This window comes from Sphaerodactylus townsendi, linkage group LG11, assembly GCF_021028975.2.
Source record: "Sphaerodactylus townsendi isolate TG3544 linkage group LG11, MPM_Stown_v2.3, whole genome shotgun sequence".
Taxonomy (NCBI): Eukaryota; Metazoa; Chordata; class Lepidosauria; order Squamata; family Sphaerodactylidae; genus Sphaerodactylus; species Sphaerodactylus townsendi.
Genome location: NC_059435.1, coordinates 1,421,323 through 1,709,680, shown reverse-complemented (window position 1 = coordinate 1,709,680; position 288,358 = coordinate 1,421,323). Strand labels below are relative to the sequence as shown.

Sequence of the window (288,358 nt, the reverse complement as noted above, 5' to 3'; positions counted from 1 at the left end):
GACACCTCACTGAAAATTGTAAAAAGAGGAAAACTATATATTGATGGAATTGGAAGAAAGAGCTGAGTACACCTATGTACTTGTCCTGGGCTGAAAAGGTGCACAGGATTGGAGCCTGCAAAGCAAATGTCCTTCAGCAAATGGCAGCGGGGAGAATCCCTTCAGCTGCACACAAAATGTTGGGCACAAGCAGAGGATGAGCTGACCAGAGAACAAAATGGCTGGGCAGGACACAGCCTCTTTTCCCCTCTGACGCTTTTGCTGTCTGGACAAAAAATGAGAGGCGGCTATTTTCAAGATGTCCCCAGGACATCTTATTTGTGCTGTGCAGAATGGACCAATAATTCTTGGAAATGTTGAAGTCTGTATGGGATGGGACAGATGGATGGGGCCCAAGGTCAACTACATATAGTACTTGACACTCCGCCTCCCTTAAGACCCCCCTTTCCCCGGCTAGTCAGGAAACACCTTATGATACGCTGTCACCAGCCAGGGGGCATGCACATCAGAAGTGTACATCCAGTGGTCATGCCCCACTGGAAACCCCACCCATGAAACAAGATATTGCAAACGATTGCGATGCATTCTGGAATCGAGTATAGCGTCAATTTTGTAGTGCTTCTCGCCAGCAATCAGAACTGGAGGAGGGCGATCTTGGGGGCTGTGCCAAACATTGAAAGCGGGATCCTGCTTGAGCAAACTAGAATGAAAAACAGAATGAATTTTGCTGAATGATTTAGGTAATTCCAACCGAGCAGTTACATTATTAATAACTTGTACAATCTTAAAAGCCCAATGAATTTTTGTCCCAGTTTGGAGTATTTGTGAATGTCCCTTAAGTTCTTGGTGGACAAGTAAACCCAATCATCCACTTTCAACGGAAATGGTTGGCGATGCTTATCAGCATACTTCTTCTGGGTATCCTTAGCTTTCTGGAGGGCAATGAGGATAGAACCCCAATCATCTACGATTGCCTGAATCCACTGCAATTCCAGTGGTTGCACTGGACCCTGCCCCAAAAAGGGAAGGGGTTTAGCAGAATAGCCGGAGACCACCTCAAAAGGAGTTTTATTGGTGCTACTGTGGACGGCATTATTATAAGTGTATTCCGCATAAGGTAACAATTCCGGCCAGTTATCTTGATGATAGTTAGAATAGCATCTCAAATATTGTTCCAGAGGCTGGTTTGTATGTTCAGATTGGCCATCAGATTGGGTGTGATACGGAGAAGATAAGACTGACTCCACCCCTAACAATGCCAAAAATGACTTCCAAAACTTTGACACAAATTGTGGGCCCTGATCCAAGATTATCTTATTAGGGGCCAAATGCAGACGGTAGACATGTTGGATAAACAACTTGGCCAATTTCGGGGCAGATAGAATGGTAGAACACGGAATAAAATGAGCCTGCTTAGAAAACAAGTCCACTACCATCCAAATAACAGTGTTCCCGTGACTTTCGGGCAAATCTGTAATCCGCCAAGGACAGTCGGCCACTGGAATGGACTGAAGGAGCCCATGGGGCTTGCCAGGCGACGGCTCAGCCTCAGCGCAGGTGGGGCAGCCTCTGACATATGCCTCTATGTCTTTATGCATAGAGCACCACCAAAACTGCGGCTGAAGCAAGTGCAAAGTTTTGAGAAAGCCGAAATGCCCCGCAGACTTTGAATCATGACCATAGCAAATAACCTCACTGCGCAAAGGGGGAGGAATGTAAAGGCAGTCCCCCTTTCTCCACAGTCCATCCTAACGAGAGATGGACGGCCCGCCCTCCTCTGCCGGAACCTCCTCCAAACCAGCATTACGAAAGCCATCAAAAAGGGAAGGAGGAAGGCCGGTCCAGGAAGAGCTAGGTGTAGCTGAAGTCCCTAGAGGTGGAATAGACAGAGTAACATCAGGTGAAGAGGGTGGTAGAAGGCGGGCCTGAGCGCAAGTTACAGCCATGCCCAACTGGGACGGAGTCAACACTGTATGAGGGGTGGAGCAGAGGGCGGAGTCACTGCCCGATCCATCCGGCAAATGGGAAAGAGCGTCAGCCAGCCGATTGGTTTTACCAGGGAAATAATGGACAGTGAAGTTGAAATGGGAAAAGAAATCAGCCCAACAAAGTTGTTTAGCAGACATTTTACTGGGGATGGACAAAGTAAAATGCAGCCAGATTTTTATGATCAGTCCAAACTTGGAAGGGGTGAGCCACCCCCTCTAACCAATGGCGCCATGTAATGAGGGCTTGTTTAATAGCTCCCGTTTCTTGTCCCCCACAGTCCAATTCAGTTCGGGGCCAGAAAACTTTTTTGATAGGTAGGCACAAGCATACAATTTGTTGTCGGAACCCCGTTGGAGTAAGGCGGATCGGTAAAGTCCACACTATGGGAAGACCACTGGATCAATGGGTTATGGTCCTCAAGCCAAGACATGCCCAACACAATGGGATGTCGTGCGATGGGGGCCTAGGGCTTTATCTGAAGCATCTACATGCAGTATAAATGGACGTGTCGGATCGGGGTGGATCGGGATGGGTTCTGAAGGTAGACTTCAAAGCCTGGAAAGCGGCCTGACAAGTAGGCGACCAAAGAAGAGGCGCACCCGGTTTGACTGCTGCAGGGTCTTTGTCTTTGGTACGTAACAAATCAGTTAAGGGCAGAGCCAATTGAGCCAATTGGGGAATGAAGTCACAATAAAAACGGGCAAAGCCCAAAAATGATTGCAATTGCTTGCGCGTGGTGGGCACTGGCCAATTGACAACCACCTCAACCTTAGCAGGACCCATTTCTATGCCTGCAGCCGACACACGATACCCAAGATAATCCAGTTTAGTTTGGTGAAAAGCACACTTTGAAAGTTTAACAAAGTGAATTGTCCAGGAGGCGTTGCAGGACTTTCCGCATCAATTGAACATGTTCAACCTCGTTTTTGGAATAAATAAGCACATTGTCCAAATAAACCACAACTTCTTGAAATAACAAGTCCTGAAGAACCTCATTGATCAAAGACATGAAAGCTCCGGAGGCTCCGCTTAACCCAAATGGCATGAAAAGATATTCATATTGGCCAAATTTCATATTAAATGCAGTTAAATGTTCATACCCCTCCACTATATGGACTCTATAATAGGCTTCACGTAAGTCCAATTTTGTGAACACCTTACCGGAACCCAGAGCATCGAGCAAATCCTGGATGAGGGGTAGCTGATATTTATTGGAAGCAGACACTGCATTAAGACCTGTATAGTCAGTGCACAATCTCAAAGATCCATCTTTCTTTTTGACAAACAAAACTGGGGCTGCATATGTGTTGTGGGTTGCTCTGCGAATAAAACCCCGGGCAAGATTTTTGTCCAAAAAGGCCTGCAATTCCACCTCCTCAGGTGGGCTCATGTGATAGAGATGACCCTTCCTCCCCGATGGGGGGCGGAAACTGATCACATTCAGTCTCCTCAAACACTCAAGAGAGATCCCAATACTGTTCTGGAACCTCTGGCATATCAGTGGCTGTTGCGATCGAAGATGCAATTGCAGGAAACTCAGGGGTTAGGGCGTTGGGTTACGCATGTGGTCACTGTAGGGTGGATCGGTAAAGCCCACAGTATGGGAAGACCACTGGATCAATGGGTTATGGTCCTCAAGCCAAGACATGCCCAACACAATGGGATGTTGTGCGATGGGGGCCAGGACAAAACTATGCTGTTTCCAATGCTCAGCGCAATGAAAGAGCACCAATTCAGTCTTAAAACATGCCGGTGCCCCTCCCAACAGACTGCCGTCCATTTGAGTGAAGGGAATGGGTTTGAGCAGAGGTATAATCTGTAATCTGCCGCTGATCTCTGGGTGCATAAGACAGTGGGAACACCCAGAATCAAGCAAAGGTTGAGCAATTACGCAAGTGTTCTTGGTGGGATTAGACAAGATAGTTATAAGAGTAATGGGGCGACTGTAAGGAATTCCGAAAGAAGCAGAAATAAAAGGCATTGATTCAAAGTCCGTTTATTCAGACACTTCAGAAAGCACACATACACGGGATGGCAAGACTGCCTGCTCCCGCCAAAACTACAGGTTATAACCGTTCCCCCCCCCCCCTACCACCCGGTCACATTCTCATGGGAACGGAATGCTAGTTTCACACATCTAAGATAAGGCCACAAACAAAGTTACTATGGAGGATTCTGGCTCCTCGCCCGGCCGAAGGAATTATGTCAAGGCCGGACGGCAATCAGAAGAGCGAGCTCAACCAGCATCTTTACAGCGACCAACTTCACTCACCCCATCTTTGGACAGGTCATTGGCATCCTTAGATGCGGTAGCTGTCAAGCTGACACTGAGATCTGTGTCTTCTGCATCAGCGAATTCAGAATCTTCTACTGCCAAAGCTTTGGAACTGCCACGTGTGGTTTTGGGGCCCTTGGGAACCTTGACCGCTGGAATCCGAGGTGCCGGCTTAACTGTCAAAGTTGTGGGCTTCAATTTCTTGGGACAGGATGCAGCCATATGAACTGCAGTAAAGACAGAGGCACAAGCGACATCTGCAATCCGAAACCGATTCACCAGGGGGTTGAGTAGCTGGCGGCTGGCAAGCAGCAATTGAAGGTTTCCTGGGAGGGGGAACTTTCAAATCCGCTGCCTTCGAATGGCCCAATTGGGCGGCAATTTCACTGCCCACTTAAATCCAATTGGCCATAGATTGGGGTTCAGCATTCATCATGGCCCATCTGCGAATTTCAGGGTTCACAGCATCATAAGACAATTCAGCAAACATGTGATCGGGCCAATCATTAATCTTCCCAGCCCAAGCTCTGAATTGATGGGCGAATTCCGTGAACGACTTGGTTCCTTGACGTAGGGCCTTGAGATCTTTCTTCACCTACGTGCCAGCATGGAGGTCTTCAAAAGGCAAGTGAAGTCCCTGAAGGAGGTTGGGCAAAGAAGCCAATTCTTCAGCATCTCTATTGAAGAGCTCCACAAACCATTCAGCCTCCTCACCATCCAACACGGATCCAACATCACAGATTTTTCATTTTCGGTATTATTATTATTATTTATTAAACTTGCTATACCACCCTATCCCCGAAGGGCTCGGTATGATACATATCATCATATTCTATCATATAGGCATCCAATTGAAGGAAGTAAGGGTGCTTAGTCGGATTCCCATCAAAATGGGCAGGAATCTTGGGTCTAGGAAAGCCCCTGCCAGCAGCGGGTGCCGGTGGTGGAGGTACAGGACATTGGACTGCTTCAGCACGATGAGCCATCCGTGGAGCTGGGATGCATTGGTCCATTCGAGGAGCTATTTGACCACAATGATCCATCTGTGGTGCTTGGGTGCATTGGGTCAACCCAGGATGTGCAGCTTGGTCCTGGTCAGCCCGCGGCAATGCTTCTCTGAGGCGAGTGCAATCAGCCTCAATCCGTTGGTGTTCAAAGCGTAGGTCAATGGCTTGTGCAGCTAGGTCTCGTTGTAATTGGTCTGCGGTAGCTCTCTTGCGCTCTTCAATGTCCTGCAAGGCCCGTTCCCTGTGCTGGAGGTCCTCACGTTCCTGTTGGAGCACTTCACGTTCCATCTGAAGTTGGTCAAGTTGGGTGGCGTGGGCAGTGTCTGCCTGACAGATAGCAGAACACTTGCTGGTTCTTCTCAGCTGCCAAAGACAGGTCTCTTTGTTGGCGGTCCTGTTTTTCCTGCAAACAGGCCCAATCCTGCTGGAGCTCCTGAAAAAGTGCTTGACACTCCTAATCAGAAGCCACTGCCAGGGCCCTGCGCTGCTGCTCCTTGTCCTCCAGTAGACGGTCTCGTGCCTGTAGATATTCCAACCGAGCTTGCTCCAGAGCAGCACCTTCTGTCTCGCGGAACTCTTGACGACCCAGGTCTTGGGCCTCCGCAACTGAGCTTTGATGTCAGATGGGACAGGATGTTGGGTAGTCTCGAGCTTCTCGTCTGCGAGGAGTTCCTGAAGATCCATTCATCTTTGCAGGACTTGATCACTTCCGATTCCCGCTCCATTTGGAGTCGGAGGTGATGTTCTAATTCTCCCTCAGCCTGCGACACACACACCTCAGTGCAGACATTCTTCAAGACTCCTGATGCGAACTTGTGGATTTGGGTGAATGGAATGGGTTTGACTAAGGGGATGAGTTCCAGTCCAAGTTCCTCTGCTATTTGCGGGCGCATGAGACAGTGGGAACAACCCAAGTCCACCAGGGCTCGTGCTAGAATAAGGGTGTTTTTTGCTGGATTAGTCAAGGTAGTCATTAAAGTAATGGGGGCGCCACTATCACTCACCACATCTTTTGGAGGCTCAGAGTTTCAGGAACCGCTGTAGAGAGTTCAACTTTGGCTGGATCTTCTCCCTCCTCAGGGAAATCTAATTCCTCTGCAGTTAGTGCTTTGGAAGCGCCTTGGGATGCCTTTGGAGTGGTTGAATGACGTGGTGGTTTGGCAGTTGCTTTTTTAGGCAGTGCCCCAGGTTTGGCTTTCTTTGGGCAGTTGGCAGCCATATGTCCAGGATCGCCACAGTACAGGCAGAGACCCAATCGGCGGCATCTCTCAGAGGTGGTTTCTGAAGCTGTAGTAGATGGAGTCGTGGAGGTGGGTGACACGGATGTTTGCTTAGCTGGTTGGGGTTTGGTCACTGTTCCTTTAGAGCGATTGAGCTGACCGGCGATGATACTTCCGACTTCGATCCATTCAGCTATGGTGCAGGGCTCGTTGTTCACGACAGCCCAACGACAAATCTCAGGGCCGACAGCTTCATAGACATATTCACTTTTCATGCGATCTGGCCAGTCGGGGATTTTACTGGCCGCAGCTCGAAATTGTCGGGCGAATTCGGCAAATGGTCTCTGTCCCTGCTGGATCGTCTTTAAGGTTTTCTTAGCCTTGTCAACAACATCTCTAGCCTCAAAATGGAGACTCAAGCCTTACAGTAATTCAGCCACCAAGTTCAGCTCCTCCGCGTCTAGTTCAAACAATTCCACAAACCATTCAGCCGCTTCTCCATCCAATACTGAACCAATGTCTCAAACCTTTTCTTGTTTGGAGCGATACATATCATCATATTCTTGCATGTGGGCATCCAGTTGAAGGATAAAATAAGGTAGCTTGCACGCTGTCCCATCAAAACGAGCTGGAATGCAAAGTCGGGGAAAATGCGACCTGGGGATGCTGGGGGGGATTGGGGCTGCTTGCTGCAGCGGTACTGTCAGGATATTGAAAATTGCAAGGTGGTCATATGCTGGTCTAGAATGACTGGAATGTAACAGTCAGCAGAATTGTAAAGGTCGGAGCCTCTCTGTCTGGGTCTGCAGTGATTGGCATGTAACAGTCAGCAGAATTGTAAAGGTCGGAGCCTCTCTGTCTGGGTCTGCAGTGATTGGCATGTAACAGTCAGCAGAAGTGAAAAGGTCACAGGCCAGGATGATTAGGATTCATCTAGCTAATGATTTGCTGGACAAAACTATATAAGAAGACTGCATACCCAATTCAGTACCTCTCCTTCACCTTCAGGTTCAGGCTCAGATTGTTGTCAGAGTAGAGAGTGGATAGTTATTGTTATTTTTGTTCCTTTGAGAAACAAGAGATAAAGTATTCCTGTTGGAACTAAATCTACTGTCTGAAGTGTTTCTTTTCTTTTCACAGATAAACAGGTAGCACTGCCGCAAGCCGTTACCTCCTGTTCCAGCAAGGGTGAGTTGGCCCCTAGTCCTTCCGCCGTGCACTAGGCCAACAACTTGGGCATGGGCCCAGTATCCTAACCACTGAAGCTAGAGAGTGTCGAGGTAGTGCACTCTATTTTATTATCCACCATGTGCAGCTTGCCTTTTGAACGGCTGACTGCAGGGAACTACTCAGCATGGAGTGTGAAAATGCAGAGCTTTCTCATAATGCGTGAAGATTTATGGGCTGTAGTCGAGACCCCACCGAATTCCCGGGCACAGCAGCAGAGCAGAGGGCAGATGCCAGAGCCAAGGCGTCCATACTGTTGGCTGTGGAAAACTCCCAGCTCATCTATCTACGGGCTAGCTGAGAAGGCTTCCTGACTGCTGGAAGGTGTTGAAGGACCTGTACTAGACGCGAGACTTGACTTGCTGGTTCCAAAGGTAATCTTGACCAGACGTTTATACAATTTGAAGCTGAAAGGAGGTGAAAATGTAATAACCATGCAATCCAACAGCTGCCGTACACTATTCGTTGAGTTGGAAGACAGAGGCATGACTTTCACTGAACAGCATAGGGCCTATATTATACTATCTTCCCTAGATGACACAGCTGGGACAATTTTGTCTATAGTATGCAGAGAGCATAAAAGGAAGATGATTTGACCTCTAGACTATGTGACTGCACGGCTTCTGGAGCTCCAGAAACAAAGAGAGTTTTGCCTTGAAGCCACAGCCAGAGAGAAGCCTGCGTTTTGTTTCCAGAGGCAAAGTGAAACCCAGCTTTCCTGAACTGTCCAAGGTCATATGTAGTTCGCCGTTGTTTCCGTTGTGGTTTCTACTAATCATCTTCTCCGAGAATGCCCACAGAAGGGGAGAAGAAGGGGCCAGCTAAAAAAGGACAACGGGGAAGAAGGAAAGAAGGAGCACTACTTGGACGGCATTGCTGAGAACCAATGTCCAGAGAAACCTAACTCCATCTGGCTCTTGGACTCTGCCTGCTCAGAGCATGTAAGTAAATGCTCATCACCTATTGACTGAGGAGTCCAAGGCAAGTTAATGAAGCATGTCAGCTTGGCCTGGATGGATCACCAGCTGCTGTTACGCTTCTGCAAGGAACTGCCACCACATACCATGCCTAGGTAAAAAGTTGCAAAATGTGTTGTGTGTGTTCCTGGACTGGATTTTTTGTTTGTTGAGCGTCCCAAGGTTTAGCTGGAACAAGGGTATACAAAACTATATTTGATAGACAGGGTTGTACAGTATGGCAGAATGACATAGAGTGTGCAAAAGGTACACTCTCGCGACAAAATGGCCAATAAGTTATGACTGATAAAGGGCAAAGTGAAAATGGTAATGAATGTTTCAAGTCTAGCTTAATAAGCCTATGCATGATGATTGTGTGCACTATCTTCACAGAAGAGTCCTAGGACATGCAAGTTTTGCCACCATCAAGCAGTTGGCAAAAGTATGTGATTTGAGTGTAAAGCCTTGCAAAGCATTCCTGAGACTGTTCCAGTCTGTAGTAGAGGTTAAGGTGAAATCCTATCCAATCCCCAAAAAAGAGCTGACAGACAAATGGAAAGCATCTTCATTTGAACTAGTCCATGCAGACTTAGCTGGTCCTTTCCAATCAAGCGAAGGGGGTGCACGATATATATTTCTGCTGATTGATGATTATAGCAGATATTCTTACTGCTTGCTGTTGAAATCTAAGGATGAAGCCTTTACAAGGTTTAAGGAAATGGGTCTCAATGATTGAACGGAGGTTCCCTCACAAAGGTGGTTTGCCTGCAATCTGACAGAGGCGGTGAGTTCATGAGGGGAACAAATTCCAAACATGGCTGACACAGAAAGGTATTAGCCACAGGAGAACTCTGCAAATCCGTTCAACCCGGCTGAAAATGGCGTGGCTGAGAGGGGCCTAGGCATTCTTCAAACAATGCGGGATTGCATGATAAATGATGCCAAGGTTCCATTCCATTTTCTGGGGAGAGGCTGTCTTAGCTACCACACCTGTAATAATCAGGTTGTGGAGTTCAAGTATCAATGGTACACCATTTTTTCAGAATGTTTGGCAAAAGGCCTTCCCTGAAACACCTTAGAATATTTGGGAGTTTTGCTAACGTCCTCATTCCCAGACAGCAATGGAAAAAAAGGACAAAAGAAATGGCAGAGACTGCGTTTTGTAGGATATGCGCAGAATACCAAAGGCTATGGATTTTCATTGGGTCATGGAAGAATTGCTATCTCACGCAGTGCCAACTGGCGCATGGGTTGGGAACATGTGCATCAAAACTCTGAAGTGTTCTTACCACCAGTAAGCGTGACGCAGTACCTAGTGACAGCACACAACCCCCACTCCCTGTTCAAGGTCACACATCTGCTCCGAGCCTTAAGCAACAACAGAACAGTGATAGTGATCAGGAAGGAAGCAGGGAGAGGAGGGGGCTGAGCAAACTGGAGAAATAACTATAGGTCGAAGATCAGAAACGGCAAATAAAGGCATACCACCAAAAAGGTTTATGGTACAAAAAGAAGTGAGAATGTGTTACCAATTAGGGACAGAACCACAAGGTTTCCATGATATGTTGAAATGTCCACCTGAGGAACAGGAAAAAATGGAATCAGGCTATGGACAATGAGTTTGAATCCTTAATTGAACTTAAAAGTGTTTAACATTGTTGATAAACCTACTGATAAGCCGATCATAGGTGCAAGATATGGGTATACAGGCGTAAACCTATGCCCGATGGGACTTACAAATATAAAGCAAGATTAAGTCATACAAGGCTTCTCTCAAACAAAGTTTGACAGTTATGATCGAACTTATGCACCCACTGCAAAGGCAGAATCCATGAGATTAGTGATTGCTCTGGCTGAGCAAAGAGACTTTAAAATGAGGCACTTTGATTTTGAAACAGCTTATTTAAATGCAGATTTGCAAGAGACCATATACATGAAGCAAGCACCAGGTTATGAGCATGAACAAGTTGATAAAGTTTATAAGCTCAACAAAGCTTTGTACGGGCTGAAACAGTCAGCCAGATGTTGGAACAGGTGCATACACAAAGCATTATGTGAAATGAAATTTGACCAAAGTGTGGCCGATGCCTGTATATATATACCAGAGGTACTGGTGATGAATGTATCATTTTGATGATTTATGTTGATGATCTCTGTGTGGTTGCAAAAACAGACAACCAAATCAAACAACTTTACACTGAGTTTAGTGAAACACTTTTAAGCTGAAAGACTTGGGGTATCTAAAGCAATACCTGGGTATTCAGAGTCAGTAAGTCTGAAGAAGGGGATGTGTTTCTGACACAAAGCTCTAAAGATAGAGGGTGTCATACAAAAAGCTGGTCTGCAAGATGCCAAAGTGGCACAAACCCCAATGGTGGCTGATTTTTTTTTGTAAGCAAGATAACAGCAAAGCATTTGAAAGGCAAGACCTATATGGTTCATTAATTGGCAGCCTGCTGCACATTTGCTAACTGGACAAGACCTGACGTAGCTTTTGCTGTAGGTTTATTAGGTAGAAGAGTTGCAAAACCTACTGAGAAAGACTGGCAGGGGGCTAAAAAGAGTAATTCGTTACTTGAAGGGAACTGCTATTATGGTTTTACACTTTTCTAGCCAAAACAACAAGGACTTAGTGGTGTATCGCGGACAGCTTGTTTGCAGAAGGACTCAGGATGTAAGTCAGTGAGTGGTTATTATATGCAATATGGCAGCCATCCGATTTGTTGGAGATCTCGGAAACAAACAGCAGTTCACCACTTCAACTGCTTACAAGGCAGAGTATGTGGCTCTTAATGAGAATACAATGAGCTACAATGGGTTATGCAGTTGCTAAAGGAACCTGGGTGAGAAATGTGAACAACCTATAACAGTTTTTAGAGACTCACAGACAAGTATAGCAATGACAGAGAAAGAAAACCTTAAAAGACGTAATAAACAAGTAACAGTGAAAATCAAAAATGTAAAACAACTGATACAGTCAAATATGATTAAGTTACAGTACTGTGAATCATCTGCAAACATAGCCGACACATCTTAACAAAGCCATTACCAATACAAAAACATAATGACTTGGTGTTTGGTTTTGGGTTTAGCAGATGTACTGTTGTGGCAAGGACTCTGTACAAAGTGAGTGAAATAAGTAACTCTGTGTACTGACTATGTACTAACTAGGTAATGAGTGTAAATAATGTAAAGGAATTTTGTTTGTAATTATTTGGTTTGTAAATATTATGTAATGAGGCAACATTCCAACCAGATATGAGAGGGGGTGTCAGGATATTGAAAATTGCAAGGTGGTCATATGCTGGTCTAGAATGACTGGAATGTAACAGTCAGCAGAATTGTAAAGGTCAGAGCCTCTCTGTCTGGGTCTGCAGTGATTGGCATGTAACAGTCAACAGAATTGTAAAGGTCGGAACCTCTCTGTCTGGGTCTGCAATGCTTGGCATGTAAAAGTGAGCAGCAGTTAAAAGGTCTCCGGCCAGGATGATAAGATCATCTAGCTCATGATTTGCTGGACAAAACTATATAAGAAAGACTGCATACCCACTTCAGTACCTCTCCTTCACCTTCAGGTTCAGGCTCAGATTGTTGTCAGAGTAGAGAGTGGATAGTTATTGTTATTTTTGTTCCTTTGAGAAACAAGAGATAAAGTATTCCTGTTGGAACTAAATCTACTGTCTGAGTGTTTCTTTTTCTTATACTGCAAGCAGTTACCTCCTGTTCTAGCAAGGGTGAGTTGGCACCTAGTCCTTCCGCTGTGCACTAGGCCAACAGGTACAGGTTGAGTGCAGTGCCCAGGCTGTGATCTGATGGGTCGGTCGTCCTTGGTTCGCGGGCGAGCCTGACTTGCCACATTGCGCCGGCGGTCTGACCTCATGGTAGCCTGAATGGTGAATTCCCATTGGAGATCAGCGGCAGTTACTCGTGCCCGTGCTTCCATGTCGATCAGGTCCCTTTCTTTCCAGATTAGTTCAGCCCGTTGTTTCTCTAGGGCCTCACGTTCATGTTGGATTTGGATGCGTTTAGCGCTTTGAGCGGCAGAACTTTCGGTTTGTTGCAGCTTCAAGGTCCGCAACTGTTGCACTTCCCAGAGCAGTTCTTGTTTGGACAGCTCTCTGCTGCCTGCAAAAGTTTGCGTTCCTGTTGCTCCCGATCCATTTAAAGTTGACGGTACAGCACTTCCCTTTCTCTGTCAAATTCTTCTCTCAGTTGAAACCAATGATGAACACGATCATCAATCAAGGCTTCATGGGCTTCCTGCCATTCACGCTTGGCCCGCTCCAGTGCTGCGTGGTGCCCATGAAGGGTGAATGGGTCTGGGTCATCTGCTTCTGGGTCATCTGCTTCTCCATGGTGCAATGAAGCGGCTCCTGGAGGGTTTAGAGGCTCCACCAGCTCATCCTCACCATAGGCACCTGGAGGAAGTGAGCCTGGGTTGGAAGCATCCAAGTTCACCAACTGTTTCCTTTCAACGTCCTTGTCTGGCCAACGGGCTTGCTCGCCCCTCTCTGGAGACTCAGAGTCAGAAGATTCTCGTTGGGGAAGCGTCATCTGGGTGGTTTTGGGTTGGGCCCCTGTGCTCTGCCAATGGCTGGTCACCACGGGGTCTTCAAAATAACGATCCAGGAACCTCTCCATCGAGTCGTGAGTCGTCCCGTGAATGGTGGATAAATCAATTTTCTCGGTCACCACTCTCATGACCGGTTCGTAATTCATGCAGCAGCGGGTGGTGAAATGCGTTTCCACTGGAACACAATTCATGGCAGCCCCACCACCAACATCATAGGATTCACGTTGCAATGGAATGCAACCTGTTGATATGGTTCGGCGGGTTGCCATCAAGGTAGCCTGTTCAACCAGCTCCTGCAACCTGAGGAAAGCAACACTCCGGCCGAGACGAGGTGGGGATAAGGCAACCAACGACAGAGACTCTGCTTCTGGGTCCAAGTCCCGTTCAGACTCCTCTGGAACAGCTGGGTCGGGGGAGAATAGACGGGACCCCTGGGGCACCAGAAGCCAGAAGCAACTTGATGGCCCATGACATGCACAGGGAATATTGCATGTTCAGAGGCTTCCTGGGGTCAGAATAAAAAGTGACAAAGCTCCAGGGCAGACTTAGATAGGCAGGCAGAGGCTGGAAAATACCACACAGCCCAGCACATGGGACAGAATACCACACATCCCACCATTACCTGTACCTAATTCTGGCACCTACCCAGTAATTAAGAGAACTGGAGACAAGATGCAAGATGAGAAAGGAAATAAAATGGGAGGCAAAAAAATGCTTATCTTTTTCTATGTTACTGAGTTACTCTGGTTCCATTGAGCCTTAGATTGTCTATGGCATAGACGGAGGTCTAAGGAGAGGTGCTTGGCAAGGAAACCTTAAAACATATTTAAAAACTGCATTAAAACAAATTCACCAGGATGTCCTGGGGGGTGGTAGTGGGCGGAGGGACCTGGATCTGTGCAAAATGCCCAGCAATCATTCTTCAATTGACAGAGTTTCCACCCCTCTGCTCTGCTACATTTCAAGATCATCTACAAGCTTTTCAATTTCACTATGATATAAACAACTGATTAAGTTAATATTCTGTATGTTTCCTTTCCTTTCCTTTCTGTTCTTTCTTTGTATTTAAACAAGAAAAAGAGCAGTAATATCACTCAAGTATTAAAAAATGACCCAATGGCTGGGGAAGATGCCTGGGGACTTTGATCTGGGGCCAGGGGCGTACTGCCCACAGGGACATGTGGGGTCACATGTTCCTGGGCTCAGGCCTTCTAGTCATGTGGGGGGTGGAGAATTGCCCACCCCACGGTAGCAATCAAGCCAGCTTCGGCGGCAGCAATTGTAGCTGCCGGCAGACCCGCAGGGTATAGTGCTCCCGCGCCTGCTGCGGGCCTGCCAGCGGCCGCAGTTGCTGCGGCCACTGCTGGCTTAATCTTTGGCCTGTCCATCGGCCCCTTCCCAGCCCTAGTGAGCGTGGGGTGGCCAGACCTGCCCTTGACACAAAATGGAGCCCAGGGCAGCGGGGGGGGGGCTCATTTCTTGCCCCAAGCTCCATGGAAGGGGGGGCAGAAAACTCATTTCCTGCCCCGGGCTCAATTTTGTGTCAGTACATCACTGTCTAGGGACTTGGCTGACACAATGACCTGTTACGCATACAGGGCTTACCCTGTGACTCTGTTCTTTGCAGTGGGATTTCCCTGCAATTTTCAGTTCAAACTGGGGATTCTGCTACTTCAAAGTTTGCCCAGCCCAGCCAGCTCTTACGTGGTGCTTCTCCTGTTACCTGCTGCTTCTCTCTCTCTCACTTAAAAAAAAGGCCCCAAAAAGAAACCTTTGAAGGTGCTCTGGGGGTTGAGCAAGCAAGGGAAGGGGGGGGGGGCAAGCAAAGCCAAGGTAAGGTGAATACACAACAAAGATCCTCACTTTCTCAGTGAAGAAAAAGGAAATGTTGCACTTTAGGATGTTTTGAAAGCTGCAGGATTTCTCTGATCTGTGGCACAGTGAATTTGGGGTGGCGGGTGGGGGTGGGGGAATTTGTGCACAACTAAGAATCTGACCCAAATAACATGTATGCTTACTGCAAGGTAGACCACGAATGCACACATGGCCACTGAATATACGCCATTTTGACAGGCACTTTGTGCTTTTTTGGAATTATATTGATACAATAATGTAAAAATGTAATTATTTATTAATAGTTCAAAGAGGTCAACATAATTTATTCTATATTATACACACAGGCGCACATAACAAAAGGGGAACATAAGAACAAGGCGTATCATTCTGTGTTTTTGTCCCCCTTCAAAGGCAAACCATTTCTGCTTAATCACTTGCCTTGAAAGCCCCTTACTGGAGTCATCATAAGTTAGCTGAGACTTGATGACACTTTATACACACAATGGTCTGCTCCACATGCTCAGCTTACCACAGATTTTCCCAGTGGTCAAACCTTGTGTTTTGGAAATGTTTTCTGTGAAATCTTGGAAATGTTTTCTGTGAAATCTTGGAAATGTTTTCTGTGAAATCTTTCCATGCACCTCCTTTACCCCTGTCGTTTTGAGTTTTTTCCCATTTATCTCTTCATTTATTCTACATGCTACTGCTGAAAATGTTTTTTTTCCTGATGGTGATGGGATGTCATCCGTGATGCAGAAAAACAACCCTCCCCGTTGCTTTCTTTTGTGCAGATGCTCTAGTGTTACTGCGCAATGACATTTTGAAGCAGCAATTCAAAAATGTCTCTGCCTCCATTTCTACTATTGAGAACTACCAACCCAATATGGAAGCCAAAGCAACTCCTGGGGCAGGGGCCATTACCTGAAGGAACAGAAATATGTATCCCACCCCCACAAAGAACCACATCTTCCAGCCAGATTTCACCTGAGGTAATTCACAGTTTTTACTGCAGCAGTCCAGATTACATATAGTGAATACTCCTAGAAATCTTTTTAATTGCTTCCAGGTTCAAAATTGCTCTCTGCCCTAACATTACATTGGTAGTTCAATATGAAATTGACAAAGCTGAGCCAATCAACCATGATAGCTTTTATCTCTGCCTCAGCGCTGCATTACTAGTTTGATATGACATTTCTACAGTCACTTAATCCAAGGCTTCTCCAGAACAATACTGATATTGCTTTTTGTCAGAATGTCTGTAAGGGGGGATGGGCTGTTACTGGGGTGCTTTGCAATGCCAAGCTCTGTCTGCTATTTTGCGACGCTTCTCTTCTGCAGCTGCGTTATCTCTAACATTGGGATGGAAGAACTGTTTCAGTGAATCTTGGTCTGTTTTGCTTCACATGTTTGGGGGGGAATACTGTTGAATATTATCAAACTGTTCTGAGCTGATGCCTCAGAACAGTCTTCTGCCTTTCACCTGACATTACCAATAAAATCTTTGAACCTTCAAATGCTTCATTGTCTATGCAGGGGAGTTCTGACATTAAGCCTGTTCTCCAAATGTTGCCAACCTCATGCTTCCTTCGCCAGCTGAAGTTGCGCATGTCTCATTGGTGATTCTAGCTTTTTTTCAAGGACTGATTGGGGGTTCTTTGCCTGAGCTCCCTAACCCTGCGATGGAATAGAGACTTTCAAAGCTTCTGGCTGTGGAGGAAGATGATGCTTTGAAGTCTGGAATGGCTTTGACAGCTCTTCTGATCAAGCAGACAGTACCATGCTGTACCACGTTTGGTTTTGGTGGGGGCACATCTGTGCACTTGTTGCCCTGGGGCAGTCAAGCGGTGAGTCAAAGGCCTGTGCATTACAAATCGATACCGTGGTCTGATCCAGGAGAGGATATTCCCGATGAATGGTATTGGGACTATGGTGAAAATCCTGTGGATTACAAATCTTCACATTTGACGTATCCCACGGGGGGGGGGACCCGCTCCAAGTGACCCTGGGAAGGGTCAGGCGGGTATAGTGGATATCAACCAGGAGACCCCCACAAAACCAGGTTGTATTGGGAGGATCAGGTCCAAATCGGGGATGAGAGCCTCCAGTAACCTGACTCCTGGAAAGAAAGATGCAGGGCCCAACGGTGGACATCCCTGACAGCGGGCATGGTGACAGCAAAGACTTTGGATGAAGCAAAAGAATCTGAGAAAGAGTCTGACAAGGAATCGAGTACCAATACTAGGGCAGCGAATCTCTGGGAACAAGAAAAACTTGAGTACAAGGAAAGGTTCCAACAAATGCAACATGAAATGGAACTTTTACACATGAGAGCCCAGTCTGTGGAAGTAAGGCCAGATGACCAACAAGCCAGCTGATGAAGCGGCGGGGGGAGGCGCGGGGCCTATCGGGACCATCCCGTCAGGAACCGGTACTCACGGACAGCTGGCAGGGGCAGCTCCCATCCTGCAGATCCAGATTGTACCTGTGCCAATGCCCCCTCCAGCACCTGCAAGAAGGTGGATGATGGTGCACTTTAACGGATCACCACAACTGCTCACATATTTCTTTATTCAGGTGGATGCCCATATGCAGGATTATGGCCAACAGTACCGAAGCGAAACAGAGCGGGTCCATGATGTTCAAGTGCTGCTAGAGGGACCCGTGGCTGATTGGTATGTGGATCTGTTCCAACAACAAGCAGGTGAACTCTGCACCCTACCCGGATTTCTGAGAGCTCTCTGCAGCCGATTCGAAAACCCCTTTTGGGGGGAGCAGGCCAAGCGAGAAATAATGAAGATGCGCCAGGGAAGAAGCCATTTGTGGAGTTTTCCAAACAGTTCCATACCCTGGCTAGCAGAATTCCAGACTGGCATGACCAAACCCTGGTGCATGCGTTTACAAAGGCATTGAACCCAGAGCTGCGAAAATGGGTCCTGATGAATGGAAACCTGACCAATTGGTGGGATTGGATTATGCATGCAGGGGACACCGATACCAGAATGTCGGTAATCAAATCATTCGAACCGAAGCCCTCTGGACCCCGTTACGCACTCCCAGGGCCCTCTGGATCCCATAAGCTTCCAGTCCGTGCAACAGCTGTTGAAGAAGAATCAATTTATGCTTGTCGGAGGCGCCTGGGCCTTTGCTTGTATTGTGGGGATAGTGGGCATCTGGCAGCCACTTGTCCAGCGAAAACAGCTCCAAAAGAGCCCACCACTCCTGTGCCAGTGAAGTACTGCAGTAGCAAATCAAGCAAACCCAAGAAAGGGAGCTCAAAAATGGAAACCGACCCCTCCTTTGCAGATTTGGAAGCGAAGGGACAGGGGTTGGTGTGGTTTCTTTAGCCCGACTTCCGGAGAATGTGCCTGCGAACAGTGACAGGGTGAATGCCAGGAGGAAACCCATAATACTATCCATTAACAACAACCAGCCTAAAAACACCAGAATGCTGGTACAAGTGCTGGTGGATTCTGGGTGTATGCATTGTTTTATGTACCCTAGTGTGGTGGAGGGGCTTGGGCTGGAAATGATTCCATTGAGACAGATTATTCAATTCATCCAAATGGCAGCCCTATGATGGGAACTCCAGCTCGTTTTAAAACAGAAAAAGTATTGATCCAGTGCGCCCAGCATTGGGAACTCCGCAGCTTTATTGTTGTTTGAACTTTCAAATACCCGGTGGTGCTGGGGATGCCTTGGCTGGTAGGGCATAACCCAACTATCCTATGGGCTGAGCGCATTGTTCATTTTACTGACCCCCCCATGCGGCAACCATGCGAGGGAAATCCTTCCAGAACCTCAGGAGTTGGGACAAGTTGAATGCCTTCAAGCTCAGAGTAATCCAGTGATTCCAGAACCCTACCGGGACTTAAGTATTGTTTTTGAGGAAAGGGAATGTGATTCTTTGCCCCAACATCGAGTCACGGATTGTAAAATAGAGTTGCTTCCCGGAGCTAAGTTACCTAAGGGGCAGCTCTACCCAATAAGCCCAGTAGAGGACATGGCACTGTGGGAGTTTTTGGACAAAAACTTGGCTAAAAACTTTATTCAGAAAGCTACCAGCAGCTACGCTTCTCTGTAAAAAAAGAAGGATGGTTCCCTCCACTTATGCACAGACTAAATCCAATTCGAACAAATACCCCCTTCCGCTAATCAAAGACCTGTTGGTGAGCCTAGGGAAGGGGCGCATTTTTACAAAATTGGACTTGAGGGAAGCCTCCTACTGGCTTCGCATTGCTGAAGGCTTTGAACATCTTACAGCTTTTAACACCCGCTATGGACAGTTTGAATACCAAGTCATGCCCTTCGAGTTAAGTGGCGCTCCTGGAGTGTTCATGAGTTTAATTAATGACAGCCATGTCATTGACAAGATTTTTTGTTTAAAGAAGTGGTGGTGTATTTGGATGACATTCTGATTTATTCTGAGGATGAGCAGTCCCATATTCACTTGGTGAGGGAGGTGCTCCAGAGACTGCTAGATAACTCGTTATTTGTTAAATTATCCAAATGTGCCTTTCATCAATCCAAGCTGGATTTTTTGGGCTATAGAGGAAATGGACCCAATGAAATGGACCCAGCAAAAGTTGAGGATGTACAGCGTTGCCCAGCCCCGACTACTAGGAAGCAGCTTCAATCCTTCTTGGGATTTGCTCATTTTTACCGTGACTTTATCCCAAACTTTGCTGAGCTGGGTTTGTCTTTAATGGATTTATTGAGAATGAAAAGCAGGGGACCTGAGGCTACCTGTCCTGGAGCGTCCTTACCATGGTTCCCAGCTTGTCAGCAAGCTTTTGATTCTTTAAAACAGGTTTTTACCACTGAACCTATTTTGAGACATGCAGACCCCTCCCTTTTGTTGTACATGTGGATGCCTCCGGTAAAGCCTATGGGGCTGCTCTCCTTCAGAGGGGCCCAGAGGACAGACTACACTCATGTGCATACTTGTCAAAAAATTATCTGGGCCCAAATTGAACTGGACTGTAGGAGATAAGGAAACTGGTGCCATTAAACAAGCTCTAGCTATGTGGGGGCATTGATTGGAAGGGGCAGAACATCCCTTTGAGGTCTGGACGGACCATAAAAACTTAGCTGCACTTAGCACGCCTGGCCACTTGTCCACCAAACAGATGCGCTGGGCTGACTTTTTTTCCCATTTCACGTCCACTGTGCATTTTTTTCCCTGGCAAAACCAGGGGCTCTCCCACCTCCCAGGCACTCTCCCACCTCCCAGATGGGGCAGCAGGAGAAGTGGGGTTACAAGCCTCTTGTTCTGTTCTCACGCCCTCCCAACTGGGCTTGACTCAGACACACCTTCCTGGTGACCCGCCGACTCCGACCCCACCTATCTCCAGTTGTGTTACGCCTCCCAGTTCATTGTTGTCTGATTTCTTGGAGGCGAGACAACACCCCGTGCCTGATGACGAAGGCAATCCTTCCCTGGTGCTTAGGGATGGGCTGTAGAGGAGGGGTGATTGCTTGTTTGTGCTGCCTGGGCTGCATAAGCTAATCATCCAGCAGTGGCATGATTCCAAATCAGCTGGTCATTTTGGCTTTGTAAAAACACTTCATCTTGTATGAAGGCAGTTTTGGTTTTTTCTATGAGAAAGGATATTGAGGCTTATGTGAAAGGATGTCCAGTCTCTGTACGGCCAAAAATCTTCTGGGAAAACCCCAGGGACTGTTGCAGGCTATTCCTTCCCCAGATGGTCCCTGGAAAGTGATTTCTATGGACTTCATAACTGATTTACCAGAAAGCCATGGCAAAACTGTAATTTGGATGGTAGTGGACTTGTTTTCTGAACAGGCTCATTTTATTCCTTGTTCTACCATCCCATCCACCCCAAAATTGGCTCAAATGTTCATCCAGCACATATACCATTTACATTCAGCTCCTGATAAAATAATTTCTGATAGGGGTCCCCAATTTGTTTCAAAGTTCTGGAGGGCTTTTCTGAAGCTTCTGGGTGTAGAACAATGTCTGACATCAGCGTACCACGCCCAATCTGACGGCCAGTCGGAATGCTCCAATCAAACCCTGGAGCAGTACCTCAGGTGCTACAGTAACTATCATCAGGATAGTTGGGTAGACCTGCTGCCCCATGCAGAGTACGCCTATAATAATGCTGTTCACAGTAGCACAGGAAAGACACCTTTTGAGGTGGTTTCTGGCCGGTCAGCTAAGCCCCTCCCATTCTTGGGGCAATCAGCAGTTGATCCTCCTGATTTGCAGAAATGGATACAACAGATTGTGGAGAGATGGGACCCTATTCTGCGTGTCCTACAGAAAGCCAAGGATTCTCAAAAGTAGCAGGCTGACAAGCATCACAGACGTTTGACTTTGACTGTGGACAACTTAGTGTACTTTTCTACTAAGAAATTGAGGGACATTCATAGGTACACTAAATTGGGCCATAAGTACAGTGGGCTGTTTAAAGTAACTCGAGTGATCAATGAGGTGATTGTTCAGCTTGAACTACCTAAGGCATTACGTAAAATATACCCTGTGTTTCATTGCAGCCTCCTCAAAAAGGCTCCGGCTCCCAATGTGTGACATCCTTCTCCTCCTAGGAGCAGCAGTGGCGTAGGAGGTTAAGAGCTCGTGTATCTAATCTGGAGGAACCGGGTTTGATTCCCCGCTCTGCCACCTGAGCTGTGGAGGCTTATCTGGGGAATTCAGATTAGCCTGTACACTCCCACACACGCCAGCTGGGTGACCTTGGGCTAGTCACAGCTTCTTGGAGCTCTCTCAGCCCCACCTACCTCACAGGGTGTTTGTTGTGAGGGGGGAAGGGCAAGGAGATTGTAAGCCCCTTTGAGTCTCCTACAGGAGAGAAAGGGGGGATATAAATCCAAACTACTCCTCCTCCTCAAAAAGGCTCCGGCTCCCGATGTGTGGCATCCTTCGCCTCCTCCTCCTCCTCCTCCTCCTCTGATGGTTGATGGAGGACAACACTTTGAAATCCAGGAAGTTCTGGACTCTCGCTTTTCCCGCAAACGCTTCCAATATTTGGTCTCTTGGAAAGGATTCACACCCGGGCATGATGAGTGGGTTTATGCTGAAGACGTCAGAGCTCCAAAGCTCATCAAGGCGTTCCACTGCATATGCCCAAGCAAACTGGGGGCGGGGGAGGGCCTTAAGGGAGGCAGAATGTCAGGACGTGTGTCGGAGGGGTTGGGTTGTTACTGGGATGCTTTGCTGTCCCAAGCTCTGTCTGCTATTTTGCTATGTTTCTCTCCTGCAGCTTCATTATCTCTGACCTTGGGATGGAAGAACTGTTTCAGTGAATCTTGGTCTGTTTTGTTTCACAGGTTGGGGGTGGGGGGGGACACTGTTGAATATTATCAAACTGTTCTGAGCTGATGCCTCAGAACAGGCTTCCGCCTTTCACCTGTCATCAGCAATAAAATCTTTGAACTTCCAAATACTTCATTGTCTATGCAAGGGAGTTCTGACACTTTTACACAAAAGATGTCAATATTATTGACTAGTGCTCCAAATGAAATCGTAGAATATGTGTTTTCTCTAGTTTTATATAAAGTAATAAAAATAACTAAGAAATCAACATTTTGTATGATCTTTTTACCAGAGGAAGCAAACTGAAATGGAAAAGGGAGTGGCTGAAGAGGAAAAGGTCGAGCCAAAGGGGAGGGGCCAAATAAAAGGAGTGTGGCTAGAGGTAAAAGGGGCTTACCACTGGGGAAAGGGGGCCCTGCTATATGCTATCGCCCAGGCCCACACAAACCTGGATCCAGCCCTGCCCCTCTTTACAGCTGGTGGGGTAGATGTGGGCAGATTGAATGGAACTGTAGGTTTTTAGGTTTGATGGAGAGTGCTGGGGAGCTTGGTGCTGTGATGCAGACCCCCGTCCTTGTGGCACCTGTCGTAAGAGAGGAGGCTCTTTGATTGACCCCAACTTTTCTTGCTAAAAATGCTTTCTTTTCTTCCAACAGATGCATGAGACATTCCACAATTCCATTTTAACCCAAAAGTACAGAGGTTCCCAACTGGTCAAAGTGAGGTATGTAAAACTACAGTCAAATGATTCAGCAAAACTCTGTTGTAACTCTGGCAGAGGGTGGATATCAACAACCCTACATGAAATGGGCATCTACTGTGTTGTGTGTTCACGTTAGAAACCTTTGAAAACACTTTTGCTAGGAAAAGAAGACAACTTCACTTGACTTGCTGCACAAACTGGATTGTGTATCTCTCAGTGGTCTTGTTTGTAAGCCTTTTGGAGATCTGTTCAGAAGTAGACTTTCTGAATTCAACAGTAGAACGAGACAGGAAATGTAAAATTATACACTAGCTTGTCATGTTTGATCAGTCAGAAAGAGAATGATAATGTGTTTCTATGTCACTTTCAGATTCATGAATCACTTTATCTGCATTGTTTCAAGACTGTTTCCAACTGACCAGGTCTCTCATTCCTGTGTTGTTGTGATAGGAATAGTTAAAGGCAATAGAGAGCAGCCAGCCTAAGAGCTGTATTACCTACTTTATTTTTATTTATTTATTTATTTATTTATTTATTTATTTATCCATCCATCCATCCATCCATCCATCCATCCATCCATCCATCCATCCATCCATCCATCCATCCATCCATCCATCCACCCATCCATTGATTGATTGATTGATTGATTGATTGATTGATTGTTTAGTTTTATATACCACCCTATCCCCGAAGGGCTCTGGGCGGTGTACAACAAAATTAAATCATAATACAACTAAACACAATCAAAACTAAACAATTAAATTTCAGTACAATTAAGTTACTAAATCCCCTTTTTAAAAACAGCAGTTAGTACAAAATTTAAAATCAAAGTCGAAGGCGCCCAGCACAACCCATATTTAAAACCCTCCCTAAACGGGAAGACTGCTGGTACCCTCAATAAAAGATGTAAACAGAGGCGAGAATAGATGCGAGAACAGATGGGGGCATCTGTTTACATTTGTGTCTGTCTTGTTCACTTTAAAGGCAGTTGGTAGGCTGATCACAACAACCAATGGGCTGTCCAGGATTAGGAGCTGGACCCTCCCCCCCAACCACCTTATGGTTTGCCATCAGCCCTTTTTCTTGGCCTCAGGCTCACTGGCCCCATTGGTTTCTGCTGGGGAGGGAAGCTCCTGAACCAACAGAGGCAGTGGCTGTAAGGAAGGAGGGAAGGATGAGTCTAGATCACATGTCTCTGCTCCCATTTTGATGCAGACACCAGGGTCTTCTCCCACTCCTCCCATTGTGTGTAAATTAAGTAGGTATCTGGATCTTCCAATGCTTGTTCACCCTCTAGGGAGTGTTGATTGGCTGAGGCTCCTTCAATGGACTCTCCGTGACACACACAGCAGTTTTTTCCTGTGTGAAGTGCATATTTAAGGAACTGAGGAGGGGTAGAGCAAAGATCAGTATTCATTCTGTCCCATATGATGAATCTGGGTACGATGTTTTAAAGTGTGATTCAGTGTTCAAAATCAATCATTTCTTGTATAGATAGTAGCCCTCCTTTCTTACCATCATGCATACACTGGGTATTTTGTTTTTTCACTTTCTTATTTTCACAATTTGGACAATGAGGCAGCATCTAATATAAGTAACTAATGGCTATATTTGACAAACAATTTTCTTGTCACCAGACATGACACAATCACAGCCTTTAATCTGGAAGGAGAATATTCCCTGACAGTAATGCCAAATCACCTGCAGACATCAAATGGTTTGACAGGAGCTTGCTTAGAAACCCTAAACGAGGTGACTATTACACCAGACATAACAAGATGAGGTTGCTGGCCCAAATCAGCTGAACGCTGCTTGTGGTTCTTACAGTGTGACTGGATTTGGGGCTTTCTTGAGATCCCATCTACTTCTGGTGATCTGTTTCTCTCAGTTGTTTGAGTGCACTTTCACTTCTCTTTCAAAAGTTGTATGTTCTTCATCAAAAGATTCTTCTTTGAAAGGATATGTTGTCCTTTCAACTGTTCTGTATAATTCTTTAGTATGTTGCTCTATACCTATATTTTCTTTATTTTGTCCCAATCAGATATTGTATTTCCATGCCGCTCTTTCACCGTCCTTAGGCATGGCTTAAATTTTCCTTTGAGTTTCTGGATCTTGTGGAACAGAGCTCTTGTTGTTCCTTCTTTTTAGTTCTCTTCCATCTCTTTGCACTGGCCATTTCCTAGTTCGCTTTGTGTGCAAGTTACTGAAAACTGCACTTACCCCTTTACTACTTACTTACCCCTTAATTTCTACTTTACTACTCTTACCCTTGCCTTACCTTGCCTTACTTACTTTACTATTCTGATTTGATAAAGCCGCATTCCTACCCCTGCGGCTAAGAGACACTTAGAATTCTAATTCTCTGTGTATTGTGGTTTATTTTTGCTCATTGTTTATCTTTAGCAATTTTAAGCATTTCATTGGTCATCCATTGTGACTTTATCTTTCTTTTAGTTACTGGAATAGTCTTTGTGCAGTTCTTCCTTAATTATGTTTCTGGTTTCAATCCAAAATTCTTCGGGTTCAAATCCAGTTGAATTTACTGAGCAAATTTATTATTTACATGCTCTTTGAACTCTTCAGGAATGTTATTTGCATTATATTTTGTCTCTGACAGTTGTGGTGTTTGTCTTCTGCTTTGTTCTAATGTTGATGTTATCAGTTCATGGGTTGTATCATAACCGGCTTCTGGTCTGGTTTTTGCAGAGGGAATAAAGCTTCTCTATCTTAGATTATATAATCTGCTTGATTTCTGTACTAGGAACCTGGTGATGTCCACACCTGTTTGGCTGCCAGAAGCAGGAGTTTGCAATGAACAGACTGTGGTCTTCACAGAATGCTATGAGTTGCTCTCCTTCTTCATTTCCTGCTCCCAGCAATATTTGATTCTGCTCTGTTTTCTACTTTTGCATTCCAATTACCGTACCTGGGAATATCAGCACCATCTTGTTAAGGTCAGTCTCTTTCTGGAGACTTGCACAAGAGTGTCCAATTTCATCCTGTTCAGCATCTGTAGCTATTTGAATGATGGCTGTGCTGATAGGCTGCCTGATTGACATTATTCGGTCAGACTTTTCATTGCCGTTCCTGACGGCCTGCACTATGTCTCAACTTATTCTAAGAGCCACGTTGATGCTTGTGGGTTTTTTGGGCCCAGAGTAAAGCATTTTGTAGTTTTCTGACTGAAAATGTCCTAATTCAGAACACTTTAGTTCACTCACAGCCAGGATCAGAATGCTAAAGCATTCAGTTTCTCTTGGTGGATGGGATTTATCTGAGGATCCTCTGAGGATGCCAGCCACAAATGCAGGTGAAATGTCAGGAGAGAATGCTGCTAGAACATGGCCATACACCTCAGAAACCACACAGCACCCCATTCAGTTTCTTGTTTTATGATGTTGGGCTTACTGTCCGAGTTCAAGCAGCCAGCATGGTCCCAGACCCAGCACACCAGTAGTCAGGAGTCCAAGCACCAAAACTGGAGGGCAAATCCAGAAAGCCCCAGCCAGATCACAATGCAAGGTCGGGGTAAAACCCAAGCATCAAAGCTCCAATCCCATCCAGCAGTCAAGCACACGGAGTTCTCAGGAGCATCACACAAAGACTGCAGACAAACTGCTCCCACGCTGGCTAACTCTGCTCTGGCTGCTTTTATCAGCACAACCCAGACTGGGAGCAGGTGCCACACAAGACTGGCCCAGCAGCCTCTGAGGTGGCGTGACAAGCTCACAGCCAGAAGGTGACTGCGCTGGGCTGCCGGCCATGCACTGCAACGCTGCTCCTGCACGTCCTTCCAAGTCCGCCTTCAACAGTGGTGCAAGAGCTCGGTGGGACCCTGGAGGTGAAGCAGGTGGTTGCAGCAAAATCCAGTTGCAAACAATTGCTGAAGTGCCTTTAATGCAGTGGTGGTGGGATTCAGCAGGTTCGCACCACTTCGGCAGAACCGGTTGTTAAAATGGTTCTTGTAAACAACCAGTTGTTAAATTATTTGAATCCCACCACTGCTTTAATGTGCATGATTCAGCATGTGTGAGAATTAGCCTGGTGTCTCAGCAGTGACCATTCTGCCCTGAGTGGCTCTGCTAGAGTTTAGACTCTTGACAGAGCCCAGAACCCTGGGACAGTTTTGCTCTCAGCTTCAGTGACACACGTAAATCCCATCCACCAAGAGAAGAATGAAATTACCAAAGCCAGTTAAGCCTGCTGTCTTTATTTCCGTTCCTCGTTTTTGAGTGGATGTTGGCTTTGTGTACTCTTATTGCTTGAGAAAGGGGTACACTTGAAACATACTGGGAATAAGCAACGTGGTCTTCTTTTATCCTGCTGTCTTTTGGGGTTTTCTTTTTTGCCTCAGTGACTTTACTAGTGCACATTGGCTCCTACAGAAAGCACCCTAGCTGTATTCTGTAGCAAAGCCATAAGTAACGCTTCATTGGCCCAGGCTCATTCCTAGCTACGCCACTGGGAAAGAGACGCATTAAATGGGGACAGGGTGTTGTGTGGTGCCTGCAAGGGCTGGCTTAATCTGTGTGGTGCAGTGCAGGAAATAAAAGTGGGGCAGAGGAGAGGGAGCACCTTGGAGAGTAGCACCCATCATAAAGGCAGCAAGATAATTACATGTGTAGATGCAGTGGTAATATTTACTTTAGTTGATAATTTGCTGACTGACAGTTCAGAAAACCACCTTTGGGAACAGATACTTGGAGCAGCCTTTTACGCTCCTCCTCATCAGCTGTGTCCCTGGTGCTGACCTGCAGTACTGCAGTGAGAGCTCTGCTCACCATCTGAGTTGGATTCTGACGGGGTGGGGTGGAGCTGGCGAATGTCGTGATGTGTCATCACCCCATGGGTGAGTAATGGCCTGTTTCTTGCACAGGGGACCAGCTTTACCTTTCACCCTTGTGGAGGCAACTGGCTGTTGCGTTCATGTGAATCTCTTAGTTCCTCCATTTTTGACTGCTCAGCGTGGCGTAGTGGTTAAGAGCAGGTGTACTCTAATCCAGAGAACCGAGTTTCATTCCTTGCTCTGCCACTTGAGCTGTGGAGACTTATCTGGCGAACTAGATTAGCTTGTGCACTCCCAACACACGCCAGCTGGGTGACCTTGGGCTAGTCACAGTTCTTCAGAGCTCACTCAGCCCCACCTACCTCATAGGGTGTTTGTTGTGGGGGGGGGGAGGGAAAGGAGTTTGTAAATCTCCTTACAGGACAGAAAGGGGGGGGCAATATAAATCCAACTCTTTGTCTTAGCAGAATGTGAGAACTGTCTCCTCTGATCATGGCCGGTCTGCACTGGTGTTAGCTAGCATGAAAGCTCTTTCCAAAAGGATTGATCTGTGAGGGTTCATCCATACATGCAACTCAGAATCTAATGCCGCAGTCAAGGGATTTCGAGTGTGTTATGTGTGTATTTGCCTAATGCCACTATTATTCATTTTACTACATTTATAGTCTGCATTTCTGGCAGAGAGTCAAAGTGGGTTACAAAATATGAGGGGAAAACCTCATTCAATCAGACACAGGCTGCCAAGTTCCTGCCGGGGGTGGGGAATCCAACGGCACCCCCCCTTTCCCTGCCCTGCCTCCACCTCCTGTCGGTTGCTGTTCTAATCAGCCAGCATGTGGCTTGCAGACTGAGCCAGTCTGTCCTGTGGAGGATCAGGCTTGCAATGAGGCCGCTGCTGGTTCCTGGTCTACAGTCTTCAGTGCAGCTTCAGGGCCATAATTGTCTCTCCCAGGTGGCCATAACATGCACAGCTGGAATTGGGAGGCTCTTTCCCCTGGCTGAGGTGTTCTGTCCTGTGCCTCATTTGCCTTTTAATGGAGTGCAGAGATAACAGGGGTAGTTTTATTTATTGCAGTCATAGACCATTCATAAAACTTAAAATAAGTCAATACAAATTCCAAGTCATAACAAATAATTTGTGTTTGAGGAGATCTTATTCACGTGACTTAAGAACTGGGAAATAAATATAACAATCCATTAAGAACTGTAAAGTAATTTGTGCAAACAATAACTAATCTCAAATACTAATGACATTTAGTGGTAAAATACATGATTAAAATAGTTATAAAATCAAAGCACTTTCATACTGATATAATACTATCAATTTAAATAAAACTATCTCAAACCAAATAAATAACATTACATTTCTCTATCAATTTGGTTAAAACAGTATTAAACCCACTTTAATGACAATACAATGTGCTATCAGTTGTCCCTTATATTCCTGATTTTGAATGCAATCCAAGCAAATTTAGCTACTTTAAGCATGATTTCAAAATTTGCACTAGAAAGCATAATTGCTATTAGAGTTTTCCTGTCCCTTCCTGGAAAATGGGCTAGTATAGGACTAATAAGAATCATTCTAATGCTACCATACCTCTTGCAATCGAATAGAATATGCACAAGCGACTCAAGAGATCCGACATTCAGACAAGATTCCTCTATATTTGCCATAAAGAAGGAGGAGTAGGAGGAGTAGTTTGGATTTATATCCCCCCTTTCTCTTCTGTAAGGAAACTCAAATGGGCTTACAATCTCCTTTCTCTTCCCACCCACCCACTCCCACAACAAACACCCTGTGAGGTGGGTGAGGCTGAAAGAGCTCCTAAGAACTGTGACTAGCTCAAGGTCACCCAGGTGGCATGTGTTGGAGTGCACAAGCTAATCTGGTTCACCAGATAAGCCTCCACAGCTTAAGTGACAGAGCAGGGAATCAAACCTGGTTCTCCAGATGAGTCCACCTGCTCCTAACTACTACACCACACTGGCTCTCATACTGGCTCTTAACCACTGCACCACACTGGACCACTGTGAGTAATGCATTGTATCTTAATAAGGTAAAAACTTCTATAATCAGAACAATCTAACAGTCTTACATACATTATCAATGCCACCTTATTAAATGTTTTAGGATCAAAAAGAAATGTCTTTAATTCTGCTCATGTCATGCTGTCTTTTGACATCCAGGATTCTCTGTTTAAGTATCTCCTTAGGATAGAGAGACAGAGAAGCATTCCCCTCCCCCGCCCCAGTAGTGGCAGCACTTCCTGTCTGAGGCTGTCTTCCCTGGCATGGCTGGCGTTAGCGAGTCTCACACAGGAAGCAGCCATCTTCTCTTCTGGGGCAGTCGTGACTTTTGTCAGCATCAGCTGCTGCCCAAGGCCAAGTTCCACAAGAAGCATCATTTGGCTCTGATGACATCCAGGCTAGATGAGAGTGAAGTGCTTTCCATGGGGCTGCCTCTGACAGCAATGCAGGAAGTTCAGCTTGTCCAAAATGCAGCACCCAGGCTCTAGGTGGAAGGGAGGGAGATGTCTGCACTGGCTGCTAATTGGTTTCAAGTATAATTCTAAGTGCTGGGAATGGCCCTAAATGGGTTGAGGCCAGGGTACTTGAAGGACCGCCTGGTTCCATAATGCCAAGTCTCTGCCTCACAAGCTATGCTCTTTGAGCCCCCACCTTCAGAGGCAAGGGAGGTGGCACTTCCTTAGCCGTGGCAACGCACTTGTGGCATGAGCTTCCCCTGGAGGCCAGTGAGCACTGGCGTGTCTTGCTCTTAGGTGCCCAGGCAAGACGCTTTGGTTCCCTCAAGGGGTTGATGTAGAACATGCACACCATTTTAGTCTGTTTCAGGTGGGTAGGCACGTTGGTCAGCAGCAGAAGAGCAAGATTCGAGTCCAGCAGTATCTTAGAGGTGAACAAACTTTCCAGGGTATAATCTTTCAAGAGTTATAATTCTGCTGCAGCAGACTCAAACAGGCGCCACTCCACCACTCTCCAAGGCAGCGAATTCCACTGTCGAACAGGCCTGACGGTCAGAAAGTTCTTCCTAATGTTTAGGTGGAATCTCTTTTCCTGCACCAGGTCTTGAGAAAAGCAAGACCTGCTGAGAAAAGCAAGACCTGCTGAGAAAGAGTCAGCATGGCTTTTGCAGAGGCAAATCCTGTCTTACAAACTTACTAGAGTTATTTGAGGGTGTAAACAGGCATGTGGACAGGGGTGAACCGGTGGACATTGTCTACTTGGATTTCCAAAAGGCTTTTGACAAAGTTCCTCACCAGAGACTATTGAGAAAACTCAGCAATGAAGGAATAAGAGGGGAAGTCCTCCTATGGATTAAAAACTGGTTGAGGAACAGGAAACAAAGAGTGGGTGTAAATGGGAAATTCTCACAATGGAGAGATGTAAGGAGTGGTGTCCCCCAAGGATCCGTTTTGGGATCAGTGCTCTTTAACCTATTCATAAATGACCTGGAAGTAGGGGTGGGTAGCGTGGTGGCCAAGTTTGCAGATGATACCAAATTATGTAGTGTGGTGAGAACCACAAAGGATTGCAAAGAGCTCCAAGCGGACCTTGATAAATTAGGTGAGTGGGCTAAGAAATGGCAAATGCAGTTCAATGTAGCAAAATGTAAAGTGATGCACATAGGGGCAAAAAATCCAAACTTCACATACACGCTACAGGGGTCAGTGCTATCAGTCACAGACCAGGAAAGGGATTTGGGCGTCTTAGTTGATAGTTCCATGGGAATGTCAACTCAATGCATGGCAGCTGTGAAAAAAGCAAACTCTATGCTGGGGATAATTAGGAAAGGAATTGAGAATAAAACTGCAAAGATTGTCATGCCCTTATATAAAGCCGTGGTACGACTGCACTTGGAGTACTGTGTTCAGTTCTGGTCACCGCATCTCAAAAAGGATATTGAAGAGATAGAAAAAGTGCAGAGAAGGGCAATGAGGATGATTGAGGGACTGGAGCACCTTCCTTATGAGGAGAGGCTGCAGCGTTTGGGACTCTTTAGTTTGGAGAGGAGATGTCTGAGGGGGGATATGATTGAAGTCTATAAAAGTATGCATGGGGTAGAAAATGTTGACAGAGAGAATTTTTTCTCTCTTTCTCACAATACTAGAACCAGGGGGCATCCATTGAAAATGCTGGGGGGAAGAATTAGGACTAATAAAAGGAACACTTCTTCACACAACGTGTGATTGGTGTTTGGAATATGCTGCCACAGGAGGTGGTGATGGCCACTAACCTGGATAGCTTTAAAAGGGGCTTGGACAGATTTATGGAGGAGAAGTCAATTTATGGCTACCAATCTTGATCCTCTTTGATCTGAGATTGCAAAAGCCTTAACAGTCCAGGTGCTCGGGAGCAACAGCCGCAGAAGGCCATTGCTTTCACCTCCTGCATGTGAGCTCCCAATGGCACCTGGTGGGCCACTGCGAGTAGCAGAGAGCTGGACTAGATGGACTCTGGTCTGATCCAGCTGGCTTGTTCTTATGTTCTTATGAATCCATTATTCCCTTCCACAGAAAACAAGCTTGCTCCCTCTTCAACATGACATCCCTTCAGATATCTAAACATAGCTGTCATGTCCCCCCTTAACCTTCGCTTCTCCAGATTAAACATCCCCAGTTCCCTAAGTCTCTTCTTGTAGGGCATGGATTCCAGACCTTTTACCATTTTGGTTGCCCTCCTCTGGACCCGTTCCAGCTTGTCAATATCCTTCTTAAATTTTGGTGCCCAGAACTGAACACAGTACTCTAGATGAGGTTTGACCAATGCAGAATAAAGGGGTACAATTATTGCCCTCAATCTAGGCATTGTACTCTTATTGATGCATCCCAGAATTGCATTGGCTTTCTTGGCTGCCATATCATACTGCTGACTCATGTTCAGTTTGTGGTCTGCTAAGACCCTGTAAGGGTCTGCTACTCCAGTCAGTAATTGAGACTCAGGAAAGGTTCAAGAGCTTTATTGAACTGTGTCAGGACCTTAGCTGCAGAAAGCCAAAGTTAGCACTCAAGCTTTTGTAGCAGGTATATATCTTCAAATGTCGCTCATTTGGGTGTTCCCCCTCTCACCGGTTCCCACAATAGCCTGCATAAGAAAAGGGTAGTTTGAAGACAGTATTGTTATGTGTTCACCCAAGGCCGGTGATAGAACTCATTCCCTTTACCAAGAGATGGGGGAAAGGGGGGAGGTTTGCATCCTTCACTAATTACAAGTATAGCCATAGAAAACAGAAAGGGCCCTCAGGCCACAGATCACAGCAAGTGCAGGTATGACCTTGGCTCCAGCCCATCGATGCCAGGCCCAGGTGGGAGCCAGGCCTGAGAGACCCCCAGGCCCCTTTCATATGTAGTGTTGTCAAGCCTGGTGGCACCCATCCTATATCTGTTAATTTTATGCCTAAGTGTAGAATCTTACATTTATCTCTGTTGAAATTCATTTTGTTAGTTTTGGCCCAGCTCTCTAAATCTGTCCAGATCATTTTGAATCCTGCCCCTGTCCTCCAGGGTATTAGCTGCCCCTCGTAATTTGGTATTGTCTGCAGATTTGATTAACATGCCCTCTATTTCATTATCCAAGTCACTGATAAAGCTTTTGCATATCACTGGGGCCAGGACAGAACCCTGTGGCACTTCACTACTCACTTCTCTGGAGGATGAAATATTCAAAAAGGGACAGCCCGTTGTGTTGTCATGACTGGAGTATAGAACCAGGATCTGGAAGACCAGGGTTCTGCCCTGGAGGTTTGCTGGGTGACTCTGGACGAATCACATACTCTCAGCCTAACAATGAAGGAGCAGAGAATAATATAAGCTGCTTTGGGTTCTCATTGGGGAGAAAAGTGGGGTATAAATGAAGTAGTAAAATGAAACAAAGCCTTCTGCTCATTGAACACCAGATGTCAAGGAGAAACGTTCTTGCTTATACATTGGTGCTGTGCTAGTCCCTCCCCCCCCCACGTTTGAATAAACTGGGGGGGGAGGCGAAAGAGTTTGAGGGAAACTGACACAAGCCAACAACTGTAGCAAAACATGTGCAACCCTTAAGTATACATTTATATTTTATTACTTGTCCTTGGAGACCATTACTTGTTATTACTTGTTCCTTGGAGATCAGGAACTCAGTAGTTTGGCTTTTCAGAAGCTACAAAATAGCTCTGCAAAGAAAACTTGAACCTATTATTGGCTTTGTTGAATTTCTACCTGCTGCATGGCCATTTAAAACACAGGACCAAATGGGAGGAAATTTGCCAACTGCCTGGTAAAATGGTCTTGTTCCTTCAATTGAGGCTTAATGTGATCTTATTTGGCTCCATGACATTAAAAGATTCAGTGACTCATTTCCACTCTGGGTCTCTTGAATTCTGTCCTTAGCGGTTCCACCTTCTGATACTCAGACCTGAGGACAATACCGATGGTTTTCTCACCACTTTCCAGGTTACCACAGAGATGCCTGGTAGCCCAAGCCCCAGTGGGCATTTGTCCTGTGACCAGACCTTGCAGGTAGAGTCCAGGACACTCTAAGGCAGTGGTGGCGAACCTTTGGCACTCCAGATGGTATGGACTACAATTCCCATCAGCCCCTGCCAGCATGGCCAATTGGCCATGCTGGCAGGGGCTGATGGGAATTGTAGTCCATACCATCTGGAGTGCCAAAGGTTCGCCACCACGGCTCTAAGGAGATTAACTAAAGAAGAGAATGGCCAACTATGACGTGCTTGGGCAGACTGTTCTGGTTAGGTATAAAATAACAGAAGAAAACATCCCACCAATGTTTTCAGTCCAAAACCATTAAAGAAATGCCAGCCCCTTTCCCCATGTGGGGTCAGACTCCAACTTCAGGCTGTCACAGGATATAGATGACCCCCTGTCCAGCCTGTGCCAAGACCTAGAACTGAGTGCTCACGTGTGCAGGACTGCCCCTCCTGGCAATTCCCCACCCCCGAGAGCATTATGCTCTTCTGGAAATAACTTTTGGGGAGTCCTTGACCTAACCAGATGTCATTGACCAGGGCCAAAGGCTTTTCAGATGTTGCCCCTGCTTGGTGGGCCTCTCTTTTGAGTGAGACCCATGCCCTGCAGAATGTAATTCAGTTCTACAGGGTACGTAAGACAGAGATGTTCTGGCAGGCAAATGGTTGAGGACAGCAGCGGTCATGTATATCATCTGGTTTCCCCTGCCTTCCCTTCCCCTTTCTTATCTCTTTCCTCACCCCACCCCCATTCCCATTCCCATTCCCATTCCTCCACTCCCGCTTCTGTTCCTTTGTGAACCTAAGAGCTTCTTGGAGGCTGTTGATCACCATTCTGAGACCAACTTCATCTATTGAGGATTGCACCATTTACATGAGGTGTTCACACAGTACAGAATGCCATCTTGTAGATTGAACTATGTTTTATGGTTTTTAATTATGTTTTAAATGTTACATTTGTGTGTTTAATATTGTTGGAAGCTGCCCTGAGCCCAGCCTTGCTAGGAAAGGGCAGGGTATAAATTTTTTTAAATGGAGATAGGCCCAGAGCAGTGGCGTAGCGCCAAGGGGATGGGGGGCATGATGCACCAGGCACGCACCGGTGCGGAGGCATGGCAGGGGCGTTCTGGGGGCACAGGGCACACGAGTGCCCTGGGTGCAGTTCCCCCTTGCTATGGCTCTGGCCCAGAGGGCTACCCTGGTCCTTCAAGTGGTATTGGAGAAAGAGACATGGCAAACAGTAACCACAGGACCAAGGAGCCAGGATGAGGTCCAACAGATCTGGTTGTACCTGAAGTACTGGCAGGAAATCTTGTGGAGGGAGCTGATGATCTTCCCTGGGCTGTACACCAGAGAGCTCTCCTTTTTGCCCTTGGCTCCTACCTGGCGGAACAGCCTCCCAAAGGAGATCAGGGCCCTGGGAGAGCTCATGGAGCTCCGCTAGGCATTCCGTTGAGGCCCGGCTGTTTCCACCTATCCTCATGGGTATGTGCCGCTCCACTGCAGTTGTGAAGTTTGTGATTGTTGTCATCATTTATTGGTCTACCATCAGATCTAGCCATAGCAGTTGGTTCAGTTAATGGTATTTATTAAATATTTATTAAAATGTTAATTGGATTGTTTTAGTTGTAGTTGAATTAATTTATCATAAATTTTAGACCGCTGCTCGGTTTCCCAATTTTACAGGTTTATGTATGCCGAGACACTTTTATTGTATTGTTGCTGATTTGTAAATCACCCTGAGCCAGTTCTGGGAGGGGTGATTAAGAAATTGAGAAATAGCTAAATAAATAAAACATTTTTCTTAACACAATAAGAACTCTGCCTGAGCATTGATGAGCTTCTTCACTCAGGTCTTTCTTAGGGGATACTGACAAGAGGGCTCCATTGAAGGCTGCTCTGATGGACTGCTCTGTCAGAAGACAGACATCTGTCAGATCTTCACCTCATTGTTCCACCTACAGGGTTGGTGGAATGCTCTACTAAGACGTTAACCACCTTGCTATAACAGTGAGCCAAAGAACCAGTGGGGCCTGTATTAGTAAGTGTTGTGATGTGATGTCACCCCATGGGTCAGTAATGACCTGGTGCTTTCATAGGGGGACTACCTTTATCTTTTACTTTATTCTCATTGCAAAAGGTTTCAGGTATGGTTGTTCCATTGGAATTTGTGTATGGGCTCTGGCCTAGGGGCAAACTCCAGTTAATGGATGTGGGTGGGTCGTTTGCAAACACAGGGGTGCCTCCCAGTCAGTCCGTTCAGCAGCAACAAAGAAGACTAAAGCTGTATATTTGTCCAGTGGGGAAACTGCAACCCTTCTGGTATCAATTTGGGTTGGGAAAACAGCAAGGTGTGGAAGGTTTAAAACCACAACCTTGGTCTACTTAAAAGCAAGGGGGAGATCTGGGTGCACTACTCCTGAGACTTCCAATGCTTCATCTGGCTTGGCTGTTCTTGTTTATAGGTGAAGGGGCTCTTCCTCATGGACTAGATGGCTTTTGTCACAATTATGACAGCGCATCTCTCTTTGCCCTGACCTGGATGCTAGCCTGGTCTTGTCAGATCTCAAAAGCTGAGCAGGGTTGGCCCTGGTTAGTACTTGGATGAGTGACCACCCAGGGATACCAGGGTTGCTACATGGAAGTAGGCAATAGCAAATCACTTTGGAATGGCTCGTGCCTTGAAAACCCCATGGGGGTTGCCATAAGTTGGTTGCAATTTGATGACATTTTACAAACACACACACAATCCCCCCCCCCTTTCCCTTGAGCAGTTTTTCAAGTATGTCATTTGAGGCTAAGAAGGTAGAGGAAAGCCAGCAGGAAAATGGCAATGCTGCCTACTAAGAGTAGTCGCGTCTGTGTGTAACTAAATTCATTTTGGTAGCACATATAACTGTGGAGTTAGTGATTTCTGTAAAACAGATCACAGTTTCCCCACCCACTGAACACACACAACCATTTTCCATTTGTTGACATTCCATTTGAATGATGACTGCTGGCCTGCAAAGTGTTTGCATCAAATACTTACAATCATAGATCCTTTTTCCTCTACAAAAGATAGTCCCTTCTTCCTGAGTGTAAAAAGCAAGATTCTCCCAAACTTCTTTGAGGTCGGACCAGGGATCTTCTGCATCACTTGGTGCTCATTCGTCCGTCGTTGGCCTCTGGAATGCTCTTCCAGTTGCCGTTCAGTCTGCTTCTTTTCCCCCTTGAATCCAGACATAATTTTTTCTGCACGTGCCCCTAGACTGGATTTCTTTTATTGCTGTTCTCCCTTTCCTTGAATTTTCTCTGTGATTCTCATACTCCCTTTCTTTGAATTGGTGATATTCTTTACTTTTTAAATCTTGAGTTAGGAACGTTATGTTTTCCCCTTTCTCATCATGAGACATGTTGTGAAGGTAAACTGTAGCATTGAGTCACAACTGATTCACGGCTCCACTGTCAAGGCAGAGGTGGTTTGACTTCCCTGGTGGTCTCCCTTTCAGGTACCGAAGTCTGATGAAATTGAGTTGTCGGAATTGCCATGAAGCCTCGTGTGGGGTGATTATTATTCAACCTCACTATTATTTTTCACAAAACTGGAATTATTTGTTTATGTAAAATACAGTCAAGCCTCAAGATGGCTACAATAAAATAAAAAGGAATAAAACCATATAAAATCACATAATTAAATGATAGAATAAAGTAAATACATTACAGCAAAATCAAATTTAAACCTATGCTTGCGAGTCCTCTCCTCTGCTGTCAACAGGAGCAGCTCCCTGCCCTCTTCTAAGTGACAGCCCTTCAAATACTGAAAGAGAGCCACCCGAGAGCCCCTCCTCCACCTGTCCCTCGGCCTTTCCTCCTCGCAGGGCTGGGGCTCCAGGCCCCTGGTTATCCTCACTGCTCTCCTCTGTGTCTGCTCCGTGATGCCAGGTGAGGCCTGACCCACACCTTGTACAGCAGGACTGTGGTACTTTGCCATTTGGATGTTATTCATTCCAAGAAATCTCCAAGCCCCACCTGGATGCTGACAACCCTAATGGGAGTACACAAGGAGAGGTGGTCTTTGGGCCTGTGCTCCCACTACCCCCTTTTTTGTGCCGTCCGTGGCAATCAAGTGGTTGAAAGGCTGGCTGTGTGTGCGTGAGCCATTCTGTTTAGGCTGAACTTGTGGTTTGGTTGTCTTTCAGCCCAGACACAGGGGGAGTGATGGTGCAAGTTGTGCTGATGTTCCTCTTCTCTTCTGCTGATAACGACCAGGTGCTTCGGCGGATGATCAGCAGGATTCTGCACCAGAGGCTGAGGTTGTACCGTGGCTCTGGGCGCATAGACCTCTCCTCTTCCTCCCTGCAAGGCAAGTCTCTTGAGTCTTTACCAATGATGGCCATTTGTCCCCATCCAGGGCTTGGCCAGTTTGCATATTGTGTTGGACATACCTGCCTCCTTACTTACATGATGTTGCTTAAACAGTCCAAAGGCCACAAGCAGCATTACACTGATATAATCCCCCAAACTAAACCCTTTTACAATTAATTACTGCTCACAAAAATTAGCTACTAGTAATGTAATTCTATTATCTTTGTTAGATAGTAGCCACTGAATTAAGCTTTATGAGGGAGATAAAATTTATGGGATATAAGTTGCCCTAAATGGCGATATCCCCACTGTTGATTAATCCCAGGATACTCACTCAAAATATCCAGGTTTCACGACTAATTCCCCACAGCTGAACCTCCGAACACAGATTCATCTCAGTTCTGGCAGTCCTCCCCCCTCTTATCCCGTGTTTTTGCCGAACCTACATGAATGTGAACCTTGAAAAAAACACGTCTCCAATCCAGATCGGTGGGGAGGTTCGGGGGTCTAATGTGGTTTCAAATTTCCCACTGTGGAGAGTGATGCAAATGCCTTCCAGCCAATCAGAGCACGGCGGGCTGTGCGATGCGCACACAGCCTTTTTTTTGTTTCGCTCGGCTGAGGCTATCGTTGAAACGTGGGAACGAGAGAATGGGAACCGCTCTAATGTGGGCACGAAAAAGCTGCACATCGCGTACACGATATGTTACAACATATTGTCGCGACAAAAAAGTTCCCGCCCCTACACCGCAAGACAGCCAATCAGGATAGACCCTCCAAGCCAATCGCGTGTGAGTGGTGATTGTCACATTCTTTGAAACTGAGTTAGGCATAGATGCCTTCACTAGAAACATGCTTCAGTGAGGAGGTTGAAACCTCGATGAAATGGTGCAGTTTATTTTGAAACCTGGTTGTATCTGTATTTAATTTTCAGTGGTGATTCGGCCAATCTTTCTGCCTCAGTTTGTCCCACTAGCAACAGAACAACAAAGTATGTTCCAGTGTCTCTACATGCCTCTTTAACGCTGCCAGCTTTGAAAAATCTTTGAGCAGATGAGAACTGTGGAGTGATCTCAGCAGAGCGATGCCCCTTGTGATGCTTCAGCTGCATTTTGTTCTGAATCTCATTCCCTGCTGTTGCTTCAGTAACACTAAGATGATTAAGACTGTTGTTTAAATGATCTCCCTGTCTTGCCCTATATGACAAGCTATACATCTGGGGGTGGTTTCTTATACAGGAAGCAGATTGGCTTTTTCTCGTAGGGGTTTTGCAGACAGTTTCAGTGAACAACTAACTGAAGGACAGTGAGCAGAGGACACCCACATCTGTTGAATATTGTAGACATTCCATAGTTTGCAGAATGCTTTTACTTGCTCTAAGTGCCGTTCTGCATGGGCCAATAAACACGGATGTAGGATGGTAAAAAAACCATTTGGGGGGGTTAAGGGTGATAAGACAAGTCATGTGGTTTATTTTCATAAGATTTTTGGGTCAGGCCAGGAAAGTGGGGGAGGGCAGAGAGAATCTTTTCCTGAGGGTATATGGTGACCATCTCAGAAGTTCTTCTGGCCACCTAAAGCCTGCCTTCTATCGATGTCCTGTAGATCCCAGTTGAGCTAAGAGCAGTGGCGTACCTGCCTAGGGGAAAGGGGTATCCTTTGTCCCCGGGCGCACCAATTTTTGTCATGTGTTTGGTCACGTGGGGGCACCAGCAAACTGGCTGCCTTAACCCCGCCCACTCTGGATGGTGGCCCACTGGGCCAATTCCACCTCTCAGCCCAAGCAAGCAAGCCACCAGAGCAGGATGGGGAGCTCCGCCTCCCTTTGACCCAGCATGCCCTGCCTCCTCTCCTGCTGACTGGCCAGGCAGTAGTACAGAAGGGAAGGAAAGACCAGGCCTGGGAGGAAGCAGCAGTGGGCAGGCAGCACAGGCACGTGGGGAAAGAAGTTGGCTCCGGCTTTTGCCTCCAAGTCCTGCTGCCAGCAGCCCATGTCCCTCGCAGCCGCCTCGTCACAGGACGAGAGAGGTTTGTTTTCGCTGGCCCTGCCCATCGCTCCCCCTTCCACCCCTGGCCCAAGAGCCACCGCTGCTCAGTGGCTTGAAAAAGTAAAAAAAAAACCCACCTCCTGAGACGAGACTCCTGAGTTCCAGTCTCAGTCCATGCCGCTGGCACACTGTGGCTTGAAAAAGTAAAAAAGTAAAAAGGGTGTGTGTGCAAGATTTCCTCTCCCTAAGCGGCTTGAAAAAGTTTTTTAAAAAACCAAACCGGAGACGTCACGATACTCTCTCTCTGCTGAAGCATGAGGCTTGAAAGGGGTTTTTTTAAAGGAAGGGGGAAACCCAAGATCTCCGCTCTCTGCCGGGTGCAGAGCAGCCTGAAAAAGTTTTTAAAAGGAGGAACAAAATGAGATCCCAATTCCCAAACACCCCCCACCAAAGGAAAATAGAAAAAAAAAACCTGCCCCTGGGATTCTCTTCCCTTACCCCCTGGGGTTGCCTCCCCCCCTTGCATTGCTGCCTCTGTTGAGGGGCTCTCTGTTGTGATGGGGGAAGCAGGAAAGATGTGTGGGAGTAAAGGAAAAGGACCTTTCGCCCACCTTGATTCTCCTGCACCTAGATCCTCCTTACAGGAGAGAAAGGAGGGGGAGGGGGAGGCATTCCAAACTGCTTAACAAACAGACTGTCTCCCTCTGAAGGAGCCCAGTCCTTGGATCAGCAAGCATCAGCAAAGACAGGCTCCCTCTGCATAGGTTGAGATAACATTATTTAGTTTTAAAAACTATAGTATCCTACCCCAAGAATCCCCTCCCCCCCAATACTAGTATTTACCTTGCATTGCCATATGTGCTTGGCAGCCTCTCTGATGTTGGGGGGCCAGCAAAGGTGTGGGGGAGGAAAGGAAAGGAACTTTAAGCCACCTTACAAGAGATAATGTGATTGGGGGTAGGGAGGCATTCCAAATCTTCTTGTTCTGTTTGTTTGAGTTGGCTTCAGGTCTGCGTCCATTGTTTTGTAAATTTGTGGCCAGCCCAGAAGGACAGAGGAGGAAGGAACAAACTAAATTAAACAGTCATTCGCATCTTTCCAGAGAGGTTTGTTCCTTTTAAGTATATGAGAGTTGAAAACAGTCATTCCTGCCTTTTGCAGCAAAGGCCAGTGGGAGTGGGGTGGGATCTCTTTATATTATTCAATTATTCTTAAAACTAAATTCCTTAATAAAGAGGATGTAAAATCTTAGCTAAGGTATAACTCAGTAGACTTAAAACTAATTTCTTAACTATGTGTTCACATAACTTCAGAACTTGTTGTGGGTTTTCAGGGCTGCGTGGCCGTGGTCTGGTAGATCTTGTTCCTAACGTTTCACCTGCATCTGTGGCTGGCATCTTCAGAGAGAGAAGTGTGTTACACACTGCGCCCAGTATTGTGATTTCATGATTTTACCTTGTTCTACTGTTAGTTTGGGTTTGAAATTTCTATATAGGTCTCTCCCAGTTTGTCCCCCCACCCCTGCTTTGTGGCTAGGCTGTTACTTGCTAACTTGCTTTGGTTCTACTTTTAAGTTTGTTGTCTTAGCTTTTAAAAAAAGAAAACAACCTTTTCTTTAGAAGTGGTTTGTTTTCCTGTAGTTCTTGCTGTGCCCTGGGCAGATCTGTGGGTCTCCCCACTTCAGTTTTTTTTTGGGGGGGGGGTTGTGTTTCTGCAGCTGTGGTGTAGTGCTGTGTGCATTTGGTAGGAGATTCAGGGCTTGCAAATATGCCCCCGCCCCTTGATGTGCGTAGTTCATTAGGTGTTGTTGTAGAGTGGCTTCATTTTAAAAGGGAGGTGTGTGGAAGGCAGTAGGGAAGGGGGGGTGTGCCTCTGTTCTTCTGGAGGGGGAAATGCTGCTATTTCTCCTCTATTTGGAGCAGTGAGAGGTGTGGGATTGGGTGAGGCTTGCTGTTATGCCAAGCTGTCTCAGTGGTAGAGATTTCAATGGCGGTGCTCTGCTAGGAGTCTTGCTCTGGGTAGGGGCACCAAATTTACCTCAGGGCTGCTGCTGAGTGTCCTGAAAGGAACCAGTCAACTTTGCTGAAGTTTGCTTTGGAGGGGCAAATGCTATGGGGGCACCCAGTTGAAGGTGAAGCTGATGCCCTCAGAATGAGTGCCCAGACATCCAAACTTCAGCAAAGCTGGCTGGTTCTATCTCTACAATGGAATAGTTCTGAACTGGGCTTCTTAGATAATCTGGGGTGCCTTCTTAGTGTCATAGATGAGTTTCTTACCTTCTAGGCTTTAAACATATTTCAGATGAAAAAGCAGTTATTCAAGGTTATTCTAAGACTATCTATATATATAAAAATCTAACAGTTCGTTTTTCTCCTGACAAGTGAACTCCCAAATTACTGGACCGATTGCTTTGAAATTTTCACACAACGTCGCACTCACGTGCGACCAGGTTTGCATACTGTTTCCACACATCCTGTTGTGTACATGTCACAACTGTGGCCGTTTTTGTGAATCTGCCACAACTGTGACAGTTGGAACCACAGTTCTGTTCCGCAACAGCGCCATCTGCTGGCTGTCAAAGCAACACCCTCTGATATAAGGGAAACAAACATGCCTTCTATTCCAGACTATTCCAGACTATTCCAGCCTTTCTCAAAGCAAAAAGGACTTTCAAATCTGCACAGGCTAACCGTATATATGACCGCCTGGAATGTGCATTAGTACATGAGAGAATTCACACCACCCGCAAAGAACTTGCAGCCATAGACAAGGTGTTACTACTTCTCCTCATCCACATCAGTCAAAAAATGAGAAGCCAGGACAGGGACAAAATTGACAACCTCACCTACAGAAAAATGGAGAAAGACATTGCCAGCCACACAAACAGCAGAGGAATTAAGAGGACAAACAGCAAGAATATTGCGAAAAGCAAAACTTTCCCCCACTAATATTACATGAAAGGAAAGAAATGCTATTAAGAATCTCAGCTCAGATCCAGAAATCATCATCCTTCCAGCAGACAAGGGAAATGCAACAGTAATCATGAAGACTGAAAGGAACAATATAAAGAAAAAAATCAGAGAACTCCTGGATCCCACAACATACAAAAAAAAAACTGGAAACAAGACTCCAACCAAGAAACTCACTCGCCAAACCATCACATTGATTAAGAGCTCTGCTCCATTCTAACCACAGACACATGCCAACGACTCTGCAGAAGTCAGAAGCTGGCTTCCACCCCGGGTTATATGGACTCCCCCACCAATCCACAAGGAATCCATCCCACTCAGACCTATTGTGAGCGCGATTGGTTACCCCACGTATGAACTGGCAAAATTCTTGACTTCACAGTTACAAAGCCACATTGGACACACAGCGCATTATGTTAAAGAACTCAGCCCACTTCGAAGCGAAAAAATTAGCTATCTCCATCTCAACCGGCTAGCGACAGACTTATCAGCTTTTAATGTTGTCTCACTGTTCACCAAAGTTCCAGTGAAAGACACATTTGCACTCATCAGCCAAATGTTTCCAGATGACATCACTGCTTAATTTCAACACTGCCTAACAACCAGCTACTTCCAAGGGGACAATGTGATTATTTATGAGCAGACCGATGGGGATTTGGCCATATGGGAAGCCCCCTCCCCCAGCCCAGTGGATAGCCAATTTTTTACATGGAACATTTTGAGAAAGAAACCCTCAACACAGCACCCAGGAAATCTGCAACTTGGTTCTTGGATTTGTAGGATGACGCACTTTTACAAATCTGGGAGCCATGGTGAGGGAGGGAACTGCTGGAATTTTCTTGAACCACCTTTAACAGCATCCACCCAAATGTACAATTTACCACCATAGAAACTGAAAAAGAAGGGAAACTGCCTTTTTTAGATGTTCCTTGGTCTTTGCAGACCCAACCACCAACTGGGCCTCACAGTATATAGAAAACCGACACACAGAGACTGGTGGTATCTACATAAAAAACTCCAACCATCATCCACACAACAGAAACAGGGCATAATCAAAACTCTGACAGATTGTGCAAAATGAATCTGTGAACCTCTATCTCCTCCCTCTGATGGGAAATCAACCATCTATACTCGGGCTCTGCAGGCTAATGGCTACTCCACAACAGAAATCAGGAAAGAGCTTTTAAGACCAAAGGTAGAAACCAAGAGGGACTAAGGGAGAAACAGTCTACCGCGAGGAAAAAATATTTATACCATACATCAAGGGAATCACAGATCAAATAGGGAAACTGATGAAAAAGGATTACCTACAAAAAAACCATTTTCAAACCCACTAGGACAGGGGTCCCAGGTAACCTGCGGCTCTCCAGATGTTCAGGAACTACAATTCCCATCAGCCTTCTGTCAGCATGGCCAATTGGCCATGCTGGTGAGGGGCTGATGGGAATATGGTAGTTCCTGAACATCTGAGAGCCGCAGGTTCTCCCTACCCCTGCACTAGGAAAAATACAGCAGATGCTACTGCCTCAGCAAAGCTGGACAAGAGAGACCCCTCACTTCTGTGCAGGAGTATATCGTGACATATTCCACTGTAGCTGTGGAAAGGGTCCTACATAGGGAACCTACAAAACACAGCATTCAGACCTGTATTAAGGAACACAGAAAGACACTGTTGGCTTAATCATCCTGAAAAATCTGGCAGTTGCAGAACATGTGTTAAGCAATTCTTAAATTCTGGACAATTCAGAAGCCTACTATGTCAGACTGCACAGGAAGCCATTGAGATTCACAAAACACCAGGACAATTCTTTCAATAAGAGAAGAAGAGACTTTGAAGATTAGGGCAGGGCCTGGCTCCCAGTACTTTCTAAAAAAAATGGACTGATAACCCCACCTGCAATACAATGCATCTCCAACCACACCTTTGCATAGCAAAGTTCCAATCTCCAAAACAGTTAATGATTGGTTCCCCCACCCTGGGACATGGACAATATACCACACTAAACTTTCCCTTCTCACTTAGACCCAGTAAGAAACAAACTTTTTTTCTCTGTGATACACCTCTGAAGATGCCAGCCACAGATGCAAGCGAAACATTGGGAAACAAAATCTACCAGACCACAGCCACACAGCCCGAGAAAACCCTCCAGAACCAACCATGCCTTCCTTGAAAATTGCTGCCATCTGGAGTGAAAGGGATGGGGCCCGCAATCTGGACATGACCCACCCACCCTAGCGGAGGAAGGGGAAGGTGAGGGAGGGTCTGGGGGATTTGCTGGACCAAACGCTCTCTGGACAAAACGTAGCTCATGCCTCCCCAGTGTGTGTTTTTTTTTAAGTTAGGTAATTCGCCTCTGCAAGGGAAGGGAGTGAAAGGGACAGGAGCCAGCCACTCTAGGGACATAGCCCACCCACTCCTAAAGCACAGGAAGGGAAAGCGTTAGGGAGGGATGGGCGGGGTGCCATGCAAGGGAACGGGAGAGAGGGAGGGGAGCAAGGGGCCCCTTGCCCCTCCCCTCCCTTGCAAGCATTGTGCAATGATACATGTTTGAACCGTTCGCTTTCCCTTTTCTTTCTTTTCCACCTCACCAAACTGAGCCACAGCAACGCGTGGCAGGGCCCACTAGTGTTTTCTAAGTTAAGTTATTTTCAGAAGACTGTGAGTTCATGTCAGTAAGTGCCTTTGTCAGTATTAAAATTCAATGTGTGCAACTACTGTGGAAAACATGACTTGAAATTTGTCCCTGTCCTCTCCCTCTCTCTCTCCCTCCCAGCACTGTGTTGTGTTTCCAATGCTGGGGTCAATTGGGGGTGCTGGATATAACACTGTAAATGTTTTCATAGCAGTGATAAAACATTTTGAAAGCATTTTGAAAAAATTGGCTAAATGTTTGACTTCTGCTGAGTGGTATGGACTATTGCTGCATTGAGGCATGTTCTATAATGTGATGGTGATTAGAAATGACCTGGTGCAAAAAAATCATTGTTTGGTCATGGTGGGGAGGGTGGCTGCCCATGGAGGGGGGCGCCAAACTCAACTTTTGTCCCCGGGCTCCAGTTTGCCTAGGTACGCCCCTGGCTAAGAGATGCAGTTGCTTCCTTTTTGGAACCTTTCTTGGGACTGGCTATACATACCTGTGTGGACTTCTCAGTTTACTTCTTCACTTCATTGACTGGAGATTGTTGTTTAAAGAATTCTTTTTGAGACCGAGTGCCCAAACTGCAACCCAAAACCCACTTATTTATCGCAAAATGCCAACACAGCAATTTAACCTGAATACCGAGGTTTTAGTTTAGAAGGTACGCATTACTTGGGAGTAAGCTTGGTGGTAGTTGGTGGCTTTGCTTTGAAGCAATCGTGCAACGCTTCGAATGGGTGAATCACGACCCTAGGAGGGTTTAGAAGCAAGCCCCATTGCCAGCAACCGATCTTACTCCCAGGAAAAGGATTGTCAGTTGGGAAAGAGAAGGCAGAAATTCTACAGCACCCACCAGTCATCTCAACTTGACTCCCAGGGAGCTTCAGAAATCTCAGTAGTCATGGTTAGGGATGCACACCTTGAAAAAACTGATATTTTTCAGATCTGGATATCATTAAGCTGAACAATATCTGTATTCCTGGTTTTCCAGGTTCCAAATACTGATTTGGTATTTGGAGCTGTTATTTTCTGGGATTCCAATCATACTTGGCTTCAGTGTTCCCTATGGAAAAATTTTCTGAAGAGCTGGAGATCTTCCTTGTCGAACAAATGGCACCAGGGTTGCAGGGAAACTGCTGATGTCTGTCCATTAAATATCCCCCAAGTTTAAAGTGAATTGGATAAAAAGATCCAGTTCTGTGAACTTCTGAAGAAGGTGCCTCCATTTATCCTCCATTGTCCCTGCTTTCTCCAGGGTAAAGAACAACCAGGACACAAGAACAAGCAAAGCTACCAGTGGCCAAACGTCTGTCAAACAAGATAGAACCTTTAGGCACAACCCCACCCCACCCCCCACCCCCCGAATACAGAATCAGGGAATTCCAGCAGACGCAGGGGATGATGTCACAACCCTAACAAAACAAATACACAACCAGAGAATTTAAGACAACATCAAACCAGAGAATCCTTCAAGCCAACCTAGTAGGACTGCTGTTATATTCCCAACAAATGTAAAATCAGAGAATCCACGCCAATGCACAACCTGAGAAATCAAGCAATGTCAAATCCTTGACTCCATTGTGCACTGCAAACCCAACACAAACCAACTCGAGCAAAAAACACAATGGTGAAGACTAACAAAACCAATTTCAAAAGACAGAACCAAAGCCAAAACAACATGGCAAATTGATACCAGAGCCCTGGGAGGACACATAAAATGAAAGAAAAAATAGTCCGGGTGGCTCATGATACCTGGTAGTCTTAAAACGCTATCCCCAATATTCCCTGTTAACTCATGAATATTTCCACAATTTTTAAGGATCCATACTATCCAGACACCCAAATATATCTGAAAAATACCAATAGGGTATATTTTTGATATATATTTGGATTGGATATATCTGAACACATATCTCTAGTCAGGGTTCTTCTGAGGTTACTTTTGATTTGACAATTCCTTTCGCGCCTAAACACATTTCTGTGCAAACTAACTCCACTGATTTCCACAAATGTCTTTTAGATTGCAGCCTATGGGCAAGCTTGGTTGTTGTAGGTTTCAAGATTTCTACTCTGAAATAACCTTTTCTATCAAGATGCATCTGTTCAGAAATGTCTGTGTAATATAGAGGATTCTGAGACATGTTCTTGTCAAACCTCAGATCTGGAAATCACAGAAACTGTAGATTTGTTCTAAAGCCTTTAATTTCAGAGCGTAGGTAACATCTACCCTGCCCTACTGCCATTTGGCACTGACAGGCTCAGTCCTGACATTCCTCCCTCTTTAAGACCTCCCCCCCTCCCCGGATAGTCAGGGTAAGCCCGGTGGAAAGCTTTCACTAAGCGGGGGGCTTGCACATATCCTGAGTCCACCCATTCGTTGTGTCCGGCTGGGAAATGGGTCCAGGCAATCAGGTACTGCAGGCGGTTGCGATGCACCCTGGAGTCCAGGATCGCTTCCACTTCATGGTGAGGCTCCCACTGCACTCGGACTGGAGCGGGCACCTTGCCCAGGGATGCCAGTTGTCTAGGAACACCTTCTTGAGGAGGCTGCAATGAAAAACCGGGTGTATGGCTCTCAGATTCTTAGGCAGCTGTAGCTCGGCAATCACATTGTTAATCACCCTAAGCACAGGAAAAGGTCCAATATATTTCTTCCCCTGCTTCCTACACCCCTGCAACCCCCTCAAGTTCCTGGTAGACAAATACATCCAATCCCCCACTGCGAGAGTGTTGGGGAGCCATTTCTTATCAGCTTGCCGCTTGTGCCCCAGTTTAGCCTTCTCCAGCGCCTTTTGCATGGGACCCCACGCTTACCGGATAGACTGCACCCATTCCTGGAGCTCCACCGGCCCCTGTTCCACCTCCCCCAGGAACAGAAAGTGTTAGCCAACTGGCCTGAAATGACCTTAAAGGGTTTTTTTCCTGTGCTACTATGCACTGCGTTGTTGTATGCAAACTCGGCGAAGGGGAGCAAGTCTGCCCAATTAATGTAACACCACATCCCATGCACCACACTCCAGGTTTGCTGGTAGACCAGGTGATGTGAGGGTCATACTCGCACAGCAAGGGCACCCTGTTCCAGGGTAGCATTCGTGCATTCACTTTGCCCATCTGTTGCTGCGTGGTACACCAAGGAAAGGGCTTGTTCCATGCCTAGCAGAGAAAATGGCACCAGAACTGCAAGACGAACTGGTTGTCTCGGTCTGAAATTATTTTGTCAGGGGCAGCATGAAGCCTATAAATGTGAGTCACAAACATTTGGGCCAGTTTGCTTTCTGTTGGGAGTGTGGTGCATGGGATAAAACGAGCCTGTTTCGAAAACAAGTCCACAACCATCCAAATCACAGACTTCCCTTTGCTGGATGGGAGGTCAGAGATGAAATCCATGGAGATCACTTTCCAGGGAGTGGGAGGCACTCCCTTTCCTCGAACACATGCTGGAGGACCTGATACAGGAGGGAGATGGCCGGGGTCTCCATCGAACCCCCACCAACCCCTGCAGCCCCCCTTCCTCCACTGGAGGGTTGCAGGGGCCAGCCGCTAGGTGATCCCTGGGGGGGGGGGTCAATGAATTGCAGTGTACTGGTAGACCAGGTGATGTGAGGGTCATACTCGCAGAGCAAGGGCACCCCTAGGACCAAGGCGTACTTGGCCACCGCAGCAACAATGAAACTCTGCCGCTCCCAATGCCCCCCGCAGCAAATCAAGGCGGGTTCCATCTTATGTGTGGCCGGGGCACCGCCCAGCACCCCACTGTCCATTTGCTCGAATTGGATGGGTCGATGTAGGGGGATTCACTTCAGACCCAATTGGCGCCCGAATTGACCAGCGCTTGGGTTTGGATTCTAGTCCCACAAGCCTGGTTAGAAACCTCTACAGGGAGGAGGAATGGTTTATTGGATCCACTCACTCGTGGGTTCACGCCCTTGAATGGGACCTGGCCGCAGGCGCGCTTCAGGCAACGTTGCTGTCATTTCCCGCCAACTCATCACTGGATTCCATGTTGCCCGCTTCCGCAGAGGCCGAGCTTGCTTCACACGGTTCCACTTGCAGCTCCATCCCTTTCTTGAAAGGAGGCTTCTTCACCACCCGACTGGCTGCACCTGCCTTCTTCACCTTGCCTGCGGGGGGGGGCAATGGGCCAGCTCGCTTGCTGGGGCACATGGCAGCCAGGCGCCCCTCCCCTCAGCAATGCAGGCAGAGCCCCAGCCAACGGTGGTAGGCATATAGGAACTCTGCTGCCTTGTCGCTGTGGCCGGGTGCCGTCCCACCGAGAGGGGAGCGGCGGGTAGGCGGCAGTGGAGACTTGTGTGACAGACTCCTCTGTCACTTGAGCAGCTGTACCTTGCGCAGTCGGATCTCTGCTTCCCCGGCCCGCGTGTACCACCTGCCAGGGAAGTCGGTTCTGCAGTCACTAAGGCCCACTGGGCCACCTTGGGGTGCAGCCATTCCTTGAAAAAGTGGATCTTTACCAGCTCCAGCCAGTCCTGGATCACTGCAGCCAGCTGTCGAAACTCAGACACAAAGTCGGCCACGGATCGGGTCCCCTGCCGGATCCACTGGGGGCACGCGGACCTTTTCCTCATGGAAAGGGTCCTCGAACTGCCACCATAGTGCCAGCAGTAAGCGGGGGAAGGAGCGCAACTCGTGTGACCGGCCTTTGTACAGTCCTACGTACCAGGTGGCCACCTCCCCTCCCAGGAGGGCCCCTACTTCATGCACCATCTCGATCTCGTCCTCATACTCATCTTCGTACTGTTCCATGTGCGCTTCCACCTGCATTTTAGTTGCTGGTGGTGGTGGTGGGCGTTCGGACAGCCCTGGCGGTGCTGGGAGGAGGGGGTGCCTCCAGCTGGTCGGCCAGCTGGTCGGCCGGCTCTGCACTGGCTGGCAGGACCAGCTGGGCCACCCCATCCGGCGACGGCGGCACCTGATGTTCCCTTTCTCCCACCTCGGGGCAGGCCAAGAGGAGTTCCATGTTGCGCTGTAAGAAGTAAGATCCTGCCGCATCTTATCTCGCTCGTGCTGCCAGGTGACCGCTCCTCGCTCAGGGGCCCACGTTCCCAATCATGCCGATTCCATACTCACATCCCTTCGGGCACCATACCCGCTTCCACCATGTGGATCGGACCGGTCAGGTGCACGGACATCCAAGTCTCCGTCCCCACCCCTGTCCCTGTCCCCACTGTTCAGCTCGTGGGGCACCCTGCTGGCCACCCTGTCAATTTCCTGGTCCCCCATGTTGCCCCGGTCAGGCTCAACTTTGAGGGGCTTGCCTGTAGCTCCATCCGTGTCAGACATGGGGCCGAGTGCAAGCTTGGTTGTGAGATTCCTCTTAATGTCAAATTGTCGGATCTGGAAATCAAGGAAACTATAGATTTGTTCTAAAGCCTTTAATTCAGAGCATAGGTAACATCGTAAAAAAGAGGAATCTGTACTTGAGGATTCCCGCTCAAACCCACTACCTATATCCCGTTGCCCCCTCCCACTGAGCCAAACGGCTCCTGCTATCCCTCTACAAACTACAAAGCATTCACTACAAAGCATTGCGAGCCTGGGAACAGTTCACATCTTCCTTTGATACGATCTGTGTCCGGGATACCCTGGGGCACCGAGGGGAAGACACCGGGCTTTCGCCCCACATCAGAGGATGGTACACCACCTCCCCCTACACCACCTCCTCTACCTGCCACACCCTACCTGCCCTACCTGCCATTTGGCACTGACAGGCTCAGTTCTGACAGTTCTACTGCCACATTTAAATCAAGATTGGGTACCGTCAAATGGCCTTCATTTGTAGCACCTGGACCTGGCGATCGATCAGATGTCTTCCATTATTGCTGTATTTCAATGAACTACAGCAAGTTTCTAGAAAATCTCTGGGTTCCTAGTAGTGTTATCTGAAATGATAGGATCTGTTCCTTTTAGGATGGAGAATTAGCTTGCTTTGTGAGAAGGGGTAACCATGAATCTTTTACACTGCATTTCATTTTCCCCCACAAGGCCCTCGCCACCTTTAAAGGGGCCCAGAGGAAACCTTTTAGGAGGCAGGAAGCGTGGCCACCCCAGAGGAAGAGCTGGACTGCTTTTGTGGCCCTCAGGGAGAGAAGCGAGGTTGGGAGAGGCGCGATAATGTAAGAGTACAGGCATGGCTTGAAATCTCATCTTCAGGGACTTAGTATAATACTGTCACCCTTACAATATCATTCAACAAGGTGCCTCACAAATAACAGGGCAGGATGCCATAGGAGCCTCTTTCATTATGAAGGGCAGATCTGGACGAGATGTGTGGGGGGAGCTGCATTTGTTTATTCATGTCCTGTTTGTGAATCAAGCACAGTCTTTGTTTATGGTCTTTGTTTATGATAGGAAGGAACCTGTGGCTTAGAAGTAGAGCCTCTGCTTGGCATGCAGACAGTCCCAGCTTCAATTACATTCCTAATTTCTAGAATGCCTATGATGAGATGCAAAGAGCCCAAACAGCTACTCCCACGGTCCAAACTGTGTCACCAAAGAAGGGGAAAGCAGGCAGCCAAAGAGGTACAGCAGAGGCTGTACTTGGACTTCTAGTTAAGTAGCCAAGCAGAGAAACCAATATTTGGAAAGGGGTTCCCCAACATCTACGCTGCCTATAGTTGAAGTGGTAAATACAAGGGGAAGATCAACAGAACCCATAACAACCCACTAGTTAGTTCTGTCCAGGATGAAGAACTGTTTGAAATTGTGCCTTCAAGATCTCCCTTTTAAGAAACTCACATCCATCATGCACACCTTTTCTTTCAGTATTCTTAACCATTGGATCACACCTAGCAAATTCCTGAAATCAGCTTGCTTAAAGTCTAGAATGTGTGTCTGACGATGCTTGGCATCCCCTTTCCACTGTACAACAAACTCCCACCGAAGGATCCTGCCACTTCCACCCCATTAACTGGGTCATCATTGTTGGTCAGGAGGAGATCTAAAAGAGTCAATCTCCTTGTTGTCTCTTTAACCTGGACCATGAAATTGTCTGCAAGGCAAGCGAGAAATTTTCAAATGGTATACACATTCATTAATCAATTTTGTGGCAAAATGTACATGCAAATGAGCTGTTTTGACCAGCAGTCTTCTCAAGAGCAAATTCACTTGTGAACATTCACCCAAATTTACAGCTACGATCGGCACATTTGTCTGGCGCTTGTCTCTGCCTCTTGCATTATCTTCTTTTACTGTAGTATATGGCCTCAAAAACAGCAAGGAACAAATGAGGGATAAGGAGACAAAATCAGAATTTAACAAAAGAGAGCTGGATTACCCATCAATGAACAACGGTGTAACCATAACATTATGTAGACGAGCAGTTGGTGTGAGATTTAATTTTTGACTGTGGCTTGTACTATCCTAGTTGATAACTGACAACATCAAAGATTAATTAGAAAACTCTTTCCATCAACACACAGAATTGTCCCTCCTCCTTACAGGAAGGCAGACGGGCCCTGATGTGACCAAGACAGCAGGAAACACACACCACCTGCAGCCCAGAGAGCAGCTTCACTCTACTTAAGAGGCTACTCGGATATGCAGAAAAATACCTTTTTTTTAATTAACAGAAGAAGTCCCAGAATATCCTCCAGACCCAGGACTTTGGAAAGTGTGAGTGGTGACAGAGTGTGCACCCTCATGGGCAACTGGCTGATAGGAAACAGTTGGTGACAGATAGAAGAGGCAGTTTGAAAATACGCAGTTATCTGCTTAGAGCTGTGTGGGGGCTGCCAGCTCCACCCTGGGAAGTCCTGGGAGATTTCAGGGCAGTGCCTGTTCAGGGGGGAATCTGGGGAAGCATTTTGCCTAGTTTGAGCCTGCAGGTGCCTTTGAAACTCTGACATCATCGCATGGTGAGTGCAGCTACAGGGTAGCTCCCCTGAAATGGCTGCTGCAGGAGGTGGAGCCAACTGCAAAATGGATGCCCCACCTTCCCTTTAGTCACACAGTGAAGATCTTTGTACTGAGCTGGCAGCTGCCACCAAAGCAATACTTTTAACAGTCTGCACAGCCAGTCAAATCTCAAGATGCCAATCAAATGTCTTGCTGGGCAAAAGCCTGCTATCTCCACCCCCTTTCTAAACACACTCGCTGGCTCCAGAAACAATGCTGTCTGGCACCACACTGGGGACCCCTGATCTGTGATATGCTGTAGAGTCTGTTTTGTGAACCTGCTGGAGGAATTGCTCCCTGTAGTCTAGAGATCAGTTAGGATCCCTGGAGAACTCCAGGCATCACCTGGAGGTTGGCAACCCTAGTTTTGCAAGAGGGAAGTGTTACAACGGAGTAACGTGTTTAATAAAAATTAGCTAATAAGCTTGAGCCGACAAGGAATAAAATTAAAGAAATAATTTTTATTCCAAACCAACAGAGGGTCTGTTAGAATCAGAGGAGTCGCCCTGATTATACAAATGTCACAGTTCTTATAGGGTAAAGACAGCTGATGCATCATAAGTGTTGCAAAGCCAAATCCTGTCAATTCATGACATTTCAATATTCTCATCATTGTTAATCATGGCAATACATTGTTAAATAGCATTCTTAAGAATATAGTTTCTCACATGGCTTGACACACACTTTGCTTTAATTCTGCTGATCAGTTCTTTTTCTTACACACACTTTCTCAGCTAGTTGCTAAGTGAAAGTATCTTTTCTTTGGAATGTGGGAAGAAACAATAGGGGCTGCTTAGAAAGCAAAGTGCCTTTGCTATATTTCTGAACAATAATTCTTAATACTAAAATGTCTTCAAGAAGACTTGCTTAAGTTACATATAAGTATGCTTTAGCTGAAATGTTTAAATGCTTTATTTCTATTTTCTAATTTCTAGGTCTGTGCTTTTAGATATGTTTTAGTTGAAGATATTATTTTAATGAGATTTGACTTGCATACAAGCATAAGTTAGCTGAGTATTTCAGCTAGTGCAACAAGTATCTTTTTCTGGAATGCAGGAACACTGAATGCTTTCTCCTAACAAAGACACTTTTTATGATTCTGTGCAATGACTTTAAGCTGTATTTTTACCAAAATCTTTTTCAGAGAGCTTGATTAAGGCCTATATGATTTTGCCTCAGTTAGAAAACCTTAAATAATGTTATTGCTCATTATAAATCCTTAGAGCTGTGCTTAACAAAATTGTCAAGGAGGGCTGAGTGCAAAAGGCCTACGTGATCTTCTGCCTTGCAACTTATGGCTGTCAGCACAGAGATGTAAAAGGCATTGACTGGCTAAATATAAAATAATTTTCCTGTTCTGTGCCTACAAAAGGAGCATTGCACACTCAATGGGCTACTTTTGCAGGGAATGTTTAGCTCTGAAATAATCTAACTTAGGCAGTATATTACTATAGCTATCAAACAGGGAGTAGAATGAATACAAATCACAAAAAGAGGAAAAAAAAGAAGAGGGAACCAAACTGTTAAAAAGACATTATTAACAGTCCAAAAGTAGGACATTAAGTGATGAGGGGAAAATAAAACAAATGCAGGGATTGATTTTAAAACCGACTGAAGAACGATGCTGTATAGTCCTAAAGATGGTGATGTCAGACCTTCGGGTCTGGAAATAACAAAGACTGTTGGATCGTTCCAAAGCTGTTTATTCCCGTGATGCGGAAGGTACATAAGAAAAGAGAGGCTCAGATCTGCCCCCTATATCTCTTGGTCCCCCTTCCACCCCACGCCCAATGGCTCTCCCCATTTTACACTTCAAAGCGAAACCAGTCCTGGGAACAGATCACACTTCCCTGGCAATAAGATCTTGTGTCTGGGGAACCCTGTGAAGAGAGGAAGAAGGGAGGCACCGGGCACCTACAAGTTGCCGTTGTAAAGTCAACCCACCCATATCTGTATCTCACTTTGCCCATCGGTCGCTGTGTGAAACCCAGAAGAAAGGGCCTGCTCGGTGCCAAGCAACTTAAGGAAGTGGCAACAGAACTGCGAGATGAACGTGCCCCCTCTGTCAGATATTATTTTGTCGGGGGCGGCATAATGGAGTCTGTAGATGTGGGTCACAAACAGCTGGGCCAGCTTGCTGGCCGTCAGCATCGAGGTGCAAGGGATAAAGTGAGCCTGCTTCGAAAACAAGTCCACAACCATCCAAATCACCAACTTCCCTCGGCTGGACATGAGACCCCTAAAGCGCCAGGAGGTGGGTGCGTGGGGGCACATAGAGCTTATCCCCTTTCCACCAGAACTTGCCTCGGTTCACCAACTCGTCGCTGCCCTCCTCCTGTGGCACCTCAACGGCTCCCGAAGCGGGCAAGGCAGGGGGGGGTCAGCATGCAGAGTGTTGACACCGCCAAGCCCAGTTGGAAGGGGGAGAACACAGTCACAAAAGGGGCAGGGGACCCTGGGGAGGGGTCGGGCAAGTGAGACAGGGCATCAGCTAGTCAATTAGACTTCCCCAGGAAGAAATGCAGGGAGAAGTTGAAACGGGGGAAAAAATCAGCCCAACGGAGCTGCTAGGAGGAAAGCTTCCCAGGTGCCCTAAGCACCGCCAGATTCCTATGGTCAGTCCACACCTCAAAGGGAAGGGAAGCGCCCTCCAACCAATGGTGCCAGGCAGACAAGGCACACTTGACAGCCCCCGTCTCCTTAACCCCAACAGTCCAATGCCGCTCTGCCCCTGAAAACTTGCAGGAGAGGTAGGCGCAGGGCTGCAGCTTCCCATCCTCCCCCCGCTGTAACAGGGCCGCGCCCATCACCTTGTCTGAGGCATCAACATGGACAACAAAAGGCTTGGAGGGGTCACCATGGTGCAGGATGGGCTCCGATGTGAAGGCAAGCTTGAGAGCCCAAAATGCCTACCCGCACTGGAAGGAAGCGGGGCCACCAGCCTCGCTGCCGCCTCCTCCTTTTCTTTAGTGCGCAGCAAGTCAGTGAGGGGGAGGGCCAGGCGGGCAAAGTCAGGGATAAAGTCATGATAGAAGTTGGCAAAGCCGAGGAATGACTGCAGCTGCCGTCTGGTGTGGGGCTCCTCCCAATGCAACACATCCTGCACTTTCCTCAGGTCCATCTCCAACCCCTGGGTGGAGATGCAGTATCCCAAAAAATCAAGTGTTTCCTTGTGAAACTCACACTTGGACAGCTTCACAAACAGCTCATTGTCCAGCAGCCGCTGTAGGACTGCCCGAACGGTTTTCACGTGCTCCTCCTCCGTCTGGGAGTAGATGAGGACATTGTCCAGATACACCACCACCCCCTTGAACAGAAAGTCTTGTAGCACTTCGTTGATCAAAAACATAAATGTCCCAGGAGCCCCACTGAGCCCAAATGGTAAAATTCTATAGGCAAACTGACCAAACTTCGTGTTAAAAGCCGTGAACTTCTCATAACCCTCAGCAATTCTCACATGGTAATAAGCCTCCCTCAAGTCCAACTTCGTGAAGATCTTGCCCTGCCCCAAACATTATGTTTATTATTGTATTTTTATTGTATTTTATTGTATTGTATTTATAAGATTTAGCTTTTACTGTTTTATCGCAGCTTTTAAAGATTTTGCCATTTTATTATGTTTATTGTTGTACACCGCCCGGAGCCCCTCGGGGATAGGGCGGTATAAAAATCTAATTAATAAAATAAAATAAAAATAAAAAAAATCCTTGATCAGCGGCAGGGGGTGCTTATTGCTCATGGAGACTGTGTAAGGAATTCCAACGAGGCAGAAATAAAAGGCTTTTGGTTGAAAGACCATTTATTCAGACATCTTAGAAAGCTCACACACACGACATGACAGGAATGGGCCTTCCCGCCCAGACCACAGGTTATAACCCCCCTCGTTCCATCCCCCTCCCTGAGTCTCCAGTCCCATTCTCATGGGAACGGAATTCTCATCTCGCTCTAAGAGATAAGCCCTCCAACAGTGTGGTTGCTGTGGATTCTGGCCCGTCGCCCGTGCCAGGAAACTCAGTCAAGGCCAAACGGCTGTGAAGAGATTCAGCACCACTGAGATCTTTACATTCTGCCTCTCCTAAGACAAAACCTTCCCCCCTGGTTTCAGTGGAAAAGCACGATGAAAAGCAGAAATAAGGGAGGGGGCATCGATATTTTCCGAATACACCCATTGATTCTCGCCGCACGAATATCCCACCCACGAAACTAAATACTGTAAGCGTGCCATGCATTAAAGCGAGAGTCCAGAATAGCATCAATTTCATAGTGCTTGTGGCCATCAATTATGGTCGGCGGGGGTCTCTCCGGAGGGCCGTGCCAGGCATCGAAAGCAGGAGCCTCCTTGAGCAAACTAGAATGAAAGACGGGATGGATATTACTTAAGGAATTAGGCAATTCTAAACAAGCAGTAACATCATTGATCACTTTTGTAATCCTAAACGGACCCACGAATTTCTTGCCTAGCTTTGAATATTTGTGAACGTCTCTAAGGTTCTTGGTAGACAAATAGACCCAAGCCCCTACACGTAAAGGAAAGTCAGAACGATGTTTATCCGCCTGAAACTTTTGAGAGTCCTTGGCTTGCTGTAGGGCAGTCTGGACCGTTTTCCACCCCTCAGCCAGGGATGAAATCCATTGATTGAACTCAGGAGGTTGCAGCGCCTCTGTGGGCAGTTGGGGCAGTGGTGGGAAAGAACGACCAGACACAATTTCAAAGGGAGTCTTCTGTGTGCTGCTATGAATGGCATTGTTGTAAGCGTGCATCCGCAAATGGAATTAAATCGCACCAATTGTCTTGATGGTAGTTAGTGTAACAACGTAAATACTGCTCTAGAGTTCTTGTTCGTCCTCTCTGACTCACCGTCACTTTGAACGTGGTAGGGGATGCAACCGCCGGGGTGGTTCCCAACAAGTCCAGGAAAGCCTTCCAAAATTTGGAAATGAATTGGGGCCCGCTGGTCGGACACCACCTTGGAGGGGGCGGAGTGCAGGCGATAGATATGTTGGATAAACAACCGCGCCAGTTTCGGGGCAGAGGGAATGGTGGTGCAGGGGATGAAATGCGCTTGTTTGGAGAACAGGTCTACCACCACCCATAAAACAGTGTTTCCCTGGCTTTCCGGCAAATCTGTAATAAAATCCATTGAAATAACCTCCCAGGGCCGGGAGGCGACGGGGAGAGGTTTTAAAAGGCCATGGGGTTTTCAGGATGGGCTTGGCCTCCGTGCAGACTGTGCATCCCTTGATATAAGTCTCAATGTCTTTGCGCATGGTGCGCCACCAGAACTGGCGGCGGGCCAGGTGTAGCGTTTTGAGGAAGCCAAAATGTCCAGCCGACCTGGCATCATGGCAGGCTTCGAGAACCTGCTTACGGATGGAAGGGAGGCATCGCACTCAACACCCCCCCCCCTTTCCAAACGCGATCCTCCAAGCGCACTTGGGAGTCTCCTTCCTCCGCTGGGAGTTCATGGAGCCCCGCCTCCTCGAAGTTCCCGCAGGAAGGGGGAGACGATGCTCGAACGGGCGAAGGGGGAGGGGGCGCGGAGGCTTGCGATCGAGTGACAGCTAATCCTAGTGGGGAGGAGAGAACGGTGCAGGATCTCCCGTAATGAAGAACCGCCCCCCTCCCCGGGAAGACGAGACAGCGATCAGCCAGTTTATTAGTTTTCCAGAAAAAAATGTACTGTGAAGGAGAAGCGGGAGAAAAAATCAGCCCAACGTAGTTGCTTGCGGACATTTTGAGGGGGGGTGGAGAGGGCGACCAGATTCTTGTGATCCGACCAAACTTGGAAGGGGTGTTTGGCCCCCTCAAGCCAGTGGCGCCAGGTGCATAGCGCCACCTTGATAGCAGCAGTCTCTTTATCCCCCACGGTCCAGTTGAGTTCAGGGCCAGAAAATTTTTTGGATAAGTAAGCACACGGCACAAGTTTTCCATCTTTATTTTTCTGCAAGAGGGCTGCGCCGAGCGCCTTGTCCGATGCATCCACGTGAACTACGAAAGGAAGGTCAGGGTCGGGGTGTTTCAAAATAGGCTCGGTAGTGAAAGCTGACTTCAGATGCTGGAATGCCGATTGACATTCCTGAGACCAAGGGAGGGGAGCCCCGGGCTTGGCAGCCTGTGAATCCTTGCCTTTGGTGCGTAAAAGATCTGTGAGCGGAAGGGCTAGTTTGGCAAATTGGGGTATAAAATCACGATAGAAATTGGCAAAGCCAAGGAAGGATTGTAATTCCTTTCTGTTAGTGGGGGCCGGCCATTGGAGTACTGCGTCTATTTTCGCAGGATCCATTTTTAAGCCTTCGGGTGAGATCCGATAGCCTAAATAGTCTATGGAGGACTGATGAAAACAGCACTTTGACAATTTCGCGAAGAGAGAGTTGTCAAGCAAACGTCGTAATACCTCCCGAACCAGGGTTTCATGCTCTTCCATAGTTTGTGAATAAATCAAAACATCATCTAAGTACACGACCACACCTTTATACAATAAATCTTGCAAAACCTCATTGATAAGGGCCATAAAAGCTCCAGGTGCTCCAGCCAAACCGAATGGCATTATTAAGTATTCATATTGTCCAAATTTGGTATTAAACGCTGTTAAATGTTCATAGCCCTCCGCAATTCTGACCCTGTAATAAGCCTCTCTTAAATCCAACTTAGTAAAAATCCGGCCCTTGCCCAGTGCATCTAGGAGGTCTTTGATTAAGGGCAAGGGATATTTATTAGACATGGAAACAGCATTTAATCCACGGTAATCGGTACAAAGTCTCAAAGAGCCATCTTTTTTCTTCACAAACAGAACAGGGGCGGCGTGGGTGTGTTTGGTGGCTCGTCGTATGAATCCTCGAGCCAGATTCTTATCTAAGAAAGCACGGAGCTCCTTTTCTTCGGTGGGGCTCATGCGATAGATTCTACCTTTGGGCAGTTGAGCTCCGGGCTGTAGGATGATTTTGCAATCGGTATCCCTATGGGGGGGCAACTGATCGCATTCCTGTTCCTGAAACACTCTGGCCAAGTCTTTATAAGCTTGTGGGACTTCGTTGGGATTAGGAGTCACCGACGTGTGCAATGCGCTGGAAGCCAATGGTTCAATGTCATTTGGAGGTGGAGTTTCCCCCCACTTCATGTGCTCCCCGCAGGGGGGGTCAGTGAATTCTATAATTTGCTCTTTCCAAATGATATTTGGCTCGTGTAATAACAACCATGGCATGCCCAAGACAATGGAGTGTTTGGCCACTGGAGCAAGAACGAAACTAATCTTTTCCCAATGGTCAGCGCAACGGAGAAAAACGGGTTGCGTTTTGAATCGGGCTGGACCCTCAGCCCCGAGTGGGCTGCCATCCATTTGGGTAAACGGAATGGGCTTCGCTAGGGGAATTTGGTCTAAGCCAAGCTCCTCAGCCACCTGCGGTCGCATTAAACAGTGGGAGCAGCCAGAGTCAACGAGGGCGGAGGCTAGGAGACGTGTATGCTTGGCAGGGTTGGCTAAAGAGGCTTGAATAGTAATGGGCGCTGCCTTCACTCACCGAATCCGGAGTAGGACCCATGTCCAAGGGCGCTGAAGATAGGCACACCGCCACTTCCCCCTCCTCAAAATCCTCCTCGATGGCGGCCTTGGACGAGCCAGTTGGGGGAGGACCAGACTTCCGTGGAGGCTTGGCAGCGGGGGTGCGGGAGACCGGAACAGCGGGCTTCTGTTTCTTGGGGCAGTTGGCAGCCAGATGGCCAGGACCACCACAATAGAAGCATAATCCCAAACGGCGGCGGCGCTCAGATGTGGTCTCGGTGGAGACGGGTGAGCTTGGCTTGCGAGTGGATGGGGCAACCGTAGTGGTCTTCGGACGCGGGCGTCCCAGCACGAGCGTAATCCAGACGGGCCGCAACTTGTGAACCCAGATCAATCCACTCAGCAACGGTGCGCGGAATGCGGATGAGGAGTACTGTTTCCCGAAGTTTGGTATTCATAGCCTCGAAGAAGTATTCACATTTCATGCGTTCAGGCCAGTCAGGAGGAAGTTTAGTAGCCGCCGCACGAAATTCACGGGCAAATTCGGCAAAAGAGCGGTTGCCCTGTTGAATGGACTTTATGGTACGAATGGCTTCGTTCTCAGCATCCGGATCTTGGAAGCGGGCACGTAAGGCTTGAAGAAAATGCAGCCACTGTCAATGCGAGTATCATCCGCTTGCAATTAGTAAAGAGTCACAAACCAGTCAGCAGCCACCCCATCCAAGACGGACCCGATATCCCGTATTTTTTCACGTTCAGAACGGTACAGATCATCAAACTCCTCCATATGTGCATCAAGTTGCAGAATGAAGTAAGGGAGTTTAGAGGCGGTACCGTCAAAGCGGGCGGCAGGATGGGAGGCCTATAATATCCTCTTTCAACAGCTCTTGGAGCTCGCTGGGGTTGTGGTTGCAATGGCTGGGGCGGTGGAGCTGGGAGAGCAGGAGCAGGTTGAAGTACCGCTGGTTGAGGAGGCAGAGCGGGGCCCAGCAGCGTCGTCCCTCCGGTGAGAAAGGAGGCAGCAGGAGCGTGGGGAGGGATTGAAGTAGGGCCTTGCAGCGCCGATCCCATGGCAGGGGGCGCGGTGGTGGGCGCTCTGGTAAAGTTGTAAGCACCGACTCGGGTTCGTGTCATCGTATCTCGCTGCCTCTTCAGCTCCTGCTCCAAGGCAGCCAATTCTCTCTCTTTGCGAGTTAAGGCATCTTGGTGCGCATGTAGGGCCGTTTTTTCATGATCCAGTTTTGCTTGTTCATCCCGCTGAATGGCCGCAGTCAGCTCGCTCTGCGTTTGGATGGCCCTAATGCTTTCGCGCTGGCGCTCCAGATCCATCTTGGAGTGATCCAGGACTTTGTCATGAATCGATAAGTTCTGCTGGTACTGCCGTTGCAACGCTTCCTTGGCCCGGTTTAACTCGAGTTGGACGACCTGACGTTGTTGTTCTCGGTCCCTTTGCAGGCATTCACGATCTTTTTGCAGCTGTTCGCGTTCCTCCTCCCAGAGCCTGCGTTCTCGGTCCCATGCTTCCTTGACATCGCACAGTCTGGCCACTTCATCGTCCCAGCTTTCTTTGGGACTATGACTGTTCTCATGGGGAGTGCTACATTATATTATCACTGGTTTTGGCACCAAATCCAAATCATTTATTTACGGTCATCGACTAGAACAGCAATAACAGAAATACACAATTCAGCAATAATGAATCAAAAATCAAGATGGTACATAGTACAAAATATATAGTCAATATTACTGACTGAGGGGATGTTTGCAGGAATTAAATAATTTATATAAACTTTTTTCTGTGACTTATGTTTAAAATCCCATTACAGCTAAATTGCGGTACAATGGATAAAAATACAAAGATTGGAACAGTGATAAAAATTTAGGTATAAAAGGCTCCTACAGTATTGCAAAAAGGAAGCCAATAAGGACTGGCTAAAAAACTGGACTTCCGGCTATGTCTAAATGGTTTTGGTGCCCTTTCACCAGAACTCTCTTTGCTGTTGCTCTTCTATCATGAATAAATTCCTTGGAATTTTAAGTGAGTTGTTACTGATCTGAGAGTCTGACATAGAGAATTCTGCAATAAAGTGTCCTACTTTATGCTCCCATCGCCGGCTGAAGTAGTGCATGTTGTTTCGGCCTTTTCAGCATTTTATCTAGTTGGGGCCCCTTCCAGCTGGTGGACATTGTTACACAGCAGATGGAGGATGAGTTGAGCCTTGAGGAGTCTAAATTGGATACAGCCTCAGCAGCCCCTGCAGCTCAACACTCCCTGGAGTTTCAGGGGAGTAAGTTTGACTTGGGCAAAGGGGCCTCATTAGGAGTATTAACTGGAGAGTCGCATGGCCTTGGAAAAGGCCCCCTGGATTACTTGGTGGAAGTCGAAAGTGGAACGGTGCAAAAGTGCTGTGTGGCTGACCGAACCCCTCGCTACCATTGGAGAGGATGACTGTCAGGATGATGTTGGTGTGTGCTCTGTCCTTGAGTTTTTCCCGCTTGTCAGCCTGGCTATCTGCCTAGACGGGGTTTTTTTGCTTTTATGTTATCTTGGCTTGACTGTGTGAAACTATTTGCTGTTGAATCTTTTGTGGCGGGAGAGAGGGTTGCTACTGTGTTAAAACTATTATCAAAGTTCTGAGGCTCTCAGAACTCGCATCGCCTGTATTCAACTATGTCTGCCAGTACAATAAAGAACTGAGAATGGTTACTTTTGCCTGGACTTTACTAGTTTGTTACATTATGCGAGTTCTCATCTCTCAGTGTAACTTTTGATGTGAAGTACAAGGTTACCTGATGTCTTGCCATAGTCTTGCCTCCACGGATCCTGATAAGCAGGGATTCAGGGGTCCTTTCAACTCTGAATATGAGGTTAGGACAGAGACCCCCATAGAGGGTCCTGTCCATCCTCCCCCTGTCCTGATTCACACAGAGGAGTCTGATCTGGAGCCGGATCCAGAACCAGACCCTCTGTCATTGGTTGCGCTGTCCCGACCTCACCTCAGCCGGAGCGTTACTTTCCTCGGTTTGCAGGAGCAGGTTGAACAGGCAACTCTGATGGTGACCCGCAGGGCCCTGTCAGCATGCTGCCTTCCCCTGACCTGGGAACAATGCGACATGGGCGGAGGAGCTGCCATGGACCATGGACCAGCAGCGATGCATTTCACCACTCGCCGCCAGATGGATTACAAATCCGTTATGAGGATAGTGACTGAGGAGATTGGTCTTTCTACTATACATGGTACTACTCACAAGTCGCTTGAACGATTCCTTGATCGACGCTTTGAGGAGACCATGGCTACCGGACACCAGCAAAGCACCGGCACCCGATCCAAAGTTCCCCAAGCAGCGCTTCCTCAACATGACTCAGGTGAAACCGAATCTCCCTGAGGGGAGGCTCAAAACCCTTGGCCCGATGAGGAAGTGGAATGGGATCAGTTGGTGAATCTGGACGCTTCACACCCGGGTTCGCTTCCCCTTGGAGCTTTCGGGGAAGAGGAACCAGTGGAGCCAATGGATCCTCCAGGTGTAGGTCCTTCATGTGAGGAGGACGTGCTGGGATGGCTGGGGCTCCAAGACAACCCATATCTGCATTCCCTACAAGTGCAACAGGCTGTGCTGGACTGGGCTAAACATGAATGGCAAGATGCCCGGGAAGCCTTGATTGACGAATGTGTTCGCCAGTGGCTTCAACTCAGGGAAGAGTATGACAAGGAACACGAAGCGTTATATCAGCAACTGCAAAAAGATAGAGAACAACAGGAATGCAAAGTTTTGCATGCTTCGGAGCAGTCCAAACAAGAATTGCTCCGGGAAGTACAACAACTGCACGCTCTGAAATTACAACAATCCAAAAATTCTGCAGCACACAGCACTGAACTTATTCAAATCCAGTGTGCGGCCCTGGAAAAGGAAAGGCCCAAACTGCTTCGGAAGGAGCGTGACTTGGTGGTCAATGAAGCTCACGAATGCGCTGCAGCAGCGGACCTCCAATACGAGCTGACAGCCCAGGCAGCGGAGATGTGGTTGGAGCGCCAACGTGTTGTCGCAAGTCAACTCCAAGGACAATCAGACATGTCTCACCCACAACCTGTGGACGATCGACCCACCCGGGCGCCACCAAGACGCCACATCCAGCCTGCTCCAGCCCAACACACTGCACCCCTTCCCCCTGGACCTCAGGGTCGTGGCTTCACCCATCCGCGTATTCCTGCACCTTTCGATGGTACGGCAGCCAAATTACCTCACTTCATCTTACAACTGGATGCCCATATGCAGGATGCCCATATGTTTTAACAGTCCAGGTGCTCGAGAGCAACAGCCGCAGAAGGCCATTGCTTTCACATCCTGCATGTGAGCTCCCAATGGCACCTGGTGGGCCACTGTGAGTAGCAGAGAGCTGGACTAGATGGACTCTGGTCTGATCCAGCTGGCTTGTTCTTATGTTCTTATGTTCTTAATATGACGACATGTATTGTTCCGAGAGGGAGGAGGTTCGTGACATCGGATCGGTTTTGGACGGGAAAGCAGCAGAATGGTTTGTGGAACTATTTGAACTTGATGCCGAGGAGCTTAACTCGGTGGCTGATTTCTTGCAAGGATTACGCCTGCGATTTGAGGATCAAGATGTCTGTGACAACGCTAAAAAAACACTGAAAACTATGCGGCAGAGCAACAAGCCATTTGCGGAGTTTGCTCGTCAATTCCGTGCAGTTGCCAGTAAAATTCCTGACTGGCCAGATCAAATGAAAGCCGAATGTTTCTATGAGGTTGTCGACCTCAAAATCCGGAGTTGGACTGTTATGAATAACGGGCCTCGTACAGTCACAGAGTGGATCGAAATCGGCAGTATGATCGCGGGCAGACTCAATCGTTCCAAAGGGTTGGGGATCAAAACCCAGCCAGCCAAACACCCTACACCCCAGGTGAAGAAAGCTCCTACCTCTACTGCGACCTCACCATCTACTACTGAAAGCATCTCTGAGCGACGTCATCGTTTAGGACTTTGTCTGTACTGTGGCGAAACTGGTCATATGGCTGCTACCTCTCCAAAGAAAAGCAAATCTACAGGTGGATTTCCTCCAAAAAAAGTCTACAGCTAAACCAGCAAGACGATCAGCGCCTCCTAAGTTGACCCAGGGCACGTCCAAAGCTTTGGATGCAGAAGAACTCGATTTCCCTGAGGAAGAGGAAAACTCCACTGGCATCGGACTCTACTACAGCAGTTCCCAAAACCACGAAGCCCCCAAAAGAAGCGGTGAGTGATGGTGGTGCCCCAGTTACCCTAGTGACTACACTCTCTAATCCGGCCAAGAATACTCGTATTTTGGCTCGGGCGCTTGTGGACTCAGGGTGTTCCCATTGCCTTATGCAATCGCAAATATCGGAGGAACTTGGATTACAATTGATCCCATTGGCCAAACCCATTCCATTTACACAAATGGATGGGAGCCCTCAGGGAGGGGGGGCAGCTCATTTTAAAACTGAACCCATCCTTTTATGATGTGAGGAGCATTGGGAATGCTGTAGTTTCATTTTGGCCCCAGTGGCAAGACACCCGATCGTTCTTGGAATGTCCTGGTTAGAGACACATGACCCCACAATCCAATGGGTGTCCCGCATAGTTCGTTTTACTGACCCACCCTGCGGGGATCACATACATGGAGGAGACCAACCCGAACCAAACACCCCTGCCTTGATTTCTGGCATTACCTTGCTGCCCGAAGGGTCCGGAGTGCCTAAGCACTACTGGGACCTCTCCACAGTTTTTGAGGAGCGGGAATGCGACTAGCTGCTCCCATAGAGACACGGATTGTAAGATTGAGTTGATTCCGAGAGCTAAGCTTCCGAAGGGCCGTGTTTATTGGATGAGCCCCACTGAAGAGACTAAGTTAAGGGTGTTTCTGGACAAGAACTTGGCTTGCGGGTTTATTTAGAAGGCGACTAGAAATACGTATGCTGCGCCAGTGTTGTTTGTCAAGAAAAAGGATGGCTCTTTGAGATTGTGCACTGACTATAGAGGGTTGAATGCAGTGTCCGCCTCCAACAAATATCCGTTACCTTTGATCAAAGACCTCTTGGATGCGTTGGGGTCGGGTTGGATTTTCACCAAGTTGGACTTGAGGGAGGCTTACTATAGAGTGTGTATTGCAGAGGGCTATGAGTATCTCACTGCATTCAACACTAAGATTGGACAGTATAAATATCTCATAATGCCATTCGGGTTACACGGAGCGCCCGGGGCTTTCATGTCTTTAATTAACGAGGTTTTGCAAGATTTATTGTTCAAAGGAGTGGTGGTGTACTTGGATGATGTCCTGATTTATTCCCGCACCGTAGAGGAGCATGTTGCTTTGGTTCGCACTGTTTTGCAGAGAGTTTTCGACAACTCTTTATTCATGAAACTGTCCAAATGTGCTTTCCATCAAGAAAAACTGGATTTTCTTGGATACCGTGTGTCAGCAGGGGGGTTGGAAAAGGATCCTGCTAAGGTGGAGGCAGTAGTAAATTGGCCCGTTCCTGCCACCCGCAGGGAGCTTCAATCATTTCTGGGATTTGCTAACTTCTATCATGATTTTATTTCGCAATTGTCCAGATAGCCTTGCCCTTGACTGATTTACTGCGTACGAAAGGCAAGGGGCCACAGGCAGCTAAGCCAGGTGCCTCCCTCAATTGGACTGACAGTTGCCAGCAGGCGTTCCAACAACTTAAGACTGCCTTTACTACTGAGCCTATTTTGACCCGATCCTGCCCTGCCTTTTATAGTACATGTGGACACTTCTGACAAAGCTTTAGGGGCAGCCCTGTTACAACGGGGTGTGGATGGAAAACTGTCTCCTTGTGTCTATCTTTCAAATACATTTTCTGGTCCCAAGCTAAACTGGACAGTAGGGAAAAAAGAAACTGCAGCCATTAAAGAAGCTCTCAGTACTTGGCGCCACTGGCTGGAAGGTGCTGCCTGTCCTTTTCAAGTTTGGTTGGATCATAAAAATTTGTCAGCCCTTTCCACCCCCAGTAAAATGTCGGCTAAGCAGCTGCAGTGGGCTGATTTCTTTCCAGTTTCCAGTGCATTTTTCCCCAGGGAAGACCAACCAGTTAGCAGACGCGCTCTCCTGCCTTCCCCAGGGGGCGGATACCTCCTCAGCGCCATTCCACATACTGTTGTTTCTCCATCGCAATTGGGTCTCACAGTCACCCAGGCCCAAACCCATGCACAAATCGATCCGCTTCTGGCCTCGTCACCCTCGGCCGCCACACACCCCAGTTGCCCTGACATGGTTTCCTCCCTTTTACAAGACTTTCTCATGGTGGGAGGGAGTCCCGTCCCGGAGGGTGAGGGTGGTCCATCCCTGGTGCTGCGGGATGGGGCGTGGTGGAAAGGAGACTGCTGGTATGTGCCGCCGCATCTCCAGAAAACTGTGGGCATTCACAGAAGCTGGGTGAATTACAACCCAGGCGAGAGGAGACTTGGGGTTGACAGTCTGAGATGAGTCTGGTGAGCGGGCGAGGCTTGTGGACTGAGGGCATCATCACTAATTCTGGTGGTGGAAAAAGGCCCTGCTGAGGGTATCTAACTCGTTCCATTTCTTTCTTCTAGATATGAAGAGGCAAACAGCTGAAAGTATCTTCAGAGACTGTAAGTTTAGAGATCTCATGTTTGAGGGTGTTCTTTATATTAATAGATTTCCTTAAAGAAGTTTCCAAACTTCTCACAATTATCAAGTCTTCTGGGCCAATATATGTGAATTTAAATGGGCTTCCACAACATTTGAGTTTCCTTTTGATTCTAACGTGAACATGGAAAACTGGACAGCAAGGTCCAACAATCATGTCTCGTCATAACTTATCATACTTGCTTTTCTCCCCAAGGATGCCCCAGAGTGACCTACCTTGTTCTCCTTTCCTTGGTTCTGTTCTCATAAGAACCCTGTGGGATAGGTTAGACTGAGAATGCATTATGGGTCCAACGTCTTCCAACAAGTGTCAATGGTGACCCATCTTGGTCTGACAAAGTTGCTCCAATCTCCAGAAAAAACCCTTCTGTGATAACACAGCCAAGTTTATCCTGAGTTTAGTCTGGTTTGACTCACAACAACCCACTTTAAAGCAAAAGCTTTATTGAAGAAATGAAAGAACATGGGTTTAAAAGCAATATAGTTCCAGTGACAGTCCCAAGTAGAAGAAGAAGAGTTTGGATTTATACCCTGCTTTTCTCTGCACTCAAGGAGTCTCAAAGTAGCTTACAAACTCCTTCCCTTCCTCTCCCCACAACAGATACCTTGTGAGGTAGGTGAGGCTGAGAGAGTTCTGAGAGAACTGTGACTGGCCCAAGGTCACCCAGCAGGCTTCATGTAGGGAGGAGTGTGGATACAATTCCAGTTCACCAGATCAGAGTCCACTGCTCATGGGGAGGAGTGGAGGATCAAACTCAGTTCTCCAGACTGGGCTCTTAATCACGATACCATGCTGGCTCTCACAGAATATAAAAAGACTAGCTCTCTAGATAGATATACAAAGCCTTGGAAATTGGAATAATAGAATCCTAGAGTTGTAAGAGACCCCCAGGGCCATTAAGTCCAACCCCCCGCCATGCAGGAACACACAATCCAAGCACTCCTGACAGATGATCATGCAGCCTCTCTTTAAAAACCTCCAAAGAAGGAGACTCCACCACTCTCCAAGGAAGTGAATTCCACTGTTGAACAGCCCCTGACTGTCAAGAAGTTCTTCCTAATGTTTAGGTGGAATCTCTTTTCTTGCACCTTGAATCCATTACTCTGTGTCCTAGTCTCTGAGGTAGCAGAAAACAAGCTCGCTCGCTCTTCGACATGACATCCCTTCAAATATTTAAACATAGCTGTCATGTCCCCCCCTTAACCTTTGCTTCGCCAGACTAAACATCCCCAGCTGTCTCTCCTCGTAGGGCATGGACTCCAGACCTTTTATCATTTTGATCACCCTCCTCTGGACACGTTCCAGTTTGTCCATATCCTTCTTAAATTGCGGTGCCCAGAAATTAACACAGTACTCTAGGTGAGGTCTGATCAGTGCAGAGTAGAGTGGTACAATTACTTCCCTTGATCTACGTAGACACTATACTCTTATTGATGCAACCCAGAATTGCATTGGCTTTCCTGGCTGCTATGTCGCACTGCTGATTCACTTTCAGTTCGTGGTCTACTAAGACTCTCAGATCTGTCTAGCCAGATGACACCCATCATATATTTAAGTTCTCATAACAAGTTCAGATTCATAGCAGGCAGCACCCTCCATGTAGATATCGCATATGCAAGGATGGTGCCAAGGATGGGAGAAGGGGGACTGGGATCAGGAAAAGTTCTGGCCCACAGCATAGACTATTCTGTAAAGAAATGTGGGCCATAGACTGACCCTCTTCAACCAATTGTTTGACTGTCTCTGAGGGAGATTCTGGAGGAAGCACAGGATTCTCTTCCCTCCACCCACCTGAAACTGAGCTAACCAGACGGCCTGAGAAATGGCCTGATGATCATTTGAGGGGGTCATCCAATCAGCTGCTAACAGATTGGGATGGGGGGAGGAGTGTTAACTGTAGCTTTCCTCAGAAGATGGCTTCTGTCTTGCCAGCGAGCTTCTGTGGCAGAGTGGGGAATCTGATCCTAGTTTTCCAGATCTCCCAGATCCTAATCAGATGCTAATCACTACACCACACTGCCTTGGACTTGTTGAGATTTTAATGATGCATTTTGACTACAAGAGCTGCTGCCAAATTAGCAGACTTACAAGAAGGGAAATAAATTTAGTGCTGGTCATAGACAAGAAAGGTGGAGAACTGTTGAATGCCACAAGATTTTGTTACAGCTCCATCCAAACCAGGAGATGGTGGGACACTGTGTCATTGTGGCAGCCCGCCCCCCCCGCTCCAAGGGAGCTTTCCAGTAGCATAGGGAGCAGGAAAAAAACCCAGAACCTCTCCTCCACCGAAAAGCCCCATAGGACATACAGGGCTGACTTCACCAAAAGGATGGCATAAGTCCAAGGACAGGGGAACTGTGCTCCTGACCTTCAAACCAGGTGGGAGTGGACTAATAACAGCTCCACCTTCGGCAATGCCCCTCACCCCCCCCCCCATGCTTGTGTCCAAGTAGGACACCAGCACAGCCCCACCACAGCCTGGATTTCTGTGGCGGGGGGGGGGGGGTTGTGGGACAGGTGGCCAATGGCGCATCTGCCCCCTCCACTGGAGCAAGTGTCCTGGTGCAAGCGCATCAGTGCGAGGCCATTGTCAGACTCTCAGTTCACAGAACAACACACTTGAGCATTTCATGGACTTTATTTGGGACAGTAGAGCAGAGCAATAGAAAAGACAGTTCTGGCCCTTTGGCACCAAAACTATTGGTAATATGGGGTGCTGTGTGGTTTCCGGGCTGTCTGGCCCTGTTCTAGCAGCATTCTCTCCTGAGGTTTCGCCTGCATCTGTGACTGGCATCTTCATGATGCAGGCGAAACGTCAGGAAAGAATGCTGCAAGACCATGGCCATACAGCCCGGAAACCACACAACACCCCAGTGATTCTGGCTGTGAAAGCCTTTGACAATATGTTGGTAATATGTTCAGGCAACCCCCACCCCCCACCCCCAACTCCCCATGTGAACCAGCAGATACAGAAAAGTCCAGCTTGTTCTCACCATACAGACTCAAGGGCACGGATATGATAAACACCTGCAAAGTAAAAACAGAGCAAAGCACAAGTACAGTCCATTCCCTTCTCCCATAGGAATGGCATCCTGACAGCCATGCCAATCCCACAAACCCTTTGGATGGGGCTGTTGTTGTGCTGGAGCTGGGAGTCTGAATTAGGGGCTCTTGTCAAAACTATCCCTGACTTTGTAGTTAATGGCAAGTATATAAAGTCCCTCTACAGTTTGTCTGTTTCAGAATTATCTCAATGCTATATTTTCTGTATATTCATAGAGATGTTAAGAGGCATATTAAATACTTTTTTTTGATGCAAACAGTCTGTGGACTGCGACATAACAGGTCGGCAGTAACCATGTCAAGAATCGCTGGAGGAGTCGGCAGTCTGGGGCCAGGCGAGTGGCCGTGGCAGGCAAGTCTGCAGCAGAATAATGTCCATCGCTGTGGTGCCACGTTGATCAGCAACACATGGCTGCTCTCTGCAGCGCATTGCTTCCAAGAGTAAGTTCTCAAATGGGTCCTGCTTGAGGGGCATTGCCTGAAGTTGAGCATGTGAGACTCTCTGATGCCAGTCTGGGGGACATCCCTCTGGCTCCTTTGAGTCAGCAAAGAAATGCAACAAATATCTTGAGTTTATGTAGAACAAAAGGGATGCTCTAAAGATATCAGCATTTAGACCCAAACTATGTATAACTCTCGGGGATGTGAATTTTTTTCTCATTTTTAAAAAATCAACAGCAGCCACAGAACCTAGTTTTGGGTGGCGAACATCTCCCACTCTAGCACATCTGTCTTTTGCTCACCAATGGAAAAGAGTTGTGAGGAGAAGGAGAAGTTGAGTGGGACAGTGACTAGATCAGGGGTAGGGAACCTGCGGCTCTCCAGATGTTCAGGAACTACAATTCCCATCAGCCCCTACCAGCATGGCCAATTGGCCATGCTGGTAGGGGCTGATGGGAATTGTAGTTCCTGAACATCTGGAGAGCCGCAGGTTCCCTACCCCTGGACTAGATCATGACAGTGATCATGAGGATCAGCAACATAAGACAAGTTGGTTTTTATACCCTACTTTTCTCAACCATAAGGAGACTTACAAGGCAGCTTACAAACTCTTTTCCCTTTCTCTCTCCACAACAAACACCCTGTGAGGTGAGTGTGGCTGAGAGAGCCCCGAAGAAACTGTAACTCGCCCAAGGTCACCCAGCTTTGTTGGAGTGCACAAGCTAATCTAGTTCACCAGATAAGCCTCCAAAGCTCAAGTGGCAGAGCGGGGAATCAAACCCTGTTCTCTAGATTAGAGTGCACCTGCTCTTAACCACTACACCATGCTGGCTCTCTTTTAGGCAGCGTAGTGTAGTGGTTAAGAATGGCAGACTCTGATTTGGAGAACTAGGTGGATTCCCTACTCCTGCACATGAATGGCAGACTCTTATCCGGTGAACTGGATTTGTTTCCCTGCTCTTCCTCATGAAGCCTGCTGGGTGACCTTGGGCCAGTCACAGTTTTCACAGAGCTCTCTCTGCCCCACATGCCTCACAAGTTGTCTGTTATGGGGAGAGAAAGGGAAAGGAGTTTGTAAGCTGCCTTAGTCTCCTTATGGTTGAGAAAAGTAGGGTATAAAAACCAACTTGTCTTATGTTGCTGATCCTCATGAAGTTTGGTGCCTAGGGTGCTAACACAAATTTAATTCTTTATTTACTTCATTTATACTCCACTTTTCTCCCCAATGGGGACCCAAGATGACTTACAAAATGTCTCAATTTTATCTGCACAACAACTCTGTGAGATGTAACTTGTTCAAAGTCAACCAGGAACTTCCATAGTAGAGTGGTTCACATCCTAATGTGACACTCTAGGCACTACACCATGCTGGCTCTCAGGAAATTAGGAAGTGCACCTAGTTACAAAACCATCTTTGCCCCATAATAGCAAACCGGGGAGTACATAAACAGTGGCAGGAGCTGCTCAGTGGGAGGGGATGTAGTCGACCCACGTGGTCAGCGTAAGAACGAGACGAGACGCGGAGATAACATCTGGTGGAGATCGCCAGCAGCGGGAGCCCGGAGGTCCGTGTTCCTAGCGAGTCTCCCGCATGCCGGTTCCTGGCACCTTTTATTGTTATTCTCTCGGGGGCGTGTAGGAGGGAGGACCGGGGGGAGTTCCGGGAGAGCGGGAGGCGGGAGGTCGGGAGATCATCATGTGATGCATGATCTCCTGCCTGGCTACGTATGAGAGGAGCGAAGCTGCTCAGAGCCTAATCCTCTCACCTGGGGCAAGACCATTGTCCCTGCGCCCGGTGACTGAGCCAGACAGTTCATGACCCGTGACTCGTAGGGGGATGAGGAGTGGGGGTGCGGTCCGACCCGAAGGCCGTAAGTCCGTTGGCGTCGCAACGTTCTACCACGGGGGTGCTGGGGCAGCAGTGCCTTACTACATCTCCTCCTTTTAATTTTAGAAAAAGGGGGGGCGAAATGCTAAGGGGGGATTTAAAGGGACGCTTGTCTCCTCCGCCGTCTGGTCAAGCTGACCGAGCTGCTTGTGTAACATTAGAACTTGGTTGCGGGGTAAGGGAAATTCGGGGGGCTTCTTACACACGTTACAGGCAATATTAGACACACACTGAACGAAACAAGATCCGATAACGAGGCACACAATTAAACCAATGCAGAGCTGTACAATAGCACTCAACCATCCTCCCGGCAGCCAGCTCCAGAGGGCTGACCACCAATGGGGCAAAACATCATATTTCAGGTTAGATACAACTTCTTGCAGTTCACGTACTTTCACATGAATCAATTGGGAATTATCAGAAAGATTAAAACAACACGTATTATATACATTCTCACAACCTTGGTGATGTAATAACAATAAGTAATCCATAGCGGCACGATTGTCTAGGGTCGCTTGACGAAGTTCCTGCTGCTCGGAGGCCAGCGCGTCCAGAGCAATGGTGGTAGAATTGAGGGACTTCGCAAGGGCACAGGCCAGCCGGCCAATAGTCTTGGTGTTACGGGAAACAAGTCCGGGGGCTCCCTCAAGGGAAGTTGCGAGGGAGACAGACTCCGCTTTGGAGAGGGCGACCGCGTCGTTTCGACAGGAGGGATCGAAAGGCAGAGCGGAGCGGCGGCGGCGGCGTCCGGGCTCCTGGGGTGGAGCCTGGGGTAGCAGAGAGTCCCGGCAGACAGACAGGCGGAATTGCAGCAATAACAAATAACATAACTTCAAAAATTAGGGCATGCAATAAATTTAAACAATAAAACATGGCTAAATGATGTACGGAAGGAAGGCAACCCGTGGCTGCGTAATTGTCCAATGCATGGCTCTTGCTGTTTGACTACCAAAACTATAGAATGATGGCGTTAGAGTCCATGGATTTCTCAAGATCGTAGAGAGAGCTACTGATAGTCTTTAGCATTGCAGGTTCAGTGATTCTCACGAGCAAGGTTGTGAGAGAAGGCGTGTTCCAGCAATATTCAAGCGGCTGAAAACCGCGGAGAGTTCCAAGGGTTAACCTATCAGGGATGTTCCCGGCTGTAAGTTCAAATTCCAGCCGGGGGGCGGTGGGGAGGAAAAAAGGATGGCGGTTGTAGATGAAGATCCTGCAGGGGGTGACCGATTGTCACCGGTGGGGGGTAGTTGTGTGAGTAGCTGCTGATGGCTGTAAAATCCGCAGCGATAGCCGCAGAGGCTGCAGCTTTGGGATTCTTGGGTGTCTAGAGGCGGGCCGGCTGCTGCGGGAGTCTTCGGGTTAGGCTGATCGTAGCTCTGGCGCCTCTGTGGATCCTCTGGATCTTCGGGTCGTTCCGATGCTGATTGTAAGTCTGCTGGAGCTATGGGACGGGGTACTCCGGGGGGCTGTTCCATGTGCGTGGTGTGGCCTGGGTTCGTTTGGCATCGTTCCTCGAGCTGGTCGGACATGTCGGGCTGGAATCCATAGAGGACCTGTAGGGAGAAGGACTGAAGCATACCCCCTTCCCCAGGTTATGAGGGGGGCCGGTCCCCGCCAGGTTCGATCTGGGAGCTGGCGGTAGTAAACCTTGGCATGGGGGAGGGGGTCTGACTGCCTGAAGTGTCTTTCTACGGGTGATCTGTTGCCCCTGATGGTAGGGCGAGCAGACTTAAATGATTGATGGTGAACAGTACTTTTGATACTGTCTGTTGTATATGGCCTAAATGGGGGGGGCTACCTCCCCTTTCTTTAGTTTTTTTGGCTAGAATTTCTTTGAAGTTGCGATTTGCTCTCTCAACGATCGCTTGCCCGGTGCTGTTGTAGGGAATTCCGTGCTAACACACGGAATTCCCCAGTTGGTGCAGAACTGGAGCATGGCTGCGGAAGAATATGCGGGTGCGTTGTCCGCTTAGGCGGAGGGCGCCCATGACGGTTATGCATGCAAAGAGGTGCTGGATGGCGTGATTGGTTGTTTCGCCTCGGAGTGGGGTGGCCCAGACGTATCCAGTAGGTATCTATAGTTACATGTAGGTGCTTCCAGGGCTAGGGCAGGGACCAGGGTTACGTCCATTTGCCACAAGTCATTTGCCAGGGCCCCCTCGGGTTTACCCGGGAGTCTGATGAGGGGCCAAGGCGTGAGCATTGAGCACGAGATTTAACGATAGATTGTGCCTGGTTGAGGGGGATGCTACAGGATCGGGCGAGTGCTTTTGCCCCTGGTGGAAGAAATCGTGTGACTGGAAGGGGTCGGAGAAGAGGGTGGAGATGTGGGTAAGCGTTGTCTGCGCTGGCTGGTTCCCCTCGCTGAGGGCCTGGGAGCGGCGTGTGGCTGCGCATATGGCCTACGGCATTGAGAGGTTCTGGATGCTAGTAGGTTCCGTGAATGTCAGGAAGAGACTCATGAGGTTTAAGTCGATTCGGGGAGCGGCGTAAGCTCCGGTAGGTGGGCGATCACGTGCGCCACGTATTGGGAATCGACCAAAAGGTTGAAAGGTTGGGGGAAAGTTTGAAAGGCCAGAATGGCTGCGGCGAGTTCGCTCCGTTGAGCGGAGGCTTGGGGCGGCGTGTAAGCGGTCTGCCATTGACCGTTTTGTTGAAATGCAATGGCGCCGACGCGCTTGCCCCCGTCCGGGCGAAGATGGTGGGGGCGCTTTGGAGTGGGACAGAGGGCGCTAGAGAGGCGAACGGGACAGGGGGTAGAGTGGAGGAGAGTGAGGCGAGGGTCTGGGGGAGGTGGAAGAGGATCTCCCCCACGAAATCCTCCAGGGCCAGCTGGAGGGGTGAAGAAGCGTTCAAGAGATGCTGGAATTCTGCTCTGTTTCGAGGCATGACGATTTTTTTAAGGGTCCCACCCCACCATCACCATAGTGCGCTGACGCCCTTGGTTGATGAGATCTGCATAAAGCTGGCCCGGGGTGGAGAGATTTTTTGCGGGCACATGAGGTAGGTAGAGCCACTTTCGACCAAGAAGGTTTGTGGCATGGGTCGAAAGTGTACCCTAGGACTCCCGGTTGGGAGAGGGGGTGTTCAAGAGGAAGAGAGAGAGAGGTTGATCCTTGAGGGGACCCGATCCACCCATCGGCGGGCTAGGACCTCCCTTACTGCTCGAAAGGCGTCCTTGTGCTTTTGGGTGAGTTGGATCCTGTCCCCTGGGTTTTGGCGAGCGGGAGTAGTGAGAACAGGGGAGGCTAAGCAAGGAGGTGGTGAGGGCAAAGAAGGGACGGACCCAGTTGAGGGTTCCGAGCAGCTGCTGCAGCTGGAGGCGTGGACCCGTGTCTGGGATTTGCATCTCTGGTATGACAGGGGCGGAGTAGGAGTGCAGGAGTGGATGCCCCAGATACAAGAATGGCTCGTTCTTTTGCACCTTTTTAGGAGCCGATGTATAGGCCTGACTGTCTTAATGTGTCGGCCAGCAGCGTTATCCACTGCGGGAGGATGGTCGGCGCGGCTACTAGGATATCATCCATGTAATGGATGATTATGGCTCCGGGCGCTTTGGAAGCGAAACGGGCTAGGGCGTGATGGACAAAAAACTGACACAAGGTGGGACTGTTGAGCATTCCCTGGGGCAATACTTTCCATTGGTATCTGGGTGGGCTGCTGATGATTAAGCACCGGTACCGTGGAAAGCCGAAATGTACTCGGTCTCGGAGAGAGGGGAATACAAAAGAAACAATCCTTCAGGTCAACAATCAGGACCTGGTAGTCCGAGGGGATAAGGTTGGGGTTGGGTAAAACCGCATTGAAGAGGGCCCATGGGTTGGATGCAGGCATTTACTGCTCTGAGATCCTGTAGCACCGCCATCGGCCACTCTTCTTTTTATCACAAAGACAGGCGTGTTCCATGGCGATGTCGAGGTCTCAATGTGGCCCGCAGCCAGTTGTTCCTCCACGAGTTGGTGCATGGCAGTCAATTTTCTCTGGGCAGTGGCCACTGTTCTACCCATACTGGGGTCTTCGTGGTCCATGTGGGGGGGGGGGCAGTGGGGGCGGGCCTACTCGCCTCGAGCTCTCCCATGGCAATGGGGAGGGCGATGAATTGCCGCCCGAGTCCTGGGGGGAGCTTCCGGTGTGGCCTGCTCCCTCCCTCTTCCCAGGTGCGCCAAATGCGCCAGCCGGCCACTGATCAGGCAGCCCGGCCACCCTCGCCGATGGCCGTGCTGGAGCTCTCTGCACCCTGGGGTTTACCTGGGCCTCTGAACTGTGTGAAGGGGGCGGCGGGATGCTCTTGGGGCGTAGGAGCCCGCGGCGTGCGGCTGCCCTCGTGAGGCCGTTCCTGCAGGATACCCGCCCACATTGGGGTGTATGAGGGCTCCGGCCCGCAAGCTGGTGATCAGTGGCCCCTGCAATAAGGGATAGTTCTTGTTTAAGGGTGGAGAAAGCCCGGGGGCCGGGCCTCCCTGGGGTCCTCTCCCCTTGGGAGACCCTCCCCGGCGCGGGTTGCGGGCCCCCCTACTGGGCAGCCTGCAATCTCTACGGAAGTGTCCGGACTGGTGGCAATTGAAACATCTGCCTCGGGGCTGTTTCCTAGCGATGGAGAGGGCTGCGGCCAGGAGGTCCGCGTAGTGGGCGAAGGACCCGATATCCTGGCAAGCCTTAAGCATGTCGGCCAGTTCAGGGTTCCTACCTATACCTGTGATTGCTTTGCGGCACTCAGCGGAGGCGTTCTCCTTGGCAAGACGGCTTAGAGCTCGCCCTGAGCCTCTCCTCGTTGTCAACCTGCCTTTTGAGAGCTTCCTGGAGCCTGCTCACAAACTCGGCATAGGGTTCTTGGGGTTTTTGCCGGATGGTGGAGAAGCTCTGGGTGGGCTGGCCGGCATTGGGAACCTTGACAAATGCCTTATAGGCGCACTCAGAGGCGACCGTAAGGGTGACCTCAGGCAGGACAATCTGATCGTTGGGGTTGGCGAAAGCATCGAAACCGTAAAGCTGAGCGGCTGTGTAGGCGCCGCCGGAGGCGGCTGCCTTGCTGAAGCACTGCTGGCGGAACTCGCTTTCCCAGATCACAAATTGTGCAGGGCTTAGGAGCATGCGGAAGGTGGTCTTCCAGTCGTCCGGAACCATTAAGTGATTCCTCGCGACCGCCTCTAGCATGCCTCTCACATAGGGACTGGTGACTCCTACGTCCCGCACCGCTTTGCGGAGCTCAGTGAGGATGTTATAGCTTAAAGGGCGATACTCGACAACCCGCCGAATGACGCCACCCTCCCCCTCGGTATCTGTGAAATGGACGGGGCACAATGCGAGAATATCGGCATCGTCTTCCGTCAGGGTTTCTTTCCTTTGCAGATCGTGGCTAATACGCTCTGCGAGAGTTTTGAAACCCGCGCCATTACGTGGCGCCGACGGAGGTGCAGTGGCTTCGGAAAATGAAGGCGGAGCAAGGGGAGGGGGCGGCTGAGCCGCGGGAGAGTTTGAAACGGGCGAAGGAGCAAGGGGGGCAGAAGGAGGACAGGCGTCCAATATAGTGGATAGAGAAAATTCCGGGGTTGAAATTGAAGGTGAAAGATCGAAAGGAGGGCGGCCTACAGCAAGGGAGCCATAGGTCTGCAGGCTGATGGCGACATAACATTGTCTCCACGTCAGTAGCAGCGACATCGGCGCGCGAGGCTCTGTGCGAAGAGTGCGCCCGATGTTTTCCCAGTCCTTAAGATTCAATGTCCCCCCCTCTGGGTACCATGGACACTGAGCTTCAATCTCCTCAACCAATTTGCGCAGCTCCCTTCTCTTTACGGGGACCCTGCCGCATTTCGCTAACGCTTTCAGTTCGTCAACGTGCTTGTCATAAGCCCTGCTTTTGCAAGCTCCCATACTCACCGGTGTTCCGTCGGACGAGAGAGTGTCCTAGGACGCGTGTCTCTGGATGCGCCGATCCAGAGGACAGGCGATACCGAAACGGTGGTCCCTGGATGCGCCGATCCAGCGGACTTCGGTATCGCGGCCCTTCCCCAGGCGACGGTGAGCAGGGTGGAGGTTCGAGGATTCCCGGGTTTCGGCACCAGCTTGTAGTCGACCCTCGTGGTCAGCGTAAGAACGAGACGCGGAGATAACATCTGGTGGAGATCGCCAGCAGCGGGAGCCCGGAGGTCCGTGTTCCTAGCGAGTCTCTCGTCTGCCGGTTCCTGGCACCTTTTATTGTTATTCTCTCGGGGGCGTGTAGGAGGGAGTACCGGGGGGAGTTCCGGGAGAGCGGGAGGCGGGAGGTCGGGAGATCATCATGTGATGCATGATCTCACCTGGCTACGTGCGGAGAGGAGCGTAAGCGTCTGAGCCTAATCCTCACCTGGGGGCAAGACCATTGTCCCTGCGCCCGGTGATTGAGCCAGACAGTTCATGACCCGTGACTCATAGAGGGATGAGGAGTGGGGGTGCGGTGCGACCAGAAGGCCGTAGGTCCGTTGGCGTCCCAACGTTCTACCACGGTGCTGCTGGGTCAGCAGTGCATTACTACAGGGGATGCATGTCCTTTCTCCCACCAATTGAGGCTCAACTGCAAAGAACATCCATCCATATTTATTCCCCTCCTGCCTCACCTGGATTCTAAAGCCCAGAGAGAGGAGAAATTTGCATGGGAGATTTGGCAAACATGGGGCAGTTTAAGCAACTCTGCTACCCACCCAAAAAGACATAAGAACATAAGAACTAGCCTGCTGGATGAGACCAGAGTCCATCTAGTCCAGCGCTCCGCTACTCGCAGTGGCCCACCAGGTGCCTTTGGGAGCTCACGTGCAGGATGTGAAAGCAATGGCCTTCTGCTGCTGCTGCTCTTGAGCACCTGGTCTGCCAAGGAGGATCAAGATTGGTAGCCAAAGATCGACTTCTCCATAAATCTATCCAAGCCCCAGGTTAGTGGCCTTCACCAGCTCCTGTGGCAGCATATTCCAATCACACCAATCACACGTTGCGTGAAGAAGTGTTTCCTTTTATTAGTCCTAATTCTTCCCCCCAGCATTTTCAATGGATGCCCCCTGGTTTTAGTATTGTGAGAAAGAGGGAGAAATTTCTCTCTGTCAACATTTTCTACCCCATGCATAATTTTATAGACTTCAATCATATCCCCCCTCAGACGTCTCCTCTCCAAACTAAAGAGTCTCAAACGCTGCAGCCTCTCCTCAAAACGAAGGTGCTCCAATCCCTCAATCATCCTCGTTGCCCTTCTTTGCACTTTTTCTATCTTTTTTATATCCTTTTTAAGATGTGGTGACTAGAACTGAACACAGTACTCCAAGTGCGGTCGCCATCTTAAATGCTTATAAGACCCCATCTTATATGCTCGTTTTATTTCAGCAGACTTTGTGTGGGGAGGACTTGGGGGGGGGGGTGTTACCAAGTTTTGCCCTTCAATTCTCAATAGAATTAAGATTCTTGAAATCAGTAGCAGTGAGAGAGAAAGAGCCGTGGGCCCAGAGAATTAAGAAATAGGAGTACTCTTGGCCAGGTCCTCTCAGACCCCATCATGAGGTTTATTAGCTTATTTGGGGGTGGGGGAGGGAAAGAAAGAGAGAGAGAGAGAAATCTTCGGAATTTCCAGATGGGCATCACTGTGGCACCAGCCTACAGCTTTTCTAGCACCCACTGAGTGCTTTTAGGCAGCAGATGGGGCCAAGTGGGGCTTTTGCCCAGCAATGCTTCAGATGAGTCTCATGAGATTTGATGGGTTGCACAGATTCTATTGGCAGTAGCTGTAACTACAGCACAAGGATATCCCCTGTACGATTGAAGGTAACCTGTGGCAGCCATTTTGTGGCTGACACCACCTCCTTCCGTAGCCATTTTGTGGCCATGCCCACCCCATTGTGCCAGAATTCCAAATTCCAGAGTTCTTTGAAAGATAGGTTTCACAGATACAAGGAACAAAGGCATTCTTGGTAGCACTACCTAACATTATAATGCATTATGGAGCTCATTATGGAGCTCCCTCTGATCAGGTATCTTTTTAATTATTTGTTTTGTTTATTTTAACGTATACACTGTAGTTCTCTTTCACAAGCAGTATTTATGACAGCTGATACCAAAAAAATAATCATCCAACAGGATAAAAGCTAAAGATACTATACAACGTATAACATTTGCATTCAGACCAGTTCACTCAAAGGCTTTCCTTTTCAGGGCAAGAGAGCCACAAAAATGGACCGTCACCTTTGGAACCTATTTAAACCCCCCTCTAATGGTACGGTTTGTGAAGAGCATTACAGTTCATGAGAAGTACCAATATCCAGCCTATGAACATGACATTGCTGTTGTAAAGTTGGCTGAACGTGTGGAGTTTACAAGGGCCGTTCACCATGTTTGCCTTCCAGATGCAACTGAGGTTGTCCCATATAATATAGATGCTGTTGTTACTGGATGGGGAGCCCTTAGTAATGATGGTAAGTAATTCCATTTAGAATATTGTAGTATTATCTTTCATCAGTGATAAGACTAACAGGGCCATGACCTAGTAGCTCATTCTTGTCAGATCTTGGAAGCTAAGCAGGGTTGGCCCTGATTAGGACTTGGATGCGAAACCACCAAGGAAGTTCAGGATTGCTACACAGAGACAGGTCTCTTGCCTTGAAAACCCTACTGGGTTAAATAGTGAAACACAGTAAGTTGGCCAGCCCTTTCCACCACAAGACTACCAGAAAAGAGGCATATTCTCTTTCGCACAAAGACTAGTTGGAAGTCTATGCTGAAAATTCATGTACCTACCTGTATGCAAACACTTCTGCCTTATCAGTACTACTTTGCCCCTCCAGGCACCTGCATCGTTTATCCTTTAGTTAGCATTAATTGGTTAGAAAGTTGTCCATATCAGGGGAGAGGGCAAGCTTTTGCTGGGTGATGTCCAAGCCGCACCCGGACAAAAAACCTCCTCCAGGCACTCCCAGGAGAGCAGAACATCCCAGCCTCACCTGCACAGGGTGTAATGTGCAGAGTTGGAGCTCCCTTAGCCCCACCCCCTGGCCAGCCTGGAGACCCAGGGCATAGCCTTATCTCATTGCTTTTAGTAGGCCTAGTCTTACTAAAGCATTTCAACAATAACTTGAAAAGATAGTCCAATGCAGAACTGGGTCTGCTAAAAGCAGGGAGATTGGGGCTACATTCCTGATCTCCAAGGTCAGTGCCTATGTTTTCAAGACATTTCAACAGCATACCCATGAGCCTTTGCTAAATATGCACATTAATTTTGGAATGTGGCCCCATCTCCCTGCTATTGTTAACATCTTAAGATTATCATGACAGCTTATGAGCTACGCTATATAAATAATAATGCAATTTAAAACAGAATGATAATGGCATTTTAATATATTCAGTCCAAAACAGAATTACACACTTCTGTTGACCTCCTTCATTTTATTAAAAACAGCCATAGGCCATCAAAAACAAAACAAAGCACAGTATTGTTAACAAACAGTTAACAACCAATTTCACATGACACCCATGATTTCCATATTCTGCTAGTAATGGAACTTTGCCACTGCATATAAAATGGTGGGATCCTTATCTTCAAGCAAAAACTCAGCAAGTCAGTCAGTGCCAGGTCCAGTGGCTTTATGTGTTTGATATTATTAATATATATGATTAAAACTTCTAAATTGTACTCAGATTAATAATGAGAATCAGTCACATGGCACTAGTACTTTCTTGATCACTTCCAAGGACCACTTAAAAGTGGCCAAGGTAGAACATGCACACATCTTGTGATAGATGTGTGCAAACATGCACCAAAGCCGCTGGGTCGGAAACATTCCCCATTTCCAGTTGTCCAGCTAAAATATCTGGCACAAACCACATCTGCCCTTCTGAAGCCACCTCCCATCCATGCGTTGGACAGAGCTTTACAGTCACTGTATCATTTGTGAAGTTTGCTGGTCTAGCAGGATTGTTAACAAAATGATAACTGCATTTGATCTTACACTGCACATGATGGGAGGGGCTTCTGTGCCTTGCTTTGGGTGTGGCAAATGCTTTGTAGATACTAACGAAGCGTTTGGGGTTTTTTTAAGGTGAAACCCCTAATATTCTTCAACAAGCCACAGTTGCGCTCATAGACTCCAACACGTGCAATAGAAAAGAAGTGTACAATGGAGCTATAACACCTGGAATGCTGTGTGCCGGATATCTGGAAGGAGGAGTTGATTCCTGCCAGGTAGGCCTGATGTGATCTGTCTCAGCAGGAGCAACGTACTACCACATGATTTGGGGCTTACTCTGGAGCAATCCTGGGTACTTGAGGCCTTCCTCATTCTCATGCTCCCTTGGCTGTCTCTTAGGCGGAGGTCCACACAGCGGGGCTCTAGGAGTCCTAAGCCTGCACTTCCATCCCAGGACACTTCCAGGACGGGAAGTTCTCATGCTCATGTCTCTTCTGCCATGGAGCCCTTATGTTTATGAACACTGCTTTTCACCTTCCTTCTCTCCTCTTTGGCTCCTGACTCGCTTTGGGATTGTAGGCAGATAAATCATTTGTTCCAGCTGTTTCTAGATAGGACTCTTCTAGTCCTGTCTACCTTAATATTGGAAATACTCGATAGGATGCAACAACCAAGGGTAAGCAGACATTCCTTTCTTACAAAGAACAAGTCAAGCAGGGGCGTAACGAGGCAGCCCTGGGCAAACTGTAGCCCTGGGCAAAACTTGAGTTGGATCCCCCCCAGTGGGCGGCCACTCCACCACGACCAGTGGGCGGCCACTCCACCACGACCAATTTTTTTTTGCACCAGGACATTGGTGCCTGCAGAGGGTGCATTTTTAGACATATCAGCACCGAAATTTCAGCATATCATCAGGAGACTGTCCTTATGCTACTCCCCAAGTCTAGTGAGGTTTGGTTCAAGGAGTCCAAAGTTATGGACTCCCAAAGGGGGTGCCCCATCCCCCATTGTTTCCAATGGGAGCCAATAGGAGATGGGGGCTACAGTTTTGAGGGTCCATAACTTTGGCCCCACTGCACCAAACCTGGGGGGTATCATCAGGGCAGTCTCCTGATGGGACTCTGAAAGTTTTGAGACTGTGCCTTCAGAAATGTGCCCCCCCCCCCCGCCTACAACCCCCATGGACAGCAATACAGAAAACTCAATGCAGAACAAAGATTCTTGGGCAAATTTCTGATATGTTCCTGCAGGGGGCGCATTTTTGGATGTATCTGCACCAAAATTTCAGGGTATCATCTGGAAACTGTCCTGATGGGACCCCCCAAGTTTGGTGCAGTTTGGTTTAGGGGGTGCCCCATCCCCCATTCTTTGCTAAGGAGATGGGGGCTACCCTTTTGAGGATCCATAACTTTGGACCCCCTGAACCAAACTGCACCAAACCTTGGGGGTACCATAATGACAGTCTCCAGATGATACCCTGATATTTTGGTGCTGATACGTCCAAGAATGCCCTCCCTGCAAGAACATCTCGAAATTTGCCCAAGAATCTTTGTTCTGCATAGTTTTCTGAATTGCTGTCAATGGGGGTTGCAGGCTGGGGGGGGGGCACATTTCTGAAGGCACAGTCTCATAACTGTCAGGGTCTCATCAGGAGACTGCTCTAATGATACCTCCCAGGTTTGGTGCAGTTTGGTTCAGGGGGGCCAAAGTTATGGACCCTCAAAACTGTAGCCCCCATCTCCTATTAGCTCCCATTGGAAACAATCGGGGATGGGGCACCCCCTTTGGGAGTCCATAACTTTGGACTCCCTGAACCAAACCTCACCAAACTTGGGGGGCATCATAAGGACAGTCTCCTGATGATACGCTGAGATTTTGGTGCCACTAGCCTAAAAACTGCGCCCTGCAGGCCAAGAATGGAAAACCACTAAAATACCCAAAAACGAACCCAGCATTTTGATGCCCCCCACAAGGTGATGCCCTGGGCAGCTGCCCACCTTGCCCAATGGGCATTACGCCAGTGAAGTCAAGAAATATATGTAAAATTCCATGAGGAGTTGTCTTTTTTAGCATGGCCCCACATAATGAAACTATTATGCGGCCATGTAGATGCTGAAAAATTAACTGATCCTTATCCAGGGTCATATTCTGTTTCATGGGGAGAACGAACATGGTGTAGTGATCAAGAGCTGTGGACTTTAAGCTGGAGAACCAGATCTGACTCTCCTCTCTTCTGCATGAAGCTTGCTGGGTGACCTTAGGCAATTCAAAGTTCTCTCAGGACTCTCTCAGCCTCATGTACCTCACAAGGGTCTGTTGTGGGGAGAGCAGAGGTGTAGCTGGGCCAGAGTGCGCCTGGTGCACACTCTGGCTTTTTCGCGCCCCCCCCCCCGCTCCGTTGTGGCACCCCTCCCCGCGGTGCCCCCCCCCCCACCACACACTTACTTTAGCAAACCGAGCAGGCTGGAGAAGAGCCCTGCCTGTTCCTTTCCAGGCTGCAAACGACCTGGTGGGAACTACGTTTCCCAGGGTCTCCTGGGAAATGTAGTTCCCACCAGGCTGTTAGCAGCCTAGAAAGGAACACAGGCAGGCCTCCTCTCTAGCCTGCTCCGTTTGTTAAAGTAAGTGGGGGGTGTCGTGGGGGGGCGGGGGTGAGCTGAGTGGCTGACCAACAAGGGGGGAAGGGGTCAGGGGGGATTTTCTGCCCCCAACGTGACCCAAAGCCGTGCGCTCAGTGCATGGTGCATCTCCCCCGCCCCCTGGTAGCCCCGCCACTGGGGGAGAGGAAAGGAAGTAATTTGTAAGCTGCCTTAAGATTCCTTAAAGGTAGAGAAAAATGCAGTATAAAAGCCAATTATTCTTGTTCATGAACTTTTTTAGCCTACCGTCACTTTCTACAAAATTCTCAAAAATGGGTGATCTTGCCACCCAAGTGACTCATGTTTTTATATATTAACTACGAACAAAGACAGTGTGCTCCAGAAAACTGTTGGTGGGTTAACGGCACCCATCGAGGGGGGCAGCCCCCGCTGCCTTTCCCCCTCCCTCAGCCCTGCATCACAAGCTCCCTCCTCAACTCCCTTCTCTTCCTGGATGCCTGCTTTGGCACACAGAGGCTAATGGCGGCCACAGAGTTGGGTGCCTTTCCTCCCGTGTCACCAGCTCCCTCCTCCTCTCCCCGGATGCAGTAGTGAATGGTGCAGTTGCAGCCACTGTGACCAATGCCTGCTCCTGCTCCTCCTCAGACAGTTGTAGACAGTACAGTGACTATCATTATTCAACATTATGGGAGAAGGGTGACTGCACGAGAGAGTGTTCATGTTGTATTTTATCCATTCTGTGGACGCCCCACACCCAAGCTGTGTGTTTGTGGCAATTGGCAGGAAGTGAGTCATCATCCCCATGGCTAGCCTTTAATATAATAGAATTAATTGTCTTTTATTCCTGTCACTTAGATGCTGCTGCCTTCATTTATCACCAAGTGTGAAATATACAGGTTTATACTCCAGTAGTTTGGTATTCATGGGGAATGATGAATGGACATGGAGATCCTATGAACCCAAATATAAGCAACTATTAGAAAAGATTTACTAATACTATAAACATAATAATGACTTAACAGGACATTTGTAGTGTATGCACATCTTCCCGGTTATTCTGTTAAAATAACTGTAGTTCTAGGAGGTGAGGATCTCCGTTGTAGTGCACTCCCATAATTAAATAGCCCGTTTCTCTCACAACTATCTAACCTAGCAGGGGACTAGCTAACCTCTTTGAAATCTTCTTTCTGGTCAGACTCTTCCCTGGCTGTTCTTAAGAACATAAGAAAGAGCCTGCTGGATCAGACCAGAGTCCATCTAGTCCAGCTCTCTGCTACTCGCAGTAGCCCACCAGGTGCCATTGGGAGCTCACATGCAGGATGTGAAAGCAATGGCTTTCTGTGGCTGTTGCTCCCGAGCACCTGGAGCTTGATACTGTTCTTGATACCACTGCTTCGGAAATGCATCAGGACTCTGGAACTAAGACACCCAAGCAGTTCTGGGAAGGTCCCATTGCCTCTCCTTGCAATCCCTGTGTGGTTCTTCTGTTCAGACAGCTCTTCTTCTGCTTTCCTTGTCTGCCTTCAGTTCAATCTCATTTACCTGCCATTGACTCAGAAAATCTAACCTGGATACACCTGGCTTTAGATCTTCTCAGCTGAACGTATCCCTTTGGTCAATCACCACCCTCTGCCTCTTGGGCCACAGACTTGTTGTTGTTGCCCAAGAGAATGGGTAGAATATCCACAAACTGATCGAGGGTTTGTGACTCCTTTCAGAGGCGTGGGTCCCCTATCTAAATTGAGGACTCCAGTAAATCTCCCTGGGTGGACTTGGCTATTTTGAAATTGGAGACAAGGCAGGGAGGAGGCACATCTGCAAACGGAGTTACTTTTCCAGTTCAGCAATTTCAGCTGCATCCAAAGCTCTGACTGAATGGCCATTGTCTGAGGCTACTGCGATTGTATTTCCTCACACTGAAAATGCCCTTTTTCTTCTCTAGGGTGACTCTGGTGGCCCGCTGGTTACTCCTGACACAAGAGGCATGTGGTACCTTGTCGGCATAGTCAGCTGGGGGGATGAATGTGGGAAACCCAACAAGCCAGGAGTCTACACTCGGGTGACTTACTATCGTGACTGGATTGCTGCCCGTACAGGACTCTGAGGCAAAAGTTCCACATCTTTGAAGCACACGGGCAGTATGCAGGTCATACTTGTGCCTCTGTATTACGAGTTTGTTTATGAATGCAACTGCCTGATTTCAAAAGCCATCAACTTTGCTCTGATATGTTCAGAAGAAAGTGAAGGATACAGAAAACTGAATACGGAGCAAGAGGGTGGGATTTTTCTTGCCAGGTTGTTGTCAACTAAACGTCAGCTAAAAATAATACTCCTCCTCTTGTTACAAGGAGCTTATTTGCTCTCCATTGGGTTAAGCATTTGCAGCTGCCTGACTTCACTAAAGTGTATGTCACAAGGACACTTTTACGGCACTTCTAATCTAAGCAGACCACTGACAGAAAAGCCAGCTCAGCAGCAAGATGCAGGTTCTAAACAATGCAAAGAAAAAACTTGTTACTCATAGAATTGCATAACAATTTTTGTTCATCCCTTTCTGATTGGCAACCAAATATAAAAACTACCATAATGAACAGATTTGGTATCAGTCAAGTTGTGGATTTATACCAACCAAAAGAAAACTCTTTCAAGGTTGTGAATAACCAAGCACCTTTCCCACCCCACATTACTGTGATCCAAACCATGTGACTAATTTTGTAATTTTATATTTCTACACACATACCAATGTAGGATGCATCTGAAAAATTGGGTTGCAGTTCACAAAAAAGTTTTTAACACAACAAATCTTTGGCAAGTAAATTAGTAAGAAATCTGTTTGCGTTTCCCCTTGTACCTTTACCTAGCAAAAAAGCATGGGCAAATTTGGATATGTAGTGGATGAGAAGTGTTTGGATCACTGGGAATGATTTTGCTGATGTATTTTCTAAACAGATTATGTCATTTGTCACAAGATATGAAGCTTCACATCTACAGAAGCAAAGCAGCAGTTCAAAGGGGGACATTAGATGTCCCACCAATAACGACAATCCACTGCCCTGCCTGCACGCTGCACTGAAAATGTAACTGAAGCCGAGGGAGGAAGCAGGAGATCCAACTTCTGTTCCAAGTGCAGCTCAAGGGTCCATTGCCGCATATGTGATGGGGACGCAGAGGCGTATCTAGGGAAAATGGAGCCTGGGGTAAAAATCTGAGTTTTTGCTTTCCCCCCCCCCAAATGGGCGGCCGCCCTCCCACACCGTGACCAAACAATGATTTTTTACACCAGGTCGTTTCAAAGTCACCATCACAGTATAGAACATGCCCCAACTCACAAATCTGAACACAGCAATGTGCCATGCCACACAGCAGAAATATTTTTGAAAACATTTTCAAAATGCTTTCAAAATGTTTTATTACTGCTATGAAAACATTTTATGGTGTTGTATCCAGCATCACTTTCAATGTTATTTAAACTGGGGACCCCAGATTTAAAAGGAGAATCTGGACTCCCTAGTTTAAACAAGAGATGCTGGAATCCACCCTCAAACAGCATCATTTCAATGGTGCTTAAACGAGGGAGCCCAGATTATCCTTTTAAATCCACCTTAAAGGGAGAATCTGGGATCCCCAGTTCAAACAACATTGAAAGTGATGCTGTTTTATGGTGGATTCTCCCCCACCCTGAAACAGCATCACCTTCAATGTTTAAACTGGGGTTTCAGATTCTCCCTTTAAATCCATGCCGAAGGGAGTAGATTTGAAAGGAAAATCTGGGGAAATTTGGGGGGTGCCTGCTGTCAGGGGTGCAATCGTTAAGCTAGCAGTACCAAACTTGCAGGGATTTTTCAGGAGACTCTCCTGATGATACCACCCAGGTTTGGTGAAGTTTGGTTCAGGGGGTCCAAAGTTATGGGGGATGGGGGCACCCCCTTTGGGAGTCCATAACTTTGGACCCCCTGAACCAAACTTCACCAAACCTGGGTGGTATCATCAGGAGAGTCTCCTGAAAAATCCCTGCAAGTTAGATGCTGCTATAAAAGCTGTGCCCCCTGCAGGCCAAAAACTAAAAAAAACACTTAAAAACCCACCAAGGGACCTGTACTTCTTGCAGCCCCCCCCCCTCCCCACAAGGGGGCGCCCAGGGACATTTGACTCCCCATGTCTGCATTGCGGAGACGCTGGTCACCATGGGCACAATAGCGCCCTCCCCCGTTCCTGTACGGCCGCCACATGACTCTGGGCCGCGTCCGACGCGCACAGCCACGGCGGGGCTGAGAAAGGCGAAGGGGCGGGGCTCGCCAGGGAAAGGCAGCGCGCCGGGAAAGGAAGGGGCCTCCGCGGGAGAGAGGAAAAGGCGCGCACCCGCGAAGCTCCGGCGGACGGGCGTGACGCAGAGCTGGAGGGGCGGGGCCTGCGCCGATGACGGCCACGTGGTCAACATCCAGGCACGTGCAGGAGACGCGATGGGGAGCACTGCATGACGGGACGTGTGGCTTCGGGCGGGGTCAGGTCACATGGAAAGCATTCTGCCCTGTGATTGGCGCAACTTAGCTCCTTTCCGGCCGCCGACGGGCCTTTTTCACACAGTCCGGCGGGGGAGGGGCGGTCCCTGAGCTCCGCCCGCCTCTCCCCGGCACCGGCGCGGCCTGGATGGGGAGCCGTCCCCTGCGGCCGGGATTCGGGACACCGGCGCGGCCCCCTCCCCCCAGCGGCACGTGCGAGGCGGCATCCCCGCCAGCTGCCCGCCCGGCTCCCCACGAAGCGGCCGCATCACCAAAAAGCCAGTCCGCCGTGCTCGGCTCTGGCCGGTTGCCCCGCCGCCACAAACGCGCCCCGGCCGCCGCGCGGACACCGCCCGCCCCCCCCCCCCCCGACACACACACCGGCGCCGCGGGCGGCTTTGAGAAACCCGGGGCGCGCGGAGGGGCAGGCGCTCTTGGGCCCGGGGGAGGAGGGGGAGGAAGGAGGGCCCGTCAGGACCCCCCCCCCCCCCGACTGCCGCGGCTCCGCACAAGCAGGAGTTCTGCTCCGGGGTCTGGAGCAGGAGAGCGCCCTGCACGCGGGGGGGGGGTGTGTGTGTGTGTGTTTCCAGCCCCGCATCTGCATCCTAATGCTCTGCTGAAGGTCCCTTCCACACTCCCCACGTGACACCCCCGTGGGCTCCGCTGTGCTGCTGACAGAGGCCAGGGCAGGTGTTCCTGTCAGTTCCAGGTGGGCGTCAGAAGTCAAACCTCGACTTCCTCACTGAACTTGCTGGACGGGAATGTTATTTTCAGGCAAATTTCAGGGGCTGGCAAGACTTTTTGTTTTGTATTTAGATTTTTTAGTGATGGCTACCCAAACAATTCCTATTGTAACTGGTATTAGGAAGTGTCATTTTCCAACTTATGTAATTTTCACAGCAGCATTTATCCTCGTACATTTAAGAAATGGGGAATCTTGATAACTGTAAGATGTGAATTGGGATTTTTACATTTGGAGAAAGTTTCTTGCTTCCCATTTGAAAGGTGGTCTTCCAGCATTGCAGTCTTGTGATTCACAGGATTCTGATGCTCCATCACCGCTTCCAGAGTCTGTTGCAACCAAAACAGAGGAGTATTGCATCACCATATCAGCACTTGGATCAGATTCTGGGCACAGTGGGAATCCCTCTGACGCCCACCCCCTGCCCTCCTTGGGCATGAGGGGCATTGCCTTGAACTGGTTCACTTCCTTTCTCCAGGGACGCACTTCAGAGGGTAGTTATTGGTGAAGAGAGCTTTGCCCCTCTGCCGCTTGATTGTGGTGTTCTCCAAAACCTGCCCAGGGACTTTGGTGATGCTAGATAAGAAGTATACAGATAAATGTACTGTAACCTGCCCTGAGCTTTGGAAAAGCGGTATAGAAACCTAATAAACAAATGAATGAATACCAACAAGAAACTGTCTTCATGCCATGCAAAGACTCATGAATTCTAGATGAACAGATCAAAGGTTGATCCGTTAGCAAATGGTGTAACAAGAACAAGACAGCATCGATATTGCAAGGAAGGATGGGTTCTTGGCCTCTGGATGAGGTCGTGTAGCAATGGCCATTTGTGTCCAGACTCCCCGCTGGCAACTCTTGGCAGAGAGGTGAGTGGCATCACAAGTCAGGTTTATTTGGCTACCCAGTCACCCTGCCACGTTCTTTATGTAGGTGAGGTTAAAACTCCTTGCAAGGTACTTTTATTGAGAAGATATCTGTTCTAAAATGCTGTGAAAGCCAAAACTCAGCCATGCTTACAGTATTTGTGTTCCATAATTCTAACATACTTCCCACTCCATGACACAGACTTTATTTAAAGACTATGTTGTGTGACAATGTCCAGTTCCAGTCCTTATATTTCACTCGTGGCAGGAAGATGGCCAGTTCCACTCTTACCCTAAACTACCTCACAGGATTGTTGTGAAGACAAAATGGGGCTGGAGAGTCTGATATAGGTGGCATCGGGTCCCTACTGGAAAAGGCAGCAGGCTATAAATAAAGGTAGTCCCCCGCACACGCGCTGGGTCATTAATGACCCTTGGGGTGACATCACCTCTTTCAGGAGGGTGGTTTGCCTGCACTTTGACCCCCGGCAGGCGCAGTGGTCCCGCCTGCCTGCCCGGGGAAGGCTGGACGGCGAGGCGACCTCGAGCAGCCTGCCCGGAAGCCTGGACTTCCGCTGGGGTTGAACTCGGGCCCTGACCAGAGCTTGGACCGCGGTTTTGCCGCTCTGCGCCACGGCGGGGCTTCGTGCAGAAAGACGTCACCAGAGGTGTGGGGGAGGGGAGTCCCTTGAGCGCCCCCGTCCCCCCCCCCCCATGGGGCTACTTGGCCAGCTTCAGTTTTCGTGCCAGAGGAGCGAGTCCCGCCGCCGCCCGCGCCTGCCGGGGGGGGGGTGTCTTCTGGGTCCCGCTCCGGGGGCTCAGCAGCCGGGAGCGCGGGCGGTGCCAGGACCGGGGGGGGGGGGCGGGTAGGGAAGCCTCCCCGTTTAAGACCCTCCCCCGTCCCCAGGCGGCCAGCCCCGCGGGGGGGGGGGTGGGGGTGGGGGTGTTCCAGCCGGAAGTCCTGCCCCCGCGGGAATCGCAGGCGCCCGCGCAGGGGGTTCCCAAGGTCCCGGTGGGGGCTGGAGACTGCCTCGGGGGCGCGCGGCCATTGCCCGGCCTGGAGTTGGGAGCGGCCCTCCCGCTCGGTTGGGGAAGGCGCCGACGGGCTGCGCGGGGGCGGCGGCAGAGAGGGAGGGAGGGAGGGAGGCGCCCGCGAGCGGCCTGGGCCCGGGCCTGCACTCCCGCCTTCCTGCGCCGGGCGGGAGGGCGGGGAGGAGGAGCGCCAGGAGGAGGAGGAGGAGGAGGAGGAGGGCCGGGCGGCAGTTTCCCGGCGGGGCCCGCGCGGAGAGGTGGGTCGGGGGCGCCGCGGGGGCGGGGTGGGGTCTCCCTCCTGCTGCTGCTGCTGCGGCCAGGCGGGGCGTCTCGGCGTGAGTCGCCGGCCTGTCCGTGGGGGTCAGTGGTGGTGATCCCCGCCCGGCGGTTCCTGCCTTTTCCTCGCTCCCGGCCGGGGCTCCCTGATCGCCCCACCCCCATTTTGCTGCTCCTGTTCCCCCGTGGGGGGGGGGGTGCTTTTTCCAGCGTCCTCTTGCAGAAAGCACCCCCTCCCCCCGCGAGTTCCTTCGCAGGGTTCTTACTTGTATCCCCCCCCCCCCCGGGTGGCGACGAAGCCGCCTTTCCTTTTCGCCCCCCTACTCTCTGTCCCACTCTCCCCCCTGCAGGGTAGGTCAGGCTGCGAGTGTGCCTGGCCCGCGCGGGGGGGGGGTGTCCCCGCAAGGTCCAGGCCGAGGGAGGGGCCTCGTTTCAGGCCGGGACGAAGCCCCGATCACTTCGGGGACGGAGGGCGACTCCCGAAGGGGGCTTCAGCCACAGCGCCCACGATGGGGGCGGGGGGATGGCTCTGGCCCGTTAGGCGCGCAAATCCCCGGCCCCCAACCAAGCCCCCTCCCCAAGGATGGCTGCAGTGCCTGGGAAACGGGCCGGGGCGGGGTGGGGTGGGGTGGGGTGGGGTGGGCTTTGGGGGTGCGGAAGAAGACGGGGGTGGGGGGGGGCGAGTTGAGGTTTGGGAGCAGGTAGGATAAGGGGCTGCAACCCTCCCGCTGTCACAGGCCTTTGGCCGGACACCTGAGCACCCAGCAGCACCCTGGCTGCACATGGGTGGCTGGCCTCTGGGGTGACCCCAGCGGGGTGGGATGTGCTGATGGCGGCCCAGCACAGAAACAGCCTCCAGCGCCTGCAGAATGGCTGCTCAGTGCCCAGGCCCTGTGGGGCAGAGGCTGCCTTGGGCCGTGTGGAGGGGCTTCTGTGGCTCCGCCAGGGGGCATCGTATCAAGCAGTCACATGCAGATTAACACCCTTCCGATGCAATTAAAGCTGTGAGTTGACCACCAGGTCGCATCCACTGCTCGGTAATGGTCAGTTATGGATCTTTGCAGGGCCCGGCCCTCCACCTCCAACTGAGGTCCTGAGTGTGGTTGGTCAATCCCACATTAAAAGTGTTTTCCTTAGGCCATCAATAAATATTTATTTATTTATTTATACTTTAAATTTCTATCCCGCCCCGTCCCCGAAGGGCTCTGGGCGGCGTACAGCATACAATGGATACAGTCATAAAATATCATAAATAGGCTAAAACTTATAAAAGCAGCGAAACTAGCTACACATTAACATATAAAATGTAGAATGAATAAAAGCATAGATATAGGTATAGGTGGCGCCCGATACCTAATATTAAATTCTTCCCCCTAGAGAGGAACGGCAGATCTTGATAGATGTTAAAGGCCCAGGCTTCAGATCTGACTAAATAAGATGTTAATGAAAACAGAATATTGGCCTTTCCCTCCCTCCAGTCCCATCTGACCTATGGCAACCTGGGGATTTTCTCAGGTGAGAGATGTTCAGAGATGGTGGCTGTTGCTTGCCACCATGTAGCCACGCTGGACCTCCCTGGTGGTCATCTGTCCAAACACTAACTGGCCCTGCCTAGCTTCTGAGATCGGATGACTGGCGCCATCAGGGTGGAGCACCAGAGAAATCCACGCTGCCTGAGCAGGCGGACCATTGTACTTTATCAAAGTTGACTTTAAGAAAAGCTTCTAACCTACAGCTTCACCCACGGAAACCAGATGTCACAGTTCCAGATCCGGGAGTCTCAGAAGTTATAGAATGTGGCTAGTTTACAACGTAGGACTTTACTAACCTTCTCTAAAGGCGTGATCCGCTGTTCAGGCAAGCTCTGACAGCCCCTGTTTTCATGATGGGATCCCCCCCCGCCCCCGGCATTGAATCGACTGTGGGGCATCGTTCTTTGTGTTGAGGGCTTGGCAGATGACCGACCTTTCATAACACAGTCTAACAATCAACCACACAGGTCTTCATTTTGACTAGCCTGTTCAAGGCTCAAGAAAGGAAGAATAACTCTTGCCAGAAGCCTGAAAAATTCTATATTCCAGATGCATTCCAACCTCACATATTCCGCGGCCGACCTACATAGCCTGCATGATGACTGCTACTTCCCATCATGCACCCAAGGTCTTCATGTGGAGAACCCAGCCCAGTTCTCCAGTTTACAGGCCACTGTTCTGACCCACTATGCCTTGCTGGCTCTTGCTGTGCACCTATTGGTCTGTAATATGTGTGCTTTATTTCCACCTTGTGTCCAAGCACAGTGCAACTATATGCAGAATTACTCCTGTCTGAAACTTGTTCTCGATGGACTGGAATAATTTTGCATAGGGTCGCACTGTGATGCTGGTGTCAGTGTTAAAAAACTTTTAGAGAGGAGTGTACTTTTGAACAGTATTGGTTTAACAAAAGCTCTTGGTCTTATTTAGCATCATCATGTGACGTGAACCTCGGAAAGTACTGCTGGTGCTGAGGACTGGAAACAAATCTGTAACAAATCTTGACCATCAGTTTCCTAGTGTTTCAAATTGACAACCATTGATACACTACCAGTTGGCATATGCCATTCCTTTCTAATCCTGTCTTTTTAGAGATGATACAGATTGAGTTCGCTAATGGTATTCTGTTGACTAATTTACCTACTTGTTTTGTGCTTGTCTTCCAGTCTAGGCAAATATATCATCATGGCAGCAGACTCTATGGAAATTGATGATTCTCTGTACAGGTAAGAGTCATGAAAACTTGATCCAGGTTGGACATGTTTTCTTAATGGTGCTCGTGGTGGGTGTGATTTGCTTTCCACTGAAATGGGGGTGTCCTGAGGGCTGAAGTGGCCACTGCAGCACATGCCCTTTTACAGGAGGAAGGTGGTGGTTCGGCATTAAGAGTGAGAGTCATCTAATTTGTTCATGTCGTTGAAATCGCCTGCATCGTGGAGGCTGAACGGCAGATTCATCGAACATCTGCAGTGGAAGGCCTGCTTGTGTTATTGTGACCGCAGACTCAGAGGCTTTGCTGAAGCAACCCCCCCTTTCTTTTTGGCTATCATCAGTGGTTTATTTTCTTCCTTAGAAATCTGGCCTACCCAGTCCTGTGCAGACATAATGTCTCTTGTCTCCTAACCATGGTTTGCTTGCACGTGGCTATCCTCCCGCTGCAGTTATGGGTGCTGAAGGAAGGGAGGAGCCGGGAGAGCTGGGCATTAATTCCTGGCATGTAGTCTCGAAGCCTGGCCGTTCCACGTGTGCACCCGCCCTGACGCTGGCTGAGTGGCTGTGATGTCGCAGCATGTATTTAAGGGAAAGGGATGAAGAGAAAGACACCCCCCCCCTCGGATGTTCTCACTGAAGGGGTTCCCTTGAATGGGTCATGCATGAGCCTGATCCAAGGGGCAGGTGGCTTCCCATTCTCTGATGTGCTCTCCCACTTGCTCTGGCATGACAGTTTTCCCTTATTGTGATCTTTCCCCAGAGGAGGTCTCCGTTGTGTTCACCATGAAATCTTTCCATATGCAATCCAAGGTATGTGATTGCTGCTGCTCTCTCTTGCCACTAGACAGCACTGTTCTTTGGAGCAGTCACGACTATTTTTGCTCTCAGGAAACTGTGGAAGATAAAGTTGTTTAGGAGGAAGTTAGTAGGAATGGAAATAGTCCCTTCTCGCCTGGGCTCTCTGTTTTTAGGTGCCTGTTCTTTGATTATTTATCTCTTTGTGAGCTGTTTTGGGTCCCCCTTGAGCATGAAGCTGCTAGAAACGTTTTAAATAAAAGAAATAATACTAATTTTACCTCCCATTGTTGTTCTTTTCTTGTTCTGTTCAGTTAAACAGAGCCAGTGGTGGTACATCTTGACATCTGCGCCAGTGTTTGTGCTAGGTATGGGTAGTTTCAAAGGAAAGTTTGCAGCCAGAGCGCAGATCCGTTTTGCATGTGTGGTTTCTAATGAACCAGGGGGACCGTTAATGCTGATGCAGCTTCCCAGACTCGCAGAATGAAGCTTCCGCAGATTGGTTGTGAGCCAGCAGGGTCTGGAGGTTAGAGTGTCCAACTGTTATGTGGGAGACATTCCACTCTGCCGTGGAGCTTGGTGGATGGATGCTCTTGGGCCACTCACGTGCTATCAACCTAACCTGCTTTGTAGGGTTGGTCTGGAGGGGTGGGAGCGTATGCCACCCTGAACTCCACGGATGAGCACGAGATAGTGATGTTGATGAACTGATCTACAAAGGTTTCGCTGCACCATTGTTAGCTCCTCTGTAGGGAAGGGGAGGATTTATGCATTAAGAGTCTGAGAAGGAAAGAGTCATCTGTCATGGTTAAAAGATCAGGACTATGATGTCTGCACTGGGCCGTTATGAGCTAAAATATGGAGGACATAAAATACTGAAATGGAAACTGGAGAGTGGTTGTTTGCATTGGACATTCTTTGCATTGGATATTCTTTGTAATTTGTATTTTATTGTTTTATGTAAAACAGTTGGCAAACCCAGTAGTAGTAGTAGTAGTAATAATAATAATAATTTCATTTTGTAAAATGGAAATGTTGTTAGAGCGACAGGTGAGTCTTTGGCCTTGCACCTTGTAAAAGGAATCTTGGTGGTATCAGGATGCCTTTGAGGCTGACAATGCGACAACTGAATCTTCTCAGAACGATCGTCCCTCTGCCTCTCCTGGACTCCCTCTTGCTCCTCAGCCACCCACATATCCCCGCTGGGGCCTTCAGCCTGACCTTGTGTGAAAGAGCTCTACCTGTCAAATGCTGCCCACTGTCATGTCTGTCTCCTCTTCTTTGTGGGAAGGGTGGGGGGATACTTTACTTTTAATCCAAAATGGCTGTGGGAAGCTGAGAGTTTGAACAAGGGAAGAGCAAGGAGGAGAGTCTGCTTGTGAGCCGGCAGGGTACAGTGATTAAAGTGTCAGACTAGGATCTGGGAGAAGCAGGTTCAAATCCCCACTCTGCCAAGGAAGCTGGCCGAGTGACCCCACTGGTAGCCTGACCTACCTCACAGAGTGGTTGTTGTAACAATAAAATGGAAGAGAGGAGAACATGACAATTGCATTTTGGGTCCCCGTTAAGGAAAAAAAGGTGGGCTGTAAATGAGGAAATAAAAATTATTTTTTTCCTCCAGTATACCTGGCACCAGAGGTGGGATCCAGCCGGTCCTCACAGGTTCCCAAGAGTAGGTGACTAATTATTTGTGTGTGCCGAGAGGAGGTTACTAATGGGTGATTTTGCCACCTGATTTTGGCCTTAGTTACGCCCCTCCTCTCAGCAGCAGCGCGCAGAACTTGAAACAGTCTAGCAGGAGGTGCACCGGCGTGCATGGCAGCCTGCGCCTGTGTGCATTCGTTTCCCGCCCAAGGACCGGCACAGCATCTGCGTCCTTGCCACAGCCCCACCCAGGAATGCCCCGCCCAGGAATGCCCGGCCACACCCCTGTTGTGCCCCACCCAGCCCCATTGGTGCTACGCCACAGTTTGAATCCCACCACTGTGGGAACTGTTACTAAAATTTTTGGATTCCACCACTGCCTGGCACCTTCTGTTTTTCTACCTGCAGAAGGAAAGATAGGGTGTATCTGATTGGATATCTGGCCTAGTTGGGACCACAGGTGTGGATTTAAAAATTATTAGTTCATCAGGACAGCTCTATCAAGGGCTGTGGGCCTTTATCATCTAGATGGAACCTCGTTAATCACAGGTGTTGCACTGGACTGGGGGTCAAGTGGCAGGGGTTGTCTGAGACCCAGAAATCCTGCTTATCGCTGCTGGAAATAGAGTTCTGGAGCAGGTGGACCTTTGACATGATTCTACCAGGTGCTTGTAAAAACTGGAGGAGTATCCCAGGCTGGCTGGAGCCTATTAAATCCTGGTGGCTTTAGGAAAGGGAAGAACTGTGGTTGTGAGGGATCTAGGATTGGTTTTCTGTTGGCCGTGATCATCATCCATTTTCTGATGAAGGATCTTCAGCAGCTGAGCCGTCCTTTCCACAGACCTGCAACTGAAGGTCTACACCTGAAGAGATACAGGCGTCAGAGGGGCCAGTCGAGGTCCATGAACTAATCTGAGTGCAGTCCTGCAAGCAGGCTGCTGAAATCCTGCTGGAGGCAGGAGAATCGGGGCAGCCGTAGCACAACTCAGCAGCTTTTATGCTTCGCACAGCAGCCACAGAGAGACTGAAAGCAGAAGGCAAATACTGTGAATTGTGTGTTATGATGTGCTACAGTTTGTCATGCTATTGCACACAGAAGGGATTTTTTTGTTCATTTTCATGCTGAATCTAAATAGCTTGCAACCCCCCCCCCCCCCCCCCCAAATCTCAAAGTGGCTTCATGTTGTCAGATTAGGTTTTTCCATTTGATCATCTTGGTTAAACATAAGCGATTAGTTGATGCCAATGAACAGTTCTTGCGAACGTTTTGTGACTGTCATGTTCTTATTTGCATGTAGCCGGCAGAGGTATGTTCTTGGAGACACAGCTATGCAGAAGATGGCCCAGTCCCACGTGTTTTTGAGTGGAGTGGGCGGTCTGGGAGTGGAGATCGGTAAGTCACAGGAACCCTTATTACATTTTCTTCTTAATGCATACTGTATGGGGAGCAGCATAGAAAAGATGGCATCACCTTAGATTTGCCGTGTCAAAGTGTATCAGCTTATTTCTGAAAACCACTTGCATCCTGCCTGGCCATCAAAAAACAGCTCCCCTGGTGTGCTTTGCAACAGCAGAGAATATGGAGGGCATCCATGTTAAAACCTATCAAACCAATTAACCATAATGAAAATCAAAATCCCAGTAGTGAAATCAACTTCCAGTTACAGACATCAGAAACACTTCAAATCTCGCAAACCATTTCCTAACAACAACTTCACAGCTTAGCCTCGTAACAAGTTTTGCAACTTCATGGTGACAGAGGAGATGCCCAGTTGAGGGGTCTGCTGTTGAGAAGACTGCGTTTCTCATGCCACCGTCACTGCTTCAGACTGTGAGGTCACGTGGAGGGAGACTCCCAGTGTTTGGTGCTTAAACATGACTTCCCAAGAGAAAGGTGGTTCTACAGCGACCTTCAGTGCAGCTCGATGCAGAGTCAGTTTGGTCTAAGAAGGAGTGGATTTAGGCTGGAGCAGGGGTAGGGAACCTGCGGCTCTCCAGATGTTCAGGAACTACAATTCCCATCAGCCCCTTTCAGCATGGCCAATTGAAAGGGGCTGATGGGAATTGTAGTTCCTGGACATCTGGAGAGCCGCAGGTTCCCTACCCCTGGGCTGGAGTAACTCTGCATAGGATTGCACTTTCTGTGCCCATGATCAGGCCTTCTTTGACAGCAGGAGGGGGCCCAAAAACTCAAAAGCCAAACTAATGTTCAGCCTTCAGAGTTGTGCATCTTAATGGCCACATCTTCTAATTATTTTTGTGCCACAAAACTGGTGAGTAAACAGACAGTGGAGCTATGAGGGGGAACGGTTCCCCTGCTGTCCAAGACCTAGCCCAGGGGTAGGGAACCTGCGGCTCTCCAGATGTTCAGGAACTACAATTCCCATCACCCCCTACCAGCATGGCCAATTGGCCATGCTGACAGGCTGATGGGAATTGTAGTTCCTGAACATCTGGAGAGCCGCAGGTTCCCTACCCCTGACCTAGCCTGACCCAGTCTTTGGAGTGGTAGCAATGCCCAGCTGTGAGCTCTGAACCAGAACTCCACACACAAAATATATTTTCACAATTTTATTGAAGAAAGGCGGTAAAACATAGGTTTAAAAACATGACAATGAACACAAAATCGAAGTACAATACAATTGCTCAGTAAAACAACAAAAGCTAAAGTCTACATATCAGAAAGAAATGTTTGCAGGCAAAAAGTACTAGGTATCTTCAGAACATGTGCAAAGTTCTAATACCATTTCAGAGCGGACGGCAAAGCAGAACAAAGAAAAAGAAAGTAACAGATAACATTGACAGAACTAATGTATATTTTAGGCTGGCCACATCAAGTGATCATTGATGATCCAGTCACAGTCTGGCTTGAGCTGAAAGTTCCTGATGAACAGTAAATCTACCCCTCCCTCCAAAATCGAACCCTTTCCAATTAGTCTCTCTAGTTGACCAGTTCCAGCTGGTTCAAATTAATGAAGATGACTGCATGCCTTCTAACAAAAGCTGTGACCTGGGAGAGATAGTACACTCATTCCTGCTTTCTGAACCCACTGAGCTCATGAGAAGAAGAAAGGATTTTTTACTAGGCCTTACAGCAAACAGAATGGATTCTCTCTTGGCCCTCTTCCCCACATATCTGACTCCTACTTCTGCAGCTCTCCTGTCTGCCTGATCCCCTTTTGCTCCAGCATCCCTCCCCTCCCTTCTGTGCCTGGCTGATTTGGGACCCGAAGCCCCAAGCGTGCTGCTTCCACTGCCTCCTCCACCTTCCTGCTCTCTGCCCTCAGACAGTTCAGGACTTTTTGTGTGTTTTTTTCAGCCTGTCACTGAAGTTTTTACTGAAGATGACAGCATTAGCATCAGTTCTTGTTTTCAGATTTTTATGGTTACTTAATAATTATGGTTACTTAATAATGGTTTTATGGTTACTTAATAATAACAGTAGAGTAATTGTGAGTTCAGACTTCTGGGATGAGGGCTAACAATTTGGAGACTTAACCCCAACCATTTGTTGCTGATGGTGGGAGGAAGAACTGGTCTGGGACTTGAGGGGTTCCCTGTTCTGTAGGGGGCTGCGCTCCCCTTGAAGAAGCCAGTGTATAGCTTAGTGGTGCTGCCGGATCTGGGCAGAGGATGGTGCCTTTCGTCAGCCTTGGCTGGTGAACCTCGCCTTGCTGACTCGCTTGACTAAAGGTCTCAAGTCAGGACACAGTAAATTATTTTATTTATTTGTTACAATCATATTGTTGGGGTCTGTTACTCCGGTCATCAAACGAGACTCAAGAAGGTTTCAAGAGCCTCTGGTATATATCTGTAAGTTACAGTAAGGCTCAACCCAAAATCCCCCCACCCTCGCATTCCCATAATACCAGCATGTGAAAGGATGGTGGGAATAGAGGCATTGTTTAGGACAGACAGTTCACTCCTTCAGGAAGGCAGATAAGGATGAACGGCCAAGCTCTCTTCACTAGTTACATGTGAGCAGGGGGAGGCCTCCATAGCCTTGAGCGATGGTAATGGCTGGGCCATGCGAACTGCCAGGCCCAGAATGGTGCGGGCCTGACATTCTGCTCCACTTAAGGCCCCTTCCCCCATGAGTGGTCAGGGTGCTCTTTGTGAAATACCTTTATTAAACGAGGAGTGCACACTTGAGAATGATGGACCCATTTGCTGAAACCGGGGGGCAAGGTGACTACAAGATATTGGAGATGGCCACGGTGCAGGCGGGAGTCCAGGATGTTGGCAACCTCATGGTGTAGCTCACACTTCATCAGGTGGGGCTCTGGAGGCTGTGGGGTTGGATGACAACCGTCGCTCGGGGCTGCTTTCTTGAGGAGGCCAGTATGAAAAACAGGATGCACACCTCGTAAGATCTTAGGCAGTTCAGGCTCCATTGCTACTGGATTGATTACTCGCACCACCTTAAAAGGTGCAATGAACTTATGTCCTAACTTGCGGTACTTGGCAGGCCCCTTAAGTTCTTCGTTGAAACATAGGCAAAATCCCCCACAGCATAGGACACAGGACATGGTTTACGGTCAGCCTGCTTCTTGAGGGGTTCCCTGAGGGGTTCCTGCTTCTGGCTTGTTCTTATGTCTGGCTTGTTCTTATGTTCTTATGTTCTTATAGTCCTCCTTGGTCTTCCGCAACGCCTGTTGTACTGAGTTCCAGGAGGATTGGATGGTTGCCACCCAGTCCTGGAGGTCTCCCGAATTGGGCGGGGCATCTCCTGTCAGAGGGAATGGTTTGCTCTCTTGACTGCAGACTACATGAAAAGGGCTCTTGCCCGTGCTGGAGTGCATGGCATTGTTGTAAGCGAACTCCGCAAAGAGGAGCAGGTCCACCCAGTCGTCATTATGGTGGTTCACATAACAGTGCAAGTACTGTTTTAGAACCCCATTGGTGCGTTGAGTCTGGCTGTCTGTGGCCGTGTGATACCCTGACGAAAGTCCCTGTTCAATGCCCAAAAGTTTCATAAATTGCCTCCAGAACCTAGACACAAATTGGCTGCCCCGGTCGAAAATGATCTTAGCCAGGGCAGCATGGAAGTGGTAGATATGCTGAACGAACAGTTTTGCCAGTTTTTGTGCTGATGGGATCCCCCCACAGGATACAAAGTGGGTTTGCTTGGAAAAAATGTCCACCACTACACAAATGACGTTCTTCCCCTTTCTGGAAGGGAGATCAGTGATGAAGTCCATTGAGATCACCTTCCAAGGGGCCTTGGGCGTGGGCTGGAGCAGGCTTGTCTGCCATGGTGCAAGTGGGGCAACCCTTCACATAAGCCTCAACATCCTTGCGGAGTGACTGCCACCAAAACTGTCACCAGGCCAGGTGCAAGGTCAAAGTGGCCTGCTGATTTCACATTGTGGCAACCAGCGAGAAACTTGGCCCTGAGGGGCTCGAGGATGTAGAGCTTGTCTCCCTTCCACCAACATCCCCCCCCCCCCCACTCTTCGAGAGCCTCCACCTTTTTTTCTTCCGTGGAGAGCAACCTGCCGAGAGCTTCCAGTTCCTCCTCCAGAGGGAGCGGGAGGTTAGGCTCGGCGGGGCCATGGCTCTGCTTCTCGTGACCACTTGGAGGCCAAGCTGTGTAGGTATAACTATGGTGCGTGAGGGGCAGTCGGGGCCATACCCTTTGTGTGGGAAGTGGGACAATACGTCTGCCAGGCAATTATGTTTACGAGGGAAAAAATGGAAGGTGAAGTCAAAGCGCACAAAAAAGTCCGCCCATTGGAGCTGCTTTGCGTTCAGTTTGCTCGGGGTTTTGATACCGCCAAATTCTTGTGGCCTCTCCAGACTTTGAACAGGTCCTGGGCGCCCTCTACTCAGTGGTGTTGTTTGGCTTGTTGGACTTCCTTCAGGCGAGCTTCTGCATCTCTGGCCAGGCAGATCCATCCCATCAGAGTGTTTGGGTCCCCCGATACCAAGGCCCAGTGTAAAATCTCTGGGTTCAGGCCATCCTTGAATATGTGGATGAAAATGCATTCAGGCCAGTTTCGTAGACAGCTCGCCAGCTGGCGGAATTCGGCCCTGTAGTCGGCTACCGATCTGGATCCTTGGCGTAGGCGCTGCAGTCAGGACCTCGCTTTCTGTTCCAGAAAGGGGTCCTCAAAGCAGCGGCAAAGGGAGACCATGAAGTGGTCAAGGTCTCGGAGCTCGGGGGCATCTTCTTCAAAGAGGCCCACCGGCCAGATGGCTGCCTCCCCCTCAAGGAGGGCTCCAATGTCATACACTCTCTTAGCATCATTGGCATACTCATTGTCCATCATTCTCATGTAAGCTCCCACTTGAACTAGGAAGCAGGGCAGGTTCTCGGGGTCCCAGTTGAAGGTCGCCTTCAGTTCCCTTCTCCTCCTTGGTCTCAGCTGGCCCTGCTGGAGCTGCCCCCCTCCACCGGGCACCACCCCAGCAGCAGTGGCACCGTTGGCGGCGCCTGCCCAGGCCAGAGTTTGGGTTGTGCGGTTTTGGGTTGCCATCAAGTCTGCCACCTTCCGTTGCATGGCACTCATCTCGTGGCACATCTGGTCGCGCTCCCTCTGGAGTTTGCCCTTCTGCTGGAGTGCCTCGACCTTGCGGCACCATCATCTGACCTCACGATCCTGGCCACGCTGGAACTGGAGGCCCCATTGGCTGCCCACTGCGAGGGTCCCCTCGCGCTCTTGATCCCATCATCTGGTGGGGCCCGCTACCCCCAGCCACAAATCCCGGGCCCCCGGGGATCGGCTGATGTGGTCCCATTCAAAACTCCCAACCAGGGTTTCTAGGCCACGGTCCGGGGCGGGGGTGAAGATGTCCCTCAAAGGCAGCATTGGTGTTGGCCCCATTGTTGGTGTCCGACCCATTGTCGGAGGGAGTGTGGTTCCCTTTTGGCCCAGCCATACTGCGAGTAGGTCTGGGCGTAGAGAAGGGGATCCAGAAGTTTTGGCTAAATGTTAGGGTCTCTTACTCCGGTGATAAAATGAGACTCAAGAAGATTTCAAGACCTTAATTGGAACTGTGTCAGTCCAAGGTTCAGACAGCCGAAACTGAAGTTTGGCTCTCTGACCTCTGGTATATACCTGTAAGTTGCAGAAAAGGTTCAACCCAAAATCCCCCCACCCTCGCATTCCCATAACATCAGCATGTGAAAGGATGGTGGGAATAGAGGCATTGTTTAGGACAGACAGTTCATTCCTTCAGGAAGGCAGATAAGGATGAACGGCCAAGCTCTCTTCACTAGTTACATGCAAGCAGGGAGAGGCCTTGAGCGATGATAATGGCTGGGCCATCTGCAGCTGGGTGTGGACGTGTGAACTGCCAGGCCGAGAACGGCATGGGCCTGACACATGTGCATATATTTCTATATATTTAGTTTCTAAATTTGGAACTGACACTTCAAACATTTTCTTAGCATCCACCTGGGCCAGAGCCTTTACAGCTCTGGCCCCTGCCTGGTGGAACGCTCTGCCTCCAGCTACGCGGGCCCTGCGGGACCTTAATGAATTTCGCAGGGCCTGCAAGACGGAGCTGTTCCACCGGGCCTTTGGGGAGCCCGGCCGCTGATGCCCCCCCTTTCTAAAATCTGTGGACCCTGCCAAAGTTCCTCCTCCCTCTTCTTTCCTCTCAGCTTCTTTCTGTAGGGGACTGTTTAGTAGGACGCCATTGGTAATTTTTTGATAGATGCTGCATTTTATCGGGGGCTTATTTTAACATATAGAGCCATATTTAATAACTATTTTTAAAAAATTGATTTTATTTGTGCTCTATCTATTTGTTTGTTCGCCGCCCTGAATTCCTTCGGAGGGCTAGTTTATAAATATAATAATAATAATAATAATAATAATAATAATAATAATAATAATAATAATAATAATAATAATAATAATAATAATAATAATAATAATAATAATAATAATAATAAACCCCATCATAAACATTAATCTTTTTCTTCTGCATAATCACCACCGAGAAGAATCTTGCCATGGCTAACGTAACCCTTAGATCCTCATCCATTAACAAAAATGGTGCTCTGCATGGGTCATACCGCAAGCGATATAAAATGATACGATTCAATGTTTCAAGCTCTCCCCATTCACATCCACGGTGCCAGTCCTAGAGTGCTCTCTTTATGCCGCAACTCCTCAGAACTGCTGATTGCGTTCACTCTGGCTAGAAAAAAGCCTTGACGGCTTTTCTGCGCATGTTTGACTCCAGATAAGTCACGCTTCGTGTTTCTGGCTGATTCACAGAAAAAACCCAGCAAAACGAAGAAAAAATAGACAATTCACAGTGGAATTTATATAAACTGAATTATAAAAGAATTCCGGTCAGCTGTGAAGGTCAAGAAAGCTGGTGAGTGTTTTAAATTCTTTTTTTTTAAAGCCAGATAAACAAGACTCATGGCACCGAAAGAAAATTTCGCCACCAAAACGGATCTCGCAGATTTTATTTCGGAGATCAAAGGCACAATTAATACTTTAGAACAAACAGTTCAGAAGAACTTACTGGCAATGGGCAATGTTATAAAAGCTGTTAAACAACAAACAACTTTGCTCTCTGAACAAGTTGATAAAGTTAAAAAGAGGGAGAAAAGAAATTCTCAGGAGATAGAAATGTTGAAGTCAAAAATAGCTGAGAAGTCAGACAGGCTTAGAAGATCTAATATTCGCCTGGTGGGAATCCCCACATTGAGAGATGAGAAGAATTTAATTCCTGAGATTGTGGAATGGCTTAAAGAAATGAAAATAGACGCTGATCCTAGCTGGTTTGAAAGAGCCCATAGAGCATTTAGAAGAATGGGCACCAGGCCAGTAGATACAGTGATTCAATGTGAGTCTGAATCTCGGAAGGAAGACGTGATGAAAAAATTAACGGCAGTTCCTGATTTGAAATACAAAGATCAAACAGTTATAATCAGGAATGATTTATCTCCTGAAACCCTCGAAATAAAGAAATTGTTACTCCCATATGCTAACGCATTATATCAAGCTGGGAAAAAGATTACATGGGTGCTCCCCATCGCAATTTTGCATTTTGATGGGGATCAGAAGTTGATTGCAAAGACTCCAAATCAAGCTGAACAACTCCTTCTAAAAGTTGGAGTCCCATTGCCAGCTCTGTCAACTCAAGAGCAGACTTCATCCTCAGAGGAAGATTCTCCAATGGAGGGAGCATCTAATCAAGCTCCAAGAAGGTCTTAACGTTCACGGAGGAGATGAAAAAGATGAAAATAAAGGCTTCTTCTAGCATGATGCTTTTAAATGGCTATACTAATTTTTCACTCTTTATATTAACTTTCAATTTAATTAACACATATAAATTAATATACTAACAGGATGTGTGTTCAGTTTTTATTTTCTTTCGTTTTATTAACAAGCTAATCAGAGAATAATACCAGCTGGTGTTTTGACTATTTGCAGGTTTTGGATGAAAGCCCAGAAAAGTAAAAGGATAAACAGGGCTGGAAAGAGAAGATTATATCCATGTGAATGTAAATAAAAACTATGAATGGTTTTGTCTATGTAACAATGATTTAAAGTTGTAACACAGCGCGCACCAACCGGACATGTTCCTCTTCTGTTTCTAAATAAATCAGTACATCATCCAAGTAAACCACCACTCCTTTGAAGAGAAAGTCTTGAAGGACATCATTAATCAACGACATAAAAGCCCCCGGAGCACCATTTAACCCGAATGGCATTACGAGATACTCATATTGGCCGAACTTGGTATTAAAGGCAGTGAGGTGTTCAAATCCATCTGCTATTCGCACTCTATAATAGGCTTCATGCAAATCCAATTTTGTGAAAAGTCGACCCGATCCCAGGGCAAATCCTTAATCAACGGCAAGGGATATTTATTTGATACAGAAACAGCATTTAATCCTCTATAGTCCGTACATAGTCTTAACAAACCATCTTTCTTCTTTACAAAAAGAACAGGCGCAGCATAGGTGCTCTTGGTTGCCCTGCGTATGAAACCTCTGGCTATGTTCTTATCCAAAAATGCACGCAATTCAACCTCCTCGGAGGGACTCATTTTGTAAATCCTTCCTTTTGGGAGTTTGGCCCCTGGAACTAGATTGATTTTGCAATCAGTGTCTCTATGGGGTGGCAACTGGTCACACTCCCCTTCTTCAAACACTCGGGAGAGATCCCAGTAAGGTTTGGGAATGCCGAGCAAGTCGGGTGAGGGGGCGACCTCCAAGGCCGAGGGTTCTGTCGCAGCGTGGGGCGGATCACCTTCATGCGTGTGGCTCCCACACAGTGGATCAGTAAAGTGTACAATGCGTGGAGCCCAGCGAATAGTGGGATCGTGGGTGACCATGACATTCCCAAAACGATGGGGTGGCGAGCCACCGGAGCCAGGATGAAGCTACATCTTTCCCAATGTTCAGCACAACGTAACAGGACTGGTTCAGTTTTAAAACGAGCCGGCCCTTCCCCCCAATGGGCTTCCATCCATCTGAGTAAATGGGATGGGTTTAGCAAGGGGGATGCGTTCCAAGCCCAATTCCTCCGCATGAGACAGTGAGAGCACCCAGAATCTACTAGGGCTCTGGCTAAGATGCGAGTATTTTTGATGGGTTGGTTAACAAGTCATAAGGGTAATGGAAGCACCCCCTTCACTCACCGCGTCTTTGAGAGGTCCAGGCTCCTCCAGAGCAGCAGTAGATAGACCAACCGCCGTGAAATCTTCTTCTTCTTCCACCTCTGGTTCGTCAGATTCTTCCACTGCTAAGGCTTTGGATGTGCCCTGACCTGCCCTAGTAGATGATCGCCGAGGTGGTTTCACAGTAGTTTTCTTTGGCGTGGAGCCCGCAGTCGGCTTGGGTTTCTTTGGGCAATTGGCAGCCATGGGGCCCGGTTCCCCGCAGTAGAGGCAAAGACCCAAACACCGTCGCTTTTCGGAGGTAGATTCAGGAGCTGCTACTGTAGCGGTTGGTTTCTTTGGGGGAACTCCAGCTTGTTTAGTCGGCTGGGGTTTTGTTGGGCCGCCCTTAGACCGTGTAAGTCGGCCAGAGATGAGGCTGCCCACTTCGATCCATTCAGCGACAGTGCAAGGTTCATTATGCATGACAGCCCATTTGCGGATTTCAGGATCCACCGCTTCGTAGAAGTACTCGCATTTCATGCGATCTGGCCAGTCGGGTATTTTGCTGGCAGCCGCCCGAAATTGGCGTGCAAAATCAGCGAACAAACGGCCTCCTTGCTTGATGGTTTTCAGGGTTTTTCTGGCCTTTTCAACCATGTCGTGATCTTCGAAGCGAAGCCAGAGACCTTGGAGAAGTTCAGCTACGGAATTCAATTCATCTGCCTCCAACTCAAATAATTCAACGAACCATTCAGCCGCCTCGCCGTCGAGCACTGAACTGATGTCCCTCACCTTCTCCCTCTCAGACCGATACAAGTCATCATACTCTTGCATGTGTGCATCCAGCTACAGGATGAAGTAGGGGAGTTTGGAAACCTTTCCATCAAAACGGGCAGCAATACGCGGACGTGGGTGAAGTCGGGCGAGCGGCACTGGAGGTGGTTGCGGCACTGGAGGTGGCGCCGGAGGCGGTTGGAGCCGTTGTGGAGCCGCACGAGGACCGCCGGACAGCTGCTGGGCAGGAGGCTACGGTCTGGCAGTAACTCGGGGTCCTGTTTGTCTGGCAGTTTGGATAGAGAGTCTGCGTTGAAGGTCCGCCGCAGCCGTCCGTTCTTGAGCCTCCAAGGCGATAAGTTCCCATTCCTTCTGTAGAAGGGCGGCCCGTTGTTTGTCTAACGCCTGGCGTTCACGTTGGAGTTGCTGTCGTTTGGCCTGCTGTGCCACCGCATCATCAGAGCCCTGTTGATGTAGGGATCGAAGGTGTTGCAACTCCTGGAGCAGCTCTTGTTTAGATTGCTCTGCCACCTGCAACAAGTCGCGTTCCTGTTGTTCGCGATCCTTCTTGAGTTGAAGATAGAGTGCTTCCCTTTCGCATTCGAACTCTTGGTGGAGTTGAAGCCATTGATACACCCGCTCATCAACCAGGGCTTCACGGGCCTGTTGCCAGTCTCGTTTGGCCCGTTGCAGCGCTTCATGCTGGGCATGAAGAGTCAAAGCATCCAAGTCTTCATCTAGGGTTTCCACATCACCATGCCTAGACAAGGTAGCCCCGGGAGGGTCAGGCGGCTCTTCCAGCACATCTTCCTCTGCCTCACGATAGCAAGAGGGGAGTCCGGGGCTTGAGGCACCTGGATTCAGCATCCCTTCATTCTCCTCGATGGCAGGCACGGCGACTAGGTTTCCTTGTAGGGAAACATCAGAGTCTGTAGAACCTCGACGGGATTTTGGTCGGGCTCCTGTACTTTGCCAGTAATCCGCAGAGCCAGGTTCCTCAAAATAGTGATCCAAAAACTTCTCCATCGATTCGCGGGTGGTGCCATGAATGGTAGACATCCCAATTTCCTCGGTCACCACCTTCATGACAGGTTTGTAATCCACACGACAGCGCGTAGTGATGTGAGTCTCCACAGGGGCATGATCCATAGCCGCACCACCGCATCCATAAAATCTTGATGCGATGCAATGCACCCCGCCGAGCCAGTGCAGCGAGTAGCCGTCAAGGTAGCTTGGTCGACCTGTTCTTGCAGTTGAAGAAAAGCGACACTTCGACTGAGTCGGGGCCAAGACAGTGCTACTAAAGACAGATGTTCAGTTTCCACAACCGAACTCTCTGGACTGGTGGATCCAGGGAGGTTACCGACTGGATCCTCTTTGGGGACCACAGCCGACACCTCATATTCTGAGTTGTACGGACCCTTGAATCCTAACCTCTTCATGTCTGCACACAGCAGAACACGAAAAGACGACAGACAACGTTTGGAAGTATCAAAACTTTGAGCAAAAAGTGTGAGTTCCCGCATAATGTAAGGAACTTGCAAAGTCCAGGCCAAAAGTAGCGTTTTAGTTCTTTATTGATCCGGCTTTCTTAGTCAAACACACGCAATGCGGGAACTGGCCTCCCAATGCAAGAGCAGCCGCTTTTACGGGCTCACCTCCCAGTTCCCGCCAAAGTTAAACACCTGCATTTCCCATCCGAAAGTTACATCAAAGCAGATTCACACAGACAGGCCTGAGAAATACAAAAGATAGCACTGCTAGCAGCTGCAGCTGCTATGATAAAATTAGATATATGTAAAGCATTTGATACAGTGGGACATGAGTATCTTTTAAAAACTTTACATAATTTTAGGTTTGGTGATGGATTTACAGGAGTATTAAAAGAATTATATAAGAATGGCAAGGCTAAGATAAGAGTAAATGAGGGTTTGCCAGAAATAGTCAACATTAGAAGGGGGGTTGAACAAGGTTGTCTGCTGTCTCCGTCTCTGTTTGCGATGGCAATGGAGTTTCTGGCCGATAGAAATAATTCTGGCCGATAGAATTAGAAATAATGGATGGATAAAAGGATATAAAATAAATCAAGAAGAAATAAGAATAAATATGTTTGCAGATGATGTGTTGTTGATAACAACTAATCCAGTTGACACAATGAAAGAGTTGAAAATAATTTTGGAAGACTTTAAGAAATATTCAGGTGTAACTGTCAATATGGACAAAACGGCAATATTGAGTGTAAATATAGAAAAGAAAGTGTTTGATAAAAGGATATTGAAGAGGAAAATTAAATATCTAGGCATCATAATCTCTAATAGAATAGAAAAGATGTTTAAATATAATTACGAAAATAGATGGAAAAAAATACCAAAACAGATTAAAGAATGGGAGTCAAGGACCCTATCTATAATGGGGAAAATTACAGCAGTAAAGATGTGTATATTACCTAAAATGTTTTATTTATTACCTATGAAGGTAATGAACATTACCTATGAAGATTGCTAAAAAACAATTTGAGGAATGGGATGGGAAACTGAAAGCATGGGTGTTTGATAGGAAAAATGCAAGAGTAATGAACAAAGTAGTATATATGCCAAATAAACTTCTAGGATGGGGAATACCGAAGACACAGGAATATTTTGAGGCATTCCAGATAAAAAGTTTCATGGACATAAAAGAAGATAATATAGAAAAAATGGATAAAGTTTGAAAATGAAGTAAATGAAGGAATAGGCAAATATGGTATTTATACAAATGATTATAAAAACGTAAAACAAAGAGTTATAGGCCCAAGAAAAGTGAATATGGAAATATGGGGAAAATGGAGAGGCAAATGGATGCCTGGCATCCTGGACAGTGCTCCAGTGGCAAGCGTGATTGGAAAAGAAGGATGGAAAACTATTTAAAAAAACCTGAAGGAAAAAGGAATACAAAAAGTGGCGGATCTAGTCCATGAAGGAGAAGCTTTACCATTACAAAATTTGATAGAAATTGGAGGGAAAGAGAACTGGCTGGTAGTAAGAGGGATTTGGGAAAGATTAAAGAAATTTAGATTAAAAGGTGATTGTATAATAATTCAATGGTTGAAGAGCCATGAAATACTAAAAGGAAAAATATTGGGATTAGTTTATAAATATATTTTGGAAGATAAGGACTTTATGTTGAGAATGTTGAAGCAAAAATGGGAGAAAGAAAAGCTCTTTGATGATGAAAAATGGAAAGAATCATGGATAGTATGAATAAGATAAAGATTAAAAAATATGTGGAACTGGAAAGAAAGGTAATACTTAAATGGTATAGAACCCCAATACAGCTAGCCTATATGATTAAGGGATTGAGCCCAAGATGTGGTGAACAGGGAGCCTACTACATATGTGGATAGAATGTAAAGAGGTAAAAAAGTTTTGGGAAAATTTTTTGAAGTATATAGAACAATTAGTAAGAGTGAAGATTGATATAAATAATGATCTATTAATGGTAGGAATAGTAGAAGATTAAAGGGTAAATAGAACTCTGGGACCAGTGTATAAAATTATGATTAGAGCTGCACATGCAGTGATAGCATTGGGCTGGAAATATAATAATGGACAATCTCAAAATGGTTGGAATATGTATGGGAACAAATACAGTTAGAAATTTTTGAGATGATGGCAAAAAATATGCTATGGCAAGAGAAATTAAGAGATATGGACAATGTTTGAGACCCGGATGAGAGAAGCCAGATTTAATGAAGAAATCTGGAAGAAGAAAACATGGAGAATGAACCTTCTGCTGCTTGCTTGAATAACAGGGAAAAAGAAATAGAAAAAATATATTGTATGTAATGGTTGTATAAACATTCTATACAATAAAAAAATTTAAAAAGAAAAAAGCCTTGACAATAGGTGGGGATTGCTAGAATTCTCAAACCAGCTGATGGGGCAGAATGGGGTCAGAGGCCAACTGAAAGCAGTGTGTGCTTGCTTGCTTGCTTGCTTGCTTGCTTGCTTGCTTGCTTGCTTGCTTGCTTTGTTTGTTTGTTTGTTTGTTTGTTTGTTTGTTTGTTTGTTTGTTTGTTTGTTTTATATACCGCCCTACCCCCAGAGGGCTCTGAGCGGTGTACAACATAATTTCCTCTTACAACCCATACAAACAAAACCCCATTAAAATTAAAACACAGCGATAAGATTAACAAAGATGACGTCACGCAATAACCCCAATTAAAACCCTCCCAGAGAGGGGGGAAGCAAAACAGAAAAGTGGGTCCCGTAGATGACACTGGGAACTCCGAACCGGAGGAATAAAAGGGGCACTTCAATCAGCGACTGGACACTCCAAAGGCCCGGCGGAACAACTCAGTCTTACAGGCCCTGCGGAATTCACCAAGATCCCACAGGGCCCGGACAGCTGGAGGGAGAGTGTTCCACCAGCCAGGGGCCAGGGCTGAAAAGGCCCTGGCCCAAGTGGAGGCCAGCCGCATCATTGAGAGGCCAGGAACCACCAGCAAATTGGTCTCTGCTGAGCACAGAGGCTGAGTAGGGACATATGGGGTAATGCAGTCCCGAAGGTATGAGGGTCCCAGGCCACGTAAGGCCTTAAAGGTCAACACCCTTTAAGGCCTATAGAAGATAAGCTCATTCTATCTGACTCTAGTATTCTCTTTTACTGAAGGGAGATACTGCAGCTTTCCCCAACCCCTGCAGGGCTCTCATTTCTATTTGTGGCATTCTTATATTCTTCATCCATAAGTTGGAACTCCATCCACACCCATAACGACCTTGTTTTACTCTGGCTAATAGCCCAAAGCCATCTATAGACAAGAGAATCTTTAATTGTGCACCTGAGTGTTGATGTGTTTTATTTTATTGTTTTTAATTGGTATACATGATAGAAAGCACATATTAATGTTTTCGGTTGTTTGCTGCCTTTTGGGCTCCAAGTTGCAAGGCATAAAAATGTTTTTAAAAAAGAAAAATGTATCAGGACTTCATATTGTTTATTTTTCTTTCCAGCTAAGAACATAGTCCTTGCAGGAATAAAGGTAAGGGAAGGGTTTCATTAGAAGAGATTAGTGACGTTCCCTTTGATAACAGAGTTTTACCTGAGTCTGAACAGCTGGGATCATTAAGAGTTGCTGGAGTTCACCAGACAAAGACCCACTTGTCGTCGTCGTCCCCCTGCATCCCTTAGGCCCACCACAAGCATCCTGGGAAGGCTGATGGTGTGTGTTGGGTAGCTCCACACCTGCCCCTCCCCCTCCGAGTGACCTGGCATTTTGTTCCACACAGTTCCCTGGACGACACTGCAAACAACTCTCATAGTCTCGTTAAAGTGTGTAATACAATTCATGTAACACTTATCAAGAGTGACTCAAGTAGTTTTGAGTTCACCAGAATTCTTTATCATTGTCAGGATCTTGCCTATATGTAACCTATAATCCAAGTTTGAATGTCTGTCATGTAACCAGCTTTGATATATGTAACCACTGCCAGCTGTGCATTGTTTCCTTGACCTGAGTTTTACGGTTAGAGAACTTGGCCTCCCCTGGCATTCCTGGCCCACAGGAAAGAGTTATTGTTGATATCGTGTTGTGGGCAGACTGCCAGGTGGCTCCAGTGTTATCGGCTGCTGACCTTGGTGCCGGGCACAATTGTAGTCCAGACATCATGAGCTTTCTATGGGAATCTGGGAGGGGGAACCTAAATGGGATATATGGGGCTAAATTGCCAGGTTCGACAGAATTGGCTTTTTCCAACTATCGTATATACTCGCATATAAGTCAAAATTTTCAGCACATTTTTTGTGCTGAAAAAGCCCCCCTCGACTTATACACAAGTCAGGTGTATTTTAAAAAATATTTTAGGGTTTTTACTTTTTTGGCCACCAAGGGGTGCAGTTTTTAGGCTAGCAGCACCAAAATTTCAGAGATTTTTCAAGAGACTCTCCTGATGATACCACCCAAGTTTGGTAAAGTTTGGTTTAGGGGGTACAAAGTTATGGATCCCCAAAGTGGGTGCCCCATCCCCCATTGTTTCCAATGGGAGCTAATAGTAGATGGGGCTACACCTTTGAGGGTCCATAACTTTGGACCCCCTGAACCAAACTTCACCAAACCTGGGTGGTATCATCAGGAGGGTCTCCTAAAGATACTCTGAAATGTTGGTACTGCTAACATAAACATTCCTCCCCTGACCAAAAATCCAGTTTTGAAGGATTTTAACTCTTGTGTTTTAGCTTTGGTTGCTGGTTGAGCCCTGCCACTTTTAAAGTTATTGTTGAGACCTTATTGTTTTTGTTGACCCTCTTTTCCACTTGCAGAGCTAATTTACTGTTTTTCTTTGAAATAAATATTCAAAAACATTTAACCTACTGATGCCTCAATTAATGTAATTTTATTGGTATCTATTTGTTTTAATTTACCAGTAGCTGCTGCATTTCCCACCCTCGGCTTATATGCGAGTCAATAAATTTTCCCATTTTTTTGTGGTAAAATTAGGTGCCTTGACTTACATGCGGGTCGACTTATACATGAGTATATACGGTATAACAGGTCCACCTCTACAATAAAGGCTACTGAGTAGTATACCAGACTCCATTTATTAAGCAACAATCCAATAATCTAACCATCAGGCTGGACGTTAGCAAATACTGGCCGAGGCCTTGGTCTGAAGACCCGTCCATGTGGGCAGCTGGTGTGAGGGAGCTATAAGACCAAGTCTTGGTTGCTGTTTTGCATGCGGGGGGAACTTTTTACCCCTCCTCACTCCAAGAAAGCTGGGTTTTTCTATCTGCTGCCAGCCCCCTTCAACAGGCCCGTCAGTGTCCGCCCTGTCTACTCAGACAGGCGATGGCTCCCCAGAGCCTCAGCCTGAGGCTTTCACGTCACCAACCACCTGATCCTTTCAACTGGAAATTCCAGGGATTGAACTTGAGACCTTCTGCATGCCTAGATGCCCTGCCACTGAGTCATAGGCCCCCCCCCCATCTGCTGCTCAGTGTTAAGCAGGCATCCCCCCCCCCCATTTTAATTTTTGTAATATCCAGACAGAGAGCCCTGGTGAGCTTGAAAGCCTGCACAATGCCTTGTGTCATTTTAACTGGTCCTAATAAAAGACCTTGTATGGACTGAGTTCTTGGTTTTGAATTTTGCTTTTGGACCCATATGACTGTCATTGGCTTTTTTGTCTACTTTGAGCATGTAATAGCAATAGGATAATATATGCTATTGAGATCTGAGTATTGATCAAAGATATGCTGTGTCCTGAATTATCTGGAGAAAGTCATAACATAAAATGGCAGCATGGAGAAGTATCTTTATAACAGAGGTGCTCCATCTCCCAATAATCACAGGGTTGAATCAGGTGTCACAGCTACGGCTGAACTAGTAAATGGTGGTTCTCATCCTTCCGTCCCTCTCAGTGACATCAAATTGAATTTACTGGTGTCTTCCATTTCCCCTCTCCTGTTGTACATCACTGGCTAAGAAGGGAGGGGAGAGATCGGGACACAGTTAAGTGCTGGTAAATATTATGCATTGGAAGAAAGGAGCTGACCTCAGCAGCTGTCACGCATTTAGCTAAATTGATCCTTGGGCCCCGTTCTGAGATGACTCGCTCTTTATAGTTTTTCTAAAAAGATGCAGGGCTGAATTGTTCAAGATGGGCTTTGACAGCAATTAAATATGGAGGAGGTTGGGGGTTAATCTGTTCATATGAACTTGGTATTTAGTATTTTTAACATTTCCTGTAAGCCTCTTAGGAGTACTTTAAAGGCAAAAAACAGGATAGAAATATTCTAAATAAGCAAAACAGGTAAATGCAGCAGCTGAAGCATAAGTCATACAGTCTGTACCAAACACACTTGTAATATTATTGCTACTTCAAATTGCTACTTCAAATTGTAATCTAGTTTTCCTGATACTTCCTGCAGGCTCTTACTATCCATGATTCCCAGCAATGCCAACCGTGGGATTTAGGAACAAATTTCTTTGTACATGAAGACAGTGTTCAAAATCACAGAAACAGGTTTGTTCAATTTTTGTGCTGCCATGTGGAGGCAGAGAACATGCCCACTTGTGTACTTAATGAAAAAAGAACAAGTGCCGTACCACCATAAATTGGTAGTGTTCCTCCTCCCCCACCTCTGATTTTCTACACTTTTGGCAGGGGGCTGAACTTTGGCCTATTTTGCATAATGAAATATTGCTGCAGCAAGTAGTTGTAATTAACACCATACTACTTTTGTTCAAAGGAGCCATGTGGCGTAGTGGTTAAGTGCTTGCACTGCTACTTACACGGTCAGGAGTTCAAGCTCCCTGTGGGTCAGATATCCTGGCAGCTTGCTCATGGTCAACAGCCATCCATCCATTCCTTGGTCGGTAAATAAGTACCTAGCTCAGTGGTGGTGAACCTATGGCACGGGTACCAGAGGTGGCACTCAGAGCCCTCTCTGTGGGCACGTGGGCACAGAGTTCATCATGTGGGGGGGATTGCCCCCCCACATCTAGGCTGGCCTGGTCTGCTGGACTTGATGTGCATGCACCTCAGTGAGCAGGGAGGACTCGGCTGGCAGGCCTGATGCCTGTGCTCCAGGTGGCTGCTGCCCCGGGGGGGGGGGTGGGGGGGAGCAGAGGCGGCAGAGATAATAGACAGGCGCAGAGCGGTGCATGTGGGACTTGCTGGAGGCTACAGCAGGCTGGCCCCTTCTCGAGGGGGTTATTCAGGTTAAATTGCCGTGTTGGCACTTAACGATAAATAAGTGGGTTTTGGGTTGCAGTTTGGGCCTTCGGTCTTGAAAAGGTTCGCCATCACTGACCTAGCACATAGCGAGGGGGTAAAGAATAGCAGGGGAAAACAATGGCAAACTACCCCACAAAAGTGGCCTGCCTATAAAATCACTGCTTTCAGTGGTACTCCAGGGTCGGATACGACTGAAGGGAAAACTTTGCCTTTACCTTTTACTTTAGTTCATGTTAGCAAAAACAAATAATAGAGTTCTACTTTATTATGCTTCTAGCATGTTCAGGTTTTTGAGCATCTCCAAGGGAATTTGGTCTTTAATTTTCTGAACAATTGGCAACCCCCCCATAGCACAACTTACTATGGGAAGCCCTGAGTTGCAGTTTTGTTTTATGGTGGCATGAGTTACGGTCAAGATGTGAGACCGCAGTCCCAGAATAAAGTGGCCTGTAGTTTTTCTTTAAAATACGTAAGACTGTATTGAGGACTGATTCATGCGAGGGATAGACGAATTCTGGGGAATATAGAAAGAACCAAACCTTAAATCCCTGGTGCCCTTGGCCTGCCCCCTTGCCGGGCCCAAGAGACACAGTTGCAGTGAGATAACAAAGGGAAGAATACCAACATTCAAATACAGAGTTAACATTACCTTGGAGAGCTGTAGCTGCATTTTAGCTTTCGTTTCCTGGAAGCCTGAAAGGGGGAGGGGGGATGAGCCAAGGGGCCCATCCTGACACAAGAAACACAAATCCAAAGCCTCACGTATGTGTGCAGCCTCACTCTTTGGATCCCAGCCTAGCCTTGGCATAGTTTTCCAGATCTGTGGTAGAGACAGAGTCTTGGACATTGAACCTCTGGGCAGATGTTTCTGTGATCAGAAGGAAGAACAGCAACCACAGAAGCTAGCATATTGGGTATGCAGCCTTTTTGGCCGAGTGCCAAAAAATTGCATCACTTACCTGTGAAGATGCTGGTGTGCCAGAAACAAAATGGGGACAGGAAGAGACAAAGACAGTACCTGGCTTGGAGATAGCCATGCCACTGCAGAGCTGCCAGCGGCTCATTGATTCACCTTAGACAGCTGTGTGGGTCTGGGGCAGGGGGTGATGGGCATAAGCTTTATTCCACCCTGCTGTCCGTGCCAGTGCTGCCTATGCCTCGGCTGCAGGGACAGAAATCTGGGTGAATAACATGGCCAGTTCATACCAATTGTGTTTAGCACACCAGATGTTTAATCCTATTCCAGAAAGGGACATTTTTGTAATCTGGGAGGTTTAAGGTTCCCCTCTCTCTCCCTCTTGTCATATGATTACCTTAAGCCAGCAGGTGAAATGTGAAGGTCTTTGGGTGTGCTTGCATGGTGGAGCCTGTGCATTGGACAGGTTGATCATCCCTGCGGGAACTGTATTTCAGAGCGGAGGCGGTGCTTCCTCACGTTGCAGAGCTGAACCCCTACGTCCAGGTGATGTCATCAACGATTCCACTGAATGAAACGACAGACCTCTCTTTCCTCAGACTGTACCAGGTACATCGGCAGCCTTTGTGGGATCTGTTGAGGCACGCCTTCCGAGTCGACGCCGCTCCTTGTGCTAACCTTGGTTGTCTGCCATTGCTTAGAGTTACCCTTGTGGCAGGTATCGCAGACTCAGGGAGAGCCTCCTTCCTGGGCATGTTTCTACTGTGACCTAGATGGCCCCGTCTTTTGCCTCCACTCTTCCTCAATAAAGCAGACTTGAGGGTTAGGGAAATCTGTTTTTATTGAGAACTCGCAATGGATACACAACTGGCTTTTGCCAGAACTGATATTCAACAAGAATCGCAGTAAATATAAGACTTCTCTAAAGCCCACCCTCTCCCTTTCTCCTTCAGCCAAAAGTGAAACTGTTCCTGGACACAACAGTCTCCCAGGTCAAAGGATCAGATAATTACATTCCCAGGCACAAGAGCAAAAGCAAAAAGCAGTGAGCAAAGTGCACCAAGCAGGACCTACAAGGTGCCAACATTATCTGGGAGACGTGGCAAGACTGTGGAGAGGACCTGGGCATCCAGGCTGCTCCGATATTGTCAGATCTTGGAACCGAAGCATCCTTCGCCCTGCTTACTTCCAGGATGGGAGACCTCCAAGAAAGTCCAGGGTTGCTACGCAGAGGCAAACCACTTCTGAATGTCTCTTGCCTTAGTCAGCTGCAACTTTTGCAGCTATTTCTACCACCACCACTTTGAATTTGGCCCTAAGGCTAAGCGAGGGGATCCCAGACTTGATAGCTAACATGTGTCTGGTGGTTAGGAGTAGTAGACTTTAATCTGGAGAAATGGGTTTGATTCCCCACTCCTTCATGTGAGTGGCACTCCCTGGGTAACTTTGGGCCAACCATAGTTTCCTCAGAACTCTCTCAGCTCCACCTGCTTCACAAGGTGTCTGTTGTGGGGAGGGGAAGGGAAAGAGTTTGTAAGCTGTTTTGAGACTCCTTACAGTAGTGAAAAGTGGCCAAAAACTTTTTAAGGAGAGCCACCTTGGTCTTATTCTTAAAAACTGTCTGGGAAGTTGCTTGATAGATTTTCTGAAGGACAAAGCTCCGTGGGTATCCGACTGTTGGAGAGAATGCTCAGTCCCAGCCAACCACACAACGTATTCCAGACAGCAAAGGTTACATGGACTGGGGCCTCCTAGGAACATCTTAATAAAGGAGTCCATGTGGACCTTCAGGTCTGAAGTCACGCTGTTGAGGGCATTGAAAGTTAAAACGGACACTTTAAAATGGATCTGTAAACCCATTAGGAGTCACTGAAGTTCTTATCTGTCCCAGTCAACCCTCTGGAATCCAAGTTTTACACAAATTGCAGTTTCTAAATTCAGATATAGTGTTCTTTATTACAGTCACTAAAGGCATAAATTAAGAGGATGAAAGCTTTCGCCCCTGGAAGCAGCACAGGTGGAGATGGAGTCCAAACTGGTAAAATGCTTTTGTGCCCGCAGTCTGCATCCAGGTGTAGGAAGGAATGTACCAAGAGCCCCTTTCCCCAAACTGTGAGCTTGAGTCTAACGTGGGCTGACCCCTGGATCAGAAGGCTTCCAAACCAGCAGTCTGTCACCGGGTCTGGTTTAAGCTTCAGTTTGTTTGTCCTCGTTGACCTGGTCACTGACACCCAGGACCGAGAGTTCGACTGAAAGGGATCTAGATCGTGTGTCTGGTCCGTCCAGCCTCACAGTCTCTTCCTAGTGTCCCCGATGGTCTTTTCAGTATGGAGCTCAGCATCTGCCTGCTTGGGCCTTTACTGGCTTGGGGCTTATGTTGACCTGAGGCTTATGTTGACCCTGGAGGAAGTCTGCTTCAGGCATGTGAGACCGGCAGAGAAATCAGAAGGGGAAGGTGGCGGAATTTGAGGGCGGTGGCGACGTATTGCCAACTGAATTGGGGTCGGTAATTCTTTTCAAACCTTTTTCACACTCCAGTCAGGGAACAGAAATGTTTGGCTAACACACTTCCTTCAAACTTTATGAAACTATCCACTTGAGTTGGGAGACATGAAAAATAGAGGAATGTCAATGGTTATTCATTAGACCTGGAAGCGTGATTTAAATCTGTTGTTTGTGAGATGTGGGTAAATCTCTGGCAGCCTAGGACTTATTTCTGGAACTTTTCTTTTTAAAAGTGTGTCATAGTAACTGAGATGAAGCTGTCGCTACAGAAGAAGATTAATGACTTTTGCCGCACGAGGCGCCCGCCGATTAAGGTAATGCTGAATAATAGGTATTTGATATTTTTTCCCAGGCCTGTCTCTTCTGAGAATTTTTTGTAATCCATATTATGTCTTTTTATTTCTTACCCACCAAATCAACAGGTACAAATGGTGGGGGTAGGGGAGGGCAGAGAGATCGCAGAAAAATGAGGGAATTCATTTTTCCATTTTCTTTCCAATGGCTTTTAAAATGTTTTCCTATTGAAAAACTGGAAATTTGACAAAGATTTGAAAAAAGATCATGACATTTGTCTTTTGATGTGTATGACATTCTTTTCACAACATGATTTTAAAATTTAAAGTTGTAATTGCTGTATGCTGCGAACAAGCACAGCACTTCAATCTTCTGGCTTGCTTCAGATTCCTCTGTCTGTAGCATTTGGAGAAACTGTTAGAAAATCGTTATACCAAATCAGTAAAGAGCTGACATGTGAAATTGGAGGAACATGTTACAATCCATGTAAAGCTTAAGTTTTCTGAAAGTTTTCTGGAAATGAAATTTCAGATTAGAAAAAGAGAACTGAGATGGTAGCAAGGACGAAGGTAAGGGGGGGCGGGTTCTTGGGTTCAAATCTGCCCATTACATGTCCAAAGCTCCGCCGCCCCCTCGCTTGTGGTTTTTTGATATTTTAAGTATTTTTTGTTTTTGGCCTGCAGGGGGTGCACTTTTTAGGATAGCAACACCAAAATTTCAGGGATTTTTTGGGAGACTTTCCTGATGATACTACCCAGGTTTGGTGAGATTTGGTTCAGGGGGCCCAAAGTTATGGACTCTCAAAGGGGTGCCCCATCCCCCATTGTTTCCAAAGGGAGCTATAGAAGATGGGGGCTACACCTTTGAGGGTCCATAACTTTGGACCCCCTGAACCAAACGTCACCAAACATGGGAGGTATCATCAGGAGAGTCTCTTACTGATACCACCCAGGTTTTGTGAAGTTTGGTCCAGGGGGTCCAAAGTTATGGACTCCCAAGGTGCCCCATCCCTCATTGTTTCCAAAGGGAGCTATAGAAGATGGGGGCTACACATTTGAGGGGCCATAACTTTGGCCCCCCTGAACCAAACTTCACCAGACCTGGGTGGTATCATTAGGAGAGTCTCCTAAAGATACACTGAAATGTTGGTTCTGCTGGCTTAACAATGGCACCCCTGACAGCAGCCACCCACCAAGTTTCCCCAGATTCTCCTTTTAAATCCACCCCCTTTGGCATGGATTTAAAGGGAGAATCTGGGGTCCCCAGTTAAAACAACATTGAAAGTGATGCTGTTTTAGAGTGGGGGATAATCCCCCAGATTCTCCCTTTAAGGTGGATTTAAAAGAAGAAACTGGACTCCCTAGTTTAAAACACAATTGAAAGTGATGCTGTTTTGGAGTGGATTCCAGCATCACAGTGGCTGCCAATGAGGGGGGACTCAGATTTTACACCAAGCTCCATTTTCCCTAGCTACGCCTCTGCCCAGAGGGGAGGGCAGAAGGGGCTGCCGGCTGGGAGCCCAGCTGGTGGAGTGGGGAGGGGAGGGGAGGGCAGGGGAGTCTGCCATCCCCGGCCTTGGAGAGCTGCTTTTATAAGCACAGAGGTCGGGGCGTGGCTTGGGGAGGCGTGGCCACACACACACACACACCCAGACTGGCAATTTGCCGCTCGCCTGCTCTGTTGCACCCGCCATTTTGTGAAGATCTCCTGGGACATTTGTGGTGCAGGCAACATGGCCTTCCTTTTTACGGCAAGAAGAGCAGAGTTTGATGGTGTACATTGTTAATAAAGTACACCATTGAACTCCGCTGTTCTTGCCAATTTCAGCAACATATAGTTTCTCTTTTTTTAAATGTTACATGAAGTGTCTTTGAAGCTTCACAGACTCAATATGTCAAGAAGTCTGTGAAGCTCTGAAGACACAGCATCTAAAATAAAAAGGGGGAAATGACATATTGCTGAAATTATCAAGAAGAGCTGAGTTCAATGATGCCTGAGTGCAGATGTCTTCACAAAATGTCAGGCGTGATGGAAGCAGAGAAGGGTGAGGATGTAGGGGTTGTCAGGGGAAAAGAAAGAAGATATATTGTGAGGAAGAAGATTCAAGGGAAACTGAGACCTTCCCCTGCAAGTTTTTGCAGGTTGCCCACTCTACAAACAGCACCTTGCAACTGGGCTATAGTTTTCCTGGGGTAGGGAAGAAGGGAAAACTTGAACACGGAGGAGTCTGAGAAAGGTAGGTGGGCTTGTGGGAGGGGAGGCAGGAAACAGGAAAGGCTGTGGGGACTTTCATGGAAGGAACAGAGGAAATAGCAGGGGAGGGAGAAATGAGATATTCTCCACGAGTCCTTGTGGGTTCCCTCATTTGAATTGTCAGGCAAGTGTGCTAGTGCACTCATTTTTTCTAGCAGAGTGATACTCTTAGTAGCTCAGGGGTCACTTGGGACTTTTCTGGCACTGTTCCCCAGTGTGGCATCTTCCCCCTGTTCCAAGGGGCCCCAGTGTGCATTGTGGTGATTAGGTGGTTCACACATACCAGAGGGACTGGGGAAGCTGCGAGCCTTCCTGAGCGGCAGGTCTTGTGCGCAGACAGGAGTAAAGGGCTGTTCCCTGCGTCTTCTGCTGTCCTACCCCAGCACCCAGGCGGCTGCTGGGAGGAGGTCAAGCTGACCACAGGGGGTAAAACCACCACTGCCACCACCATCACAGCAGCGACCACGGGAAAGAGCAAGTGGGCACTCCCCTTTCTCCATGACCACCTCACACACCTCTGGGACCCTTGATGGTGTCACCCTCTCGCCTGTGGTGCCTCATAAGAACATAAGAACTAGCCTGCTGGATCAGACCAGAGTCCATCTAGTCCAGCACTCTGCTACTCGCAGTGGCCCACCAGGTGCCTTTGGGAGCTCACATGCAGAATGTGAAAGCAATGGCCTTCTGCTGCTGCTGCTCCTGAGCACCTGGTCTCCTAAGGCATTTGCAATCTGAGATCAAGGAGGATCAAGATTGGTAGCCATAGATTGACTTCTCATCCATAAATCTGTCCAAGCCCTTTTTAAAGCTATCCAGGTGAGTGGCCATCACCACCTCCTGTGGCAGCATATTCCAAACACCAATCACACGTTGCGTGAAGAAGTGTTTCCTTTTATTAGTCCTAATTCTTCCCCCCAGCATTTTCAATGAATGCCCCCTGGTTCTAGTATTGTGGGAAAGAAAGAAAAATTTCTCTCTGTCAACATTTTCTACCCCATGCATAATTTCATATCCCCCCTCAGACGTCTCCTCTCCAAACTAAAGAGTCCCAAACGCTGCAGCCTCTCCTCATAAGGAAGGTGCTCCATTCCTTCAATCATCCTCGTTGCCCGTCTCTGCACTTTTTCTATCTCTTCGATATCCTTTTTGAGATGTGGCGACCAGAACTGAACACAGTACTCCAAGTGCGGTCGCACCACGGCTTAAGGGCATGACAATCCTTGTAGTTTTATTATCAACTCCTTTCCTAATGATCCCCAGCATAGAGTTTGCCTTTTTCACAGCTGCCGTGCATTGAGTTGACATTCCCATGGAACTATCAACTAAGACGCCTAAATTCCTTTCCTGGTCAGTGACTGATAGCACTGACCCCTGTAGTGTGTAAGTGAAGTTTGGATTTTTTGCCCCAATGTGCATCACTTTACATTTTGCTACATTGAACTGCATTTGCCATTTCTTAGCCCACTCACCTAATTTATTAAGGTCCACTTGGAGCTCTTCGCAATCCTTTGTGGTTCTCGCCACACTACATAATTTGGTATCATCTGCAAACTTGGCCACCACGCTACCCACCTCCACTTTCAGGTCATTTATGAATAAGTTAAAGAGCACTGATCCCAATACGGATCCTTGGGGGACACCACTCCCTACATCTCTCCATTGTGAGAACTTCCCATTTATACCCACCCTTTGTTTCCTGTTCCTCAACCAGTTTTTAATCCATAGGAGGACTTCCCCTCTTATTCCTTCATTGCTGAGTTTTCTCAACAGTCTCTGGTGAGGAACTTTGTCAAAAGCCTTTTGAAAATCCAAGTAGACAATATCCACTGGTTCCCCCTCATCCACATGCCTGTTTACACCCTCAAAGAACTCTAGTAAGTTTGTAAGACAGGACTTGCCTCTGCAAAAGCCATGCTGACTCTTCTTCAGCAGGTCTTGCTTTTCTACATGTTTAATAATTTTATCTTTAATGATAGATTCTACTAATTTACCAGGAACAGATGTCAAACTGACTAGCCTGTAATTTCCTGGGTCCCCCCTAGACCCTTTCTTAAAGATTGGTGTGACATTGGCCATCTTCCATTCTTCAGGGATGGAGGCAGATTTCAGGGATAAGTTGCATATTAAAGTGAGAAGATCAGCAATTTCATGCTTGAGCTCTTTAAGAACTCTTGGATGAATGCAATCTGGGCCAGGGGATTTGGTAGCATTTAGTTTATCAATGGCTGCCAGAACTTCTTCCTTGTGTACCACTATCTTCGCTAGTTCCTCGGATTCACCTCCTAAGCAGCTTGGTTCAGGTGCAGGAATTTTCCTCACTTCCTCTTGGGTGAAGACAGATGCAAGGAATTCATTCAGCTTCTCTGCAATCTCCCTGTCATCTTTTAGCACACCTTTTGTTCCTTCATCATCTAATGGGCCGACCGCTTCCCTAGCTGGCTTCCTGCTTTTGATGTACTTGAAGAACTGTTTGTTGCTGGTCTTGATGTTCAAGGCCATGCGTTCCTCATAATCTATTTTTGCCTCCCTTACAGCTAACTTGCTTCTCTTTTGCCACCATTTGTGTTCTCTCTGGTATTCTTAATCAGTTAAATTGGACTTCCATTTTCTAAAAGACATCTTTTTTTCCTAATAATTTCCTTAACCTCCCTTGTTAACCATGGTGGCTTTCTTTTGGACTGGGCACTGCCTTTCCTAACCTGCGGAATACATTCCAGCTGGGCTTTTAAGACTGTGTTTTTAAATAACCTCCAAGCATCTTGGACATTTTTGACTCTCTTGATTTTCCCTTTCAGCTTCCTGCGCACTATCCCCCTCATTTTTGAGAAATTTCCCTTTCTGAAGGCAAATGTAACTACATTAGTAGTTGTCACTTGTTCGCATGCAGAGATATTGAATCTGACAGCATTGTGGTCGCTGTTCCCTGTTGGCTCAACAACACTGACTTCCCGCACCAGGTCCTGGGTCCCACATAGAATTAGATCTAGGATCACATCTCCCCTGGTTGGTTCTACAACCATCTGCTCCAAGCCACAGTCATTTAGCATATCCAGGAATGTTCTCTCCTTACCTGAACATGCATTTTTCCAATTTATATGGGGATAGTTAAAATCGCCCATTACCACGACATTTATGCTTTTGTTGGCCTCTCTAATTTCTTTTTCCATCTCAGAATCCTCTTGTGCAATTTGTTCAGGGGGACGATAATATATCCCTAATATTAAACTATGCTTCACCCCTGGTATTGATATCCACAGTGCTTCTGTAGAGGAATCAGCTCCCTTTGCATTGTCTATTTTATGTGACACTATGTTCTCTTTGATGTAGAGGGCCACCCCACCCCCAATACGCCCTGTCCTATCCTTCCTGTAGAGCCTGTAACCTGGGATAACAGCATCCCACTGGTTCTCCTCATTCCACCATGTCTCTGTGATGCCCACTATATCAATGTCCTCCTGCAAAACTCTGTACTCCAGCTCCCCCATTTTAGGTCAAATGCTTCTACTATTAGCATAGAGACACTTGTATACTCTGTCTCTGTCCTTAACCTGGGATTTATTTGTTTTGCCCTCTAGCCTTTTGTAGACACTATCACTTATCACATTGCTATGTTCCTCGCTTGTATGTGGTTGATTTAGAAAAACCTCCCTCTCTGTCTGCATCCCCATGGACTCTGTATTCCGAACCGAAGTCACCTCAGCTCCTGTCAGCTTTCCCCCAAGGATCAGTTTAAAAGCTGTTCTGCCACCTTTTTAATGTTGAGAGCCAGCAGCCTGGTTCCTCTTTGGTTAAGATGAAGCGCGTCCCTTTTGTACAGGCCTGCCTTATCCCAAAAGGTTCCCCAGTTCCTGACAAATCTGAAACCCTCTGCCTTACACCACCTTCTCATCCACGCATTGAGACCCTGTATCTCCGCTTGCCTAGCTCGCCCTGCGTGTGGAACAGGTAGCATTTCTGAGAATGCCACCTTGGGGGTCCTGGATTTTAACCTGTTTCCTAGCAGCCTAAATTTAGCTTCCAGAACCTCCCGGCTACATTTCCCAATGTCATTGGTACCAATGTGGACCACACTGCTGATTCCACCCCAGCACTGTCTAACAGCCTATCTAGATGAAGCGTGACATCCACAACCTTCGCACCAGGCAGGCAAGTCACCATGCGGTCATCACGCCTCTCACAAACCCAACTCTCTATATTCCTAATGATCGAATCAGCCACTACAAGGAGCCCCTCTCCCCGAGGGATATCCTCAGTGCGAGAGGATATCTGACCACCAGCTAAGGAAGGGGTCCCAACTAAGGGAGCATCTTCCACCACCTCAGACTGGCACCCTCCGTCACCCAGACTCTCATTCTCAATGACATCAGAAGAGATGTCACCTTTGGAGTGGGACCTGGCTGTTAGGTCCCTGAAAGCCTCGTTTGTTGCCCTCTCTGCCTCTCTCAGCTTCTCCAGATCTGCCACCTTGGCTTCAAGAGAACGCACACGTTCCTCGAGTGCCAGGAGCTCATTGCAGCGAGGGCACACCCATGACTTCTGTCCTAGTGGCAGATAGTCATACATGTGACACTCAGTGCAAAACACTGGAAAGCCCCCATCCCCCTGCTGGCTTCCTGCCTTCATATCTAATTTTGTTTAGATATTCAAATACTGATTTTAATTAGTGCCTCCCTCTTAAGGTTTCTACACCTTCTACTATCCCTTAAAATATGTTCTTATTTAGTAAAACATCTGCGTGTGCCATTAGGCGCGCGCCGCTGGTTCCAGAGACTAACTGAAAAGATTTAAAAATTTGAGAAGCCCCACCCCTCAGCAGCTCCACCAATCAGCAGCTCCACCCCTCAGCAGCTCCACCAAACAGCAGCTTCAGCAGCTTCCACCAATCAGCAGCCCCAGGACAAGGAGAAAAAAAGAGAAAACCCCTGTTTAAAATACACTGTTTAAAAGATGTGGCTTTGAGAAAAGCCCTCTGTAAAGAAAATCCAGAGCTCACTCAGCCCTTTCTGGCCCACTCCTGTTCTCCACTGCTCCTCTTCTCTGCTGGTTCCAGAGACTAGTGCTAAGTGCCTCGTGCTAAGGAAAGAAGAAGAAGAGTTTGGATTTATACCGCCCTCCCCCTTCTCTCCTGTAAGGAGTCTCAAAGCAGCTTACAGTCTCCTCCACTTCCTCTCCCCACAACAGACCCCCTTGTGAGGTAGATGGGGCTGAGAGAGTTCAGAGAGAACCATGACTGGCCCAAGGTCATCCAGCAGGCTTCATGAGCGAAAAGGCCAAGAGGGAAGCAGAGACCCTTCCCCTTCCTTCAGATGTATAAGGGCTGGCTGAGGTTTCATAGTGGTGGGGAGAGGCTCCTAAATGTGTAGGTATGTTTGTCGCTGTATCTTACATAGTTGCATGTATGTGTTTGGGAGTCAGGTGGCTCTTTCAGTTGGACGTTGCACATGTGGCCCTGTGTGAGCAGCACAATGCTAAGGATCAATAGTCTAACTTGGGGGCCCCTGAAAATGTCATCTTCAGTTCTCTAGCTTTATTTGTTTGTATGCAAGCTTTCATTTCAGATTGAAGGGAATATGCACTAAAATTAACAAAATCAGCAAGTAGTTTTATGGCAGTTTTCAATATCGCCAAGGTTGTTTACAGCCTTACTTTATTAGTAGCTTTGGCATGAAAACATTATAGAAGAAAGTTGCAAATTATGGGAAGCAACATTTTGAACCGACTGTTCACTGTTTAGAACTATAAATTCAACACGTTCCCATTCTGCCTGAGGGAGCGCTCTGTGTAGCTCCAAATTGTTCATAGCTACACTGGTGAGCCTGAAGAGGATATTGCTGGATCATTTTTCCCCTTTTGAGTTCAACTATCAACAAGCCCCTGTGTAAGAACTTGATCATTATTTTTTTGGCTTTTTGACAGTTCATAAGTGCAGATGTGTATGGCATTTGGGCACGCCTGTTTTGCGACTTCGGAGAAGAATTTGAAGTCCTGGACACCACAGGAGAGGAACCAAAAGAAGTATTCATTTCAAACATAACTCAGGTAAGGAGACAGTTCAACACTCTGAAGACTTTATGGTTTTAGTTTTATATTTCATTTTTTAAAATAATTTTTATTGTATCATTTGAATATTACATTTTATATTAATGCTTTTCTTCATTTGTTTTCAAACAATACATTTTTCCCCCTCCCCCCTATATTTTTTCATAGTTTTATCAAACAGCAGTAAATTCATTCTTTGTAATCTCTTCTCCCATTTCTCCTCATTGACTCCAGCTTCTTTCATCCAGTCTGCATATATGGTCCATATCTTCAAGATTTCGCTCTGTTTATCTTGCCACAGTTTATTCTTTGTTATTATTTCGAAAATGTCCAGTGTCACTTGTTCCCAGATATATTCCAACCATTTCTGGATTGTCCATTTCTTCTTTTCTTTCCAGCCTGAAGCTATTGTTGCATGTGCTGCTTTGATCATTATTTTGTACATATAGCTATATATTTTTATCTACCCTCCTATCCTCCATTACACCCATGAACATTAAGTCATTATTTATCCCAATATTGATCTTCAGCAGTTTCTCGATATATAACATTACGGTTGTCCAAAATTTTTTCACTTCTATACATTCTGTCCACATATGACTACAATATGCCTCCTGATCACCGCAGTGCCAGCATTTAGGATTAAGTCCTTTAATCATATATGCTAGTTGTTTTGGTGTTCTATACCATTTCAATATCACTTTTCTTTCCAACTCCATATATTTCTCAATCTTTATGTTTTTCCAACTGTCTATTAAACTTTCAGTTTTCCCAGTGACTAGAAAACCTTCCTTCTCCCATTTTTGATTCAGTGTTCTTATCATAAAGTCTTTGTCATCAACCATATACTTATATATATATATGTCCCATAATTTTCCCTTTACATTTTTCATATAGTTCAAAACTAGTTTTATATTTCATGGCCTCCATTTTTCCATACGTGGAGCCCTATCCAAAGGGGGGTGGAAATCCACTCATGAGAACGGTGTGCCGCTGGATTCACCCTCCTTGGGGCACTTACCCTGGCGGAAGGGAGATTTTGCTGGGTGCTGCCATCCCCCCCCCCCCCCAGCAATGGCATGCAGGGTCTCTGCCACCACCTCTGGCATAGCAGGGGTGGGCTGGGGGCATGACCAGGGGAGCAGCTGACTTTAGTCACCTCCCTCCCAGCTTTTGCCAGCATTGTGCCAGGGGCCTGTTCTGTGGACTTAAGCCTTCCATTGGGGCAGTGTAAGTCCATTGAGGTCCATAAAGGCTTCTCAGCAGCAGGGATGAGGCCATCAGGAAGCCTCTTTGGGAGCCGTGACCAGGTGCCCGGCTCTGGGTTGGAATTGATGATCTCGCTTTAGAGTCAAACCAGAAGAGAAATCGGGAGGATTGTGTTTGAGCTGCCAAGTGTGAGCCCCCCTCACCCCCCCCCCTTGCCCTTAAGTAGCCAATATGTGAGATTCCAGGCATGAACGGGGACAAGGAAGGGCGCAAGGCCTTTTCCGCCAGGACGTTTTCCCTGCCATAAACCAGCCAGGCAGAGTTGCTGTTTTCCCTACTGAGTCACACGGGCCAGTTCTTGGCAGGAAATTTAATGTTTCTGTACTCATAACAAGCAGAACTGATATTCTATGTGACTATGTGCCCAGTGTGACTGGGCTACCTGGTATGCCTTGTGTTGTCTAATCCTGGGAAGACTAGGATGGTGTGCGGATAGTTGAATTGATGGCCTGAGAATGAGTGTTGCTGAGGTCTGGGAATGGTTTGTGTGGGATAATTCCCCTTTCCACTAAACCAAATTGGTTTTTTATTATTTGGCACAGAATCAAATTTTTAAATATAAAATATGATACATAAAACAAACATAGAGCTTCTTATAAAAGATAGGTATCGTCTCCAATCTGTCTAATCTGCATGGTAGGATACCTATTGCTGTATCATTTTGCTTTTAACTTGCTAAACAGATCTATTTTTATTGCAATTTTATATTGGATTGTATTTTTGCATTGATGTGTAGGGGTATTTGTTGTCGTTTGCTCTGGCTGTTTCTTTTAAAAAAAAGGAATCTGAAGTGATTTGAGCCCCTTGGGGTCAACCGTCAGGTTATGTGGTCTGTTTCCTTACTGCTGAACTATACTTGAGACTGAAGAATGTGTCTGTGTAAATCTTGATCTATTTATGCCTATTAAAGGTTAATAAAGATAAAGATAATTCCCCTTTCACTCTTCCCAATTTCAGTCCAATCCTGGTATCGTCACTTGCTTGGATAATAATCCACATAAACTTGAAACTGGACAGTGTGTAACTTTTCGGGAAATTAACGGCATGTCGTGTTTAAATGGATCTATGCATCAGATAACTGGTAAGTCATGTTTTGTGTCAGGTTTGTTTGTTTGGTTTGGGGTGCTTTTTTGCTTGTTTAAAAGAACTGCTGGACGAATGGAGAGCTGCTGTTTTCCTTTCCTTTCCTCTTGTGTTTTGCAATGCTCATCGTACTGCCCCATCTCTATTTCTGGAGACTTGAAAATTGTTCAGTTGAAAAGGCTGTGAAATGAAGGTCATTGACTCACATCAGATGGAAAGTGTGACAGTTGTGGGCTGTGGATGAGAATGTTCATTCTGACATTTAAGATTTGGCAGGGTGCTTCATGTCTTTCTTCCCTGCCTCCAGATAAGTAGTATGGGGGGCCGCTAATAATATGACCATCAGAAGCATACCAACAGATAAGGTAAAAAAGCACTGTGCTCCTGGAACAGCCTAGCCTGATGCTTGTGTTAGAGGTTTGAGCATTACTCCCATTGCCAGCCCTGTCTCAGGGGAAGACAGCATCTGTGTGTCAGGGCACAGTGGCTGATAAGTGGACTGTCAAAGGCAAGCACCTGCAGCCTGTCATCCAATGGCAGGAGTGATGCTCACATCGATCCCTCCACCTGCACCCACAGCAAGCTGTGCTCCACAGCGGCCCAGGCCCTTCCTGGGGACATCCTGGTGCCTGTTCTTTCCTGTCCCTTTGCCTGTTGTAGGGAAGAGATTGCCCAAGAAGCTGCATTCTGGTAACCCCACACTGGCCTCAGGCCCAGCGTCCCTAGCATCGGGGCATAGTGCTCCATGTGGCCTCTTTCCACTTTGTGGCCTGGAGGATTCAACTGACCAGTTGCTCTCTGAGTTGCTGAGAGAGAACCTGCTCATTGTGTGGAATTCTTCTACCAGATGGTCCTCTAAAGGAAGGCCATTCACCACCTCTGTTTCTCAGTGGGAAAGCGATCTATTGACCTGTGCACTGCTTACCATCCAGGAATTCCCTCTCAGTCTTCAGTCTCTAGGATTAGCAGCCCTGCTCCCTGTGAGCTGGCAGGGGGGCGGGGTTCTCCCAGGACCATTTTCAAACTGCTGTGCAGCATCAAGGGGACGCTCAGAGGAACATTGATTAGCAGGCGCCTCTCTCAAGGTTCACCTGGCAGTCATCTGCCTCCTTGTCTCTCAGCCAACGACATTCACTGTCTCCCCCCACCCCACCCAGCTATGCTAAAACTGTATTTCTGGGCCCATGGTCAGCTATTTGCAATCCAATTTCCAGCTCCTCCTTGGGATCTTCACCTTGTCCTAGTGCAACTAATGGGCAAGCTTTGTGAACTGATGGCTACTTTGGACTATCGTTTATTTTAATTTTATTTATTTTATTCGATTGTATAAGCCACCTCATCCCCGGAAGGCTCTAGGCGGCTCACAACAACCCCAAACAACCACATAACCAATCCAAAGCATTCCTCATGGTCTCAGAAGGGCACCTGAGTTAGCTCAGCTCTGATCCACCATTTCTGCACTTCTGGAAAGAAAAAGTGGTCCTCAGACCAGCCTCTGTTTCCTTCCGAATGTGATGTCCCAGCTCCATCTAAATCAGGACTGGGACCACACCATCGTTTTCCGACCCCTGTTTCTGACGTGGAAAGAGTGCCGTAGCACACCCTTGGCAGGCCCTTTCCTTGGGCCCAGCCACCCATATCTGTCCAGCAGGCGTGCCCCAGATGTTCATGCCAAGGCAGATTCCTCTGTCGGGAGGGCAGTCCTCCCCTCTCCTCACCTGAAGAACCTGCGTCTGCTTCCGGGTAGTTCAACTTGCTAATGTATATCCACCAGTTTGGTACATAAATTGAAGAGGTACCAGCAACAATTGTTCTTCAAGTGAGGTGGTCATTGTTCGCTCACACAACCTGCTTGCCTTCCCCACCACTCGTACTTCCACAGTGCTGTGCTCTTGCCCTTTCCTAGGAACCGAGAGGGAGTCGCGGCTGCTGACCCTGGGAGCAAGTGCGACCCAAACCTGCGTTTCTGAGTCTTTGTGCCGAGAAGTTTCCTCCAGAATGGGTCCTCAGCCACTTTGAGTTTGAGGGCACCTTTGGGATTCTGACATGGTAGCCACATGAGGCAGTACTGGCCACAAAATGGCTGCTGCAGCTTCCCTTCGGTCACGCAGTGAAGATGCTCGTGCTGTGCTGGCATCTGCTTGCAAAGTCCCCTTTTTAAAATAATCTGCACCGGCAATCAGAAGCCTGGCTGGGCCAAAGCCCCGTGTGGCCGTGGCCACTTCTAGAAACGTTTAGTGAACACCATGGCTCCTACAATGGCCGTGCTGTGCAGGGCATCCCAGCTCTAGAAACCTCTGCGCTGCTGCTCTGCCCACATGCATCAGTGCGAATGCGCAGCTAGCCACTTGCAGCTAATTTGGTCTTTCTTTTAAAGCCTAGAACAGTGATGGTGAACCTTTTCGAAACCGAGTGCCCAAAGACCCACTTATTTATCACAAAGTGCCAACACGGCAATTTAACCTGAATACTGACGTTTTCGTTTAGAAAAAACCGTTGGCTCCAAGGCGTTCATTACTCGGGAGTAAGCTTGGTGGTAGTCGGTGGCTTTGCTTTGAAGCAACTGTGCAACTCTTCCAACGGGTGAATCACGACCTTAGGAGAGTTTACTCAGAAGCAAGCCGCATTGCCAGCAACCGAGCTTACTCCCAGGTAAAGGGTCATACTTTAGTTCTTCACATGAAAATCAGTGGGGTTTAACAGCGCTTAATAGGGTTACCTACACTGCTTCCCCAAAACTAGGTCTTAGGTTTAATGTTAATAATTGAGCCCAGCGGCCCAGGCCAGCCTAGATGGGGGGGGGGGGCGTGCCCACAGAGAGGGCTCTGAATGCCACCTCTGGCACCCGTGCCATAGGTTTGCCACCACTGGCCTAGAATATGCACAGAACTCCAATTAGACTCTGTTCCTGTTGGCTGGTCACTGGGCCTTTATGAGGTTGGCCCAAAACAGACAGGTTAAAATTAAACCAGAAGCTTTTTTGACTGAACATGAGGAAGAACTACCTGACAGTTAGAGCAGTTCCTCGGTGGAATGGGATTCCTCGGGAGGCGGGAGGCCCTCCTTCTGTGGAGGTTTGAAGCAGAGACTGGATGGACCTGCCAGATGTGCTAATTCTGTGAACTTAGGCGGGGGGCAGGAAGGGTTTCGTTGGTGTTTGGCCCCCACTTTGGGGTCAGGAAGGAATTTTCCTCCAGGCCGGATTGGCCAGTGATCCTGGAGGGTTGTTGCCTTCCTCTGGGCAATCACCAGAGGTCACTGGGGGTGTGAGGGGAAGATAGTGGTGAATTTCCCATGTTGTGTGCAGGAGGTTGGGCTAGATGGGTTGGACTAAGAGGTCACTCCCAGATCTATGTTTCTAAGTCAGCTAGAATTGTAGACATTGTATAAAATAAAAGGGCATTTCGGATCTGTCCATAACATTGGTTGTGTATCAGAAATGCTAGTTTTCATCTTTGTTTCTGTTTTTCAGTGGTGTCGCCTCATTCTTTTAGTATTGGAGACACTACAGATATGGAACCTTACTTACATGGTGGCATAGCTCTGCAAGTAAAAACGCCTAAAACATTTCATTTTGTAAGTGTCCTGCCTCACAATGAAAGTTCTTAATGTTTGCATCCATGTATAGTTCTAGTTTCCAGTGAAGACTGCCAACTAGACCAGTTTGGACTTGATAATGTAAAAATATGCTCCAGCCTTGCATCTGTCCCTAAGAGTGTACGACAGATGATTGTCTTTCCAGCTTCACTGAAATATGTGGAGTGTGTAGAATCAGAACTTCCATCTAAACCAGTGGGTCTCCGTGGGATTAGGCTGGTGGGAGTCTGATGGGATGGCTCTTTCTTAGTGCTCTTTCTTAGTAGCTATTTTTCTTTTACAGGAATCTCTGGGGAAGCAGCTGATTAATCCAACATGCCTTGTGGCAGATTTCAGCAAACCTGAGGTGATTTTTTTCTTGAGGTAGTAGAATCATAGTTTGCATACCTGTTATAAGGCGGCCGTTTGGGCTCCGCCCTTCCCTCAAGAGGTGGTGTGTGTGGAGTTTCCAGGACAACTTTCACCTGCATAGTAAATTCTGAGGTGAAATTATGTCAGGCGTGTTCAGCTTAAGGCTTGGATTTAATTGTTTTTAAAATTAAGCTCGATGTCAGTGGAGCGAGAGTGTTTGCACAAATTAATCTCACTCTGTTGTAGTTGCATATGGTTATTCGTTAGAGGACTGCAGAATAATTTCTGGTTGTGACATGTGACAGCTGTGTTCAAATTGCCACTCTGTCATGAAACTCGGGGGCTGGGGGTGGTTACTTGCTGCCTAACCTACCTCACAGGTTGTTATGAGGATGAAATGGAAGATGGGGAATTGATGAACCTTAGCCTGAAGTGCCTTCTCCTGAAATAAGGAATGAAGGGAAGGTCTGCAGCAGGCCAGTCCTGTGCCTGTTTTCTGGGAAAGAGGTTCAGTTGGTTTGAGGGTCGAAAAAATCTGTTGAAATTACATGACTAGATGCCTAGATGTGTCTTTTAGCCCTAGAAAATAACAAGTAGTGGAGGTGTGAGTGCAAGCATGAGAAATATGCTCTGGGACTGTGGTAGGGGTAGGTCTCCCCCCTCTGCCTGCACTATGTTCCTGTTTGAAAATGGCCTCTTTGACCTGGGGTGGGGGAGAGCAGAGCCTCAGATTACATCTATCTGCCCCACCCCCCTTCCTACTGCAGTCAGGGTGGGGAAACTAGGGAAGCAGTCTAGAAATCTGGCTGTTGTGGGTTTTCCGGGCTGTGTGGCTGTGGTCCGGTAGTTTTTGCGTCAGATGCCAGCCATGGACACAGGCAACATGTTAGGAGCAAAATGCTCCTGTTCCACCCATGGCTTCAGCCATAGATGTGGGTGGAATATAAAAGTGTAGTCCCACCCTTTCTGTACTGGTGGAGTAGTTCAAGTGATTGGCTACATACCCTGTTTCCCCGAAAAATAAGACATAGTAGAGGTTTTGCTGAAGTGCGAAATATAAGACATCCCCCGAAAGTAAGACATAGCAAAGTTTTTGTTTGGAAGCATGCCCAACGACCAGACACAGAAAAATAAGACATCCCCTGAAAATAAGACATAGCGCATCTTTGGGAGCAAAAATTAATATAAGACACTGTCTTATATTCGGGGAAACATGGTAGAAGCGACTTAGGTAATTAACTAGGGGTAGTTAGATCATAGAATTTGGTATAGGATAGTGAAGGTAATTAGAATATATTGGCTAGTAGTTAGTTAATTTTGCAGTTAGCGGGACACAAGTTAGATATTTAAGCTAAGTTAGTTAAGTGGATCAAGGTTAGTGTAGTTAGTGTTTTATTCTTAGGTCCAAAGTTGCCACCGAATAGGTGACTGAGTGGCAGCTTAGGAACCACCTATACCTGGCTGGGTGGCAGTTGGCCAGGTGGGTGGTGGTATTCTGTGTTCTTTTCCTTGGCTGTTGAAGGGGGTGTCTGGATGCTGGGTGGCAGACAGGTCCAGGTTACCCCTCCTTTCTATCTTTCTCTTCTTTTTATCTCTTTCTTTTTCTTCTATGTGTTTTCTTCTGTGCAAACCGGCTTTGGAGGGAGTTTTCTACTAGCTAATATGTGGTGCTTCTGTCTGTGCTGTTCAACAGGCATGGCTACATATTTACCTTTGTGTGGTGAAACCATCGTGTCTATTGAATTATTGTTAATTTATGGTAAACTGGTCTCAATTGATTTAATTGTATATAAGATGTTTATATGTTCTATTATTACTGTATTGTATGGATTTTTATTGGTATTATAATGCTATGTCTATGTTGCTATGTTTATGATGTTATGATCCTATGTTTATTGACCCTATGTTTATTGATGGTTGTTGTGTGATGTTATGATTTATGATGCTATGTTATGATTTATGAGGTTATTGTCAGGATGATGTTGATGTGTGTTCTGCCCGTGAATCTTTCCCGCCCTGGCTCTCTGCCTGGACTGGGGATGTTTTGCTTTCACGTTATCTCGGCTTGACTGTGTGAAACTATGCACTATTGAATTTCATGCGGTGGAAAGGTTTTGGTACTGTGTTAAAACTATTAGCAAAGTTCTGAGGCTCTCAGAACTCACATTGCCTGTATTAGACTATGACTGCCAGTACAATAAAGAACTGAAAATGTTTACTTTTGCCTGGGCTTTACTAGTTTGTTACATTATGCGTGTTCTCATCTCTCAGTGTAACTTTCGACATGAAGTACAAAGTTACCTGATGTCTCGCCGTGGTCTCGCCTCCACGGATCCTGACAAGCAGGGATTCAGGGGTCCTTTCAACTCTGAATATGACGTTAGGACGGAGACCCCCATATTGGGTCCTGTCCATCCTCCCCCTGTCCTGGTTCACACAGAGGAGTCTGATCTGGAGCCTTCGGCATAGATTTAAAAGGGAGAATCTGAGGTCCCCAGATTAAACATTGAACATGATGCTGTTTCAGGGGGATAATCCACCCCAAAACAGCATCACTTTCAATGTTGTCTTAACTGGGGACCCCAGATTCTCCCTTTAAAATGGGTTTAAAAGGAGGATCTGGACTCCCTAATTTAAACACCATTGAAAGTGATGCTGTTTGGGGGTGGATTTCAGCATCACAGCCGCCGCCCATGGGGGCGGGGCGCAAACCTCAGGTTTTGCACTGGGCTCCATTTTCCCTAGCTACTCCTCTGCCTGGAGAGGAGGGAGAAGGGACTGCCGGCTAACAGCTGGGAGTCCAATCGGTGGGGGGCGGGGTTGAGGAGTCAGGGCAGGGGAGTCTGCTATCTCTGGTCTCGGATAACTGCTTTTATAAGCACTAAGGCCAGGGGCGTGGCTTGGTGAGGTGTGGCCATGCCCTTAGATAAAAAATCTATACCTACGTCACTGAAAAGGATCGAGAACAACAGGAACGAGATGTTTTGCAAGCTGCGGAGCAGTCCAAACAAGAATTGCTTCGGGAAGTACAATAACTACACGCTCAGAAATTACAACAATCCAAAGATTCTGCAGCACACAACGCTGAACTTCTTCAAATCCAGCATGAACGTGCAGCCCTGGAAAAAGAAAGGTCCGAACTGCTTCGGAAGGAGTGTGACTTGGTGGCCATTGAAGTTCGCGAATGCGCTGCAGCGGCGGATCTCCAACGCGAGCTGAATGCTCAGGTGGCGGAGATGCGGTCAGAGCGCCAACATGTTGCTGCAACCCAACTCCATGGACAACCAGATACGGCTCGCCCGTGGCCTGCAGACGTTCAACCCACCCAGCCACCACTAAGACGCCACCTCCAGCCCAGCACGCTGTGCCCCTTCTCCCCAGACCTCAGGGTTGCGGCTTCACCTGTCCACATATTCCGGCTCGCTTCGATGATACGGCGGCCAAATTACCGTATTTCATTTTGCAACTGGATGCCCATATGCAGGAATACGATGACATGTTGTCAGAATCCGAAGAACTGCAACAAACTCATGTAAAAGAGCAGTAGTTTACTGGTAAATGAGATCTTGCCTGGTCAATGCCAGGACTGAGATTTGCCCACGCAAACCCCTATAGTTAAAGCAGAGTGCACCCCCCATCATAGGAATGCGCGCCCAAAAGAACTGCAAATGAGATAACAGTGAAGACAGCCAGGCACTGACCTTGGGCAGCACCTGGTACAGTATAGCATCACACAGAAGACAGAGAAAAGTCAGTTAGAAATGCAATTAACCCATTCCACCACCCTCAGCAACCAGAAAGCAGCAAAAGCAAATCCCGTAATTAACATGCCTTCTGATTATCCGCTCCCTCTAGGGCCCTCCCCCGGGCTTGCTTGGGCAGCATCAATGAAAAGCTCTAACAAGGTGGGGGACTGTAACATTTTCAGCAAAGATCCATTGATTCTGCCCAGATAAACAACCTTTCCAAGAGACCAAATACTGCAAGCGGTTCCAATAGATGCGAGAGTCAAGAATGTCAGAAAGTTCATAATGTCTAGTCCCATTAATCAGAACCGGAGGAGGAACCGTCATCTCGGGATGCCAGACATCGGGCGAACTTATCTTCTTCAGTAAGCTGCAATGAAACACAGGGTATGTTTTATGCAATGCATTAGGCAGTTCCAGTTCAGCTGTCACCTTATTGATCACCCTGACAATCTTAAAGGGCCCTATATACTTGGCACTTAATTTTGAGGGCCTATGTATGCCCCAAATGTTTTTTGTGGAGAGGTGCACCATATCTCCTACCATTAGAGGGAAGTCACGTCTGTGTTTATCAGCCTGTCGCTTGTAGGAGTCTCTAGCTTCCTGAAGTGCTTGCACAATCTGGGGCCATTGGTCAGCAACGGACTGCATCCAGTCCTTAAGTTCCAGTGCAGGAGCATTCCCCAACTGGAGCATGGGCAAAGGGGGTGCCGAACGGCCATGAACCACCTCAAAAGGAGTCTTGCCTGTGCTACTATGTACAGAGTTATTGTAGGCATATTCTGCATAGGGCAAGAGGTCAACCCAATCATCCTGCTGATAGTTTACATAACACCTTAGATACTGTTCCAAAGTCTGTTGAGATCTCTCACTCTCTCCATCGATTGGGGGTGAAACTCCCAACAACTTCATGAACTTCATGCCCAACAACTTCATGAACGTCCTCCAAAAGCTGGAGACAAATTGGGAACCCCTGTCCGTGATTATTTTCTTGGGGGCAGAATGCAATCTGTAAATATGCAACATAAACAGTTCAGACAGTTTCTGGGCAGTGGGAATAGAAGCACACGAAAGAAAATGAGCCTGCTTAGAGAACAGATCAACCACAGTCCAAATCACTGTTTTGCCATGATTCAGAGGCAAGTCCGTAATAAAGTCCTTTGAGATCACCTGCCAGGGCTCATTGGGCAAAGTAATGTCCTGTAACAATCCATGGGGCTTTCCTGGAATTGTTTTCGCCATAGCACAAGTAGAACAGACTTTGATATAAGCCTCAATATCCTTACGCATAGACTTCCACCAAAACTGTCTGCGGAGCAAATGCAAAGTTTTCACAAAACCAAAATGACAGGCTGACTTGGAATCGTGCCCCTGGTGAAAGATTTGAGAACACAAATGGGGCGGTTCATACAACAGCAAACCACGGCACCAAACTCTGTCACGCAAAACCAACCCATCGCCCCCCTCCTCCAAAGGAACTGGGGACTTTCCAGCCTCCAAGAAAGCGGAGAGGAGGTGGCTGGGAGGAGAAACTGATGGCGGGGGCTCTGCCTTTGCCTGCGACCGGGTAACAGCCAAGCCCAAGTGGGAGGGGGAGAAAATAGTGCGGGAGAGCAAAGAATCCACCTTGCGCTCCTCCCCTGGCAAGCAGGAAAGGGCGTCAGCCAAATGGTTGGTTTTGCCCGGGAAGAAATGCAACGTAAAACGAAAGCGTGCGAAAAAGTCTGCCCAATGCAGTTGTTTGGCAGAGAGCCGGCCTGGGGAGCAGAGAGCAGCCAAATTTTTGTGATCAGTCCAGACCTCGAAGGGGTGCTCCGCTCCCTCTAAGAAACTCCTCCAGTGAGAGCAACCTTAATAGCACAGGTTTCCTTATCACCAACAGTCCAATTCAGTTCAGCACCTGAGAACTTGCGGGAGAGGTAAGCACAGGGGTGGAGACGACCATCTGACCCCTGCTGAAGTAAGGCAGCCCCCAAAGCTTTATCCGAAGCATCAACATGAACAATAAAAGGCAAGGAGGGATCGGGGTGGGCAAGAACAGGTTTGGATGTGAAAGCAGCTTTCAAGGCATCAAACGTGCTGGCAAGCAGGCTCCAAGTCAAAGGAGCACCAGGGCGGGAAGCCGCTGCACCCCCCCCCCCTTTGGTGCGCAGAAAATCCATCAGAGGCAGCACCAAAGAGGAAAAGTGAGGAATGGAATCACGGTAGAAATTTGCGAAACCTAGGAAAGACTGGAGTTGTTTGCGAGTTCTAGGAGGAGTCCAAGCTGCAACATCAGCCACCTTGGCAGGGTCCATTTCCAAACCAGCAGCCCAAAAAATCCAACTGAGGCTTATGAAAAGCACATTTAGAGAGTTTTACATACAGGGAGTTAGCCAACAACTGGGACAAAACCTCATGAACTAGAGCAAAGTGAGATTGTTCATCTTCGGAATAAATCAGTACATTGTCCAAGTAAACAACAATACCTTTAAACAACAAATCATCAAGAATTCCATTGATCAGGCTTTGGAACACAGACGGAACCCCTTGAAGCCCAAAGGGCATAATTAAATATTCACATTGTCCATAACGAGTATTAAACGCAGTCAAATGTTCATGGCCCTCAGCCATCCGCACCCAGTAATAAGCTTCACGTAAGTCCAACTTTGTAAAAATGCGCCCGGAACCAAGATTTGCAAGTGAATCCTTAATGAGGGGCAACGGGTATTTATTAGAGGCAGAAACCGCGTTGAGACCTCTGTAATCGGTACACAGCCATAAAGAACCGTCTTCTTAACAAACAGCACCGGGGCGGCAAAACTACTGCGCGCCCTCCAGATAAAGCCACGAGCCAAATTTTTATCCAAGAACGCCCACAGTTCAGCATCCTCAGCAGGACTCATAGGGTAAAGGTGTCCCTTGGGCAGCTTAGCTCCAGGAACCAGTTCAATTTTACAACCAGTCTCCCGGTGGGGTGGCAAGGTATTACACTCAGTCTCCTCAAAAACCTGCCACAAATCCCAGTACAGCAAGGGAATGTCAGGGTCAATAGAAGGTTGAGACACTGCACAAGCGAGCCCCTCAGGTGGATGAAGCAAGTGTTCAGGCAGATCGGGGCTCATGTGGTCTCCACAAGGAGGATCGGTAAAAGTCAAAACACGCTGAGACCATTTCACGGACAGGTCATAGTCCATGAGCCAAGGCAATCCTAATATCACGGGGTACTGAGATATGGGGGCAATTATAAAACTGCGGCGTTCCCAATGTCCCTCATAATTGGCAAGAATCTTTGGGGTGCGAGAAGTAATGGGGGTCAAACCGAATAGTCTCTGATAACAAAAAAGGCTGCAGACGAAGTGCTTCCACCAAATGGGGGTGTATTAAATAATGAGAGCAGCCGGTGTCAACTAGGGCTTGAACCATTAATTTAGGGCATCCACGCCCGTTAATCAGAACAAGGGGTAGGATGATAGCATCACTCACTCTATCCAGCATGGGAGGTTTCCAAGGAATCGGTCGCTCCCCTCCATCATCATGGGGAGCCGCTGCACGAGCACCCCCATCCGGCAGTGGCTTAGACGACTTGGCTGGTTTAGCCACCGCGGTGGAAGTAGCTGGGGTTGGAGTGCTTTTAGCAGGGCAAGATGCAGCAATATGGGCCTCCCCGCCACAATACAGGCAAAGGTTTAGGCGGCGGCAGGCATTTTCTTCTGGCAAGATCCGGCGCTTGGAAGAAGCAGGGCGTGCAGGTTTGAAACCCGGGGCACCTCCCCGATGCGGCTGGGCGAGTAGGGATCGACTGGCTGGAGCTCCCAACAAAGCCGCCTAACGCATCCTGGCTTCCGCAGTACCCGCAAGCACGAACCACTCCATCAGGGTCTGTGGACTGTCTCGAACAAGACCCCAGTTCAACAAGTCCAGGTGTAGTGCTTTCTTAAAGGCAAACACCTTCACAGGGTCATCCCAATCTGGGATCTTGCTGGCCACGGTGCGGAAGTTTTCTACAAACTCTGCAAAAGGAGTCTTGCCCTGGTGCATCTCCATAAGTTCCTGTTTAGCTTGCTCGTCCACAAATGGGCTCTCGAAGCGGCGCCGAAGGGCCATCATGAACTCTTGAAAATTGCGGAGTTCGGGAGTTTTGGCGTTGAAACAGTTTCACATACCAATTAGCGGCTGGGCCATCCAGCTTTGATCCGATCTCACACACCCGCTCAAAGTCGTTCAGGTACTGCCGCCCATACTGCAACATGTGGGCATTGGCCTGAACCAGGAAAGCCGGGAGTAAGTCCTGAGTACCATCAAAGTGCGTAGATAGCTGGATCCTGGGCATGAATGGAGGGTGAGCTACTCCATACAGAGGAAAGTTCGGCCACCCTCCACCCGGGGCTCCCCAACCGGGCGGGATGAATGGTGGCATCATGGGCAGAACCCCTCTGAGGCCGGCAGGACAGGCGACTGCCCTGGCGCCAGGGCAGGTCTCAGTTGAGCGGGCTGAGCTGGCACCGGCTGAGCGGGCTGTACGGGTACCGGAACTGGGGCCGGCTGAGCGGGCGCTGGCGGCAGAGCTGGAACTGGGGCCGGCGGGACTGGCGGAACAGGTACTGGTGCCAGGGCAGCGGCAGCCTCTTGTTGAGCCTGGGCGAGGGCCGCTTGCAAATGTTCTATATCCCATTCCCTCTGGCGCAAGGCCCGGCGATATTCCTCTCGCTCTGAAGCCCAGGCCTCCTCTGACACTTGCAATAGCCTCCAGGCTTCAGCTTCCGAGGAGTTGACCCCTTCCAACGGCCAGCCAGCGAACGATACATTTCCAGCCAAAGGTGCAGTAGCCCACGTCGCACTGCCAAAACCTGGTGGTTGAGATTCTTGAAGGTCCAAGCCCCGGTGATGGCGCACAGTAACTCCCATGTGAGCCATCTAATGGGGCAGTCAGTAACGGGTTGATGGAGCCCCAACTTCTACCTGAAGCAGGGGCTTCTCCTGCCGCGCTGCCAAGCAAGATCCGAGGTCCCTCTGGTGGGTCTGAGACTGAGTCTGATGTTCCTGTCACGTCATCAGGAATGGGGCGCCCCAAATCTGCGGCTGCAGAAGAACCCCTGGCTGGGACTCCGAAGCCTTGGTGATGGCAAGAAGAGTCTCTTAATAGTCTCTTGCAAAGTCTTAGGAGTCTCTTGCAAAGGAGAAGGTGAAATCCCACAATGCACAGCAGCATGGAAATCAGCCGAACGATGGGGGGGGGGTGCACTCTGCTTTAACTATAGGGGTTTGCACGGGCAAATCTCAGTCCTGGCATAATGTCAGAATCCCAAGAACTGCAACAAACTCATGTAAAAGAACATGTAGTTTATTGGTAAATGAGATCTTGCCTGGTCAATGCCAGGACTGAGATTTGCCCGCACAAACCCCTATAGTTAAAGCAGAGTGCACCCCGCCCCCCCATCATGGGAATGCGCACCCAAAAGAACTGCAAATGAGATAATAGTGAAGACAGCCAGGCACTGACCTTGGGCAGCACCTGGTACAGTATAGCATCACACAGAAGATAGAGAAAAGTCAGTTAGAAATGCAATTAACCCATTCCACCACCCTCAGCAACCAGAAAGCAGCAAAAGCAAATCCTGTAATTAACAGGCCTCCTGACACATGTATCATTCTGAGAGGGAGAAGGTTCATGACATTGGATCGGTTTTGGATGGAGAAGTGGCAGAATGGTTTGTGGAACTATTTGAACTCGACGCTGAGGAGCTTAACTCGGTGGCCGATTTCTTGCAAGGATTATGCCTGCGGTTCGAGGATTGAGATGCCTGTGATAACGTTAAAAAAACTCTAAAGACTATGTGGCAGGGCAACAAGCCATTTGCGGAGTTTGCTCGTCAATTCCATGAGCCAAATATTTCTATGAGGCTGTTGATCCAGAAATTCAGAGCTGGGCTGTTATGAACAACGAGCCTCGTACAGTCGCGGAATGGATCGAAATCGGCAGTGTGATTGCGGGCAGACTCAACCGTTCCAAGGGGGCAGGAACTAAAATTCAACCAGCCAAGCGCCTATCCCTCAGGTGAAGAAAACTCCTGCCTCAACTACCATCTCACTGTCTACTACTGAAAGTGTCTCTGAGCGACGTCATCATTTAGGACTTTGTACTGTGGCGAACCTGGTCATGTGGCTGCCATCTGTCCAAAGAAACCCAAATCTGCAGGTGGATTCCCTCCCAAGAAGTCTATGGCTAAACCTACAAGGAGATCAGCACCTCCCAAGTCAACCCAGGGCACGTCAAAAGCCTTGGATGTGGTGGAACTCAATTTCCCCGAAGACGAAGAAAACACCACCGGTATCGGACTCTGTATAGCAGTTCCCGAAACTATGGAGCCTCCTTAAGATGCAGTGGGTGATGTTGGCCTAATTACCCTAATGACTACATTATCTAATCCGGCCAAGCACACTTGTGTTTTGGCTCAGGCGCTTGTGGACTCAGGGTCTTCCCATTGCTTTATGCAACCACAAATAGTGGAGGAACTTGGATTACAATTAATCCCGTTGGCCAAACCCACGGAGTGCCCGGGGCTTTCATGTCTTTGATCAACAAATGGATGGTAGCCCCGGGGGGGGGGGTCCAGCTCATTTTAAAACTGAACCCGTCCTGTTGCAGTGTGAGGAGCATTGGGAACGCTTCAGTTTCAGTTTGGCCCCAGTGGTGAGACACCCTATCGTTCTTGGAATGTCCTTGTTAGAGACACATGATCTCACAATTCAATGGGTGTCCCGCATAGTTCGTTTTCTGACCCACCCTGTGGAGATCACATGCATGAAGGTGACTCACCTGAACCGAGCACCCCTGCGTTGGTTTCTGGCGTTTCCTTGTTTCCCGAACTGCCCGGAGTGCCTGAGCATTACTGGGACCTCTCCACAGTTTTTGAGGAGCGGGAATGCGACCAGCTCCCCCCCCCCCCGTAGGGACACCAATTGTAAGATTGAGTTGATTCCAGGAGCCAAACTTCCAAAGGGCCGTGTATATCGGATGAGCCCCACTGAAAAAACTGAGTTAAGGGCATTTTTGGACAAGAATCTGGCTCGCGGGTTTATTCGGAAGGCAACTAGGAACACGTCCGCTGCGCCTGTGTTCTTTGTCAAGAAAAAGGATGGCTCTTTGAGATTGTGCACTGACTATAGAGGGTTGAATGCAGTGTCGGCCTCCGTTACCCTTGATCAAAGACCTCTTAGATGCTTTGGGGTTGGGGCAGATTTTCACCAAGTTGGATTTGAGGGAGGCTTACTATAGAGTTCATATTGCAGAGGACTATGAGTATCTCACAGCCTTCAACACTAAGTTTGGACAGTATGAATATCTCGTAATGCTATTTGGATTACACGGAGCGCCCGGGGTTTTCATGTCTTTGATCAACAATGTTCTGCAAGATTTATTGTTCAGAGGAGTGGTGGTGTATTTGGATGATGTCCTAATTTATTCCCACACTGTGGAGGAGCATGTAGCTCTGGTTCGTAATGTTTTGCAGAGGCTTCTAGACAACTCTTTATTTGTGAAACTGTCCAAGTGTGCATCAGGAAAAGTTGGATTTTCTTGGATACCGTATGTCAGTGTGTGTGTGTGTGTGTGTGTGTGTGTGTGTGTGTGTGTGTGGAAATAGAACCTGCTAAGGTGGAAGCGGTAGTAAATTGACCCATCCCTACCACCCGCAGGGAACTCCAGTCGTTTTTGGGATTTGCTAACTTCTATCGTGATTTTATTCCGCAATTCACCCAAATAGCCTTGCCCTTGACTGATTTACTACGTATGAAAGGCAAAGGGCCGCAGGCAGCCAAGCCGGGTGCCCCCCTCAATTGGACTGACAGTTGCCAGCGGGCATTTAAACAACTTAAGACTGCCTTTACGACTGAGCCTATTTTGACCCATCCTGATCCTGCCTTGCCGTTTATAGCACATGTAGACGTGTCTGACAAAGCTTTAGGGGCAGCCCTGTTACAATGGGGTGCGGATGGCAAACTGTCTCCTTGCGCCTATCTTTCAAAGAAATTTTCTGGTCCTGAGCTCAATTGGACAGTAGGTGATAAGGAAACTTGGCGCCACTGGTTAGAAGGGGCTGCCCGTCCTTTCCAAGTTTGATCGGATCATAAAAACCTGTCAGCTCTGTCCACCCCCAGTAAAATGTTGGCTAAGCAATTGCGGTGGGCTGATTTCTTTTCCTGGTTTCAGTTTACAGTGCATTTTTCCCCCGGGAAAACCAACTGGTTAGCTGACGCGCTCTCCCGCCTTTCTCGGGGAGGGGGGCGGATACCTTCTTAAGTGCCATTCCACATACTGTACTCTCTCCATCACAATTGGGTCTCGCAGTCACCCAGTGACCACAGTTGCAGTCACCCGCGCGCAGTCCAATCCGCCCATGGTTTAATCACCCCCAGCTGATGCTCCTCCCAGGTGTCCTAATATGGTTTCCTCTCTCTTACAAGACTTTCTCACAGCGGGGAAAAGCCCCGTTCCAGAGAGTGAAGGCGCCCCGTCACTGTTACTGTGGAACGGGGCGTGGCGGAAAGGAGACTGTTGGTATGTGCTGTCACATCTCAGAAAAACTGTGCTTTTTGCTGGCCATCATGCTAAGCAAGTGGAGCATTTCGGATTTTTGAAAATGTTACATCTGCTATGCCGCCAATTTTGGTGGCGCACCATGCAAAAGGACGTTGAGGCTTATGTCAAAAGGTGTCCAATTTGCACTGAAGCCAAATCCATTCCGGGAAAAACCCATGGGTTGTTGCAGCCTATTCCTCCTCCCGACTGACCATGGCAGGTTATTTCCATGGATTTTATCACAGATCTCCCAGAAAGCCAAGGCAATACTGTCTTGTGGGTGGTGGTGGACCTGTTTTCTAAACAAGCGCATTTCATACTTTGTTCCACCATTCCCTCTGCCCCCAAGTTGGCAAGATTATTCATTCAGCACATCTATCGATTACACTCTGCCCCGTCAAAGATAATTTCGGACAGGGGCCCTCAATTTGTTTCTAAGTTTTGGAAGGCGTTTCTGGCCCTCTTGGGAGTTGAATCGGCTGTATTTTCTCCTTATCACGTGCAATCTGACGGCCAATCGGAACGTACGAATCAGACTTTGGAACAATATTTGCGATGCTACACTAACTATCATCAGAATAATTGGGCAGACTTGCTGCCTTTTGCTGAATATGCGTATAACAATGCTGTGCATACCAGCACCCAGAAAACTCCTTTTGAGATTGTCTCTGGACATTCTGTCCTACCATTTCCTCTTTTGGGCTCAGACCCATTACAGCCTCCTGAACTTAATGACTGGATCCAAACCATTGTAAAAGGTTGGGACTCAATCGGAATATCTCTGCGCAAAGCCCAGGAGTCCCAGAAAACACAAGCAGATAAGCATCGGATTTCTTTTCCTTTGCACGTGGATGACTGGGTGTATCTTTCCACAAAAAATCTCCGGGATGTACATAAATATTCCAAGCTTGGGAAAAAGTTTATTGGTCCCTTTAAGATTGTACAAGTTATCAATAATGTAACTGCTAAACTTGAGTTGCCTAAATCACTTAGCAATATTCATCCTGTATTTCATTCCAGCTTGCTCAAACGGGCTCCAGATTTTGATGCCTGGCACGGCCTCCCCGAACGCCCTCCACCGGTTCTGATTGATGGGCACAAGCATTACAAAATCGACACCATTCTGGATTCCCGCATGCGCCGCCAGCGGTTACAATGTCTGGTTTCATGGATGGGGTTTCCCACAGGTCATGATCAGTGGGTCTATGCTACATATGTCCACGCCCCTATTCTTGTTACTGCTTTTCACAAGGCATTTCCTGACAGACCCGGGGGGGAGGTTCTTAGGAGAGGCGGATTGTCAGGATGATGTTGATGTGTGTTCTGTCCTTGAATCTTTCCCGCCTGTCAGCGCTGGCTCTCTGCCTGGACTGGGGATGTTTTGCTTTCATGTTATCTCAGCTTGACTGTGTGAAACTATGCACTGTTGAATTTCATGTGGCAGGTAGGAGGTTTGCTACTGTGTTAAAACTATTATCAAAGTTCTGAGGCTCTCAGAACTCGCATCACCTGTATTCGACTATGACTGCCAATACAATAAAGAACTGAAAACAGTTACTTGTGCCTGGACTTTACTAGTTCGTTACAGTTATGTTTATTGACCCTATGTTATTGACGTGTTTGTTGGTGGTTGTTCTACGATGTTGTTTATTTATGTTGTTACTATGTTAACCCTAACCTGAGCCTTTCAAGGGAGGGCGGTATATAAATTAAAGATACCATACCAAACATTAGGAACAGAAACTACCAGACCAGGGCCAGAAAACCCACAACAGCCAGTTGATTCTGGCCATAAAAGCCTTTGACAAGACAAATTTAGAAATATACAGGTCTTTGAAGATGCCCCAAAACTTTGCTGCCGCAGCCTGACATTTCGCCATTATTTTGTGATCATTACCTGGAGTTGCGCCTGGAATATTCTCAGCAGCCCTTTCTGAAGCTGTGAGATTTCTTTTTTCTGCCATTCACTGACTCTCATCTCTTCAGTTTCCTCTGCAGATTCACATGGCCATGCTGGCCTTGGACCAATTTCAGGAGAGTTTTGCTCGCATGCCGAACATTGGGTAAGATGTCGTGTTGAGAACTCTGCATAGTTTACAGTTTAGTGGGCTGGATTGAGCTGGCTTTTCTGCTGGTGGGAAGGGAGGGGCCACCAGAACAGCAGCACTGGTTAACAGTTAACACAAGAGATATTGGCTACACTCAGAAGGAGACTGAGTGTGATTCAATGATAATACTGGCTGAATCCAACTCAGTGAATACCGTGTGACAACTGTTGGAGATAAAGATAAAGAGATAAACACCAGAAGGGACCGCCTTTTCCAATATACTCCCCAGAGAACCCCTCGCTCACCTGCGGGCAACTTGCTGCTGGTCCTTGGCCCAAAGGCCATCCAGCTGTTATCATCTCGGGCCAGACACCCTTTTGGCTGTGGTCCCGGCCTGGTGGAACTCTCTGTCGAAGGAGACCCAGCCATTAAAGGCTGAGATGTTCCACCAAGCCTTTGGTTGAGGACAGCAGTGGTTAAGTCGTCTCTATGGCAGATCTCCTGTAGAGATGGTCAAAGTTCAGCTACAGGTCAAGAATTTGGAGCTTCTTCTGACCATGTTTCTGTTGATATATGTTGCAGGGGATGGGGGGAATCATGTAGTCCATTATTTTAATGTTTTTATTTGTAAGTTTAAAACATTTATTAGCCACCTTTCCCCCTTTCAGAACTCAAGGCGGCCTGCAATGTCCATAAAACACTGAAAACACTTGCCACACTTTCCTCGTAGTTTCATTTTCGATGCCTGCTGGGGCACTGAGCCCCTTCTGTAGCTTTCCTGTAGCCCTGTTGGCAGCAGCACCTTTGGCAGCAATGGGCTAGAGGAGAGGCGTTTTTCAGTGGCCTCCCTCCCAGCGGGTCGCTGTTCCACTTCACCTTGGCTTTCTTTGTGCCAGATGGAAACAGATGCTTCGTGCCTTGTCTATGAGGCATGTTTACATTTCTATAAGCATGACATGACAGTTCAGTGCTCTTTGTGTGGCTCTCTAGGTCCCTCCAGGACGCCGAGGAGATGCTGAAGATCGCCACATCTTTAAGGGGAAAAATGGAAAGCAAAGTGAGTAGCCTGTTGCTGAATTAAGAGTATCTTCACGAGAGAATTTTCCTCCCCCATATTTATCCACCCTTTCTTCACGGAGCTCCAGGTACTGCATATGGCACTCCTTTTTATCCAAACAACCTCCATGTCTCCATAGGGCAAGTGAAGAAAGTAATTAGCCCAAGTCCAGCTCTGGGTCACAGCGGGATTTGAACCTGTGACTCCTCCACTGCCGCATGTGCTCTCCCCCTTTCCTGTGTTATTTCTCTCTTCAGAGCCCTGCCTGAGGCAGCTTGCCTTAAAAGTGTCGCAGTATTAGAAACATGTCATGGGATATAAACAGCATAAAAACTATAAAACAGATGCAGACCATTTGAAAAGCTGGTGAAATAAAATGCCTATGTAAAGGCTTGGATGAAACATGTATTTTAGTTTGGCTCCCAAAGAAAGTTAAGTTAAGTTCCAGGTGTCAGGACTATGCCTGTCAGTGCCTCGATGTCTCGCTGTGTGTGAAATGCAAAGTGGGAATTGCAAATGTTTCCCTGTTTCCATCTTCCCTTCCTTGGCAATCTCCTGGCACCAGCCCACCTTCAAAGATGTGTGAAAGGTTCCCAGGTTCTTTGAAGCTCTGTAGTGTAATTGTAGTAGAAACAGTAGTAGCCATTTGGTGTGGGGTGAAATGGGGGGGGGGGGTTAAAGGATATAGGCTAGAGAGCTCAGTTCCTACTTTACATTGTTAAAGGATATAGGTCTGATCCTGCTTTACATCGTTACTCTTCGTATTACCTGGAATAAACTGCTTTAGGACTTTCCTACGGTCTCTATTATTTCCACTTCCGAGAGTCTGACACTAAGCAGGAACTCCCAGTTTGACCCGCACTCCGATCCATGGCCGACACGGATGGAACCTGATGGGGGAACGGGGCAAGTCTCAGACAAGGATGAGACGCCCTGCGGCCCGGACTTAGGGAACGAGGAGGAGGATGCACCCGTGTCCGTGAGGGGAGAGCCTCACCACGAGGTGGAAGAGATCCTGGACTCTAGGGTGCATCATGGCCGGCTACACTATCTGATCTTGTGGACTCATTTCCCAGCTGGGGACAATGAATGGGTTGACTCCCAGCATGTTCGCGCCCCACGCCTCGTGGCGGCATTTCACCGAGCTCATCCCAATCGCCCGAAAGGGGGGGAGGTCTTAAGGGGGGCAGAATGTCAGGACTATGCCTGTCAGTGCCTCGATGTCTCGCTGTGTGTGAAATGCAAAGTGGGAATTGCAAATGTTTCCCTCTTCCCTTCCTTGGCAATCTCCTGGCGCCAGCCCACCTTCAAAGAGGTGTGAAAGGTTCCCAGGTTCTTTGAAGCTCTATAGTGTAATTGTAGTAGAAACAGTAGTAGCCATTTGGTGTGGGGTGAAACGGAGGGGGGTGTTATATAGGTCCTGGATCTGAGCTCTCTAGCTCAGATCCTACTTTACATTGTTACTCTTCGTATTACCTGGAATAAACTGCTTTAGGACTTTCCTACGGTCTCTGTTATTTCCACGTTTGAGAGTCTGACACCAGGAGGAGATGGTTTGAGAGGGGAGGTGCCACCACAGAAAACACTCCATCTTAGACTTGACCCATGGAGTGGGGGCTCAGAGAGTTTGGCTTCAGAGGCAGATTGTACGTAACTGGCAAGCTGGGTAGCCTGGGAGGAGAAGGTCTTTCAGGTTCCCTGGCCCCTAGTAGCCAATGCTGCTAATTTACATTGCTCATAAAGGCTACTATTCTGAACGTTCACTATCTTGTGAGCATCAGAGAGAGAGAAGGCAGGGTAATTAAGAATATGCAGGACTGTAATGACAACGGCTGAGTAACTCCCTCACGAATGAACAGGAGCCCAGCAGCGCTCAGCTGTGCATCAAGAGAGCATCCGCCGGAATAATCTTTAAAGCCTTCAAGGTGAGGCTTGACTTGTTTATTTGTGTGATATCCCCCCAGAGTGATCCCTGAAGGATGCTCATCTGCCGGTTTGTAACTGCAAATGTTAAAGATAGAAACTGAGAACTGAATTTATTTGGAGAATGAATTGCTATCCTGATATGACTGCTCGTGTCTGCTATTGTTTAGATAATGTTTTAATGAGAAAAGTACTTACATGAAGATTGAGAATAACTGAAAAGAGGTCGTTTTTGTTTTCAACTGCAGCCTCAAGTGAATGAGGACGTCGTGAAATGGCTGTCGAAAACAGCTCGGGGATCTTTGCCGCCACTCACTGCGGCCCTTGGTGGTGTTGCCAGTCAGGAAGTCTTGAAAGCCGTGACAGGGAAGTTTTCTCCGCTGCAACAGTGGGTCAGTTTCCTTTGCTTTGCATTCATGAGACAAGGGGGGGGGGGGGCTGCAGCTTGGAGGCCCCTTGGGAAAATGTCACTTCGCGACCTGAAGACACCAGCTCTTTGGAGCCTGCTGAAATTCTTTCACTGAGCCCGACTGCAAATATCAATCTCAGACAGGAACAAACCAGAGAACCCACAAGCTGCTGGGTGTGAAATGATACTCAAAAGTATACACACACCATAGTTAGCAATGCCACCAATTAATGCATATACAAACACCAGCACCTAGAGACAGTATTTTAATCATGTGGCACGCCAAAACCCTCTACCCTTAAGAACTGAACGGTTTCAGATCCAGGGGTACCTGGTGCCCAACCTGAAGAGACAGGAGATGGAGGTGACCAGTCAGTCTCAGCAGACTCCTTGTTTCATGGGGCCTTTAACCTACTTCATCCGCAGCTTTCTAGGGCATTGGATGTTGCCTGCATCCTTTCAGGAACTACAGCATTGAACAACAATTTAAAGTGAGCTGTTAAATTTTCTTATGATGTTAGTATTACACTGTGAGATTCAGTCCATATATACTAACCTTGATATGTAGGATGTATCATAAAATATCACAATCATTACAGTGCTGTGTGTTATTTATATATTTATATAAATTCAGTTTACTCTTATCCCGCTCCTAGGGACAGTTGAAAACATTAAGTACGACTCTGAAATGGCCAGGCTGGTCTACTATTGTATTGGCACAGGCATCCATCCGGGGCTGTCAGTTTTTTAGCACTGGGAAGTTTTCCTTGGGAAAACTAAAGGGCAGAAAAGTTTTCAGTTTCATAGCTCTGGGCAGGATGCGTTATTATCCTAGCTCTCTGTAGTGGAGAATTCTACCATGAAGGGTTTTTGCTCTAGGTACTGAAATGTGCTGTATCAAAGCCTGAGATGACAGCTTGGGGTGGGTGGGAAAGCATCTTCTGATGAGAAATAGTCGGTTCTGATAATCAGTGCCAAACTGGTGGAATGGCAGATTATAGAGTTACCTGTTTTGTCTCTTGGATGCCTATGAGAAGGTAGAACCAATGCATGTGGCACTTTAATGAAGTAGTGCGTGAAGGGGGAAACTTTTACATAGCTTTCTCCCAAGTACCAGTTTTTTATATGCAAGGAACTTCTTGTGTCTGAGTATTTCTGTGAGGGAGAAACACTGAAAGAAAGAAAGAAAGAAAGAAAGAAAGAAAGAAAGAAAGAAAGAAAGAAAGAAAGAAAGAAAGAAAGAAAGAAAGAAAGAAAGAAAGAAAGAAAGAAAGAAAGAAAGAACCTCCCCTTCTTTTGAAATGCTACAGCCCAGGGTTTTACTGCCCTAGACCTCTGCCTCATTCTTGTAAACCAGGGGTCTTCAAACTATGTTCATGGACTACAATTCCCATCAGCCCCTGCCACATGACTACAATTGATCAGCCCCCTAACTGCTGTTGAGTATATTTGATAGCTCTAAAGACAATGTCTCTGATTTTTTTCCCCCTTCAGCTGTACCTCGATGCCTTAGAATTGGTAACATCTCTAGAAAAGGCCAACCACGAAGAATTCCTTCCAAGGTAAAGGTTCAAAAATGCTTGGAACGTAAGGGCTTGGGAGTCGCCTTGCTGGATCAGGACCAGTGGTCCATCCCACCCAGCATCCTGTTTCCAACCTTGTCCAATCCAATGCTACAGAGGAGTCCGCTGGCCATCTCTAAGTTAGCAGCAGACATGTGATGTGATGAATGCAAATGGTCAGCCACATTTATTAAGGTGTTCCATTTTGCCTAAAAATGCTGCAATGCATTTATTGGGGCATAAACTATTGATCTGATTTTGTAGATTTAATATGCCACCTCTCCCTTTCCAGGCTCGGGGTGGCTCACAACATATATAAGACATTTGAAACATCTAGTAAAACATCCAATAAACTGTAAGAAAACATCTAACAATAAAGTATAATAAATATCTAAAAGTATAATAAACCCAAGTGGCATATTACATTTCAGTTCAGTAAAAAATTAAATGAATGCGCATAACACCAAAGGGTCCTAATGGAACTGAATAATAAGTTGATAGGCAGAGGTTGGAGGCCTGGATGGTTAACCGTGGCTTCCTCAACCGTATGCCTGGCAGGACAACTCTGTCTTACAGGCCCTGCGAACTGCATATGGTCCCACTGGGCCCTGGTCTCCTCGTTCTACCAGGCTGGGGCCAGAGCTGAAAAGGGCCTGGCTGAGGCCAGCCGGACTTCCCTTGGGCGGGGGACTGCCAGTGGGTTGGAATTAAATGAAAGGCCTGATCTTTGGGGGACATACCAGGAGAGACGGTCCAGCAGGTGTGCTGGTCCCAGACCCTTTAGAGCTTTGTACCTTAGTACAAGAACCGTGCGTCTGATTCAGTTCTCCAGCCAAAGCCAGTGCAGCTGGCAGAGCACAGGTTGGGTGTGCATTCATCATGAGGACCCTGTGAGGACTTGCCTCCCCATTCTGGATAAGCTGGAGCCTCTGGAACAGATCCAAGGGCTGCCCTGCAAATTAAGAACATAAGAACAAGCCAGCTGGATCAGACCAGAGTCTATCTAGTCCAGCTCTCTGCTACTCGCAGTGGCCCACCAGGTGCCATTGGGAGCTCACATGCAGGATGTGAAAGCAATGGCCATCTGCGGCTGTTGCTCCCGATCACCTGGTCTGTTAAGGCATTTGTAATCTCAGATCAAAGAGGATCAAGATTGGTAGCCATAAATCGACTTCTCCATAAATCTGTCCAAACCCCTTTTAAAGCTATCCAGGTGAGTGGCCATCACCACCTCCTGTGGCAGCATATTCCAAACACCAATCACAGGTTGCGGGAAGAAGTGTTTCCTTTTATTAGTCCTAATTCTTCCCCCAAGCATTTTCAATGGATGCCCCCTGGTTCTAGTATTGTGAGAAAGAGAGAAAAAATTATCTCTGTCAACATTTTCTACCCCATGCATAATTTTATAGACTTCAATCATATCCCGCCTCAGACGTCTCCTCTCCAAACTAAAGAGTCCCAAACGCTGCAGCCTCTCCTCATAGGGAAGGTGCTCCAGTCCCTCAATCATCCTTGTTGCCCTTCTCTGCACTTTTTCTATCTCCTCAATATCCTTTTTGAGATGTGGCAACCAGAACTGGACACAGTATTCCAAGTGCGGTTGCACCACTGCTTTATATAAGGGCATGACAATCTTTGCAGTTTTATTATCAATTCCTTTCCTAATAATCCCCAGCATAGAGTTTGCTTTTTTCACAGCTGCCATGCATTGAGTTGACATTCCCATGGAACTATCCACTAAGATGCCCAAATCCCTTTCCTGGTCTGTGATTGATAGCACTGACCCTTGTAGCTTGTATGTGAAGTTTGGATTTTTTGCCCCTATGTGCATCACTTTGCATTTTGCTACATTGAACTGCATTTGCCATTTCTTAGCCCACTCACCTAATTGATCAAGGTCCGCTTGGAGCTCTTCGCAATCCTTTGTGGCCTAGTTTAAAGGTGACCGTCGCATGGATCACAGTGGCTAGATCAGTCTGAGAAAGATAGGGCCAGGGTGTACTTTGTCAGAGGAATGGCTTGTATGTATGCATGGTGATAGGGCAGCATCATTGGACCCACCTTGCTGTGTGTGGCTTTGGTCCACACTCTGGGTCACCGCAGCTGTGCTCCTTTCTGTGGGGGAGGGGGAACCAAGCCTATGGCAAGAACTTGCCAATGACAGCCGTGGCCTTTGTGGGCCTGAAGTGCTTCAGAGTTTCTAAATGCATGCCAGGCTTGTTACAGTGAACTTCTTTTCAGTTATCACCTTTTCAAGAAGCCATGATAGGCTTTGCATACTTAGCTGTGGTTTCCTCAGCCACTACGGCTGACCTCAGCACTGACCTAGCTTGCCCTTGATGAGCCCGGAAGGCTTGTTCAGAAAACTTTGAACAGTTAGTCTGCCTTTGAGAACAGTGTCCTAATCTGTAATTTGCTAACCTTATCATTGCCTGCATGCATCCATAATGAATGTACAAGGTATTAAGTAATCCTGCAATCATTTCCTTTCTCCCTCTCTTCTCTTTTAACCGTGGCCTTTTTTCCTCCTGCCCTAAATGTGGTTGCTGCAGGGGAGACAGATACGATGCCTTGAGGACCTGCCTTGGCGAGACCTTGTGCCAGAAACTTCACAATCTGAATGTATTCTTAGTAAGTATTGGCTTGTAGGAAGAGTTTGGTAGGTTAGGGAATTAAAGTGTAGCTCTCTTAGTTGAAAAACAAAACAAAAAACAGCTTTTGGAAATTGCCACATTGTGTTTTGGTGAATTGGAAATCCACCCTTCCTGAAGGGATGTATTTATTCAAACTGACTCCTTCATGAAGGCTTGGAGCACAGAGCATGGGATTGTCCAGTTAAAGATTTGTAAAGGGTATGTTTGTTTGTTTATTTGCTTTCTAAATCGCCCGCCCCCTAGGGGCTCAGGGCAGTGAACAACAATGATAAAACAACTTAAAAACATAAAAACTGATTCGCAATAATAAGAATAAAAACCGGAACCATATCTCGTCAGATGGCTTCATCCTCCCCACTCCCTACCTTTATGCCCACAGGAGGCCAGATGAAATGGCAGCGATGTTTTTTTAGCCAGGCTGGCCAAATGCCTGGTGGAACAGATCCGTCTTACAGGTCCTGCGGAAACTCTGCAGGTCCCGCAGGGCCCTGATCTCCCTTGGAAGCCTGTTCCACCAGAGGCCAGCCTAATAGCTTTAGAGCCAGGGATCACCAGAAGGTCCTCCTCCGATTAACGGAGGGGCCTAGTGGGGCGATATGGGGAGAGGCAGTCTCGTAGGTATGCAGGCCGTGAATGGCTTTGAAGGTCAAGACCAACACTTTAAACATGACCCGGAACTCGATCGGTAGCCAGTGCAGCTAGTATAGGATCAGAGTAATCCGGTCCCTGCTCGACGGTCCCATAAGAAGCCTGGCTGCCGCGTTCTGTACGAGTTTCAAGGCAGGCCCGCGTAGAGTGAGTTACAGTAGTCTAACCTAGAGGTGACCGTTGCATGAATCACAGTGGTTAGATCAGGATGGGAGAGGTATGGGGCCAATAGCCGTGCCTGCCGCAGATGGAAAAAAGCTGACTGAGCCATTCGGGTGACCTGGGCCTCCATTGATAGTACTGGGTCCAGAATCACCCCCAGGCTTTTGGCGGATGAGGCCAGCTGTAAAGCCTCATCATGCAGTGTAGGCAGGTCAAAGGACACCGGACACTCTTCCCGACCCAGCCACAGGACTTCCGTCTTTGTAGGATTTAATTTCAGCCGACTCGCACTCAACCAACCAGCAACAGCGTCCAAACAACGCTGGAGAGCCTCAGGGACCAAAGACGGGCTGCCCTCCATCGTGAACACGAGCTGCATGTCATCCGCATATTGATGACACTGCAGTCCGAAACTCCAGACCAAACTTGCCAGGGGGTGCATGTAGATGTTAAAAAGCATCGGGGAGAGGATCGCTCCCTGCGGCACCCCACAGACTATGGGATGTCGCCTGGAGTTCTCTCCCCCCGACGCCACCTGCAGTCCCCAATCTCGGAGAAATGAGGCCAGTCAACACAGGGCTGACCTCCGAACCCCAACACCAGCGAGGCGGTGGACCAAAAGGTCATGATCTACAACATCCGGAGAGATGCTGCGGTGAGTGCAACCAGCACCTGCTGCACCGAACCGCCTCTGTCCAAGTGAAGCTGGAGTTCGTCCATGACGGTGACCAACACCGTCTCAGTCCCATGGCCAGCGCGGAAGCCAGACTGGAAGGGATCCAATACGTTTGCATCATCCAGGAACTGCTGGAGCTGATCCGCTACTGCTCGCTCAATTACCTTACCCAGAAACAGGAGGTTCGAAACTTGGCGGTAATTGGCCGGATCCCTAGGATCTAACAACGGTCTTTTCAGTAGCGGGTGGACCACTGCCTCTTTAAGCCGACCCGGGAAAACTCCTTGCTCAAGGGAGCTGTTGACTATCTCCAAAAGGTGGCTCCGTAGCTCCTTCCTGCCAGCTTTCACCAACCAGGAAGGCCACGGGTCAAAAGAACAAGTGATAGATTGTACAGCATCCAGCATCCTGTCCACACCCGTCGGGTCGAGTAGGCTGAAATGGTCCAGACAAGGACCCAAAGACGGCCAAGGGGCCTCTAGTTCACCCACTGTATCAATTATAGCGAGAAGGGATTGGCGGAGGGTCAAAACCTTGTGCATGAAGTAGTCCGCAAATGCCTCACAGCTTAATGCCAATTCATCATTTTTAGGACCCATAGCTGAGGTCGTAAGCGTCCGAATCACACTGAACAATTGCGCTGGGCGCGAACTAGCCATTGCGATAGTGGAAGTAAAATATGTCCACTTCGCTTCCTTCACCGCACTCTCATAGGATTTCATAAACGATCGATACGAGTGTCTTGACCCCTCGTCAAGAACCTGCCGCCACACTCGCTATAACCATCTCAGATCCCGTTTCATCCTCCTCAGCACCTCAGTATACCAAGGGGCAGGATTGGTACGGGTACGGAGAGGGGGCTTTGGAGCGATAACCTAAATGGCCTCAGACAGCCTGGTATCCCAGCTCTCTACCAGATCATCAAGGGTACCGCCAGTGGGTGGGGTCTCCCGCAGAGCATCTTAGAACCTCTCTGGGTCCATTAGTCTCTGCGGGCGGCCCAAAATACACCCGTTGCCTAGGTAGGGGGGTGTAGGAGCATCATTCCGAGCCTTCAGGACATAGTGGTCAGACCATGGCACTCTTTCAGTCGAGGATATGGCCACATGCACACCTGCCGCAAAGATCAGGTCTAGAGTGTGCCCCCCTTGATGGGTGGGATCCCCAGTGTTCACAAGAGAGAGGCCTAACGTCGCCATGGATGACACCAGATCAATGGCTACCAAAGAGGAGGCCAAATCAACATGGGCATTGAAGTCACCCAACACAATCAAGTGTGGGTGTTCCAGTGCCCACCCAGAGACGACCTCCATGAGCCGTGACAGGCTGTCTGCTGGTGCGCTAGGCAACCGGTACACTAGCAGAACAACCAGCCTCTTTGGGTGATCCCAGTGAAGGCCTAAACACTCCATGCCTGTAATCTCCGGGACGGGGGACATCCTGAAAGAGATAGTATCTCGAACAAGCATCGCCACACACCCACACACCAGCCCTTTGTCTGAGCCTGCTGGACTGCCACGGCGCCTTCCGGGGTGAGGCTATTGAGGGCAACTGTCTCGCTCTCCCTCACCCAGGTTTCCGTGACACATACGAGGTCAGCTGCTTCACCTCTAAGGTAGTCGCGGAGGGTAGCATACTTGTTGTTAATTGACCTCCCATTTATCAACAGCAGCCTAGGAGCAGAGTAAACAGCCCCTAACCCACAACCTGCATCCCTCAGTATAGGCCTCAGGTCAGACAGAGAGCGAGCAACACCATATCTCCCTCTATGTCTGGTATTCGGCCTGGGCCTACCGCCATGCCTCCCACGCCCCCACACAACAGGGATCCCTGACCCACCCTGGGCCTCCTCGTGGGCACAACTAAAAAACCCCATCCTTACCTAGACTAATATTTAACATATAGCTAGCTGTTAAAACCCCACTTCACTCTCTCAGCTGACACTAAACAATAAATATCTAACCCACTCACACTAGGCCCGTGGTGGCGAACCTTTGGCACTCCAGATGTTATGGACTACAATTCCCATCAGCCCCATCAATTGGCCATGCTGGCAGGGGCTGATGGGAATTGCAGTGCATAACATCTGGAGTGCCAAAGGTTCCCCACCACTGCACTAGGCTAATCCTATTGTACAGCTAAGCCTATCAACTAGCTAATATAATTTACTAACTACAGTTAATTACTAACCATAATATTATATTACAGTGTTGGAATACAGCTACACTCTTTCATCAAGGCAACAAGGAAACAGTATAGATTGCAATATACTGCTATTCTTATTGGCCCTCTGCTGCCACCCCGTGGGCCCACAGTATCATAGCAGTCAGATTTCAAAAGGCAATCTGTAAGTCCGATATGGCGCTCCCACCGCCACCTAGATCTAGTTGCCTGCTTCTTATTGTTCCCAGTTGTCAGTGTAGTTTCTAGCCCATGAAAAGATTGATAATGTGACCTAGCCAACAAGTTCAACTCCCACAATCCAGTTGTTTTAAATGTCAGTCTGCTGTTCCAGGAGACCTCTGCTGACAACTGGGAGTAATACGGAGATGTTCCATACCAACGGTGGAGAAGTAAACTGTTTCACTTTTAAAAAGCAGAGAAAACAGAGAGTCTGGCATCCAGCGGAAGCTTGCCTGTTGTTTGCAAGGGCTGCGAGGACGCCTTCTCTGGGTCCATAAGGGCTGCTAGAGTTTCAGGGGCTACAGCAGCGTTCTGGTGCAGCTCTCCACCACTTGCGGTCTCCGGAGGCGTTCCGCCACTCCTCGGGCTCGGGGCAATGTTCCAGAAATGCTCTACTACTCCTGGGACTAATCCACAGCCGCTGGTGTTGCTATGGGGTCCCTGCCACTGACCCCGCAGCTCAGCGCTCGCCACCGCTCGCCCACCGCTGGTGTTGCTGTGGGGTCCCTGCCGCTGACCCCGTGGCTCAGCGTTTGCTGCCGCTCGCCCCAGTGCTTGTCCTGCCGCTGCCGCGTCTCGGTGTTCGCTGCTGCTCGCCCCACCAACTCGGGGGACCCTCTCTCTTCCAACTTGGAGGGACGTAGCTTGGAGAGGCCGCCGCCGTCATTGCCAGCGCCACTGCAGCCACCTCCACCGTTGGTCCATTGCTCCCCAAGACAGTATACGGAGCACATACATCAAGTGCAACTCGTTGGTGTGGTGCCTTACCAGTTGTACCCCACTCTCTCGGGCTGTATGCTACTGCTGTAGACAGAACTTCTATCTAGGTAAAAAAACCTATATACCCCGGTTTTTTGGAGCTCCGCTCTCAGCAGGCTACTCCGGCCGCCATCTTGGTTCCTGTACTGCATGTTGCCCTCTCCTGGGTAGCCAAGGCTACCCTGACCAATCTCAGAAGCTAAGCAGGGCCAACCCTGGTGAGTAGTTGGATGGGGACTACCAAGGGAGGCAGGCAACGGCAAACCAGCTATGAATGTTTCTTGCCTCGAAAATCTTGTCGGCTGTAACTTGATGGCAAAAAAGTTGTGTGAATAGTTATTGATGTATTTAGTGCGCCACTCGTTAGCCTCTGATGCTGGAGGTAGCTGTCATTTCCTGCATAGGATGCCTTCTATCTTTTTATCATTCATACCTTGCAAAGTGGTCTAACATTTTTAACCAATGGAAATGATTTGTTGTTATGGCAGTTCATTGGAAACTCATCCATTCAGACTTTTATGAGAAATGTATATGTGCATTCTGCTGAGACTTGTCAGACAAAAATGCAGGATTACACGTTTAATTGTGCAGGGAGTGGATTTTATAATAAAATCTGCAATTTCACTTTAATTTTGTAGGTTGGTTGTGGTGCAATAGGCTGTGAAATGTTAAAAAATTTTGCACTCCTTGGTGTTGGCACCGGCCGGGAACGTGGCACGGTATGTTTTATGCTCCATATTGATTTTTTATTCCTTTGCTTGTTTGTTCTGCTGTGACTTTAGTGAAGGCATTTCTGATGCGTCTCTTATGTCAAGTGGAACCTGAATAGGGAATCCCACCCTGCTAATTTTTCTGTTAAGTCTGGCAAAGCTTGTATTAACTGAAGACATTTTTAGTCTGCCTTTTCTCCATGGAGCACTTAAGACCGCTGACAATAACTAAAAACAAATGAGCAAATTTAGCCTCACTTGAAAAGGAATGAAGCACCTGATATTGTTAGAAAAGGCACAGCAGGGGTGCCCAGCACAGCTCTCCTCCTCCTCCTTATGGGCATCGTGGCACCTGCCAACATCTTTCCTGGCCCCTGCCAAATGCTTGTAAAAAAAAGTGGATGAGGCTACCTGGGGCTTTTATCCCAGCAGAGCTTTTGATTGGTGATACAGATTAAAAGACATCCTTTTAAACAGAGCTCCTGCTGGAAGTGTTGAAAACTTGCTATACATAATTTTGCTCCCTGACATTTTGAGGTTGTGTCCATTTCAGCCAGTATTCTGCAACTGTGCCCACTCCCGTGTGTCAGAATTCCAAAGGTGCCTGCAGGCTTTAAAAGGTTGTGGGCCCCTGTGCTAAACAAATGCCACTTGAACAACCTTGCACTGTCTCCTAATAGAGAAGAGTGCCTTCTGCATTCAGCAAGACTGTTCCAACATGTGGGGGCCACTGCTGAGACGGACAGGGTGGTGGAAAATTTAACAAGCCTGTGAGAGGGGATAGGTGAAAGGCCCTCAGCAGGCCTTTGAAGCTGCTGCACGAGGTTGTGTTGGCAAAGAGTGGTCCTCTGCTAGTGCTACAAGTTGTTGGCTGGGGGATCCTTCTGGGCCAGCTGACTGGACTAGGTATTTGGTGGGCCCTGTGTTCTGCTTCTAGTTCTGCTTAATTTTATTTATTTATTTATTTATTTATTTATTTATTTATTTATTTATTTATCTATTTATTTATGTTATATACCTACAACCCCCCCCCCCCCCCAATGGCTCTGGGCGGTGCAAAACATAATAACAATTACAAATATAAATAAAATAGGCTCCATTCACCATAAATTAAAACCCCATTAAAATACAGCGATACAAAATTAATGGCGTCCAACATTAAAACCCTCGTAAAAACCTTCCCAAGAAGGGGAACAGTGGGCCCCATAGATGTTAAGGGACCCAAGATGTAAAGGAGAACAAGGACAAGAAGAGGGGGCGCACATCAGCGGCCGGCCCCCCCAAAGGCCACGTGGAACAACTCAGTCTTACAGGCCCTGCGGAACTCACCAAGATCCTGCAGGGCCCGGACAGCTGGAGGAAGAGTGTTCCACCAGGCAGGGGCCAGGGCTGCAAAGGCCCTGGCCCGAGTGGAGGCCAGCCACATCATCAAGGGGAGGGACAGCGTTTAATCATCTGAGGGGAGAGACAGCGTTTGCCTCCATGGCATTGAGCATTCTGTCCCCCACACATTTCATCCTCTGTGTGGATGAGGTAGTCATTCTGGGCTTTTAAAGCAAACATCAGTGTATAGGTGACACTTCTGATTCGAGCCTAGGAAGAGAGCTTTGACGTTCAAAAGCTTACACTCTGAAAATCCAACATGGCTGCCTTCTGAAATGCTTTCTCCTTCACCTCAGTCAGGCCAAGCAGAGGACATTCTGACCCAGCATTCGTGGGTCCCCAACTCTGAGGAGCTTGTGGGCCATTCTGGCTTTTTAAAGTAGGTGGCAGTGAGGTGCAGATTACCACAAAATCTGCATCATGGCCTGTCACAGAGAGTTGGAGGGACCCTTTTATGGCAGACTTACTGGTTCTGAGCTTCCTGTGGTCATAAAGGCGGGTCCTCCAGGGGTCCTCTGAAGCCCTTTCCATTCCAGTGAGGTGGCTCTTTGTTTTGGGGAACAGAAACTTTGGGGAAGAAGGATGTGGGCACCAGGGAATACATTGTCGTGGAGCCCATGGGCACACCATCAGGGATCACTGTTAGTGAGAAGTTTACCAGCCAGATTGCTCATCAATAATTAAAGTCTTCTGATAGCTGCACTGCCTGCCTGTGTGTTGACCTCTGAGCCCCGTTCAAACTGCTAGTTTATTACTTTTCAAGTCCTGCTGCCTACTTCTGTCCATACCTGTCTGTTAGTTAAGATCTTCATTGCTGTTCCCTTTCCCTTTATTAAGGGCAGTGAAGTGAGCAGTTTTGATTGCCACCTTGATTATGGGATGCTCTTATCTGTCTGCTTTCATCTTTCAGCTCAGGCATATTGAGTTACCCAGGCATTTTCTTGTCCCTTTCTGCTTGGATGACAGTGGGTCGTATTCCACCAGTCCCCTTTGCTAAATAGGGTCTTTTCAAGATATTATTTTTTAAAAATAAACAGTTGAGAGCTGTATAGTTTCCAATTTTTGAAGACTTCCAGGAGTTAGGGTTTTTTGATCCATGCATGTAGTTGCCACCAACATGCATTAGCAAGTTTGATACCCGCACAGATCAGCTGGTTAAGTCCTCCAAACCGCCTTTTGCATCACAATTTATTATGTGTAAAGTAAGTCTGAATATATGTCATTGCTTAGTTTTGATTGGAAAGGATTGTGTTTCCAAAAGGGACTTCAGCATGGGTCATCTGTTGAATTAATTATTTATTTATTTATTTATTTATTTATTTATTTATTTATTTATTTATTTATTTATTTATTTATTTATTTATTGTTTAGATTTGTAGACCGCCCTAATCCCCAAGGGGCTCTGGGCGGTGTACAACAGCATCAACATATATCCAGTTTATAACAAAATAAACAATTATTACATGTACTAAAATCCATTAAAACCATTAAAACATTATAGTGTTTCATTTTGAGTCATATTTTGGGCAAGATGACTACTGTGGTTTAGAGAAGATGGATGAATATATGTCCACTATTAGATCTAAGCACCATGCTGTGGGTTTGCTGTGGGTTCCATTGGAGCTCAGTCTGACTTTAAAAGTTTGACAGATTGAGTTATTTTTAGACTTCCAATATCTTGCTATTTGTCTGACTTACTTTAGGTTACAGTTACAGACCCGGACTTAATAGAAAAATCCAACCTAAACAGGCAGTTTCTTTTCCGGCCACATCACATAGAGGTAGGTCATAGTAATATGGATTATGTATGAGAACATAAACAAGTTGATGTATGTTGATTTTTAAAAACTTAGTGAAATGAACTCTTAAAGAGCTATTTTAGTATTCATGAGAAATTTCTCCATCAGGTATGCTGTTCATTTGTTTCCATTTTTTCAAAGCGTGCTTGGCTTCAGTCCTGTGTCCAACCATGTTGGGTCTCTTTTGGGAAGGGTGGGGCAGAGCTGGGAAGGGCACCTGTGGAGCGGCTGCCAGTCAGAGAGGGGGCTGTACTGAACTGGATTGGACGGTTGATCTGACTGACGGCACAAGGAAGCATATGAGTGAATTCTGAGTTTTCAGTAAGCGTTTTATTTTAATAAATGTTTGCATGAGTGGCAGTTTAGAATCACAGGCCATTTAGTCCAATCCCCTACCCAATATAGGACCCCTGACAAGTGTTTGTCCAGCCACTGCTTGAAGACTGCCAGTGAGGGGGAGCTCACCACCTGCTGGACAACTGATTCCACTACCAAACTACTCCCGTAAAAATTTGTTCCTAATATCCAGCTGGTATCTTTTCACCCACAATTTAAGGCCATTAATTGCGAGTCCTATCCCCTGCTGCCAACAGGAACATTTCCCTGCCCTCCTCAGTACTTCAAGAGAGCCATCGTGTCCTCCCTCCTCCTCCTCCTCCTCTGTAGACAGAGCATTTCCAGGTCCCTCAGCTTTTCCTTGTAGGGCAGGGCCGTCAGGCTGCTGATCATCTTGGTAAATTAACGAAGCCGTTGTGAGCACAGTTATGATGAAAGAAGTCCACTCAGCTTACTTCCAAGTAAACGTGCCTAGGATTGCTCTATGACTCTTACGGAGAATTATATAGAAAGCAACCCTTGTAATAGCAACTGCTAAGTAAGCTGAAAAAGGAAGGTAAGAATTTTAAGTTGCCTTTCAACTTTCCAGTGTGAAAGAACTTGTCACTGTAAAACAAAACATTTTACGCTGTATCTTTTCTAACAGTAAAGTTTGTACTGGTGCATGTTCTTTTTGCATAAGGTATATGGTACAGTTCATATCCCCATTCACTGAAGCGTTTATATTTGTGTACAGCCCCCCCCCCCCCCCCCCCCCCCGGTTAGTTTTTTGGTATGCCATAGTCTCCTTTCCAACATTCATTAACCAAAATGCAAATGTTTTAATTTCTGTAGAAGCCCAAAAGTTGTACCGCAGCAGCAGCAACAGCACGCATTAATGGTCAGATGAAGATAGAGCCACATCTTAACAAAGTGTGCCCTGCTACTGAGAATATATACAGTGATGACTTCTACATCAAACAAGATGTGGTAGTTACTGCTCTAGACAATGTGGAAGCACGGAGATATGTTGACAGGTTGGTGCATAATCGGAGGAGGGTTCTAAGAATCACAAATATGTAGAGTTTCATTTGCTCATTTCCTGTCCTGGCGTGGTAGAGGTATAATGCTGGATTGCCACAAAATAGGGAATTGTACAATATAACTATCTTGGCTAAAGAGCTAGAGAATTAAGCAGTCAAGTGATACCCAACACTAGAATGTCTGATTAAAAAAACGAGAAATCATGATAGAATCATAGAGTTGGAAGAGACCCCAAGGGCCATCAAGTCCAACCCACTGCCATGCATATGTTCATCCAGCCTCTGTTTAAAAATATCAAAAGAAGGTAATGAATTCCACTGTCCTGACAGTAAGAAAGTTTTTCCTAATCTCTTTTTCTGTACCTTGAATCCATTACTCCATGTTCTGGTCTCTGAGGCAGCAGAAAACAAGCTTGCTCCCTTTTCGGCATGGCATCCCTTCAAATATTTAAACATAGTGTCCAGGGATGGGCTGCATGCCCAGCCCCAACAGAGATGACAAACCGCCCAGAAACCCCAGGGGACTTACCAATGGCCCCAGCGTCCTCGAGGCAAGCCAGCAGGGCTCAGGAGGGAATGGGGTAGACCCAGGGGCTGACAGGGCAACCGGGCCCACAACCAACCGCAGGGGCCCGGGGACAGGCAGCACCGGTGAGGACGGAGCAGGCAGTGTCACTCCCTGTCACAGCGCCTTGGAGGCAACTGAGGCTGGCGCAGGTGTGACCGTGCCAGACAGATGCCCGGGCAGAAGATGGAACCGGCTGGAGAGAAGAAGCCGGTGCGCTGGTCGACTGAGGAGAAGGCTGCAGCCTCTCCCCTGATCCAGGGGCAAGCAGGAAGCCGGCCAGTACCAGGCCAGGGCAGGCCTGAAGGACGGCCCGTGGGGGGAGCATCGATTGGGAATGGGGGCTGTGTGGAATGAGGAGAGACAAGGGAGGGGATAGAAGGAGGAAGGAGGCCTTCGAAGGGGGTGGGTGTATGAAGGTTGGAGAGGAGCAGAGGCAAAGGAAGGGAAGAAAAGAGGCAGGGCAGCAGAGACAGAGGAAAGTTGGGCGAAATGATGGAACCGGCTGGAGAGAAGAAGGATTGAGGGAAAGGTGAGAACATTGGGAAACTCGGAAGAGTGGCGAGGAGGGCCTAGCAATAGGGCCAGTCATCCCTGGTTCCACTCTGTAGCTCAGAAGGCTTGCTACTGCCAGTCACTCCCCAGAGACTAGGGGAGACTAGGCCAAGCCGGACAGTGCTCGGGAAGGGCAAGGAGGGTTGGCACAAACCCCTTCAGAAGGGGTCGGGAAGCAAGAGCGCCACACACAGCTATCGTGTCCCCCCTTAACCTTTGCTTCTCTGGATTAAACATCCCCAGCTCCCTAAGCCTCTCTTCATAGGATTCCATGGATTCCAGATCTTTGCTCGTTTTGGTTGCCCTCCTCTGGACACGTCCCAGCTGGACTCGGTCGAGGCATCTCACGCTGGTCTTTCTCTTTTCCTGCTGCCTTCGCATTTCCCAGCTTTTTGTCTTTTCCACGGGCTCTTGTCTTATTATGATGTGATCAAAGTGCTATAACCTGTTCAGTCATTTTAGCTTCTAGGGAGAGCCAGCATGGTTTAGTGGTTAATAGTTGCAGACTCCAATCTGGAGAATGGGGCTTGATTCCCCACTCTTCACATGTGTGGCGGACTCTAATCTGGTGAACTAGATTTGTTTCCCACTCCTAAACATAAAGTCTGCTGGGTAACCTTGGGACAGTCACAGTTCTCTTCAGACTGTCCCAGCCCCATTTACCCCATAAGGTGTCTGTTGTGGGGCAGGGAAGGGAAGTGCTTGAAAGCTGCTTCCTCTCCTCTTGTAAGAATTACCACCATGGAGCAGCAGTGGCGTAGGAGGTTAAGAGCTCGTGTATCTAATCTGGAGGAACCGGGTCTGATTCCCAGCTCTGCCGCCTGAGCTGTGGAGGCTTCTCTGGGGAATTCAGATTAGCCTGTACCCTCCCACACACGCCAGCTGGGTGACCTTGGGCTAGTCACAGCTTCTCGGAGCTCTCTCAGCCCCACCTCACAGGGTGTTTGTTGTGAGGGGGGAAGGGCAAGGAGATTGTAAGCCCCTTTGAGTCTCCTGTAGGAGAGAATCCAAAATAAAAAAAATATATTGTATGTGAAGCTATTTGACTACAAAAAACTGTTAGTGTAAATTCTTTTATTTATTTTATATTGGATCCAGTATGTAAAGTTTACTTGTTCCCGTATGTTCAGTTCTCATTAAAGTTGATGTGTACATTATTCAGTGCTTTCTCCAGTATTCCACTGCAGTTCTAAGCTGAGCAGTTGTTGCCATCTTGCTTATCTGTATACCTGTTTTTATTCATATCTGACAAAACTGGTCTACACATCATTCTCTCCCCTCCTCCACTTGATCCTGATAACAATAATCTTATGAGATAGGTTTAGCTGAGATTGTGACAAGCCCAAGGCCACCCATGGCTAAGAAAGGGACTCAAACTTGGTCATCCCATATCCCAGTCTGAAGCTCTAACTATTACATCAACTCACAGCCCATGAATCTAATAGGTTGCAAAACAGGGGTGGGGGTGGGGGTGCTGAATTCACTTCTATAATGGAACGGGTATGTATTAGACATTAGACATTTACTTTTTAAATTTATTTTATTTATTGGTTGAACTTATATACCGCCCTCCCCCGAAGGGCTTTTGTTCCCTAACTCTGGATATGTGAGGCCACTTTGGTTTAATTTTAGGGTTCCTTTGTTTTAAAGTTGTTATGTTCAACAGAAGGCAATATGATGGCTTGTCTGTCTCCTAACCTGTCTTGGAGCCTGCCCAATATCTACTGCATCTCCTTCCGTTGGTGCTCATAACATTTTTCTTTCTCTCTTTATGTAGTCGCTGTGTAGCAAACCTCTGTCCGCTCTTAGATTCAGGAACCATGGGAACTAAAGGGCATACCGAAATTATTGTGCCTCAGCTGACAGAATCCTACAACAGTCATGTAAGTGCTTGAGTTGTGAGAACAAAAGAACTGGGAACAGTAATCCCAAACTCTTCCTTGATCACCATCTGAACTACAGAACTTCAGTGTCTGTCAAACCAATTCTGTTCCTTGGCCATTTTGTAGCTACCTTGACTGGGCTTCAAAGACCAACTTTAAGGGTAACCAGTGAGTTGGTCATCCCAATGGGATCTCTCCCCCCACCCCCCTACTTTTTTCGTTGTTTACCTTTGAATGAAGGATTCCCCTCCCCTCATATCACAAACTGCTTTCCAGTTTCCAGAGGGCCTTGACCCTTGGCAGAGCGTGAGCAGCACTTCTGTTCCAGAAAGGCAAGGCGGGAGTCCTCTAGGCTCACAGAACTGGCTGCAGAGTTTTTGCATCCCAGCCACAATGATTATGTGTGTAAACACTCACAGTCATCTGATTCAGCTCTCTGTTAGATGAATGCTGCTGGTTTGATCCATCCAGAAGTAAATGACAGAGGATGAGATCTGGTAGGTGGCCTTGTCTTGGAACAGAAGATGTTTAGTGCTTCATTTCATAGTTAGGGTTTTTGTTTGGAAGCCAAAATTGGAGCTGATGTCTTTTCCTGTGCTCAGTAGAAGATTGTAGTTTTTAAAAAACCACGTCACTGGGAAAAAGACATTCCAGCTGAGGTTATTATGACAACGAACTTTTGCCATATTAGTAGTTGCATAAACATTGTAACAAGATGATTTGTATGTTCTTATAAATATTGTCTTAAATCATATCTCATTGGAAATAACCTTATGAAAATAAATATATTTCTGTAAATAAAAATAGCCCTCTGCAAATATGCTGTACTAAGTAGCTGTTGAAAAATGGAACAGAAGAAAATCAGTCTGTTGAAAGAGATAAGATGAAAAGTAGGAAGCCCTTTACAAAGACAAGAGATATGATTAGCTGCTTCTTTTTTCTCTTTCCTCCATGTAGCGAGATCCACCGGAAGAAGAAATCCCATTTTGTACTTTGAAGTCTTTCCCAGCTGCCACTGAACACACTATACAGTGGGCAAGAGACAAGGTCAGTTGCTCTCACGCCTCGCTCCTGTTCATCGCGATGGGGGTTGTCTTGTAAAATGCATCTCTGGTGCAGGTAGGGGGCGGGTGAAGGAAGCAGTGGCCTTTCTCATCCCTTTTCTTTTTGTTTTAGTTTGAGAGTGCTTTTTCACACAAGCCTTCACTGTTTAACAAGTTTTGGCAAACCTATCAATCTGCAGAAGAGGTGTTGCAGGTAACTGATCCATATTTTGTATGAAGCTGCCATGTGGGTGTTTTTAATAAATCTGGCATACAATTGACAGTAATGATCAGCATCGTATCATCCTGTCTTTCCAGTTCTTTCAGTGGGCACAAAGGGATGAATTTGAATTGCTGTGAGAATTCCAGCTCAAATGAAAAGTCATCTCGCTTGCCGTGTCAGCAGAGCTGGTTGTAAATCTCTTCAAGGGCTGGAGCAAGTTTGTTTGCTGCTGCTCCAGAGACTAGGGCTGATTATGCACAATGTGTGAAAGTTCATCACAGCAAGGTTTCTTGTGTGGACCTGTTTCCTCAAGCCCCACTTTCACTTTCCATTCTCTCTGCGGCAAGCGAGACCACTTTTTAAATTTGCTGTGCTGCCAGTGAGCACAGATCATGCCCCCACTTACAGCCAGCCTTGCCTTCCCCTTCACCCCTCTTCCATGTGGCTACTACTTCAAGTAACAGAAAAGAAGCTCACTCACAGAACACCGACCTCCAATACGCTTGATATGTTGAGATATCAGTATAAAGAGAGCTTGGAATTAACAAGCCTCTCCTCCGGCAGCACCAGCAGCACCAAGTGTTGTGGGAGGGGAGGAAAGTGGGAGAGAATATCATTTCTAGGACATTCCTCTTCTTTTGCAGCCTGTGGTCCATTGCTTTGCCTCTTTCATTGCCGGGGGGTGGGGGGGGGATTACTTTTGGAACAGTAATATCAACATAAGTGAAGCTTAAAGGGCCAAACCAGCAGTCTTCACTATCAGGTATAATGAGGTCTGTGCCTTTAAGAATCACTTGATGGGGGGAGTTAAGAGAACCAGGCCTGGAGAGCTCTCTGCAGGAAAACTCGTGGGAAAGGAGAGGGAGCCTTCTTGCGTGAAAACAGAAACGTGAAGAGAGCCCTCTGCAAGCCCACTGCACAGAGAAGAGTCCTGAGGTAAACATTCCATGCGTAATGGGCCTAGGTTACAGAGTAATGGATTCAAACTATGAGAAAAGAGATTCTACCTAGACATTAGGAAGAATTTTCTGATGGTAAGGGCTGTTTGACTGTAGAAGATGCTGCCTCAGAGGATCATGGAGTGTCCTTCTTTGGAAGTTTTTAAGCAGAGGCTGGATAGTCATCTGTTGGGAGTTCTTTGATTGTGTGATTGTGCATGGCAGGGGGTTGGACTGAACCGTTCTTGTGGTCTTTTCTGATTCTGTTATTCACATCTAGGTTCTTGACTTGCATTCTCTTGTTGGCAGCAATACTCATGGTTGTGTGCTTGACTACAAGGGGAAATGTTTCTTTGAAATCTTCTCCAAATTTCTGAGAGTCTTCTTTTGCTACTAGTCTTTAAAGCACTGGATTTCTGCCTCTGCATCTTGCTTTATCCTGAAAACCCATTTGCATACCCCACAACGTTTTTGTCAGGAGATGGTTCTGTGAGTGTCTAGGTCTTGATTTTGAGTAGAGCCTTCAGCTTCCTTTGTGCCAATTATTTTCACTTTTCAGCTTTGTCTGCAGGTATCTTGGCTAGTTTCTCCCATGTTTTTGGCTTGTGCACTTCTAGTAACCTTGCAAGGTAGGACAGTCGCTTTGTAGATACACCTCTGGTTGAGTTGAGTGCCTCACCTCTGCTTCTTCCACTTGCTTCTCAGGGTCAGGTATCACAGATGGCATGCTAGATTTTGCTTAGTCCACCCGATCATATCTAAATCTGATTCCTTTTCCTTCAAGCAGTTCACATCAGGATACCGTCACTGGCTTCATCCCTCTGGATGTGGTGGTGTCTCCCTTTCATCGAAGCCGATAGCCCTGTGTGTGTAGACCCTCAATTCTGTAGCCTTTGCATTTAGCAGAGTAGCCCACCTTCTGAAGCTCTGTCATGTAGTTGTGGCCTTTGGGATGTAAGCATAAGCCTTGCAGCCCAGTGCTCTCAGGTGCTCTACACTTGGCTTTTACCCATATCAGAGTTCATATGGCGTGGCACTTGTGACCTTTGCAGGAGGCCTGTTCTGCATGTATGTATGTGGCGGCCTTCGCTGTTTCTCCCCAGAAGTAGTGGGGGGGGGGGGGGGGGGCATTCAGCATCCTCCTTACTACATCAAGAAGAGCTCTATTCTTCCTTTCTGCAACTCCGTTTTGCTGGGCAGAATAGACAGCAGTTGTATGGTGCTCAATGTCCTGTTCTCTCAGATACTGCTGGGTAGCTGTAACTGTGTACTTGGTGCCTTTTGTGTGTTTGCGAGACCTGGGGCCTTCTCCCAAACATTTTGTTCACAGTGTATTCCTTCAGCTTGATATTTTTGATTAGCACTTGGGTTGCTGAATAACATGAATACGCCCAAAAGTCTCTAAAATGAACTGGGGGCCTGTGTGGGTAGGGGTCCACAGATGTCACTGGGACTTTTCTGTAGAGGTTTTCTGGTTTTCCTCTTGCTCTGTTTGGGAAATCATGTTGTCCTTCAGTGGGACTGCATCATTCATACACAGTTTGGTCACGACTCCTACTGTCTGAGCAGGGCTGTAGAAAACAGGCTCCTTCCAGAACTACAGGGGCAGTCCTTCCCCTTTTCCCACCTCGGGGTGGGAAAAATGTGAATGACTTTGCCCCATTGAGGAAAAGACACCTTCATTGTAAGTTCCAACCTGTCTTTCTCTTTCAGAGGGACTGTGTCATTCACACACAGTTATATGCCTAGAGTTATGACCTAGGGTGGGAAACCCCAGTTAGCCATGATTCCATCCAAATATATATTGCTACCTCAAGAATCTGGAAAGACCACCTGCTGAAGGACTCTCCGCTCAAAAGCTTCTTCTGCTGACACCTTTCCATCAAGCCTGTGTTGCCGCATGAACGTTGAAAAGGATGACCAAGTGGTGGCCCAGCATATCTCTTCACCCGGAGCTCTGGTGGCAAAGGCTGCAGATGCTGCTGCTGCTGCTGCCGCTGCTGCCGCCGCCGCCGCCACTCTAGTGGAATGGACAGGGATGCTTCCAGGAGTGTGCAGACCTTGTGCCTCGTATGCCAGCTTTATGCAGAGAGTCTCCCACCGAGCTACGGACAATCTCGAGGCCTTTTTCCCCCTTTATTTTGTCTCCCATAAAGAACAAGCAGTGCATCTGTCTTCCTGAAAACTTCAGTTCTAGTCAAATAAAGCATTAATGCCCAAAGCACATCTAGGGTGTGCCATTCTTTTTTCCTTTTCATGGATAAGATGGGCGCAGAAGCCTTTGCCTGAATACAACACACATAGTCATTAGAAAAGTTGCATCTTTTGAAATTGGTGCTAGTGGCCAAACCTTGCTTCTCCCACCATCTATAGAATTGCTAGAAAATTGTGATGCATGAATCAAAAGTAATTTACCATTTTAACTTCTTTTTTTCATTGTAGAGAATAAAGTCTGGGGAGAGCTTGGAAGGTTCTTTTCAAGTGATCAAATGCCTCAGCAGAAGACCAAGAAACTGGCAGCAGTGTGTTGAATTAGCAAGATTAAAATTCGAGAAGTATTTTAATCACAAGGTGAGGATGTGAGATCAACCAGACTTAGAGTTCATTTGAGAACTGGGTTCTTTATTTAGTAACTTCACACAAACGTGGCTCTTCCTAGTTCTCTCAGCAAAAAGAGAACTGTATTTCTGTTTCTAGTTTAGTTAAGAATCTACAACTTCTTAAACATTTAGGTGAAGCAGTGCTGACCCTTTCACCTTGGCTTGCATTAGTATATCAATGGTTGAATGCCGGCTAATGCCGTGGCTGAAGAGTTTGTGTGGGTACTTGGGGAAGGGGAGGTGGTGTCCATCTTACCCACCACTGAACCTCTTGTGAATCCTTCACTGTGGGAAGAGGCTGGGGAACCTGGAGCTGCAGGTGGGAGGCAGCTGTCGTTCTTACTACAAGAATGGAGAAAGGTTAGAGGAAAAGAAAATCCAGATTTTTTTGCTGTCTGAGTTGCCCTTTGATGGTTCAATTTAACTTTCTGGGCAGAGTTCGTTGCCCAGTTGTTTGACTGTTGATGTCTGTTTTGTATTATCCTATGTTAATTTTCTTTTTATGGTTACCCTTGTGAAAAGTGACATGCATGTTAAATGAAATAAAGGCCGATGGCCCTCTTTTGCATCTATCTGAGAATGTAAAGGCCACGCTCAGAGTGTAAAGGATTCAATGGTGTTGATGAGAAGGGCAGCCGCCTGGCCTTGAGTACATTCCACAGCCCAGGCGATGGGCCAGCTTCTTCGGCGGAGACCTTATCTCTGCGAGGGAGATGAGACCTCCGTTCCCATGGGAATCCGGGAGGGGGGATGGGATGGACAGAGTTATAACCTGTGTTTCTGGCGGGAGATCTTATTCCTGCCACTGCGTGTACTTGAGCTTTCTAAGATGTCTGAATAAACGGTCTTTTACACCAAGGAGCCTTTTATTTTCTTAGCTTCTATGGAATTCCTTACATTGTGGCAGGAATCCCTACCAAAATCATCTATATTCCTAGTGCAGTGGACCTCCTTGGTGCCTCCCGGGCATGGGATGAGGTTGCGGATGTTTCGTGGGGAAGGTGCGGTAGCCCCAAAGCAGGGCTCCGACCTGCAACCCCTTCATGGATCTGGAGGAACCGAGGGCGGGAGAAGCTGGGTCTTCGCTTGGTGACTCTTTCCCGTCCTACGATATCAGCACGCAAGTCTTCCTTTACTTACGGCTGGAACGTAGGGACGTGAAAGAGCGCACCATGGGGACCCCGCTGAGTCGATTTGGGGCAAGTTCTATGGATCGGCCGGCCTGTGGATGGAGTATCTACGTTTTACGTTATGGGATTACAAACCCTCAGATGCAACCTGTCACCCGGAGGAGGCGGGCCTGACCTGCCACCTTTTCATGCGGCAGCAGGAGTCCATATTGAGCGCATTCCTGGATTTCGTATTTTGGTGGATGCTCCCAAAAAAAAGAACCACCGTGGCACAGCACTGGGGCCCGTCCGAAGAACACCACCGGTGACACTGGACGACTATACCAGGGGACTGGGAGGGGTATCCGTGCGATCTTCCCGATCGGACCCCCCCTGATCCCGGACCAAAGCGGCTGCACCTGAGATGCCCCGTGGGAGCCACCCGGTGGTACACGATGCCTCAGCGTCCAGGCGGCGCAGGAGTCTGAGAGGAGAAAGCCTTCCGCCCTCCCAGCGGATCTGTTCCCTCTCCCATCCGAAGAAGAGAGCTGGGATGAGGAAAGTGGGCCGACTTCGCGAGATGCCCAAGAAGCATGGAGCCCGTGAGCCAGCTATGGGAAGAGGAAGCGGGAACAGCTGCAGCAAATGATGAAAACCTGCAGAGGGCCGGGGCAGCAGGCAGCGAAGTCCAACTCTCGAATTGGACCGTGCCAAGGATCGCGGCTCCAGCGGGCAATATCGCCCAGAATCTATCAGTCCATGATAAAGTCCTGGAACACTCCAAGCTGAACTTACAGCGTCCAGCGTGAGAGTGTTCAGAGCCTTTGCGCTTGCTCAAAGTGAACTTACTGCAGCTGTTCCAGCGGGGCGAACTGGCTAAATTAAGAGCCCAGGGTTCCAGAGAGAAAGCAGCTTTGCATGCGCATTTCAGGATGCATTGACTGCGCAAGGAGAGAGAAGGCTGGCTGCTCCTGAGAGGGGAACTGAGGAAGCAGCAGACCAGAGACAGCCCAAGTTGGAGTTGCAGCTGTCCACGGGTACAGGCGGCGCCGAGGCGCTACGCGGCAAGTCAAGCCACCTTCCAGAGACCGACTCCCACGGAACACCAGCGGCACCGGCTGATACTTCCTCTCACCGATTCCGGCCCCCCTGGCGCTAGAATCCCACGCTGCCTCAGCTCAGCTCAACTCTGGCGCGCGCCCCTGTACGTCGCCAAAGAACGTGAAAGGGGTTACTGAACCTCCGACACCTGCCCGTTTGGATGGGACCGCTTTCTCAAACTTCCCTACTTCATCTTACAGGTAACTCGATGCCCACATGGAGGACTAAGTGATGATTTATACCGGTCTGGCCAGCGAAAAATATCAGGACATCGGCTCAGTCCTGGATAGAGCAGCAGCAAAACTGGTTTGTGACTCTTTTGAACCTGTGGCAAGATGAAGACTTCGACGCCTGATGCCGCATTCCTCAAGCCTTGAGGGCTGCGCTTTCTCAAGATCCAGGTGCGGAAAATGAAACTATCCGCCACTATCAAAGCCTCCAGCAAGGCAACATTTCGTTTGCAGGAATTTGCCCGTGAATTTGCAGTCGGCGGGTTGCTGGAAATCCCTCAAGAGTGGCCTGAGCGCGATGAAATCACGAATGCTTCTCAGATGCCAATGTCGACAGCAAGCTTCGTGAAACAGTGTTTTGGTCGGGTCCCCAGCATCTATTACTGAATTGGATTACATTGGGATCCTGCCAAGTAGCGTCTGCGGCTTTGAGTATCGCCAGGCTTCGTGCGAGGCATGCATGAAACCCGACCTGCCACTGCGTCCGCAAGCCAGATCCAGCACGCTTCTACCGGGAATACCTCCGAGCGCCGTGCCGCCGGCTGGGATTGTGTCTTTCATCGCGGAGGTCCGGTCACCTAGCGCCAACTGTCCGAAAAAAACAGAAGCAATCCACTCCGGCACAAGGCGCAATTCCCATCTGCAAGCCACCACGCGCCAGAATCTGGGCAGCCCCAGCGGGCTCATCTAAAGCAGTCCATCGAGGCGACCGGAGGAGGGGCGATTTAGCAGTTTGCCTTTCTTCAGCGCCCCATAATGGACATGGGTTACCGACTCCAGGCGTGTGAGTGAAGGCGGCGCTCATTACAATCAAGCGTTTCTGGCCAGCAACTCGCTAAGCATACTGCGTGATTATAGCCTCAGCCCTTGTGGATCTCTGGCTGCTCCAATTGTTTATCACGGCCCAGGTGGCCCGGAGCTAGGTCTAGACCAAATCCCTTTGGCTAAGCTCCATGCCCTTCACCCAAATGGGCGGCGATCCTCGGGGAATGAGGACCCGGCCAGTTCAGCAACGGGGTTCTGCTCCGCTCGCCCGACCTCATTGGGAGAAAAATTAGTTTTATTCTGGCCAGTGGCTATAAACCTCCATGGATTCTGGGCATGCCATGGTTGTTATTACATGAACCAAAAAATTCCTTTGGGAAAAGAAAGGATCTTGGAATTCACTGGCCAGCCCTCCTCTGGGAACACATGAATTGGGGAAAACTGGAAAACTTCTCCTGATTACCACACCCCCCCTGGCTTCATCAGCGATTGCTCGATTCTCTACCGGGCATCCCACCGTACGCATCAAGATCTAGCCAGGGTATTTCAGGAGCAAGGGAGAATGCAATCAGTTGCCACCCCATGAGAGACACTGACTGCAAAATCGTAATACAGCCAGAGCTTAACTGCCTTTAAGGTAGAATCTAACGTATGAGTCCCAATGAGGAAAGAAGGACCGTGCCTTCTCTTTGGAACAAGAACTTCCTTCCTTGGGTTCATCTCGTATGGAGCTACCAAACACACACATGCTGCTCCTGTTTTGTTTGTAAAAAAGAAGATGGGTCTTCTGGCTCTGCACAGATGCAGGAATCTCAATACAGTTCTCCTGTCCAATAAATACCCTTTGCCTTTGATCAAGGACCTTTTAGGCGATTGGGCAAGAGGGCAGCATCTTTACTAAGTTGGACTTGAGAAGCTTACTACAGGGTCAGAATTGCTGAAGGCTATATGGTACACCTGGACTGCATTTAACACAAGAAGTTTGGACAGTTTGAATACTTAATAATGCCATTAGGTTAAGTATTAGGGCCCCAGGCTTTTATATGGCCCATTATCAGCGAAGTTCTCCCATGATTTATTGGTACAAGGGAGTAGTGGTATGCTTAGATGGCGCTTTTAATTTATTCACAAACCATGGAAAGAGCATGAAGCATTGGTGTAGGAAGTATTGGCACGCTTTGCTCAACAACTCCTCTCTTGCCAAACTTCTCCAAGTGCTGTTTTCACCAAACCTCTATTGACTATTTGGGTTGCCGAATCTAAGCCCGGAGGGCCTGCAAATGGATCCTGCTAAGATTGATGCAGTCCCTCCAATGGTCGGGTTCCCTGCTTGAACCGGGGTAAGAACTCCAATCTTTTCTAGGTTTTGCCTAATTTCTATCGTGGATCTTTATACCCCAATTAAGCTGAGCTAACTCTCCCTCTCCACAGACCTCTTAAGCACTAAGGGGTAAAAGATCCACTGTCCGGCCAAGCCCGGAATTTTACTTTCCTGGTCTGAAGAGTGTCAAACAGCCTTTCAGCTCTTAAAGTCTGCTTCTACCACGAACCTATCCTAAAGCACCCTGACCCAGATCTCCGTTTGTGGTTCGCGTGGATGCCTCGGACAAAGCGCTTGGAGCAGCCCTGTTGCAGAGAAATAAAAGATGATAGGCTGGTTCGTGTGCTTATTTATCAAAGAAATTCTCTGGTGCTGAACTCAACTGGACTGTGGGGATAAAGAGACTTCCGCGGCCATTAAAATTAGCCCTCTCCACCTGGCGCTTACTCGGCTGAGGAGGGCTAAACACCCTACTTCAGAAGTTTGGTGGACCACCCCCCTCAAGATGTCCATAAAAGCAACCGTTGGGTACCGATTTCTTTTCGTTTCTCTTTCACGGGTCCATTTTTTTTCCGGAAAAACCAATAAACTGGCTGGATGCGCTCCGGCCCTACCAATTCGAGGTAGAGCCGACTTGGGACACATTCCACGCACTGTTCTCTCCCCTCCCAATTGGGCTGGCTGTCACCGATCTCAGACATCCAATTCTCCTCCTTTACTCCGCCTTCATTCCCAGCCCTGGTCTCTCCTTTCCTCACGGGAACTTTTGAGGAGGCCGGTTAGCGGCCTCGGCGGAGGAAGCTTCGCAGTCCCCAGTTTAGGAGAATATATGGCGTTTAGCGGGCGTGAAGTTGATTGGTATCAATGCCTCCCTCCGGGCAAGCAGGTTCCTGAGGCCTGCCAATGCATGCCAGCTTCGGCTGGACGGCATTTTGGCTTTCTAAAAACTCTGCATTTGTACGCCCGTCAATTCTGGTGAAAGCTAGCCATGCGATCATGGGACATTGGGACGATATATTAAAGGTTGCTCTGTTTGTGCAGAAGCCAAGACCGTTCGAGAGAAAGCCCTATGGTCTGTTGAAACCTCTCGGTGGCCTCCCGCCTCCTGGGGAAGTCATCTCCATGGATTTTATTACAGATTTGCCAGAAAGTCATGGCAACACGGTCTTGTGGGTGGTGGTAGGACTTATTTTCTAAACGGCCCATTTTCATTCCATAGCTGCCCATCCCTCCGGCTCCTAAGTTGGCTTCGTCTGTTCATTCAGCATATTGTTACCGTCCTTACACTCCGCCCCGTTAAAGGTGGTCTCCGACCGCTGACCCTCAATTCATTTCAAAGTTTGGAAGCTTTTCTAGGGTTGTTAGGGGCGCCCGGGCTGCCGCTTCACCACGCGTTCAAAGTGGCCGGTGAGTCGGAGAGAGCGAACAGAACCCTAGAGCAGTATTTACGCTTGTTACCACCAACTACCACCAAGACAATTGGTGCGAGCTCATTCGTTCGCGAATCGAGTACCTATAACAATGCGGTTCATAGCAGTACAAAACTCCCTTTGAAATTGTGTCTGGTCATCGCTTCCACGTTGCGCAAGAACTACCGGCTGGAAGCATTGGATCCTCCAGAGTTTCAACAATGGATTTCCATCCCTAGCCGAGGGTGGAAATCGGGTCGAGACTGCCAACCCACAACAGGCTAAGGACTCCCAAAACTTCCTGTAAGCCGGATAAGCTACCGGCTCGGATTTCCCTCTGCGTGTGGTAGCAGGTGTGTTTGTCTACCAAAATCTCTAGAGACGTCCCTAAATTTTCCAAATCTAGGCAAAAGATTAGGTAAGGACCTTTTCAGATTACTAAAGTGATTAATGATGTCACTGCCGATTGGATTTGCTCTAACTCTCTTAGTAACATTCATCCTGTCTCTCTCCATTTCCAGTTTACTCTAAGGGAGGCTCCGTTAAGCCCGATGCCTGGCACTAATGCGACCAGGAGAGACCCCCCACTGCACTATTATTATTAGCCTTCAGCATTCTGAATTGATTAGCCATCCTCGGACTCTAAACTGTCATAGCAAACGCTTGTGTAATATTTAGTCTCTTAGGTGGGATATTCCTCTGGGTATAATCAATGGGTTTATTCCAAAATATTGGCCCCGCCTCTTATTTCTACTTTCCAATCACGGCCTTTCATAAACCTGGGGAGGGTCTTCTTTAAGGAAGGCAGAGCCATAAAGGGATTCAATGGTGTTGATGAGGAAGGGCAGCCATACAGCCTTGGAAGTACATCTCCACAGCCAGGGCGATGGGCCCAGCTTCTTCAGTGGAGACCTTATCTCTGCGTAGGGAGATGAGACCTCCTGTTCCCCATAGGAATCCGGGAGAGGGATGGGATGGACAGAGTTATAACCTGTGTTTCTGGCGGGGAGATCTTATTCCTGCCACTGCGTGTACTTGAGCTTTCTAAGATGTCTGAATAAACGGTCTTTTACACCAAAGAGCCTTTTATTTCTGCTTCTATGGAATTCCTTACACAGAGTGCCCATGGCCTGGCCTGTTGGCATTCTGTTTGATGGGCATCTTGTAGGAATGGGGCTCTAGTTCCCAATATGGTGAGTCGTGCCAACCAACATACATGATGTGCCATTTTGCCAGCGTTGATGCTGCAAAACCTAGAAAAGTGTGCCTGGAACATATTTTGAGGGTTTCATTGAGCTTGGTTCCAGCATCTGTAGTGTGTGTTCAGGTGCTGTCCTCAAAAGGTGTCTGTTCGAGTGCCTGGGTATGTATTCCTAGTGCTGCATCTGCATCCATGTGCTGGATTATACAGCATAGGCCTCTCCAAAGCATCTGACGGAAGGGTAGGGGAACGTGGTTCATTTACAGTTGTGCAGGTGACATGTTCAGTAAGTGCAGGTGAGGTACCCGAACAGACGGTTTGCCTTGCCAGAATAGGCTACAATCTGTCTCACTCAGGTGCTTCTGGAAGGACTCTTCTCAGTACCTGAATGGCCCTTCTCAGTACCTGAAGCATTCCAAGGAGACTTCTGTCTCTCCAAGGAACTCAACAACACAGCTAATGCATTTTTAGTAAGGAATGTGATACCTTGTGCTTCATTGGAATTAGATACCTTTTTTCTGTTGAAATTATGTCAGTAGAAGAAGGAGGAGGAGGAGTAGTTTGGATTTATATCCCCCTTTCTCTCCTGCAGGAGACTCAAAGGGGCTTACAATCTCCTTGCCCTCCCCCCCCCACCACAACAAACACCCTGTGAGGTGGGTGGGGCTGAGAGACCTCCGAGAAGCTGTGACTAGCCCAAGGTCACCCAGCTGGCGTGTGTGGGAGTGCCCAGGCTAATCTGAATTCCCCAGATAAGCCTCCACAGCTCAGGCGGCAGAGCGGGGAATCAAGCCTGGTTCCTCCAGAGCTCTTAACCTCCTACACCTGCTGCTCTGTCAGTGCAGTACTGTCAGGATTCTTGTGTTCTTAAACATGTTTTTGTTTCTTGAACTCTGGGATTCTGAATTCATGATGGCTTCTTGCAGGGAAGAATTTTAAAATCAGCTCAGTAGAGCAGAATGTTCAGGGCTGTGATTAGTGGACTCACAATGTTTCTGTCTTCTCTAGGCCCTCCAGTTACTTCACTCATTTCCGCTCGATACCCGATTAAAAGATGGCAGTAAGTAAACACTGAAACTCATTTTGATGGAATGGACGTGTCTATTTCACTTGGTTGCTGTTAAGAGTCAATCTGCTTTCTTTCCAATGGCAGGTCTGTTTTGGCAGTCACCGAAGAGGCCGCCCTTTCCAATACTATTTGATTTCAATGATTCTTTGTGAGTAAATGTCTCTCTTTCTTTTTTTTTAAATTGCCATTTTGCAGAAGGGGACCCTAAGAGTTGCATGGCCTTCAGAGCCACTGCTGGATTGGTGTTTGGAGATGGACAAGCTACCCGTTTTCTCCAAACTGCAACAGAACAGAACAGACTTTATTATGGTCAAAGACCTGACCAATGTGGTGCAAGAACTGCTGACCCAGTTCTATGAATCCCACACAGAGTACACCTGTGACAGGAGAGGAGTGGCAGCAGGGCAGATGAAGCAGATACCCTGGCCAGAACTCATAGCAATCCAGAAGGCCTGCATCAGTTTGGAGGAAGACTAGAGACCAGGAATCACTTACATTGTTGTGCAGAAAAGGCATCACACAAGACTTTTCTGTGCTGACAAGACAGAAAGGGTTGGGAAAAGCAGAAATGTTCCAGCAGGGACTACTGTAGACCCCTCTGGATTTGACTTTTACCTCTGTAGCCATGCAGGGATTTAGAGAGCCAGCCACCCTTCTCATTATCAGACTGTATCATCTTGAAATGATGCGCCACTTAGTATGAACAAATTTCGCTGCACAAAATCACATAATCCTCTGTGGTCTTTCTCTTGACTGCAGTTTCCTAGGATGCAATTTGAAGGGATACAGTGCACATGAAATTTATATCAGACATTTCTTTTTTCATCGAATTTCTATACTGCATCAAATTTCTGCACTGCTGCTTAACTCCACAAATCAGTAAAAGTATTTTTTTCACAAGGATTGCCAGGAGCGTCTAGTATTAATATGAACAGCGCTGGGCGATAGATATCAGACATGAAAATATGTACAACTCTGTATCATAGTCATTGTCTTTCAAAGCCAAATTGAGAGCTTTATTTTCTGGGTCAGAATTTCTGCTGGCTGGGGGTGGGATTCTTCAGAATTCTGTGTAGCTTTGCGATGCTGAAATAGATGTCCATGGGCTGCTTGAAAGAAAGACAAGTTCCAGTCCTGTGGACAGCTGAGCTGGCCTTCTTCGAAGAAGAGCCTTCCGTGACAGAGGCGGGACTCAGTATTCTTCCCTCCCATACATCTTGCTGCTGTTGGCGTCAGGCGTTTCCATTCAGCCGCCCAGTGAGGGGCTGTGGCTCAGTGGAAGAAGGTCCCAGGTTCAGTCCCTGGCATCTTCAGATAACCAGTTAGCAGATGGTGTGAAAGGCCCAAGACCCTGGACAGCGGCTACCTGTCTGTGTGGACCCCGCTCGCCTTGATGGAACAATGGTGTGATTCACTACAAGGCAACTCCCACGTGTGAAAATAGCTGTTGGTAATTGTTGTAGTTGACTAACGAGGGAACATATTTAATTGGGGCTTGCAGGCTGATTATCCACTGCAAGCTGACCCCTGCCTCTTGCCCCACAAGAAACACAGTGCGGGGCAAGAGAAAGCACATCGGGGCAAGAAATCTTTCCTCCACGTGCTTCCTCTCTCAGCATGCTGCAAAGAGGAAGTGCATCAGGACAAGATTTCTTGCCCCACCGCGCCTCCAGTCCCACCATGTGCCCCAGTGCTGGTGGGTCATCGGCCATAAAGGTCACAACTGAATATTTCACTTTGGTCCATCAAGGAATTCAGAACTCTCTCTGTCATTCTGTTCCCATTTCATATTCCTTCTGTTAAAACCTACCTTAGACCAGGACTCAACAACTCTCAGGTGCCAAATCACCACGTGGCCAGAAATGTCAACATGGTGCTTTGTAGTTTCAGCTGTGATGTCCTTGTAGCACCTGCTGGGCACTTTGGGCTTTGGGGGGATGGGAATGCTGTTCTGTATTTCATTTCTTACAGCTCTTACCACCAAGTGCTGGCCAAGGTCAGCTCCCACGGACTTTTGCTCTTATCAAACTGCCTGCATATTTCACTGTCTGTTCACATTGCCCGGGGGGGGGGGGGGGGGGCTTCCTCACTTCTTATTACTGATGTTTGCTCACGGAAAAGCCAATTCTGGCTTTTTCCAAGCTGTCCTCTGAATGTATGAATAAACCTCTGTTCTCTACAAGGTGTTGTTTCTATTACTGGGGACAGCTGACCCCAAAGATCCAAGCAGCCCCAGCACCCACAAAGCATCCTGACAACTGGTTGCTTTCTTTCCTGACTCTGATATTTAATTTAAAAAATTTAGTAGTAACTAGCGGACCCGGCCACGCTTCACTGTGGCTTACCAGCAACGCAGCCACCGCCACATCTGGCTCCTGCTGGAGGAGGGAGGTCTGGCAGCACCAGCTCCACTGATGTCCCCGGTCGCAGCCTCCCTGCAGAGCGGCTGCAGGGCCCTTGCTGCCCACTGCTGGCCCGGTCTCGACAGGAGAACGCCCTCGGCCCACGCAACGCGCACCCTTCAGACCACGGCAGCCCTCCAAATGCATCAGCTCTGCCCTGCCCCAGGATGTGCACAGCTGCTGTGGTCTGCCGTGTTGCGTGGGCCGAGGGCGTTCTCCTGCTGAGACCAGGCCAGCAGTGCGCGGTGAGGGCCCTGTAGGCGCTCCGCAGGGAGGCCGCGACCAGGGACGTCGGCGGAGCTGGTGCCGCCAGACCTCCCTCCTCCAGCAGGGGCCGGATGTGGCGGTGGTTGCGTTGTGGCCAGGGTGTGGCCAGACAGAGGTCCCGGAAAATTGCAGCCGATTTGGTCCAGGCGTTTCGGCATTAGGGTTGTGACTAACAAAGTCATGGTTAGCTTTTTAAATATATAGATATAATTATGAGAAAATATTACCTTTTGATCACATTCATGACATATAGTTGTATTGGAATTTGTTGTTCCACATTAGTAGAGCAGGAGAGAGCTGTGCTGTCCCACCCCGACACAACCCAGCAGGATTTACAAGGATCCCTGGATTGCCTTTTAGGATGGAAAAAGGATCTTCTACTGCATCCAATTTTCATTGATAAGGCGAGAGCCCTCCTCAGGCCAGTGAGTCAACCTGAGGAGATGTCATTTCTTTTGGATTGCTGACCTTCCTGAGATTAAACAAGGTTGATTTTTGGTTGGTTCGGTTATGAAAGCCCGTTCCTTATCTCATCTGAGTCCACTATTAAAAATGAACAATTACGGTAATTAAACCAGGGAATGCTTTAGACAAAGGGTGGGTTGCCCCCTGCCTGCCCTCCTAGCTTCTGTGATCCTGGCAGGTGCTGGCTAGGGTGTGGCCAGACAGACTAGAGCCCAGGTGGGCAGCAAGTGAGAAGCATGGTCCAAAACATCCCAGGGTCAGGGCAGGCAAAGATATGGTCAATTCAGTCCAGAGTCAAGGCACAGGCAGAGCTGGAGGCCAGAGGAAGAGTTTATAGAGGGAGTTCTGGTTACTGAGGCTGTGATCCTGCAAGGACTCAGTCCTCCTCAGATGCAGATGCCTCCATTTTGCAGAGCCTTCTGCCAGACCTAGCAGCTGTGCGAGCACTTTCCCTTTTACCCTAAAACTGTAGCCTCTGCCTTAGTCTCCTTTGTGCATCTGGCTGGTTACTTGGCTCTTCTGAGATCCCTGATGGTTCTCCCAGGCTCTGCCTTGGCTTGCTTGCCTTGGGAAGGGGTTGGAGCCTGCACCTCCTCGCGAGGAGCCAGCTCTGACTCTACCATGTCTTCAGGCTCTGCAGCAGAGTCCTCAGTGTCCAGGACCAGTGTCTCATGACAGCCCCTGTCCCTGGGGCAGACTTCTTCACTCACATGGTCTCAGATTTTCTATCTTCGTTTGCACTGTTCATGAATGCAGGGAAATGGAGGAACAAGCAGCTAACATTTTTGTTTTTCTTCTAGGCACTACAACTTCATAGTGAGTACAGCAAAACTATTTGCAACAATTTACTGTATTCCATTTACAGAAAAGGTGAGCTTCCAATTTGAGGACGGGCATTTCATGCTTGTCCTGACATTTTCTGTTAATATTCTGAAACCTGATAAGGAACCAAATGTATTTATGAGTGTTAGAGGAAAGTGACAGTTCAGAATCCAGCCTTTAATCAATGGTTGAAGTCTTTGCTCTGCTCTTTGTAGCATGTTGGTCACATGAAAATTATGTTAGTCTTTAAGGTTCCATGGGATTCAAATCTAACTGTTGAACTGCAGAACAACATGAGTGCTGTGATTGTGTGTTCCTGAATTGCAGGGGGTTGAACTTGGTGGCCCTTGTGGTCTCTTCCTACCCTATGATTCTGTGAATACCCTTTGAAACTATTATTTATGTACATTCTTTGAAAAATTGAATGTGATTTGCTGTGTTTACAACATGGATGAGATGGTGTAGAAATGTCTATTGCAAATGCCTATTTACTGTGTTATAATGCTATGTAGTCCTTCTCAAAACAAGAAGAGTGTCTTGTATTAGGGTATTGTAAATCTTACTGGAATATTGTTGGGTTGAATTTCAGTTGTATGAGGTCTAATGACAGAGATGAACTGCTTGGTCTCTATCATTCATATGTGACCCTTGGTCCTGTTGGCTTCTTAAATCTAGCTGGAGAGAATTGTTGGGGTAGATCCTGGAGACAGTAAACAAAGCGGGGAAGGACCAGATGCCTCTAAGGAGGGTGTTGAGAAAACCCTTTGAAAGAAGCAGATCTGGAAAAGCTTACTAGCTCTTGATCCATGGCATAAATCCATTTGGGGGGGGGGGGCGGTCAGGCACCCATGAGGTAACAGCTGGACAAAGTCAGGCTTTCTTGAAGGAGCTGGATATCCAGTCCAGCTTTAACCTTGTGTCAGGATGCCTAGTAGTTGGATTGCTTTTGGGGCTGCTTCTTGCCTCCAGTGGGTGGGGGATGGGATGTCTTTCTCTGCTCTGTATTGCCAGGTGCTGACCAAAGCCAAGCACAGTGGTTTCAGTTTGTGCTATCACCCTGTCTGCATATTTTCTCAGTGCTGTTCTCATGTGGGGGGAATGTGGAAACATATTACTGTCTACTCCAAGCTGTTCTCCAGATCATGAATAAACCTCTGTTCTTGTTGTGGAGTTCGTTTCAGTTTTTGGGGATCTGACACCTTGGTTGTGGGACTGAAATGGCTTTGACCAACCTCATCTTCCCCAGGAGAAAGGCACCTGAACTATACAATGCCCTCTCTGCATCTCTCCATCTGGCAATGAGCTTGCTTTTGATCCTCAGCTAACATGCATTTATTTCTTTGCCCAAGCACTTTGTTGAATGTAGACTTTTTCTGATATTAGGATGGTCTTATTGTTCTATTTGGATGTAATTTTTAAACCAAAGACAGTGTTTTGTGATTGTCAAACTGCCTGATGCCCATGTTGGATGAAGAGCGAGGGACATCAAGTTTTTAAACCAAAACATATTTGAATTCATGTCATTTTGCTAATTGATACCTTCTTGTTTGGCTTCCTGCTAAAAGAGAGAGAGAGAGAGAGAGAGAGAGAGAGAGAGAGAGAGAGCTTTGCTCACCTCATGATACCTCTTGGTGTAACTTGTGCCATTGCTTGTCGCCAAAACACAGGACATGTCAGAAGAAACCATTTTTAAAATAACTTCTGGGATGAAGATTCAAGAGTTCCGACCTTCTAACAAAGTAAGTCCAGCCGTGAGGAGGCTCCTTCCCTCTCCCCCTTTCTCTTTGTGCCCAGAGGTGGCTTGGCCCCATGCCAGCTGCACTTTTGGCAGAGATCCTGAAGCCCAGCATTTAGTGTGGTGCCTGTGAATGGGGAAAGTCACTGGAATTTAACGTCTGCCCTTTAGGGCATTAGGCCAGTTACTGCTTCAGCTGGGCAGCTGGAATCCCTGCCAGGAGTGAACTGGTGCCGACTGTGACTCATTGCAGCAGTCAAACTGATGGGTGCGACTTCCAGTGACTTTCAAAGGGGACCTCGCAAGTTTGCGGAGGAGAGGTCCATCCGTGGGTGAGTGAGAGGTCCATCCTCCATGACCAGAGGAAGCCAGTCTCTGCCTGGCAGTGGCTGGAGGACAAAGGCTCTGGCCTCTTGCTTCCACTTGTGGGCCCTCCCGGCTATCTGGTTGGCCCCTGTGAGCAGATGGGGTGTTAGCTGGATTATTAGCAGCGTTTTCGATACAAATGCAGAGTATTCTTTGGAAGTTTGTTTCCCAAATTATGGCCAATGTACACTTTCAGTGCACACGGAATCCAATACCACAGTTGAACATTCAAGTCTTTAAGAGTGAAGCAGATTTATAAATGCCTGGGATAAACACACCATTGCAGCTCTGTTTTGTTCCTGAGTTGAACCTGCAAGATGGTGTTACTGGTGCTGCAGTGCAGGGATGCCCCATTCAACAAAGTGTGGGAGGAGGATGGCAGGATCACACAGAGGAGTGATTTTCTTCCCGTGATTGCAGGTGGTGCAAACGGACGAAACGCTGAGGAAGCCAGATCCCATCCCAGTAAGCAGCGAGGATGAGAGGAATGCTGTCCTTCAGCTGGAGAATGCCATCCTGGCCAGCCAAGCTGCCCAGAGTGAGTAGAGGTTGAGGCACTTGGTTAGATTTGGGGGGTGGGGACGCTGGAGAAGGATGTCATGACCCAGGGTGGGTGGTCCTTTGTGCCACCTCCCAACGAGAGAAGAAACAAACGACCACAGGGGAAGGGCTTTATTTCTCTTTAGAGGTCCATCTCAGTTGTCTCCTTGCACCTTCTAGGCCTTCATTCTGAATTCTTTCCATTTTGTTCTCCATCCATGGAGATAACTTTTATCACAAGGGCTTCTCATCCGCAGACCGGAAGGGCAGGACATCCAGCAAACAGTTCCAAGTAGGTTTGGATGACAGAAGTCTGGAAGCAAAGCTGGAACGAACCTGATCACATTTAAACATGACACGATGTCATTTCAGCATTGCGGGAGCCGAAGCGCAGAACAGGCAGATCACAGCGGTCGAGTCTCCTCCCCCTGCCCCTTTCTCGGCACAGCTTCCTGAACTGTTTTCTGCCATTCCAGGCCTGTTACCTGGACAAAAAATGGCCCTTCCAACAGTTCAGATTTGCAGTTTGTGGGAGACAAGGAGAGCAGGATGCCCCCCCCCCCCCTTCAGGCAGGCTCTTCCATGAGGCCGCAGCAGAGAAGTCTCATGTCTGGGCAGTTCCACGTAGCTCCTGTCATCAACGTCGCAGACTCTCATGTCCTCCTGATATGACGTCAGGATCATGTGACCTTCAGCTGCAAAACAGTTATCTTAGGTAGGGGGTTTCCTGTCTGCGGTTTATTTACTGCTATTAGTTTGCTGTGATGAGCTGCTGCATTAGCATTAGACTCTTGTGCTTTGAAGCTGGGGAGAGAGGCTTTTTTTTCTTTTGCTGTGTGTTAATGGAAGCTCCCTGTTCTCCTTCAGTGGGGCTCAGTCATCCAGGCTGGTTCGGTCACACCTTCAACTGTCCAGGCAGGGCTATGCAAACTTTTTGTAAACTCCCTCGGACGGTGGGGGGGGGGGGGGGGCAGTCCCCTTCCAGTCTGAGTAGCCCTGCTGTTTGGGCAAGTGCTGGCTCTCTAGTTAGCTTTAGTCCTGTCAGCTTCGATAGGCCAATTTCCTTCCCGTGGATTCGGGAAAATCTTCAGAACAATCCTCTTCATCTGGTTCTGCCAGTCCTTCGGGATCTGGGACCACAAAGAGACAAGGGACCTTGAAAGAAATCTCCTCCTCCAGGGAGCCAGGGTCAGAGAGAGGAGTCTCTGGAAGAGCCTCCAGGACTTATCTGGCCAGGACTGCCGGAGCCGGAGCCCAGCTTGGTGGCAGAGCCATCCACAGCTTCAAGAGTCTCAGGGGCGGGCGCCAAGTCCCTCTGACCCTGCTGGGCCAAACAGGCAGCAGGCTCAGATGGTGGCTCCAGAGGTTGAAAACCACCAGATGGTACCAGTGCCTCCGTCAGTGAACTGGGGCTCGGTCTCTCCTGCTTGTGGGCAGATTCCAGCACCAGTTTGAGGGCCTGTGGATGGCGACTTGCAAGGAGGCCTCCTCGCTCAGCCAGTAAGCACACTGACAATGGCAGCTGTGCATCAGCCCGCTCCTGCCACTCCTGAAGGGGTATCCCTGGGGCCTATCTTGCTTTCAGCAGAGCCTTCCCAGTAATTTCCCCTCTGGGGGTTCTGCTGCCTTTCCTACCCCTCTCTGCAAGCGCCCTGATCATGACAGGCCACAAAAAGAGCCTCTCAAGATGGCTCCAGCTCCCTTGCAAAGGAGCAGCTCATGCAACAAGCCTGCCAAGAGCATTCGTTCCCACCCAGGGGACTCGGAGGAGGAGGGAGAGATCCAATCCCAGCAGTCCTCGCCACATCAGCGCAGTTCCGAGGCCGGCAGGGGAGGTGGTGCTGAGATTGCTCACAGCACGAGGAGATTTAGATGACTCCACTTCAGACTGTTCTTTTGAGCTGATCTCTGAAAAGGACAGAGGAGCCGGGTCCGGGAGGGAAGAGGACTCGGGGGACAAATCAGTTCATTTGTTGCAGCCTGAGCACCTCTCCAGTCTGTTTATTTGAACCTTTTTTCAGGTGGTGGCTACATTGGGCTGTAAGGAAGGCGGGGCCAGGTCTGATCCGGAGGCTAACTCTGCCTCCTGCAAACGTGAAGCAAGAGCTTTGTTGAAACAGCCTTCCCTTCCAGTTGTATTCTGCTTCTTGCCTGAGCAGTTGGACAAGATCTTCAGGACTCAGCGGGCGACCCCGGGCATGCTCCCTCTAAAACATTTTACTCCTTAACCAGACATGCAATTCAGGATTGACGGTCCCATTGGTGGATGCCCCGTAGTGACTTTGCATTCAGGGGCAATTCTTTCTTAAAGTTGTAGAAAATTTCCTTAAAAAATCAAGTCGATTGAAAAAACGAAGCAGCCCTTAAGAAGCACATGAGTCCAGTTCACTGGCTATACGTGCAGCAGGGGTTGACTCAGACCTGTTAAAAGTCTTAGAAGTGGATTCAGTGACCATTAGAAGGTCACTCCTGAAGATTCAGGGGTTTTTACAGTTTGTAGCTGACACTTCGCTGGACAACATGCAGCTGTCAGCCTGTCCTTGTCCACCAAAATCTTTGGATGAAGAAGTGGAAGGTGGACTTGTTGACAAAAGCAAACCTGGTTTCAGAGAAGTTTCAAGGCAGAGGCTACGCTGGATAAAATTCTCCTCAAAAGAAAAGAAGGAAGGTGTTCCTTCCTCCTCCTCGTCCACAGCAAAAGATAAATCAGGCAGAGGCAAAGAGGCAGTCACTCCTTTTGCCCCTTTGCTCCAAGAGACCAGAAGGGGAACCACTCAGCAAAAAACTATTCCTTCCAGGGGAAAAATCAAGAAAAGTCCTTCCCTTCTAAAAGGCCAGCCAGAGGGCCCAACAAGTCCCGCTCCACCTGACTGCCATGTTGGAAGTCGTCTGACTGTCTTCTCCCAGGCCAGTGGATTCCGAACATTGTCAACGTGGGTTGCAAAATAGATTTCCTATTTCCCCCACTCCCACAATTTTTCCAGTCCCCCACTCCCAAGGGGAAACAGAGGGCCAGTATTCTCCAGGAAGCAGTTTTACATCTCATAGAGACAGAGGAAGTGCCTATAGAGGACCACAAGAAAGGGGTTTACTCTCCCCTCTTTGCGGTGCCCAAAAAATCTGGGGAGTGGAGAGCCATTCTCAACTTTAAAAGTCTAGGCCGGTGGGTAAGAAAGAAAAAATTCAGGATGGAATCTCTTGGGTCGATTCTACAGGCTCTTCACCTGGAGGACTTCCTGATGTCCTTGGGCCTCAAGGGAGCTTGCCTCCATGTGTCCCTATTCAGCAGGCTTCACAGAAGTTCCTTCAGTTTTATATAGAAAGCATCCATGACTAGTTCAAGGCCCTTCCTTTTGGCCTTTGTTTGGCACCCAGAGATTTTCTGAAGGTTTTGGTTGGGGTGGCGGCCCACCTCCATGTTTACCCATACCTGGACTATTTACTGATCAGCGCACCGTCGCAGGAAATGCTGTTCAACCACACGCAGTGAACTGTCCAGATGCTGAGCCAATGTGGATTCCTTGCGAACAGAGAAAAGAGTAGCCTGATTTTGCATTTGGGAGCCAAACAAACACTTCCAGGGGCCAGGTCTTCCCACCTGCAGACAAGCAGCAAAAGATTATAGACCTCACAGTGAAGCCGTGTCACAAACACTCGGGAGGACTCACGGCCTCGGCAGCCTCGCTTGGCCTCGTTTCGCCAACGGTAGATGTGGTGACGAGGGGTAGGCGGGCTTCATGCCAGGTCATTGCAGTGGATTCTGATACCTTTTCAGAAAGACATTGCAGGGAGAAGGCAATGGTCAGTCCCTCTTTCACTTAGTCTCAAGCCTCAGCTGAGAGAGTGGATTCAGGCCGCTCATGTGAACAAGAGTGTTCCCTTTGTACAGGTACACCAAGTTATGGTAAGGGTGCTTGGGGTGCTCAAATCCGGGGGAAAGTGACTCAAGACAAATGGACAGCAGCACAGGAGGATGCAAACAGCTTAAGTGGTCTAGAGCTATGTGCTGTCAAGAATGCCCTTTTGGTGTTTAGTGATCTGATCAAAGGACACCACTTTATGGTGCAGACAGATAACAGCACAGTAAAGGCCTACATTCATCGCCAGGTTAATACTAGGACCCGCCGTTTGCACCAGGAAGTTTTGTCTGTTTTGTCAAGGGCAGAGAGCAACCTTTTATCTATTAGGGCAAAATACATAAGTGGTATCTGAAATGTCACATGCGAAAGGGATCCTGGGAGTCTTAGTAGACCACAAACTGAACATGAGTCAGCAGTGTGATGCAGCAGCCAAGAAAGCCAATGCGATTCTGGACTGTATCAATAGGAATATAGTGTCTAGATCAAGGGATGTTATTGTACCTCTCTATTCTACATTGGTTAGACCTCACCTGGAATATTGTGTACAGTTCTAAGCACCGCAATTCAAGAAGGATATTGACAAGCTTAATGGGTCCAGAGGAGGGCAACCAAAATGGTAAAAGGTCTGGAATCCATGCCCTACAAGGAGAAGACTTAGGAAGCTGGGGATGTTTAGTTTGATGAAGAGAGGGTTAAGAGGTGACATGGTAGCCATGTATAGATATTTGAAGGGATGTCATGTTGGTGAAGGAGCAAGCTTGTTTTCTGCTTCTCCAGAGACTAGGACCAGGAGTCATGGGTTCAAGGTGAAGGAAAAGAGATTCCACCTAAACATTAGGAAGAACTTCCTGACAGTCAGGGGCTGTTCAACAGTGGAATGCACGACCTCGGAGTGTGGTGGAGTGTCCTTCTTTGGAGGTTTTTAAAGAGGCTGGATGGCCATCTGTCAGGAGTGCTTTGATTGGGTGTTCCTGCATGGCAGGGGGTTGGACTAGATGGCCCTTGGGGTCTCTTCCAACTCTGCGATTCTATGACTGGCTCAGCCGTGCAGAAACAGGCCAGGGGGAGTGGTCCCTTCATCCTTCTGTTTTTCAATCTAAACAGGTTTGGGGAATCTATCATGGACTTGCAAAGTGGGTTGTTCTATGATTTCCAGGATGCCCAGGCAGAGGGAACAGACCCCCTAAGACAAGAGAGGCCACGGGGGCTACTGTTCACCTTCCCTTCCATATCCATTCTGGGGCGGATGTCTCAGAAAATCAGGGCGGAGAAAGCACAGTCCTCCTGGTGGCTCCGCACTGGCCCAGGAGGCCCTGGTTATCCGACCGGACAGAGCTGACTCCGGGAAGACCACAGCAGCTGCCGCTTCGTCCAGCCCTCCTCAGCCAGGGACCGATTTTCCACCCAAACCCCTGCTGGCTGCATCTGACTCTGTGGCCATTGAATGGTCGGACCTGGAAAGGTTGGGATTCCCTGGTGAGGCCTTTGAAGTGATGATTCAGGGCTGCAGGGAGTCAACCAGGCATATATGTGACCACGCCTGGGAGACTTTCAGGAGCTGGGCATTAAAAAAAAGGATGTGCACCCCTTGAGGCCATCTTGCAGGGACATTGTTTTTATTCCTGATTGCTGGGTGGAAAATGGGGTTAAAGCCAGATATACTCAGGTGGCGGCTGTTGCGGCCACACTGGGACACAGAGGGTACAGACATACATCATCAAACAGCCTTAAACGTTTTCCACTGCCCTCCTCCCCACCCCCCAGCATGCCACAGATTCCTGACATGAAGCCTGAGAAGGGTGCTAAAAACCATAGCTAAGAGACCCTTTGAGCCCTCAAAGCGCTCTGTGGACTTGAGCCTCCTGACATGGAAGGTAGCCTTCTGAGTGGCCATTACATTGGCCAAGTGGGTTTCTGAGCTAGGGGCTCTATCGATTAGACGGGAGCTTTGGATCATCCAGGGAAATTCAGTTACCTTGAGGTTAGACCCTTCATTTGTGCCCATAGTCCGTTTTGAATTTCACACGTCTCAGGTGATAACGTTTCCTTCCTTTTGCCCCAAACCCAAACATTTGAAGGAAGAGGAACGACGTCAGCTGGCTGTGAGGCAGGCCCTGCGCATCTACATGGATAGGATGAAAGGGCTCACAAAGCACTGACTCCTCGTTTATCTTCAGTGGAGAAAACTGTGTTGGACTTCTAAGCTTCTAAGGCTGCTGTCACCAGGAGGCTAAAAAGCTACATGAAGGATGGCTGCGGGAGGAGCCTGGGGGAATTGCAGCCCGTTCCACCAGGTCAGCGGCCACCTTAGCTGCGTTGGCAGCCAGAGCATCTCTTGATGAAATTTATAGAGCAGCTTCCTGGTCCTCCTTCTCAGCCTTCACGAGGCATTACCTCTCGGACCAGTGTGAATTGGCAGAAGCGAGTGCTTTGGTAGGCAAGTGCTGCAGCAGCTCGCACAACCCCAATTAAGGTAGTATGTTTTTTCTTACTTTCAAAAATTGTGTGTTTCTTTGAGATGTCCCACCCTAGTCTGGTGGCTGGGACATATCACCAGCCTGGATGAGTGAGCCACACTGTAGGAGAACAACACACCGGAATTACCCTGAAGGCGCCTTCTCCGGTGGGACGAAGTCATCCACTGCCCGCCCTCGGGTCTTGAGTTGTAGCAAAGCTAACGTTTCAAGGGAAGCAAGGGCTTTTGCATGGCCGGGAGTGGGTGGCTCCCTACAGTCCAGGAGAGCATGCCAAAATTTTGCACAGCCCTGCCTGAACAGTTGGAGGTGTGACCTAACCAGCTTGGATGACTTTGCTCCACTGGAAGAGAAGACCCCTTCACGGTGTGTCCAGTGCATCGCTCAGCACCATCGCTGGGAGTGACGCCCTGACTTGAGGCCATGGAGGACACTGACTGCATCCACCTAACAGTCTGGTCTTTATGCCAGTGCTCAGGCGTCATTGGCAGCACCCTGCCTGAAGTCTCTTGTGCCAGGAGACCATGAAGAGTCACCAGGGCAAGAGGACCAGGGCAGTGAGCATCCTACATCTCTCCAGCTGGCTAAATGAAATATTTGTGGGAAAATAAAGCTAAATACATGATAATTCTGCATAGTGACCTTGTGTCTGAACAGGTGATCTGCAGATGAAGGAGCTTGCCTTTGAAAAGGACGATGACAGTAATGGGCACATAGATTTTATAACAGCTGCATCTAATCTGCGAGCCAGAATGTATAACATCGAACCAGCAGACCGGCTCAAAACGAAGCGGATTGCTGGAAAGATCATCCCTGCCATTGCAACTTCCACAGCTGCTGTCGCTGGTTTGGTGAGTGCTCTTTTGTTTTTGCATTTGTACTTCTGGGTCAGCCCCAATCAGGCAGAGAACGATTCTGGCCTGAAAAGGCCGGAGTCACTACAAGACTTGGAGGCAGCTGCATTTTTAACCTTGTCAGAAATAGATCATCTCTGAGAAAGAGGTGTTAGAAGACACCCCCTGTGAGGTCATGTTAAAGTGTAATATGGGGGGAATCTCAGAGTCTGGAAGAAATTTTTTAGAATATCTCAATTGGTAAAATTTGAATGAGGTCCCTTCCATTATAGCCATGTACCTGGATTGCTCCATTATAACTTGGTGAGCTTCTAGAAGGAAAAGGGTGCTGTGCTGTATAGAGATACTTCAATCTCAGCCCACTGAGTGGACAGACTGGAGTAACTCTACATAAGATCGCACTGGCATTTGGCTTCTGTGAAAGACTCTTGTGGCACTCTAAAAATGCACAGATTAACTGTAGCGCAAATTGCCATGTCCTCGAGCCCACTAAGTCATATGCATGAAGAAGGGCCTCAGCTAGCAAGTGCATTTTCATAAAGAAAAAACCGTAAACAGTGGAGTCAAAAGATAATGAGAGCAAGCAGTCCTTCTGGATCAGTCAGAAGAAACTTGCTCAAGGCAGAATTATTGATCATACAGAGAAGCAAATCCTGATGTAAGAACACTGTAAGATACTGTTTCTGCAATGGAGAATCCAATCCTACCAACCATTTGGAGTGCTTTGAGAAAGTTAGCAAACATGGATAAGATTGCTCTGGCAGACATTATATACCTTGACATTCAAATAGGTCTTGAAAAGACAAGATTCCCCACCAGTCGTGGGACAAGAGGATGGGTCCTCCTGTGGACTAAAAATTGGCTAATTGACAGGAAGCAGCGAGTAGGACCCCATGGCCCGTTCTCTCAATGGAGGGAAGTAAGTAGTGGGGTCCCACAAGGATTGGTCTTGTGGCAAGTGGTACAGAACTGGTTCATATATGACCTGGAACCATGGCGAGTAGAGTTGTGGTGAAATACACAGGTAGCATGTCAAGATGGTGGAAACTGAAGTAGATTGTGAAGAGCTCCAAAGGGATCTCTCTGACTGGATAGATGGACGGACAACAACATGGCAGATAAGTTCAGTGTTGGTTGGTGTAAAGTGACGTGCGTTGGAACAGAAAACCCTATCTGTAAATATGTGCAGTTGGAGTCTATGCTTGCCATGGCTGACAGGGAAAGAAATCTTGCAGTTCTAAATGGACAGCTCAGTGAACATGTCGGCTCTGCATGGCCAAGGTGGACAAAAGCAATCTCTTCATAGGAGCTTGTTTCTCTTTTCTCTTTTAAATGGAAATAATTTGTATGCCATTAAAGGTTGAAATGAAATGAAATGAAATAAAACAGCCAGTATTACAATGCCCCTGTTTGGGTCCAGGTGTGGCTTTATTTGGGATACTGTGTCACTTCATCCCAGAGGCAAAATTGCAGAACTGGACAAAAAGGGATCACTGAGATGATGAAGGGATTTTGTATCAGAGAAGGGTAAAGAATCTGACCTCATGTTGGGTGCTTGTGTGGTTTCCGGGCTGTATGGCCGTGTTCTAGCAGCATTCTCTCCTGACATTTCGCCTGCATCTGTGGCTGGCATCTTCAGAGGATCTGATGTTGGGAAAGCAAGTGGGGTATATATATCTGTTGGAGTGTCCAGGGTGGGTGGAGAAACATTGTCTCTGAGTAACAAAGAAGGCAACCAGGTCAATAGTTGAGGGCATCTGAATAGAAGTATGAGTAACAATGAAGACTCCTTACATGGCTTACCACACTAAAAGGCAGAAACAAAAATTCTACAAATGCCAAAAACATCAGGTGAAACCTGTACTGGACACATCACGGACCATCATCAATCTGACTGAGAGGCAACTCTCTGAGGCTGAAGTATCCATCTTAGCAAAAGGAGGCAACTTTGCTGTTACCACCACCAGAATTCCAGTAGAAAACATCATTGCTAATGTGGAATCAGCGATTTATCATCTCCCTGAGGAAGAAGCGGAGGAAGTAAGAGGGGAAACAGCAAGGATTCTGAGAAAGGCAAAACTTCCCTCCAGTAACACATAACAAGGAAAGAAAGAAAAGCCATCAGGGAAGATCTCAATCTCTGATTCCTAGAAATCATCATTCTACCAGTAGTAGATAAAGGTAATGCCAATGGGTTATCATGGAAACAGACTCCAATACAAAGAAAAAAATCAGACAACAACTTTGGGACCCCACAACATACAAAAAAGTTAAAACAGGGACTCCAACCAACAAAGATCACCAGGAAAAAAACCAACACCTTTGATTAAAAAACTTCCTCAATCTGGATCCAATCATTCAGCCAGCATCTCTGCAAATCTGAAGCTCACCCCTCCTAGACTGTATATGGACCTCCCAAAAAATCCACAAGGACTCTAATCACTCCACTCAGACCTATTGTGAGTGCAATTGGATCTCCTACATATGGATTTGGCAAAGTTTCTGGCACACACAACTACAAATCCATATTGGACTCTTACTTCACACATTACATTAAGGACTCCAACGCACTTCATTGAAAAAAAATCAGCAAACTCAAACTCCAACCCCCCCCAAATGACAAACTGATCAGCTCTTTTGATGTGGTTTCCCTATTCACCAAGGTCCCCTATAAGTAGCAGACACCATGACACACTCTATTAACCAGAAATTCCCAAAAAAGACTTCTACATGTTCCCAGTTTCAGCATACTTGTCTCACTACTAGCTACTTCCCAGTGGGACAGGGAATAGGATGAACAGAAAGAGGGGGTAGCCATGGGTAGCTCCTCTTATTAGCCCTGTAATAGCTAATTTTTATATGGAACATTTTGGAGGAACAAGCCCCTGCAAAAAAACAGCAATCTCAAAAAAAAGCTCCACTCATATGGTTCATATGATAGATGGATGACACATTCACCATTTGGAGCTAATGGAGAAGGAAGAACTAAAACAAGTTCCTGGACCATATCAACAACAAGATCCACCCAAACATCCAATTTACTATGGAAAAAGAAAATGAAGGAAAACTGCCATTTTTAGATGTTTTAGTCATCCGCAAACCAAACCAGCAATTGGGACACACAGTATACAAAAAACCTACGCACACGGATAGATATCTACACAAAAACTCCAATCACCATCCAGGGCAAAAAAGGAGCACCATAAAAACTTTGGTACATCGCGCAAACAGAATCTGTGAACCTCACCTCCTTCAAGATGAATTGAATCACCTAAACAGGGCTCTACAGGCTAATGGTTACTCTAATACAGAAATCAGAAGGGCTGCAAGACCAAGAACAAGCCACATGAACAAAGATAAAGAGCCATCTAGAGGGAAAGTGTTCTTACCATACATCAAGGGAACCACTGATCGCATAGGAAAACTGATGAAGAAGCACAACCTACAAACAATCTACAGACCCACTAAGAAAATTCAACAGATGCTACATTCAGCAAAGGATAAGAGGGATCCTTTAGCTACTGCAGGAGTCTACCGCATACCATGCAGCTGTGGACAAGTCTACATAGGAACCACCAAACGCAGCGCGCAGACACGTATCAAAGAACACGAAAGGCACTGCAGACTATTTCAGCCAGAAAAATCAGCAATAGCAGAACACATGATAAACCAACCTGGACATAGAATATTATTTGAAAAAAACAGACATTCTGGACCACTCTGAAAGCCACTACGTCAGACTACACAGAGAAGCAATTGAAATCCATAAGCACATGGACAACTTTAACAGAAAGGAAGAAACTATGAAAATGAACAGAACTTGGCTGCCAGTGTTGAAAAATACTAGAGTCAAGACAGTGTCTAACCAGCTCCACACAAACACAGGATGACCATAGACAAAAGAAACAAAGGCCAGGATACTTCTATTCAGATGCTCCCACCAGTGACCTTGCTATCTCCTGTGTTACTCCCATGCTATAGTCTTCATTGTTACTCATACTTCTATTCAGATGCCCTCAACTATTGACCTGGTTGCCTTCTTTGTTACTCAGAGACAATGTTTCTCCACCCACCCTGGACACTCCAACAGATATATATACCCCACTTGCTTTCCCAACATCAGATCCTCTGAAGATGCCAGCCACAGATGCAGGCGAAATGTCAGGAGAGAATGCTGCTAGAACACGGCCATACAGCCCGGAAACCACACAGCACCCAAGTGATTCCGGCCATGAAAGCCTTCGACAATATAATCTGACCTCAGTTTAGAGGAAAAAATTGCCAAGGGGGAACATGCTAGAAATTGCATTGTGCCGTCGACTGCCAGTGGACATGGTGATGAGCATCGATGGAGGGAAAATGGCTGCTTGCCCTGATGGCTCCGGGGGTCTCTGAACACTGGTGATAGGAGTGTTTTTTTAAATAATTTTTATTGTATCATTTGAATATTACATTTTATATTAATGCTTTTCTTCATTCGTTTTCAAACAATACATTTCCCCCTTTTTCCCCCTCCCCCCTATATTTTTTCATAGTTTTATCAAACAGCAGTAAGTTCATTCTTTGTAATCTCTTCTCCCATTTCTCCTCATTGATTCCAGCTTCTTTCATCCAGTCCGCATATATGGTCCATATCTTCAAGATTTCACTCTGTTTATCTTGCCACAGTTTATTCTTTATTATTTTTTTGAAAATGTCCAGTGTCACTTGTTCCCAGATATATTCCAACCATTTCTGGATTGTCCATTTTTTCTTTCCAGCCTAAAGCTATTGTTGCATGTGCTGCTTTGATCATTATTTTATACATATAGCTATATTTTTAATCTACCCTTCTATCCTCCATTACACCCATGAACGTTAAATCATTATTTATCCCAATATTGATCTTCACCAGTTTCTCGATATATAACATTACGGTTGTCCAAAATTTTTTCACTTCTATACATTCTGTCCACATATGGCTATAATATGCCTCCTGATCTCTGCAGTGCCAGCATTTAAGGACTAAGTCCTTTAACCATATATGCTAGTTGTTTTGGTGTTCTATACCATTTCAATATCACTTTTCTTTCCAATTCCATATATTTCTCAATCTTTATATTTTTCCAACTGTCTATTAAATTTTCAGTTTTCCCAGTGTCTAGAGAACCTTCCCTCTCCCATTTTTGATTCAATGTTCTTATCATAAAGTCTTTATCATCAACCATATACTTATATATATGTCCCAAAATTTTCCCTTTACATTTTTCATATAGTTCAAAACATTTAGCCATTATACATTCTCCTCTTATTCATGAAACCTTTATCCTTTCCCAAATGCCCCTCAAGACCAACCAATTCTCATTATCTCCTAACTCTATAAAATTTTGTAAGGTCATAATTTCTCCTCCTTCTCTTATCAGATTTGCAACAGTCTGAATCCCTTGTCTTTTCAATATTTTTATTGCTTTTTTTCCATCTTTTCCGGCCACACTTGCCAATGGTGCCACATCCAGAGTACCGGGCATACATTTACCTCTCCATATTTCCCATATATATAACACCTTTCTTGGCCCTATTGAAGAAGAAGAAGAGTTTAGATTTATATCCCCCCTTTCTCTCCTGCAGGAGACTCAAAGGGGCTTACAACCTCTTTGCCCTTCCCCCCTCACAACAAACACCCTGTGAGGTAGGTGGGGCTGAGAGAGCTCCGAGAAGCTGTGACTAGCCCAAGGTCACCCAGCTGGCGTGTGTGGGAGTGTACAGGCTCATCTGAATTCCCCAGATAAGCCTCCACAGCTCAGGCGGCAGAGCGCGGAATCAAACCCGGTTCCTCCAGATTAGATACACGAGCTCTTAACCTCCTACGCCACTGCTGCTCCATTGCTGTTTGGTTCCCTCTCTTCAACTCATTATTAAATATTCCATGGGCACCAATCCCTTCATTTATTTCATTTTCAAATTTAGCCCATCCTTCAATGTTTTCTTCATTTATGTTCATCAGACTTTTAATCTGGAATGCTTCATAGTACTCTTGCATTTTAGGTATCCCCCATCCTAAATAATTTTTCGTCATGTATATTATCTTGTTCATAATTCTTGGATTTTTTTGATTAAACACCCAAGCTTTTAACTTTCTGTCCCATTCCTCAAATTGCTTCTTCTTGATTTCTAAAGGAAGAGTTCAAAATAGATAAAACATTTTCGGCATTATACACATTTTTAGTGCTTTGATTTTCCCTGTAATCGATAAAGTCTTCTTATCCCATTCTTTTAATTGTTTTAATATTTTTCCATCTTGCCTCATAATTATATTTAAACATCTTCTCCTTTCTATGTGTTATTATAATACCTAAATATTTAATTTTCTTTGTTACTAGTTTTCTATCTAATTGTCTTTTTTCCACATTAACCCCCATTATTTCTGTTTTTTCCATATTAACTTTTAATCCAGAGTATTTAGTATATAATCCAGAGTATCTAGGATAATTTTTAATTCTTTCATTGTATCTACCGGGTTTGCCGTTATTATTAATATATCATCTGCAAATAAGTTCAATCTTATTTCTTCATGTTTTACTTTATATCCTTTTATCCTTCCATTATTATTAATCCTTTCTGCCAGGAATTCCATTGCCATTATAAACAGATGTGGCGATAGTGGGCATCCTTGTTTTACCCCTCTTTCAATATTTATTATTCCTTTCCATCCATCATTTATTCTTATCTTTGCCTTTCCTCTTTGATATATCTCTCGTAGAGTATTTATAAATTGTTTTCCAAAGCCAAAATTTTCCAAAGTTTGAAATAAATAATTGTGACTAACTATACCAAACGCTTTATATATATCTAACTTTATCATTGCATATTTTTTATTGTTACCATGTTCTATTACGTTTAATACGTTCCTTAGTGGGTTGCTAATATCTCTACCTCTTATAAACCCATGTTGCTCTTGTCCTATTAATTTCGGAAGAACATTTTAAAAACTATTTGCAAATACTTTCGCAAAGATCTTGTAATCTTGATTTAATAAACTTATTGGTCTATATGACTCCACTTGCTCTGGATTCCGTCCTGGTTCCACAATTGTTATTATTTCCGTTTCTCTCCATGTCTCTGGCACCTTCTGTCCTTTTAGAATTTGATTAAACAATATTTGCATCTCAGGAATTAATACTTCTGACATTTCCTTGTAATATTCCGCTGTAAATCCATCTAAACCTGGGGATTTTTTGTTTTTCAACTCTTTAATTACGTTAGCTATTTCTACTTGTGAAATTGGCTCTTCCATTTGATCTCTCTGTTCCTGTGTTATAACCTTTTTTGGTTTGTCATCAAATTTTTCATTCTGGACATGACTAAATAATTCCTTATAAAATTCTTCTAATGTCTTCCTTATTTCTTTATTTTCTATTATAAATTTATTATTTTTATCTTTTATCCCTCTTATTCTCTGTTTCTCCTTTCTCTTTTTCAAATAGTTTGCTAATCTTTTCATTGAGTTTATGTTTGTTCTTTGAAATTCATTTTTAATCCATATTTCCTTTTTCCACATCTCTGCTTTATCTAACTCATCTAACTGTGCTTGTAACTTATTTAATTCATTTTTCATTATAATATCATATTTAGTCTGGAGTTGAAACCTTTTATCTTTAATCTCTTCTACTAACTTTTTTCTTTCCAGAGTTACTATTTTATTCCATCTTGCTTCTCTAGCTAAACAATAACCTCTGATTACTGCTTTGGATGCGTCCCACAGTATTTCATCTGAGACCGTTCCTTTGTCTTCTGTGCCCTTCTGATCCTCCAAAGCAACTGCTTAGTTGGGTGACAAGATGAACCACAGCTCTGCCCCAACAGGGATGTTGCTGTTTTCCCTGGCCACATCTCCACTGCTAATTCAATATTCCCAACTTGTTAAACCATTTAAATTGTTAAATTGTCAAGAGAAGTCTAGGAAGATTGTCATAGTGCTTAGTACTGTGGATGGCCATTGCTTATCTTTGCATAGTAGGATCACGGACCAGACCTCTTCCATTTCATGTTTATCCTTGCGAGTTTGTCTTCCTTTACATGATGGTGAACTCTAGTCTACGTATGAAATCTCATGGTTCAGTACATTGGTTGGGTGTCTCCATCATGTGCAGTAGTCCCTCTAAGGCTTCCATACCGCTATGCAGAAGCTCACTCTCACTGAATAGGAATGGAGTCGCCACCGAGAGCACCCCCTGCTGGGTGGCCCTCCAACTTGCCCAGGACCAGTATGGTGCCTGCCCAGCTCATGTGTGAAGTGGCCCTTTGGTCTTTCCTCTCTCTGGAGACTTAAGTGACCTATATATTCATGTTATGGAAACTGAGGATCACTTTAGTACCTCGTACTAAACACGTTTCCTGTTCCTTCTCCAAAGTGCTTTGCAATCTGTGATTCCTGTGGTTCCTCTTCTGCTGCAGTCCATCTTGTTCTAAGTTACTCACAGGGCATATCAATGTTCATTGGTGCAATGAATAATCTCAGCATCTTCTCTCGTAGGTTGCTTTGGAATTGATCAAAGTTGTGGGTGGTTATCCTTTCCAAGCGTATAAGAACTGTTTTTTCAACTTGGCCATTCCAGTAATTGTCTTTACAGAAACAGCTGAAGTGAGAAAAACAGCTATAAGGTAAATAGGACAAATCAAATGAAAGATTGGGATGCATTCCTTGTAATTACTGTCCTGTGGATCGTCTCAATTATTTTTCTCAGATCAGGAAATTCAAAACCTCTGGATATGTTGGAAGGGGCAACGTCAATATTGTTCACCGGCCATTCTTCTGTAAATGTCATGTTGTTCTGTTTAACTCTTTGAAAACCTGGCTCACCTTTCCAGTTTTTTTGTGCTTGAAAGATGCACCTCAGCCCTTCCAATGTCCATTTGGTATATTTTAATTTTTTATGTTTTTACAAGTGAGAGTCCCAGGAAGACTTGTGGGGTATGTATGGGTGTGTGGGTGTGTCTGTCAGTCAGTTTTTATTTTTTGATTGACTAACATATATAAATAAAACATACCTTATGTCACATGAACATTTTTAACAACCTGTACTACTGGGGACCCTCTGTTATTCTGTTACCCATGTGGAAGAACTTTGCCACTGTGTGTGGAATATTAAAACTTGGTCTTCAAGCAAAAAATTAACTAACAAATCAGTAGGGCAGTTAGAATAGTGGGGGTCATCAAAGTGTTGTCTTAGGAACGGCACTATTAGATGTTTTCTGACCTCTTTGTATATTTGACACTGCTGTAAAATATGCAAACATAGAATCATAGAGTTGGAAGAAACCCCAAGGCCATCAAGTCCAACCTCCTGCAATGCAGGGACACATAATCAAAGCACTCCTGTCAGAGTAAGCTTTTGTTCTTTGCGTTTGTGTTTTGTGGCAGAAATGGGATATCATTTACAATCTGGGACAGATGGACAGTTTTTGGGAAAGACGATTTCACACTCTTGGACTTCATAAATGCCGTCAAAGTAAGACATTTGTGTTAAATTTTCTGTAGAAACTGTTCTGGAAAAGAGGTTTTTCTTGACTTGCCTGTTTGCGTTGCAGTGTAGTGACTACGTGATTGTCCGCCCTGGTCTCAAGGTGCAGTCAGTCCTCTTGCTCAGATTCGTGGCAAATACAGCATTAAAAAAGACCATACAAATTGGAAATCTTTTTGAAAACTACATTTTGTTTTTTGATACAAAAAGGTTACAGACCTGTCATGCCCGTCGACCTCCTCCCAATAACCAGATTCAGGTTTACCTAAATCAGTTTATTGAATCAGACTTAAAAACAGGCAAACTCCAGGAGGTTTTGCTGGATTTAAAGTTCCCACCGTAAGCAGCAGCAGCCCCTGTCCCCTGACAGCTTTCCCAAAAGCAAAAGTGTTCACAGGTCGTGCCGTTCCTACAAGGCCAGAACCCGTGGGAAAGGCCAGGTGCTGCCTGGCTAGGGAGGGAAACAGGTACTGCAAAGCCTCTGAACAAGCTAAGCTCAGAGGTGTAGCTGGCCCAAATGCACCCAGTGCACACTCTGTTTCCCCCCAATTCCCCCCTGTTGTGCCCCCCCCCCACGACACCCTCAGTCCTAGTGCCTACCTAGTCTCCTCGCAGGGAAGGGAAGCAGACGCCCATGTCTGGAACTGCAGCAGCAGCCCCTGACCTTCCTTGCAAGTAGGCAGCCAGTCTCCTCACAGGGAAGGGAAGCAGGCACTCATGCCTGGAGCTCCAGCGATGGCCCCTTCCCTTCCCTGCGAACACACTGGCTGCCTGATTGCAGGGAAGGGAAAGGGGCTGTGGCTGCAGCTCCAAGTGCAGGCGCCCCACTTTCCTTCCTTGCGAGTGGACTGGCTGCCTGCTCGCAGGGGAGGGGAAGGCAGCGGGCACACCACTTCCCTTATCTCCGAGCAGGCAGCCTGCGAGGGGGAGGGGTGATTTTCCGCCCCCCACGTGACCCACCAGCACGCGCCCAGTGCGTGGCGCACCCCCAGGCTCCCTTATAGCTATGCCTGTGGCTAGGCTGTGTCCCAGGCAGGGATCCTTTAATGCCACTGTCTCCGAGACTCCCCTGGGCAAGCCTGGCAAGACCCTTCTGGGGGAGGGGCCTTGACGATGGGATGGGTAGAATGTTTGTTGTTATCCTGTTTAATCTGTAATTGGATTTGCCGCGTGGCTTTCTGGATAGCGCAGCATAAAATATTGTTGCATTTGTGTGTTTCAGGAGAAATATGGGATTGAGCCAACTATGGTAGTTCAGGGGGTTAAAATGCTGTATGTCCCAGTAATGCCTGGGCATGTGAAAAGGCTGAAGCTGACGTAAGTATTAACCCCATAGACCCCGGGTGGGTCTGAAGGTTTGATCAAAGCTCCCATTGTTTTCCTGGAGCATAGAGGCAGCTTATTCTTACAGCAGAAAATGGTATATGGCGTCTTTGTTAATGAATCTATTATTCATTCAGACATTTATTTAACATGATTGATTGATTGATTGATTGATTGATTGATTGATTGATTGATTGATATCCTGCTTATCCTCATGATTCAAGGGGGCATACAATAATAGTTTACAAAGCATTTCCAAGTAAAACAAAAAATAAAATGACAAACTCAAGTCACTCCCCCCCGCCCCCGTCCTGCCTTGCTTTAGAAGGTGCCTTCTTCCATCAAAACCCTCTCAAAAGGTTCTGGGCAAACAGGCAGGAACTGCAGCACCTCCTGAAGATCTCCAAGGAGAGGGCCCTTTCCTCCCCCCCTTCAGGGTGCCTGTTCCCCAGAGCTGGATGGAAAAGACTGGGGCTCTGGGTGATGCACGATGGGCCACCCTAAGTGGTGGGACAGCCAACAGATGGCTGCCTGGCGACTGTAACCAGTAGACTAGGACGTATGGAAAGAGGTAGTCCTTCAGCTACACTGGTCCCAGATCATGAAGGACTTTAAAGCTCATAATAAACAGCTGGGTCAGATATCTGAGGAAGGGTGCTTTTATTCTTAGCTTACATCCTGGAAATCTTGCTGGTATCTAAGGACTTAAATCCAGCCCTCTGAAGCTGCAGTGTGATGTTTCCATAGCATCCTAAATCTGTTGGTTTAGAAACTGATTTCTCTGTTAACTTATTTTATCAACTGTCAGATTTTTCTTTGCTTAGGTTGGCTCTTACTGTTGGATGCCTGCTGTGTGTTTATAACATTGGAAATATACGTTAGAGCCGGTATCTAGAGTTCAGGAAAGGCGAACACTTTCTGTTTCAATTACTGCTTCTTAACTTTTGATTCCTGTCTTATAGGATGCAAAAACTTATGAAACCATCTGTGGATAAGAAGTATGCAGATCTCACAGTGTCCTTTGCGCCAGAAATGGATGGTGAAGAAGACTTGGCGGGGCCCCCAGTTCGATACTATTTTGCCCACAAAAACAACTGATGTAGACATACTCCTCATATTATAAAGGACTATATGAATGGTGTGTGGTGTCTATCCATTAAAAATATGGTACTACATACTTGGTTGAAGCCTTAATTCAGAAGTGAATAGTGGCAGTCAGTTAATTGCAGTGAGGAGTGGTATAGGAAACCTGATAGATTGTTGAGCCTGTCTTTTCCTAAGAAGGACCTAAAACTTGTTGGAAAGTATCACTCTTTTTTGAGAACCTCTGTCAGAAGCCAAGAACTGTGGCAACTTGCGTGGCACAAGTGGAACTTTAAATGAGCAAGTGATAGAGATTCAGAAAAACGCATTTCTTTTCCCACAGTGTTCTTCTGAATCTTCACCCTGAGGCAGACAGTCCTAGCGGTGCTCTGTAAAAATAATATGTTCTTTCCTTTGGGTTTTTTTGTCGGGAAGGGGGATTGTTCCCTTCAGATCAAGATTCACTGTGATTTGCTGCACAGCTGATGCAAAGGCTCTGGATTGAGAGGAAGCCATGCTGGGATTTCAAATGTTTTATCCAGCTTCTTGTAGTCAAGGCAGAGAGTATTTTGAAGTGAACAAATGCAGGGGTCCCTCTGTGTGTTTTGGGAGGGAGCTATACACAACATCCCCTTTCCCTTCATGATGAGACCTAGGTGTTTTCCAAAGACATGGGCTGGTGTTTAGTTTGGTCCAGAGTCTGAAAACAATTTGCATATTTTAAATTCAGGGCACTGTCCTAAGGGTTAATGTTTGACATTTCATATAGAATAAAGGCAGGTGTGTGACTCCCTTTTTACTTACATAGAACCATTCGCCAATGGTACTGATTTCCTGTGAGATGTGTTCTCCTACTTCAGTAGTCCGAAAGTCCAAAATAGGATGCATTTTGAGAAATACCTTGGTTGTAGAATCATAGAGCTGGAAGAGACCACAAAGGCCATCAAGTCCAACCCCCTGCCATGCAGGAACACCCAATCAAAGCACTCCTGACAGATGGCAATCCAGCCTTTGTTTAAAAACCTCCAAAGAAGGAGACTCAACTACACTCTGAGGAAGTGTATTCCACTGTCCAACAGCCCTAACTCCAGAAGTTTTTTCTGATGTTTAGGTGGAATCTTTTTCCTTCACCTGGAACCCATTACTCCTGGTCCTAGTCTCTAGAGTAGCATAAAACAAGCTTGCTCCCTCACCAACATGACATCCCAACAAATATTTAAACATAGCTACCATGTTCCCCCTTAACCATCTCTTTTCCAAACTAAACATAGCCAGCTCCCTAAGTCTCTCCCCCAGGGCATGGATTCCAAACCTTTTTCCATTTTGGTCACCCTCCTCTGGACCCATACCAGCTTGTCAATATGCTTCTTGAATTGCAGTGCCCAGAACTGAACACAGTGTTCCAGGTAAGATTTGGCCAATGCAGAATAGAGAATATTGATGCATCCCAGAATTGCATTGGCTTTCCTGGTTGATGCATCACACTGCTGACTCATGTTCAGCTTGTGGTCTACTAGGACTCCAAGATCCCTTTCACATGTAGTATTGTAAAGCCAGGTGTCACCCATCTTATATCTATGCATTTCATTTTTTTCTGCCTAAGTGGAGTATCTTTCATTTATCTCTGTTGAAGTTCATTTTCTTAGCTTTGGCCCATCTCTCTAACCTATCCAGGTAATTTTGAATCCTGCTTCTGTACTCTGGGGTATTAGCTACTCCCCCCAGTTTGGTGTCATCTGCAAATTTGATTAGCGTGCCCTCTATTCCATCATCCAAGATAAAAATACTGAATAGCACTGGGCCCAGGACATGGTCCTGTGGCACCTCACTAGTCACTTCTCTCCAGGATGAAGTTGAGCCATTGATGAGCACTCTTTGGGTTCGGTAAGTCAACCAATTGCAAATCCATCTAACAGTAGCATTGTCCAGTCCACATTTTACTAGCTTAGTTGCAAGAATGTCATGAGGCACCTTATCCAAGGCTTTACTAAAATTTGGGTATACTACATCAACAGCATTCCCTTCGTCTACCAAGTGTGTCACTCTATCAAAAAAAGATGAGATTAGTCTGGCATAATTTGGTTTTGAGAAACCCATGTTGACTTAGTGATCACACTCTTCCCTTCTAAGTGCTTACACACTAATGAACTGCTCCAGAATCTTTCCTGGCATTGATGTCAGACTGACTGGACAGTAATTGTTTGGGTCCTCTTTTTCCCCCTTTTTTGAAGATGGGAATGACATTAGCCCTCCTCCAGTCCACTGGGACTTCTCCTGTTATCCAGGAGTTCTCAAAGATCATAGCAAGTGGTTCTGAGATTACTTCTTCCAGTTCTTTTAATACCCTGGGTTGTAGCTCATCAGGGCCTGGAAATTTGAATTCATTTAAAGTAGCTAGATATTGCTGTACCACCTCTTTATTCTATGCTGAATTCCCCCTACTGTATCTTCTGTTCCATTTTCCCCTGGATGAGCACTGTTTTCTTTTTGAAAAAAGACTGTGGCAAAAAAAGGCGTTCTCCATCCCTTGTTAGCATTTTGCCATCTTCTCCATGCAGTGACTCTGTCCTATCTTTTTTCTTCTGTTTTCTACAGACATACCCAAAAAGGCCTTTTTTGTTGTTTTTAACCTCTCTGGTTGTTTCTAACCTCATTGTGAGCTGTAGCTTTTCTGATTTTCTCCCTACACATCCTGGTTATTTGTTTGAATTCCTCTTTGGTGATTTCACCCCTTTTCCATTTCTTCTACATGTCCTTTTTAAATCTTAGCTCAGTTGAAAGTCCTTTAGACATCCACCCTGGTTTCCTTAGACACCTCCCATTTTTCCTCCTCATTGGAACTGTTAGAAATTGTGTTAGTATTTTTAACCACGGCACCACACCCAGTAGTTTCCTAAGCTTCGGGGATGGGGCGGTATAGAAATCCAAGAAATAAATAAATAAGCTTACTGAAGTCTGCTTTCTTAAAGTCAAGGATGTGTGCCTGGCTACACTTTGGCCCTTTCTGTATGGGCCAATAAATGTGGGGTGAAACCAGGGTACATGAGCCCAGTGGAACCCCAGGCTGTTCGCATGACTCCATGTGGGCGGCCCCAGAGCTAGTGCAGGCCACCAACACACCTTCACATGGAGGTGCGTCCGTTTTTCCTGTACCCCCTTCTCACCATTGAACGGCTACATAGGCAGGCAGAGCTGCACCCCCAGAGGCTTGCTGACGCCAGAGGTGCCTGCCTGCCTCTGCAGATGAAACCCAGGAGCTAAAGAAATGGGAAAATGCAGTTGCATAACACGTCTCCTGTCCAGCCATTTGCTTGGCCGCGGCTGTGAGGTGTGTTAAAAGTATTGCAGATAGTGCAATTCTTGAATCACCCATGTTGGGGGGTGGGGGACACAGGACAGATTCACATTAGGAGCACGATCCATGTGAAATCTGTTCGCCACCGCCACCAAACCCGGGTTTTATCCCACCCTTAACCCATGTTTATTGGCCCGTGCGGAAAGGGCCTTGGTATCCCTTTCCACTGTATAACAAACATGATCACCCCCACCTAAGGATCCTGCCACTTCCACTCCACTTATCCACTCATCATTATTGGTTAGAAGCAGATCTAAAATAGCTGTTCCCCTTGTTGCTTCTCCCACCTTCTGGACCATGAAACTGTCTGCAAGGCAAGTGAGAAATTTGTTGGACCTGGAAGAGTTTGACTCCCAGCAAATATCCGGTGTGGCGTTCCCCCTCCTCGCCCGGACCCTTCCCTCCCTACCCTAACCTGGGGGTTGGTCTCCCAAGATGGTGACTCTCCCAATTGGCTCGAGGGGCCAAGAAACAGCTGCGCCCACAAGGCGCCTGGTCTACGTGGTAGCCCTTGCCCACGCCACCCTCCTCCTAGCAGGTGTCTCTGCCTTCCTTCCCCTGGTTGACTTGAGAGTTCGCACCCTCCCTCTCTCTCTCTCTCTTGTTGCTTCACAGGGAGAGGAGTTTCCAGCCTGTGTGAAAGCCTCTCACCCTGTTACTGCACAGGGTTGGGACCAGCCTAAACCGTGCCCTAGGTTCTGGCAGGGGGTCTGGACTCCAGGGTCCTCTTCCCTCCTTCCTACTTCCCACCATTGAGCTGTCCCCTTCCCTTGTCTGTTCACATCGCCACCCACATTCCCTGCTGCTGCGACGGCTCCTGACTCTCCCTTTCCCACTTCCTTATTTCCCTTTTGCCCTCTCATTTCTCTCCCTCGTCCCAGCTGCTTCCCCAGCCCATCTCCTACATTCGCCTCAGCTGTGGGTGGGCAGGTCCTGCTGGGCCTTAAACTCCTCTCTTCCTTGTCTTTCTCATTGAACAAGGCCTCTAAGGCCTCCACTGTCCCTGCAAAAGGCTCCTCTGCAGCCTTCCCATCACCCACGGTGCCAGCTCGTGCATGACCCAGCGGGGCAAGTTCGGGTGCTGCGGCTGAGCCCGGACATCCGGATAATTGAAATCTCCCTACTATTTCTCTCTGTGAAAGTTTGGTAAGCTATGTCCTTCAATGGGGGAGTAGAGATGAAATGACCACCTATGCATACAGATCCTTCCTTCCCAGAGCCTCAAAATCCCTTCTGATGTCCTAAAAGCTACGTCTTACAGTGTCATTTGTTCCTATGTGGATCCAAAGGGAGGGGTAACAGTCAGTGGGCTCAACAAGTCATCTCAGCCTCTCTGTGACATCTCTGATTTTTGCCCCAGGGAGATAGCACACCTCTCAATACGTCTTGTCAGCCTGCAAATGACTGTTTCTGTTCCCCTCAACCAGGAGTCCCCTACCACCACCACACGACTTTTCGGGGGTTTTGCAGGTGCGTTTGTCTGTGTCCGGGAAGCTTTCCAGATCTGAGACCACATCAACGGCTAAGTCCACACAACTCTGGTCAATGATGCTTACCTTTACTGGAGTGTTGTGTTTGTGTATTCTTGTAGTGCAAAGCTTGTAAAGGCAAAAAACAACACAAAGCCCTCTTGATGCAGCATACCATACTTGGCCTGAAATTGGTCTAACTAAAGCTGAAACAACACATTTTAAATCGAGTCCAATGTTACAGAAAGAAGAAGTAAGATATATATTTGGCTCTGGAAGTTTTTAATGCAATGGTGATGCACGGCTGACACATCCTTGATGAGGTACATCATTGCCTTTAGATATTTTTTTAGCTCTTGGCTAGGACAGAAGTCAGACCCACATCAGAGATGCTTGGCCTTTGAAATCCAGTGGTTTCCAGTTTCCAGCATCAGAGAAGTGGTTATTTTCCCTCTTTTTCTGACTTTACCGGGCATGGTGCAGAGCATCCCATCCATGTTGTCTGTTTTCCAGCTTGTAGGTATTTGGGAACCAAAGTAGTATTTGCTGTATGAACGGAAACTCCTACCAAAATTATTTCACTGTTAGCGCATCAGTCGTACAATGTAGCAGCTCTTCGTACATTTTTTGTAGTCAGGCCTCCATTTGTTAAAATGTCTTACAATTTAATGGTTTGAATTTGGAAAGAACTTCTTAGTTGTTTTGCTATCAAGGTAGAGCTGACTTATGGTGACCCTTCATGGGGTTTTCAGGGCAAGAGACATTCAGAGGTGGTTTGCCATGGCCTGCCTTCGCTAATCACAACTCTGGCAATTCCTTGGAGGTCTCCCATAACCAGGGTCAGGGCTGTGGGTGTGACTGGCCCAAAATCACCCAGCAAGTGTCCATGGCAGAGTGGGGATTCAAACCTGGCTTTCCCAGATCCTCGTCAGACACCACAGCCACAATGCCACACTGAGACCCAGAAATTAGGGTGGAGTGGAGAAGCACTGCAGACTTAATGTCAGTTTCAAATCAGTTTTTTTGTTATTTAAATTATGTTTTGGATAAGGCAAGCTACTGTGATGCAGAAAGAGATGTACGATAAGAGTAGTAGGGCCAGGACAGCTGCTGTGAAGTTCCTGCAAGAAACTGGGCCTTTTTGACCACTGGCTGTAATGGCATCTTGCATTTCTTAGCTTCAGAGAATTGCAAAAGAAGTAGCAATTTGACTAATAATACAAATGGCAGATTTTTCCTATGTGATACTAGAGGCAGAATCAACTCCTGACGCAGATTATGATACCAGTTGCAGAACAAAAGAATGAGTTCCGTAGATTCTGTGCCATTGCAGGGACAGACGCTTGCTGGTTAAGGAGTTCTCATACAGCGGCCCTGAAGGGCCTCAGATGGAAACACATTCAGCCCAGCCATACCAAACAACTTCCAAGATCTTACCACTGTTAGATTTTTTTAGGTAATTAGCCATACCAATTTAGGCCAAATTCAGTAGGGAAGCATAGAGGTAGATACAAGCCACAAGGTTGCTGGGCGTACATCCTTAAATCTTTGTATCACAGCTTCAAGAGCCATGTCTGGGGCAAGCAAAGCAAGCAAGGATGGTGCAAGGGCATAAGAGGTTTTGTGTTCAGCGAACATACGCCAACAGCTAACATACTCCTCTCCTGTATGTCCTCCTGACAGTTCCATCAATCAAAGAAGCTTGTTTGGGGGGTACATAAGACAGGGCCTCTTGGGTGGCAGCCCCATATTTATGGCACACTCTCCTTGGGCAGGTGCCCCCTCGCTTGCAATCTTTAGGAGGCTGTTGAAGATGGCTTTATTAAGGTTCAATTTGGTTAAGTGTAGTAGCAGTCCTGAACAGAGCTTTTAAATTTTGGTTTTATGTTTTCTGATGCAGTTTATTTGCTATGTTTTACCTCTTTTGGGGAAGGTGAGGAAAACCGAAGCTAACAAGTGTCTTAAACCAATAGTCTGCTATGGAACAGCGTGTCCCAGTTTCATAATGGGAGCTACGGCAAGGAAATGCTATTCGTTGGGATGGTGTGAATTGGGGCAAGGAAATTTTGCCTGTTCAGTCTTAGGGGGGTTGTTTTTAAACGCAATATACATCCTGCCCTGCAAGAGCACGAGAAAAACAGAGGAGAAAACCAGTGTAAGCCACAACTCAAATAAGCACCCGTACAAACACCGACAGGACACGTGAAGCCCCAGGCAGAATTTTTTGCGGGGTGGGAACGCCCCAGCAGGGGTCTGCAACCTGCGGCTCTCCAGATGTTCATGGACTACAGTTCCCATCAGCCCCATGGGAATTGTAGTCCATGAACACCTGGAGAGCCGCAGGTTGCAGACACCTGCCCCACGGAAACAAGGCTGACGCAAGGGGGTAGGCCACTCTCCGGGGGCGGGGGAGCTGCACGCGGGTCTTCTGGAGAAATGACGCGGCCACATGGTACGCAGGACAGGACATCCAGCGCGGGCACACTCTGACCCGGCCCATGGAGGCGGCCGGGGGGGGGGGGGCGTCTGTAGGAAGCGAAGTGGGTCCAAATGACTGCGACGAAGTCTGGCCACGCAGGTTCCCGCTCGGGCCACGAAAGCTCCTGGCTGCCCAATGCGGGGCTCCGCTGCCTGCCGGGCTCCTCCCCAGCGGGGCCGCCGAGGGAACGGGAGGCTCATCGGAATCTGCGGTCCGGCGCGGAAAAGAGGCGCGCGGCCCGGATCCGGCTTCCTGCTGCGCTCGGGGAGAGGGGGTCACGTGGGGTGGGCTTCCGCCTTCCCTGCGCGGCCGAGGGGGCGTCCATGCGGGCGGTGGAATCGAGCGCGGGCTCCGATTGGCCAGCGTCGCTCGGCGGGTCTTGCTCCGCCAACGGGAGGCGGGAGCGGCGTGGGCGGGGCCGCGCTGCGTGTGTGCCCGAGGGGGCGGGCCCAGCCAATCCGCGCCCTCCTTCCTGCCGGCGGCGGGCGCTTCGAAGAGGGCCGCCGCGGCGCCGAGCGGGATGGAGCGGCGGGTGAGGCGCGGCCCCTCTCCAGCCGCCCCCGGGAGAAGGTGGCACCCGGAGAGGCGCGGGAGCTGTGCGCGGGCTTTGGGCGGCCTCGGAGGGGGGGGGAGGGCGGGGCGCTTGGGAGGGAGGGAGGGGTCCCGCCCCCGGAGGAGGGGAGCGGCCTCGGGGCCCGGAGCGGGGGCGCGGGAGGGGTCGTTTTCCTCATGGAGCGTTTTCCTACGCGCCTGCCCCCCCCCCCCCCCCCCGGAATCTGCGCGGCGTCAGAGCCGTTCTCTGCCTCGGCCCGTCCGGTCTCTCTGGGTCGGGGACGACGACGTCACTCCCCAGGAACAGGCTCAGCGGGCCCCGCAGGCGGCTGCAATGGGAGGCTTCTTAAAAGCGGGCAAAGCCGCCCCCCCCCCGGCCCCCCCCCCCGGCCCAAGCGCCGCGTTTCTCCTGTGAGGGCGGGACGGCGCTCCCACCCTGCCGGCGTGGCCAGTCGATGCAGCCCCCCCACGGCCACAGTGCCGGGGCTGCCCGGCTCTCTGCTTCTCGGGCGCATTCCCTCCCGGGGACCTCCGCGCCGGCACCCCTGGGATTCCAGGCGTCGGGCCATTTTTGGGCCGGCAGAGGACCAGGCCATTCCTGGTTGGAGTCAGCCAGGGCTCTTTGGATCATCGTTGAGTCTCCTTGGAAGAATCTCGGTCCTTCCTGGTCAGGAGGGGATTCTGTACATTCTCAGAAGTGCCTGTTCAAGATGCTAAAAACTTTGAAAAGAGACACGGACAATCCAGACACTTTCCCTTGGTAAATAATTGATTTACTGACAAAAACTTCAGTGTACTTCTCCACCATGCAAGCATAAGCAATTCTTGTGAAGATCTTTGGTGTTAAGAAAAGGAAGCGAACAGTTTGTGTAGATATATACATGAGCATCTTTATAATAACGATTCTTTATCAGCAGCGTTTCAATTACTGGCCAAGATACTTCAATACAGAAAGGTAATTAAATTTTAAACTATAAGTTTTAAAAAATGCTTTGGGACTCTGTTCCAAAATTCCACAACTTGGTATTCACGTTTATTTGTAGTTGAACATATGAAGTTGCCAAGGGGCTTGCCAGTAAACTTTATGCAGTTCTTGACAAAGAGCTTAATATGCGACCTCAGAAAACAAAGAGCCAGCCATTTATCAGGATCACAGGATAACTTGGATCTCAGGGTGTGAAGAAGAATGGCAGGTCCTTGGATTAGTCTTCCTTTAATTATATTGAGAGCAGTGGCATAAATCTGCAGTTGGATTCCAGGGGACTGGCAGACAGGTCAGAAAAGGTGAGATGACTATGAGCAACTTGGACTGCATAGGAGGCCAACAATACCATGAGGATTTAAATCAGCGAACAAGTCTAAATTCGAATAATAAAGTCTAAATTCTGACTGAGAAATTTCAAAACTGAGTTTGCAGAAAACTCTGCCGTCCTGTTTTTCCATTGTAGAGTGTGTCATAGTACATATATATAGGGCCTCCATATTTCAGCCATGAGTGGTGGTGGAAGGTACTGTCAAGATGCAGCTGACTTCTGGTGACCCCCTGGGATTTTGAAGGGAAGAGACAAACAGAGGTGGTTTGCCATTACCTGTTTCTGTGTAGCAATCCTGCACTTCCTTGCTGGTGCCCCATCCAGTTACTAACCAGGGCCAATCCTGCTAGCTTCTGAGATCTGATGAGACGGGGCTAGCTTGGACCAGCCATGAACACTCACCATTATTTGTGAAACAGTGTTGAATTCCCATGGAAAGTACAACCAATTGGAAATCTTGAGAGAATCTCATCCATGCCACTGTGAATGTCAAGTCTCCCCTTTACCCCAACAGACAATGTCCCTGATGAAGCAGCCACGTCTCTAGCCACCAGAGATTGCTGATTGGTCCTTCTGTGCAATTATCTTCAGATGTGGGAAGTGCTGTTGTGTGCAGCCGGCTTTAGATTATGAGGCAATACTACAGCATCTTTCATTGGAAGATGCAGTTCACAGATAATTGTAATCTGTCACTTTTCTGTGCCTCACCAGTAGCATTCTGTCTCTGAATGCCAATCTGGCACTGCCATTCTGTCGTTCCATGCCTTGGATGGGTACTGTACATATAAGAAAGCCCAACAATAGAGATAATATTTATTTTAAAAACACAATAGAAGCAGCTATTACAGAACCCATAAAGGTGATAGTTTAAAAGCACCAATTAGGACTGCCAATAATCAAAGCTAAATCAATCAAACTGCAGTCCTCAATAAATCTGCCTTCAGCTGCCTCCTGAAGATTGACAGGGCCAGGGGAATATCCCTAAGGAGGTTGTGGGTCTGCAACAGAAAAAGCACCAAACGAACCTCTTTAATGGGTGGGACAGTTGGGAGGACGTCTGAATTCCTGACAGGGACGTATGGGAGAAGTGATCCTTCTGAGACCCTGGTCCTGAACCGTGAAGGACTTGTCATCTGTAGAGGAGATAATGGATCAGGTGTTTTTGGTTTCATTGCTTGTTACGGAAGTATTACCTGATATATTTTCTATTTTGCCAGTAAATACCGGTTGGAAGTAGTTGTTAAGTGGCTTATTCCATGATTTTTTTTTTCCTCAAAGGCAGGCGATTGACATACAACCAGGAGAGAATGTTGCAAAATATATCCGAGATTTCTTTGATAGTAAGTCCGTTATTTTATATGTAGTTTACGGTGCAGTGTATAACCCTAAAACTCCTCTGGTAGAGCAGTTAGGCATTTGGTTGAAGGGAGTAGTTATATTCGATCTATACAAAAGAATAAGAGTTTGGATTTATATCCCCTCTTTCTCTCCTGTAAGGAGCCTCAAAGATGCTTACAAACTCCTTTCCCTTCCCCCTCACAACAAACACCCTGTGAGGTCGGTGGGGCTGAGAGAACTCAGAAGAACTCATTAGCCCAAGGTCACCCAGCTGGTGTGTGTTGGAGTGTACAGGCTAATATAAATTCCCCAGATAAGCCTCCACAGCTCAAATGGCAGAGCGGGGAATCAAACCCGGTTCCTCCAGATTAGAGGCACTTGTTTCTAACCACTACGCCACTGCTGCTTTTTTAACAGGAGTATATTAGACTTTGTCTCTTAACACAGTGTCACTCTCCTTTAGCTTCTATCAAGGACCATCTGATATCCTGTCCGTCACTTAGCTCATCAAGTTCATCCCCTGATTTGACCCGAAATCGATTTCTGCTTCCTACTGAGCAGGTGAGCCATTTCTGCTGGTCATTGAAGGGGTGAGCCCTCCTGCTTGTGTGCTGGGTAATCCCACTCGGAAAATACAGGGGCAGCTCCTCCAGTCTTCAGTATGAAGTGGGAAGCTGTCCCTGCTAATGGTGCTCATTATTACGGAGGATGCAGCATCACTCACCCGCTGAGGAGGGCATAGGACTGGTCTTCATCCTTGGAAGATACCTGTGGTGTGCTCAGGTGCTCAAAGTCTGCTGAGGCACTTCACAGAATTGAAGGAATGGACGTGAACTTCCAGGTCATGGGAAATACTCAAAAGATACCTATTGCCTTCTGGTGCTGCATTGTGTTGAAGAATCCTCGCACCCGCGTAGTGCCTGTCACTTGCTGTGATGGCTTGTTCTAGTGGGAGCTCTGGATAGCTGCCCCTCGTGCAGATTATTGTACAGTGATCTGGGAACAGAACCCATAATGAACACCTTAGTTGAAGGGAGAGAAACCCCCAGATGGCCTGGCTGGTATTTCCCTGCACTACCTAAGATCTTTCGATTAAAACTCTGTCTGCAGGGGGGAAGTTCATTGTGTGTGCGCCATAATCGGTGCAGCTGCAGATTGGGTTTCCTGACTTGTCGTAATTTGTACTTCTGCTGCACTTCAGTATGAAGCACCTGCATTTTCCCAGGCCAGAAAGGAGCTCTCTGTGGAAAAACCAAGTCTTCTCTGAACCAGCCCTTAGTCCAGTCACAGCTCACATTTAGTTGGCTGCCTGTATTTCAGAAGCAGCGTTTAGCTTCTTTTTTTCAAGTGTGCCTTTACAGTCTCTCTTTTTCCCCCCTTTGAATGTCAGAGAACGCCGGTTGACTCTGATTTGATTAATTCCGTCAGCAGTGCCTTTTCGGCCGGCTGTTCACCACCACGACATGGGGAAGCCAGCAGTTCAGGTGGGCTTTATGGAATTGCTCTTCAGTTTGATTCTAATCTTGTAATGTTGATGTCTTTTAAATACTTCCATTGCTTTCTCCAGTTATGTGGAAATGGGGTGGAGGTGGGGGGCAGTTTGCATATGATGTTAAGGTTTCTGTTGTCCAATTCCTGCACTCCTGGAGGAACACCTTACTGCTGGCACAGTGATGGCAATTTCTGTATTTCATGTAAGCCAAACCAGGGTGCTGTGACGGAGTTGTCAGCACTGCTACACCTGAAACTCACCTTTAAGTCCTAAGTGGCAGGATGAGATGTGCTGAATTGCTAGCATGTGACAGGAAATCTCTTCTTCTTCCATAATCATCATCATCATCATCATCATCATATTTTAGAATTTCCCTCCATAGCAGCGTTTTCGTGATCTGTCTTGCTTCCCATAAAATTCCAAAGTGTCCTCAGGCTCAACAAAATGAAGGATCCCTGGTAGGCTCTAATTTGGTTATCACTTCGGACAGTTGCTGGCTCAGTGGTCACAACGGCAATAAATGTAGGGGGGGACACGGCAACAGGATTCATTTTGACGCAGTGATGTCACTTCCAGTGCAACTGCAGAAGTCACGTAATTGCAGTGCTGAAGCAGACTGAGACCTTGCAGCTCCCAAGTTAGCTCCCTCCTCCACCCCAGCACCTCCTCTCAGCAAAATCAGCTTCTGTGGCTTCTGTAGTGACATTCCTGGACTTGTGTGTGACTGACCAAAGTTTAGCAGCTTCCCCAACAGAAGGTTCGCATTTATGGTGTTTTAATTGGCATATTGTTTTCATCATCTTTCTAACCCACCTGGAGGTCCAGTGTGAGAGAAGGGCCTCTTTCTGGAGGAGGAGGAGGCTGCCATTGGGGCTGAGCTTTCCCACCTGCACAGCCCCACCCTTGGGCCCCTGATTCTGGGGGAGGAGCTGCAGGGCAGATGCTGCTGTGCCTTTGAGCCCCTCCCGAAGTCGGACAAGAGCGGCTTCAAGAGCTGCCTGGGTTACTGCCTCACATTCCAAACATTCAAATACAAGACCTTTATAAGCATGGAAAAAGTCTCCAATGAATTACAATATTAATAGAATAAAATCAGGTCAGTAAAATTCAAAGTTTAGGCATTGAGTGATATGTTACATTCACGACTATCTCATTGCTTGCTGCAAGAACTTAGCAACAGATTCTATTATATTCATATCTTGGGCAGTCATAAGGAAGAATACCGTATGCTCATCAGGGCACCATTTGTTACTCCCAAGCAACAGGGTTATAAGCTTGGTTGAATGAGCAGAACAGGAAAACATGCGCCACTAATTCTATGTAGTGCTGGCCACAAGGACATAGCCTTGTTGCAAGTGGAATTTTCTGGAATCTCCCATCTAATATGGCCGAGGTTAGCACATTCAATCTTGCTAGCGCATACGCCCTGTGTTGTGGATCAGTCAGGTAGTAAAAATAGGTTGCCAACAACTAACTCTTGAAATCCTTCAGCTCCAGGCGGAAGTATTTCTGGCTTGACTGCCAAGTGCTCAAATAAGCTCAATGTTGAATAATTTGTGTTTAATTGTATCAAAAGGCAATATAGGATGTGAGATCCTATTGATTTGATTTCATTTTCAGTACATCTAAGCCATACCAATGATTGAGAATTGGCTAGCATAGCTGCAGTAAGGCTGTAGGGGTCAGATTTGTAATGCAACCTAAGCCAAAGCTTAATCATTAGCAGCCATGATTTTGTTATTAATAGTCTTTGATTTGTTTCTAGACATAGAACTATGTGGGTGACACATTTTGGAATTCCAAGAATTTTGCACAGAAAACACAATCAAAGTCTTTCAGCTGCTTGGTTAAAGGCATTTATGTAGACGGGGATACCATAAAGTAGCTGTGTACTTAATTTGACGTTAAACACCATAAGGGCTGCAAGAACCTACTGATTGCCCTTCGTGTAGCAGATGTGAGAACTGTGACCTTACCACAGTTGATGCTGGTATGGTGGGCAGCAGAACCAGAGTCGGAGAGGAAGAGGAAGTCCAGTATAAATCAGCCAGATATCATGACTGTGGGGGAGTTCTCTGCACCATTTTGCTCAAGCAGATGGGCTCAGCCGACACAGATGATTGTCCTGTGTTTGCTCTGTGGGACCCTGAGGCTTGTTTGTTTGCCCCACTGAGTGTTTGGTCCCCATCTGGGTGCTGTGTGAGCAATTACCCCTCAGCTCTTGAGCACTGGTTCCTGGAGCTTCACTGACACCCTGGCATCTGGGTCCAACGGGCTACCTTCTATGCAGATGTGTCTCTCTGTACAGATTGCCTTCTCAGGATGGCTCAAATGGAGTTGTAAACTTTCCAGGGCTTTTGAAACCACTGAAAACGGACACAATTTCCCCGTTTCTACTTCTGGTGTGGGGGGAGGAAGAGATTTTCGAGAAATCTCATGTCGTGTTGAAGACATATATTAGCTGCCTTTCTTCTGTACTGAGCTTGATTAATTCTTGGTAAATAGGGTCTAAGTTTATATAATTTTACCTGTGGTTAGCAAATAAATTGGGCTGTGTGGCATATTTATGAAACCAAACTGCCTTGGTTTTCTATGGGAAATATAGTGAGTATATCCAGTGTTGAAGAGAGTGACCAGTGGTTTCAGTTCATGCCACCTTAGGCATAATCTGTGTTTTTGCCAACTGAGTTAAAGCTGAAAATGGACATTTTACTATTAAAAAGTTGAATTTGGCTGGGACCCTGCAGTCCCCAGAGGACTAGCAATACATTTGGACATTGAGTTAAACATTGTATTGGAAAGACTGAATTCGTCAAAAGTGCACAAGACACATTGCAGTGTGTTTATGAATGAAGCTGGTCACATTTAAACAACATGCATATTTTAATATATCCACTATACACAGGACTTATCTTTTTCTAATGCTGTAGGTGGTTTTATATTAAAATCTTTATACTACTTGATCTAATGAATAAAATGTCTTAAAGCTCGTGAGACGTGGCATCCCCTGCCCCCACCCTTCCCATGACTGGGCTCAAATTAAGATGGGGGTCTTGATGACATTTTTCTCTGCGGAGTTACTGAAACTCAAAAAATTTTATAAAAGGAAGTTTTTTGTCATTTTATTGATTTTTTTAAAATATCAAAGTAGGTGATGATGTATTCCTTGAAGATCCCCTGACGACTCTTCCCAAGAGGGTGCGGGGTTCTCCTGCTCTCCTCGCTGAGGAACCAAATGTACCAAGGGACCAGGTTGTGGCTCCCCCTGATCGAAAGGACAGCGTGTCACGGTGCATATCATTCCACGGGTACGTGGTCAGTTGTACTTTCTGTGTGACTGTTGGGTGGGTCGTGTTCCTTCTCAGTCAGTGGTTCCCAACCTGGGGCAGGGGTGTGCTCCGCAGCATTTGAGGATTACATATTAAGTTTGCTAATATAGGTGTACAATTTGGGGAAATGGCTTGCCCAGGTTGGGAATGGTTGTTGTAGCTTCTATCCTTCGGGGATAGGACGGTATATTAAATCTAATTAATTAATTAATTAATATAATCAGAAAAAGAAACTGGAGTCCTTGAAATCGTTAGATTATGAGACACTGAATTTGTAGGCCATGTGTTTTCACGCAATGTATTTACAACTGGAAGCTGAGCCATTTCACTTCTGTTTAAAGTACCAAACTGGGAGCTGTACAGGCCTCTCTTTGGTTTGCCCAGGTGCCACTCCCAGCACTTTCCTGCGTGGAAACCTGCCCTGCCCCGCCCCGCAACATGCATCACGTGTAGCCCTGAGGAGAGTCAGAAGCCACCTGCTGTTTCTTCCCTGTGGACACAGCTTTAAACCCTGAAGCTTTGTATGATTTTTCTTTGGTTGCAGAATCTGATTGAGAAACGTTTGCAAACTCCTTGGCTTTATCTATGGGGAATCCAATTATTGTTTTCCAAAGGGTAGTTAAAAACATTGAGCCCCTTGTTCAAATACGCAGGCCTCACCTTGATGATCTTGAGTCCGCAACTTCATGGGCATCAACCCTTTAGGATATTTTTATCTTGTCTGATTACCTGAGTTTTTAAGAGGTTTTAATAGTCTCATTTGCATGTTATTGGCGAGGGGCTATTTTTGAGGTAAGGAAAAGAAGTTGCAGTTCTGTAATCAATAGCTGCCATTTATTTTTAGAGAGCTCTTCTTTCACTTCCTTTTATAGAAATGCCAATACCAAAACGACTTCAGAAATTCCTTTTGGTATCAGCCTTATTTAACTAAATTATTTTTAAAGAAAAATTTAACACATGTAAATCGAGGCTTGAAGATTTCCTATACATTTTTTGTTTCGACAGCAAGAATGAGCACTGTTTCCAGGCATGGAAGGTATTAAGGAAAATATTTGTACTTAGAACTTACTATAGAGTTGTCTGTATGATCAAAAGTCTGCAAGGTGATACATAAATGGATAGGTGAGCGATCAGTATGAATTCCGTGTGACTTTAAAACATTGTTTAGAAGAAGAAGAAGAGTTGACTTTTATAACTCACTTTTCTTAACCATAAGTAGTCTTAAAGCAGCTTACGAACTCCTTCTCTTCCCCTCCCCACAATAGACACCTTGTGAGGCAGTTGGGGCTGAGAGAATTTGGAGAGAACTGTGACTAGCCCAAGTTCACCTAGCAGTTTTCATGTGGAGGAGTGAGGAAACAAACCTGGTTCATCAGATTAGATTCTGCTGCTAATGTGGAGGAGTGGTGAATCCAGCTTGGTTCTCCAGATTAGAGTCCGCCACTCTTAACCATGACACCACACTGGCTCATAGTGTGAACATTAAACCACCTTAAGTCCTGGGGAGAAAAGTAGGCTGGTATTGTTAGATCTGACCGCAGCGTTTGATGTGGTCGACCACAACCTTTTGACCCACTGCCTGGCGGCTTCCGGGGTGTGGGGCACTGTCCTTCAATGGATTGTCTCGTTTCTCCGGGATCGGAATCAGCAAGTGTGGTGCGGGGACCAAGCCTCCTGGAAGTGCCCGCTTCATTGTGGAGTGCCTTAGGGGGCGCTATTATCCCCGCTGTTGTTTAACATCTATATGCGACCCCTTGCTCAGTTGGTACGGAGCTTTGGGCTGATCTGTCATCAGTATGCCGATGACACTCAGCTCATTCTGTTGATGGAGGGGGGAGCCAGCTCTACAGCATTGTTTGGAGGCGGTCGCTGGCTGGTTGCAGCAGAGCAGGTTAAAGCTGAACCCATTGAAAACGGAGATCCTTTGGCTTGGCCACAGGGGAGAGGTTGGGGATTTCCAGCTGCCGGTGTGGGAGGGGGTCTCATTGGCGCCAACCTCCGTACGCAGCCTGGGGGTCCACCTGGATTCGTCTCTTTCAGTGGAGACCCAGGTGGCCCATACGACCCAGGTTGCGTTTTTCCATCTTTGTCAGGCCCCTGCGGCTGGCTCCCTTCCTCTGCCACGTGGATTTAGTCCCTGTGATCCATGCAACGGTCACCTTGCGTTTGATCCAGAGGTTAAAGCTGGTCCAACATGCGGCGGCTCACGGGGGGCACCTTTCGTGATCATATTCAACCCGTGTTGCGTCACCTGCCTTGGCTTCCAGTTGAATTCCGAATCATCTTCAAGGTTAGGGTGTTGACCTTTAAGGCCTTATTTGGCCTGGGACCCTCGTACCTACGGGATCGCATTACCCCATATGTCCGTACTTGGCCTCTGTGCTCAGCAGAGGCTAATTTGCTGGTGGTTCCCGGCCCCTCAATGATGTGGCTGGCCTCCACTCGGGCCAGGGCCTTTATGGCCCTGGCCCCCTTGCCCTGAAATGGGAACACTCTCTTCCTCCCGGCTGTCTGGGCCCTGGGCGGGAATCTTGAAGTGATTTCGCTTATGGGGCCTGTAAGACCGAGTTGTTCCCCCGGGCGTTTAGAGTGCCCAGCCGCTGATAGTGCCCCCCCTTATTCTCCTGTGTTGGGGTCCCTTTACCATCTAAGGGCCCCCCCCCCCCCCCCCCCCCCCCGCTCTTTGGGAGGGTTTTAATAAGGGTTTTTATTGTTGGATGCCACTTATTGTATTGACCGCTGTGTTTTAATTTAATGGATTTTCGTTGTGTCTGTTGTAAAGTTCTGTTGTGCACTGCCCAGAGCCCTTCGGGGGTAGGGTGGTATATGAAACCCAATAATAAATGAAGAAAAAATTATACGACCAAGCCTTCTTAATAAATTCAAATGCAAAATTATCAATTCTCTTATATAAATGCACAGTTTGTCACGTAAATCAGCCTTTATGGCAGCAAGTGCAATGTCGCTATTTAAAGAGACATCCAGGAAACTACCACCTCCCCACCCCCACCCCGTTAACTCTAAGATCCATTTTTAGTAATTTAGGAAAGTACAAGATGAAGAAGGGAATGATAGATGAAGGGAATGCAGTGGACGTAGCATACCTGGATTTTAGTAAAGCTTTTGACAAAGTGCCCCATAATATTCTTCCAACTAAGTTAGTGAAATGTGGATGCTACTGTTAGATGGATTTGTAATTGGTTGACTGATCAAACTCATTAATGGCTCACCTTCATCCTGGAAAGAAGTGACTACTGGGGTGCCACAGGGTTCTGTCCTGAACCCAGTGATATTCAGTATTTTTATCAACGACTTGGATGATGGAATAGAGGACATGCTAATCAAATTTGCAGATGATATTAAATTAGGAGGGGTAGCTAATACGCCAGAGGGCATGGTCAGAATTCAAAATGACCTGGACAGATTAGAGAGCTGGGCCGAAACAAACAAAATGAGTTTCAGTAGAGATAAATGTAAGATACTACACTTAGGCAGGAAAAAAATGAAATGCACAGATATAGGATGGGTGACACCTGGCTTGACAACAGTACATTCGAAAGGGATCTGGGAGTCTTAGTAGACCATAAACTAAATGAGTCAGCAGTGTGATGTGGCGGCCAAGAAAGCCAATGCAATTCTGGGCTGTATCTGTTATTAATGAATAGATTTTATATTGGATTTTATACTTTTAATTTTTGTACAAATAGAATGCTATGTATTTATATGTATTCTGACTTTAAATTATTGTTTGGCCTTAAATTATTGGTTGGCCTAAAAACTTCTACTAGTACTACTCTGGGCTGTATCAATAGGAGTATAGTGTCTAGATCGAGGGATGTAATTGTAATTGCCAAAAGCACCTGGTCTGGTTACTGAGAGACAGACAGGAGCTCCTGATTGACGCTGACCTTTAGGTAAAGCCAACAACTTAAAAAGATTTCTTAGGTTATTATAATGTGGAAATTTATGCTGCTTTTTTCAGGTAATTTTTTGGAAATACTTGAGCTCATTTCCAGTGATGTGGGAATTTCTTTTCTTTTTGTCCCTTAGTTCAACTTCTCAGGTTCCGCCGTCTCCCTTTCCTTGGGATCCAGTAAGTTCAGAGTCAGAGAATGAGGACGAATTTTTGATAGCTGAATCATTTGGGGACCCCTTTACATCTTGGCTTTCGCAGCCCAAAAAGAACAGCCTACCCACAGAAAGGAGTTTACCTTCTCCACCTCTTGAAAGCAACCAGGCAACCCAAGAGCCCAGCATAGGTAATGAATGCGATAGGGATCAGAGTCCAGTCGTAGATCCAGGACTTTTCAAAGCAGTCACAGTCTGTTTTTCAAAGCAGTCACAGTCTGTTGGACCTCCAGCCCTGCAGTCGTCCACTGGTAAACAAGTTAAGAAAGCTAAGTGTCCAAAAAATGTGCCTTTGAAAAATCAGGCAGAAAGGAAAAGTTCTGTTAGAGACGTTGGGAGGAAACTTGGAGTGCTAATTTTGGAGGAGGATGTTGAAAGCAAAGCCAAAGAACTGGGTGATAAATGTGCTGGAATTCCTCCTGGAGACAGATTAATTCCTTCAGGGAAGAGGAGGGCACCTCTCAGTCCTGAAGACGAGTGTGGCAGAGCATCACCCCAAGAGGGATCATGTGAGGCAGAAAAAGCACTTTCATCCATGGAAGGGCAAAATAGCAGGACTCTTTCAGTGTGGTAAGCACATTCATGTTTTTTGATTATATGCCAATCTGAGTTGGTAAGCTGTTCACCATTTTTGTTGTTGTAGAAAATGGCTTGAATCCAGCAATCTGTTGATGTCAGGATCGTGGATCTTTCTCTTTCCCTTCCCCCAGAAAAGTGGACTCCTTGGACTGGCTGACCCACATGAATCACAGTGCTCATGGGCTGCAGGGTGGAACAAGGAAGAAGACCAAACTGGTAGATCTTGGTAGATCTTGCTCCTAATGTTTCACCTGCATCTGTGGCTGGTATCTTCAGAGGTGTATCACAGAGAGAAGTCTGTTATACCCTGTGTCCAGACTTCTCTCTGTGATACACCTCCGAAGATGCCAGCCACAGATGCAGGCGAAACGTTAGGAACAAGATCTACCAGACCACGGCCACACAGCCTGTAAAACCCACAACAACCAGTTGAATCTGGTTGTGAAAGCCTTCAACAATACTTTCAATTTTTTAAAATCTAGGGAGCCCAGATTCTCCCTTTAAATCCACTCCAAAGGGGGTGGATTTAAAGAGAGAACCTGGGGAAAATTGAGGGTGCCGGCCAGGAGAGCAATGTTTAAGCTAACAGTACCAAAATTTTAGGCCATCTTCAGGAGACTCTCCTGATGAAACCACCCAGGTTTAGTGAATTTTGGTTCAGGGGGTCCAAAGTTATGGACCCTCAAAAGGGTAACCCCATCTACCACTAGCTCCCATTGGAAACAATGGGGGATGGGGCACCCCTTTTGGAGGTCCATAACTTTGGACCCCCTGAACCAACCTTCACCAAACCTGGGTGGTATCAGCAGGAGACTCTCCCGATGAAACCACCCAGGTTTAGTGAAGTTTGATTCAGAGGGTCCAAAGTTATGGGTCCTCAAAATGGTAGCCCCATCTACTATTATCTCCCATTGGAAACAATGGAGGATGGGTTCACCCTCTTTGGGGGTCCATAACCTTGGACCCCCTGAACCAAACTTCACCAAACTTGGCTGGTATAATTAGGAGAGTCACCTGACGATAGCCTGACATTTTTGTGCCACTAGCCTAAAAACTAAAAAAGCCTAAAAACTGTGCCCCCTGCAAGCCAAAATTGAAAAAACAGTTAAAAATACAGAAAGCCACAAACGAACCTGCAATTTTTGCGCCCACCACAAGGTGGCGCCCAGGTCACTCATCCCCGGATGTCCCCATGGTAGCTACAACTCTGCCTGCACCTCCTCCACAGCCAGAGCAGGGCAAGTGTTCCTCTGCTCAATGCTGCAGCCCTGACCTAAGTGGCTGCTAATCTATGTGGGTCCTTTCGCCCCAGAAAACATCTGTCCCAGAGTTAGAAAGGAGCAAGAGGAGAAACTGGGAAAATCCGTGACCATCCAGTTGCCAGACCCTTTTCCCTGCAGGCTGGTCCTTTCTAGAAACAGGAGGCCAGGACGAGTCTCTTTCTCCAAGCAAGAGGCCAAGCCCTCCGTCCATCTAAATACTCTGGCCTCAGGATTGCATGAGACTTGTGCATTGAAACCTCTGCAAGCAGAGCAGTTCTTTGAAACACCTTCTGAAGTGTTTCCCACTCTTTCCTCACCATGCTCCCCATCCGCAGCTTCCTCCTGGCTCCTGCTTTTCCTTTTGGAAGGTTGGGCTGCAGTGAGTTCCCCACAGTTTTCCTTTTCTCTTAGATCAAGGTCGTGAGCACTTCCGACACCAGCCCTGAAATGTGAATGTGAAAGCTGTAGAGTGTTGACAGGTTTAATGTGGCGGAGCTTGTTCCGCCTGAGAATTTGCCCCACAGCAAATATAAGGGTGCACTGCAGCAGAAAAGGGGGGATGACATTCACTGCAAACAGACTGACTGCATCCTGTGCCCTTTCTGCCAAATATGCAGCTTGGCTTGGCACTGGTGGGGGACGGGCCTCCTCTCACTTGGAGGAGTAGCCAGGGAATGGGGGACCCTCCGTCAGTTGGGCAGGCAGACCTTGCAAGTGGAACTCGCCGGCTGGCTCTTTCTCATGGCTGTGAGAAAGTCATGAGCCAGCCGTTGCAGTGCCCCAAGTTCGAGGCCTCCGTGATGAGGGGTGGCGCTCGCCATGGGCACAAGAGGCTGTTGGTCAATGGGGTGTCCTAACTGGGATCCGTTACCAAACTGCAGCAAGTTTAACCTTGTGAATCTCTCTTAGGGGTTCTTCTGTGCGAGCTATAAGTGTGAACGACCTGAGGTGAGTGTCCTTCATCTAAGTAGATCATCTATTGGGCAGAAGGGTCTTTGATGTAGGACGAGAGATGTCGTCATCAGGATTGGCTTTATTCCTCAGATGTGTGTAACCACACTTTGCTTTTCAGTACACTGGGGGTTAGAGCTGGAGGTTTTTGATTGCAATTTTTGTCGTGACCCTTGAGTAGTATAGCTTGGGGGCACCACCAGGCAGATGGTGTGCAGGCATCCTAAGATCTAAAAACAAGCTTTTGGAAATGATGCTCACTAGAACTTGTTTCAAAGTGCACTGTTTCTTTGTAGTTGAACAACCTGAACACTTGATAGTTCATGTGCCATGAAGTAGCCCTATTGCTCCAGAAATTTGACTGTGTCAGCTGCCTACAATTGGATATCTGGCCACAACACTCCAGGCTAGAAAGCACAGCATGTTGATCAGCGTGAAGTGTTGAAATATAAGGAAAATATTATCTTTTTATAGCAAAGTTGTTGCAAGGGAGCAGCAGTGGCGTAGTGGTTAAGAGCAGGTGTACTCTAATCTGGAGGAACCGTGTTTGATTCCCCACTCTGTGGAGTTGTGGAGGCTTATCTGGGGAATTCAGATTAGCCTGTACACTCCCACACACACCAGCTGGGTGACCTTGGGCTAGTCCCAGCTCTTCTGAGCTCTCTCAGCCCCACATACCTCACAGGGTGTTTGTTGTGAGGGGGGAAGGGTAAGGAGTTTGAGTCTCCTATAGGAGAGAAAGCCCCTTTGAGTCTCCTATAGGAGAGAAAGGGGCGATATAAATCCAACTCTTCTTCTTCTTCATTGGCCATGCTGGCAGGCGCTGATGGGAGTTGTAGTCCATGAACATCTGGAGAGCCACAGGTTGCAGACCCCTGGACTAGCCCAAGGTCACCCACAGGAATGTAGGAGTGAGGAAACAAATATGATTCACTAGATAAAAGTTTGCCACTCATGTAGAGGAGTGGGGAATCAAATCCGGTTCTCCAGATTAGGGTTAGTCCAATTGCTGTAGTACATGTAAACAGCTGTTTAGCATTCATTTCACTCTGTTTCCTCTGACTTAGCCTTGTGGCAAGGAAAAGGTAAGTGTGGACGATCTTCAGTTTGAGACCTCAGCTGGTTGGGACTTAATCAGTATAAACAGCAGCGACAAATCAGTGGCCAAGTTGCTAACTGAAGGAGTGAGGTCTAGGTTACCTGGGGTCAATTTCTACTTGTTTATAGTGACCTGTTGTAGGCTACCATAGTTCTTGGCTGGAAAGGAATGAGGTGCGAGATAATGGATTTTGGAGATAGCTGTGTCCAAGTAAAATGTTTATAAGAAACATCTGTTCGGTTATTTAACATCTATATACGCCTTCTTGCTGAGTTAGTCCAGAGTTTCGGGCTGGAATGTCGTCAGTATGCTATGTCCCCTATAATTTGGCTAGGTGTGTGGAGGCCATGATTGAATGGTTTCAACAGAGCCAACTGGAACTAAATCCATTGAAGACTGTGGCTGGGTCGGGGTGGCGCAGATGCACATGGCCAGCTTCCGACTCCTGGTTGCGTGCAACTCACATCTGCCCCCACTGCCAAGAGTCTTGGAGAGATTCTGCCTACCTGTCTGTGGCAGCCCAGGTCACAAATGCAGCCTGCCCGGTGTCTCATCACCTGTGCCGGGCGTGCCTGCGGTGCTCCGTGCTAGGCTAGACTGGTGCCACTCATTCTGCACAAGGCTACCTCTGAGGCTGCTTTGAAGCTGGGGCAGAACGTGGTGGCACGAGTACGGATGGGGACGCCCCAGCAGGCACAGATCCTACCAGTGCCCTGCCAGCTGCATTGGCTCCAGGTGGAGTACTGAACCAGATTCAGAATGTTGGTGCTCAGAGCCCTTAAGAGTCTGGGGTCATCGTACCTGCAGGACTGATACACTCCCCAAAGAGCCTCACACTCAGGAAATAACAACCTCCTGGTGTTCCCAGAGCAGTCCGGCTGTCCTTGGCCAGGGCTTTTTCACCCCTGACCCCAGCCTGGGGGGATGCTCTGCTGAGTTAGAACAGTTCTGAGTTAGAACAGGGTCCTGCAGGACTTGGCACAGTTCTGCAGGGCTGTGCAGGGGAGTTTTGCCACCAGGCCTGTGGTTTTAAAACAACAGTGGCATTCTGTCGGCTTGTCTTCCCCTTTCCTTTCCCCTGTCTTTTACTGTTCCTATCCCCTTCCTTCTGAGTTTATCTTTTCTCTTTCCCCAAGCCAGTAAGAATGGGGTTGCAAGTATGGTCTTATTATCCTTTACCTTAGGATGCTGTGTTATGAAAGTGAATTTATATGATTTTAATGTATTTTTAAAACGTTTTATGATACCTTGAGCCCACAATAAATTAGGATAAATAATAAATAAATCAGTCTTTCATTGCATTGGAAGGCCAGCACTAAGGAACCTCTTCCTCTGAGGTTTTGCAAGGATAACTCTTGAATTAGGAATACATGTTTGTGGCAAAGGAACAGCGGCCCCACATGCTGGAGTCCCTTTCCATGTGTTCTAAGGTTCATCTCTGGTGAGTGGTGTCCATATGGAGGAATATGTGCTGCTTGTTGCTGTGTTGCCTTGTTTGATCTCCTCTAAACATGGGCCTCTTTTTGAAAGTGGTCCCGTCTGCAAGGCGAAGGAGACCATTCCCTGCTCAAAGAAAGCTTTGATTAGCAGCAACATGGAAGTTTCACTTTCAGGTAAGGTTACCTCTTTTTATTGTATGTTCTCATGGAAAGAGATTGATGAGGCCTTTCTATTATAAGCTGGTAAATGAATAAGTCTAATTCACATCCTGGAAATAAACCATTCTCTTTCTCTCCTCCAAGATTGAATCCAGAAGAGGCAGAGGAATGTCCAGACCCCACGATTCTGTCAAACATTTCCATTTTCAGTGTTTGCTAGCAATCAGTTTGTCTTCGCTAATGGTTACAAAGCTCCATTTTCTGGGTTGTGCAGAAGTAAATTTTAAGACCAGTGCACATTTTTAGAAAGGAAGACATGTTTAATTTTAGATTTTTAAAGATAACTTAGGATCAGGTCTGTCACTTAGAAAAATATTCTGACAATTTTGATGTTTTTATGAATAAATCAATAACTGATGCCCGAATTTCCCACAAAGTATTAATTTTGCATGCAGGATGCCTGTTCTGTTGCTTCCCACAATCAAATCTGATATGTTGAAACTGGAAGGGTTTTCAGGGTTTGAAATATTTTGCACATGATGAGGTGGCACAGGGCAAGAGGAGATGTTTGCCTCAGTTTTTTCCCTGAAAAAGAGAACAGGCTTATCTAGAGATAATAAGCACCCAAAAGCGTTCAGAGAATTTTAATGAGACCTTTGGCATCTCAAAGGAGTCAGCCCAGATTTGTCCCCGACAGATCCTACCAACGAACCTCATTTCCTTTGATGGGTTGATGACCTCACTGGATCAATGTTGTTTACCTAGATGTCAGGAAAAGCCTTTGACAGGGTGTTGTGATGTTTTCTTTTGACATGATGTTCTGATGGGTCAAGCGGAGGACTGCAGTTTGGACTCTAGGATAGGGAATTGACTAGAGAATCACAGTCAAAGAGTTGTCGCTGGCGCCATTCCACCTGATTGGAGGGAGGTGTCCAGTGGGGTGCCGCAGGGCTCAGTTCTGAGCCCCATACTTTTGAATACTTCTGTAAATGATCTGGAAGAGGGTTAGGAGAAACTACTCAAAATTGTCCCAGCACTGGAAGAAAATCGAGGCAGAGGAAAGGATTAACACAATTAAAACTGCAGGGGATGTGAGGGAGGGACGAATGGAGCAGGTAGAGAGGGAGGCTGGCTGGCTGGCTGAGGAAATGGGAAAGGTTTTTCCCACTCAGGCAACTGGGTGGAAAGAGTGATGGACTCCGTTCAGTGTAATTAGTGCCCAGGGACATACATCACGTCAGAAAGTCAAAACTTCAAATAAGAAAAGTAAGGTTGAAATATGGTTGCAGACACCATATATAGAAAGCCCTGGGCTCATGATTTATGGCAAGGGAACAAGCAGATTTAATAATGGAAGGGGCTCCTTGGATTGATACGAGGACCTGCAGCCCCTTTGCACTTCCCTCTCCCACAAATTCTGTCAATCATGTTTTTGAAAGAAAAGGCCAGCCTTGTTCTAAAAGGCATGTTTGGAAAATGTGGGTGGGCTACCAGTAATGGAGGGCTGCCACCTTAGTAGATTTTACTCCCTGTAGAATACACTTCATTGTCACTCGTAACTCCATTTCCTGTTCTGATTGCTGGTCTGTAAAGAAGCTCTAGCATTTTTACGTTGCTTTATGTGCAGTGTTTGAATGGAGGGAGAAGGAGTTAAAAGCACCTGAAATCTCTGTGTGGTTTAAAGTGCTGCTGTGATCGCCGTGGGGTGAGGCAGCCTCTAGAGGAAGCAGAAGTGGGCGTGGGTATTGTGCCTCATCTGGCTCTCATGCCAAACTGTGGGACACAGAATGGAGTGCAGATTTAGAAGTGGGCCTCTATGAAAGGGCTCTGTGACCTTTCTGTATCAGTTGGTTCAGGTCTATGACTGAAGAGGAAAACCCGTTTCTGGGACTGCAATTAGTTGGAGACCCCAGTGTGTGGAGCTTTTAGTTGAAATGTGTTACTAAGAAGTGGTCCTTAGCATGGCCTCTGTTTGTCTTTTTTGATGTCACAAGGATTTAACATATGTTGATCCACTTATTTCTTTCTTAGTGAGGCCACCTGATGATACAGCCAGTCTTCGTCGGAGCAGGCGGCTGCGGCTTAAACCTTTAGAGTACTGGCGTGGAGAGCGTGTGATGTATAATATGGACCCTTCAGGTATCAGAGAATGCATTCCTGTGTTATGTACATGAGACATCGGTTCTGCCTGACTGCCTAATGCAGTGCAACCTACACTTTGAAAAAGCATGTTAACAACCGAAAGCCCAGATCCTCCTTAAAGGCTAACAACATGTATTTCCATATGCACTTTTTGTTTGTGAGTCACTGCTCGCTTCTTCAGCTATGCATGGAAGTCCAGCTGAGAATCCTTTGTATGGGACCAGTCAATGGTGTACCGCTAATGGGGACATGGGGTGTACCATGTCACTGGGGCACGCTGTTCCGTCACATGGGGGGGGGCGCCACGTGCCAGCTGAGTTGCTCACCGCAGCCAAAGGCCAGCTCCTGCCCCCCCTTCCCTGCCGTGGCGCCCGCCCCAGCCACCCACTGCCAAACCCTCCCCCCGGTCTTTCTTCAGCGTTGAGGCTAAAACCAGCCTTCATGCCAGCAAAATGGAAAGTATGATAAAGCCACGTATGATGTCTCCCTCACAGCTGTGCCCGTCACTTGAAGCTTGTTTAGCTCCTGGTACCAAGCAAAGTTCTGTTTTGTCCAGGCTTTTGGCGTATATTCTTGTGTTTGGTTTTTCCTTCCACCTCTCATTTGTTGCAAGACACAAAATGTTTAACTGTTGCAGTTTTTTACTTCTGTGCTGGCTTTTAACGGCTTGTTGTAATGGTAGTGCCTTAATTTTATATAGAGAGATATACTTGTTTGGTTATTTTTATCTTGTCAGCCACCTCAAGAGCAATTAGCCGAGAGATGTGATAACATAAATAAGACAGCTTTTGCTCTCCGGTTCTATAGAGCCCAAAATGTTTGGTCAGTTGTTGCATATGTTGTTGTTGTTAATACTACGTTGTTGTGTTCTTCATTAACAAAAGTTTTTAGAGGTATTCATGCACAAGTGATTCTATAACATCTTTTTTTTTGTTTCAGGAGAGCTTGTAGCCAGTGGAATCATATCACCTAAAGAGAAGAGACCCTGTAAACTTAGGAGGATAAAAGAGCCTGGGAAGTCAGACATAGGTATGGAAATATCTGCATCTATTTGGAATTTCTCCTTTACTACTGCAAAGGTTTGAAATTATTCATTTGGAGTTAACTAATTTTGTAGAAAACAGCATAGTCAGTGTGCTGGCTGGGTGAGGCTGGTGTGCTGCCACAGCAACATGCAGTACTGAGGAGGCTCAGGGCTGGGCTGCTGGCAGTTCAACAGAGAATCAACTACAAGATTACCAAGTCTGTGGGAGAGGCCAAAGAGAAGGCTATCAAGCCAGGAATATGTACAGCAGCCAGGAGAATCCAGGAATCAAGGTCAGAAGCTGGTCCATTGTCAGTCAGGTCTGGAGACAGTAGTGGTATACAGACAAGGGCAGGTAGAATCCACTTTGCAACCACAACTGCAGTTCCCGCCCAAAGGCTTTTTATTCCCCAGAGCTACTTGCCTGGGACTTCTCCTGCAAAGACTCTCAGTCTTGCTGAGAGGTCCCTCTCCTTTGAGGCCACTCTCAATCTCTGTCTGCAGCGCTGACTTATATCTGGAGACCCAGAGCTGCTAGAATCTTCCTTAGCCCTGCTAATTAGCTCTGGGCCAGAAGCCTGTGCTGGTTCAGGCTCTGCTGATTCAGCTGGCATCTCTCTTCCTTGGACAAGCTGTCAGCTGCAGCAGGAGGGGCCGTGGCACTCAGTTGGATAGTCGGAGGTCCTCAATTTGCACATCTGCTTCTTTACTTTCCCTAGAGAAGAGACAAACAGCATAAAAGATCGACTAGAACAGCTGAATTGTCTATTTTGCAAATAAAGGATCTCTTTCCTTTTGTGGCACCTGATCCAGGCCGGGCTGTGAGGTTGAGCTGGGAAATAGCAAGTAGCTGCTTGGCTTCTGTGTGCCTCCTAAGCTCAGCTTGACTGCAGGGACAAGCCCGACTTGTCAAAAGAGCAGAGGTTTGTCCTTGAATCTGCTCTGAGAAGTGGACACACATTTTTGCTCGATATCCAGGGTAGCCAAGATTTGCTACCCATTGGCAATGCAATATGGTACAATGGGTCTCCTAACATGGGTATTCTAGTGAGGTGGCTTTGAGTCTGCCCTCAACTTGGGACTTCCAGTGGCCCTTTGGCACGCCTTTTGTAGAGAGCTGTGCGTGCATGAGTTGCAGTCGGATGTTTATCTGCATCCAGAAATGAATCCGTCTCTTCTCCTTCAGTGGGGCTGCAGTCATCCAGGCTGGTTAAGTCACGCTTCCTTTGTTCAGTCAGAGCTATGCAAATTTTGCGAGGGCTGCTGGATGAAAGGAGGCTGGAACTCTCCGGTATGAATAGCCCTGGTGTTCAAGACTTGTGCTATTGCCATGGCTACTAAAGTTTTGTAAAGATAATTACTCCAAAAATGATGAAGCAAGAAAGATTTTCTGCCTTACAAACATGGAGGAGGACAGGTCTTCTAGGCAGTCCAGAGGATCTTCTCAGGTCCTGGAAAAGGAAAAAGAAAATAAGGAAAAATCTTTCCATCCCGGCGACTCAGCGGGTGAATGAGCAGGCTCTCTGCAGTCCAGCACCAGCACCCAGCCAAATTGGCCACAGAAAACACCAGCCATGGCAAGGCCACAACCATCAGGCTCGGGGTGCTGAGGACATATCTCTGGTGAGTCTTCCGGGTTTTCTGACTGGCGAGGGTGTGGAGATGGCCTCACCCAGCAAGGACCAGGCCTAACTATTCCGCTGCCATCTTTCGGCTTTCAGCAGCCAGCAGCAGCGATGGGTGTGGGTTGCTTTCCCGTCCTTTTACTCCCCGGGCCTCGCCTAAGGCATCGACAGGGACAATGGTGGCCAGGATTGGCTCCTCTCGTCTGCACCAACACAACGGCAGAAATTAGCAGGAACTCATGTCTGCCCGGCTATCCCCCCACCCTGCAGAGAGAATTTTTGCCGCTTGGAGGAGCTCATGACTCATTCCTCCAGGGACGCAGTTCGCCATCAGCCTCCGGGGAGCAAAAGAGAGTAGAATGACGAGGCAGCTTCTTTTCCTTCCAATAAGGAGGGCAGAAATTTTTAAAAAGCTTTGGCCAAAAGACCAACCTGGTGGGTTCACAGGGCCTGGGACACGGGGGACTCTGTGCCAGTGAGATCATCTACTCTCGTGGGGTCTCACAGGGAAGAAAAGTGAATAATCTGCAAGGACTGAGACGCCCAGGATGACTCTACCACGCGGTTTCAGTGTGAACATTTTCAGAGGCTTCTGGAAAAAGTCATCACTAAGTTAAACTATCAGGCTACTGATGTAGACAAGCCAGCCCCAGCAACCTCCAGGCCAGACAGCAGGGGTTTCAAGCAGCCTGCTGAACTCATTGACGGATGTCCCTTCCCAGAGGCATTCAGTGAAGTCCTTAAGGAGGAGTAGGCTTTGCCAGGTGGAAGCAATAACCTGGTCTCCATTGCCAAAAGGTTTCTCAGAAAATGATGGAAGACCCCCAAGTTTCACTGCTGGATACACCAGTAGCAGCCTTGCGCCGTACGGGGCCATACGCTCCAGGGACAGGGACAGTGCCCTGCAAGAATCCTCTTGAAAGGACAAACAAGGTTGCCCTCAGAAGATCCCATGAAGCCGCCTCCCTTGCCGTCAGAGCATCTCCAGTGGTCTCCTAATGTCACAAGAGCCATTGTTATTTGGACAGATGATTTACTTCAAGACATTTCAGTGAACAGTTGCATCAAATGTTTCTGTTGCTGAAAACATCTATTTTTTCAAAGACTTGGACAAGTTGTTTAGAAGTAGTCAAACTGCTGCAGAATCACAGATTTTAACTGACAAGAACTTTTTTCCTAAATTGCACTACTGTAGTATTTGCTTCTATTGTTTGGGCCTTGTGGACTGTTAGGTCTCGAACCTGAAGCCAATAAACAGACTCTGGATTGTTGATCAGTAGCATTTATTGTTAAGTCTCAGAGCACCAAAACTTGGCAAAGCCAGTTCTGAAAAACCTGGCCTTTGCCATCCCCTTCATTCCCATGGTCAATCACCTCTCCTGTTTCCCAAAAAATGTGAAAAGGAGTTTGTGGAGCCAAGGCGCTCCAAGATCGGTGACAGATAGTTATAGAGAGCCAGCTGGCTTCCTGCCTAAACGGAATAATGGAAACAACACTGTTTCTCATGGGACCAGAGTGTCGGGGTGGGGGGCTAGTTATCTTCAAATTGTGTGAAGCCATAAAGTAAAGATCAAGAAAAGAATGCCCCAGATGGCAGTGGTAACATATAGCAGGCTGATTACATATATCTTGTAGCAGCATTGATTTGTAGTTACAAGCAGTTACATTAAGTTAGGAATGCACCTCAATCCAGGGGCGTACCTAGGCAAACTGGAGCCCTGGGCAAAACCTGAGTTTGATGCCCCTCCCCCATGGGCGGCCAACCTCTCCCACGGTAACCAAACAATGATTTTTTCCACCAGGTTGTTTCAAAGTCACAATCACATTATAGAACATGCCCCAACTCACAAATCTGAACACAGCAGAAATATTTTTTGAAAACATTTTCAAAATGCTTTCAAAATGTTTTATTACTGCTATGAAAACATTTTATGGTGTTGTATCCAGTCCCCCCAATTGGGGAAAACAGCATCACTTTCAATGTTATTTAAACAGGGGACCCCAGATTCTCCCTTTAAGGTGAATTTAAAAGGAGAATCTGGGCTCCCCAGTTTAAACAAGTGATGCTGGAATCCACCCACAAACAGTATGATTTTAAATGGTGTTTAAAACCAGGGAGCCCAGATTCTCCTTTTAAATCCCACCTTAAAGTGGGAGGAATCACAGGGGTCCCCAGACTGAAGCAACATATTGGAAAAGTGGATGTTGTTATTTGGGGTGGATTCTCCCCTACCTATGAAACAGAGCACTCACTTTTCAATGTTTACGAAACCGGGAACCTCAGGATTATCCCTTTAAATCCATGCCCGAAGGGATTGGATTTAATAATAATGATAGGTAATAATATGTAACCTCCTTTATTAGGCATACTTTGAGGAGAATAAAAAAGAAGAAAGAAAACAAGCATTTGGCAGGAAGGGGTTGGATTTAGGGAGGAGAATCTCTGGGGAAATTGGGGGAGGTGTCCTGCTGTCAGGGTGGTGCAATTATTAAAGATAGCAGCACCCAAAATTTCTTGAGTATCCTCTTATGAGACCCTACTGATTATTCACCCATAAGTTTGGTGAAGGATTTGGTTCAGTGATGGGTCCAAAGTTATGGACCCCTCAAAGGTGTAGCCCCTATCTCCTATTAGCTCGGCCATTGGAGAACAATGGGGGATGGGGGGTTACTTCCCTTTGGGAGTCCATAACTTTTGGACTCTCTAAAACCAGAGACCTCTTTCACCAAACCTCAGTGATATCATCAGGAGCCTCCCAAAGAATCCCTGAAATTTTGGTGCTGCTATAGCCTAAAACTGCACCTCCTTTGCGAGGCCAAAAAGCGAGGAAAAAAAAACACTAAAGGCATACACAAAAAATCCTTACAAACAAACCTCACAGCCCCTCATCCAAGGCTGCGCCCTGGGCAACTGCCCACTTTGCCCAATGGGAGGAACGCCTCTGCCTCAATCACCTAGACATGGACAGAAGACATATCCTTGTCCATAAAACAGCTAGCTCTTCAGTATTTCACCAGTCTTTGTCCATATCCACTTCCCTGTTTCTCTCCATGCTTGTGGAAATCACAGTTTCATGTCCAGTTTTCCTGATTGGGGCTTCTGTCTTGCAGAGAAAGTGCTGGAAAACACAAACACTACCTTAAAAGATGTCTTGGAGCCAGCTCTTGTGTTTGATGCAGCCTCAAAGCAAGAAGTTCTTCAAGGTAAGGGATGTGGGCTTTTTTAAAGGGTTGGTTTTCTCTTATATACCGTTCCTGGATCATTTGGAACCTGTGGTGACCATGCAGATAGATCCTTTTATGGCTTGCTGCAGTGTTCTTCTCCCAAATAATACAGTCCCCTCTTTCTAATCACAGTAGGAGCAGCAGTGGCGTAGTGATTAAGAGCAGGTGTGCTCTAATCTGGAGGAACCGGATTTGATTCCCCACTCTGCCGCCTGAGCTGTGGAGGCTTATCTGGGGAATTCAGATTAGCCTGTGCACTCCCACACATGCCAGCTGGGTGACCTTGGGCTAGTCACAGTTCTTCTGAGCTCTCTCAGCCCTACCCACCTCACTGGGTGTTTGTTATGAGGGGGAAGGGAAAGGAGTTTGTTAGGCCCTTTGAGTCTCCTTGCAGGAGAGAAAGGACAGATATAAATCCAACTCTTCTTCTTCTTCATCTTCTTCTTCTGTTGCCTGTGACATTCCCTTTTGGGGTGCTGCTGGATCTTTTGTGGCAACATGATAAAGTGGACGCTTGATCTATTGTGGGTAATTACTTGCTTGTCTAATCTGTATGTATGTCTGATCTAGAATACCTTGAATATTTGTTTTCCAATTTTGTAACAGAATGTGTAAGCAGCGGCCATTCGCATTTGCTTTTCTTCAGTAATGAAGACATGTCCATATATAAATATTTTTCTACTCCCCTGTTTTCTGCTGGCAAACTGATACTGAAGCCATTCAAAGAGAAGGGATCTCAATATTCCCCTGCAGATACATTGGTAAGTATGTAAGATGCCATACCCTTCTCAGCATATCTTGCAGTGTCAGCAAGTTCTTCTCATTGGTGTTTATATTCAAATAAGCATTTCACTCTTATAACAGTTCTGTTAGTGGTTGGGGGACCTCTGCAGGCTGGAAGCAATTACTTTTTTTTTATTTTTGCTTTGCCATATATTTGTGGTGCCGTGTGCAAAGGGCAGCAATTCTCATCCTATTTGCTTGAGAAATTTATTTTATTTAGGTTGAAATTATTAAAAAGTTCCCGAGTCTCCAAACCACCCCTGGTTCTATCTTCTTTCCTTGGTTCTTTCTAACTGGCTGATCCGGAGGGTTGCCCTGCTATGCGTTTATCAGTTGTGATTTCCAGTGAAAGAGCAATGGCGTAACTACCTGTCCTTGAAAGATGCTGCCTGCTGCATAGCTAAATAAATCATTACTCTCCACTTTACACTTTCTGGTTAGGAAATACTCCTGGTAGGATTGTTGAAGTGTGGTGGGCGGTACAAGAAAAGCGTGCTTCTACTTGAGAAAAATGTGTCTTGGAAATCAGAGGTTTGAGAACCACTGATCATTTCCTGTGCCCAAGAATAACCCTTTCCTTTCAGCTGAATGAAATTCTGACTTGGGCTATCCAATTCTAGTGAAGGTACACATGCAGTCAGCATCAGGCTCAAGGTGGGGGTGGGGGAGAGTGGAGCATCTGCTCACAAAGGTCTTGAAATGCGCAGCGTCATGGGGGAGTCTGAGCTGAGCAACCAAGGCCTAGCTCGTAGCAAAACGTACCAAGTCGTTTGAACCAAAATGTAGTAAGAGGTGCAGAGGAAGTTTTAAACTATGGAAGCTCTCAGACCAAACTCTTCTAGTTGATCAACCTGTTATCAGACTGAGTTTAAAAATATCTCTGAAATAACTTGTACAAATTTTTGCAGGTTTTTCATATTGTCAAAGGCAGACTTCTTTTCACTCTGTACGGTCAATGTTACTCTCTGCGTGCTGGAAATTATTTCTATGTTCCAGCTGGTAAGTGATCTCAGCTCAGCTGCTTTCCCTGAGTGAACGGGGCCAAGGCCTAAGAGCACTCGTGCATATCTAAAACAACAGTTTTGGGGCATGTAGCTGAGGTGCAGAGGAAGGAGTAGAGCCCACTTCCTGTGTTCCTTTGGAGCAGCAAGGGCAAAAGAAAGGCTGCCTCTCATCATTGATTTGGGCCTCCTGTAGAGGCTCTGAATGTGCCCCAAGTTGCTCCCACGTGAGGAGAATGTGCATCGCTCCCCCACCCTGCATAAGAACTGAAGGAGGAGGCCAGTGCTAGCCGTGTTAACCTGCCCCTCTGTGGAATCCTTCACCATCTCTCTGCTGTTCAGAAGACAGATAACTTATTGCACCTTCCGGAGGAGTTAGCTTTTTTGTTTATGTTTTAGATTGGAAATTGAGAAGTTCATGTGAATATCTTTTCTTTTTTTGATGCTAACTGTTTGTGGATCAAATAATTTCAAGCCTAATTTATCAAACTTGCCAGCCTCACTTCTTGCTGATTTCTAGCAAGTGTCACACTTCTAAAAACCTAAGTGGTATGAGGTCAGATTGAGAGCAGTAAAATTCTCATGAGATCTTAAGCCTCCTAGCAGTGCTGTTTTCCATGTTTTTTTTAAAAAATGAATGCTTTGATTTCAGTTTATGGAGCAAGCTTATGTAATTTCTCTTTTTGACTGACATCAGTGTTCCTGATTGTGGGGGAAAGCACTGTAGACCATTTGTAGCCACAGGTAATTTTGTTTTACTGTCCCTCTGTTTTTTGAGGCCCACTGTCAAGTTTAAAAACGTTTATTTTTATTTAAAACTCCAGCATAGTTTCAGTCAGCCTTACAAATTAGCAAGTCACCATAACTCTGAATTGGGAAAGGAAGAAGGGATGTTGGACGTTCCCTTGTGAGGAGCCTTCTTCCGCATTCAAGCAGTAAGAACAGGCTGTGTTCATGTGTCCTGCTTAGAACCGTAGAAGAAGTAAACATCACGGAAGAAAAACTGGGGCTTGTGTGGTTTGTGGAAGAGGCCTGACCCTGACATTCTTGCTGGGTGAAATCCCTGTGATTTCTTCTAACATTGTCAACTTCTGAAGGTTAATATTACCATTGTTGAAATGTCATACGAATTCACAAAGCAGCAGGGCTGTTTATATAACAGATGCTGTTTGTGTCTGATTTCAGGGAATATATACAACATACAGAATACCTTGAATGAAGAATGCATCATGGTTTTCACGCAGATAAAAGGAAACAGGTAGGAAAAGAGTTGTTGAATTCCTTATGTCTTTTACTGTTGTTTTTTTCTCCTTCTCATGTGTAACTCCTGTCCCTCTAGTAAAGGAAGATGTTCTTATTGCCAGTGTGCTATAAAATTGCATACAAGGCAGGACTTGAGACTGTCAGGGCTCTTTTTCTAGACTCAAGGCTTGCTGAGAAATACATGACAGATGATCAATTTGTGCTGATAACATCTACTATGTTTTATCCTGTCCTGCCAAAGAACTCAAGGTGATAAATGTGGTTCTCCCACTGAGCAAGGATGACATCTATAGGTGATTTCCACCAATCAGAAGGGAGACAGGAAATTAAAATTTAACTTCCTGGGTACTATGGGAGTCGCCCCTTCCTTACTCAATTTCTTTCCGGCCTCGTAGGGGGAAACACTTTATTAGCTGCCTGCCATTTTTTCCTGATATCTGTCTGACTTTCCTCTGTTTTTTTCTCATTTTTGTCTTTTATCTTTTTTTTTAATCTATCTACCATCTCCATGTGTGCTCCCTCCCTCCTTCCAGTGGGCAGTGGAAAATTCTTAGAGCCCCTTGGCTTGCCTGGGTGTCTTCTTTGTGGCCTTTTTGGATCCTTGCCACTTGGGAAACTTGGACATCAACCTGGGGAATTCTGCAGCTGCTTGGAAGGGACCATACAGACCATCTAGACCAACCCCCTACTCAATTCAGGATCAGTCTAGAGCATTCCTGAAAAGTATTTGTCCAGCCACTGCTTAAAGACCACCAGCGAGGAGGAACTTACAACTTTTTCTGGTGGGTTTTCCGGGCTGTGTGGCCGTGGTCTGGTGGATTTTGTTCCTAACATTTCGCCTGCATCTGTGGCTGGCATCTTCAGAAGTGTATCACAGAGAAAAGTCTGTTTCACACTTTTCTCTGTGATACACCTCTGAAGATGCCAGCCACAGATGCAGGCGAAACATTACGAACAAAATCTACCAGACCACGGCCACACAGCCCGGAAAACCCACCAGAACCAGTTGAATCCGGCCGTGAAAGCCTTCGACAAAACTTACAACTTTCTTAGGCAGCTGATTCCACTACTGAATAACTCTGACTGCTCTTTCAGTCTCCATCTCCTTTACATTTCTTGATTGTGGTTTATTTCCTGGTTGATGATGGAACCAAGGAAAAGAAAATCTTGAACCATTTCAGTTTCTTCATCATTGATCATAAAAGTTGCATGATTCCCCAGTAATCATTACTTTTGTCTTCTTGATATTCAGCTGTAGTCCTGCTTTGGTCCTTTCTTCTTTAAGCTTCATCAGTAGTCATTTCAATTCTTAACTATTTTTTGCCAGTAATGTGGTATCACTGGCATATCTAAAATTGTTAATGCTCCTTTCACCAAATTTCACTCTGCCTTCCTCTAAATCTAATCTAGCTTTCCTCATTATATGTTCTGGATATAGATTGAAGAGATAGGGAGATAAAATACTTGTCTGACACCTTTGTTGATTGGAAAATAGCAACATTCAAAAACCAGTGGAAGAACCTTTTAATCTGCAAGGTTGCTGACCTAAGAGTGGTTGTCCTCAAACAAGGAACTCTCAGAGGGAAATTACAGTACAAGATTGCTGAAATTGAGTTAATTCACAAGTTTAGAACAGGGCTGAATAGGGTCACAGGATTTTTAAAATCTCCCTACAGATGCTAATTTTCTTTCTCCAAGAATTCCCCCTCTGCTCTGACCAAGCTGATTAGAATATATATTGTACCTTTGCATTTTTACAAGCATTCTTTACAACTGGTTGTGGTGGGTTTTCCGGGCTGTGTGGCTGTGGTCTGGTGGATCTTGTTCCTAACGTTTCGCCTGCATCTGTGGCTGGCATCTTCAGAGGTGTATCACAGAGGAAAGTCTGTTACACAGTGTCCACCACACAGCCCAGAAAATCCACCAGAACCAGTTGAATCCGGTCGTGAAAGCCTTCAACAATACATTCTTTACAATAATTCCCCATCCCATTTTCCAATAGAAGAACTCAAATCTCTTCTTCTGTTCTACTGTGTCTGATGAAGGGACCTTCTTAAAAGCTTGTACCCTGAAACTCTTGTTTCCTAGTGGACTCAAATCTAACTGTGCTTCTGATTCTGTAACCCATTTGATTCCTATGTTGGCCAGTTATATCCAGTTATTTCCATGTAGATGACTTTCTGCTCTGTTGCCTGAAACTTGTGTTTGCAATGAACAAATTGTTGCCATCTCAGAAATGTATGAGTTGCTCTCCTGCTTCATTTTGTGCTCCTAGCCAAAATCTCTCAACAATATTTGATTCTGCTTTGTTTCCCACTTTTGCTTTCCAATCATGTATGATTTTCAGCACATCCTGTTTAGGTGTGTGATCAATTTCTTCCTGGATGCTTTCATGAAAGCTTTCAATTTCTTCCTCAGTAGCATCTATAATCTGAATGTAAACCTGAATGATGGTGATGCTGACATGTTTCCCTTGTAGCCTTTGTCTGATAGCCCCTGACCACCTGTGTGACATCTCACCTCACTAGTAGAGCAACTCTATTTCTTCTAGGTTTGTCATTTCCTGAGTAAAACACTTCGCAATTTTTTGACTGAAAATGGCCTAACGCAATGCACTTTAGCTCACTCGCTCCCAGGAATGCAGTGTGTAAACATCCCATTTCTTTTATTGTCGAAGGCTTTCATGGACACAGTGTGTAACAGACTTCTCTCTGTGATACAGCTCTGAAGATGCCAGCCACAGATGCAGGCGAAACGTTAGGAACAAGATCCACTAGACCATGGGCATACAGCCCGGAAAACCCACCAGAACCAATCCCATTTCTTGTTTTATGGTTTTGAGCTTACCTTGAGTAGTACTTCTCAAATTCAATGGTCCTATTATATGTGTCATCTAATTACTAAAGGAAAACAATTAAGTAGAAGTTTAAAAAATGAGGCAGGAGTGTTTCCTGAGCACTTTGAGGCATTGACACGTGAAGGGGGTTCACCACAGCAGCCATCTACCAGCTGCACAGCCAGAGGAGGTTAAAGGTCAGCATACTTCTGTGCAGGAAATAAATAAATAAATACATGAGGTACTGTGAATTTCTTTTTTTAAAGAGAAAGGGAGAAAAGTATGGAATGTGGCCAAGTTCTTCACGGAAACTTTGAAAATCTCCAGGATAAAGCCAAATAACAGCCCAGAGCCAGTGGTTACAGACCCTTAATTTTAACATAGTAGAAAAACAATATTTTAATAGAAGATTGAATTAAATAAAAATTTTATGTCATTTTATAGATTATTGCACTTTATTGTTTTTCTTATGCCATTAAAGGTTTTGGAAATTGGAATTGGAAGAGAAAAGGGAGATCAGTGCGCTAAGCAAATCTCAAGAGGGAGGGCATTCCAAAGGTTACGTGCCACCGCTAAAAAAGCCCTGATCTCTGGGCTCCACCCATTAGACACTAGTGACACAGCCTTGATTGTTGGATTGTTCAGTATGCCCTGATAACTCTAAGATGGGTGTAGTTCAGTTTCCCCCGTGCCCTGCTTGCTGGCATTGATGGCGGAGTCCAGCGTGTGCTTCAGTGAGTGCTAATGGAATGGACTCGGGGAGAAAAGAAGCACAGCTCAACCTGCCAGTTCTTCTGTAGCAATAAATGAAAAGGTTTGGGGGTTATTCTGAACTGCCCCCTTTTACATACCAGACTCTGTGCTCTCTTGACACAACCGACCAGGGCCCCCCCCCCCACACACACACACACACACTTTCTAAAAACACTCGCCAGGCACGGCGTTGACTGTAGCTGACCTGGAGCCAGTTGTTGCCTCTGGCTGTTTCCGCATGGGCAGGATACAGCGTCCCAGGGATGCTAAAAACAGCATCCCTGGGGAGGGGTTCGCACGGCCTCGCAACCCCCGAGTGGCGCGAAGCCGCTGTTTCTGAACCTCGCTCCCTGAGCGAGGTATTTCGGAAACAGCAGCTTCCAACCACTGCCATGCGAACAGCAGCGGCTGGAAGGCGCCATCCCCCCCTCTTTCCCAAACGCCTGCCTTGTCTCCTGGCTTCCGGCTTGTTGCAGAGGCTAGGGGACACACACCCCTGGCCTGCGACTCCAGAGCCGCTGCTCCAGGCTGTGGGGGCGTGTCCCCTGGCTATCTTGCCCCAGCTTCTGTTTATGCTGACGCACCCCCACACCATTGCGGTGTGGAAAGGGCCTCTCAGTCTATCCTACCCCACAGAGCTATTAGGATAAAACAGGCCTGTTTCCTGAACTGCTTGGAGGAAGATGGTTTATTTCAAACATTTAAAATTTCAAAGTATAACGTATTTCACATTGGCAGACCACCCTAAATAAAAGAAAGCAAAAGAGGTCAGCAACAATTGAGAGGGATAGAAAAATCCCCTGGGGAGGGAATGCTGTGATTTTAATGCCATGAGCATAAAGGCCCTTCCTCTGGTGGCCACCTGTCTTGCCTCAGGTGACCGGGTCACCTGAAGCAGTGTATGCCCACCCTCAGGACAGCAGCAGCACCTTGAATTGGGCCTGGAAGCTAATCGGGAGCCAGTGCAGGTGGAAGAAGACCAGAGTGATCTCTGTGACCTGCTCCAGGCAGCATTCTGGCTGCAGCACTAGACAGACAGGGCTGGCCTGGGGGACTGATTCTGCACAGGTCTGCACAGGCCTCTTGCTTGCTTCCCCTGCCCTTCGCCTTCTGTTGGGGGCAGGGAGGGGTCATCCTTTGGCTTCAGCTGTGTCTGGATATGTATTCAGTATATGTTGCAGAATATATTGTCAAAGGATTCATGGCCACAATCAATGGGCTATTGGAGGTTTTCTGGGCTGCATGATCACGGTCTGGTAGTGGGAGCAAAAATTACCGGACCACAACCACACAGCCCAGAAGACCCACAACAGATTACTTGCATGGCTGCAAATCAAAGTGACAAAGCAGTGGATTATGTACAAATGGCTATTTTGACCTTGTAGTGTTAGCCTTATTGTCTAGCATATTTTCAAGCATTTCTGTTACAAATCACACTGAAATTTGGATGAAGTGTCATCTATCTATTCTATCTTATCTAATCTATCTATCTATCTATGCAGAAATAGGCTAGTCCACAAAGTCATTACATAATTTTGTCCCATAATTTTGACTGGAGGTAACTTGAATATAATATTTTCCCCTCCCCCCCAAATCCATGCATTACAGTATTTATTTTCCACATATGTAAAACTTTGTTACTTTCTTGTGACTTCTTCTGACTTTGCTTTATCTGGTATAAAGTGTTATGGAACAAAACCCATCACTCCTGTTTCATTTCAGCCCAGAAGATGAATGAGATATCCTCAGATCCAGGTTCTAAAAAGTGGAGATAAAACTTTGAAAAGCTACAAGGATTTTTGAAAAAATGTTCTGGGTGTGTTGCTGTTAGAACTTTTCTGTCTATATTATCGTTCGTTTGAAAATATTAAAAGTTAAATCATATGTTGTGTCTTCATAAGGTGTGTGGTGTGAGATGTACTAGAGTGTGGGCTGGAGCAGCTTGCTTCTTCATTGAGGGTGCCATTCATGGGATCAAAGCACTTGCTGGGCTATGTGGCCTGTTTGGAAACAGTTCAGACAGCTATTGACAGGGGAATGGTCACATCTTTGCACACATTTTCATCACCATCAGTTGCTTAAATCAAGAATCATAAAGTTGAGTTTGAAGCACAGGATTTCATAAAAAGGTGCTAAGATATGCCATAAAGAGTGATCCTCACCATTAAAGTCTTGGTCTTCAAGGTGTGCGGTGGGCGGTACTGACTGGTCAGAGGCTCGACGGGCTGGGCAGGGGGGGAGTGCCGACAAGTGCAGTGCTGGCTGTATTGTGATCGTGCACCTCATCATTGTTCCAGCGTGTACCATGCCGGCACCATTTTTCACATTGTTTCATAAACTGTCAACACTGTTTTGAATTATCTGCCCCCCACTTTGTGGACCTTCTTCTTTGTAGAATGCTCTCGTTGGGTCCTGGTGCCCGCTGATCCAAATGCCTTGTGGGGTCCAGCAACAGTCTCCCCATCCCCCCTCCCACCGTTCCCCACCCCAAGCACCAAGCCAGGCCCAGCAAAGTGCCACAGCTGTCCCACTGGGCCCAGCAACAGCCTCCCCATTCCCCCGCTCACTTTCCTCCAGCCCAAACACCAAGCGGGGCCCAGTGGGGCTACTTTGTACTGTGGATGCTACTCTTCTGCTGTACCACTACAGAGCACACTTAGAACTTTCAGTGGAAATTTCACACTAATTAAAAAAAACCCCATCCTAACCTGTTCCTGGTGTGGCTCAGGAAACAGCAGCAGCAAAACCAAATTCTGCTGCCAAACATGATGTTGAGATCCCCCCTACTCTGTCATTCACAGGAGGTCCAGGCAGATCTATGGAAAACTTCTGTTCCTCCCGGGATTTTCAGGAGACTGTCTTCCTCCTTCCTTCCAGTTTCCATAGCCCTCTGGAGAAGCTCCACTGTGGAAAGGTTTAGGATGACCAAGGAAAATAGTAGTCCTCCATGGCTGTGGAGCCTAAATCGAAGAAGGGGACAAAGAGAAGTCACCTTGTGCTGGAAGATCTCCGGGCTCCAAGGGAGCTGGGCTGGGTTGAGCTTGCCTGAAGGGACGAGGACCGGGCGCCCGCTCCACCAGAGCTGCCCCAACCCACGGCTGCCTTGTTGCAGGGATTAGTGGGAGCATCATGCGATCTCCCCGGCCCACTGATTCTGATTCCAGCTGTTGATCTGGTCGCCTGAATCTGTGGCCAGAGTGGGGGTGAGCCAGCCCCTTTAATTTTGTGGAGTTCTTCTAATCTGGCTGGTGGAGATTGGGGCCCTTAAGCACTGGGAATGGTGTTCCAAGGACCCACTCTGCAGCCACGAGCCATAAATCCACTCAGTGCACTTTTGGTGGGGAGCCTTAAGTTTTCTGCTCCTCAGATTCTGGTGGCACCATTTTCCGCCCCTCAAGTTCCCACACATATGGCAAATTTGGCGGAAACGTTTCCCTGGACCCTAATTCAGTTCCTTTTGGGGCAGCAGTTTAAAGGGAGAGCTAGATAGGGCTCAGAAACCACCAGGAGCCCTGAATCACCAATGCCCACATTGAAGGATGTCATCCCCCCCACCCCCTCGCAAATTCCTGTGAGCCCCAGACAACAAGGACCAGCGGGGCAAATTAGAACCAAATAACATGGTGCTCCAACAAAAAGGGCAAGGCGATTCCCTACTCCCGAGTATGGTACTGAAGAGGAGGAAAATTCAATGTATTTTGTTCCCTCCCCCATCCCCAGGGTTGGGAGGCACTTAAAAAACTCACCATCTTCATGACAGAGGGTGGGATGGACCTGGAAGAATCATTTTTGGGTAATTTGACTTTTTTCCCAGTAAATGTGTCAAGCATTTATTGTGTAAAGTCAGTAACACATTAAGCTACCAGGTTAAGCATCTCAGGCACCACCTGAACAAGCTGAACAATATGACACCAGAGCCTTTCAACAACCGGCTGACCCCATCCCAGGATGCCTTTTTCCAAAGTGCCTCCTTGAAATGATTAGAAGAGAGTGGGCCACTGCCGGGTGTGGAAGTACCCTGCATGCCATTGCCAAACATCATGATGCCTTGACGAAGGAGGCCATGGATGAGTTAAAAGTCGGTCCTATGACTGCCCTGAATACAGGAGCGAAATTACCTGAGGAGGCTGAGAATGCTCTCAAGAAAGGCTCCTTTGACAGTATGAAATGAGGTAGCTCTTGAGAAGGTCTGCAGAGCGGCATCTTTGACCACCGGGTCCTTGGGAGTCCTCTCGTTCCCTTTAGAAGGGAAACTGAATGGATGTGAGGAAGTCACCTTGAGTAATTATCCCGATTAAGATCGAAGAATTGTAATCTGAAGAAGAATCTATCGAAAACGGTTACAGTAGCGCAACCCGTTTATTATTGGATATTTAATTGACGGACTTGGCTCAGACTGGTCCACATTGCCATATAGACCTACTTCTACTGACTGGAATGCAGTATATGCAGCTATTGATAAGTGATTGATTATCTTCAAAGAAGAGGTCCCGTCCAAGTACCTATACCAGTGGTGGCGAACCTTTGGCACTCCAGATGTTATGGACTACAATTCCCATCAGCCCCTGCCATCATGGCCAATTGGCTATGCTGGAAGGGGTTGATGGGAATTTAGTCCATAACATCTGGAGTGCCAAAGGTTCGCCACCACGGACCTATACGGACGAAGACACAGGACCGAGTGAAGAAGACATCGTTTAGTCACCTTGACTATGTTGTAGAGTGATGTGATATGTGTAGTATTGTAAGAGTCTAGGCTCTGATGTTGTTTGCACTTTTCACTGGTTGCACTTTATGTATTGCACTTTATATGTGGGCTTAGCGCAATTGATAAAGTAGCAGTTGATGCAGCTTGTTTGTTGTTTGTGGAGTCCTCTCGTTTTCCCAGAGCATCTGTCACCTGGATGGACAACCTTGCAAAGGAACCTGAAGTGTATGCACTAACAGTTCAGCGGTTCCTCTTAAAGAAGCAGCATACCTCCAGTTCATTGTTGATGCTTTGGGTTCTACATTAGCACGTTCACTTTACGCACTGAAGTAAAGCCATGATTAATAAGCTTTTTATCAAGTAATCACCCTACACATCAGACATCCTCATTTGGGCAGCTGCTGTATTCTTCCATTGGTTCTTTGTCGGTGGTTTTAGGAAGGTTCCAAGGAGAACAAGTTGAATTTGCCCTGAAAAAGAAAAAAGAACAGAAACGTTCACGGGGAGGAAACATTTTTGAAATATTTTTTTCCTTGAGAACATTTTCCCCCTTTTGGAATGAGTGGAATGCTTCTTTACACGAAGTTTCTCTTCCTCAGTAGTTACAATATGAAAAAGTATGATGACTTCTTCCATTTATTAAGTTAAAGTTGGAAACATGGGGATATTGTCCTTCCTTTTTCCTTTTTGAATGAGTGAAATGTTCATGAAGACAATGTTTTTATGAGTCCTATGAAACTTTGTATACTACACAATCTCCAGATGAGAGATCATTCCTTTGAATAGGGCAGACTGTGGCCACAGAGGAATGAGGGAATCAGTGGCTACTCTGGATGCCCAGCTGCTCGGCCACAACCTGGCTGCTCTTCCTCCGGCCCCGCTTTTATCAGGACACCACCACCACCACCCCCGCCAGCTGCAGATTGAGTCTCAGAGGATCTGCCCGTACTCAGACTCTTCGTTTTTCTAAGAAAAAATTAAGACATGAAGGACAGGCCTATCCAGTGCTTCTCAATGGGAGGTAAAGCAGTCCTCAGAGTGGCTGTTCTTTTATGTGTGCCTGCTTAGCTAAGAAGATAGCTCCTCGAAAATAATTTAAAAATAGGAAAACTATATTGTCAGAGTCAACAGAGCCAGCTGAGTCCAACTACGTACATTTTGGGCTGAAAAGGTGCGCAGGATTGGAGCTTGCAGAGCAAACGTCCTGGGAAAACCTTCAGCAAATGGCAGCAGGGAGAATCCCTTCAGCTGCATACAAAATGTTGGGCACAAGCCAGGGGCAGAGTGAGGAGGAACTGCACCCCAGAGTACGTGCACACCCCACCATACCCCAGAACACTGGCTACACCCTGGCCACATCCCCGCCCTGGGGCATGCCCAGGGTGTTGCGCCTGCCCTATGGGCACTGTGCCACTGGGACAAGCAGAGGGGTAAAACTGACCAGAGAGCAAAACAGTCGGGCAGGAAACACCCTCTTTTCCCCTCTGACACCTTTGCTGTCTTTAAAGCATACCAGGAGCCACCTCTTTTTAAGATGTTCCCCAGATGTCTTATTTTGGGTGTGCAGAGCAAAAAGTGGCAGCCGCCTCTCTTTAAGGTTTCCCCACAGACTTTTTTTTTGTTTTGGTGTTGTGTGAAACGGACCATCATCTATCACTCCAGCAGCAGACCTTCAGTGTTAAAATAAAACAAAAAGAAGGCCCTTCTGATTATTATGAAATGGGAGGAACTGCTGTAGTGTGGGGAGGAAAAAGGAAACCCAGAGAAAGTGCAACACATGGTTCCCCACTTGATCCTCCGTGCCCACACACAGCTTCCTTGCACTGAGCTCCTTCTACACCAAGGTTTATCACACACATGCACAATTTCCACCAGAAGTGAAGTTCACCAAGCAACAAGGTCCTTTTCAAATAGTAACAAATACTGTTAACATACCGTAACTCAATGGGATCTGCTCAAGACTCTACCTAGTGTTTGTCCATGATGAGTAGGAGCAGTTTGACCCATGAGGAAACTTCCATTCAACACATTTGGGGTCTTACACGTACTTACTATTTCAGCCAAATTTGTGTTTTGCAATCCTGAGCAAATGCTGTTAACTTATCAAAGGTTAATGGGATCTGCTCTAGAACCCACCTGGTGTTTGTCCATGATGCCTAGGAGCAGTTTGACCCATGAAGAAACTTGCATTCAACACAATTGGGGTTTTACAGGCACTTACTATTTCAGCCAATTTCGTGATTTGCAATCCTGAGCAAATGCAGGTAACTTATAATAGGTTGATGGGGTCTGCTCAAGACTCCACCTAGTGTTTGTTCATGATAGGTAGGAGCAGTTTCACCCGTGAGGAAACTTGCATTCAACACATTTGGGGTTTTACAGGCACTTACTATTTCAGCCAAATTTGTGTTTTGCAATCCTGAGCAAATGCACTTAACTTATCATAGGTTAATGGAATCTGCTCAAGACGGAACCTAGTGTTTGTCCATGATACGTATGAGCAGTTTCACCCGTGAGGAAACTTGTATTCAACACATTTGGGGTCTTACACGTACTAACTATTTCAGCCAAATTCGTGTTTTGCAATCCTGAGAAAATGCAGGTAACTTATAATATGGTTAATGGATCTGCTCAAGACTCAACCTAGTTTTTGTCCATGATGCCTAGGAGCAGTTCGACCCGTGAGGAAACTTGCATTCAACACATTTGGGGTCTTACACGTATTTACTATTTTAGCCAAATTCGTGTTTTGCAATCCTGAGCAAATGCACTTAACTTATCATAGCTTAATGGGATCTGCTCAAGACTCTACCTAGTGTTTGTCCAATATGAGTAGAACAAGTTTGACCCGTGAGGAAACTTGCATTCAACACATTTGGGTTTTTACACGTACTAACTATTGCAGCCAAATTCGTGTTTTGCAATCCTGAGCAAATACTGTTAACATACCGTAACTCAATGGGATCTGCTCAAGACTCTACCTAGTGTTTCTCCATGATGAGTAGGAGCAGTTTGACCCATGAGGAAACTTCCATTCAACACCTTCGGGGTCTTACACGTACTTACTATTTCAGCCAAATTGGTGTTTTGCAATCCTGAGCAAATGCTGTTAACTTATCATAGGTTAATGGGATCTGCTCTAGAACCCACCTGGTGTTTGTCCATGATGCCTAGGAGCAGTTTGACCCGTGAGGAAACTTGCATTCAACACATTTGGGGTTTTACAGGCACTTACTATTACAGCCAAATTCGTGATTTGCAATCCTGAGCAAATGCAGTTAACTTATCATAGATTAATAGGATCTGCTCAAGACTCCACCTAGTGTTGGTCCATGATACGTAGGAGCAGTTTCACCCGTGAGGAAACGTGCATTCAACACATTTGGGCTTTTACAGGCACTTAGTATTTCAGCCAATTTCGTGTTTTGCAATCCTGAGCAAATGCAGTTAACTTATCATAGGTTGATGGGGTCTGCTCAAGACGCCACCTACTGTTTGTCCATGATGCGTAAGATCAGTTTGACCCGTGAGGAAACAAGTATTCAACACATTTGGGCTTTTACAGGCACTTAGTATTTCAGCCAATTTCGTGATTTGCAATCCTGAGCAAATGCAGGTAACTAATAATAGGTTGATGGGGTCTGCTCAAGACTCCACCTAGTGTTTGTTCATGATAGGTAGGAGCAGTTTCACCCACGAGGAAACGTGCATTCAAAACATTTGGGCTTTTACAGGCACTTAGTATTTTAGCCAATTTCGTGTTTTGCAATCCTGAGCAAATGCAGTTAACTTATAATAGGATGATGGGATCCACGCAAGACTCCACGTAGTGTTTGTCCATGATGAGTAGGAGCAGTTTCACCTATGAGGAAACTTCTATTCAACACATTTGGGGTCTTACACGTACTTACTATTTCAGCCAAATTTGTGTTTTGCTATCCTGAGCAAATGCTGTTAATTTATCAAAAGTTAATGGGATCTGCTCTAGAACCCACCTGGTGTTTGTCCATGATGCCTAGGAGCAGTTTCACCCACGAGGAAACTTGCATTCAACACATTTGGGGTTTTAAAGGCACTTACTATTTCAGCCAAATTTGTGTTTTTCAATCCTGAGCAAATGCACTTAACTTATCATAGGTTAATGGGAGTTGCTCAAGACGGAACCTAGTGTTTGTCCATGATATGTATGAGCAGTTTGACCCATGAGGAAACTTGTATTGAAAACATTTGGGGTCTTACACTATTTCAGCCAAATTCGTGTTTTGCAATCCTGAGAAAATGCAGGTAACTTATAATATGGTTAATGGGATCTGCTCAAGACTCCACCTAGTTTTTGTCCAGGATACGTAGGAGCAGTTCGATTCGTGAGGAAACTTGCATTCAACACATTTGGGGTTCTACAGGCACTTACTATTTTAGCCAAATTCGTGTTTTGCAATCCTGAGCAAATGCACTTAACTTACCATAGGTTAATGGGATCTGCTCTAGAACCCACCTGGTGTTTGTCCATGATGCCTAGGAGCAGTTTGACCCGTGAGGAAACTTGCATTCAACACATTTGGGGGTTTACAGGCACTTAGTATTTCAGCCAAATTCGTGTTTTGCAATCCTGAGCGAATGCAGTTAACTTATCAGAGGTTGATGGGGTCTGCTCAAGACTCCACCTTGTGTTTGTCCATGATACGTAGGAGCAGTTTCAGCCGCGAGGAAACGTGCATTCAACACATTTGGGCTTTTACAGGCACTTAGTATTTCAGCCAATTTCGTGTTTTGCAATACTGAGCAAATGCTGTTAACTTATAATAGGATGATGGGATCCATGCAAGACTCCACCTAGTGTTTGTCCATGATGAGTAGGAGCAGTTTGACCCGTGAGTAAACTTGCATTCAACACATTGGGTGTTTTACAGGCACTTACTTTTTCAGCCAAATTCGTGTTTTGCAATCCTGAGCAAATACTGTTAACATACCGTAACTCAATGGGATCTGCTCAAGACTCTACCTAGTGTTTGTCCATGATGAGTAGGAGCAGTTTGACCCATGAGGAAACTTCCATTCAGCCTTACATTTACCCGGGTCTTTACACGTACTTACTATTTCAGCCAAATTTGTGTTTTGCAATCCTGAGCAAATGATGTTAACACATCAAAGGTTAAGGGGATCTGCTCTAGAACCCACCTGGTGTTTGTCCATGATGCCGTAGGACAAGTTTGACCCGTGAAGAAACTTGCATTCAACACAGTGGGGGTTTTACGAGGCACTATACTATTACAGCCAAATTAAGTGATTTGCAATCCCTGAAAACCAAATGCAGGTAACTTATAATAGGTTGATGCAAGGTCTGCTCAAGACTCCACCTGGAGTAGTGTTGTTTCTGCATGATAAGGTAGGATTGCGAGTTTCACGCCACGTGAGGAACCTTGCATTCAACACATTTGGGGTCTTACACATACTTACTATTTAAGCGAAATTCGTGTTTTGCAATCCTGAGCAAATGCACTTAACTTATCATAGGTGATCTGCTGAAGACTCTACCTAGTGTTTGTCCATGATGAGTAGGAGCAGTTTGACCCATGAGGAAACTTGCATTCAACACATTTGGGGTTTTACAGGCACTTACTATTTCAGCCAAAATCGTGTTTTGCAATCCTGAGCAAATGCACTTAACTTACCATAGGTTAATGGGATCTGCTCTAGAACCCACCTGGTGTTTGTCCATGATGCCTAGGAGCCGTTTGACCCATGAGGAAACTTGCATTCAACACATTTGGGGTTTTAAAGGCACTTACTATTACAGCCAAATTCATGTTTTGCAATCCTGAGCAAATGCAGTTAACTTATCATATGTTGATGGGGTCTGCTCAAGACTCCACCTAGTGTTTGTCCATGATATGTAGGAGCAGTTTCACCCATGAGGAAATGTGCATTCAACACATTTGGGCTTTTACAGGCACTTAGTATTTCAGCCAATTTCATGTTTTGCAATCCTGAGCAAATGCAGTTAACTTATAACAGGATGATGGGAGCAGCGCAAGACTCCACGTAGTGTTTGTCCATGATGAGTAGGAGCAGTTTGACCCGTGAGGAAACTTGCATTCAACACATTTGGGGTTTTACAGGCACTTACTATTTCAGCCAAATTTGTGTTTTGCAATCCTGAGCCATATCATAGGTTAATGGGATCTGCTCAAGACGCCACCTAGTGTTTGTTCATGATAGGTAGGAGCAGTTTCACCTGTGAGGAAACTTGCATTCAACACATTTGGGGTTTTACAGGCACTTACTATTTCAGCCAAATTTGTGTTTTGCAATCCTGAGCCATATCATAGGTTAATGGGATCTGCCGCTCTAAAGGCAGCCACCCTGGTGTATTGTCCGATGATGAGTAGGACAAGTTTGACCCATGAGGAAACTTCCATTCAATATATTTGGGGTCTTACACGTACTTACTATTTCAGCTTTTAATTTATCAAAGGTTAATGGGATCTGCTCTGGAACCCACCTGGTGTTTGTCCATGATGCCTAGGAGCAGTTTGACCCGTGAGCACTTACTATTACAGCCAAATTCGTGTTTTGCAATCCTGAGCAAATGCACTTAACTTATCATAGGTTGATGGGGTCTGCTCAAGACGCCACCTACTGTTTGTCCATGATGCGTAAGATCAGTTTGACCCGTGAGGAAACGAGTATTCAACACATTTGGGCTTTTACAGGCACTTAGTATTTCAGCCAATTTCGTGATTTGCAATCCTGAGCATATGCAGGTAACTTATAATAGGTTGATGGGGTCTGCTCAAGACTCCACCTAGTGTTTGTTCATGATAGGTAGGAGCAGTTTCAACACATTTGGGGTTTTACAGGCACTTACTATTTCAGCCAAATTGGTGTTTTGCAATCCTGAGCAAATGCTGTTAACTTATCATAGATTAATGGGATCTGCTCAAGACTCTACCTAGTGTTTGTCCATGATGAGTAGGACAAGTTTTAACCTTGAGAAAACTTGATTTCAACACATTTGGGGTTTTACTGGCACTTACTATTTCAGCCAAATTGGTGTTTTGCAATCCTGAGCAAATGCTGTTAACATATCATAGGTTAATGGGATCTGCTCAAGACGCCACCTAGTGTTTGTCCATGATGAGTAGGACAAGTTTGACCCATGAGGAAACTTCCATTCAATATATTTGGGGTCTTACACGTACTTACTATTTCAGCTATTCCAACACCACAGCAGTGAGAGATCTAGTCCGATTCTCCTCACTCTGTCATCAAAAAGTACCCTAGGGCACACAAGCTCAGTCAGAGCCACAAAGTCTGAAGACTCCAAAAAGAAGAACCCCTCAGCTCTAGCGCTGACAGTTTATATAGACACTGCCTTTTTCCTCTGGCCAATCAGGGTTGGCCAGGGCTTAACTCTTTAAGGGGCGGGTCCACCCTGTAACCTGAATGCAGGCTGAATGCATTCGTCACACTTGCATTCAACACATTTGGGGTTTTACACATACTTACTATTTCAGCCAAGTTCATGTTTTGCAATCCTGAACTAATGCTGTTAACTTATCAGAGATTAATAGGATCTGCTCAAGACGCCACCTAGTGTTTGTCCATGATGAGTAGGACAAGTTTGACCCGTGAGGAAACTTGCATTCAACACATTTGGGGTTTTATACATACTTATTATTTCAGCCAAATTCGTGTTTTGCAATCCTGAGCAAATGCTGTTAACTTATCATAGGTAAATGGTATCTGCTCAAGACGCCACCTAGTGTTTGTCCATGATGATTAGAACAAGTTTGACCCAGGAGGAAACTTGCATTCAACACACTTGGGGTTTTACACGTACTTAATTTTTCACCCAAATTCGTGTTTGGCAATCTTGAGCAAATGCTGTTAACTTATCATAGGTTAATAGGATCTGCTCAAGACTCTACCTAGTGTTTGTTCATGATGGGTAGAAGAAGTTTGACCCATGAGGAAACTTGCATTCAACACGCGGGGTTTTACTGCGTGCCTTACTATTTCAGCCAAATTGGTGTTTTGAGAATCTTGGTAAAATGCTGTTAACATCATAGGTTAATGGGATCTGCTCAAGGCATACCTAGTGTTTGTCCGCTGATGGGTGGGACAAGAGTTTGGCCAGCGTGAGGAAACTTCCGGTGTTGATCCAACACATTTGGGGTTTACCGTGCTTGAAGTATTTCAGCCAAATTAGGTGTTTGCAATCTGGAGCAAAATGCCATTAACTTATCATGAGTTAATAGAAGTCTGCTCAAGACTCTCCCTGGTGTATGTCCATACGATGAGTAGGACAAGTTTGACCAGTGAACTGTTTAAGGAGGGTTTCGCTGGCACTTACTATTTCCAGCCAAATTGGTGTTTTGAAATCCTAAGCAAATGATGTTAACTTATCATGGAGTTAATGGTATCTGCATGCTCAAGACTCTACCTAATAGTGTTTGTCCATGATGAGTAGTTGGAAAAGTTTGACCCATGAGGAAACTTGCATTCAACACATTTTGGGGTTTTACACGTGCTTACTATTTCAATGGAAATTTGATTGGTTTTGCAATCCTGAGCAAATGCTGTTAACTTATCATAGGTTAATGGGATCTGCTCAAGACGCCACCTAGTGTTTGTCCATGATGAGTAGAACAAGTTTGACCGATGAAACTTGCATTCAACACATTTGGAGGAGGGTTTCACTGGCTTACTTACTATTTCAACAACCATATTGGTGTTTTGCAATCCCTGAGCAAATGCTGTTAACTTATCATTAGATTAATAGTATCTGCTCCAAGACTCTACCACCTAGTGTTTGTCCATATGATGAGTAGAACAAGTTTGACCCATGAGGAAACTTGCATTCCAACACTTGGGGTTTTACGCGTTACTTACTATTTCAGTGATAATTGGTGAGTTTTGAAATCCTGAGCAAATGCTGTTAACTTATCATAGAGTTAATGGGATCTCTGCTCAAAGGAACGCCACCTAGTGTTTGTTGTCCATGATGGAGTAGGACAAGTTTGACCAGCGATGAGGAAACTTCCATTCAACACATTTGGGGTTTTACTGCGTTACTTAGTATTTCAGCCAAATTGAGTGTTTTGCAATCCTGGAGCAAGTGCTGTTAACTTATCATATGGCCGTTAATAGGATCTGCTTGGGTCTCTACCAGGTCTTGTGTCCATGATGGTAAAGGTAGGATAAGAAATTTTGACCGATGAAGAAACTTTACATTTCGGCATTTGGGGTTTTACTGCGCACTTAGTATTTCATTGCCCATGATTAGCGGGGTGCCATTGAAGGCATGTGTCCCCAGAGGGGTAGGCGGCACCTTTTCCCGCCCCCCTCATTTTTTGCTGGTGTCTCCCACCGGTGCCAGCGGGACTGGAGCAGCCGCTTGGGGCGGAGGCCTGCCACATGCTCAGCAGCCACCACCTTCCCCGGTGCTACCCTTGCCTAGCAGGGGAAGGTGGAGGGTAGCTTAGGGAAGTGCCATGAGATCTCAGAAGTGAAGTCAAAGGGCACCCTGACCTCTCAGGGTTGGACAGAAACTTTGGCTTTCTCCAGGCATTACGCTTCCTCTACGGTTTCTCACCTCCTCAAGGCCCTCATCTCTCACCCAGAGCATAGCAGCACGAGAGGGTGGGAGTTCAGAGGGGGATTTAAGAAGGTTCTGTAGAACCTGTTGTCCAAATTCCAGAAAATATCACTTTTTTAATACTTGCGAAATATTTTTTAAATATTCAAATGCAATACTTAAAATAAAAAGTGATTTGATGCGTATTACAAAATACTTTTTTAACAGTCATTGTTTGAATCCTACCATCGGAATGTTTGTTGTTAAATCGATGCTTGAGTCTACAGATAAAACATAAATACCAAGAATTTCCTAGCCCAGAGTTGGCAACCATCTCCTGTTATCTCTTGGCAGTGGATTTTCATGGTTATCTGCTGTGTTAGGAACCAATTTTGCCTGCAAATAAAACAAGTGAACAGAGGCCGTGTAGATTTCCGGGTCAGAGCAAGCACAACTCACATATTATTTTTTTTAAAGAAATATTTATTATAACATTTAAAAACACATTTCTTCAATTTAGTATAAATAGTATAAAAATAATTGAAAGAGCAACATGTATACAAAAATATTTAGAATAATACTTTAACAATAAATATATAAATAAATGTGGGATTCAGGGGGCATTTGCTTTGCTGTAAGAAATTCTCCATTCCAGGAAAGTCCAAACTCTTATGTGACAATATAAATAAATAAATATTTTCTTCAACTGCAACAGCCAGAAAAGTTTTCTAGAACGGCCATGGTAATAAATAATAGGTTAGGAAGGGGATTCACAGGTCGCATGATTATTCCGATGGGCCCCAGCAAGGTGGACTCCCGAGGTCTCCTGGTGTCAACAGAGTCTTGCGAAGCACTTCTGGCCTGCCAGCAGGCCCTCACGTCTGCCTTGGCTCTTCTGGGATATGTTAGAGCTCTACGAATGCTGCTTTCTGCCAGAGCGGCTGCCGCAAAGAGATACCAACAAAAAAGGCTCCTTGTCAATGATCGAGGCTTCGTTTGTCGGGAGCAGCAGAATCGGAGGCCTACTGAGAAATATAAGCGGAAGGCTTGTAGGGAGCACGTGCCTTGGCCCTGGAACACAGGAAAGGAACAGAGATAGTATTATTATTATTATTTATTTAATTTAATATACCGCCGCATCCCCGGAGGGCTCTGGGCGGTGTACAACATAAAATCACATAGTAGAAGCAAGTCCATGGAATGGCTCAGAACTACTCAGACCCAAGTAAGCGAGGAGTTTGTACAACGGTTCAGCATTCCTCAATGGAAGCACATATGTGCGGTGTTGTCTGCCCATTGCTGCTTGGGTGTGATGTGTTCCTGAAGCACTGAACTGCTTTCTAGACCAGGTTTCGTTTGTGTTTGCTGATTATCCCGGTGGTCTTGGATGGCCCAGGCTGGCCAAAGCGAAGGAGGGCCGGGCCTGCTGTGCTCGTGGATGGGAGATAAGCAGGGAAGTCCAGGGCTGCTAGGCAGAGGCAGGTCATGGCAAACCGTCTCTGACCATCTCTTGCCTTGAAAACCTCATGAGGGGCTACCCTAAGTTGGCTGTAACCCGATGACCCCTCCCACCTATCAATCATACCAAGGAGAATGGTAAAGTGAATGCATTTTTACAAGTACACAACTCAGAAAAAATTGACTAGTGTAAGGACAGCCATGTGACTCTACCAAGGACCCCTCCGGTCACCAACTGAATGAGCAGAGATGGATTGTGGGCATGGTGTGCTGGCCCTGGCTCCACCTATGCACAATGCCTGGTGGTCTATATGGTGCAAACAAGTGGAGGAAGCGCTCATCCTCAGGGCACTGCTTTTCAAAGTTTGCTGATGATGGATGCTTCCTCTGCCCGCAGGCACCACACTGATGAGCTGAAATCACCCGGGTGTGTGTGTGTGTGTGTGTGTGTGACGGGGGAGGGCCACTGCCTCTCTATGCACTCAATCCATGTGTGAAGGCTTATGAAGCAATGTGGGAGGGTTGGCTTTGATGGATGCTACTAAATGAGCAGAGTGAAAGACAGACAAATGTAATTTGTACAGGCTGAGTGGCCGTGGTCTGGTGGATCTTGTTCCTAGCGTTTTGCCTGCATCTGTGGCTGGCATCTTCAGAGGTGTATCACAGAGGGAAGTCTAATACAGCCACTGATGATATCGGCGAATGCAAAATGTTAGGAACAAGATCCCATCGGAATATTACAACACAGCTCTAACAACCGAAGTTGAATCTCGGCGTGAAAGCTAACCGATAATACACACTAATTAGACCAATTTTTCTAAACAAGCTGTACGTGAACTGAATGTTTAAAGCCTTATTCTGGGAAGAGGGCAACAACTCACTTGTCCAGTATGGCCTTGACGATCGTCTTTACCCAGGGAGCAGTAGGCTCTAGACACACTTCTCTACCGTCCTTAAGAGTAGCACTGCAGAAAAAGCAAACAAATATGGTCAAGCATCTACTCTGGAATATAGCTACTTGGTAGCATCTAGTGGATGAAGAAAATACAGGGTGCAAACAGTTCCATTTCCAGGGACTGTGAGATTGAACAATTCATGGCGGATGGATTTTGTGTTACTACTTCATACATGACAAAAGCACAGCCCACCCAGGCTAGACTTCAGTCCAGGAGCTCCTTTGCGACCGGCAAGATTTTCAGTGTGTGAGCTTTCAAGAGTAAAAACTCAAAAAAAACCCTCAAATGTTTATACCCCAAAAATCATGTTGTTCTCTAAGATGCTACTAGACTCAAATCAACCAGTTCTGGATTGAAGTGCTGCTTAATGTTATCTTTATGGCTTGTTTTCTTATTGATAATTTAATATGTTTTAATGGTATTATTATTATTGCAGTTGTTTTCACTTTGTAGTCCACCTCAAGCAGGCCTCTGGAGATGTCCCATTCACATTATCTGGGATAAATGATTGCACTCACATGACTTCCACGTTCTTGCAGTGGGGCCCACTTGGAGTCAGCGTCACATCTTGGATGTTTCTGGGGTGGATGAATTTGGAATACGTGTTTATGCACTGGCACCGCAGTTCACCTCCCATCCGAGCCAGTGAGAATCCTGCAGGAAGAGAGACGGATAGCCGTTGGTCTCAACAGATCACACCCTTGGGACATCTTCAGCTCCCCCGAGAAAGAGGGAAGCCTCCGTGGATTTCACCTTAGGCAAAGCTCTCCCTAGCAAAGCTCTGTTGACCATTTATTTGACGAGTATTCACTATTAATTAATATACCAACTTTATTTGATGTATCAAGAGAACTGCTTATTTCAGACAAGAAAAAATATTATGTCTAAAAACTGCCCCCTGGATCAATATTCTGTTTACTTCAATGGATCACAAGCCACGAATTGTAGCCAGGATCATTCCTCGTGGTTTAGCTTCCCCGGCATCTGCCGTTCAGAAACCTGATGCCTCTGAACAAGGATATGCGTTTTAGCTGCGAGTCATGGATATCCTTATTTTCCATGCATTTATTTAATATCACTCTAAAGAAGAGGAGAAATACATGCCAGGTACCAAAATGAAAGGGGAGACACACAAAAGCATGAAAAACTGAACATTTTCTATGGGAAAATGTGTCTATTGACAAGCTGAAATGGGTTCAGAGGAGGACCACCAAACTGGTAAAAGATCCAGAATTCGTGTCCTACAAGGAGAGACTTAGGGAGCTGGTGATGTTTTGTCTGGAGAAGTGAAGGTGAAGGGGTGACATGATAGCCCAGTGTAAATATTTGAAGGGATGTCATGTTGAAGATGGAGCAAGCTTGTTTTCTGCTGCTCCAGAGACTAGGACACAGTGTAATGGACTCAAGGTACAGGAAAAGAGATTCCACCTAAATGCTAGGAAGAACTTCCTGACAGCAAGGGCTGTTTGACAGTGGAATACACTGCCCCGTAGTGTGGTGGAGTCTCCTTCTTTGGAGGTTTTTAAAGAGGGGCTGGATGGCCATCTGACAAGAGTGCTTTGATTGTATGTTCCTGCATGGCAGGGGGTTGGACTGGATGGCCCTGGTTGGTCTCTTCCAGCTCTATGATTCTATGAAACAGAAGAATTTAATAATGCTCGCTACAATATGCTGGCTGCCTTTTGGTGCTATAGCTTCCTAAACAAAATAAAAGCTTAAAAACTGTTCTAGTAAGCAATTATTTCCTATAACTCTAATATTTGAATTGCAATGTTTGTAGCTATAATCTTAGCATGCTTCTCCGATAATCCTTAATCAAGTCTGAAAGATCCAAACATCACATTACTTACCTTCTGTCTCAGTCGCAGTGAAGAGGAAAAGAGTGAGAAGAAAGGCAGCTGCGGCAACCGCGGTGCTCCTTGGGAGGTGAGGCATGTCTTCGCTGGTTGCTCCTGAAAGGCAAGAGGCTTCTTTGCTTTAGCAAGTTTGTGCTTGACTGAAGCCCTGCTACCCTCTTTTATACTCTTCTAACTTTTGCCTGCCCTGAAGTACCGTCTGGATTGTGTCAGAGGAAATTCCCAGAGCAGACAAAAACGTTGTCACAAAATGAGTCATACTGATAAATAAGTGTGGGTAAAATCCCTCTCTGTGTCATGTGGTTCCTCTGTGGGGCAGAGTTCAAATCAAAACCTTTAAAATCATGAATATTTAATCTTCTAAATATTGTGAATATATTAAATGCCTTCATAATCAATTGAATTTCATTTCTTCATTATTAAAAAAAATCAACATCCTTCGAATTTCTTTTTTTTTGCTAACAAAAAATTAAGAAACTTTTAAAACTTTGGCAGGGGAAGCATTTGAGACACAAGCTGATCATAAGTAACGTCTTGAAGGATTACCACTAGAGTTGCAAACCTTTTGGTGGAGCCTGAGGATCTCCTGGAATTACCTGCTGCTCTCCAGATGATGGCAATGAGTTCCTCTGGAGGAATGGCTGCTCTGGAAAACGGACTCCATGGCATTGTATCCCACTGAGACCACCACCCAAAAGCCCCTCCAACCTCAGTCTTCACCCCACATCTTCAGGAACTCCCCTAACTCAGGAGTCATCAACCCTTACTGCATACGTGGTGGCTTTTTGGTTTTATTTCTAGCAAGTTTCCCCTAATTGTCATCCCACACAAGAGCACTCACGAAGCCTCCTTCTCCTGAAGGCAACCACTGGTCTATCAAGGGCTGCATTGTCCACATGGACTGGCAGCTGCTGTCCAGTATCTCAGGCAGGGAAAGGTCTTTCACATCACCTATGGTGGCCTGTTGCTTTGAACTGGAGATGCCAGGGTAGCACCAGTGACCTCCTGCATGTAAAAGGGGGTTCTATGGAGGGTGGGGGGTGGGGAGGTCTGATCTGGAAAATGGGTGATATCCTGTTCTGGATGGGGTTGCGCTCCCCGTAAAGTAGCAGGTTAGTTGCTTGGGAGTTCCTCTGGATCTTGGCCTCCTGATGGATAAACCTGTGGCAGTTATGGCCATGGGTGGGTTTCAGCCCTTCCTGAGTGGGAAAGATCTTGCTGCTGTGCTTTGTGATTTGATAATATCTAAACTAGATTAGCTGCCCTTGAAGACTGTTTGGAAACTACAATTGGTGTAGAAAGCTGAAGCCAGAGTGCTGGCTTTGTAGTATTCTTGCCAGGGGGATGCTATCTATGTCAGAGGGATGTTATCTAGTTGATTGAGATGCATTCCCGGAACTGTGTACCTGCTTAAAATAACACATTGTGGCTGCTATTAATATATATGTAACCAGCCTGCTATATGTATCCAGTGCCATCTGCACATTCTTTCCTTGATCTTTGCTTTATTGCTTCACATACTCATAGACAACTAGGCTTCCCCTGGCCCTCTTGTCCCATGGGAACAATGTTGCTTTCATTATCTTATGGGGGAAGAAGCCAGGTGGCTTTCTCTCGCTATCTGCTTGAGACTTTAGGGCGCCTTAGCTCCAAAGGCTGGTTTTGACAAACTCTTGGGGAAATGGGAGGGGGGGTGCTCGGGGGATAAAGGGGGAGTGCCGGCTTCATCAGAACTGGCTTTGCCAGTGTGGTGCTTTGATGCCTACTCAATAAACGCTAACATTTGTGCCCGTTAACTTCTTCCCGGTAATCAGACTCAAGGTTGCTGAAATAAGTTTATTGCATCAGAGTAAACAAACAGGTACATTCCAGAAGGCTTTTGCTGAATTTACAGTTCCCACACTAAGCAGCAGACTATATCCTCTGCTATGCGCCCCTAATGGTTTTGCCCCAAAGCAAATGTGTTTACAAGCTGTGCAATTCTTCCAAGGTCGAAACCCTGATCAGGGCTAGGAGCTCTCTGGCTAGAGCGGGAAAACCATTTCTACAAGCCCCTAAATGAGCCAAGCAGATCACAAGCAAGGATCCTCTTGGGCCACTGTCTCCTGGACTTCCCTCAGTCCCTGGGCAAGCATGGCAAGGCCCTCGGGATCTTGGCACATGGATACCACATCGCCGCAGTCTTGGTTCATCTATCCTGGCTCCCAGTTTGCTTCTAGGCCCAATTCAAGGCCTTTAAAGCCTTATAAGGCTCAGGAACAAGATAATTGAAGAATTGCTCCACCATGCACCTCCCCCTGCTCACCTGTGGCGGCTTTACTTGGGGTGCCCCTGCCTGCCTGCCATCTGAAGGGGCTTTCTGAGAAAGGCCTTCTTGGCTGTGGGGCCAAAACTTTGGAACTCCCTCCTCAAGGAGATTCATTTGTCCCCCTTGATTGTGTCTTTGACCTGGGGCTGAAAACTGTTCAGTACCAGCGGGGCCGGGCCACGCGTTGCTGTAGCTTCTTGTGGTGAAATGGGAAAGGAACAGTAGCAGCAAATCAATTGCAGAGGCAAGCAGTACGTGCTCATGCAAACATGCAGCCTGATACTGTGCGATGTCAGTGATGTGTGTGCCCGCATTGCTTGGGGGAGCAATGGAAAGGCACCCCTCACACACATCTAGTCTGGCTGGTCATGATCCTTTACCTGGGAGTAAGTTTGGTTGGTGGCAATGGGTGTCGCTTCTAAGGAAACCCTCTGAGGGGCACGATGCAGCCATGCAAAGTATGTCACGGTTGCTTTACCGAGCTTACTCCTGAGTAATGCGTGCCTGGTTTTCTTAACTGTAACCGCAGTATTCAGGGAATCTAGGGTGCCTGGCCCCTCCCTCCCGTCCCTTGCATGTCGCCCCTCCCCCTCCCTCCCTTCCTTCCCTTTGTTTGTGGGTCATATCAAGATGCTGGGCCCCCTGCCTCCCCTCCCCCGCATGCCACCCCTCACTCTCTCCCCTCTCTCATTTTTCTTCCCTTGCATGCCTTTCCCTCCATCCCTTCCCTCTCCCTCCCTCTCTTCCCTTGCATGCCACCCCTCCCTCCCTCTCCCTTCCTTCCCTTCCCTCTCCCTCGTGTGTATGTGTGTGTATGTGTTTCACTTCCACTCGAGTTACTGCCTATGTACTGTTTCCACTGCCTGTTCAAAAAAAAAACTATCTGGCCATCTGTGAGGAACATCTCTAAGCAGCCCACCCGTAACATTCTAAGGCAGCTGCATGTCCTTCACCAGGGAGCGCCAGGAAAAGGGCGTTTTACCTGGGCCAGGTGTGAAATTTCAGGTATATGAACATCTAAGAACACTCTCGCCTGGCTGACTATAGGGGCTGGGAATTTTCATAGGAATTGGCCCAGCAGTTACTGAGGTATACTGTCATCAACAAAAACACTGTTAGCTTTTGTGTGTGTGTGTGTGTGCGCGCGCGCGCGCGCGCTTAAAGGCTACTTTAATGTTCACCACCTTGGGATGTTCGCCAGCTTGGGGACCCTAATTGGGTGAAAAGGCCACATTAAAAACTTTTAGATAAATAAAAATATAAACAGCTGCTCTAGCAGCACTTGACTAGCTGTGGGTGGAGGGAGAGACAGGGAGCCCCAGCTAAGGTGAAGGCAACCTTTGTGCTGAAGGAAGACCCCACCCTTCGCTAGTCAGAGGGACTGGATAGAACCCCAAGCTATGACGTTGTGGTTGAGGGGGAGGCAACCTTCTTGACCAAAGTGACCCACAATGATCAGTCTTCTTGTGAAAATTGGGGGGAGGGGGCCTCATACTTCTCCAGACACTTCACCAGCATAAAGGGTGATATACAGTGGTGGGATTCAGATAATTTAACAACTGGTTGTTTACAAGCACCGTTTTAACAACCGGTTCTGCCGAAGTGGTGCGAACCTGCTGAATCCCACCAGTGGTGATATAGTACTATCATCTAGGCAATAATATAAATATAGTGCATGCTTTTGAAATCCAAGTGGGCATTCATATAGTAGAATATAGTTCTAGATTTTTTAAAAGCTTAAATACCTTAAATAGCTTAAAACTCAAATTAAACCCAAAGACAAACAATTTTCCTTTTAAATCCCGGCTGCCAAGATGTAAAAAGACAGAAGCTGAGGTGAGTGGAACGTGGCTGGTCTGACTCAAGGACCTCTTAGGGTTGTCGTCACTATAAAATAGAGGAAAAGAAGAAGAAGAAGAGGAGGAGGAGGAGGAGTTTGGATTTATATCCCCCTTTCTCTCCTGTAGGAGACTCAAAGGGCCTTACAAACTCATTTCCCTTCCCCCTCACAACAAACACCCTGTGAGGTGGGTGGGGCTGAGAGAGCTCCGAAAAGCTGTGACTAGCCCAAGGTCACCCAGCTGGCATGTGTGGGAGTGCACAGGCTAATCTGAATTCCCCAGATAAGTCTCCACAGCTCAAGCGGCAGAGCTGGGAATCAAACCTGGTCCCTCCAGATTAGAATGCACCTGCTCTTAACCATTGCGCCACTGCTGCAGTGACATCAGCCATTTTGAATCTCTGAAGTAGAGTGAGGTGGGATATAAATTAAGTATGAAGATAAATAAACATAGGCAAAGCTCAAAAGATCAGTTATGAAATAGCAATAAAGTATGTCAGTATACTAATGCACAGTTTGAAAATACTGAGACCCAAGATTTGATATTGGCAGATGTTTATAAACTGCAGTGGAAGTTTTTCCAGTATAACCGGATTTATTCCCTTCAATTAAAGAGAAATCTTAAATTCTTGATTGATAGATTTCATAATAAACAAGCTACACACAAGTATGTGTGCTAGTTAAACTGATATCTAAATGATAATAAATAATACTAATTGTAATAATTGTAAGCACTAAGGGAGAGGGGATATGGGTTATTGTAGAGTTAGTGAATAAAACATGCCAGATACTTTCAATTCTGTGAAATCCACCACCTAATGTAAATGAAATACTTAAACCCATTTAAGATTTCATTGAAAGCTTCAAAAGGAGAGAACCACACTATTTTTATGCAGGAAACACATATAAGAAAATGCAGTCAACGTTTTCAGGAAAACAAGGGTTTATTTGCAGTTAATACTAATGCTAAGAAAGTGGTTATTTATATGAAGAATATTTTGTGTGATATCAAGGATGTATTGAGAGTTAAAGACCATATGTCTAGTTCTCAGTGTGACCATATCTGTGGATACTTAAATCAGAGATTGAATCCATGAACAGTAAAGATACATCTTTCTATATAAATCTGACACAAGCTCCAGCTTTCCAACCGCCCCCCAAATTAAAAATCAAAACAAAGAACCACTAGGAAGTCTCCTCCCCAACTGAAGCAGCACCTGCAACTTTACGAAGTGGGAATTTGTCAGGGTGGGTTTTTTTGCAGTGTTGTTAGACATTATGACGACTGAGACTGAGATTAAGCTTGGGAGAGCCACCCTTATCTCACCTCGGTCCTGGATCCTTTTCCCTCCTAATAACTCCAGGCCAGCTGATTTCTCAAAGATTTATTGTAAAAGTTCAAAACAAAGAAATAAAACATAAATGCATTTAGAGAAATTGACCAGCTGAATGCTTCTTGTGGATCTCTTGGGACCTCCAGCCAAGAGGTGCTTCTCTTAGCTTAGCCCATGATAGAGTCACCTAGGCTTTGTTCCCTCACTCTCCAAGAAAACTTTTCCCGCTCGCCATGAGGTTTCCAAAACCTTTGAAGTTTCATCCTAGCACCTCTTGCATAGTTTCCTGTCCTCCCTCCAGGAGATCAAAACAAGCAAAGATGCTTTTCACAGTCATATGTGACTTCCCTTTACTGTAGCGATAGCATCTTCCATGACACGCCCCCTTTTGGAGAGGAAATCTGTAGTCTAATGGCTACATATTTCATCTATCCATATAGAAAAGATTACATGTGTTACTTCCACATCAGTCATCTCTAACTAATACAGAGATCTGCTAACTACAATTCCTTTCATGCATAACATAGTCCTTATGATAGAATAACAATACAGAATGAAGAAAATCATGTCAACACAAAACACAATTTCAGACTAATACATACTTTCAGACTAATAAGCAATGCAATACTCTTGAGCATTGAACTACAAGACTCATGCTCACTTCAACCATAGTCTGATACCTTCTTCTCTGGAGAAAACACTATAGTATCTCTCCCTTTGGAATTTCTCTTCCTGGTTACTGCGTGATGCAACATCATTGTGTAGGACATCACTTCAATAGGCAAATTCCCGCCCATATCAATGTAATGTGAAATCAAGTCAGTGTAACCTGGCTTGCTGCAGAACATACCTTTCCCTTCAGCCAGTATTTCTGCCACTTGAGCCTGCTGCTCTGGTGTGATACCTTTAGCACTTTGCATATCAAACCAAACAATTTCATCCTCAAAGTTTGCATTCAAAAGGACTTCCTCTTCATCCCCCTTAACTTGAAAAGAAATGCTGCTGCTCTTGGCAGTTATAGGATCTGCCACGTCAATATAGACTGCTTTGACTGGTTGTGTAATTACAGTTGTATCACCTTGTGGAAAGTCCACACTCTCTTTCAAGAGGCCTACCTGCATCTCCAGGTATCCTGCTGTGATAGGCTTTTCGCTAACTTCTGGCTCCTGTTTCAAATCACTGTCAGGTAGAGAAGTTAACCCTTCAGTAACATTGCCCTCCCCCTCTAGCTCACTACAATTGGGCAAAGGCAATTCACTAAGAGCATCTGCACTCTGTTCAGGACTCCCTTCTGGCAAAGCTGTTTCACACATCCCCTCCTGCTGCTCCTCTGGAGGACTGGCAGCCAGAGTTAACCCTTTCTCCTCTCCCTGTTCACACAATATTTCATCTTCCACAACCCCATCACAAAAAACACTTTCCTGGGAGTTAGTGGAAACATTCATTTGTTCATTTCTAAAGAGCAAGTCAGTACCAATTATGAAATCCTTATTACCTTTCTCATGGGTCAAAACACGAACTTTCCCATTAAACTTTTTAAAACTTACATGTAATTCCACCAAATCCATTAATTTTATTGACCAACTTCACAAGGCAATTCTAACATACATCTGCCCTCAAGTAATGTTTGTGTATGGGATTTCCTTCAGGTAGATTCATCTTGATGGAGGGTGTGATAGATCTCTCTATTGAGCCACACACTTGAATGGACTGTCCCAGAATCACTGGCTCACGTCTCATTCTCTCTGCCCAGAGTCTCTGTTCCTGGGAAATGACTTCCTTCCCACCGACTCTCTGCTGCTTGATGACTGCCATGGAGCCCATTTTAACTGCTGACTCCTGTGAAGTCACACGCTCCTGAAACACTCCAGGCTGGCGATTTTCTCTCTCCTCCACCCCAGCACGATGCACACTGCTTGCTTCAGGGCTAAACTGCATCCCAGCTGTAGGTTTTTCTATCTCCCCCCTTTTGGGTTGGATGCTGTTCGTTCTCTCCCGCTTTCTCCCGACCAGACACATAGCTTGCATCTGAATGGAACTGCATTCCAGCCATCGGCTTGGCTCTCTCTCTCCTGAGAGGTTTTTCCCCTCCAGCCTCAAACTTTGGGGATTGTTTTTCCTGGCCCAATTCTTCATGTGCCATCAAGAGATTCCAAAAAAGCTGTTGATCCAGCATAAAGCTTCTTAGGAGCGCTGCCCAGCTATCCTCACTTTCCGGGAACTGCTCTGGTGGGGCCACCTGCTCAAGCCTAGACCCCTGGTCCCTCCGCTTTCCCCCATAGGATGCTGCCGGCTCACCTCCTCTCCAAGCATTCATGCTGTCCTGGTAATCCATCCCGGCCTCTGAAAGATCCTCAGAGCCTCTGGTTACCAGCTTGCACACCGGAGTATTGAAGATCCCTCAGAAAGCTGCCACCATATCATGAAAGCAAGCCTGGGAGAGCCACGCTTGTTTCATTAAAATCTGGGTTCTTTTCTCCAATAACTCCAACCAGCTGAGGTCTCAACGATTTTTATTGAAAAACAAAAATAAAAGAAATAAAACATGATTGCGGTTAAGGGATTGCTTAGGTGGTCATATCCCTTTTGGTTCTTTGTCCCCATTCCGGGAACCCATGGCCCAGAGATCCTTTCTCTGGACCAATGCCTCAAGATGGAATTCCAAAACCTTTGTTTTCCCCTTCCCAGGAAAACCCTGTTCAGGCCATGAGGTAACTTAGGCCTTTGAAGTTGCCTCCTAGCACCTCTGCATAGTTTCCTGTCCTCCCTCCAGGAGATCAAAAGGCAAAGATGCTTTTCACAGTCATATGTGACTTCCCTTTACTGTAGCGATAGCATCTTCCATGACAGACATCCTCTACAGTATCGCCAGTCTTCAATCCTTGGTTTCTGTCAAATGAAGCGGGGGGGGGGGGGGGGCAAGACCCCTTCCAGAGCTGTTTTGAAGGAGGGCTCATTGGTCCAGAAACCACCACAATGCTTGAAGCCACCTGAGTTGCAGGACTCACCCAGGTCTGGCTTCTGGCTGCTGCTCAGCCCCAGGGCCCCCAAGTAAGCCAGTGTGGTATAACAGTTACACTTCAGACTGTGCTCTGAGAGACCCGGTTCAGATCCCCCATTCTGGGGGGAGGCTCACTGGATGATTTTAGGCCAGTCACAAACGCTCAACCTATCCTCCCTCACAGGGTTGTTGTGAAGATAAGAACATAAGAACTAGCCTGCTGGATCAGACCAGAGTCCATCTAGTCCAGCACTCTGCTACTTGCAGTGGCCCACCAGGTACCTTTGGGAGCTCACATGCAGGATGTGAAAGCAATGACCTGCTGCTGCTGCTGCTCCTGAGCACCTGGTCTGCTAAGGCATTTGCAATCTGAGACCAAGGAGGATCAAGATTGGTAGCCATAGATTGACTTCTCCTCCATTAATCTGTCCAAGCCCCAGATAGCTATCCAGGTGAGTGGCCATCACCACCTCCTGTGGCAGCATATTCCAAACACCAATCACACTTTTATTAGTCCTAATTCCCCCCCCCCCCCGCCGCCGCCCAGCATTTTCAATGGATGCCCCCTGGTTCTAGTATTGTGAGAAAGAGAGAAAAATTTCTCTCTGTCAACATTTTCTACCCCATGCATACTTTTATAGACTTCAATCATATCCCCCCTCAGACGTCTCCTCTCCAAACTAGAGTCCCAAACGCTGCAGCCTCTCCTCATAAGGAAGGTGCTCCAGTCCTCAATCATCCTCATTGCCCTTTTCTGCACTTTTTCTATCTCTTCAATATCCTTTTTGAGATGTGGCGACCAGAACTGAACACAGTACTCCAAGTGCGGTTGCACCACTGCTTTATATAAGGGCATGACAATCCTTGCAGTTTTATTATATCAACTCCTTTCCTAATGATCCCCAGCATAGAGTCTGCCTTTTTCACAGCTGCCATGCATTGAGTTGACATTCCCATGGAACTATCAACTAAGACGCCCAAATCCCTTTCCTGGTCTGTGACTGATAGCACTGACCCCTGTAGCGTGTATGTGAAGTTTGGATTTTTTGCCCCTATGTGCATCACTTTACATTTTGCTACATTGAACTGGATTTGCCATTTCTTAGCCCACTCACCTCATTGATCAAGGTCCGCTTGGAGCTCTTCGCAATCCTTTGTGGTTCTCACCACCCCACATAATTTGGTATCATCTGCAAACTTCGCTACCATGCTACCCACCCCTACTTCCAGGTCATTTATGAAATAGAGTGAATGATGTAAGCTGCACTGGATCCCCATTGTGGAGAAAGGCAAAGGGCACATGATGTGGCTGAATAATGAATATGGGGGATGACGTGGGGGGAGGGAGCAACCGAGAGACAGGTTTGTTGGTGGGAGGAGGAGAGAAGGAAACAGGGAAAGGAGAGAAGCTGTAAGGGTTGCCAGGAGGAGGGAAAGGGGAATAATGGGATGGGATAATGATCAGAAACAGTGGGCAGGCAGTTGAATCTTGCTGATTTTAATGTCATTTTTCTCCCACAGAATAACCACAAACCAATGCAAAACTACTGAAATAAATTTCATTAACAAATTCAAGAAAATGTACACACACACACACACACACACACACACACACACACACACACACACACACACACACACACGTAACCCATTCCATTTTAGTATTTTTTGGTTTTGTTGGATCTTAGGGCCCTGGGGATAAAAGCTCACTGAGCATGTGCAGTTGGTAAACTTGCTTGCTTATTACCAACTGCAAGAGCCCACCCTCCTCAGTTGATCTGGCCTGCAGCTCCATTGAGGGAATGACTTATTTTTTTACAGGCCCAAATTGAGGGAAGACCGGCAGCAGCTACATCAGATGCAGAAGGCCAGATGAGAGAAAGAAGCCCTGCTTGATTAATAGTTTGGACTTTCCTGCTATTCTTTCATTACTGGACACTGTTCGTGGTGGAAACTGTTCTGAGTGCTTTTTCTTAAAACAGCACTGAAGATTTTTTACGATTGAGTTGTGCTGTGTATATATACTCACTATATATTCACTATTATTTATCCTTAAATGATAGAAAGTTGTGTTAAGATTAAAAGTTTGTTAATTTGTTCAAGCAATTTCATATTTGTTTGTTAAGCCACAGGGTACTGCCATATATTATTTCCTAAGTCTCCAATGGAGATTGATGTGGCCAAGGGTAAGTAGGTCACACACCCACGTATACACCCAGCAGTGAGTCAGCACAGACTTTCTTTCCTAATTCACTGTTGGTGGATATCTCACCCTATATAGATTTAAATTACTTCAACTATAGTCCAGTAACATCTTGTTATATAGTCCAGTAACACCCTGCATGAGGGCTCCTGGCTCCAGAGTGCAGGGCCATGAAGTCTAACCTTTGGTACAGCCATTTTATCCTAGGGAGCCGATCTCTGTAGTCTAAGGTGACCAGCTGTCCCGCTTTTGGCGGGACACTCACGCTTTTCCGCAATGTGTCCCACGTCCCGTGGGGTTTTAAAATTGTCCCGATTAGGCAATGCGCTCCTGCGGCCGCGGGGGTGTGCGTGCACACCCCGCATTACAGGAGTAAAAATCTGGTCACCTTACTGTAGTCTGAAGATAAGCTGCAATTCCTGAAGACCTCCAGGCAGTGGTGCAGCACCCACGAGGACATATGGGGTCACATGTCCCAGGCGGAGACCATTTGGGTCGCGTGGGAGCAGAAAATCACCCCACACCCCTCCTCCCCCCCTGCTGCACCACAGACAGGGGCTCCCAGCCAAGGGGAAGGCTCAGCTGGTGCGCCCAGGGCAGGGAGCAGTGTGGCTGGCACAGTGGGGGTGCACTGGCCAGGGAGAGGGCCTTCCCATTTGGGCGTGCCAGGGAGGGAGGCGCTGCCGGGGCCGGCCTCTCCCCAGCCAGCGTGCCCTCCACAGCACCAGCCACGCCACTCCCGGGTTGACATGGGGGAGGAGGGATGTACCACGTGGGGGGTGATTTTGCACACACATCCCACACCTCCCCTGTGCTGACTTGGCTCGTCCGAGGGGATGGCACCCCTCAGCCCCACCCCACCAGGCTGCCCAGGACAGCCACTGGATCAAGTAAGTGGGACGTGGGGGGTGTAGCTACCATGGGACGTGGGGGGCACAGGGGCGCTATTTTGCCTGGGGAGCCATTTTGCCCTGCTTTCTCCAGGTCCCACCTGGTGGCTGTCAACCCTAAGTTTTCTATTTTACCCGTCTAATAGTGCTCATGTTGAGTGAATTGATAATGCTTTGATGGAATAAATCTTGTTAGTCTCTCAGGTGCCACTGGACTCTTGTTTATTCAGCTACTACCGGCTAGCCTCTGCAACAGGCTATTCATAGCACACAATATAATTAAACTTCTAAGAAATATTTTTTAAGGAGTGAATCAGTCTTGGTTTATATATTATTCATGAATTTAAAACACAAGCTGATTGATACTTCAGATTGATACTGTTGTTCTCGACCAAGGGAGCTTTGACTCATGAGTTCATAACTGGGGGCATTTTGTTGGTCTCTTCGGGGCTCAAGGGCTGTTCTGCTGAGACAGACTAAAACATCTCCCACCCTGAAACTATTTTGCCCCACGGCTCTTTCTTGTGCTGCTTGGCCCTGCACTCAACTTGCCTGTTTCTCTCCTGCAGAGAGGCTCTCCTTAACGGCATCTCCGTGATTGCCAGCAGAGCAAAGAGAAGCGAGCTCAGCACCCGAGAAGCAGCGCCCGAGAAGCAGGCTCAGAGCCAGGCAGCGCAGGCCACCTTTTGGAACACACAGCTGCCTTCGACGCCGTCATCATGCCCAGGAGCAGGTGCCGGACACTGGCCAAAAAGGGAAGAAAATCATCCTAATTCTGAATTCTCGGGCTGGTGTTTGGTCTCTTTGTGGCCAAACAAAGAAGCAGGACAGTAATAGCAGCAGTCATCATCTCCACAAAAATTTTGGATGCTTGAAATTTTTTAATTTTTTACTATTATTGGGATTTATCCCACTTTTCTATTTTCACAAGCAATCAAAGCAACGTATAACACCATGAATAATAATAACAATATTATTAAGAATGAAACATCATTAGAATCATAAGTAAAATTCAGAACTGAACTCATAAATCTGATCCACTCAGACAAAAACAGAGACAAAAATGTCACCTTCTCTAGATGCCAGCTTGAGCCTCAAGAGAACAAACCTGTTCCCTGAGAACCAAGATCCTCCGGCTTCAAGGGCATCCCCACAGCTTTGGTCTGTGGGCAGATCACAGAACTTCTGGCATGCTTTTGAAAGATCGGTTAGATCTCTGCACTCCTGTGACCCTAAGTAGGCAGCCCGGCCCCACTTTGGTTGGGGGAATTAGCTGGAGGCAGAGAAACTGGGATAGATAAGCTATGTGTAACAGAATAAAACTCCCAAATGAAAGCTACGAAATGAGCAAGCAGTTGTATAATTAAATTTTGGTTTTATTAAAGAATAAAAATAGCAAAACAAGAATTATATTTTAAGCAATAAACATATACCCACAGAACATAAAAGAGCTGGTTAAGAGAAAAGGGAGAAAGTTGAAAAGGGTTTTGTTAGGTCTTGGAACCTTAAACCAATTAACAGACTCTGAAGTATCAATCAGCAGTGTTTATTGATGAGGTATCAAAGCACCACACTTGGCAAAAGCCAGCTCTAGCGAAGGTGGCATTCCCCGCTGAAAGCCCCCCTCCCAATTTCCCACGAATTCATGAAAAACAGTCTTTGGAGCGGAGATGGCCCCAAGGTCAGCAGCAGATAGCAAAAGAGCCACCTGGCTTCCTGCCCCTATGAGATAACAGATGTAATTCTTTTCCCATGGGACAAAGGTGTCAAGAGAAGCCTAGTTTTCTACAAAGCATGTGAAGCCATAAAGTAAAGATCAAGGAAAGAATGCGCAGAGGACAGTGGTTACATATAGCAGGCTGGTTACATAGATCTCAGAGCAGCGTTGGTTTATTTCAGTCAATTACATGGAATTAGGAATGCATCTTAATCACCCAGATAACACCCCCCTGACAGGTTTCAGGGATGGGCCAAAGTTACCAGTCTTGACATTTTGTCCAGGGAAAGCCGAGCTGAAAAGGAAATGACCAGCATTCCAGGAGCAAAGGAAACAAAAAGATAGGAGAGGCCTGGTGAGTTCTCAGGGCCCAAGAGAATGACTGAATGATTTGCTTGGAGCACTGATTAAATCACCTCAGGGCAGATATTAGCTAGCCCCATTGCCCAGCCAAGATCAGGGGAAGAGTTCAACGGCCAAACTTGACACACAAGATGGATCCCAAATCTCTCTGAGAGGCATCCATTGTGTGGGGAGCAGCGTCTTGCTCTGGTGCCAGCCATCACAGTCCATCTGAGCAGGAGGCGGGACTTGACGCTTATGTAACCCCTGTGTCAGAATGGGATGACCCAGAAAGGGGTGGAGTCTGAAAAGAAGCAGAATGCTGCAGAACTCATGAGGTTGGAGGAAGCAAGGCTACCAGGCTGGGACCTTCATTGGTTTTATTAAGCCCTTCACACCTTGTTTAAGGTAACTGCAATGTTGTGGGGAACTAGTGGGAAGGGAGTTTATTAATGTGCTGATATGTCTCATAAAACTTAGCTTTCAGTTCAGAAACTGAGACAATATTGCCATATGCAATTTCCAAAATAGCAAAACATTGTTTTGCAGGAGCATCCTTCCCTGCTCCCAAAGCTAAGTGGAGCAATGGCAGGGAGGCAGCAAAGCTCTCTATAATTTTCTCTCTTCTTCTTTAATATTTTCAGGAACACTGTCATCACTTGCTGCAATTAATTCTCCTTTGCATGAACTCACCAAACTAGAGTATTCTATTTCCCCTGCTGGTTTAGGTAAAATACCAGAAAATGTTTTTAATTGCAACTCCAGATCTACTGCTGGAAACTTAGCTGTACTGGCAGTTTGCAAAACTCTTTCTAGCAGCTGTTGCAATCCAGAGGATGAGCTTGCAAAAGGGGTAGAGGTTGCAACTGGAATCCCTTCCTTCATGGAACTGCCAAACAGTGTTCCTTTTTCTCCCTGTGCACAGGTTTTGCTTCTTCCCAACTAACTGTTGCAAACTCTGCATCAATAGGGATTACATCCCATTTCCCTTGCAACTTACAGTTTATACATTGGTTGACTATCTTTGCAAACAGAGATTATGTGTTTCAAATTCACACACAGCAACATGTCTCTTTCCCTCTGCCCTTTATCCTGTGCATTTTAGCAATTGCACCTATAAGTTTCCACAGTATGTTGAATATCCTCATTAACATCCCTTGAACTTATGTCACATAACAAGACAGTTTTATGGGGATCAAACCCCAACTTATTGCACACTTCCATTGCAAGCAATTTATATTTGCAATCTCACTTCCAAGCCCCACGCTGGTTGGGCGCCAATTTGTAACCTCAGCTTGTGGGTTCTGTGGGGCAGTACTTGGAAGGAGTTGCAAAGAACCAAATTTAAACAAAACAGTTTACTTCTCTTAACAAATAACACTTTTAAAACATTTAACATTTACACTTTACAGTCCTGTTAAGTTTGCATTTTCAAGTCCTTATATTTACAGTCTACTGATATTGCCAAGTCCAATTCTTCTTTGCTGGTGTGGTTGGTTTTGAAGACTTCAAAGGCTTGGTGAACGGGATTCAAGATGATGAAGGTTCCCAGAAAACTCTCACCATTTACATACACAAAAACCCTGAAACAATAAATTCTAACATTTAAAATATAGCAAAAAAAAATAAACTCCCTTCCCACTAGTTCCCCACAACATTGCAGTTACCTTAAACAAGGTGTGAAGGGCTTAATAAAATCAATCAAGGTCCCAGCCTGGTAGCCTTGCTTCCTCCAACCTCATGAGTTCTGCAGCATTCTGCTTCTTTTCAGACTCCACCCCTTTCTGGGTCATCCCATTCTGACACAGGGGTTACACTTACACCTTGGTTGTCTTTCCATCTTTTTTTTGATAATATTTTTATTGCAATTTCACAATAGGCATTAAGGAATATTTCATACATTTATAGGTGAGAGCATTTGTCCGCACATGAAATAAAAGAGTTTCCCATATAGAGTTTTACAAAAAATCAAAGCTTTACTACTCACATTTAATATTTGTCCTTAATCCCTTAAACAAACCCTTCCCTCCTCCCCCTCCCACTGAATACCCCTCTGACTTCCCCTCTATCGGTTTGCGACTAGTATTATTAACTTTTACAAAATTTTATATACAGTAATTTCTTCTTAACTATGCGGTATAGAGAGAGCAAAAGAAAATTTAAACTGAAACACTTAGCAAATTCGGTGAAACTTTATTAACTCTAGCTAAGTAATTGATCCATGGGTGCCATACTTTATAATATTCCTCAGTCTTTTAAATTAAAAGAAATTCTGTCCATCATATACAGTTGCTGAACCTTACTTCTCCATTCCTCCACACTCGGTATCTTCTTGGTCTTCCAGGATCGGGCTAGCACTATCTTTGCTGCGGAGAACATATGGAACAATAGGTGCTTACTGTCAAAAGATATGTTTTCATTCATCATTGCTGGCCCCAAAAGATAAGTAATACTTAATTTTTTAAATTTCATATATAGTTATAGGTTGTCTTTCCATCTTGAGTGGTTTGGTTGTTGAATGCTTTTAAGCATAGGTGTCAAATTTGCTGCCCTCCAGATGCTATGGACTACAGATCCTATGGACTGCCAGCATCATGCTGGCAGGGGATTATGGGAACTGTAGTCTATAACATCTGGAGGGCCGCGAATTTGACACCTGTGCTTTTAAGGTTAGAGATTGGGTGCTTTCCCCAAATGATGTAGATTGCTGCCCTGCTGAACTAGTAGAGGAGGCTTACTGGTCAGGCCTTTTCCTCCCACCCCGCCCCCGCCCCCGCCCCCGCCCCCACCCCCTGTCCGTCTTCTCCACTAAAATCTCATAGTTACAAGCAGACCACGGCCACACAGCCCGGAAAACACACCACAATCAGTTGAATCCAGTCGTGAGAGCCTTCAACAATACAGTGCAGTTGGAGTGTATTCCATAGCTTTTCCTGAAAAGCCATTGATCTTTTAATAAGGGCATTAAACATCATCATTTCACACCCCACCTGAAAAGGCCACAGCTAAAGATATTCCAGTGAACTGATTTTACATTTATGTCCTGCCTTTCTGCCCTTGCCAGGCCGCCAAGTCAGCTAACAAATTAAACCAGACACCATAAAACCACATGTTAAAATAAAGTCAACCAAACAGCAACATCATTAAAACATTTAAAACTAGAGCTTCAAAACATACAAATATGTAAAACAGTTAAAGGGACAAAGAGAGGGGTTAATGTAAGAGCTGGCTAATGGGCTGGGTGCTTGCAGCGGCAGGATAAAATCAGTGTTTTAGAAGGTGAAGTTGATGAAAAAACAGCTTCCAGATAAAACCAATCTGTGATCTTAGGAGAGGTTAGTCAGGAAGCTGAAAATGTGATCAGTATTTTGAAATAAATATCAGGCAGGAGCTTCACTGTTTTGCAAAAGCATTGCCTAAGCGGCAGGGCTGAGACTTGGGAGTTGTCTCCCAGGTTGGAAGGCATTGTTCCTCTTAAGTCATTCAAGACGAGGTACTCTCTTTTGCATTGTTGATATGGGCCAGGGGAATTCCACACTAGCTGGCTGTCCTTATAGGATTCACTGGCAAATGCAAGGGATGGGTTTCCCATCTTGGCCAAGCATTTCCAGGAACACTCTACTAGGTTGGTGGCACAGGTAGCAACACTGTCCCCAAAACATGTCACCCTCATCCACCCTATATAAGCCTGGTAATAGAGATGCCTCACAGTGGCCGGGACTTTTTTGCCTAGGAAAGGCCACAACTGGCTAATTAGTTAAAGCTGCTGCCTGCTTATCCAACAGTAGGACTGGGTTGGAAAATCCAAACACGCCCATTCCCCGACGAGCAAACCTCCTTTGACTTCAGGCTTTCAGGAAAGGAAGCAGGTTTGAGAGAAAAGCAGGTGGAAGAAGAACCTGCAGAAAGTAAACAGTTGCAGGCCCACGACATTTGGAGCCTCCACAAAAGAGGTCAGATGGAACCAAATGGCTTTGAGGAAACAGCCAGTAATTCTCCAGTGAGGACTGCCAGTAGTGAGAATCCCCTGTGGAGAGGCTGTCAAGTTTGGTCTCTTTTTGGGGTTGCCCTAAAATATTCACCATCTCAAGCTGCCGTGCCACGCAAGGAAGGAGGTGGGAGCGCACCAGCCCCAGCAGGCTCAACATGCAGTGTTCATGCGTTGCCATCCTGGCTTGTGGTGGGACTTCTCATTGGCTGATTCCACACAGTGCAAACAAACATGGGGTGTGGGGTGCTACAAACCCCATTGGGGGGGGGGACTTCGGACAGGTCCCGCCCCGAAAATGAGTCTGCCCTGTTTTATTTGCAATGTATTGTCTGGATGAAATAACACCCCCTGCCACATAGATAGCATTACTGGTTCAGTTCTGCCTCGGATTGCCATTGGAGCACCATCTGGCCCTAACTGTATGCATGTCATTGATTTATTTATTGTTTCATCTTTCTCCCCAAGGGAGACCTAAGACATAGCTTATAGCTGGAGAGGCCAGATGTGGAGGTCAAGCTGGCCCCGAACACTCGTGCTCCCCAAGTCTCACATCACGCTGCTCTCCTCAACTGGCCATATCCACACATGAATGGAGTCAAACCTTTTCTTCCAAGCTTGTTGGCAATCCAAGATGCAAGTTGTACCGGCTGAAGTCCAAAGTGTCCTTACAATCCCAGCTTTGTACTAAAGGAACTGAAACTAACTCAGTGGAATTTTGGCTCTTTCCTCTTTAAAAAGTAGATTCTTAGAGAAAACGG

General features: G+C 47.1%; 3 protein-coding genes across 6 annotated transcripts; 2 read left to right on the top strand and 1 right to left on the bottom strand.

Annotated features, from left to right (window-relative positions):
* Positions 1–93,337: 93,337 nt before the first annotated feature.
* UBA6 (ubiquitin like modifier activating enzyme 6) lies at positions 93,338–211,912 on the top strand. 4 transcript variants are annotated; one of them, XM_048511714.1, is made up of 34 exons: positions 94,670–94,685; positions 97,403–97,462; positions 98,209–98,258; positions 101,186–101,280; positions 116,228–116,256; positions 119,145–119,239; positions 121,367–121,478; positions 123,608–123,688; positions 131,838–131,960; positions 134,187–134,310; positions 137,785–137,888; positions 138,193–138,255; positions 152,553–152,629; positions 153,605–153,671; positions 155,843–155,986; positions 157,498–157,565; positions 160,118–160,196; positions 165,506–165,586; positions 168,664–168,741; positions 169,930–170,111; positions 173,015–173,120; positions 174,078–174,167; positions 174,297–174,377; positions 177,767–177,895; positions 186,069–186,120; positions 186,214–186,277; positions 190,064–190,133; positions 191,753–191,824; positions 192,607–192,724; positions 199,718–199,911; positions 208,427–208,554; positions 209,315–209,402; positions 210,637–210,731; positions 211,700–211,912. In XM_048511714.1, the coding sequence occupies exons 4-34, from the start codon at positions 101,217–101,219 to the stop codon at positions 211,833–211,835; spliced, it is 2,994 nt and encodes a 997-aa protein (XP_048367671.1). In that variant the 5' UTR covers positions 94,670–94,685; positions 97,403–97,462; positions 98,209–98,258; positions 101,186–101,216; the 3' UTR covers positions 211,836–211,912. The 4 variants fall into 4 exon arrangements, with proteins under 4 accessions (XP_048367669.1, XP_048367670.1, XP_048367672.1 ...); XM_048511712.1 differs by lacking the exons at positions 94,670–94,685; positions 98,209–98,258 and adding an exon at positions 93,338–93,399; XM_048511713.1 differs by lacking the exons at positions 94,670–94,685; positions 98,209–98,258 and adding an exon at positions 93,949–94,064.
* A 7,230-nt stretch (positions 211,913–219,142) lies between these two features.
* CENPC (centromere protein C) lies at positions 219,143–255,909 on the top strand. Its single transcript, XM_048511282.1, has 16 exons — positions 219,143–219,655; positions 220,593–220,630; positions 222,267–222,328; positions 222,790–222,887; positions 223,717–223,810; positions 226,967–227,127; positions 231,196–231,845; positions 234,026–234,064; positions 236,697–236,779; positions 238,796–238,903; positions 239,846–239,935; positions 244,667–244,759; positions 245,387–245,541; positions 246,472–246,562; positions 247,750–247,822; positions 254,218–255,909. The coding sequence occupies exons 1-16, from the start codon at positions 219,143–219,145 to the stop codon at positions 254,300–254,302; spliced, it is 2,433 nt and encodes an 810-aa protein (XP_048367239.1). The 3' UTR covers positions 254,303–255,909.
* Positions 255,910–268,039: 12,130 nt separating this feature from the next.
* LOC125440532 (interleukin-8-like) lies at positions 268,040–270,094 on the bottom strand. The gene is made up of 3 exons (XM_048510404.1): positions 269,969–270,094; positions 268,637–268,772; positions 268,040–268,127 (listed from the first exon to the last, which is right to left on the bottom strand). The coding sequence occupies exons 1-3, from the start codon at positions 270,051–270,053 to the stop codon at positions 268,040–268,042; spliced, it is 309 nt and encodes a 102-aa protein (XP_048366361.1). The 5' UTR covers positions 270,054–270,094.
* Positions 270,095–288,358: the final 18,264 nt, after the last annotated feature.

Coding starts and splice junctions, on each gene's coding strand:
- UBA6 (XM_048511712.1), top strand. CDS start 93,353: ATGGCCATTTGTGTCCAGACTCCCCGCTGGCAACTCTTGGCAGAGAG. Junction 101,281..116,227: donor CGGTCTGGGAGTGGAGATCG/GTAAGTCACAGG, acceptor TTTTCTTTCCAG/CTAAGAACATAGTCCTTGCA. Junction 152,630..153,604: donor GCTCGCATGCCGAACATTGG/GTAAGATGTCGT, acceptor GTGGCTCTCTAG/GTCCCTCCAGGACGCCGAGG.
- CENPC (XM_048511282.1), top strand. CDS start 219,143: ATGGAGGCGGCCGGGGGGGGGGGGGCGTCTGTAGGAAGCGAAGTGGGT. Junction 234,065..236,696: donor ATAAGTGTGAACGACCTGAG/GTGAGTGTCCTT, acceptor TCTTTTTGAAAG/TGGTCCCGTCTGCAAGGCGA. Junction 236,780..238,795: donor CATGGAAGTTTCACTTTCAG/GTAAGGTTACCT, acceptor TTTCTTTCTTAG/TGAGGCCACCTGATGATACA.
- LOC125440532 (XM_048510404.1), bottom strand. CDS start 270,053: ATGCCTCACCTCCCAAGGAGCACCGCGGTTGCCGCAGCTGCCTTTCTT. Junction 268,773..269,968: donor CACTGCGACTGAGACAGAAG/GTAAGTAATGTG, acceptor CTCTTCCTGCAG/GATTCTCACTGGCTCGGATG. Junction 268,128..268,636: donor TGCAAGAACGTGGAAGTCAT/GTGAGTGCAATC, acceptor CTTTTTCTGCAG/TGCTACTCTTAAGGACGGTA.